The following is a 288358-nucleotide window of genomic DNA, read 5'->3' on the forward strand; positions in this document are numbered from 1 at the left end:
CTGGCTTATTGGCATTATTAAACGTATTATGTTTTACATATTGTAAATTAATTGCTACTTGATCTGCCAACAACATGTTAAACTGACCTCTTAATGTATTTATTGATTCTTTTATTTTACTATTTCCTGGGCTATTTATCAATAACTGTTCTTTCTTTTTAATTTCCTCTTCCAATTCCTTTTTCTTTTTCTGCAATTTATTTTTGTATTTAATATTCATTTGTATAAGATTTCTTCTCATATAAGCCTTGCTAGCATCCCAAATCATCTCTTTAAATGTCTCTTTTTTCATATTCATAATTAAAAATTCTTTCATTTGCTTTTTACATTCATTTACATTTTGTTCATATTTAAACAAATTCTCATTCAACCTCCATGATCTCCTACCCTCCTTTTCCTGATCAAATTCAATCCAAACCAGACTATGATCAGATAGAGTTCTTGAACAAATCTTAGTCTTCTTCACTCTAGAATACAAATCATTAGAAATCAAAATAAAATCAATCCTCGAAAATGATTGATGCCTGTCAGAAAAGAAGGTAAAATCCCTCTCTTTTGTATTATGTTCTCTCCAAATATCTCTTAATTCCAAGTCCTCCATCATTTCAAAAAAAGCCTTTGGTAATTTCACCCGGCTTGACATCTTCCTTAAACTTTTTTTGTCTTTTTGAGTATCCAACACACCGTTCCAATCACCCATTAATATATATGATTTATAATACCAAAATACTATTCTTTTATGTAAAAACTTGAAAAAATTTTCTTGTTGTTGATTTGGAGCATAAACTCCTATTAATAATGTCTTCTTTCCCTCCAACAAAAGTTCAATAGCAATGTATCTTCCTTGCTTATCCACCTCAATTAATTTTGCTGATATATCCTTCTTTATATATATAACTAAACCGTTTTTTTTTTCCAAAGAGGAGGCAACAAAATGTACTCCCAGTTTTGAGTTTATTTCTGGTCTAAAGATCTAATATGTGTTTCTTGTAAACAGGTAATGTCATTTTTAAATTATTTCAAATAATGAAATACTTTCCTTCTCTTCTGTGGTGAATTCAAACCATTAACATTCCAAGATAATAGTTTAATTGCCATTATCAGCCAAAGGAAACTTTTGGAACACCAGCCGCAGATCACATTTTGCTTTAGGCCTTGCTCCTCCCACTGTTTCCGTTGTAGTAGTTGCCAGTTGTTGTTGTGCCTTCATCTCTTGTTCCTTGCGTTTAGCAGCAGCTCTTGCCAGCCTTTGTTCCTTTGAATCTGAACCCGTCGTAAGTATTTCCAACACTTGTAATAAATCTTCTTCCATCACAATCTGTTCTTGTACCTGCTTCACTTCTCTTTCCTTCACTTCAGCCTCCCTTCTTCTAGCTTCCAATGGGGGAAGACTTCCAACTTTTAATGCCTCAACATAAAATTCTCTTGCTTTTCCAACTGTATTGAGACGATGTACTATTATATTATTATTATTATTATTATTATTATTATTATTATTATTATTATTATTATTATTATTATTAATCCTTTATTGTCCAAAATAAATTTCGGCGTTTGGTCGTGGTGATTGGTTCCACCAAAGCAGAAAAATCCTCGGATCTGGAGCACTTTGGGTTGCTGGAGGGAACTTAACCCTTCAAATCCCTTTTTTCTCAGGGGCTTTAGGGAAGTTCTACCTCTACCCTGCAGCTCACTTTCTCTTCTTCTCCCGAAGAGGGGTTTTTTCGAACCGCTGGACGGCAGATTTAAGCTGTCCTAGCGATTCCACATAATCCAGAGGTTGGTGATCGTAAAGATCACCACCATCACCTACGGTGCCAACAGGAAGTCCTGGATCTACCCAATTTTGATCCATACCATCCCGAAGCTGGTATGGGATGCCCATGACAGGCCATGTGTAAAATGGGGTGCTGCTGCAGTACAGGATTGGACCTATGCTAGGCCTCCTAGGGCCTCCTCCATACCTGAGGCATTCCGTGCTCTGCTTAATGATCCACACAATGACTTAATGACTGCATCAGGAAGAGAAGGGATGGTTTTCTACCAGTTTGCCTTAGTTCGGGCGAACCAGTAGTGGCGACGGTGGGAGGCTCTGCCCACCCGCCTGGACATCATCACGGCTGCTCTGTGCATGCGTAGAAGCACCACAAGCGAGGGAAGCGAGTGCGTGCACATGCGTGCTCCTGGTTTATAGTGACCAGATGTCCCGCTTTTGGCAGGACAGTCCCACTTTTTAATAATTTGTCCTGTGGCATTTCAAAAAAGTCCCGATTTTTTCCCCACTCCCATTCTAAAAATGGGAGGCGGCAATGCAAGAGGAGGAGGAGGAGGCAGAGAAGGGGGAGTGGCAGAGAAGGGGGCGCGAGATCGCCCGCTGCCTGGAAGAGCCGAGAGGAGAGCCGAGAAGCAGCAACCGCTCCTCCTCCTTCAGCCAGGTGGCGAGACTCAGCACGCATGCGTAGCTCCCCCCCCCGGTCAATGGTGTCCCGCTTTGCCATCGCTGAAATCTGGTCACTTTATCCTGGTTCCAAACCGGTAGCAAAGATAAGTGGAACCCACTACTGATCATTAAGCAAGGCAATTGTGAGCATCTCATTTAATAACCATCAAACTTGTGACTGTAATTGAAAGACTCCATTATGTTTGTAAGTAGAGGGCTACCTGTATATTATTTCTGATGATTAAAGGTTTAGAATAGAAATAGAAATAGAGCTGGAAGGGACCTTGGAGGTCTTATGGTTCAGCTCAAGAAGAAGAACCTATACTATTTCAGATAAGTGGCTGTGTAGTCTCTTAAAAACCTCCAGTGATGGAGCAACCTCAATTTCTGAATGCAAGCTTTCCACTAGTTAAGAGCAGAGTTCCTCAGCCTTTTTGGTTTTGTGCAAATGGGTATGTGGGGAATGCCTGCATGCTCACATGCGCTCGCCTGGCACTTCCGTGGCCCAGTTCCAAAAGTCACAAGGCCTGGTCTGGGAGTTGGGGACCCCTAGTCTAGAGCACTTCTCCTACAGTGAAAATATAGCACTGAAAGCTTGAGGGCCTAGAATGGATACCTTGGAGACATGATAGAGTTTTATGGAACCAAGAATGGTAAATTAGATAATTGTATACTTTTCTCTGAAGCATTGGAAACTCAGAGACATAGAGTAACATTGAATGAGAACCAATAAAAGGAACTTATAGAAAGGTTTATCATATTTCAACTTCTGAAGGGAAAATGGCGATTCAGATGAGGCGTCTGAGGGTGGTCTTGGTGATATTTTCTGGGATGAGTTTGACCCTGTGGCTCCTGAGGACATGGACAGGTTGCTGGGTAGGCTGAATGCCACCACGTGTTTACTGGACCCGTGCCCCTCCTGGTTGGTGCTGGCCACTCAGGAGGTGACACGAGGCTGGCTCCAGGCGATGCCGCCTTGAAAGAGGCGGTGGTGAGGCCCCTCCTCAAGAAGCCCTCCCTGGACCCGGCTGTTTTAGGTAATTATCGTCCGGTCTCCAACCTTCGCTTCGCGGCGAAGGTTGTAGAGAGTATGGTGGCATATCAGTTTCCCCTGCACCTGGATGAAACTGTCTATCTGGACCCGTTCCAGTCCGGTTTCCGGCCCGGTTACAGCACGGAGACGGCTTTGGTCGCGTTGGTGGATGATCTCTGGAGGGCCAGGGATAGGGGTTGTTCCTCTGTCCTGGTCCTATTAGACCTCTCAGCGGCTTTCGATACCATCGACCATGGTATCCTGCTGCGCCGGTTAGAGGGATTGGGAGTGGGAGGCACCGTTTATCGGTGGTTCTCCTCCTATCTCTCCGACCGGTCGCAGTCGGTGTTGACAGGGGGGCAGAGGTCGGCCCCGAGGCGCCTCACTTGTGGGGTGCCGCAGGGGTCGATTCTCTTGCCCCTTCTGTTCAACATCTACATGAAACTGCTGGGTGAGATCATCAGTGGCTTCGGTGTGAGGTACCAGCTGTACGCTGATGACACCCAGCTGTACTTTTCCACATCGGGCCACCCCAATGAAGCTATCGAAGTGCTGTCCCGGTGTTTGGAAGCCGTACGGGTCTGGATGGGGAGAAACAGGCTCAAGCTCAATCCTTCCAAGACAGAGTGGCTGTGGATGCCGGCATCCTGGTACAGTCAGCTGAGTCCTCGGCTGACTGTTGGGGGCGAGTCACTGGCCCCGATGGAGAGGGTGCGCAATCTGGGCGTTCTCCTGGATGAACGGCTGTCTTTTGAAGACCATTTGACGGCCGTCTCCGGGAGAGCTTTCCACCAGGTTCGCCTGGTGCGCCAGTTGCGCCCCTTTCTAGACCGGGATGCCTTATGCACGGTCACTCACGCCCTCGTGACGTCTCGCCTGGATTACTGCAATGCTCTCTACATTGGGCTCCCCTTGAGGGGCATCCGGAGGCTTCAGTTAGTCCGGATGCGGCTGCGCGGGTGATAGAGGGAGCCCCTCGTGGCTTCCGTGTGACACCTCTCCTGCGCAGACTGCACTGGCTACCTGTGGCCTTCCGGGTGCGCTTCAAGGTGCTGGTGACAATCTTTAAAGCGCTCCATGGCATAGGGCCGGGTTATTTACGGGACCGCCTACTGCTACCAAATACCGACCCGTGCGCTCTCACAGAGAGGGACTCCTCAGGGTGCCGTCAGCTAGGCAGTGCCGTCTGGCGACGCCCAGGGGAAGGGCCTTCTCTGTGGGGGCTCCCACCCTCTGGAACGAACTCCCTCCAGGACTTCGTCAACTTCCGGACCTCCGAACCTTTTGTCGCGAGCTTAAAACATACTTATTCATCTGCGCGGGACTGGATTAGGTTTTAAAGTAATTGGTTTTAAGGGTTTTTTTATTATTTATACTGTTTTTAATGATTTGGGCTTTAGAATAAGTTTTTTAATTGTCGTTTTAATCTGTATTTATATGTATTTTAACTGCCTGTGAACCGCCCTGAGTCCTTAGGGAGATAGGGCGGTATATAAATATGAAAAATAAAAATAAAATAATAAAATAAAAAACCCAGTCTGGATAGTACTGTGAGCCCTCCCCAAAGTTCAAACACTAGTGGATCGATACAGCAAAGCATTAATATCCAAGAGTAGTACCGGTAGCATATGCTTGCCTCAAAGACTCAGCTAAGCATATTTAACAGCAAATGATTCATTAGATCAGTTATATTTCTGGGACTGAATCAGGGTTGCTATTCTGGAAGCAGCCCAAATCCCAAAAATCCATCCAATAATGAACAAGAACTAATATATGGAACTGAAGTATTATATTTCAAAAATAATAATTGTACTCTTGGAGTAACATATAATCTCAGAGTAATTTGCTAAATTTCAGAGTGATCCAGCTAATAGTGTATGCTTGTCTCAAAGAGGACACTAAATCTATTATGATTCAAGGTAGCTTGCCCTTCCAAATGTTCAAGCTACCTTCAAGTTTAAACAAAAAACAAAATTCTACAAATGCACCACACGTTGACTTGAAAATAGTGTGATGCTTAATTCATGCTTAAACATGAATAATAGCATAATTTGATTTGCTTGCTGGTTTTATTGGCTAAACCAAAACAATTCTAAATATTGAGTGAATATTGGGACTAGAACAGTGGGAAACAAAACATTATGTAATAATAAACCATTGGCCATTATGAAATTAAAAATCTGACATTTATAGGCCAGTGTTGGTTATAAAATCAAAATTTGTTATGAAAGAACATTTGTTTGTAAAACCTGTGATATTGAATGAAACCTTGACTGAAAGTTGGGACTATATCAGTGTTTCAGCATCAAAACATGCAATTTGAAATCATTGGCCATTATGAAATTAAAAACCTGAGATTTTTAGATCAATGTTGGATATAAAATAAAAATTCTATGACACTTAAACCAGCATTTGCTATGAAATAACATTTTATTTGTAAAACCTGTGATTTTGACTAAAACATTGACTGAAATTTGGGACTAAAGCAGTGTTTCAGCATTAAAATATTTTGCAATTATAAACTATTGACCATTATGAAATTTAAAAATCTGATATTTATAGGATATAAAATCGTATATAAATATATACATATGTAGGTCTTTGGTTATTCGGGTTTTCTCCCGCGTAAAATTGGAATATATATATATAATGTTGGTTATAAAATCAAACTTCTCTGTTACTTAAATCAACATTTGCTACAAAAGAATTATCTATTTGTAAAACCAATGGTAGTTTTAGTTTTAGATAGTTTTATTTTGAAACTACCTAAACATTTTGCTATTTATTAGACTTCTCAGCCCCCATAATGCTCCCTGTGGTGCTCTAGAGCTAGGTGGACATATGTTTGCTATCTGTTCTGTCCTTCTGCTCATCAATCAGAAGGCAACAGGAGCCTTTCCTTGAACCATGGGGAACCGTTGCTTGAATCTTTCCTGATATGTCCATTGCTACTATTGCTACTATAAACAAATCCTAGATATGTCCAAGGACATTTTTCCCTACCAGAGATTTATTGCAATGAAAACAGGATATTGCCATAAAAATTTAGACATGTGGTTATCTTAATTAAACTGTTAAATTAGTTCGAAAGAAAACAGAAATTCACAGAGATAAGCTATTGCTGTCTACCATGACAGCTGTATATTATCACCAGAATCAAAGGTACAAATGAAATAGTACAGGTAAATGGAAAACAGCCACTAATATCCATGCATCCGTGGCTGCATTTCCTTTATTGCCCGTATTTTCATTGTTTTGGAGGAACGTTTGATCTAGCTTTTATATGAATTGTTGATATGAATTATAGTTATGTGCTATACTAATTATACATTTGTAGTTATAGCATGTGGAAGCTATTTGAGAAAATGTTTGTTCCGGAATTGCGATACCATGATGATGAAGAGCGTTTCCTCAGGATAAGGCTCATCTATTGCACAAAGAGTCTGACCTTGCAGATTTTCCAAATGCAATAAATCTGACTACGTATTTTGTAATGGAGTGAGTGGGTGGGTTCAAGCTTTCAAGAAATATTGAGGTCTCTACTGTGGCCATTGCACCCTGCAGACTTAAGCTATTCCTGATTCCTGTGTGGAACTGGCAATGGTGATGAGTTAGACCAAGAAAAAGGTCAGCATCTCACTGTGAGAGGTGTAGACTTGAAAAATGTTGTAGCATACTTCCTCCTCAAGAAGCTGTTCTGGATCTGGCTATATTGTATTGCTGTCACCAGCTCTATAACCTTCATTTTTGAGCAAGTTCTCAAGGTGGTAGGGGTTGTTTCTCTAGAGGAAATCTCTCTAGGTTCAGGCCTGGGCATGACAGAGAAACTATATTAGTCACTTTGGTGAATGACATTTGTCTGGCCGGGATGAGTGGAGTATGCCTCCTCCCCCCGCCCTGGTAATTTTTGGAGTCTCAGCTGCCTTAAGAAACATTTATTGTGGTATCTTGGATCAACTGTGAGGATGCAGTTGGGGCAATGGTGAAATGCACTTACCTTTGCTGCTGGTTCAGGAGTGTGAGCACGCACGCCTCTTCTGCGCATGCGCAGAGGGTCAAAAATGGGAAGTAATTATGTCCTGGCAGATAGGCGGAGCCTCCCACCGCTGGTGCTATCGGTTCATGTGATCCAAATAAATCCGGCCGATTTCACCACTGAGTTGGGGGCACTGTTGCAGTAGTTCCTTATTGAAAGTTCGGTCCAATCAGTAGATGTGGATATTGGCTCAAAGCCTATTCACTTAAGGGTGCCACAGGGATCAGTGCTTCCCACCATACTTTTTAATGTCAGTATGAAAGACAGTGTTAGGTGGAGATTATCCTGGAGAAAATTTATATCATCTCTAAGAATCTAACCAATTAGAAGGCACATAATCAGTTAATGAAATCATTGATTATAAGTTCAGCCTTTAGTGAAGCCACTGATTATAAGTTCAGGTTGAGGACCAGCAATGCGTTGATGATGCCCAGTTATGCATCATCACCCTGGACCAAACCAGCAACACTGTTAGGTCCAATATTTGCATATCCATTATATTTGTCAGCCCATGTTGCCTCTTTAAGTATTACCAATGAGAGAAGTCTACTGTCAGCTTTGGAAGCAATATGAGGCCGGAAGCCTCCGTGCTGCCACCTTCTCATGTGGGGGGAAGTAGGAGGGGGGATTTAGTAGAGGGGTTGTCTTAAGACATAATAGCATTCTTCCTGTTGGTCAAGGTCAGGCCGATCTTGCATCTGGAGAAGGAGAGGTCAGAGTGCTGTCTCGAGATGGGACGGATGGTGAATGGAGCATGTGACCGACTGAGGAGTGAAGGGATGGTTTTAGAGGTTTTGATATACTGAGGGAAAACCCAGATTAGATTTTTGAAACATAATTTCTACAGAATTTCCATGGATGATTTTGACTTTTATAGGTAGCCTTCAGTTTACAACAATTAGTACCAGAATTTTCAAGGCGATGCCTAAGGACTTGTGCCCAATTTTAGAACCTTTTTGCAATGATTGTTAAGAAAATCTCTGCATTCGTTAATGAATCATGTAACCGTTAAGCGAATTTGGCTTTCCCCTATTGATTTTCCTTGTCAGAATCCAGCTGGGAAAATGGCAAATGGCAGCCACATGACTTCAAGATGTTACAACCATGCAAACACTAGTTGCCTAGTGCCTAAATTTTGATCAAGTGGCCATGAGTTGCTGCAACCCTTGTAACTTGCCAAACTAATGGTTCTAAGTCAAGGACTACCTTAAGTTTACTTGTTTTTACTTTTGTAGTTTACAATAAAAGCAAACAGAAAAAGGAGTTTAGTAGTTTGCATACCAAGTTAAATAAAAACAAATGCTAATGATTTGAAAACTCAATAATTCAAACTCAAAACTCAATAATTCACTGAATAATCATTATATTGTCCATGTGTGGCAGCCCATGTTGTCTCTTAAGTATTACCAATGAGAGACGTCTACTGTCAGCTTTGGAAGCCATATAAGGTTTCCATGCTGCCACTTTCTCATATGTGGGAAAGTAAGAGGGTGGATTTAGATCGATTGAGGAGTGAGGGGATGGTTTTGGAGGTTTTGATATACTGAGGGAAAATCCGGACCTCTCAGATTTGGGTTTTCCCAGATATGCCACTTATCTATTCTAGTAAATGGAACTTTGAAAAATGCTTGCTTCAGAGTTTTTACTTGGAGTTGGGATGTTTTCTGAAATGCTGACAGCTAGTCACGGCTACTGCTGGATAAGCAGATAAAAGCTATGACGGAAGAATTTTGCAGGAATGGGAATAATGCATAACAATTAATACATGCTTTATCATTGTTCACTTGGACTACTACTACTATAGTTATGTGTTGTACTAGTTATACATTTGTAGTTATAGCACATTGAAGCTATTTGAGAAAATGTTTGTTCCAGAATTGTGATACCATTCTGTGATACCATATACATTCCATGTAGGTTTGCCTCTGAAGACTACTTGGAAACTACAGTTGGTATAGAATGTTTAGCCCCACTTATTTGCTGATATTCATCACCAAGAACAAAGTATATCTCCATTATGTATCCTTTATTGGTTGGCAGGTTTTTATATGTATTTCTAAGTGTATGGAACCGAAGGACTTGCAGGACTGCTTTAAGCCATTCTTTCCAAGATAAACCTTTGATGATTCCTAATTTTTGTGAATTTTAATGGGGGCTAGACCAATGTTTATTTATTCAGTTTGGCTCCATCTTTGGCTCATTTCTGGGTGCAAATAGAGTTCTTTATGAGAGCTTTAGGTGACAGAACACAGATGGATAATATGGTTGTCATAATGATGCTCCAGTTTCAGATTCAGTTACTAATATTCTACTTGTACTTTTCATTAGATGTTTTCATTTAATTGATTTGAATTTTGGTTTACTATATTTTATTATATTTGTATTGTACTTTTTACCACAAAAGATGTTTCCAAAATACATACTAATACGCATGCACAATACACAATGAATTTGAGTAAATTTAGCATTTTCTATTGCTATGTTAGTGCTGTGGGCCCTAGCATCTCTATTAGATTTTTGAAACATAATTTCTACAGGATTTCCATGGATGATTTTGACTTTTATAGGTAGTCTTCAGTTTACAACAATTAGTACCAGAATTTTCAAGGTGATGCCTAAGGACCTGTGCACAATTTTACAACCTTTTTGCCATGATTAGAATCTCTTAAGAAATTCTCTGCATTTGTTAATGAATCATGTAACCGTTAAGCAAATTTGGCTTTCCCCTATTGATTTTCCCTGTCAGATTCAGTTGGGAAGATGGCAAATGGCAGCCACATGACTTCAAGATGCTACAACCACGTAAACACTAGTTGCCTAGTGCCTAAATTTTGATCAAGTGGCCATGAATTGCTGCAACTCTTGTAACTTGCCAAACTAATGGTTCTAAGTCAAGGACTACCTTAAGTTTACTTGTTTTTACTTTTGTAGTTTACAGTAAAAGCAAACAGAAAAAGGAGTTTAGTAGTCTGCATACCAAGTTAAATAAAAACAAACACTAATGATTTGGAAACTCAATAATTCACTGAATAACTTGGCACTTTAATGAATATTTATCACTATTAACTGTCTGGTAAATCATTCCTATCTGCTATTATTTTCATACTCTTTGAATCATAAAGACACTGGAAATCTTTTTAAAAATAGCATACAGCCAGTCAAATACTCTGGAGAAAAATATGCCTTTATTGAAAAAATAAATAATAATCTAAAAGGAAAGAAAATGTAAAATATGATAAATTTTAACAAAGATTTTAAAACCTCAAATATTTTTCTACTTATATATGCAATTTATATCTCCACTGAAAGTAAACTATCTCACAGAAAAATGATTCTCAAAAGACACCCTCATTTGTTTGCTATGTAAATAACTTTGTGTTTCTCAATTGTATGAATATCATGTTCCAACTGTTTCATGTCTGTTTCCAGCTTTTCTTTGTAAAGCTTCTTTGGTAATGTATCTATTTCTACTGAAAGGTTTTGGAAAGCCTGATGCACCTCCTCCCAGTTCGTTTTGAGACCCTACATGGAAAAGAAGAAAAGAAGAATTAGAATGCGGTAAAGCAGTATTTCTCACATTGGGCCAATTAAAGATATGTGGACTTTGTGATCCCCAAAATTCTGGGAGGCAATCTTAAAATGGGCCCGTTTGAGAATCACTGCTGTAAAGTATTTAAAAATGCACAAAGGCTGTAATCCTATATTCACAGGAAAGGATGTACTATTCATTTCTCTGTTAAATGCTAAAAACAGCACCTTTTTCCAGGTTTCCATGTGGCCTGAAAAAAGAAATGTTGATCATAAGAGTTGTATTAATGCAGTGTTTCTGAACCTTGGCAACTTTAAGATATGCAGACCTCAAGTCCCAGAATTCCCCAGCCAGCATGGGAAAATCATTCCTGACTGAGGAATTCAAGAATTAAAGTCCACATATAGCTTGGGCAGGCTGGCAGGTTGGGAAACATTGCATTAATAAAAATATTTTTTTAAACCAAGTTGTACATTTTTTCACAAAAGCCTAAATACAGCCTAGTTTAATAAGTAGCACAGAAGTACTATGTTTGCATCAAACATTTTAAAAATGTGTTTAGCATTTTAGATAATGAATGAGAATGATTTATACGAGGGAATAGAAAGGGAATTCATCAAATTTGCAGACAATACCAAGGTGGTAGTAATAGCCAACATTTTAGAAGATAGGCTCAAGATATAGAAGGATTTCAACGAACTTGGACACCCACTCCCATCTAACAAAATTCAATGGTGAGAAAAGTTTTACATATAGGCAAGAAAAGCCAAAGGCATAGGTATAGGTACCTGGATCAATAGTAGTAACTGATCTTGGAGTCCTAGTGGACAATCACTTAAATATAAGCCAACAATATAATGCAGCTGCCAAAAAAGCCAATGCAGTTCATGTGAAGTGTTAGTACCATTTTATAATGCCTTGGTAAGACCATACTAGAAATTTTGCATCCAGTTTTGATAACCACAATTGAAAAGATATTGAGACTCTACAAAGAATGCTGAGAAGAGCAACAAAGATTATTAAACGACTAGACGCTAAAACCATGAAGAATTGCAAGAATTGGGTATATCTAGTTTAATGATAAGAAGGACTTCGGCAGTGTTGGTGAACCTTTACAGCACCAAGTGTCAAAATAGGAGCATGCACGCATGTGCGCACCTGCATGCCAAGAACCAGAACAGCAGCTGAAACCAAGAGTGTCAATGAAGTGTCCCGCCAGCCCACCACCGAGAATAAACCAGCACAGCCCCCCCCCGCCACTTCTGCCAAGAGAGCGCGATCACTTCCTGGCCGGCGCACCTCTAACCCCAGCACCGGACAGACATTCCTCCTGCATGGACTCAGCTTCTTCGCAGCCCCACCACCCAAGAAAAGCAGGCTTCTTGTGTAACCCCAGCCCTCCAGCCTGTGGCACCAACATGCTCAGGAACCCCAGAAGAGCAGCAGTAGCTCCCGAGGACGTGGACAGGTTGTTGGGGAGGCTGCACGGCACGACATGTTTACTGGACCCGTGCCCTTCCTGGCTGGTACTGGCCACTCAGGCAGTGACACGAGGCTGGCTCCAGAGGATTATCAACGCTTCTTTGTTGGAAGGGGTTTTCCCTGCCGCCTTGAAAGAGGCGGTGGTGAGACCCCTCCTTAAGAAGCCCTCCCTGGACCCAGCTATCTTGGGTAATTATCGTCCAGTCTCCAACCTTCGTTTTGTTGCGAAGGTTGTAGAGAGTACCGTGGCGCGACAGCTACCCCAATACCTGGATGAAGATGTCTATCTAGACCCGTTCTAGTCCGGCTTCCGACCCGGATACAGCACGGAGACAGCTTTGGTCGCATTGGTGGATGATCTCTGGAGGGCCAGGGCCAGGGGTTATTCCTCTGCCCTGGTCCTATTAGACCTCTCAGCGGCGTTCGATACCATCGACCATGGTATCTTGCTGCGCCGGTTGGGGGGATTGGGAGTGGGAGGCACCGTATATCGGTGGTTCTCCTCCTATCTCTCCGACCGGACGCAGACGGTGTTGACGGGGGGGGCAGAGGTCGACCGCGAGGTGCCTCACTTGTGGGGTCCCACAGGGGTCGATTCTCTCGCCCCTGCTGTTCAACATCTACATGAAGCCGTTGGGTGAGATCATCAGTGGTTTCGGGGTGAGATACCAGCAGTACGCTGATGATACCCAGCTGTACTTTTCCACCCCGGGCCACCCCAATGAAGTTGTTGAAGTGCTGTCCCGGTGTTTGGAAGCCGTACGGGTCTGGATGGGGAGAAACAGGCTCAAGCTTAATCACTCCAAGACGGAGTGGCTGTGGATGCCGGCATCCCGATTCAGTCAGCTGCAGCCGCAGCTGGCTGTCGGAGGCGAGTTATTGGCCCCAAAGGATAGGGTGCGCAACTTAGGTGTCCTCCTGGATGATCGGCTGTCGTTTGAAGATCATTTGACGGCCGTCTCCAGGAGGGCCTTCCACCAGGTTCGCCTGGTTCGGCAGTTGCGCCCCTTCCTTGATCGGGATGCCTTTTGCACAGTCACTCATGCGCTCGTTACCTCTCGCTTGGATTACTGTAATGCTCTCTACATGGGGCTCCCCTTGAAGTGCACTCGGAGGCTTCAGTTAGTCCAGAATGCAGCTGTGCGGGTGATAGAGGGAGCTACACGTAGCTCCCATGTAACACCGCTCCTGCGCAGACTGCACTGGCTGCCTGTGGCCTTTCGAGTGCACTTTAAGGTGTTGGTTACGACCTTTAAAGCGCTCCATGGCTTAGTCCTGGGTACTTATGGGACCGCCTGCTGTTACCACATGCCTCCCACCGACCCGTACGCTCTCACAGAGAGGGACTTCTCAGGGTGCCGTCCGCCAAGCAATGTCGGCTGGCGGCCCCCAGGGGAAGGTCCTTCTCTGTGGGGGCTCCCACACTTTGGAACGAGCTTCCCCCGGGTTTACGCCAAATACCTGACCTTCGGACATTCCGTCGCAAACTGAAGACACATCTTTTCATTCGCGCGGGGCTGGCTTGAATTGAATTTTATTAATTTTAAATTTTTATTAATTAATTTTAAATGAAGTTTTTAGTTTATTGTATATTTTTACTTCTCAGGCTAATTTTAAAATAAGTTTTTTAATTACATTTTAAATTGTACATTGTATTATCTGTTTTATTTTTGCCTGTACACCGTCCTGAGTCCTTCGGGAGAAGGGCGGTATAAAAATCAAATAAATAAATAAATAAATAAATAAATAAATAAATAAATAAATAAATAGTAGCAATGGCAGCCACAGAGCGAGGAGTAGGAGCTGGCTGACCCCAGCAGCCGCTCCCCCGCTGGCGTGCCAGGCCCTTTGTGGCATCTCCATGCATGAGGAGCTGCGCTCTCCTCTAGCCCTCCTGGGGCAGTTTGCCTTCCTGGTGGCTGCGCCTCCTTCTCCTCCAACATCTTGGGGGTGAGTGGGCAGTGATGGTTCTCGCGCGCCTGCTTCTGGCTGGCATACTGGAGGAAAAGTTGTCGTCGGGAAGGCCAGCTGCCCCAGGAGTAGAGCTGGAGTAGAGCCAGCTCCTTACTCATGGAGATGTCACCAAGGGCCTGGGAGCACGTGCTCGATGTTTAAAAGCGATCACGTGCTCCGGCCCCCCAGTCCTTACTCATTCCCCGGATGGCCAGGACCCTCAGAGCTTGGGTCTTCGGCTGATGCAGTGCAATGCCCGGTCCATGGTTAATAAGGCTCCCCTGATTTGTGACCTTATTCAGAGGGAGTCCGCGGACTTTATGGGCATTACGGAGACCTGGTTGGGCCCAGAGGGGGGTGTACCCCTGGTTGAACTGTGCCCTCCGGGTTTCCGTGCATTCCATCAGCCGAGGGCCCAAGGTAGGGGTGAAGGGGTGGTGGTTGTGATTAAAGAGAGCCTAGAGCCGAGGGAGTCCACTGTGCCTCAGATAGCTGGTTGTGAATCCCTCCTTGTGAAGTGGGGCCATAGGAATCAGATGGGTCTGTTGATCGCGTACCTGGCTCCTTGCTGCGTGACTACAGCCCTACCTGAGCTGCTGGAGGTGCTTGCTGGGGTGGCGGTTGAGATTCCCAGACATTTGGCCATGGGGGATTTCAACTTACCATCGGCCGGCTTGTCATCAACGGTGGTCCAGGAGTTCCAGGCTTCCATGACGGCTTTGGACCTGATTCAAGTAATTGATGGCCCTACACACACTGGGGGAGGCACACTAGATCTGATTTTTATCTCTGGTCAGTGGCTTAATGATCTGGAATTAGGAGATTTAGTGACGGAACCAGTGTCATGGTCAGATCATTTTCTCCTTCGCCTAGACTTTCAGACCGCCACTCACCACCGCAGGGAGACGGAGCCAATGCGTTGGTTCTGTCCCAGGCGCCTGATGGATCCTGAGAGGTTCCTGACGGAGCTTGGGCCGTTCCCTCAGGATCTTGCCCGCGGCAGGACTGAAGAACTGGTTGCGGCCTGGGAATGGGCCGCGGCTGGGGCTTTGGACCGTGTCATGCCTTTGCGGCCTCTGACCCAGTGTAGATCTCAATTGGCTCCTTGGTTTTCTGAAGAGCTGAGGGAGATGAAACGCTGGAGAAGATGCCTAGAGAGTACTTGGAGGTCTAGCCGTTCCGAGGCTGATCGGACACTAGTGAGGTCTTTTACTAAGACCTACCTAGTGGTATTGAGGGAGGCGAAACGTTCTTACATTTCCACCCTCATTGCATCGGCAGATAACCGCCCGGCCGCCCTGTTTCGGGTGACTCGTTCCCTCCTTCACCAGGAGGGGCGGGAGGACTCCTTACAGGGACGTGCTGAGGAGTTTAATGGTTATCTATACGATAAAATCGTTCAGCTTCGGGATAGTTTAGACCAAAATTGCAATGATCCAAGTGAGATGACGGAGGCACGTCTTGTTGAGGTTGTTTGGGATGAGTTTGATTCTGTGGCTCTCGAGGACGTGGACAGGTTACTGGGGAGGTTACATGCAACTACATGTTTACTGGACCCGTGTCCTTCCTGGTTGGTGCTGGCTACTCAGGAAGTGACACGAGGCTGGCTCCGGGGAATTATAAATGCTTCATTGTTGGAAGGGGTTTTCCCCGCTGTCTTGAAAGAGGCGGTGGTGAGACCCCTCCTCAAGAAGCCTTCCCTGGATCCAGCTATTTTGGGAAATTATCGTCCAGTCTCCAACCTTCGCTTTGTGGTGAAGGTTGTAGAGAGTGTGGTTGCATGGCAGCTTCCCCAGTACCTGGATGAAGCTGTCTATCTAGACCCGTTCCAGTCCAGCTTCCGGTCCGGACATAGTATGGAGACAGCTTTGGTCGCGTTGGTGGATGACCTCTGGAGGGCCAGGGATAGGGGTTGTTCCTCTGCCCTGATCGTATTAGATCTCTCAGCGGCTTTTGATACCATCAACCATGGTATCTTGCTGCACCGGTTAGAGAGTTTGGGAGTGGGAGGCACCGTTTATCGGTGGTTCTCCTCCTATCTCTCTGACCGGTCGAAGACGGTGTTGGCAGGGGGGCAGAGATCGACCGCGAGGCACCTTACTTGTGGGGTGCCTCAGGGATCGATTCTCTCGCCTTTCCTGTTCAACATCTATATGAAGCCGCTGGGTGAGATCATCAGTGGCTTTGGGGTGAGTTACCATCTATACGCTGATGACACGCAGCTGTACTTTTCCACCCCGGGCCACCCCAACGAAGCTGTCGAGGTGCTGTCCTGGTGCCTGGAAGCCGTATGGGTCTGGATGGGGAGAAACAGACTCAAGCTCAATCCCTCCAAGACGGAGTGGCTGTGGATGCCGGCACCCCAGTACAGAACTGCAACCGCAACTGACTGTTGGGGGCGAGTTATTGGCCCCAATGGAAAGGGTGCGCAACTTGGGTGTCCTCCTGGATGGACGGCTGTCGTTTGAAGATCATTTGGCGGCCGTCTCCAGGAGGGCTTTTTACCAAGTTCGCTTGGTTCGCCAGTTGCGCCCCTTCCTTGACCGGGATGCCTTATGCACGGTCACTCATGCTCTTGTCACTTCTCGTTTGCATTATTGTAATGTTCTCTACATGGGGCTGCCCTTGAAGTGCACCCGGAGGCTTCAGCTAGTTCAGAATGCAGCTGCGCGGGTAATAGAGGGAGCCTCACGTTGCTCCCATGTAACACCACTCCTGCGCAGCTTGCACTGGCTTCCTGTGGTCTTTCGGGTGCGCTTTAAGATTTTGGTTACCACCTTTAAAGTGCTCCATGGCTTAGGACCCAGGTACTTACGGGACCGCCTGCTGTTACCTTATGCCTCCCACCGACCCGTACGCTCACACAGAGAGGATCTTCTCAGGGTGCCGTCCGCCAAACAATGTCGGCTGGCAGCCCCCAGGGGTAGGGCCTTCTCTGTGGGAGCTCCTACTCTTTGGAACGAACTTCCCCCTGGTTTACGCCAATTGCCTGATCTTCAGACCTTTGGCCGTGAGCTGAAAACGCATTTATTTATTCAAGCGGGACTGGCTTAAAAGTTTTATTTCATTTTAATTGGGGTTATTTATGAATTTTAGGGTTTTAAATTGATTGTTTTAAATTTTGGCCACTTACGTAATATGCTTGTTTTTAAGTTTTTGTTTTAATGTGTATATTGTGTGGTTTTATCATTTGGCTGTACACCGCCCTGAGTCCTTCGGGAGAAGGGTGGTATAAAAATCTAATAAAATAAATAAATAAATAAATAAATAAATGCCAGCAGGGGAGCGGCTGCGGGAGTCAGCCAGTTGTGCTCCTATCCCTCACCCTGCAGCTGCCATTGCTGCTGCTGCTTTCTGAGGTGCCAAAACTGGCCTGGTGTTCCAGACCGCGGATGTGTGTTGGTGCAGCCAGCTGGAGGGCTGGGGTTGTGCAAGAAGCCTGCTTGGGCGGGGAAGGAGGGAAGCCCCAGCCTGCCCTTCCTGGCTGACAGCTCTGCTCTCCTAGGAAGCAACCACTGGGATCACCTCTCCATGTCTTTGGGCATGTGAGCCATCGCCAATTGCTCTTCCAGGTTCCGGCGCGCTGGCCAGCTCGGTTTCATGTGCGCGGGAGCACTGAAAACCGAAAGAGCAGCTGCCTGGTGTGCATGCACGCACCTGGAAGATGATCTTCTGGTTTCTGGTGTGTGCATGCGCACTGGCCAGCTGATCTTCGCGTGCATGTGTGCACCAGAAACCATTAGACCAGGTAGCCAGCACAAATGTGTACACCAGAAACTAGAAAATCATCTTCCCAATGCGCGCATGCGCACCGGGCAGCTGCTCTTCTGGTTTCCAGTGCTCCTGTGCATGTGATAACCAGCTGGCCAGCACACTGGAACTTGGAAGACCAACAGGTGACATATCCATGTGCCCGAAGAGATGATTGTGCCATAGGTTCGCGATCATGGGACTAGGATAACACGATAGCAGTGTTCCAATATCTAAGGCTTCTATAAAGAAGAGGGGGTCAATCTATTCCCTAAAGCACATGTATGCAGAAGATTTCCTGAGAGTTAGAACAATTGATCAGTGGAATAGTTTATCTCCAGAACTTGTGAGTGCTCCAACACTGGAGGCTGTTAAGAAGAGATTGCACAACAATTTTTCTGAAATGGTATAGGGTTTCTATTTGAGTAGGAGGTTGGACTAGAAGACTTCCAAGATCCCTTTCAATCCTGTTATTCTGTTATATATGAATATATAGATCACCAAATTGTAGTCTAACTATACTACTCCTACAAATTTATCTGTAAACTACATTGAATAAAGTAGGATTAAATTCTGATCAAAGATGTATGATATTCCACAGCACAATAGTACTTTCCCTTACATTCTTAGGTAAAAAAATAGATTGCACATTATTCATAAAATTGGGCAAAACCAACAGCCACAAAATGTGCATAAAATGAATAGTTTAAAGGCAAACCATTTCTTTTTCCAAACTGACATGATAACACTCTTACCTGCTTGGTATTTATCAGAACATAACAACATAAAACAATTCTAGAGCTCCATCTAGCGAAACTATACCCATCTCAAATGCAGTATTTCTCAAGTCATGTACCTCTAAAAGAGCTTCTCTCTCTTCCTCTGTGAGCCGTTTCATGGCTTTTTGTCTGAGAGTCTCCCTGACATAGACATCATAATCTTCCTGAGCTTTTCTGGTATCTTCATTTCGTTTTATTACATATTTTGGAATCACTCCATAGTCCTATAAGAAAAGTATGTTTACAGCTGTTCATAAAAAGCATACAGTTTCCATATGTTATATATCTCTTCCATTTTGGACTACGAATGCTAATTCAATCCATTTCAGTGAACATGTGAATATCAAACTTAAGTTATCAAAGTGAGATCAGCCTATGTAGTTATAACAGTAGAGTTGGCATCCCCTAAAAACAAATCATTTAACTACACTATTCATATTGAACTAGTTGGTCATGACAGAAATCAAAATAATTTCAGTGGTTCCTAGTGAATTGCACAATACAATCCTCTGCATACTTATTGAAAAGTAAACTTAACTGGTTTCAATGGGTTTCAGAATAAACATGGACAGAATTTCAGTCAAAATCCGTTTCAGGGTGTACAAACATACCAGCTATACAGGTAGTCCTTGATTTACCACAATAGGGAGTAGAATTTTCATTGTTAACTAGGGCAAGTATTAAGTGAGTCTTGTCCAATTTTACAATCTTTTTTTTGCTATAATTACCAAGCAAATCACTGCAATTGATCACACAATCATTAAGTGAATTTGACTTCCCCCATTAATTTTGCCAGAAGCAACCTGGGAAGGATGCAAATGGTAATAACATGATCCTGGGATGCTGGCAATTGTTATAAATACATGCCAGTTGCCAAGTGCCTGAATTTTGATCACCTGACTCTGGGAATGATGTGATAATCATAAGTGTGTGGCCCAGTTGCAAGTCACTTTTTTCAGTGCTGTTGTAACTTCAAACGATCATTATGCCAATTGTTGTAAGTTGAGGGCTATCTGTATTTTTCAGCTCCATTTATTTTTTTTTGCAATTCTATACAAACCTACCTTTTTCTTAAGATATTTTGGAACAAGACCTGAAGTTTCCAGAAGAAATCTATCTCCTTGCCTTCTGTCTACATAAACTGGTAGTGGTTTCTTGGGCACTGCCACGATAGCATTACTTGCATTTGTATTTATGAAATTTCTTGTACACTGAACTCCCATTATTGGATGATCTGTTCTTTTGGGCACACTTAGTTCCAGTGCTTTTTTACTGCGTTCTTTTTTTCCTTTTCCGGAAAAATAAAAATCCACAAAATTAAATTTAGACATTTTCCAATATTATAATTTTTAAAATTTTTCATTTAAAAAAAAATAAGACACATTAAAATGAAACTTACAGATTTGAGTTTATCAATAAATGGAACAGAAATGTACTAAGCGTTTCTTCTTTAATCTACCATGTTATTTTTCCCTGCTGTTCCTTATTTTGCAGCCGTGTGCAGTATAATTTATTTCTTCGGAAAGGAGTCTACTTACTCAGAAATACAAGGAAATACTCATTTCATTTTTTGGATGTTTTGTAACCGGTCACACCCATTATGGAAGCCATATTTTTCTTACAAAACATGGCAACCTTAAGAATTGATCTCAACATTCTAAATTTTACTGAAAAAGACTGCTTACTCTTAAACGTGGTGTAATATCTCTAGAACTGAATTTTTTCTTCTAACATATTGTAAGACCAGGCTTTTGGAATTTCTCTTGAAAAGCATTTAGAGTAGATCGCTTCTTGCCCACCTTCCCACTTTGTGAGGAAGACTGGCTGACTAATAGAGTTGTGCACCATGTTGTTTTGATGTCCAAACTGTGCTTCAGAATGAACTGGAATGCAAATATCACAGCTGCTTAGAACACTTTCTACATTACTGTAGTCATTTCATTAGCTTACAGGTTTTCCCTTCAATATTCATAAGAAAAGGATCTACCACTCCTTGTCGTGTCCCACTCCTCCGCTGACGGCCGGGTCAGGGAAATCCGAATCAGGCTTGCCTCTGCAGCTCTGCCCAAAGTCCTAGCAAAGTCCTCAGAGCAGGCAGGAGACCAGTAAGTGACTTCAGCAAGATAAGTTCGACTTTGCCTGACTCAGAGACTGCCAGAAAGCAGATCCTTTATATAGGCCATGGGGTGTGGCTCCATGACTCAGCACTCATTAAGGCCTGCCCCTCCCTTCCTTCTGTTGCCTCCGCCTATCCAATCTTCTGATGCGAGGGTCACTCCAATCAGCTGTTGTTGGAAGTAAACTTTCCTCAGGCTCACATGCTGTGGAGGAGGGGGAGGGGTCTAGCTGCTCCGTTTGCCTGGGCATGGAGCCAGGGCTGGGGCCGGGGGATGCTCCCTCCTCTGCAGCTTGTCTGGGCATGGAGCCAGAACTGGGGCCGGGAGGCATACATTCCTCTGTGTTCGGGAGCAGATAAGCAGACCCCGGCTGCGGTGAGAGCAGACAAGACACAACACTCCTACATATTAAATAATAAAATACAAAATTAATATGGTAAAATGCCTTCAAATATTCTTATATCAAAAACATACTTGCTGGTAACTTTGGTTCTTTTGAATGTTTCTGAAGGAAATTTTTTGGAGAGGGAACTTGGACTTTAGGGGGTCCAATTGTTTTCCATGGTGATTTACTTTGCTGCATTGCACGTTTCACATATGGTCTAAATGCTGATACAAAACTTTAATAAAGAGAGAGAAAATAGACAAAAAAGTTAAAGTTAGCAGAAGATAGAGATTCCATTAGTCTATAGATAATTGTATTGCTGAATATTTCACTTTTAAATATCTATATTCTTAAAAACAAATTCAAAAAGTTCAAAATGATTCTAATAAACAATGTGGTTCTGAATTTATTTTTGTTTAAAAACAATGATTATGTATTTTATAATTCACATATATTAAATGGTAGAGGAAAAATAATAAAAATGGGCATTGCTTTTTAAACTTTTAATGCCACGATTTGTTAACATCAAATTTTATTTATAATTAATTTCTCTCCCAGCTTGCAATACCCTTATTCAGCTTCAAGAAGGGGAAAGGTAGTTAATTGATTTTCAATATTGATTTCCCTTTAATTAAAAAAAAATACATCCAACATGTATTTTTTTTTACTGAGTTTACTCTCAATAGCCTCAGTAACCTAAATTAACCTCAGGATTCCAAAGTCATATCAACACTACAGGGATTATTGCCTATCCCTCCATTTAACAAGCTCCAGCATCACAATTCCTAAAACAGAAATATTACTATCTTGGCACGGAAATTGAACCCATATATATAAACATGGTCTACTACAGCTGGCTGAATTCATAGCTATAATTTGCTAAGCTATAAAATCTGGTTTACAAACAATAGTTGGGTTAAATATCACAATCATGTTGCCTATGGAAAGAAGTTCCAGTAACTTGGTTGGCTTGATATAAGCCCAAGCCAAGCAAATCACATTATGCTGCAAATAACCAGCCTCTATATCAGGGGTGTCAAACTCGATTTTATTGAGAGCCACTGTCAGGGTTCAAAGTAAAACACCCAGCAGAAGTAAAACTCCAAGGCAGGCATTTTCCTCAAAGTTCCATTTTATTAGAGGTGTTATTTGGCACATCTGGGAAAACCCGAAACTGAAAGGCCTCTGGGTTCTCCCCACCCAAATCAAAGTAAAAGTCCTTTCCCCTGCACCCACATGTCCATCCCAAGGTCCAATCGTCCTCATCCCAACTGGAGTTGCTTCTCAAGTCACGTCTCTCCAGGTGCAGGCTAAACGTCCTTGACTTCCAGGGAAAAGAATGTTGCTACGGCTATACATCTCACCCTGTCTCCACCTACCACCCCTCCCGTTTCCCACAGCATGCCATCTACCAAGTGTGGCAGCCCTGAAGAGTCAAAGTAAAAGATAGCCTCCAGGGCGGACAGCCACATCAGGGTTGTATATAACCTCGGGGGCTGGGGTGGACATGGCCAGGGTGGGTGGGATTTGACATCACTCATGTTGGGGGCACTTGTGGTGGCCCAAGCACTCTGCCAGCAAGAACGGGCTGCCGAGCTCCATTTCACTGGCAGAGGGCTGCAGGAAGCCGTTGCAGCTGAAAAGGGAGCCTGGAGAGCTGTACACTGCCCTCCAGAGCTCCGTTTTCACTGGCAAAGGCCCTGTGGGCCAGTCTTTCCCTGTTTCCAGGGCATGGGCAAGATCTAAGCACGCCATGGGCTGAATCTGGCCCTCAGGCCTGAGTTTGACATCCCTGCTCTATATTCTCTGTTATTATAAATTGTCCAGAGAACATCACTCACTGAAGATATTTATTTACTTATTTAGTGTTATGGCATAAAACAGAGTTCCCCAACCTTTCTGACTTTGTGAATCGGTGGGGGGAGGGGGAGAGGGGATGGTTCTGACAAGCGATGGCAAGCGTGTGCAGAAGTGCAACTCCATTTGCATGAGCAGTGTGTATGTGTACCTGCCTCTCACACAAATGGAGCATGCATGCATGTGCTTTCCTGCTGCATGCATGCACATACACTTGACAACCATTTTCGCCAGTTGCAAATAGCTCACAATTCGCTAGTGGGCCACAGCCCAGAGGTTGGGGACATAGAGCACAAGGACAACAATAATAAAATTATATAGAAGGAGTACATAATGCTATGGTAGGCAAATGATGGAGACATGTAATCAATTTTGTAAATTTTAAGGAAATTAAAAAAATATATTCTATAGGTAACATTTTAAAACACCTTGGTTCATAAGAAGTATTCAATATATTAATATCTAGACCACTTATCCAATTAAGCACAGTATTTGTCAGTTGGAGAAAGTTCTTTTTCCACCTGTATAATATCTCAAATGGCAGCTAGTCACCATATGATCCAGTATCTGTTGAGGATCATCCATTCAGGAGAAGATACTCTGCTCCATTTAAACAGAGTCTTGGCAGATGCTGTGCAGGTGTGGATCCTACTCAGATTTTCCAGCACTGGTAGGTGGCATTGAAACCCGGTAAGTTTTGCGTTGGGTGCTGGGTCAAATATATTTTTTCCAGAAGACGTGTGCATAGAGAAAAATGCTTTTCCTTCACTGGCCAATTGGCTCTTTATATAGAGAGCCAGTCTGGTCTAGTGATTAAGACACCAGGTTAGAAAATGGGATATTGTGAGTTCAAGTCCTGCCTTAGCCATAAAAGCCAGTGGAGTAACTCTGGCCCAGTCACTCTCTTTCAGCTCAACTCACCGCACAGGGTTGTTAAATAAAGGAGTAGGAAGGTGTGTTGGATATATCTGCCACCCTAAATTATTTGTAAATATACTAAAGGTGGAATATAGATAAACAAGAAAGACAAGTGTTGGGATATAATTGATACTGCTAGTTCATGTTATTTTTTTAAGGCAATCACAATAATGTCTGATTTATAATGCCCTTGCCATTTACCTAAACCAAGCTGATAGTCAGTAAATGACCATAGGAGTAACAAGCTATTGCCACTCATATTACCTTGTCACAGTTTATAATTCCTCTCATATCCTCTTGATGGTGTATTGAAAGCTTTATTCCCACTCATAACAGAACATGGAATCAGAATTGTTGCTATCCCTTCTATTGATCCCAACTGTACATCTGTCTCCAGAATTAGTACTGCCAGGGTAGAGAAACTTGACCTGCCTCCGAGATTCATTGCATGAGAAGAGATCAACCAGTTTCATCATTAGCAGCATAGCGGCAGCTTGTGGAAAATCAAATTGAATGACATATTGACAGGAATTCTCCATATCTGGAGCAACACTTGCTCAAGCTGCTGACAGAACTATTTAGTATAAGAGACCTGACAGACAGGTCAACTCCTGGAATTTATTCCTGAAGATACCAAGAGGAAATAAAGTAGCACAGCTTTTTATTAAAGTTGCACTCTTCTAGAGTTGTTTATTACTTCAGAGTAACATTGCAAAATAAATATTGTATCAAACTCATATTACCAAAATTTCAGATCTCAACATTAAGAAAACTAAAATCATGGCATCCGGCCCTCTCAATTCCTGGCAGATAGATGGTAAAGAAATGGAGGTAGTGACAGATTTTATTTTCCTGGGCTCCAAGATCACTGCAGATGGGGACTGCAGCCAAGAAATTAAAAGACACTTGCTCCTGGGGAGGAAAGCTATGGCAAATCTAGACAACGTACTAAAAAGCAGAGACATCACCCTGCCAACAAAAGTGTGTATAATCAAAGCTATGATTTTCCCAGTTGCAATCTATGGCTGTGAAGGTTGGACCATAAGAAAGGCTGAGCGCCAAAGAATTGAGGCCTTTGAACTCTGGTGCTGGAGAAGACTCCTGCGAGTCCCTTGGACTGCAAGGCGAACAAACAAGTCAGTTCTAGAGGAGATCAACCCTGACTGCTCTTTAGGCCAGATCCTGAAGATGAAACTGAAATACTTTGGCCACCTAATGAGAAAGAAGGACTCACTGGAGAAGAGCCTAATGCTGGGAAAGATTGAGGGCAAAAGAAGAAGGGGACAACAGAGAACGAGGTGGCTGGATGGAGTCACTGAAGCAGTAGGCATGGGTTTAAATGGACTCCAGAGGATGGTAGAGGACAGGAAGGCCTGGAGGAATGCTGTCCATGGGGTCGCAATGGGTCGGACACGACTTTGCAACTAACAACAACAAAATGAAATAGAAAAACAATTTTTTTTAAAAAAGGTTGAAATTTGCATATTGTATAAACATAATACATAGTGTAATATTACACTACATCTTTTGTAGTGTTTATTCCCAGATCCAAAAAAGAATTTATTTGAAGTGTACAAGCAACAGCCTTTCTCTATTTTTTTCCAATAAGTATATAAAACTGATTTAAAAGGAGCAGGTGCAGTCAGTCTTCCCTACTTTGCAGATAAAGGAGACATGTAGATATTGGTAAATTAGCAGTACTAACCTATTAAGTGGTGGATCCTATATTCAGTTTCTTCCTATATAAAAAGTAATACTTAACATATGTCTTTAAAAAAAAAACATACCAGGGATTGTTAAATGCAAAACATGTCAACAGCAGCCAGGGGAAAGATTCTTGTTCCCATACCTAGGCTTCTCTGTTAGCCGAGACTTCTCCACAATCTGAGGTAGAAGATTATAAATGCTCTCCTCCATGACCATAGCTGTCATCGTAACAGGCCTACAAATAAATTATTTAAATTGCTTAGCTATTAAGGAAGCAACCTGTCATATTTTCTCTCATACTCATGTCATTCTTTATCACTCTCCCCATGCATACTCAAACACTCTGACTTTCCTTCAGATTTTCTCTTTCATATTTTTCATTTTTTGTCCTTCACTATCATCCACATTTTTTTCTAGCCAGCAGAAAATTACAATCACTTTAAATCACCTCAAGCTTAATATTACCTATAATTTGTATATGAATATATACTGTGTTTTGCTGAATATAAGACCATGTCTTATATTTTTTGGACCCTGAAATAAGCGCTTGGCCTTATTACCATGCACTCAAAATCCCGATTGGGCTTATTATCAGGGGATGTCTTATTTTGGGGAAAACGGTACATAATTTTTGCCAACTAATGGCTCTCCATATAGTTAAGTAGATGGGACAGCTTACTATCTTATTAAACAGAAAACCATACTCTTGATACTGATTGAGAAGCCTAAGGGAGATTCATCCAGCACACCCAAGATGAAACCTCTTTGGGATAAATTTGACTAATCATATTATCTTCCCAAGTATCAAACTTCATTTTTCTATACATCTGATGCAGCTCATTCAGCTTGTACTTAGGGATCGCCTGAATAAGCAGTAAAACTCTGTGGAGGCGAAGAAGCACAACTCAGTGGTTTCTAGTTCTCTAGTACCTCAGATGTCTCTTTGTTCCAAGGTTCTGGAAAGCTACTCACCATCCAAACACACATCCCAAGATACTATCATCTGAGTCACTAAAGGAATGTTTTATATATTCAAATCAAGGTGGAGGGGCAATATTGCATTCAAATTGTATCACTGAACTAGTAACTGAAGTCAGGACTGTGAAATTCACAGGGGATCTTAGAAAAACCATTGCCAGCATTCACACATTGTTAAGATGTGGTTTTTTGAACCAAAGAAAGCAGTTTCTGTTTTATCACAACCGGCTGGCTTCACACAACACTTTACACCAGAGAGCATGGCTTAACAAACCACAGTTAGATTCAAAAGATCATACAATCCAAAATAAGCAAACCATTTTATGACTTAGCGTGTTATATGAACCCAGTCATGCTCTCTCTCTCCCATTGTTAGGGCAGAAAAGAGGAAGCAGGAGAGGAAAAGTAGAAATCTCACACCACCACCTGAAGGAAAGATGAAGTACGCATGTAATAAATTAATTCCACAAATTAATATAGGCTTCTTCACTACTTCAGACTACCTGCTTACCTGTTCCAAAAATATTTTTCTCCAATCTATTTTTTCCTCCCCTCTCCTACCACCCTTCCCGTCTCTTCTAGGGATTTTCTCCGAAGGTATTCGAATTCTTCCTCATTCAGAGAATGTGTTTTACAAGAGCAGCAACAAGCCCACTGTTTGGTTGCCCCTAGAAACAACTGCTTGGTAACACATTTGTGTAGAACGGGGGACAGGCTTTGTGTCATCACTTCCGGAATCATAACGAACAATGGGTAGCCGAATGGGGCGGAGCACAGAGCTCGATGGAACGCTGCGCAAGCGCGATAAGAGAGTTAGCGGGAAGAACACCTACGATGATAGATAGGAAGGAGTTCGGTGGATCTTCGGACGAGGTCGGAGTGGAATTGTGCGCATGCGTAATAGTACGTATCTCGACTTGAGCTGGTTCTGTGGCCGGGGTGGGCCCAGTCTTCATGGAAAAAAAAATCTGCCTTGGAAAATATCCTTGCTTAGCTTTTCCGCCTGAATTTGGGAGACATGCAGATCTTTCCTTATTCGTGAATAGAATTCATAGGCATTTGACCGAGGGGGAATCATTAAGGGAGAAGCGCTTTGGCGGCCCTTTAGATGATGCAAAAATTCATTTCCCAACAGCTTCAGCCTTTATAGAGAATAGGGAGGGATGCTGGGAATTGTAGTTCAACAGTAAATGGGAGGTTTGCGAATTTCGTGTATGGAAACATACATGGAAGGGGAAGTCATTTTTCATTTGATTTGGTTTCTAATCCACTATATAAAATTGGATTGGCCGAATCGGAAAAGTACCAGCAGAGGAGTTTCCTTAGTATGTTACAACAGCCAGAGGGCTGTTTGAATGCTCCAGGAGGCTTATAAGAAATTGCCCATCAGATGCTCCTAAAATCCAGCAAATATGTTAAAGATGATGGGAACTATAACCAGAATATTCTTAAAACCACAGTTTCCTCATCTCCTGCTTAAAGAATCTAGCACTCTAGAGTTTTGTGAAAAACCATTCTACTGTAGAAATTGAATCCTAATTCTAGAAGCTCAAATCATTTGTCTATAAATGAATTATTCTAGAATAATTGCATCAGAACTGTGATTGGTATTTCCACCCTCATTAATCTTTATATTGCCATGTCCTTTACTGAGACTCCCTTACTTTGCAATTTGGAAAAGCTTTGGAGGATATCCTGCATTATTATCTACTAAGAAGAGGAAAAATTACTATAAAGCCACCAATAGGTACAGATTGATTCATATATTGCTAAGCCATAATGTCGTTTGCTTGGATTAGTACAATCAATTCACATGATTTTTTCATTTATTACTTCCTTGACTAAACCTTCAAGTTTAGCACATGATCATGGTAGAGATCTCATGTAGGCTTTCTACTTATATGCTTATAGCACGCTCTCCTTCCCTTCTGAGCAGTCATTTTCAATTTATAAATAAAACCCAACTCGTGTGATTATTGGTTGCCCAATCAAGGGCAATCCTCTATCAATATTTTTTTTTAATTGAAAAAGTTTTACAAATTTTTTTTTCAACAATTATCCCCCCTCCCACCCCCCTCCCCCCTCCCTCCTCCCTTGACCCTTCCCCCAGACTTCCCAGAGCAAAATACAGGGTATTACATCTAACAATCATAAGCTAAAATACAACAATAAACCATCACCCATTACTTCTCCTTTCCCCTTTGCAACCTTAACTCCCCTTTCCCATTTAAACAAATACACTAATACAGTACAATTCCTTATCACTCATAAGCTATTTGATACTTTTTAGTCTGATATTTATTTTGAATATAATCAGTCCAACTTCTCCATTCCAATATATATCTTTCTTGTGAATAGTCTTTCAAATACGCTGAAATTTTTGCCATTTCTGCTAAGTTCAATATTTTAAGAGTCCATTCTTCAATTATAGGCAAGTCTTCTTTCTTCCAATATTGCGCAACCAATAATTTCGCTGCTGATATTAAATTTAAAATCAGTTTAGTCTCTATTACTGTACAGTCCGTAATTATACCCAATAAAAATAACTGGTGTAAACTTTATTTTCTTTTTCAAGATATTCTGCATAATCCACCAAATTTTTATCCAAAATGATTTGATTTGAAACCACGTATAGTTTATCCCTTCTTCTCTCATTATAGTTAAGGATTTCAATTGTAATTTACTCTTTTCTACAAAAAGAAGCTCTTTATAAGTAATCACCTCCTGTTTTTGTTCTATATTTATATTCTCTATCGCATGTAGGGATTGCCCATATAGGTGTTTTATAGTCTAACTTATATTGGTACTTCTTCCAAACCCTTAACCCTCTGAAGTCTGTATCTTTCTTGTTGGATTGCAGAACCAAACCAGACAGTTATAGAGGTGCAAATGACAGACTCAATAATTCCTCTGTAGAACTGGATCAATAGCTCCTTGGGCAGTTTGAGCTTTCTGAGTTAGTGCAGAAAGAACAGTCTTTGTTGTCCTTTTTTGATGATGTTTTTGATGTTAACTGTCCATTTTAGATCTTGCGATACGATAGAACCTAGAAATTTGAAGGTTTCTACTGTTGATACTGTGTTGTCAAGTATTATGAGAGGGGGAAGTATGGAAGGGTTTCTCCTAAAGTCTACCACCATTTCTACGGTTTTGTGTGTGTTCAGTTCCAGATTGTTTCGGTCGCACCACAAGACTAGTCGTTCGACCTCACGTCTATATGCGGATTCGTCATTGTCTCGAATGAGACCAATCACTGTTGTGTCATCTGTGAACTTCAGTAGTTTAACAGATGGATCGTTGGAGATGCAGTCATTGGTATACAGAGAGAAGTGGGGAGAGCATACAGCCTTGGGGGTGCCCTGTGCTAATTTTACAGGTATTTGATGTGATCTTGCTTAGCTTCACCTGCTGCTTCCTGTTTGTTAGGAAGCTTGTGATCCACTTACAAGTCTGTTCAGGTACTTGTAGCTGGTTTAGCTTAGTTAGAAGAGTGTCTGGAATGATGGTATTGAATGCTGAACTAAAGTCTACAAAGAGGACTCTTACATACGTCTTTGAAGATTCAAGATGTTGTAAGATGTAGTGCAGAGCCATATTAACAGCATCATCTGTTGATCTATTTGCTTGGTATGCAAATTGCAAGGGGTCTAACAGTGGATCTGTGATGGTTTTCAAGTAGGAAAGCACTAGCCTTTCAAAGGCTTTCATGACTACAGATGTTAAAGCAACTGGTCTGTAGTCATTCAGTTCCTTGATGGTGGGCTTCTTCGGCACTGGGATGATGGTAGAGCATTTGAAGCAAGAAGAAACATAGCACATCTCTAGTGATTTATTGAAGATATGGGTGAAGATGGGGGCCAATTGGTCAGCACAGACTTTTAAGCAAGAAGGCGTTATCTTGTCTGGGCCTGAAGCTTTTCCTGGCTTTTGCCTGTGAAATAGGGCCTGCACTTCCTTTTCTGTGATCACTAGAGGTTGTGAACTCAATGGGATGGGATCAGTTGTAGGAGGCTTGGCTGTTGTTGGTGTGTCTGAGATGGGGGTTATGGAGATAGGTGGCTGTAGTTTCCTTTCAAACCTGCAGTAAAACTCATTCAGGTCATCTGCCAGTTGTTGATTACCTTCAGCCTGGGAGGGAGGTTTGCCATAGCCGGTGATAGCCGGTTTGCTTGCCTAAGTTTTCTGTAGTCACACTGTCTTGTACTACAGTTCCATTCATTTTGACTAAGGCTGTAAGAGAGACCAAACACATAGCTTGTGAAGGTCTTTTTTTGGCAAGTGAATATGTCTCCTGGAAGATGATACTTCCTACATACCTTTGAGTCTTCCAAAGGTTAATACATCCAAGTCAATAAAAAGTCTTACTTGACAGATTGGTGAAGATTAGGAAAGGCACTACATGAAGCAAGAAGCAGTTCTGATCTCAGCCTCCTTTTTCTTCCCTCAGTTAGGTCTAATGATGTGTTAGAAGACAGATTTTTTCCCCCAAAAAATGCACACACATAAAAATATTGGTCTACTGAGTCAAAAGAGAGATTGAACACCTTAGTGAGGATTAGACCTTATAACCAGATGTGATCTGATCTTGCCATTGGACTATCATCCCGGAATTTTATTGTCCAGTGACAAAAGAAACAACATTCCTGACTTTCTGGTTGGGAAAAGTATAAGGGAAATGGAAGGGAATGCTGTTGAACTGCATACAAATCCATCTGAATTAATAGATCATTTTTTGTTGTTATTCTGGTTTTACCGTAAGACTATTGATTTCCCACGAATGAAACAAGAACAATTAAATTTTGCAGCTGTTAGCTGATGTGAAATATAAGAAGAAGAGTGTGAAGGAGTTTTATTTCAGTACATTGTTATTTACACAGGAATACAGTTTTCTTGGAACATCAGTAATTCTGAAGCAAAAGAAAAAAATCTGGTTGGTTGGTTGGTTGGTTGGTTGGTGGGACATATATATTCAGCAATAAACCATAATTGATATTTATTTATTTTATTTATTTATTAATCGTATTTATATATCGCCCTATCTCCCGAAGGACTCAGGGCGGTTCACAGGCAAATAAAAGCACATAAATACAGATTAAAATAACAATTAAAAAACTTATTCTAAAAGGCCGAATGTTTAAAAACAATATAAAAAAAATAAAACCCATTTAAAATCAATAAATTTAAAATCTAATCCAGTCCTGCGCAGATGAATAAGTGTGTTTTAAGCTCGCGACGGAAGGTTCGGAGGTTCGGAAGTTGACGAAGTCCTGGGGGTAGTTCGTTCCAGAGGGTGGGAGCCCCCACAGAGAAGGCCCTTCCCCTGGGCGTCGCCAGACGACACTGCCTCGCTGACGGCACCCTGAGGAGTCCCTCTCTGTGAGAGCGCACGGGTCGGTGAGAGGTATTCGGTAGCAGTAGGCGGTCCCGTAAATAACCCGGCCCTATGCCATGGAGCGCTTTGAAGGTGGTTACCAAGACCTTGAAGCGCACCCGGAAGGCCACAGGTAGCCAGTGCAGTCTGCGCAGGATAGGTGTCATACGGGAGCCACGAGGGGCTCCCTCTATCACCCGCGCAGCCGCATTCTGGACTAACTGCAGCCTCCGTATGCCCTTCAAGGGGAGCCCCATGTAGAGAGCATTGCAGTAATCCAGGCGAGACGTCACGAGGGCGTGAGTGACCGTGCATAGGGCATCCCGGTCTAGAAAGGGGCACAACTGGTGCACCAGGCGAACCTGGTAGAACGCTCTCCTGGAGACGGCCGTCAAATGGTCTTCCAGAGACAGCCGTTCGTCCAGGAGGACGCCCAAGTTGCACACCCTCTCCATCAGGGCCAATGACTCGCCTCCAACAGTCAGCCGTGGACTCAGCTGACTGTACCGGGATGCCGGCATCCACAGCCACTCTGTCTTTGAGGGATTGAGCTTGAGCCTGTTTCTCCCCATCCAGACCCGTACGGCTTCCAGACACCGGGACAGCACTTCGATAGCTTCGTTGGGGTGGCCCGGTGTGGAAAAGTACAGCTGGGTGTCATCCGCGTACAGCTGGTACCTCACACCGAAGCCACTGATGATCTCACCCAGCGGCTTCATATAGATGTTGAACAGAAGGGGCAAGAGAATTGACCCCTGCGGCACCCCACAAGTGAGGCGCCTCGGAGCCGACCTCTGCCCCCCTGTCAACACCGTCTGCGACCGTTTGGAGAGATAGGAGGAGAACCACCGATAAACGGTGCCTCCCACTCCCAATCCCTCCAACCGGCGCAGCAGGATACCATGGTCGATGGTATCGAAAGCCGCTGAGAGGTCTAATAGGACCAGGGCAGAGGAACAACCCCTATCCCTGGCCCTCCAGAGATCATCCACCAACGCGACCAAAGCCGTCTCCGTGCTGTAACCGGGCCGGAAACCGGACTGGAACGGGTCTAGATAGACAGTTTCATCCAGGTGTAAGGGAAACTGATATGCCACCATACTCTCTACAACCTTCGCGGCGGGTTGGAGACCGGACGATAATTACCTAAAACAGCGGGTCAGGAAGGCTTCTTGAGGAGGGGCCTCACCACCGCCTCTTTCAAGGCGGCCGGAAAGACACCCTCCACCAAAGAAGCACTCGTAATCGCCTGGAGCCAGCCTCGTGTCACCTCCTGAGTGGCCAGCACCAGCCAGGAGGGGCACGGGTCCAGTAAACACGTGGTGGCATTCAACCTACCCAACAACCTGTCCATGTCCTCGGGAGCCACAGGGTCAAACTCATCCCAAACAATATCACCAAGACCACCCTCAGACGTCTCACCTGAGTCACCGCAATTCATAGTGATAATCATAGTGATTGAGTTATGCTAAGCTAAAATCAACATAGCTTGCTACATTATGGCCTAGTGAAATAGACAAGGCTTGATTAGTATAAAAATATGGGATAGAAACTATTTTCTATAGCATTTCAACCTTTATTTTAGTGGTATATAGGTACTATTGATTTTAGCAGGAACCTAATTATGAGGAATGTGGTGGCTCAGTGGCTAATATGCTGAGTTTGTCAGTCAAAAAGTTGGCAATTCAGTGGTTTGAATCACTAATGCCGCATAATGGTGTGAGCTCCCATTATTTGTCCCAGCTTCTGCCATCCTAGCAATTCGAAAGCATGTAAAAAATGCAAGTAGAAAAATAGGGACCACCTTTGGTAGGAAGGTAACAGTGTTGCGTGTGCCTTTGGAATTTAATCATGCCAGCTACATGACCACAGAGATGTCTTTGGACAGCGCTGGCTCTTCCGCTTTGAAATGGAGATGAGCACTGCCCCCTAGAGTCGGGAATGACTAGCACATATGTGCGAGGGGAACTTTTACCTTTACCTAATTTTGCATGGATTTACCCTTTGTAACAACAGATTGGGCATTGAATTACATCGTGGTTTGATCTAACTTACACTTAATGATTTGTCCATAATTTCTGAGGCGGTAAATAATTTCAAAATACTTTCATGAACAAGCTAAAGTTATTTCTTTTTTTTTATTTCAGTGAGTTTTGCAGTGCGAGAAACAATCCTACCCAGTGCAGTGGGAAATTCCAATGGTAATGATCTTGAAGAATCCATAACCTATTTTAGCTTTATGTAGCAGGGAGGCATAGCATTTTCAACTGTTTTATTGTTTATTTTTATGAAATTGCTTCCCCTAGATTTTAAAAGGATGGTGTTTTTCTGTTTCTTCCAAAACTGGTGCAGATCGACTGCTGTTGGAGAGCAGCTGGCTCACCACAAGATGCCTCTGTCTCTCCATAACTAATACCAGTGTGAAAAAGTCACTGCTGTAAATATTTCTCTGGTGGCTAAGAATGAAAAACTGAGATTGCATCTTCCCTTTCAAATATTTCTCTCTTCTTGTCCTTGGGAAAGGAAATGTGATGCAAAAATAAATTTTATCAATTTTTTAGATCTGTAACCTTTTCATTGTACTTATACTGCAGAAAGCTAACATGATGTCCTCTCTAGAAACAATGTCCATATATATCTTGCAGGTTCACAGAATTGCAGAGTCATATTTTTTTAAAAAGATAGCAGTGGGTTATTTCTGAATTTATTTCCTTTAATTTTGAACACGAAGAAAGTAATACGGAGTTATTTAGCTTCCTGAATGTTGCTTAATAGCCTGTGCAGTTTGTTTTGCAATTCATGCTGATGCAGTTGTTGATTTCCCTGAGCAAACAAAAGAATACACTCTTGGCAACACAGACATTTATCAGAGCTAGAGAGACCTGCTCCATGTTTGTTAATTCATGCTCTCTGGAGAGCATTTGCTGATGTGGCATTTTTTCTGGTTCAACTAGATGAAGTGTGAAGCAGTCAACAGGTAACTGATTCCTGCATGAAAGCAATTCACAGATACCAGTTGGGGTATGTGTGTAAGATTGCCATCTATCAACGAAGAAGAATACTAGAAAACGCAGTGGTAAGTTGGGGCGACACATTCATTTAAGCAAAATTATTCTTTGCCTTGCAGATTAATTAAAAAATATATGAAGGGGTTTTGTATTAATATATAAAGTACACCCTGTTTTCATTAAAATCACTGAAACGTTAAGTGTAAAATGGGATTTGAATTTTTGGGTTTTGTTTTAAAGAAAAACATTTATATATAATGCTTAATTTATTGTGATCGATGGTCCCATTATATAGGTTTGCCAAGCTATGACAGTTAGCTTTTAAGTTGACCTTTCCCTATGTTCAAGAGCAATAGTGCCATATAGGTGATGGTATATAATGTAGTTTCTAAAAGTTAGCTTGGAGGGTTAACTTGGAGGGCTAACTAAACCTCAGTGGTTTAGAAGCCGCTGAGGAATTTTTATTGATTTTGAGAACATTATCTGCTGATGTCAGTGTTGCTTTTGAACATTCATCCTAATACTTAAAACGTTACTGCTAGTTTTGTTCTGTTTTAGCTGGTGGGTTTTAGCTATAGTAGTTAAGCTATGCCACATATATAATTTTTTATGAAGTTCTTTTTATATGAGACTGTCATAAGTAGCTGTTTTTCAAAGTAGAAATGTTGCAGCAAGCTGTCAACTGATTGACCTCTTTGTCATTCAAAGAAATTTGAACTGATCATGTTTCAAACTATGTGTGATCTTGTTCAAAATCAGGCTTTTCTAAGATAGGAAATGAGCTGTCAGGAATGTCTAGCAATCATTTTAAATGTAACTCAAGTATGTATTTATTCTTTCCTTTAAAGCATTTTTTTCCCCTTTTGGTGGAATTAGAACTTGAAAAAGATGCTACGCCTAAGCTGGCACAGTCATCCAAAGTTACTATGTCACTGCATGGTTTCTGATCTGTATTTGAAGTTGTTTCTCTCAAGAAGCTTCACCATGACCTGGAAGGCATGGACCTTCATGCAGTCTCTTGTTGGAAATAAGAACATTGTCTTGATGGGGCCTCCAGGTGCTGGAAAAACAACAGTAGGAAAAATACTAGGTCAGAAGCTAGACTCTTGTTTCATAGATGTGGACGATGATGTTCTTGAACCAACCTGGAATATGACTGTGGCAGAAAAGTTAAAGAGCATTGGGAATGAACGGTTTATAGAAGAAGAGGGAAAAGCCCTGTTAAACTTTTCAGCATCTGGAAGTGTAGTGTCCCTTTCCGGATCTAACCCAATGAATGCTGCTAGCATGGAGCACATGAAGAAAAATGGAATAGTGGTATATCTGGATGTACCCACGGAAAGCATAATGGATCGTTTGAAATTAATGAAGGTGGATCGTATTGTGGGACAGGGTCAAGAAACATCATTAGGAGACATTATTAAGTTCAGGAAACAATTTTATAAAAAGTGGTACGATGTCCGTGTTCTCTGCGAAAATGGGATTAAAGCAGAGAGTGTAGCAGACAAAGTGCTTCTCGCTGTTAAGAGGCATCAAAATTCTGAGCTGGAACACTTCATTTCCACCCGTGCCATTAAGGAAGACAAACCAAGTTTTGTAAAATATTTCAGTGATGTTCTTATTGAAGGTCTGGCCTCAGATGGTGGGCTCTTTGTTCCTGAGTTGGGACTTCCAAAATTCACTGGTGGAGAATGGCAACATTTATTAGGAGCCACTTACACAGAAAGAGCTCAGATTATACTAGAAAGGTGTGTACATCCTGAAGATATTCCTGCTTCCAAATTGTGGGAAATGATTCAGATGGCATATGGACAAAATTTTATGTGTTCTAAAATTGCCCCAGTTAGACATCTGCAAGGGAACCAGTTTCTTTTGGAGCTGTTTCATGGACCAACGGCTTCATTTAAAGATTTGGCTTTACAGTTACTGCCCCATCTGTTTGCATACTGCATTCCCCAAAGCTGCAATTACTTGATCTTGGTAGCAACTTCTGGTGACACAGGAAGTGCAGTTCTAAATGGTTTTGGTCAACTTAAAGAGTCTGATAAACAAAGAATTGCTGTGATCACATTCTTTCCTCATGATGGAGTTAGCCAGATACAGAAATTCCACATGATCAGCTGCCAAGAAATCAACACAAAAGCTATAGGGGTCCAGGCTGATTTTGATTTTTGCCAGACTGCCATCAAACAAATGTTTACCAATTCAGATTTTACTGGCTTTCTCACAATGGAATATGGAACAGCATTAAGTGCTGCAAATTCTATCAACTGGGCACGCTTGCTTCCCCAGGTGGTTTATCATGCATCAGCTTATCTGAACCTTATCGAACAAGGTGTTATTTCGTTTGGGAGCCCCATAGATGTTTGCATTCCCACAGGTAACTTTGGCAACATACTAGCGGCGATATATGCAAAAAACATGGGGATCCCTATTCGGAAATGTATCTGTGCTTCCAATCAAAACAATGCTTTGACTTCATTTTTAAAAACCGGCTTGTATGATTTACAAGGAAGGCAATTAATGCCAAGCTTGTCACCAGCAATAGACATTTTGAAGTCTTCCAACCTTGAACGTTATTTACACCTGATTGCTAATGGTGATGGACAGCTAGTGACACAGTTACTTCTCAGTCTGGAAAACCAGCAGTGCTTTCAGTTGCCGGAAAAACTGCAAAAGCTTCAACAGGACTTAGTGGCTGATTGGTGCTCTGAGGAAGACTGCCTGGGTGCCATACACTCTGTGTTCAACACCACAGGGTACATTCTGGATCCACACACAGCTGTTGCCAAAGTGGTTGCAGATCGACTTCAAGACAAAACTTGCCCCGTTATCATTTCTTCTACTGCTCATTATTCTAAGTTTGCACCTGCTATTCTACAGGCACTGAGGATTGGGGAAATAAAACAGACTCCATTAAGCCAGCTACAGTTGTTAAACTCATATAACCCTTTGCCTCCGGTCCATGGGGGCTTATTAGAGATGCTGAGAAAGAATGAAAAACCGAAGTATGAGATTTGTGCTGCTAACGTCAATGTCCTCATGGAACACGTGGAAGGCTTAATACAAAATCACTTCATGAAGGTTTTCTAACTGCAAGATGCTTGGTGGTGCTGACCAGGTGTCCTGTTTTTGATTTTTTCATGGCCCTGTATGTTTTAATAAATGCTTAGTAGACACAATAACTTTAATGAATATTTACAGCGACAATTGCCAGATACAATAGAAACAAAACAAGTATAACTGAAAAAAAGAGAAGATGTCATATTCCCGAAGGAGAAATTGTTTGGAAGAAAAAGAAATCCGAATGGAAAATATTGTTCAGGGCCTGATGAGAGGATTACTACATTTGAGAATTATGAAGGGTGTGTGTGTGAGACTAATAATAGAGGGTGATACTGCTGTGGCCTAGAGGTGGAGCTCTTGCCTCACCATCAGGAGGTTGTGAGTTTGATCCTAGGTAGAGGCAGATGTAGGGTCTCCTGCTTGGGCAGGGGGTTGGACTAGATGACCTGCAAGGTCCCTTCCAACTCTAGTTAAATCTGTAAATCTATACAGTCGTAACGGCTTGCTCCTGGTTACCATTTCATCTTTCAGAAGTAGAGGTCTAAGCATGGATTGTACCGCTACATCTGTGACATAGTGTTTCTGAATCTTAACAAGTTTAAGATGAATGGACTTCAATCCCCAGCATTCCTAGCCAGCATGCTGACTGGGAAATTCTGGGAATTAAAGTCCATGCAAATGAAAGTTGATGAGGTTGAGAAATACTGCTGGGTTCATGGATTGCATTTAGCCATACTTTGTTTTAACTCTAGCTTATGAAAAAGTCATAATGGTGTAGTTTACACAAAAAAGTACATCTTTCAAGTAACAATGGTTGAATTCACGTATCCCGCTAATGTAAAAGCAGGCTTAATTTTGCTTTTGAGTATAGTAGAGCTTGATATTTGCTCAATTTTCTGAGCCTGCAGAGGCCACATAAGAATGTGGTGTGTTCTTGCATGGCCTCTGGACCCTCAAAATTATGCAAAGGGTTGTGCTCTTGCATGGTTTCTGGAGCTTTTGAAATCATGTGAAAAAATAGTCCATTCTTGCATGATTTTCAGAGGATCCAGAGATTGCGTGACTTCCAAGGAGAACGTGCACAAGCAGACCACATTCTCATGCGGCCTCTGCAGACTCTAATAATCGCAGGCAGTTTTTGTATGATTTTCAGAACTCCTGAGGATCTGGTGGTTTCTCCTGTAGCCTCCGCACTCCCTAGAAGTCGCAGGGCCTCTGGACCCTCTAAATATGCATGTAGATGAGACTTGCTTTCCTGCTCTTTTCAGAGATGTGGTGCCACACAAGAGAATTATCCAAAGTTTCCAGAGCGAAGGCCTTATGCGTCTGAAAGCTTTCTCTGATAAGCATTTTTTTCTGAGGGATGGGGCAGAATATGCATCTTACAGAGTATTGTACTATTTCAAACCATACTGAATATTTGGGAAGTAATTTAAAAAAAAATCTTTAGAAATGTGGGCCAGGGCACTTGTTCCCTTTGCTTCCTTTTTCTAATCTCTTAATAATCCACTATCCTTCTGAATACAAATGTGAGATCCACTATAGCTAAATGACTGGCACTATTCTAAATGTTTTTAATAATGGAACTGTTTCTTCATTTTTGTTTTATATGTGTCTGAGTTTTACTCATATTCCATTTTTGTACAGTAATTATTTGATGTAATAATTATAACATCTAATGTGTAATAATAACAGCATATAGTTAGACTATATCTTTTTTTAAAATAATTGAATATGTAAAGAATTATTCCACTTTTGTTCTGAGGTGGGTGGGTGGGCAGGTGTGACTCCAGCAGAATCAAGTTAGGCATTTTCTGAATTTTTGACATTCCGAGACCAAAAAAGCTCACTGTCTTAATTGGATTAGCTGCATTAATTTTTTGGCTTCTGTAACTAAATCTAATGGATGAATTCAGACTCTGTGCTGCTTAACGGAGGGAGCGGGGGCATGGGACTCAGCAGGACTATATTAACAGTGCAAAACAGAGAGAGAGTGCAAAATACTTTGCTGTGCAAATTGTGATTATGGGGTGGGGCATCATGGAAGCTGCATCTCTCACTCACAGCACACAAGGAGTTCACTGTTTACATCCTCACCACAAAAATATCAGTTTGGGGATATGTGATTGCTTTGGGTTTTTTTCTCTCGGAGATAATGAGGAGTGAAGAGTGGGAGGCATACTGCTTTGGTCTCTGAAATGGCTCAAAGGTTTGATGGAGTGATGTGCAGCTTTTTAAGGGAATTAACAGTGTTTCCTCCCCCCACCCCCACCCCAGCAAGATTCCCACAGCGTGAATCAGTGAGAAGTGTGATCCCAACTGCCACTCTTCAAACATAACCTCATAAATCTGCAAATTACATAAAGATATTAGGAACATAGGATCTTAGCTCAACATTGTGTTAGCAGGCAGCAATTCTTCCTTGGTGACAAGGAACGATTTTCATATCCTATGTGAACTGACCTTTAGTCAGTATAGATAGTCCTCTCTCAGTGACCACAACTAAGACCGGAAACTGTCGCTAAGCGATGCAATTGCTAAGTCACACCACACATGCCTCCGACCAATTTATGGTATCATTTTCTATTTGGTCATTAAGCGAGTCACCATGGATGGTTAAGTGGGACATCATATAACTTCCAATTTTACTGCTGGCTTCTCCATTGACTGATGGAAGCTGATTGGTGATCTTGTGAACTTGTGACAGTGGGGATCATCATCACTGCGAAATGGTGATAATATGATTGTGGGGATGCGGCAATGATCATAAACGTGAGGACAGATGGTAAATTTACTTACTTTTTCCACTCTATCATAACTTTGAACACACTATCATAACTTTGACCATTCACTAAAAAGAGCAGACCTTGAGAAAGTTTACCTGCAGCATTAGGTGTATTTACAAAGCAAGTAGTTTTGTAAAAGGTTGCCAACTACCACAATCCTCTAAGTCAGGGGTGTCAAACTCAAGGCCCGCGGGCCAGTTCCAGTCTTAGATCTGGCCCGTGGGGCCGCCCTGGTAATAGCGAAGAACTGACCTGCAGTGCCTCTACCAACAAAAATGGAGCTCGGGAGGGCCAATGAGCTCCGTTTTTGCTGGCAGAGGGTTGCAAGAAGTTGTTGCAGCTGAAAATGGAGCTTGGGAGGCCTGTTTTCGCTGGCAGAGTACTCAGGCCACCACAGGCGCCCTATCTCGAAAGTGACGTCGAGGTGGCCTCAGCCACCCTAGCTACGGCCATCCCTGCCCCCTGAGGCCAAACACAACCCTGCTATGGCCCTCAATGAAAGTGAATTTGACACCCCTGCTCTAAGTTATGTGCGGTTCAACTTTACTGGGTACATCTTCTCATACCATTGCACTACCAGAATTGCATCTAGGTAATTAAGTAAACTTTTATTTAATTAGCATAATAAAATCAATTATATTTAACCAAATGTGGCAGGCAACAAGTTCTCAATAACAAACACTAGGGTATTTTTATTTCTTTAAAATCATGTATTAAATGTTGGGGTAATACAAATAACAGAATTCCATGTCATCAATATATATAACAAAAGGTACTATGTTATGAGTTCTTGGAAGGAAACATCTACTCTATAGCTAAGTAACATAGTTATTAGGGGGAAAATTGTCATTTCCTATGTGTTGAGGAAAAGAGCTTATAACAGGATTTTGCTATATTTAGCTCTTAATCACAGTGTGACACGCCTAACAATTTGCTAAATTTAACGTTAGAGTATGGATTCAAGAACTTCCTCTATTATTTCTTTTTCGGAGAAATATTGGCTGGTTGTGGAGAAAATAGGAGGAGGAAATATAGGAGGAGGTTTACCACCTTGAGTTACTTATACAAAGTAATAAAGGTAGGTTACAAATCTAATAAATCCACACAACATGCCAATCCATAAAATGATTGTTTCTTTAGCTAATTACAACTTAGAATTTTTAGTGCAAGTGTGAATGCCTATGGGAGAGACCAACCCTGGTTTTGCAAAACTGCAGAAAACTATCCTTGCCTAAAATTGCCATTAAAATAATTTTTCATTTTCCAAAGAATCTCCATAGACATTTTCAACATGAGCTGAGAATTCTTATCCTCCAGAATGAGACAGGTGTCTCTCCTAACTAGAGTCTTCTGAGTTGGTTAGTGTAATTAAAATTAAAATAGTTGCTGACCTGTCTTTTTGCTAGGGTAGTGCAGAAATTGGAGTAATGGAGGAAATTGCGTTTCCTTCAGGGTTTTTTTCCCAAAGGAGTTGTGAACATAACCATACATGCCTCTGAGATATATATGATACTCTTCATCCCTTTATGACTGGAATGGCCTTGTGGGCTTTAGCACTTCTAGTGTCATTACATCAGTTGCCAGCAATTGAATATGGGGAGGAAACTCACTTTATTGTTTATCAGATTTATGCCAAGTGATTCTGGGCAGAATACAATAAAACAACTATTAAAATAGCCTACAAAAAGCACTTAAAACATTTACTTAACTAGCATAATTAAGTAAATTATGCTAACTAATATAACTTAAACATAAATATGTTTCTTAATTAACATAAATAATTAACTTTAAAAGATTGCAAGAGGGTTAATTAAGATGTTATGCATATGTAACCAACATGCTGCTGGTGGGGGATCCCCAGGCCTGGTAAAAAACATGTTTTAAAGGCTCTCTGAAAGAACACAAGGCCCATCGTAACCTCACCTCAGGGGATGATGTTCGAGAGGGCAGGTGCTAGAGCAGAAAAGGTTCATCAGATGGAATCCACAACGTCTTTCTTGTTAGACCTGATGGAAAAGATAAAAGTAATTGGGGAGAGATGGTCCCTCAGGTAATCTGGCCTCATACTTTGTCTTTGCTGTTTTCAGCCTCTGTTGCATCTGCATTGATTTAGATGTCATATGCTGTTAAAGTACTATACAATTAATGTCCCTTAATGTACAGAGTTTATTCCAATCTTCTTCAACCTGGTATCTTACACTGGAATCTTAGTTCCTAAATGTCCAGATTATTCTGGGAATTAGCAATCATAACGTGTTTGGAACCACCTTTTCCATTTGACAGCATCAACATTATATTGGATTGAATGAGGAAGTAACTATAAGGCAATGGATATTGTTTACTTACATAGCACCTAGGTATGATTGTACAATAATGAAAAAAGATCCTGCCCAAAGCTATATAGAGGAAACATATCATTGTTTGAGAAATTGATTTGAAAGATGAAGCGTATTGTTGTATTTACAGGGGTATGTGCCAACTATTTTGCTTGGCTTTTTTTCAAGTTATATGACTATCATTCTACAGCCTCCCTGGCCTCCCACTCCTTCCTGATGAGAAAAGATAAATTTCCCTCACCTCCCAGAGCAATAAACCAGCCAGACAACACTGACTTGCTTTTTTCTCTCTCATGAAGAACAGCTATCTGGAGCACTTGCAGGCAATCTCAAGTCCTCTCCTTGCCTAGAGGAATTAGGTAGAGTTAGACTACTGATAGCTCTTCATTCACCATAATCATCAGAATAATAGAATTAAAAACATCTTGGAGGTCTTCTAATTCAACTCCCTATTCAGGCAGGAAATCCTATACCATTTCAAACAAATAGTTGCCCAATCTCTTCTTAAAAACTTCTAGTGTTGGAGCAACTACAACTTCTGGACCCAAGACATTTCACTGATTAATTGTTCTAACTGTCAGGAAATTTTTCCTTAATTCTACATTGGTTCTCTCCTTGATTAGTTTCCAAACATTTCTTCCTGTCCTACCTTCAGGTGCTTTAAAAAATAAGCTGACCCCCCTCTTCTTTGTGGCAGCCTCTGAAATATTGGAACACTGCTATCGTATAAACCCGAGGTCTCCTTTTCATTAAACTTTTAAAAGGTAAAAGTTGCCCTGCACATGCATGCTAGTCGTTCCTGACTCTAGGGGGCGGTGCTCATCTCCATTTCTAAGATGAGGAGGCAGCGCTGTCTGAAGATGTCTCCCTAGTCATGTGGCCGGCATGACTCAACGCCGAAGACGCGCGGAGTGCTGTTACCTTCCCACCAAAGTGGTCCCTATTTTTCTACTTGCATTTTTTACGTGCTTTCGAACTGCTAGGTTGGCAGAAGCTGGGACAAGTAATGGGAGCTCAAACCACTGAACTGCCTTCTGATCGACAAGCTCAGGGTCTTAGCCACTGAGCTACCTCATCCCTCAACATCTTTCTAGAGTCTCAACATCTTTTTTATGTCATGGCAAACAAAAATAGATGGAATATTACAAGTGTGGTCTTCAAAGGCATTATAAAATGGTATTTACACTTCATGTGATTTTGTTAATGCAGCCTAGGATTGTGTTGGCTTTTTTGACAGCTGCAGCACACTGCTGGCTCATATTTAAGTGATTGTCCACCAGGACTCCACAAAATACTTCTCACACTTACTACTATTGAGCCAAGTACTACCTATACTATGTCCATGCATTTGGTTTTTCTTGTTTAAATGTAGAACCTTACTTTTCTCACCACTGAATTTTATTTGGTTATGTGTCTGTTGAGATCCTTTTGAACCTTGAGCCTATTTTCTGGACTATTGGCTATTTCTGCCAGTTAATGTCATCTTCAAACTTGATGATTTTGCTCTTTCTTTGGAACAGAGAGAAGCAACAAGCCATGAGATAATTGAACAGTAAAGGAGAAGCACTGATACACATCCTTTCACTCCCTAATAATTAATATAAATGCAAGAACTGTGCATCCTAACGAAATTTATTTTTTTTCTTATGTGGGTGAGCAGGTGGGAAGCACTAATCCTTATTTTAGAAATGTAAAAATTAAAAATATAGAAAGATTTTGGAAAACCATTTGTTAAAGTGGCCTTTAAGGAAAAACAATGTTCTACCAGTGGCGGTTATGCTGGAAAACCTTGGACAACTGATTTTGCTGCTCTCCAGCCCTTTTTGGTCCATTTGCACTTGATCCTAGGACTCCAGGGAACAATGAAGTTAATGAGGTTTCTCTTTGGTTTTCTTGCTTCAGTTCAGTTCTAGCTTTTCACCAGCTTCCAGGAGTGATACTGGCTGCACAAGCAAAAGGATAAGTTGACACAGAAAGTGTTGCTGCAGAACGGTGATTTTCCTGGATCAGATCAAATTAGAATGGTTAAAAATAGATCAGTGAAGTCTTAAAAGGAAGAGGGAGTCTTTAAAAATCTTCTAAAGCAGGGGAATGCTAACTGGGGAAAGTGTATATATTTAGGATTTGGGTAGTGTATTGCAGGTGATTTGACAAGGGTAGCATGGAGATTATTTGCTAATTTACAAAATGGATGCTGTCATATGTGTGAATGATCACACACACACACACACACACACACACACACACACACACACACACACACACACACACACAGAGTTCCCACTGGCAAAACTTACGAAGTTATTCCTTAACAATAACTGAAAGAGAATGTTTCTACACCTATCTTGGGCGCAGGATCACAAAAAGTATTCTAGCTTCTGCAAGGAGGAAAAATAGCTTTTCAGGGCATTTAATGTTCCACATTAACAGGAGATAATCTTTTTCAACCATTTTGAGATCTAAAGACCAATGGGTTACCTACAAAAAAGATGCCATTCAATGTGGCTCATCACAAAACATAATTTCTAGTCGAAAAAACTGGTTCAATTGTTCCTTGCCTCTACCCTGAATGGGCATATATTCATAGATTCTGATAGAAAAATTCCAGACAGTATTCATTTTTTGACCATACCCAAAGCTTAGTAAGGCCTCTCTCTCTCCTTTTTCAGATTCCTTTTCTATTTTCATTGATGGGGGTGTGTGTCATATCAACCATTGCTTATAGGGTTTGTATGAGGTGACACATATTTTGTAAATACAGATTATGCTAGAATCAGAGGCATTGTTTATAATATGTGAAGCTCAGCAGGTTAGAATGAAAACTAGATTTAAAGGAATATTTTAAGAATGACTTTAAGGCATGGAGGCTGGTGGTCCCAACAAAAACATTCACAGGGAGGGACCACTTGTTTCCCCTTTTATTGCGAACTAATTTATATCAGAGTTTCCTAGAGAAGTTGTGTTTTCCATTAAACAATCCATATTGCAAGTTTGTGATCCAGGCTTGAAAGAAACTTAAGGAAGGAGATTCATAGCTTCAAGAATAAGCCTGTGAGTACCAGTGAACTAACACTGCCTTGATTTTTACATTATTCAAATCCTCTGGCATCACAGGATGGCAGGCAGTTAATGTTCTGCCATAAACTGATGCCAGAGGATTTGAATTCAAGGGTTGTAACTTGATATTGTCACAGTGCAAGTAAATTTCTTTTTAGTGTATCATTGGAATTCCTTTTTTTCCCCATTCTGGCTTCATAATATGCTTAATGTGGTTAAAATTTACTCATTTTGGAGGTTCACACAATATTCTGGACCAAAACTAATCTATGTTTGCACAGAATGCACGAACTATAGAAAATAAAACCAAAACAAGGGTAATATTAAACAAGCCTAGCACATTGTAACCATGCAATCATTAGATGTTTAGCTGACTTAATTAAGCATCTTGTATTGTTTTTATGGAAAAAAGCATGTTGATGTTACAGGTTCAGGTGACTGTTACTTTACATTTTTCCATATATTCTTTACAGTATCTTAAATTTGAGATTATAGTACTTTTTGAAGGATTTCTTATAACTCCTAGCAACAGCATGAATATATTTATTCTAGCTATATGTACAGACTTCTTACTGAATAAAAAAAATGATGTTGAGAATGTCATTGAAACCACCTTGGCAAATTTTTTGTTTGCAGAGCAGCTGTCTGGGTAATATACGTGAGGCATTCACTGTCATACATTATCATAAAGTCAACTTAGCAGAACCTTTTTTTAATTCTCTAGCCTATTCCTTCCACCTCAAAAATGTAAAACCATCCTTTGTAAATTTAGTGCCATGCTAGAGTCAGAAATGTAAACAAAAAGTAAGAAAAGGTTAGGATTAATATAACAAGTTCTTCTCAAACCAAAATGTAGAAACTAGATTTCAGAAGTTTCATTGCCTTTCTTTAATGACATGAATACTTCATGTCTGAGCTGGCAGAATTCTGATCCAATGGGCACTTTTGACACAATGCACAGTCATGATCAGAAATGTTAAAATCTGCATTGGAAAAATAGTAATTTTGGAATGCAAAGAACCCTAAGATTTATCATGAAGATTGAATGTGGCTCTTTGTGCATTGCCAAAATCTTTGCCCAGTCCACACCAGTTTGCCTAAAGTTTGCACAACCTAAATTATAGAAACGAGGAATATGGGGATTCTTAATTGCTCGTCCAAGCTGTTGGCTGGGTTATGGAAGTAGTTTGCCATAGCATTCTTCCAGGATTTTTTTTTCCAGTTTAGTCAAGAATGATTAAAACCATCTTTTGCATGAAGAGAAATAGCTACATGGGGATCACTCAGTTTCAATCCCTGGCTCCAATCGCAGCTGCTCTGCGCAGAAGGCATGGCCCCCCTTAGGAACCATGGCATTTTTGAAATGGGGGGAATTATAATGACATGTTACCAAGGAGCCAGGAAGATTAATTTTGTTATGAAGCTGTGGAATGTCTTTGCCCTTAGTCTGTTATTGCTTGTCATTCGTTTTAAAACATCCACAGCTCTCACTCATATCATAGGTTGATTATTTTCTATTGTATTTTAACAGGCTCTTTATACATTTCATTATTGAAACCTCAACAAATTTATCATAAAGAAGGGACTTCTGTACCATATGGCACTTATTTGAAGATAATGTAATAGCAGTTAAAGCATTTAATAGCTCTTTTTTGTCAGTGAGTGCAAAAGCTCTTTGTTATTCAAGGCTTGCCGTTCTGTATTTTCCAGGATAATGTTCTAAGCATGGCTATTCATAGGACATTTTGCCAGAAGGTGACACAATTTGATGTTTAGACAACAAAAATAATCGACCCATTTGAAGACTAATATTAATACATCAAAATACGAAAACAAGCATGCACAGAGATATGCACACAAAAAATGGGGAGTGGGGCTCTTATATCACAAACATGGTGAAGTGGAAGTTATGGGTGGGTGGGGGGCATTGGCTGAGCATGTCATGTGAATCCAGCTGCTGTATTTGTAAGTCAGAGTTTACAGCTTAGTTGAAGTGTGAAACCCAACTAATTGTAACAGTCAATTGTGGTTTTATTTCCTGCTGTGTAGACCTGTCCAACAATAAAAGGCAGTGAACTTAGAGACTGGTTTTTCTCACACGGGCACTTTTCGAAGATGGTTTTCAGGATTGCACAGGCATTAGTCTTCCACTAATATTACACTCTGAGGTTTAGAAGGTATTTGCCTGGGGCAGGTGTAATCAACTGGTACAATATCCTTATGATTATGCTGTGGGTACATAAATTCTCAGATAAGCTAGTCTGGTAAAGGCATCCGGTTCAAAACCAGGAGACTGTGAATTCTAGTTCTGTCTTAGGTATAAAGCCTGCTGGGTGATTTTGGGCAACTTACTCCCTTTCAGTCCTAAGAAGGAGGCAAGGGCAAGGTAATTGCAGGGATGGCAAAACCTGGCAAGGTAATTGCAGGGATTAGGTCAGCCAGTCATTATCAGTCGATAACTGTAACCCATCTAGTGGAGAAAAATGTGTGGGACAGCCAAAATAAGCAGACATAATTGATGTATGAAATTCACTGGCATGCAGAAAAGGAACAAAAAGCCCAATCCTCTTTGAAAATCAGAAACGAATACTTCATCCATATAAAGGTGATGTGGTTTTTCATTATCTCGTCCAAATTAAATTAGGTTACTGCATTCATTTGTGTTATGAAAGGATGTTCGCAGAGAAAAGAAAAGCTACTTTCCTGGGAAAGGCTGCATTTCCATTCTGTGCAGTGGTCTATTTAGGAACTAATTGAAGTGATTGTTCTATGAATGGAAGGATGAGAGTCAAAAGCATTAAGCAAATCCCTTGGTTTATATGGAGTGACAAGTATGGCTTGTTAAATAAGCCAGAATCATGTCTTACTGTTGATCAATCATGTTTCATTTGGCCAATTTCAAGTTTGTTTGCCTTCTTTCTCTATTGACCTGGCACTTCAACAGATTACTTAGAGGAGCTGACAAAATAAATTAGGAAATTCTAGATGACCACAAATAAATTAACATTTTCTTTCTTTATATCAAGCTAGTGTCTCAAAATTACCAAGGTTGAGAAACACTGGGCTAGACAACAGTTGCAAACAACTATAGTTTCCAATTGTGATTTGCTGCTTTCAACAAGACAGCTTTCATCCATTGATGCTAATCGCATATATGAACATTGCAATCAATTAATCAATTAAATAATCAATTTAATCAATTAAAATTGTTTGGAAGAGCAAGTGGAACAATGCTGCAGACTACACGTGACCATGGGGCACATTCCTGGGAGCACTGTAAAATCTCTTTAAACCTAGTTAAATTTGCTTTAAAGTTAAAATAAGCTCATGTGTTTAGCAATTCCATAAAGAGAGCAGGATTTATATTAGTGGAAGAAGGCCTTCAGAGTGCCTTCCAAATCTGCAGACACCATAGTTTTTGCTGTTCCCAAGCAGAAAGGAGGAAAATTAATTTTCTCTTTATAAGTGCTCTCTGAGCTTGGTTTTTTTGCTTGCAGACACTTCCTCACTTGACTAACATTATCAGCACTAGTGAGAGTTTCCCAAGGAGAAAACTACATCCCCATGATGACTGCAGGGCAAATACTGTATAAATACTCCTCAAATTATGACTATAAGGAAGCCTGCAGTTACGGTCATAAAAGGTAGCAGTCATTAAGCAGATCTCCATATGACTGCCCCTGATTTTTACAATTATTTTTTTTTTGGTAATCATTAAGCAAACCCTAACCCCAAAATTTTTTTCCCTGGAAGCTAGATGAAAAAAGGCTGAAAACCAGCACAAGACTCCTCAAATCAGGGTGATTTGGCTGTGGGATGCTGCAGACTGCTATGATGCTTCTTTCAATGCCTTATGGCTGATGGGATCTAGGTGAGGGATAATAGACTGAACCGTGGTGAAATGTAAAATTTGTTACTACTGGTTCTGTTCGTGTGGCTTGGTGGAGAGGGGTAATGTGACTGGGTGGGCGTGCCCAACTTTTTTAAAAAAAACTTTTAAAAGCATTTTTTCTACAACGTCTTCGGCTGAAGAGGTTGTAAAAAATGCTTTTAAAAGTCTCTGACGATCCCTGTTGAGCCGTGCGATCATCAGAGGTTTTTTTTCCCCACTTTTAAAAGCATTTTTTTGGCTGAAGAAAAAATGCTTTTAAAAGTAAAAAAAAAAAACCTCTAATGATCGCACGGCTCAGCTGGGCATGGGAGGGGCAGGGATTTTTGCTACCTGTTCTCCGAACCACCCGCCGCCATTGCTACCGGATCACGCGATCCAGTCTGAACCGGGAGAAATTCATCCCTGGACTGAACCCTGACAAGACTGAGTGGCCTTAAGTGCATCGAGTCTCAGAATCTGAATGTTTGTCATCTTTACTTCAGGATGGAATTGCAGACCCAGTACGCAACTTAGCAGTGCTCCTGGACTTGTCATCTACTTCAGGGGTCACCAACCTTTCGGACCTCAGAGACCACTAAATTCATAATTTTAAATCCTGTGGACCACTAATATGTTCTGCCTAATGACTGACTTGGTGGGCATGGCTAAGTGGTCAGGTAACTGGGTGGGCATGGACAACTTGATGTCACTCACGTCGAGGGGTGCCTCACTGGCCTCTACTCACCCCTCCCCTCCCAGCTAATTCTCGCCTCCCTGCCCGGGGTCCTTAGGCCCCAACAAGAGGCAGTTGTTGGAGCTAAGCAGCCACCATGAGAAAGAGTTGGCAAACCGAGAAGGAGGCTCAGCAGAAGCACCTCACTGAGGACTAGGAGCATAGGCTTTCCAAGCAGAGGGAAGACCTGCGGGAGTGCAAGACCAGGTACCGGCACCTGGAGGCTCAGCTGGCTGAGATGGTCAGCCAGTTCCAGGCCATGAGGCAGTCCTACTGGAACAAGGCCCTCTGGCTCTTCGCTACCAGCAGCTCTTCCTTCCAGCCTTCGCCCAAAGCCCCTCACCAGGAGGCTGAAGCAGAGCCCAAGTCAGAATTTCTGCCCCCCTCTGATGCGCACAAAAAGACCCTGAAGGAGGAGACTCTCTGCAGCAACACAAACGTTCATTGCATGTATCCATCCCAGGGGCCGTAGTTTGAGGATCCCTGATTTAGTGCAAGATAAAAAATGCAAATAGTTTCTCTGTGGACCACCAAAATTTTCTCGTAGATCACCAGTGGTCCACGGACCACCAGTTGGTGACTGATGATCTACTTGGTAATAAGATATCTGCAAGCAAATAAATAAGCTCAGAGACCACCAGAGGCCTCCAGAGTTCAATCCTGAGCTACATGTATTATCTGCCATAGTATTATTCTCTTTCTCTGCAATTAGAGGAAATACAGTTTGCAATATTTGAAAGGCTGAAGTGTCAAGGGCCCATTATGTGAAGCAGGCTTTCCCCTCCCCTCTCTGTGGTCAGGTGTGATGTTGTCAGCAGAGAAGCTGAAGGCAAGCTTTTCAGCTTGATGTAAAGGCAGATGAATATGGAATGTTTTTAACATTAGCAAGATTTTTGCCCGCTGGAGATTTTGTGACCTCTTTTATAGTCTCATCTAAATCAATACAAAATTGAGGGATGCAAAAATATAGATGATCCCAGGTATTGTATGTACAGAGAATGTAAAGGGATTTGGTGTAGTGGTGAAGGTGTTGGCCAAGCACTAGCATGATCCAGATTAAAGTTCACCCTCACAATATCAATGGCTGATTTTGGCTTATCACTTTCTGAAATTCCCCTCTCTTTTGGAATGAATTTTGAAAGCCAATTCCCTCTAATCCAGTGTTTCTCAACCTGGACCGCTTTAAGATGTGTGGTATCTTTGCTTTACTGGCTGGGGAATTCTGGGAGTTGAAGTCCACATATCTTAAAGCAGCCCAAGATGAGAAACACTGTCTAATCCAATGCAATAAAAACCTGGAAAAAGATGCAGAGAATCACTCTGCTGCCCTGTGTTTGATTAGTTGTTATTTATTGGCTTATACCATGCTTATACCATTTATTGGCTATACCAGGACCTCTCAACCTGACAGATTAACAGAGAGTTGGTGTCTGACAATATGACATTGTATAGAAATATGCATATTTCACTCCGAGATGCTTCCTAGATAGTTTTTAGCTCATTTCCAGGAGGCTTTTATATCCACCTTTTTTTGGTAAATAAAGATCCTAATTTGAACTAATTTGCAATCATGGCCTGTAGAATTTGTGATCTGTTCAAAATAGCAAAGTAGACCAAACACAATCACAAGTCTTTTTACCACGGGTTTTATAAAGTGGTTTTTACGTTGTTTGGATTATCACTAGTAATTAAGACTCTGCTACTGTATAAAAGAAATACAAACTTCACACATGTAGAACAGAGGCCCCTTCTTGAAAGGGCAAGTACATTAGGAATCTTGAAAAAATATTTATTTTTCATTCCAATTCTATTTTTGTTTAGAAATAAAGGCATCAAACATACCTACTACTGTTTCTTCCTCGATTTTCCCACCACAACCCTGTGAGGTGAATTGGTGTCATGGATTCCTTCATGTATATCCAAGCCAGTAGGCTCCAAAACCCAAGAGAGTCAACACAATGCAGCTTCCTAGGCAACATACACACAAGCACTCAAATAATAATACTCATTGCCCCCTACTCCACTTTCCCACTTCTGCTATACATCCTCCTACTATTCTTCCAACCACTACTCCTTGTGAGTCCTATTGCTGGAGAATAGTACATTTTTGTGTCTACTTTGAGCTGCTTTATTTCCACAGATGACTGTGTATCTCCTTCTTTCTCTCTCCCCTCCCATACATCAACACCACCCAGCTGTCTGTCTGCCTACAGCCAACCGTTGTTGTGCTGGCTAGAGAGAGGTCTTAAAGAAACAGGGCAAACAGCAGCCTAGGTGCTGGCCATTTTGTAATCCTCTCACAGTTGTGCTGAAAATGACTGCTCGGTCATTGCTTGGTATTTATTATTATGTTATTGATGGTGTTAAAAAAATAAATTCTGGTAAAACCTAAAAGAAATATAGTATAGCTCTAATCATAATGTCTCCCATTGGTAAGCAGAGCAGATTTTCAAGATTTCAAATCTAGATGTCATTTGCTTGCCATGATTTGTCCCCAAGCAATTAAACTTGGTGGAAGGACAAAATATTCCCTCTGGTGGTCTCCATTTTCTGAGACTAGAATTCAGATGATAAAAACACGAATTTGGCTACACCAGAAAGCAAGCCACATGAAATGACATGATCAATAAATCTAGAATTTATTGTCTTTGCAATTGTCAAATTGATTAGAAATCAAGATCTTAATTTACATAATTTTAAAATGGTCAAGTGGACATTGCCAAAATCTTGTGAAGATGATATAGTGATTGAAATGATAGCTTACATCTGAGAAGATCCCTTTCAAAGCCCACTTCAGCCAAATAATTGCCACTGATCTTGGGCCAGACATTATTTTCATTATCCTGCAATGTAAATGTGTCTATAACATGACAAATAAAACAGAGAGAGATGTCTCAAGTCCTATAGAGCACAGGTCTCCAACCTTCGGCCCATGGCCCACTACCTGGCCGCGGCCTATGTGGAACCAAACTCCACAAGTGGTGGGGTGCATGCACACATGCACACAGTTCAACTTACACAAGTTGAACTGTGTGCACACATTGGCCCACCACTCATGCAAGTTGAACTGTGTGCACACATTGGCCCACCACTCATGCAAGTTGAGCTGCGGGCATACGTGCATTCATTCCAGCCATTGCTCATGTGGCCTGGTTCCCCTTTCCTCTGCTGGGCTGCCAAGCCGCAAAGGTTGTGGGCTGCTGTTATAGAAGAAAATTGCTATTGTTCACTAAGTCATGTCCAAACTTCACAACTCCATACACCATAGCATGCTAACTCCCCCACCCACCCCGCCCCGTCCTCCACTATCTCCTGGAGTTTGCTCAATTTCATGTTCGGTGAATCAATGACACTATCTAACCATCTCATTCTCTGCTGTCCCTTTCTCCTTTTGCCTTCTATCTTTCCCAACATCAGGGTCTTTTTTAATGAGTCCCCTCTTCTCATTAGGTAGCCAAAGTATGTGAGTTTCAACTTCAGTTTCTGACCTTCAGAAAATTAGTATGTATCTGTAATAAATATTTAATACCTTTGCTGCCATACTGACTTGTTATCGTTAGCCTGGAGCAGAATAACATAGTAGTTAAGGAGCTGGCTTAATAAGCAAAAGACCCAAACTGAAGTCCACCCTTATTCAGGGAAACTCATTGGATCACTCATTCTGTCTAGCCTCAACCTATTTAAAACATTGCCATTGTAAAGTTGAAATAAGAGATCCTTGTTAAGCCTCCTTGATTTCTCAAAAGGAAGGTGACATATCAGTCAGATTAGTAAATTCATGAACATTTCATAAATTGTAGAACTGAACTTGCTGTATTAAGAGCAAATCTCTTAAACTCCAATGGATGTAGCTAATTATAATAGCTGATATCAAGTCAGATGTCCTTCAGCCAATAACAACCACGTCAGGAGAGAAGGTTGCCTTCTCTCCTGACATACTGTATAATGCAGGGGTCTCCAACCTTGGTAACTTTAAGCCTGGTGGACTTCAACTCCCAGTATTCCCCAGCCAGTTGGCTGCAGAATTCTAGGAGTTGAAGTCTACCAGGCTTAAAGTTGCCAAGGTTGGAGACCCCTGGTATAATGATTTCAAGAGAGAAGTAACAGTCACAGGTAATACAGTAAACTTCCTCCAATCTAGAACCTTCCAGTTATTCTTAGATGTGGAATAAAAAAAATCTCTAACAGGTCAGGTTTGAAAAAAAGAAATAGTTGTAAGAAGTGGAAGGATTTAGCACACTATTACCTGCACTTTTAACATAACATAACATAACATAACATAACATCAGAGTTGGAAGGGACCTTGGAGGCCTTCTAGTCCAACCCCCTGCCCAGGCAGGAAACCCTATACCATCTCAGTCAGATGGTTATCCAACATTTTCTTAAAAATTTCCAGTGTTGGAGCATTCACAACTTCTGAAGGCAAGTCGTTCCACTTATTAATTGTTCTAACTGTCAGGAAATTTCTCCTTAGTTCTAAGTTGCTTCTTTCTTTGACCAGTTTCCACCCATTGCTTCTTGTTCTACCCTCAGGTGCTTTGGTGAACAGCCTGACTCCCTCTTCTTTGTGGCAGCCCTAAGATATTGGAACACAGCTATCATGTCTCCCCTAGTCCTTCTTTTTGTTAAACTAGACATACCCAGTTCCTGCAACCGTTCTTCATATGTTTTATCCTCCAGTCCCTTAATCATCTTTGTTGCTCTTCTCTGCACTCTTTCTAGAGTCTCAACATCCTTTTTACATCGTGGCGACCAAAACTGGATGCAATATTCCAAGTGTGGCCTTACCAAGGCATTATAAAGTGGCACTAACACTTCACGTGATCTTGATTCTATCCCTCTGTTTATGCAGCCCAGAACTGTGTTGGCTTTTTTAACAGCTGCTGCACACTGCTGGCTCATATCTAAATGGTTATCCACTAGGACTCCAAGATCCCTCTCACAGGTACTACTATTGAGCAAGGTACCACATATACGGTACTGGTGCATTTTGTTTTTTTGGCCTAAATGTAGAACCTTACTTTTGTTTTATTTTGTTTTTGAATGGAGCAAAATCACACAGTTTGTCTATAATCACATTTTGATTGAATTACCCAGAATAGCACTTAGTGCAAAACAAGCTACAGACTTCATTTCTTTGGAGCTTTTTCTTTTAAATATTTAATTCAAGCATTTGACCTTTAAAAATACAACCAGCTCCAAAATTCTGGAATTTCATTATAATCACTATGATTGGTTTCATGTTTCAGAACTGTAGGTGGAGATTCAGTATTTAAGAGCTTTGCAGACATGTGCTGCAAGAAAGTTGTTTAAAGAACGTTCTCAACTTTGAAGAGCGAATTGTGTGAGCTTTATGTTAAATTGTGGTTAACAATCCAAATTGTTAAGAATCATGGGAACCTCATGCAGTCTGTGAAATTAAGTTTGTAGTCCTGTGCATCCTAGATTGCAGTCTCAGTGCCTATAAAATATAGGCAAGCTCGGTCCTGTTAGACTTGGGATTAATAAAGCCACACTGTTAGGTATTTCCTCATGAGGACTGCCAGTTTAGAAGTTCTGGATCTGTGATCCCATGAAACCAATCTCATTTGATAGACTGAAATATTTCAAACTTAATTGAAGCTGTAGTCAATGTCTTTCATATATGTCCCAAATGTGCTTTTTCAAGAGGCAACTGGACTTTCTGGTTTTTCTTTAGGATGTTTCGCTGTTCAGCCAAGAAGCTTCTTCAGCCTGGAGCTGAAAGTCCAGCTGCCTCTTGAAAAAGCACCTTTGGGACAACCATGACCTGGAAGACTGAGAATCTCCATAGACATCTTTCATATGTGGGTGTTTTATGGGGGAAAACACTACAGCTTTGTAAAGTTCATAAGAGGTCTATTCTCCCTTTGTAGGAACTATTGCCCTCCAGTTCTTGAGCTTTGGGATTTTAATAGGGAGAGGTAATTGACACTGTTTTAGCTCTTTCATAGGAATCACTGTCAACTATCAAGGCAATAAAAATGTTTTTGTTGGACAATGACTTGTCCATACCCAAACTTCCACTGTGCCCTCATGGTGACAGAAGCTATTGCATAGTTGCCAGTATCAGAATAAATCAACTCTGTTTGCTTATGTTATGGAGCAGTCCGAGAGAAAAGTAGATCATCTAATCATTTACCTTTGACATAACATCTTAGGCTGTCTTGATTTCCTTCCACAATACATAAGACCTATTAAGTTAATTTGGGGATTTGCGACACAACCTGAGTCAACAGATCATTGCATACTCATGTCCTGGTAACTTGTTGACAGAGCTACATTGTTATATTAATAACTAAATCAGAGAAAGATATGCTAGTAAAGGGGAATATTACTCATATTTGCATTGAGCATTCAGGCCAATATTAAGGATTTGGAATAAAGAGACACCATGATGAAAGAGATTTTTAAATATGAAGTAAAAACCCATCTGTTTTCTGAACATATAAAACACATTCAGCCAGATTTTGCTAATATAGTGAGACTGATTATAGTTACAACTCACAAGTGCATTTACGATTTCCATCCTAAGACTAATTTGAACTGCAGCCTTGTGGTTCAAAAACCTGAAATAATTTTTGGCTTTCCTAGGTATCTCATCTTGCCTCACAGAGATTTTTGGAGAATTCAGAAGCTTTGCAATTTCTTAGATATCAATTTAGGTTGATCCCAATAAAATATTAACAACTGTGAGGATTCCCCCCCCCCCACATATGTATCTGACACAATTGCTTTTTGTGACTTTCAAGTAGAACTCACCTGAGGCTTTTGCCTGCTTACAAAGCATGTACTTAGTCCTGACTGACAATTTTTTCCTTTGCTGCATATATACAGGAATAAAAACCATTTGCTTTAGAAGAGAAAGATTGACATTTAAGCACAGACAACCATCTCTTGTTTGCTAATTTCCTGGATCAAACACAAAGAAACCACGGGTAACCTGTTATCTGAGAATGTCTTCAGTGAACTCTTTTTGAAGTCTTCTAGGCATGGTTTCTCATTGTCTGGTCATCTTTATATTTGACTCCAGAAAAAAAAAGTGGGGGGGGGGGAATTTCACACACAGAGAAACATTTCACGTTGTCTTCTTTGAAAGGGCCTTTACATGTCTCTATGGCTTTCTTCGTTGCGGTATCTAATTGTTCCTTTCTGTACTAGGGTACCTTCTGTAAAATGAAGGATTGCCTGCTGCTGGAGGTCTTGGCAATGACAGGACAAAAAGTAATTCTCTTCCCAGTTGAATCTAATTCTTCCTGCTCAGCTCTTGATATTGATGGTCAGCTCTTTACAGTAGGGGTATTTGCTTTATCTCTAGCATTTGAAAACAACCATTGGTACTATAGGGTGAAGTGTCTAATCCTTTATTTTTGCAGAACTTGCAGCAGTTGTCTGTTTAAAATCCTCATTGCTTCACTTGAAATCTCTGAATGATAATGATTGGGTGGAGATGGGACTACTAGAATCATATCATCTTTTTGTCACATGGTTTCCCTGTTTAGCCACAGCGGGAACCAGGTTAAAAAAATGTATGGGTGAGCGTATGTATGGGTGTTGTAGTGGAAGAATAAAAATAATGCAAATAAGAGTGTTAGTTTTATTTTTTGTGTGTATGTGTGTAAACAAGTGTTGATACTTACAAGTCAACATCTTTTCAATGGGTAATTCTCATTCATGTTTTCTCAAAGCAAATCAAAAGGTATCACTTTCTGAAATTAAAATTGTGCTTATCTAGATGGCCTTTTCTCAAGAACTGAAGAAGCTTCTTGGATGAGAAGCAAAACATCTTCAAGGAAAAACAAAGTCCAGTTGCCTCTTGAAAAAGCACTTTTGAAAAACTTGATGATAATTTTTATTGCCTAGAAACAAGAATATTAATTCAATCAAACCTTGATGAAATTTTCCTGGCAAGATAAATGTTACATATAGCATATGTTCATTCTGTGCCATCCTCACTAAACAGGTTACTTCATACACTGTGAGTGGAAAGCTCTACCAAGATGTGAATTTCAAACCCTTCTCTAATCTAATATTTAATATAGCAACAAGGAAATTAAATGATGCTTAGAATGCTACTTTATGATCCTTTTGATGAATCTGAAATGCTTCCTTCAATGAGCCTTTTTAATTAACATTTACTTCTTTCACATTGAATTGTTTCAAGTTCTTACTGCTCCCAAAGCAGTGTTATATTTTTCAGTGCAGAAAGTTCTAAAGGAAAGCTATACAGGTAAGTTCTCGACTTACAACCTATTATCGACAGTTTGAAATTATAACAGTCCTCCCAAAAAGGAAATTGCAACCAATGTCTATACACACATACGGGTGGTGACGTGACCTCTTTTGGGGAATAGGTTTACGTTTACTTAATGACTATGGCATTCATTTTAAGACCATTGTGTTCACTTTTCGAACATAGCATCCACTTCATGATCACAGCATTCATTTTACGACCGTCATGTTTGCTTATCAACCACTGCAGAAAAGATCATAAAAACAGTCGCAGTCACATTATATAATCCATTTTATGACTGACGCGGTTTACGACCAATATTGTGGGCTTAATTACAGTCCTAAATTGAAGATTACCTGTATAAAGGAAATCAATGAAAGACTGAAACAGCAGCTCAAAACGATAGGAAATAAGTGTAATGCTCATAGATATTTTATATCTTACCAGGCTTTCAGCATCTACAATGGCAACTATCAAGCAGAGGTTCTGCATGAAGCAGAAGATGTGTCTACCTTCCATATACCGAAGAAAGACAGTTGAGTCAATCTTCATCATGGCAACAGACTTGTTTAGGTGACTGAGAACTGAATATCTGGGAGATTTAAGAGAAAGAGCTTGGTTGCTGCTATTATCCTATCTATAACTTCTATATCTAGTTTGGGAAAGAAACCAAACAGAACAGGTACAGACTCAGAGGGATAGTTAAGACTGCCGACAGGACAACTGCAACCAGCCTGTCTTCCATAGAAAACCTATATATTGTGTAGGTCAGAAGGAGAACTGAGAAGATACAAGCAGACCCACTCACATCTTGGATACAAACTGTTTCAACTCCTTCCCTCAAGATGGCACTGTAGGGTATTGAATGCCAAGACTGTAAGACATAGGGACAGTTTCTTTCCTCGTGCCATCACTCTGCTCAACACTGCTGAATTCTCGCAGTTGACAAAACACGGTGACTACAAAGTTCTGTCTAATGTGCATGTATATGAACCCATAGAGTGTGGCTGTAGTATTATTTATCCTTTTATTACCTCTTATTTCCACCTTCTACTTGTTGCACACTTTTAGTATTGGTTTTAGTTTCTCTGTTTGTTTTGCAAGTATACTGAGTGCTTCTGAACTGGAGACAAATTCCACACAGTAAAATATTCTATTTGGTATTGTGTTGTGTTGTGTTGTGCTGTGCTGCACTGTGCTGCATTGCACTGCCTTGCCCTGGCCTACCCTATTCTCTGCCGCAAGAACTCATTTATTTTACATAAGAGTAAAACCTGCCTGTTAATATACCTTGGAATGAATTGTGAGTGGCATAATTTAATTTTAAGTTAGTTCTTGTATATTTAAACTCAATTGGTTCTTGCCAGTCAAGCTGTTTGCTGGTCCCAGTATCTTAGGTGGCTTTCAACTACCCTGTTCAACTATCCAAACCCTAACCCTACAGCCAATTAGGGATGAGGTTAGGAAAGAACAAGAACTGAGAAGACCTAGGCTCAAGTTCCCACTTGACCAAAGAGCTACCAAATTTTTGCCAGTATGCCCACCTTGGATAAGTTTCCATGTCAATTTTTATGGCAACCTGGTTTGGTGTTTCAACAAACTGTTTCAACGGTTATGTGACAGAATTTCGCCAATGTTCCCCTTCCCCACCTTACAGTTTCCATCATAGATTTATATCCATTTGGAAAGGAAAAGCAAAGCTTTCTTGTATCTTATCATAGTTATCATAGTCATAGTTATTCATCGTGTCTTGGAAAGAAATCCTGAAAACATTAGCTATAGCAGAGGTTCCCAATCTTTTTCGGTTTGCGGCTCCCATAACACTTCGGATTTTTTCCGCGGCTCCCTTAATAGGTACATCCGATTTTTTTTTTAATTTTTGTCTTTTTTTCTGAATTTTTTTCTGAAAGCTGAAATCTTTTCTGTTAACTTTAAAATGTGCATATTGCCTCCTTGTAAAGAGAGATTCAACACATTCAACTTTTCAAAGATATCACATAGGTATGTGAGTTTAATCAAAAAGTCTGTTTCTACAAAGTGTTTGGCATACTCATGTTTTGCTGATGGACGCGCCGTCTCCTTTGATGGGAGCGGCCTCTGTGGAACTTTCCCAGGCGTGGGGGTCCCTGCTTCGGTCTCGGAGTTTGGCCGGAGCTCGCGCTTCTCCTTTGGTCCATCGTCGGCGTCTGCCGTCTTCCTGCCTGCTGTGGCCTGCCCCGCGGGGTGTGTGGGTGCGGCTGCGCGGGGGTCCCTTGGCTTTTGGAGTTGTCCCGAGTTGCGGTGTGCGAGTCCCGGTCGCTGCGGCCGTGTCCGGCTCTGTGCGTCTGGGATCTCGCGGCACCGCGTGTGGAGCGGACGCTGCTTCTTCGCGGCTCCCTTGTGGCGGTGGCGCGGCTCCCTGGGGAGCCGCGGCTCACAGTTTGGGAATCACTGAGCTATAGTGTTTATGTAGTTGTCAATTACCTATCTCCAGATAGCTCCAGGCTTCATGACCAATGTCTCTAGCTTGCACAAAGGGAGGTATTTTTCTGCAAAGAATCAGAGATCATTCATAAAACAAGTAGTTGCATAAATATTTGTAACCTCTTTGTTTTTCTTTACTTTTCATTTTACTCATTGTATATTGTAATAATTACTCTTACTTAAATTTATAAATATATAATTGCATCATTAGCATGATGATGTCCTGACTAAACTATCATCATTTTGATGCTATTATGTTATTTTATGTTTGAATACCTAAATAGGGCATAATACTTGTTGGTATAAGTAATCAGGGTTGACCATCTGTCTGCCTACTCACCAAGTTAATTAGGTGCCATTGTGTCAGATCAGCAACATTTCTCAATGAAGTCATTGATGATGCATTGAAAGAGTAGTAAATAACAGACACTATCATCAGAGTATGATTGGAATCAGTTGAAAAGTCCAACTAATACAGCAATCCATAACAAAGAGTGGCCAACCAGTTGCCATTCTGAGGCTTATAGGCATTATATGAGAAAGTCTAAATAGTCCTTTTCCACCATTGCTCTCTCGGCAGTTAAAGACAAACTGGTTTTTTAAAAATCTGGATTTACTGTTTAGTTATCAAGAGAGCTTGATAACTAGAACATTCAGTGTCAGAATGGACAAAGATGCTTGGTTGTGGGGGAGGGGAGCTGAGATTTTATTTCATCACTTTGAAGCATTCAACACCTCAATCTAACTGATAGGAAGATTGTTCCATTCCGTTCCGTTCTGTTCCATTCCATTCCACTCTTATTTAGCTTTGGTAAACAATTAGGTATCAGCGATTACATCTCATGTTTCAAATGATGTTGCCCCTTGTATACCATTCAGAATTTTCAGTAAATGATATCAAAGGTTTTGCCAGTGTGGCAATACTTATTCCAATTGGCTAACTGATACTGCGTTGATTAAGACACTGTAATGAATGATTGGAAGTTTGCCTTCAATTGCTGGAGCTATATTGGGTATTGACTAGATTCTTGGTATAGTTCAGAGTTGTCAAAGAAATGAAATGTATGTACAGTCACTCACAACATTCTGCATTAACAATATTTAATGGAATTTTATGCAACCAGATTTTTAAATCTCAGACATGTCCTATTATGTGCATTCCTGGGTTAATTTAGCTGTTCTCAAGAAAAAGAAAAAGAGACAAATTGTTAATATGCAAGACTGTTTTTTAAAAAAAAATCTGGAAAGTCCAGTGAGATGCTAGACTCCTAAGATAAACATAGATTATGAAGCAGAAGACTGAATATGGAATTGACTTCATCACCTCCTTATTCAAATTGGCTGATACTGCCTTGATTAAGACACTGTGATTAATGATTGGACATAATGAAAAAGGATAGGAATAGTAAATAGTAAATCTATCCAGTGTTATGCTGCTCTATGATGCTAATTTATCTCTTTTTGGCAAAAGATTCCCAGTTTCCCTTCCCCCTTTCTGGCAAGATTTCTGTACTTCTAGTGGATACATGAAAGTAGGAAATTAAGGAGCCAAAACTTTTGCCAACATAAATATGCAATGATGGAGAAAGCCTTAGCTGCTAAGCTTTGGCCTAGTAGACAGGTGTTCAAAAAACAACAACATCAATCTTATCAGGGAAAAAGTTGGCAGACTTTTGTTCTAGTCTGGGATGATGGCTTTTGTTATTTTGTCATGATGATGACATAACAGGTCTGATGGCAAGTTGATTGCATAAAATTCCACCCTTGCTAGGTAAGGTGCATATCTTTTAGGGCAGTGATGGCTAACCTTTTTGCCATCACTTGCCAGGAGGGGGAGTCGCAAGTGTGCCCATACCCATAATTCTATGTGTCCTGCCCCCACGCATGCGCACATGACCCCCCCCCCATGGCACACAATGGCCCCATAGGCTCTCTAGCAATCTCTGGAGGCTGGGGACAGCAAAAAAAGTCATTCCCTGTCCAACCGGAAGTTGGCAAATGGGCCATTTCGGGCCTCTGGAGGGCCTCTGGCATGGTGTGTGTGTGTGTGTGTGTGTGTGTGTGTGTGTGTGTGTGTGTGAAGGCCATTTTTGTCCTTCCCAGACTCATAGAGAGGCTCTGAAGCCAGGTGTGAGAGAAAAACAGGCCTTCCCCACCACCCCCAGGCCCTCTGGAGGCAGGAAACAGCCTGTTTCCTTACTACTTGTGGGCCCAGAAGTCCCGAAAATCAGCTTGGATGCATTGGAGCTGAGCTTATGTGCCTGCTGATATGGCTACACGTGCCACCTGTAGCACACGTGCCATAGGTTCGCATTCACAGTGTTAGGGGAAGGGAAGAGAGAGAGAGAGAAAAAGTAAGTTTGATGACTTGTCAGATCTGAGTAATTTTGACTTAAAGCTGGAAGATACATTATATCAGCTGCTATCCTTGCCAGAGGTTCAGCTTTTTTCATTCTTGAGTGTTCTTTCTCAGAACATTAAAAAGAAAAAGAAAAAGAGTTATCTTGGGTTAGATGCCTCAGACTTCTGTTGTAAGATCTGGGATGAAGACCTGTTCCAAGCATGAGCTGATGTGGGCAGCTGTTGCTGGCACGTCATCTTTAAGGATTCCAAACAGCGTAGAATTATTATTGTGGCCACATCTTCTATACAGTGCTGAAATCCAATTTTTTTTACTACCATATATGTGGGTATGGCTTGGTGGGCTTGATATGGCTTGGAAGGTATGGCAGGGGGAGAATGCTGCAAAATCCCCATTCCCTGCCTACTCCTGGGGGAAGGATATTGCAAAATCTCCATTCCCTCCTCACTCTGGGACCAGCCAGAGGTGGTATTTGCCGGTTCTCTGAACTACTCAAAATTTCTGTTACTGGTTCTCCAGAACCTGCTTGATTTCACCCCTGGTACTATGATCACTTTGAGGAGGAAGATTTTAGTGTGCAAATATAACGCAAGAAACTGTAGAAATCAATATTCTTAAATCCAATCGTGCTTTTTATAATTTTGTAAACAACAAACTTAAAGACTCGAGAGCTATCCCACCACTAAAAAAATCTAACGGCAAAGAATATAATGATGAAACAGTTAAAGCAAACATCTTTAACACTTTCTTTGGCTCAGTCTTTGTTAACAGTAATGGCTCATACCCGACATTCCCCAATCGTATCAACAATGAGTACAACGACCTAACACAAATAGATTTCATTGAAGATAATGTTGAAAAAGCTCTTTGCAAACTGAAACCATCCCTACCTATTGGGCCTGATGGACTATGTGCATACTTCTTAAAAAAGCTTTCCACTAACATAGCAGAACCCCTAAGCATAATCTTTAATAAAGCTTTCACGTCCAGTTCCCTTCCCAAACTTTGGTCACTAGCCACAGTCATCCCTGTCTTCAAAAAAGGAGACCCCAGCCTAGTTGAAAATTACAGACCAATCTCTCTATGTTGCATCACCTGCAAAGTAATGGAATCTATCATCAACCAATCCATTACCTCCACCTAGAAACAAACAATCTACTCTCTAATAAACAATTTGGTTTCAGAAAAAAATTATCATGTAATTTGCAACTTCTCCACTGTAAAAACATATGGACTACAAATCTTGATCAAGGCAAAGCAATAGATGCAATTTACATAGACTTCTGTAAAGCTTTTGACTCAATAGTACATGATAAACTTCTCCTAAAACTAACATCCTACGGCATCTCAGGACATCTCCACAATTGGATAACAGCTTTCCTATCAAACAGACAACAAATGGTCTATCAAATCCTGTTCCTGTCAAAAGTGGCATTCCCCAAGGCAGAATTCATGGACCGATACTCTTCATATTATACATTAATGATCTCTGTGACCATATTACAAGTAATTGTGTTCTCTTTGCTGACAATGTCAAACTATTTAACACCACCAACAATATAGCTACCCTTCAAAAAGACCTTGACTTTGTATCTTAATGGTCTAAAACTTGGCAACTCCAAATCTCAACCAGCAAGTGCTCAGTCTTACATATTGGAAAAAAGAACATAAACACTAAGTACAAGCTTGATGGACATTACCTTGCAGATGACCCCCACCCTGTTAAAGACCTTGGAGTTTTTATATCAAATGATCTAAGTGCCAAAGCCGACTGCAACTACATCGCAAAAAAAGCTTTAAGAGTTGTAAACCTAATCTTACGTAGCTTCTTCTTCAAAAACACCACACTGCTAACCAGAGCATACAAAACATTTGCTAGACCAATTCTTGAATACAGCTCGACTGTCTGGAACCCATACCGCATTTCTGACATCAATACAATTGAACGTGTCCAGAAATATTTTATAAGAAGAGTTCTCCACTCCTCTGAATACAATGCCACCAGACTTGAAATCCTGGGTTTAGAAAATTTAGAACTACGTCGCCTTTGACATGACCTGAGTTTAACTCATAGAGTCATCTATTACAATGTTCTTCCTGTCGAAGACTACTTCCGCTTCAGTCGCAACAATACACGAGCACACAATAGATTTAAGCTTAATGTTAACCGCTCCAATCTTAATTGTAGAAAATATGACTTCAGTAACAGAATTGTTAATACTTGGAATACATTTCCTGACTCTGTGGTCTCTTCCCAAAATCCCTAAAGCTTCAACCAAAAACTGTCTACTATTGACCTCACCCCATTTCTAAGAGGTCTGTAAGGGGCATGCATAAGAGCACAAGCGTGCCTACCGTTCCTGTCCTATTGTTTCCTTTCATTATATCCAGTTAATATAGTTATTATATACTCATGCTTATATATATGATTATGTATTGTTTAGTTATTTCATGCTTATGCTTATATATACACTGTATGACAAAATAAATAAATAAATAATCTATGGAGTCAGCAGATGAAAGGATGTGGTTCCAAGAGTAAGCCTGGGAAGAAGAAGATAAGGTCAAGCCACTTCCATGTCATATTTAAGAAGACATCTACAGATATGTCTTTAATAACTTTTCCCCCTTCAGTGGGACAAAGGTGTATGCTTTTAATGAATAATAAATAATAAACATTAAGAGAGAGGAGGTGATTCTGAAGTATGTGGTGAGCAATAGTATCAAAGGCTGATGAGAGGTTCAAAAGAACCAATAGGGAATTTCTAGGTAAGAACTCCATTCCAACTTAAGAAAGCACTAGGCTTTTGTGATTCCTACTATAGAGTAGGAATACAACGAACCCTATTCCTTAACCCTATCAGTCTTCTGTACTCACTGAGATTACAGGTGATACAGAAGCAAGACAGAGGAAACACTGAGTTTCTAGCAGCTGCAATATGGTTCACAGTCACTCAAAAGCAGCAACAGGAGCCAGAATAATAGATGAAATAGTTTTATGGCAGCATTTATCTCTATGCAGTCCAAGAGCTCAGACTCTCTACTGATCAGAAGGAAAATCTTTAAAAGAACAGGTTGGCTGTGAGTGAGTTTGAAGGGAAAGACTACCGGATCAATCCATTTATTCCATTTAGGCACTGCCCACTTCCAAACTAATTCTGGACAGAGTACAATGAAATGAAACAAAATGAAACACAATATAATAATGTTATGAAAATAAAGAAATAAGGAATAAAGAACATGAACAGGTGGAAAACCCAGCTAACTTCCAAACATATCCAACAGGCACCCTCCCACCTGCCTACCCCAGGGTTTTGGAGAAAAAATAGATCTTTAAGACTTTCTGGAATGCCAGTCATGTGGGAACCACATGGTTATTAGAGGGAATTTCATTGCAGAGGGCACAGAGAAGGCACAGATCCTAAGTTGCAATAGAAGACAATGTTTACTTGAAGAATGTAGAGTATGCCAATCCTGTCTTCTCTTATCAGCTGGGCAAACACCATGGAAAATAGGCAATCCTTCAGATAATCATGTCCTATGCCATGGAGGGCTTTATAAGTAATAACCAGAACCTAGAATAGCACCCAGAAGCATACTGCCAATTAAAGCAGCTCACAAAACAGGGGTGTCTTATTGGCATCCTGCGGAATGCCCATCACTGCCTGCGCCACCAATTCTGATCCAGCTGAGATACTTCCTTCTGCATCACCAAAGACAAGAACTCTAGAACTACTGTTCAATGGGTTATTCACCCTAAGATAAGGCTCTTTTTCCCCTTTCCCTCTGGATATGCTAATGAATGAAAAGCTATTGCTAGATTTTCAGTTTTCAATTTTTAATGACCCTTTTGTTAAAGTTTCATTAAAACACAAGCAGTACGGATTTTTTATTCGCCTTCTTTTAGGAAAAAAACCCCCAAACTTCAGATCAGTTCTGAGCACTAGAATTCCCAGAAATCTGTGACATCTTGTATTAAAATTACACAACATCAAGTGTGTCTGAGAACTGAGTTGATCTGGCTCAATCTGTTTCAAAGTGCAGTCAAATAACATTCTTGGTTCAAATTCTTTTTTGGAGCATTATCCCAGTCTGCTTCACCGTTTCAGGAAATCTCAGCATTATCTCTTAGCTGTTACTCCAGCAAGTCTTTTTAAGCAGAAAGGTGAATTTACTGTTCTGTAGCAAGTTCCTGTAAAGAATGCCATGGTGTGTGTGTGTGTGTGTGTGTGTGTGTGTAACATGAAACGACATGGATGGGAAGGGGCAAACAGTGATAAAAATTGTATAAAAATGTCCACAGTTGCACACATTCTTATTTGTGGAGTCTTTGGCGCTCTTTGGATTTGGTTCTTTTCTTGCAGATGTTTCATTACCCAATTAGATAACATCATCAATGCTAGTGAGTGTGCAGTTTGCACCATATTTATATACAGTAGTTTGCCCTGACAGCTTTGGTGGCAGTGTGGTTTTCTCCTGGGAAGTTCCTTGATTAGGATATTGTTTTCTGCTTGATTATTTATCAACATAGGGCCGGGATAGCTCAGGCAGTAGAGAAGCCTGTTATTAGAACACAGAGCCTGCAATTACTGCAGGTTCGAGCCCAGCCCAAGGTTGACTCAGCCTTCCACCCTTTATAACAGTGGTTCCCAACCAGTGTGCCGCGGCACTAAGGGGTGCCGTGAGATCTTTTGAGGGTGCCGGGAACTTTTGAGCTACGGAGATTTTAAATATCTATTTCCTTATAAGGGTGCCGGGAACTTTTGAAAGGCTTTCCAAGGGTGCCTCAAACAAGAAAAGGTTGTGCCTCAAACAAGAAAAGGTTGGGAACCACTGCTTTATAAGGTAGGTAAAATGAGGACCCAGATTGTTGGGGGGGCAATAAGTTGACTTTGTAAAAAAATATACAAATAGAATGAGACTATTGCCTTATACATTGTAAGCCGCCTGAGTCTTCGGAGAAGGGCGGGGTATAAATGTAAACAAACAAACAAAAACAAACAAACAAACAACATTAATCCCTGCTTATTTGGGTGTTAGTTGCTGGAGATGAGGTGTTCTGGTCTTTTTGTTTCCTCCTTAGCTTTTTATTGTCTCTTTTGAGTGCTATGTAAATGGGGTTTATCTTTATGTGTCTACTGATGGCTAATTTGTCTGAATACCAAGCTTCCAGGAATCTCCTAGCTGCTTTACATTAACAAAGAGCAAACCCCACACTTACCAGCACTGGTATTGTTATCTAGTTGGGATATGTCTGACAGCAAAGAAGCTCAGAGAGCATCAAGGATTCCACAGTCCAAGCCTGAGCTACATATTTCTCTTCTGTTGGAACCTCATTTATTCCTATTGGCATCATTACTCAACCTCAGTACTCTCTAGGTACGTAGACTTCAACTCCTAACATATCGTGTCACCATAACCATTGTTGAGAATTCTAGTATTGATCCAGACATATGGAAGGCAGCTGTGTTAGGGAAGAATTGTATAAGTGTCCCATAAGGGAAACTAGGAAAACAAAATGGAAGGAAGGCCAAGTTCATGACTAATTTCATAATATGAATTTAGGATAACTTCAGTCTGTTGACTAATTGGTAAATATATCATATATATGTCAGCATTTTGATAGTAATAAAACTTCCAAAAACAAGTAGAGGGAAAATGTGCTTTAAAGTATGGGAAATTGTTTTCTTTTTGTCTTTAGCTTTCAATAAGAATTAACAGCTCTGCTAACAGCTCATAAAAACAATGTGATGATCATAAATATTAAATTTGGCAAGTTTTTATGAAGTAATGGTCTTATGAAATGGAAATTTATTCTGGTGGAAAACTGAAACAAAGCTGTGAGTCAGCTGAGATTTATTTTTTTAATGTTGCAAAAGGAAAGCGAGAACAGAAATACATCCAAATGGCTGAAATTAAAACAAGGGATTATTAATTAAAGCAGTTTTCTCTATTTTTACATTTTTCTTCCCATATTTCTTTTGATAATTGGCTTATTTGCTCTGATGTCCAGAGGGTTTTTTCCTAGCAAATATCATAGATATTTACTAGTTAATTGCAGATTACTTGTTGCAATGTAACAGAAGAACTGAATAGCCAATAGCTATGCAGTTAAATATTTGAGAAAGTCATTAAAATCACTTAAAATTTCAATCCTAAAACAACAAACCAACCGTCAATAAAATATAACCCCTCCATCAATTGCTCTGATTTGCCAGACTATAGACAGGCATAATGTATCATCTATTCATCATTTTGTAAAGAAGGATTGATGATCCCCAATCATCAATTTCATCTTAATCATTAGAAGGTTTGAATGAATCAATGATGAATGAATTTATATAATTCATCATTGATAAATTGAAGAATTTATCAATGATTAATATAAAAAAACTTAGTAAGACTACACCTGGAATACTGCATCCAGTTTTGGTTACCACATTGCAAAAGAGATGCTGAGAGTTTGGGAAAAGTGCAGGGAAGCGCAAACTAGGATGATTAATGACCTGGAGACTGAAATATATAAAGAATGGTTGGAAGAACTGGGTATGGCTTGTCTAGAAAAAGAAGGACTGGGGTGACATGATAGCAATATTCCAATATTTGAGAGATTGCCACAAAAAAGAGGGGGTCAACTTGTTTTCCAAAGCATCAGAAGGCAAGATAAGAAACAATGGATGGTAACTAAAGAAGGAGAAAAGCAACCTGGAATTAAGGAAAAACTTTGTAACAATGAGAACAATTAACCAGTGGAACAGCTGGCCTTCAGAAGTTGAAGGTGCTTTAATCACTTGAGGTTTTTAAGAAGAGACTGGACAGCCATTTATCTGAAATGGTATAGGGTCTCCTCCAAGGTGCCTTCCACCTCTATTCTGATTAATTCAAAGTAAGCTATGTTTCTACTCTAGCATCTATAACCAAATGTGTGTGCATGCAGGTATTCATATATTAATATATAGTATATGATATTTCATGTTTATTGCCTTTTCAACCAGAAAGTTCCCAATAAAATAAAACAGTAGTAAAAATGATGCAAGAATAGAACGAAATTTCAGCAAATACACATTCATTGGGTTAAGGACTAGGCTAGCTTAATCTGCCTGGGAGATTCTGGGAATTGAAATCCACTTATCTTTCAAGATTAGGAAACATTGTTTTAGATGGTTTAGCATCTTGTTTTTTATTCTCCTTGTGAATATTCACCATTCAATGGTAATATTAAATATATTCTATTTATTTTTGTCCTTGCTGCAATTGAACTTTTGGGAATGTTGACTTTGGCATGGTATTAAAGGACAAGTAAGGCTTTCAATCAAGTAAAAATTCTGTGATCCATTTCCATAGCTTGCTTGCATTCTGCAGAGTAGATATTTGCTATATTTTTTCTTTCTCTTGCTCCCAATTTATTGCTTGGATGGCTAGAGAATCCCTTCACCTTTCCTTTTCACATAAATGAGAAAATAATGTGGAAAAAAATTCTGCAGATATTCTGCTTCTTCCTCTGCAGTTTGAATGTTTCCATATTTTTGCTACTTCTCTTGATGAGCTCTATTTAGAGACTCTTCAGTGCAGCTTTGCTTTCAACTTTGTAAAAAGTCTTCCTTTTTAATTAGCAGCTCACAAATATAGCTGTTGTTAGAAAAGGGAGAGAACATCATAAGGGAACTGACAGAACGAGGTAAAAACAGCTTCTATATCTTAGACACTGAGTTTAATTTTGTGCATCTGGTAAGAAAAAATTGTTGCCATCCAGAAGGTGTATAATAATTAATTGCTACAATTTGTCAAGAATTTAAGGTATGTGATATATGGGAGGCTGTTTGTTGTCATATGTCATTTCCTTCTTGGCTCCATAAAAATAAAACAGCTTTTTAAAGCATAAGGTATTTTGCAATGCCCATTCTGCAGTGAACTATTTTAATTGCTTTAAAATGGTGTGTCTTTGTTTTCTTCACTTTCACTTTATTCTATGTATTTCGTTTTGGAAGAGGTGTCACACATGTAGCTTTTGCAGGATAAATGTTGGGAAAAAATATTGTTTTAAAAACACTTTCCATGAGGAGTTTTGTGTCCTTAACATTTGTACCAGATCCCACTTCCTTTATTAGTCATTTATCTATCACATTTTATCCCCTGAACTTGCAGGACTTGAATGAATTTTGTTTCAAAGTCTTATGCTCTTTGGGGCAGCCTTCCATTTGTTACTCAGATGCAACTCTGTCCTTGGACAGGGAATTGTTTACTGGATGTCTGCGCTCATCATTCTGTCAGCTTTAATGGCTACATTGTCCAAAATGGGAATTCCCAAATTCTTAAGGAAGCATGGAGCCAGGACAAGAAGGACTCATGTTCTGAATAATAAAGTCACTTCCCAGCCCCAATTCAGAATTAAATTTAGATTTGCATGTTTAGGGGGAGGGGAGAGAATCAGGAAGTGAATGAAATAATGCAAAGAGGTTTTCTTCTAAATTCTTTAGAATTTAGAATCCTCTCATATCAGTTCATCCTGATCATTACAGTATAGTAATGAGTCTTAATGAACAGAAAGTGGAATGAAACAATATCTTGGAAAAAAGAAGAGATTGTTGTAAATGAGGATAATACCCGGGAAATTTAATTTAGGGGACTGCAACTATGGGATAAAACAGTTTTTACCCTTGATTGGAGAGAGAGTGGAGAGAAGAAGTAAATATAATAAACTGAATGGGAAATGATCGTTCTGTCTTCCTTTGTCTGGAAGTTTACATCCTTTGCCTATTAAATCTAGTTCTTCAAGGTTTAAATCAAATATAATAATGGTATTTTATAATGTGTGAACAAGAGACAATTTCAATAATCTTGGTTATAAACACACTCAAGAGCACTGAAGAACTACATGTGGTCTGCAAGGTACAGATTGCATACACCTGCTGTAAAATTTGGCTGCACATCCTCTTAATCAAGAGCCTTCACTTATCTGAAACAGTGAAGCCAAAGCTAAGGAAAGCATTCAAGTAAGTTAATTTGAAAAGCAACATTGCACTGGATATTATTATTTTTTTGGCCAGATTGCATTTGTTTCTCATTCTTTCTGTATGAGAGCAAATATTTGTGGTTTTCCAGTCCATTTGCATTGACTGTTACTTGTAAAGTTATAAGAAGGAAACCAGGGTGTCAAGAAGGAAACCAGACTATCAAAAAACACAGTGGCTGGACACTATCAAAGCTGACACCAGCCACAGCTTAGACAAGGAAATAGTGCAGGATTAGAAGATATGGAGAGACCTAATCCATAGAATTATCAAGTGTCGGACTCAATAGAAAGGATAACAACGTTATCATCAAAGTTACAAGATGAAAATGCAATCCCATACTAGTTAAGGAACTTTGGGAAATGAAGTCCACACACTTTCAAGCTGTCAAGATTGAGAAACACTGTATTATACTAGAATAAGAAAAAGACAATAGGCTAATTTATACTGCATAAATACAAAGGAGAATATCCTTTCCCCTCCCCCTTCCCTCCCCCTCCTCCCCCTCCCACCTCCCCTTCCCTTCCCTGTAATGGATTAAGTCTAGAATTCAATAAAATTCAATTCTAATACAGTAGTGATAGATGTTGCTCATGACATTTGAATAATATCTGGAAACATGCTGAAAGTTATATAGGTCATGGATGGATGGCAAATATCTTAATGACATTAGAGCAACTAAACCAATATAAACAGCGACTCACAAAATCGGCAATATTTTCAGATTTTAATATTAGAAAGTAGCTCAAGCATTGAAAGGCTGAAAAACTAAGTCAGAAGATTAAAAAAAATGCATGTGAAATTGAATGACTCTAAGAACCATTGAAGTAAAGTAGGTTCATCAGCCCTTTGAGGTAGCCAAGACAGGAAACATATTTGACTACGAAATGGATCTGTATTTTATCGATACAGGTTACAATAATAGAATCTTGAAACTTTTCACATTTTCCTCCATTCCATTTCATCAAAAAGAACTCAGGTGAATTCACTACACATTTCTAATGTTTTCTTCTATTCCCAGACTTAACTCATTTGATAACTGCTGCATTCTTTCTTCACACTTATCTCTTTTAACTAACTATTACCTGTAGTAGATACACAAATCCACATTTTCCAGATACCAACAGTGAGATTTAAATCTATATGATTATGCCTTGATTTGAGATCAAAATGCATCATATTTGTAAGACATAACAGTCAGATGGAGTGCATGCCTAAAAGATGTAAAAGTTTTTTACATATTACAGGATTAACAAACTTGCATTCATAGGCTGGCTGTAGTCCCATTTGCTCCCTCTGGGAAGGTGAACTACTTTTTCTCTGCCACTCCCGTAAGGATTTGTCTGCTTTCAGTAAAACAGTTGGTGGAAATAACAGCATTCATTACACACCATCCAAGTATTTAGAAGAAGAAACAAAGGGAAGCCTGAACATTTTCCCTGGAACTCAACATACGTTTTTATTCAACATTATTTTATTTCTCTACCCTCTTTAATATCTTGTAAAAAGTTGTAAAACTTCAGCCAGCAGATGTCTCTGTTTTCCTGGTCTCTGATTATCTATACCTGGTTCCTTAATTAATTAACTCATTAATGTCATTTTTAAGCACATACAAAGAGCAGTAATCCCAATTACTCTTTTCTGGGACATCAGAATGTATGAAAAATAAATTTAGGATTCTGTGTCCATCCTTTTTATGCCTTATTACTCAAGCCTAAAACTGGGCGGATAATAGGATTCTTCACCCATTCTCCTAGCTGCCAATTCTCTCCACGTCTTTCCTGTACACATCTCAAACAGTTCCAAGCCAAACCGCCGATATTCTTTCTAAGGCAGCCTCTGCAAGGTGACATGAAGCCCCTGTCTCTCCCTTCCTCCTCCCAGAGATTCAGCACTGGACAGCTCCCTTCTGCTCACCTAGTGGCTGCCTCGTGATTGACAGCTGAAGCGGCCATAGAGCGCTCAAGGCATTCGGAGCTCACCTATAAGGGCGAGTTGCGGAAGGGAGGGGAGGTAAGAAGGGGTTGGCCATGTGGGGCACAGCTGTCTAGTTAACAGGCGAGGAAGGAGGGGGAGTTGAGGCTGAGCTGGGAAAGCCCGGCGCTCCGGCCAGCGGGCATCTGCCCCCGAAAAACATCCCCTCCCAGAAGTCCCGCACGGCCCTGCCACTCTCGCTCCATCCCTCTCCTTCTCGGCTGCCCGGTGCACGAACCGCAGATCTCTCCTGTCCCCTTAGGGAGCAATGCCTGGAGACGGCGAGAGCCAGTCTGGATGCTTCGCGCGGCTGGGTAGCGAAGCGGGAGGACGCGCCGCTTGATCGAGAATGGAGCAGCGGCGGCAGCCAGAGGAGGACCGCCAAGCAGGTCTTTAGAATACCTTCTGAAAGCGTTGTCAGCGGCGGATGGGGGATATAAAGACATAAGCGGGCCAACGGTAGCTTCTCCCTGTAGCCAGGCGCGATGTAACCTGGTCTCTGAGCCAAGCGCCGCCTGCATAATTGCCAGAACTTACCCCACCAGAGAAAGCTCGCTGGACCGTTGCTACAGGTGAATCAGATTATTCCCCCCCCAGCTCTCCCCCTCCCAATCACCAAGTTCACTTGCAGCATCCTGCTCCACGAATTTTGCTTTCTTGTCTTTTTGCCAATGCTGTTGAAGTACTCACATTCTTAAAACAAATTGGAAGTTGGGAACTTGAGGCAAGACGTTTTCCTTAGCTGAGTGGAAAAGATGGATCTGCTGTGGCTTCTTCCCATTTTACTCCTTGCTCACTTGGGGTATGTGATTGATGCCAACCAAGGACCAATGGAGCCTGGTAAAGGGAAAGCAATGAAGGAGAAGCCATCTGTTTATAATCATGGCAAGAAGGTGGGTGTTGCTTTCTCTCCTTGGAGCAGATCAAGGGAAGAGAACCTAATCTTGGCCCAGAGACTGTCCCAGGAGATCCCTCAAAATGTGGCTTCATTCCTGTATACTGGTGATTCTTGGGAACTGAAGCAGGCCAACTGCTCTGGGCGTTATGAGCTGACTAGCTTGGCTGGAAAGTCTCGCTTGGCCTCACACCCCTCACTGCACGGAGCTCTGGATACTCTCCTCCATGCAATCAACTTTCTCAACATGATTCTGCAGAGCAATAAATCCCGTGAACAGAACTTGCAGGAAGACATTGAATGGTACCAAGTTTTGATCCGAAGCCTGCTGGAAGGAGATCCCAACATCTCCAGGGCTGCCATCACCTTCAGCCTAGAGCCTTTGTCCTCTGTCCCTCAGATCTTTCTCCAAGCCAGTCGGCAGAATAGCCAGATCCTGCTGCAGGACTTATCTTCAGTGGCTCATCAGTTGGCCAATGTGTCTAGTGAAACTGAGTGGTTCCATAGTCTGAAACGCAAGTGGAGGCCACATCAACATCGAAAGGTCTCAAATCCTGGCTCTAAGGCCCAGGAAGGCAGCTTGAAAAAAAGAAATGGTCATCACCCTGCAGAGAAAAGTCACATCAAGTGGTCCTCCCCATACCTGGAGTGTGAAGATGGAAGTTACAAACCTACCTGGCTAGTCACATTGTCTGCTGCTTTTTATGGGTTGCAGCCAAATCTCCCTCCTGAATTCAGGTAGGAGTTATTAATTTTATTAGAATATTGATCTTTAAAAGTACATCTGAATTAGCACTATCTTCACAGAAATAAAGAATAGCAAATATGAGCAAACAGATGCCTATTTTCCTTAGTCTTAGTGTGTATATGATATTACTTTAGCAATTTGTAGTGCAATCCTACACATACATGGCAAAGAATAAGTTCTATGAAACTAGTAGAATTTTTTTCTTAGGCATAGATATATTTGTAATATACAAATTGGACTTCCTAATGCAAAACATCTCATTAAAATAAAAGAGGCTTCCTTTAAAACTTCCCAGTTTGAAGTTAGCAGCACACTCCTCAAGGGATGAAAGTCCTTTGGTGTTTTTTTCATGGACTCTGATGTGGGATTACTATGGCAGAGAAAAGCCAATATAATCAGGCATGGAAAGCTTAAGAAAAATTGAAGCAGAAGTATATGATTCCTCAAGATAGGTTGAAGTCACAGTCAGTGTGCAATCAGCAGCTGAATTCTCTTGCTGTAAGTAGAAGTAAAATGCCAGAGTTGTGCTCTAGTTAAGTTTATTGGGGCTAAATTCCATAAACTGCAAAACTTGCTGAAGTTAATCCAGGCTAGCCTGAGTCACTAGTTACAATAAGATGATACTCAGTATAGTTTGCTAAAGTAAGTGTCACATTGTTTACAGGGTTTGTTCTATATTAGAGGTGGGAAATTTGTGGTCTTCCAATGTTGTCCTACAGCAATTTCGAAGAAACCCAAACAGCATAGCCCATGATGTGGGATGTTGGGAATTGTAGATCAGCCTTACTTGGAGATCTCAAAGATCCAATATTATTATCACAGTAATAGTTAACTTATTCTGGATTAGGGTATCAACAGTAAATGCTTTTGTCCAGTCTTACACAGTTTAAACTAACTCCCCTCCTCCCAATTTGTAATCTTGATATTTACATTTTCAAACATCTGTTTATGGGGCCCATAGAAATATCCAGCAGCAAAAAATGTATTGGTAGAGGTATATATTATCTACATTTATGCAAAATGATTAACTAATTCATTTTTGGGCTTGCATAATACAGGGACCATAAATTAACCACATGACCCGATTGAATATATTGTGTGAAAACACCTATTGAGCTGCAAACAACAGGCTTTGTCAGGTCTGGCCATTCCCCAGCTTTCAATTGGTCAGGCATTTCAACTAGGAAAGGAAACAATTCTTCCTGTTTATAGAAAGCTGTTTAGGAACACAAGCATAGCCTTACATCTCAGTTTCAGCAGTGAGGTACCTCTTAGTGTTCTAATCTTTTAGCTCCTTCAGGCCCTTCTGCTGGTTTCTGCCCTTTTTCCTTCATTGTTGCAGATGCTCAGAGATTTTGCCTGGACTGTGGATGTATCTGTAACATGTGGGTTATTTGGGAGAAGTCTATTTTTATGAAAGGCTGTGGAATTTCAAAGGAGCATATACGCCTTTATGTCCTATCTTCTACTACACCATGCAAGGATCCAGATTAAAACATCCTTAAAACTCTCTCCCTCCCTCCCTCTTTCTTTCCTTCCTTCCTTCTTTCCTTCCTTCCTTAATTTTTTCCTCCCTCCCTCCCTCCCTCCCTCCCTCCCTTTTCTTCTCAGTTGCACTGAGGCTTTATTTGGCTTCTTACTATTTTTGTCAATAAGTCATAACCTGGGAGGCATCACCATCAGTGATCCTTCAATTTGAATTAGAAAATAAGTACATCCAATTGCAAAGCTAAATTTTGCTGAATCTTTCTGAACATCAAATAAGTTTTACCATTATGAAAGGAGTGGATTGATTACTGCTCAATCATTATTTCTCTAGATACTCCACTTCTGATATCTCTTTACATGGGTATATCCCGATTAAAGTCTAACCATGTGCTGTAGAATTCCATGGATGTTTCTGTTTTGGATATAACTATTACTAATAATAATTTCATTCTTAAAATAACAATATTGGCTGTGGTGGTTTGAATAGTAATCCAGCTTTATAAACTTTGTTAATGCAATATGTGCAGACCAACTGCCCAGTAGAGGTCATTGTGGTAACAACTGCAAAATATTTTCTAGTTACAAAGTTTAATCTCTGCCACAACACAGTTAATCAACACATTGTTTCTTTCTCTAAACTCAGAGATGTTATCTGAAAAAAATAGCTGAGAAATTTTAACACTTCTTGTTTTCTTGGAGGAATACTGTTCAGGAATGCTAGCATATATGCATGAACTATGTTTGCAGAGTTTTTTTTTATTTGAGAAACATATTTTCTTAATTTTGCAGCAATGTTGCAAACATTTTTCTTTTCACAACCACTCACATTAACAGTAGTTTGCAATGGTAGGAAAGATTCAGCAATAATTTTATAATGCAACTGAAATTAGGAGGAGAATAAAAGATTGATGATGCAAAAACATCTTAAAAGTCTCCTATAGGGCATAATCAGTAGCTTCATTAAATAATCCCAGAAACATTTCTTTGGCATCCTGCAAGTGTCTTATTTTCTCAATATTTGGGATTTTTCATGAGCTGAACAGCATCCCATCAGCTGACCAAGCACAAAAACTGCTATCCATCCACCCACCCACCCACCCACCCACTCACCCATCCATCCATCCATCCATCCATCCATCCATCCATCCATCCATCCATCCATCCATCCATCCATCCATCCTTGACCGTGTTTGTTTTTATGGTGAAATGGCTGATGGGGGAGGGAAAGAACCATCTGGTCATCTCTCATTTTAAGAAGCCTGGTGGCAAAGTGGCAAGACCATCTGGTGTCCACTTCCATTAATTTAAGCTTCATAAAAAGGTGGGCAGGGGGAGCTGAAAAGAAAGAATCTGATATGAGTTCCCACCAAAGATAAATTGCCTGCTCTGAACCTTTAGCTTTAATGCTTTAAAAGAATTTTTACAGTACTCATTTAGCTGAATTACAGAGTTGCAAAGCCATAGAATAGACAGTTGTGGCATCATTTCCAAATAAGTGCCAGCCAAATGCATAGAAGAGGCCTTAGACACCATGGTTTTCCCAGGAAGAAAAAAACGTGCTTTGTACATGAATTGTCCCAGTTCATGACAAACTCATGTAATAATATATCTGTTTTAATAGACTAAATATCAACACAACCTTGGAATGGAATGGATCTTTCTTGACTTCTATGACTACATAGGTTCTCAACTTTCAAGGGCTATTTTAAGGAGATCAGAGAGGCCAGGGGACCTTCCTCTTATTTGTTCATTATTAACTGAATTAATTGAATTGATTGGCTATGTTGTCCATTTTAAAGACCAGCTAATGTACTAGTATTATTAGTGGGACTGATTGTATTCAGTACACTAATTCATCTGGAATTTTTCCCCAGATATTTTATGAATGATAGATTACTTGGATGCTTCATTTTTGGATTTTTGGAAACTACTGATGGTACACAAATGCAATCAATAAAAAAAAGGGATTTTGAGACCATGTCATGGGTACTTTCCTAAAATGTTGGCAGGCAGGACTGGCCCATTCACAGTCTGGTTGATCTGAACAACCTAGTTCAGTAGAATATTACTTGATGCCCCATTGCTCTTTGCAATTCTTATCTTAGGCTTCTCCCCATGGGATCTTTTTGGTTCCAGAAAAATTCCTGGAAATAAAAATAACATTGGAGATGGTGGCACTTTATCTTCTAACATACGGTCTTCCCATTCAAAAATTGTTTCTTTAAAATCAGCAATTTTGCCCTACAGGAACCTAACTGTAACCATTTCTGCAGACTATTTCTTTAAAATGCAATGTATCAAGTAAGGCAGGGAACCTGATAAGTGTGAAAAGGCGGACTCATTAAACCCCAAGATTCTCATTGTAGTTTTCTACAAATAGACAAGTCACTGGAGAATTGCAGTTTGTCCTCGGTTTTCATTTATTTCAGAATAACTTCTGCAGAAATGGTTACAGTTAGGTTCATGCAGGGCCAAAGTGCTGATTTTATTTTTTATTTGTCATGTTTACATAGCTACCTATCTCATAAACAAGTGATTCTGGATGGTGTATAACACAGCTAAAACAATATATTCAAATAAGTATTAATATTAATACTTTATTATTATTAAAAACTTTTAAACTTGTCAAAGGCACAAAACTAAAAATTAAAAAAAATATATTAGGCAAAGAGTAGATATTAGTTACACTGGGGCCATCTTAGTATTTCATCAGTTCCTTGAGGTTCGGAGACCTAACAACATAACCAGATCTTAAGGGAATTCCAGAAAGATAAAAGGGATGAAATCAACCTCACTTCAAGGGGAAGAGTGTTCCATAAAGTGGAAGCAGAAAAGGCAGAAGGCCTTCTACCCAGGACCTGCCAAACAAAGCCCCTAGCTGATAGGACACTTAGTTTGCCCTCTTTGCTGGATCTCTTCTGAATTATTTCTGCTGGGTTATATTAGTCTACAGAGATTACACTTGTCTTGAAAACTGACATTCTTACTTTTTATCCATGATTCTCAGAAGAATTTATTTGTTCCCTTCAGAGTCACTGGCCAGTGGAGCTGGCCAGGAAGGGAGGGGAAGCAAACTTGTTGTCTTCCTTGCTTCTCTTTCTTTCTTGCCGGTGGAGATGATACACATGAAGTTCTAAATTATAACCCATTATATATTTATGAACTGTGAAGCAGAGATAGCCATGTTTCAGATAGGTCCTGGAAATCTTATTAATCTGGCTTTAAGATGTATAAATGGTTTTACCATTTATATGGTATAACCTTAGGGCATGGGGAGAAGAGATGCTATCCATACAGTAGTTGGGTACTAGGCAGGGCAAGAAGCTCAAAGGAGACCCTCCCTAATTCCTCAGGAAATTAGTTCTTTCAGATTGCAAGACGTTTGTACTGTAGTTTTAGAATAAAGTAAGAATATCATTTTCTCAGCTTATATTGCTGACCTGCCTGGTAAGACTGATAAATTGAAACACCACCTCAAGTCAAACTTAATTCATAGAATTAAGAGAAATAGAGAAATCCACATCATTTTTTCAGCAATCATACAAATTTGGTTTCCATTCCCTTCTTTTGAGTTTTTTTTTAAACTTCCAAAACTAGCCCATAGCTTTGGATTTCTAATGGTCTCCCATCCAAGTATGAAACTTGGTTAAGCTTCTGTTCATATAATTTTCCTGGCAAAAGGACTCAGATTGTTGGGGGCAATATGCTGACTTTGTAAACTGCTTAGAGAGGGCTGTAAAGCACTGTGAAGTGATATATAAGTGCTATTAAGTGCTATTAAAAACTCTGGTTATTATTACTCTCTGATTCCCTGGTGGACTCTCATCAAAGAACCAAATAAGGTTCTTTGAATATACTTAGGATCTTTTTAAATCCATCAGGTTGAGATTGCTACACTTGTTTAGACTAATCTTGTTCTACTTGATCTTAAATAAGTGAGTAAATATATGTTTAAAGAAAAATGGTGTGTTTCTTGCATTGCTGTTGTATAGATACTCTAGAAAGAATTTTGGAAATACTCTGTCTGTTCCTAGCAACCTCTTTTTTTAAAAAAAATTGTGCCAGGGCTGGCATTACTATTAGGCAGGATGATATATTAGATCTATAAATGACCAATATACCATTTTGTTCTTTCCAGAGATGGCAAATTATGCAGCCATTTGTGAAATGTTTGCTATTGAAACTCAAGGGCACAATTTCTGGGAGTTTACAAAATCAGGATCACACAAGTCTGCTTTGCAGGTTGCTCAAATCCTGGATTACAGAAAGACATGTTTCACCATTCTTGGTGAAGGTTGCTACATTGCGAAGGGACATGCACAAGATTAAGTTAATCTGTCCACAGAAGCTGACAGATTATATTCAACTCCAGATTGTTCTGAAGAAGTTTTCTTAAAGCAAACTGTCACTCCATCAGTGGCATGAGTGATGCATAGAATAGCAGTCTCCTTGGAAGCTTGGCACAGTAGCTGCTGAATGCCCAGTGGCTTAGAGTTTAGAATGGCCATGCATGCTCTTAACAGTGAAGGCAGACTGAGCCATAGTGGAATAGCTTAAGAAAAAAATCCAGCTGGACATAATGGAGATTTCATTGCTGTGCCTCGTAGGAGGAGCATTCTGTCCATATAAACCATAAAAGAGCTATTAGGCTGATAACCCAAGTTCTGGCCAATGCTCATATGCCACTCGAGCTCCATTTTGAATAGCATGCACCATTTTTCTTAGATAAGATCACTTAGATTTATATTGGGAAAGGTATTACATGGAATGATGTCAGATTTGGAATTATCATCCATACACTGATGATACTTAACTATATCTTTTCTGGACCCAGTCTTTGGAAACCATCCCAAGGTTTGTAGGTATCCAGGCTTCAAGGAACCGGATATGGGAGAATAAGATAAAACTAAATTTAAGATTTAGAGGGACAGAATGTAGATTTCAGAACATATTTTTGTTCTGGACAGAATTGCAATCCCCTTTAAGGAGAAGGTTGCATTTAGTGGTCTTTGGGGATTTAGCACTAATACCAGACAGTCCCAGTGGCAAGGAAACTTGCCATGTGCCCATTCTGAAATTATAAAAACATTCAGCTGGTAAGTATGGATCAGTCTCAGTGAAAAATGTGGCTTTGGTGATAGTCTTAGATTGTTGGCAGGATAGCTCTTAAACTCTGCCCAGACCACATTGAAAAAATTTCATTGAATGCTTATTGTCTTCAGAGGTGCTACAATCTATGAGTGAGCTCAGATTTATTTATTTTTGCCAGGCCATTTAGTTCCATAGTTCTAAGTTTTATATTCTCTATTTGCTACTGCTACTGCTGCTGGTAGTGTTGTTATTATTTTTCTATCTTTTAATGGAGGTCAGCTTTGTTTTCCTTTCCTTTGTAAGCCACCCAGAACTATTAACAAAGTCAGTGGTGCATTACTTTTATAAATAAATAAATAAATAATAGGTAGGATAATTTTCTCTGAATATATACTAGCTGAATATTATAGCTGAATTGAATGTTCAGAATGTTTAAAAGACGCTATGAAAGAGTAACAATTTTTATCAGGGAAAACACAGAGTGATTTGAAAGTGGCTTTAAAAATAAAAGGCTACAAGAATGACATGGAAGAGAAATGCTAAGCATACATATGAAATCAGTTGAAATCTTAATAATTAAAGATATAGAAATAATAAACCAAAATAGTGACCAGGATTTACAAAAGACTCTTGTTAAAGTTTTGAAGAATTTTGTGAGAAGAGGCAAAGAATTTTTTTAAAAAAATAAGTTTTAGGTCAGTATTTGAAGCTCCTAAAGACAATTACTGTTAAAAGTAAAAGGAAGAATATAAAGTTGGTTTATTTGATCAAGGTTAAAATAGATACAGTATATTATTATCTCTGGTAAATAGAGACCGGAGCTAACCAGGACTGAAATATAAATATTTGTTTAAATATTAAATATGTGTTTATAGTTGAAGATGAGATATGAGAAGAAAGGGTAATTTGTTGAATCTTAAAAGAATCGATAAGTTGCTAAAATTGTTTATACTTCTTATGAGGAGTAAAGTCATATCTTTAAATATTTTTCTTTTTCTTTATTATATTATTATTTTTTCCTTTTGTTTTTCTTTGTTTTTTCCTTTTCTGCACTATTTTTTCTTTTTATTCTATTTTTTTAGTATATATTTGTTCTTACCTTTCTAATTTTAATTAAATTACTAGGAAAAAAAATTCAACTGTGATCCATTCACATTCTGAAAGAATAAAAACAAAGGGGAAAAAATTCCTGTGTCATTATATTATTACTATTAATCACCACACGTGCCTTCAAAAATAGCTTTTTAAATTCTCTTTCTCAATGTAACTGAATTATAAGGATGCTTCAAAACATCTCCAAACTCCTCTGGTAAGTCTCTTAAGAGTAAAAGAAATGAAATATTCATCTTTATCCCCTTAAAAAAAACGTGGTACTGAATTTTTCCTTCTCAAAAAAGCCTCTGTGCACCATCTGTTAGGGACATATTAAAATTCTTCCTGATTTGCTCTTTCCCATTTCATTGCTTGGAAGGAGAAATGTAACCTTTCAATAAATAAGGCACCAACATTTGATATCCTTTCCAGCTTATCTCGGAGCTCCAACATGTAAAGCAAAATGTGCTGCACATTTTAAATTATTATTTTAATTTTTCTCTTTTCAAAGGGAACAAGCTGTCTTCACATTTAAGGGCAATGGTAGGAAGATCTGATTGGCAAGAAATCAAGCAAGATTTATAATACCCAGGTGTTTAACAATAAGCAGTAGTAAAATAAGTCTTTGCTTAAAGAGCCAAAGCATTGCTGGAATCCTGAAATTGGAGAGGGTGAAACCAAGAACTGGATTGTTTTGATTTTTTTTAAAAAAAATTTCTGATCCTTCAAATCCATGGACTCTAAATTCTTTAATATTGAATTATTTCATATTTGTTGCACCTTACCCTGTGGGACAGGTACAAGCAACGCACTTTATCATTTATTGCCACGCAATGAAGAAAAAGCACTTAACTTCCTATATAGCTTTTAAAAGATGGATGAGTTATGATTTGAAGAGACATTATTTTGGGTACTTTTGCTTAAGTATTTAGGGCATTAAAGGTAGCAGTAATATTTGGACTTGGCCTGGAAACAGATAATCTCCCTAGGGAAGATCTGGGCTGGTACTGGAAAGCCCTGATTCTTGTCCATCCTCAAGTGTAGAAGGTCATTTTCTGGGGAAGTGTTTCTCTTTCAGTCCAGCCTTCCACAGAGAGTTATCATTGTAATGCAATAAAACTGGAAGGAGCTCCTTTAGTGCCATATTTTGAGCCCTAGTGCAAAAGACAGGATTCAAAGCTAATCAATACATAATTTGTATGCCTTAATCCAGGGTTGGCTGGGAGAATCTGGGAGTTGAAGTTCACACTTCTTAGAGTTACTAAGGTTGAAAAACACTGCCAACCTTTTAAAGTTTTTTCCTAATGGAAGCTTTCAGGTTAACTTTAACGGCAGTTTTATGGTCCACCTTTTATATGATCCATCTGGGAGTTCACCAGGGTGTAGACCAGGGGTGGGCTGCTGGGGGTTCTCAGGGGTTCAGGAGAACCTCTAGCTAAGATTCTATGCAGTTTGGAGAACCCCCAAATCCCATTCCTGGCTGGTCCTATCCACCCTGCCTCTCCCCTCCCAGGAGTCTCCACACAGCCTGTTTTGGATGCAGGTAAGTGCAGTATGCGCGTGTAGGCTCGCGGAGGGTGAAAAACAGGCCTTCAGGAAGGCCCATTTCACCACCTCCCACCTCAGAACCTGGGGAGGCCTTTTTCGCCCTCCCAGAATCTCAAGGAAAGCCTTCCCCCCGCTGTGGTGCGGAAAGCCAACTAGGCCACACCCACCATGGCCATGCCCACTGAACAACCAGGCAGAGAACACCTTGCTAAAATTTTTGAAGCCCACCCCTGATGTAGACCATTGTGGCCAACTCTCTCTCTTTCTCTTTGTGAATGGGTGCAGTGAGCCAGCCAGATAAAAACACTTGGAATTTTTGAGACTGCTCCATCAGAAGTACCCAAACGTTCTCTTGGCTCTCATCACTATTTCTTTGAATCTGGGATGCTCTTCTCAGGGCGAGGAGTTGCTACTCATGCTCGTATCATCACCAGGTGAAAATAGCTTTGGCTCAATTGAATGAAAGAGAGAATAATTCAAGGCTTTTGTATATGTGAATGAAGGAAGATACGATAATATTCAGTCTTCATATCTAACAAATTTTACCTACAGGAATCTGACCAGATCTTATTTACCTGCATAAAGAAATATCCAATCTTTGCTATGTTTCCCTGGGCTAGTAAAATTAGCCAAGCATAAAAAAAAGAAAATATGTAAAAAAATAATAACAAGCTCCTCTGAATTAGTGGGAAATTCCTAGCTATACCCAGGCCCATGTAATATATATAAAGGCCTATTAGAAACTAGCATAATCTCACTGTCAAGATAGATTTCAGAATAGATAATGGCAAATGGCCCCAAATGGTCCTTGGGGATTCCCTTCTGCAGGTGGATACTAATTCATAAGCCTGCAGTGTTATACTCTGCTTGATTAGATTTATTTTTGGTGAAGACTGCTGTCCTTTCTAAAATGCACACTGATAATAATGTTAATACATCTGCTCAGTTTTAGTAGAGGAAGAGAATAATATTAGTACAAGATGAACTGCAGAGTGAGGAGAGCGATTGAGTTATATCCTCCACATGTCTTAATATAGTGACCAGTTCATGATATGCCCCATAGCGTTTCCACTTCTTCATTGAGTACAATTTGCCAATGACCTTTCATCTCCCTCCAGTTAAGAGTTATTGTTTCCATATAAGTATCCAGGCAGTTCATTTGTTCTATTTATGCCTTGTTTCTCCATAGTTCAGGAGCTCTTCAGGGCTTTTATGATACCACATTTTCTTTTCTCAGTCTTCTGTCATTTTCAAATATTTGTGTATAATGGATCATGCTTACTTAAGATATTTGAAGTTTCTTTTTTGAAAAAAAATGCATACTGGGGAAGTAGTTAGAGGACTCAACTGAGCCAAGCAATTTTTCCTGCTAAAATTTAACCATGGTTGAAATCTTGAAACTGGTATATAGTGTGGAACAAAATCCTGCTGGATCAGTGGAGGTTGGGTAGCAAACAGTCCCCAGATAAAGGCAATAATGGTATGTTCTACCACAGTCAGGTCTATAGAAGCAATCTGACATATGGTGAAGAACACTTGCAAGAATTGGGTATGTTGAGTATAAAGAAGGACTAAGGCTGACATGATAGCAGTATTACAATATTTTAGGGGCTGCCATAAAGAAGAAGGGATCTACCTATTTTCTAAAGCACCAGAAAGCAAGATAAGAAGCAATGGATCAGACGTGGGTTTCAGCAGGTTCTGACCAGTTCTGGAGAACCAGTAACATAAATTTTGAGTAGTTCAGAGAACCGGTAGTAAAAATTCTGACTGGCCCCGCCCACATTTATTCTCTGCCTCCTGAGTCCCAGCTGATTGAGAGGAAATGGGGATTTTGCAGTATCTTCCCCTGGAGTGGGATGGAAATGGAGATTTTACAGTATCCTTTCCATGCCACGCCCACCAAGCCACACCCACCAAGCCAGCCATGCTCACCAAGCCACACCCACAGAACCGGTGGCAAAAAAATTTGAAACCCACCACTGCAATCAAGGAGAGAAGCAACCTAGAACTAAGGAGAAATTGCCTAACAGTGAGAACAATAAACCAGGGGAATGGCTTGCCTTCAGAAATTGTGGGTGCTCCATCACTGGAGGCTTTTAAAAAGAGACTGGACAGCCATTTGTCTCAAATGAGACAGCGCGAGACCCTATAACGTTTCAACATTCCTATGGTCACGTGATCAAAATTCAGATGATTGGCAACTGGCTCATATTTATTGCAGTGTCCTGGGTCATGTGATTTTATTGATTTTATTTTTTTATTTTTTTATTTGCATTTATATCCCGCCCTTCTCCGAAGACTCAGGGTGGCTTACATTATGTCAAGCAATAGTCTTCATCCATTTGTATATTATATACAAAGTCAACTTATGTGATAATGTGATAACCTTCTGACAAGCAAAGTTAGTGGAGATTCACTTAACAACCGTGTTACTAACAACTTCAGGGATTTGCTTAACCACTGTGACCAGAAATGTATAAAGGGGGTTGGACTAAAATACCTCCAAGGTCCCTTCTAATTCTGTTATTCTGTCTGCCATTATGCCTTTGAGCCTAATTGGCAAGGTTCTGACCCTGGCTACAGGAAGAAAATTAATCTCTCAGTTGCTTACCACTGATAATTTTGGTCAGCTATCCAGCCAGCTACTTGATAAAGCTATAGCTGGACAGACCAGGGGAGGAGAATGCCATTTTTCCTGCAGGAGGATTTTGCCCAAGACTGCGATGGATTTGCACTAGTAGGAGCAGCAGGGGAGTGCTGTGGCAACACAGAGGTTTCCCAGGGAGAGGCCCAGATTAAGAGACTGCACATTAAGAGCTGGATGGAAAAATGGGAAGAAATCAGGGTAACCGAACCCTAGAATCTCTCAGGATATACAGTTAGTCCTCAACAACAGCTCATTTAATGACAGTCTTTAGTTACAACGGTACTGAAAAAGTCATTTATGACTGTTTTTACGCTTATAACCATTGCAGCATCCCCATGATTAAATTTCAGATGTTTGGCAACTGACTCATATTTATGAGGGTTGCAGCGTCCCAGATTCATGTGATGACTTTTGTGACCTTTTAAACAAGGAAAGTCAATGGGAAAGCCAGGTTCACTTAACAACCGTGTTACTAACAATTGCATGGATTCACTTAACCACTGTGACAAGAAAGATCTAAAATAGGGCAATTGCCTCACTCAGCAACAGAAATTTTGGGCTCAATTATGGTCCTAAGTCGAGGACTACATATATGTATAAAGATATAACTTCAGTTTGGCAAGATCTTGGATTCTATTGGATCTTGTTGTCTTGTTTCTCAGTTTGAGGTTGATGAAGTTACTCTCAAATGTCACGTTGCCACTTACAAAAGTCTACAAAGACCACAACATTCCTTGACTCAGAAGGACAACAACATATGTTAAGCATCAGATATTATAGAGCAGATATTATAGATGTGAGCAGAGTTGTAATTGGCTTTTAATCATATGAAAAAAGAAAAAATCTCAAACATTAAAATGATTGATAAGCCATCTACTTTTCTCATTATAATCTCAATAAATATTATGGTTCATTGATTTCTTTCAAATATTTCACACAGGATGTGTCTCATTCTCACATAACTCTAAGACTATATAAAGTGCTATTGAAGATACTGTAGATCTAGAGAGTTACCAATTGCCCATCCCTAATCTAGGAGATTTGATGTAGATTGATTGTTGGCAGTTTCAAAGCACATTTGCTGAAATCTCTTAACACCATAACCGTGATGGCGAACCTATGGCATGCATCCCCAAAGTGGCACATGGAGCCATGTTGCCTGGCACGCATGGCATTGCCTGTGGCTGTTCTGGGTTTCTGGTGTGCATGTGTGCGTGACGATCAGCTGGCCTTTTTGCATGAGGCAGTGCCGGAAACAAGAAGAGCTGGTCTTCCTTTTTCCTGTGTGCCAGCTGATCATTATGTGCGCATGCACACCAGAAATCTGGAAGAGTAGCTGGCTGAAATAGTAGCTGAAACCAGAAGTTCATTTTTGGGAGAGCGCATGCGCCCTGGGCAGCTCTTTTTCCATGTTGCAGCCCAGATGAGTGTGTGTGTGCTCCCTTTTTGGCACTCGGTGCCAAAAAGGTTAGCCATCACTGCCATAGAAGATGACAGTTTTCTAGGTTTATCATAGGTTTTGAAGTGTGAGAGCAAACTGTTCAAGCTTAAATCTCAAATCCATTGAGTGTTAATTCCACATAAGAAAAATCCAAATTAAAACATAACCACTAAACCCAGAAATGTCACATATATGAGAATAAACCTGTAGGCTCAATTATTTCTATAGGTCTACCCCAGCCATGGCAAACCACTTTCCAATGTTGAATTACATTTCCCAGCATCCTCTAGGCCACAGGTCCATAATTTTAGGTTAAGCTGTGATCCAATTTCTGCTGTGCCCGGCAGTCATTTCTGATTCTTTTCAAAATCTCAGCCTGAGCTGTAAAATAAATTTGGCAGGACTTAATCCTGGCTATTCACATTTTAGCAACCAACCACTGCTTAAAGGTCAGTAATGATTTATTCTAGGCCAGGTTTTCAAAGCAAAGCATTGAACTTGATTTTCTTAGACAAGTATTCTGTTGTAGAAAATAGCCATGTTTTGATAAATTAATGCAGTTTGTGGCATTAAACCCCAAGATTGCCAAGTGGGTATATGTGGCCTGATCCTATGTGTAGTATTTGGAAAAAGCTTCCAGTGTTTCCAATGAATTTTCTTCCTAGATAAAGATGAGTAAACTGATAAGCTTTTATGTGAATAGAAGATATAAATGATGAATTATTATTTTTAAAATGAAGAAATTCCACAAAGTGGTGATATTTCTCTTTAAAATGTGTTTTAAGTGCTTCGGCAGAAAGTAGCAAAAATCTGGATTGTTTGCAATAAAAAGCAATGATTTCTGATTAATTGTATATATGTTATAAGAACCTGAGCATAACTTATTAAGTATAACAATTCTCTGCCTCCCTCTCCGTGCCTCTCTCTTTCTCCCTCTCCTACTTTGCCAGCATATAAATTAAGTGTGTGTTTGTGTCTCTGTGTGCATACCTATATATTCTCTATTTGCTTGTAAGCTCCAGTGTCTGTTCTAAAAATAAATTCCCAGGCTGAACTCAGCGTTCTAATGTTCTGCAAGTCAATATCCATTTTATACTATTTTACATGTGGTTCTGGTTGAGGGATCAAAAGATCTAAATAGAAAATAAACTAGATCCTAGAAAAGAAATCCTTTTCTAGAGAGGAAAAACCTGCATTCATTTCTTGTATAAATATACTTCAAAGATTCCTGAAGATCTTAAAGAGATCCATTATGGCAGAAGGTTTTATGGGATAAAACCCAATTCACTGAATGCCCAGTGTTACCTTTGTTGACAGAGGTACTTTAAAAAAAAAAATCCACAGTGCTACCAAGAGACCATCAAGCGCAAGTGTTTCAGTCAGTGAGATACCTACGTAAAGTTCAAATGTTTACAGTAAAAGAATAGTGTGTCCATTCACAACACCAGTAATTGGATAAAGTAATTTTCCAGGCTCTGTAAAACAAATTTATTATGCTGGGTCAATACCTTACAGCTATGAATTGTTAATTGTGAAGTTCTTGTATATATTTGAGCTTTGCTTAGGGGCTGCATAAATTTCATGGCTTTTGACCACATTGTTGTCCTGGGAATAGCAACCTATGGCTTAAAGATCAAAAGTAGCCCCTGAGCTCATTTCTGTGGCCTCAAATGTCCACCAATCGTATTACCAAATTTAATAACATAATTGCAAGGTTTCCTACATTGTGAAGGTCCAAAAGCATATGAAAATGTTAGCATAAGCCTGAAAATGCACCCGACAGAGCTTAAAACTCTCATCTAATCCAGGAAATAATGGAAAATCCATCTGATCAACCCATTTTGGACCTTTGGCAGGCTGATACTATCCTTGTTCTCTTAAAAATATAAAGGTTGCCTATCACAGCAAGTGACAATTTCAGAATATTTCCTTCTTTATGTTACTAGTCCAACTTTCCCCATCCTGGATAGAATCAGATGCTTAGAGTTGAACTCTTTGGATTCACTGGTAACATGACCATTTCTGAGAATTCTGGAAGTTGAAATCTAGAGACTTCACATAAGTCTCTAGATCACAATAGTCCACAATAGACCACAATAGTCCAAAGACATTGTGCAGTTCTTCCTCTGTTCTGTACTAAGAAAAATAGTTAGCAGAAATAGCAGGAACATAGTGGGAAGTTATAAATGAAAAATAATACAGAATAAAATTCTGTAAATGAAGCTGGACAATTGGAAACCTCAGCAAAGGTAAAAAGTATGAAGTAGTTCATAATTTGATAATAGACTCTTTTGTTTGGGTTGGTGTGTTGGGTCAAGTGGGCCTTGATTTGCCCTAGTACATGGCACTCACTGACATGCCAGTTACTGACTCAATTTTAGACCCACTTGAGTTTTCACTTGAAGTAAGACTCTTCTATCTTGCTAAAAAGTCATTAGATTAAAAGGTTGTTCACATCAAAGATGACGTGGCACAGTGCTGGGATGAGAGTCGCTGGAAGGCGAATGGCATATAAATGTGATAAATTATCCCTGTGATCATTTCCTCCCATTCTGTGCCGCAAAGGGATCTTTTTCGTTTTTGCATTTCAGAACAATTGTTTTTCATCAGGATAGTATGCAGAACTTTCTATCTAACAGATAGAAAAGTTGATATTTTTTTTGTCCCTTCAGATACTCTTTTATTGTCTGGTGGGAAGTCCTCTGCAACATGAAAAATAGACTGGCAGAGAACAATACAGAGTGCAGAATAGTATTAACTCTGGGGATTCAGTATAGTAGGAAGTTTGTAACAGATTAACAGAGTTGGAAGGGACCTTATAGGTCATCTAGTCCAACCTCCTGCTCAAGCAGAAGACCCTACACCATTTCTGACAGTTGGCAGTCCAGTCTTTTATTGGAAGTCTCAAGTGATGAAGCTTCCACAACTTCCGAAGGCAAGCTGTTCCACTGATTGATTATTCTCACTGTCAGAAATTTCCTCCTCATTTCTAGGTTGAATCTCTCCTTGGTCAGTTTCCATCCATTATTCCTTGTCTGGCCTTCAGATGCTTTGGAAAACAGCTTGACCCCCTCCTCTCTGTGGCAGCCCCTTATGTATTGGAAGATGGCTATCATATCTCCCCTGATCCTTCTCTTCACTAGACTAGCCATGCCCAGTTCCTGCAACCGTTCTTTGTATGTTTTAGCCTCCAGTCCCCTAATCATCCTGATTGCTCTTCTCTGCACTTTTTCTAGAGTCTCAACATCTTTTTTATAGTGTGGTGACCAAACCTGGATGCAGTAGTCTAGGTATGGTCTTACTAGGGCTTTAAGGAGTGGTATTAGTACCTCCCTTGATCTTGATTGTATCCCTCTATTAATGCAATTTAGGATTGCTTTGGCTTTTTTAGCTGCCGCTGCACACTGCTGTGTGTCCATTTCTAAGAAGTTCTAAGAAGCCCCCTGATTTTCAGATAATATTTTCTATCCAGCAGCTGTTTTGCCCAACGGCTGATCAGCTGCCTCTGAAACATTCACAAACAGAACATGAGCCCTTGGTCATTTTTGTTTCCCAATCAATGATAAAGAAAAGCATGGAACCAGTAAACCTGGAGGAACTATCACGATCAGTAGGTATTGATAACCTACCTACCCTATTCTTTGCTTCGTTTAAAGAGCTTTGCTAAAGAAGAGGTCAATGTTACAGTACATCTTGCAACAGTAGATCCCAGAAATTATTTGTAGCCTATATGAGAAAGTGCTAAAGTCCTAATTTAATTATAGACTGATCAGTTGGGCTTTGGATAAACTGTTGATCTGTAGGTATCTACCGTTCTGTGATCAACAGACTGCCATACAGATGTACCCTGATACAAGGGTACATCTTCTGGTACAAGGGTATCTTGGACTCTTCTGATGCCATGGATTCTGAAATGTTTAAACACTTAATTTGTAATAAGCTTTCCCCCCCACCTTCCACGTCCAGCTCTCAGAGGGAGCCTGGAGAAGTCCTTGCAGTTTTCTTGACAAGGTTTTTCAAAAGTGATTTTCCATCGCCTCCTTTCTAAATCTGAGAGAAAGTGACAGACTTAAAGTCACCTTGCTAGCTTTGTGCCTAGGGTGGGACTGGAACTCATGGTCTCCTGTTTCTAGCCTACTGCCTTAACCATTATACTAAACTGGCTCTAATTAGTTGCTACCAAATAATGAATTCTTCTCTACTGGCCTTGAAAATTTTCCTTAAATTCATAAAGTAAAATATTATTTTAATATTAGTATTTTATATTAGCATTAGAATACTACATAAAAAGATGGAATGCTTATTTAAAATGAAAAAAAAGGCTTCTAGGATAATCAGATCTACAATTATCATGATTTGTTTATTTATTTTATAACCAAATAGTAGAGGTTTGAATTTTGCTAGGCAGCATTATCAAGCTAGATAAATGTCAGAGTGATTTGATGCTGCTGACAAGCCAAATTTTAGTTATCATGCAGCTAATGTTCCATATCCTTATCAAAACATCAAGACAGCACCGCTAATAGGACACCCACTTCGTTTAGCAACTAGATCATTTTGTTTTTTAATTCCACCTGATCATAGAGCTTGTGTGACGTATACGAAGATCTCTTTTTCTTTTTCTAGGTGAACTAATACAGCTTTCCCCAGCCTGGCATCCTCTGTATTAGGTTTATGCATTGCAAATTTCCCAGTCATCCACCATCTTACCCAGACAGTTGTCAACCTCAGCAACTCCAAGATGTGTGGACTCAGATTCTCAGAATTTCCAAGGCAATTGCTGGCTAGGAAATTCTGGGAGTCCACTTCTCAAAGTTGCTGAGATTGAGACATTGTTTTAGCCCAGGGCTGTCGAAATCCCAGCCCACGGGCCGGATGCGTCATGCACTGGCCACACCCACACCTGTTTTAGCAAAGGGAAAAAAAGTCCCGATACAACATGACATGATAATGTAAGTTTGACACCCCTGCCTTAGCCTTTTACATAAGTTTACAAAGCAAGTTGATTTTGAAATATACATAGGATACAGTTGCTGTTTTGAATGACTGTATTCTGAATGTTTAATTTGCTGTTTTGGGATAAATTGTCCCAGGAACTGCATCATGAATAGGTATATAAATGAATCAGATCAGTTCCACAGTTTTGATATTGGTCTTAAATGCAGATAAAAGCCAAAACCAGTAAATATTGCCATTTGGCAAATATACATTTGGCACAATATATAAGATATTGCCCTAAATATTATTGCCTAGAGCAATATTTTTGCTGGCTGGGGAATTCTGGGAGTTAGTTCACACATCTTAAACATGTCAAAGTTGAGAAACATTGGTCTCAAGAGATCCATAATGAAAGGGAACAATGCCCTTGTTGCCTGGCCTCTGTGTCCCAGAATGCAGCATGAGAAAGGTCAACTTTTTTCTAATCAGCTTCAGTTGACTTTTGCACAAGTAAAATCCTTTATAAAAAAATTAGGTAGAGTTGCACTTAATTAATTATTATAATTAATTCCTTTTTCTTTTAATTGCTACTTCAATTAATCTTAATAAAATCAAATTTTAATAAAATACCACATGTATGGCTAGCACCAATTTACTTTAAAAAATCTTTTTTTAGGGCGCTAACTAACAAAATGAAATTCAACAGTGAAAAAAGTAAGGTTCTGCATTTAGGCAAAAAAAACCAAAATGCACAGGTACCATATATGTGGTACCTTGCTCAATAGTAGTAACTGTGAGAGGGAACTTGGAGTCCTAGTGGACAACCATTTACATATGAGCCAGCAGTGTGCAGCAGCTGCCAAAAAAGCCAACACAGTTCTGGGCTGCATAAAAGAGGGATAGAATCAAGACCACATGAAGTGTTAATACCACTTTATAATGCCTTGGTAATGCCACTCTTGGAATATTGCAATCAGTTTTGGTCGCCACGATGTAAAAAAGATGTTGAGACTCTAGAAAGAGTGCAGAGAAGAGCAACAAAGATGATTAGGGGACTGGAGGCTAAAACATATGAAAAACGGTTGCAGGAACTGGGTATGTCTAGTTTAATGAAAAGAAGGACTAGGGGAGATATGATAGCAGTGTTCCAATATCTCAGGGGTTGCCACAAAGAAGAGGGAGTCAAACTATTCTCCAAAGTACCTGAGGGTAGAACAAGAAGCAATGGGTGGAAACTGATCAAGGAGAAAAGCAACTTAGAACTAAGAAGAAATTTCCTGACAGTTAGAACAATTAATCAGTTGAACAATTTGCCTGCAGAAGTTGTAAATGCTCCAACACTAGAAATTTTTAAGAAAATGTTGGATAGCCATTTGTCTGAAATGGTGCAGGGTTTCCTGCCTTGGCTGGGGGTTGGACTAGAAGACCTCCAAGGTCCTTCCAACTCTGTTATTATGTTTATGTTTATGTTTAATCTTTCTTTTTGACATTGCTTCCAAATCATTGAAGGATGTCATTTTTTTCCAGGTTGCCTTTCAATAATTTCTTCTTTGAGTTCCCATAAACTCATGTTCTGTTAATTGTGATAGTATTGATCTGCCTTGTTTTCTGTGAGTTTTTTTAAATTACATTTAATCTGCCCATGCTTCAGGTCTTCTAAAAATGTTTACTTCCACTTTCTATTTCTTCTACTTCAGCATTTCTTAAGGTGCATTCACTATATGAGTTAAAGAATAATATGACAATATACAGTTGTAGCTTTCCTCAATTTTCAAGCAGTTAATTGTACCAATTTCAGTTATGTTACTTTCTTGTCATCATATAATTTCTTCCAAAAATACATGATGCATTCATAATTTGTTGTGGTCTAATCAGTCCAAAGGTTTTGTCAATAAAAGAAAACTTAGTCTTTTTGGAATTAACCATCTTATTTTAGCAATGTGATTTCTGCTCCTCCTGCTTTTTTTTTTTTAACTCAGTTCGTGTATTTCGAAGTTCTTATTCTATGTATTTTGGAAAAGCGAATTGCTAAATCTTTAGTAAAATCCTTACTAGCATCTGAGATCAATGCAATTTTTCAATTCTTTGATGAACATTTCTTAGCAATGTCACTTTTTAGTATTGTAATATTAATGGATCTTTCCCAGCCCTTCAGCTACACCTGTCTTTCCCATGCCTGTTTGCAAACTAAATGTAGTATTTTAAGTGCGTTTTTCTATAAGATTTTAAGCAGTTTTGCTAGTATATGTCATCATCTCCTGAAGTAGCAATTTAACTTCAATTTTCACAATAAATAATCAAATGGTCAGTGATCAAACTAGTATGCTTATCACAGATTTAAGGATCTTTTTTGTACTGTACTATCTTCATGCCAGATTTTCTTTGTGTCTTCTTTTTAATTTTTTTGTCTTCATCTTTTATTATGCTCATATGTATAAAAGATGTTCTTCATTTCTGTAATTTTAGATAAAAGGATATTTTGTCCTTCCTAATCATTTGTTACCCTCTTTGCATTGCTTATTTAGATACCAGTCCTTGTCTTTTTCTGTTTTTATCCAGTTTTTCCTGTCTCTGTTATCTCTTATTTTCTATGTTTCTTCAGTTATTTACAGATTATCAGTAGGCAGCCATTTTGCTTTCTTTTGCTTTTTGTATTTCTGGATATTTCTGTTTGATTTATCCTTATCCTTAACAGCATCATAAATTGCAGTTCAGGGTCCTTTACGCTCTAGTTATCAAATCTAATCCATCAAAATTTCTTTCACCACATCTCCACATTAAACATTACAATTGAGTAGTTTTGAGAGATTCTAAGATTTTGGAGACCAACCTGTCTTACATCTATGAAGTAATGGTTTGATCAAATTCATCATGATTCTTTTTATGAGGGTAATATTTGTTTCTTGCTAGCTTCCTGGCTGATTGCTTTCTGCAACATTACAGGTGGTACCCCTGGGAAATACTCTTGACAAACAACAAGCAGAGAGGTTAAATGCATTGTTGTTTAGTGTTTCAGAGAAATTCCATAGAGGTTATTATGCATTAGAGTTAGCTGTTCTCCCATTTGTGGAATGTTATTTGGAAAAATACTTACCTAGTTCCCAATTCATTTTTCTTAAGAAGATAGGAAATTGCTTTCTACAGTAGTGAGTCAGTCCATTGACCACAGAATGCAATGTCCTTCTTTTGGGAGTGTTTGTCAACGTTACTAGGAGATGCAATGAAGTTTTTGTATCCAAATATTCAGTCTATCTTTGCTAAGATGGTTTCATTCTTTTTTAATTTTTGAAACAGTATTTTATTTCATGTTATTATCCAGATTCATTAAATGGTTCCCTCTTCCTTTCCATTTATTTCTTCTCTGGCTTTTGCTGGACCCTGTTTTATACTTTGTGTCTTCATTCACTATCTGATTACCTATCTATCTATCTATCTATCTATCTATCTATCTATCTATCTATCTATCTATCTATCTATCTATCTATCTATCTATCTATCTATCTATCTATAAATGTATCTATTTAATGTTGTAGATTGCTTATAGGCCAGTATTTTATATGATAAGTAATAGAGAAATTCATGTGGACTGATATAGATGTCACAGAGATAAGAAACCATGTTAAATTTAACTATAAGATAAAAACAGCTTATTGCTGGAAAAACTAAGTTTCTGATTGAAACACACAAGATACAGTTTTCCAGTTGTATCTTTCAAGTTCATTTTCAGGGAAGTCTATAAACTTGGGCTTTATCATGAAGATGTCTGGATATGGAAGATACGAAATGTTCTGTGTTCCCTGAAATTCGTCAGGCCTCTACTCTTTTAGCCTTCCTTTGAAGGCCTGGCTAAATAGTCACACATTCGAAGCTTGATTCAGCAACAGGTTTTTGTTGTTTTTAGCATTTTAATTGACTTAGTTTTATAGTTTCAATATTATTTTATATGTATTTTAATTTTTGATTGGAAGCCTCCCAGAGTTGGTTGAAAGATAGGTGGCCATATAAATTTATAACTAAATAAATGTATGAATGTCAAAGCCAATTTCACAAGGCATGGAGTAGTCCTGAGAAGTAGTTAATTTTTTAAATTTATTATTTTATTCATTTAAAAAAAATTTTTTTTTATTATTTATTGACACGACTTATACCCTACTTTTTGCTCTAGGGCAGGCTGTCTCACTCAAGACCCATGGGCCAGATCACTGCCCTGGAAACAGTGAAGGATCTGGCCCACAATGCCTCTGCCAGCGAAAAGGGAACTTGTAAGGGCTGCACGCTCTCTTCATGAGCTCTGTTTTCGCTGGCAGGGTGTTAGCAAAACAAGGTACAAACAAAAGTGGCATTTGATCATAGAGTGACATCAAGCTGGCCACACGCACTCTGGCCACACCCACCCCGGCCCCCCAAAGTCAAACACAATCCTGATGCGGCCCTCAATGAAATTGAGTTTGACACCCCTGCTTAAGGGCAATCTGCTAAACTTGATCTAAATACAGGGTGAAGTTCATAAGCACCAAGTAAGGAGCAAACCAACCAACCACAATAATCAGTGGAAAAGGTATCAATTATCAGGATAGCCACAAAGAAGATGATGGATCATTATATGGTATTGGATCAAGGGTAGAAAAGCAGGCTTTGTTAGCATCAAAATTAAATAATGAAATGGCTTCTGAGATGTAACTCCTGCTAATGCTACAAAGAGTTTTGAGTTACAATGGCAGCATTAATAGTTTCTTCCAAAGCCTATTTCTTGTTTCTTTTATCCCCAATTGTGTATTCTCACTGGCAGAGGTTTTCCAGCTTTGGGGGGGAAGGGACAGGGTGTCCCATTAGCTTCTATTTTTATGTATCAACAATATGGTTCCTTTTGACATCTTTCAACTGTTCACATAATAAGACTGAAATCTTACAAATTTTTAGTGGCTTTCATGAAAACAGGTTGCAAATCCCTGCTCTAATTTGACCCCTTTCAAGCTTGGGGTTATATAAGAGGCCTTTTACATTAAAAGGGCATGTTATATTATTCTTCCTAAAGGGAAAGACCATAGAGATATGGATAAGCTATGATTCTACAACTCTCATTCATATTTCTCTATAGTCAATGCTACAAATTCAGATGTCCATTCCAGGAAATTGTTATGGAATACATTTTGGCCTTTCCAGACTTTAAATGAAGATAAGAAAGATCACTTGAGACTGAATGCATTTTAGAAAGTAAATGCAATTATTTCTGCCTATAACAATATTTCTTCCAAGGTAGGGAAGGTGATAAATGAACTTCACATGGATCAGCATTCATGTCACAACTAAATCAGTGAAAGTGAAATATGCAGGTTTATTTTGAACAGAATGCATACTACAAATATTTTAAACCTGTAAATACTTGATAAGTGGCTACTTGCATCCTGTACGGACTGATGGTTCCTAGTATGTCACTCTCATGGGTGTTATTTACGGTATTATTTATTAATGCTATTTAAAAATAGGTGTTATATTTAGAGTTCTCTTTTTTATATTTATCCTCATCAGTTCACTATGCCAGTCTTTCATTACCATGAACTTTGCAGATATATTTGATTATACCGTCCAGAATTAAGAGACAGTTGGGAAGTCTGGCCCAATTTTCTTAAATTTCTTAAATTGCCTCAGATAGACTATTCTTTGGCACAGAAAATTTCTGTTCATAAAACCAAACAATAATTCTACTCCATTCCATTATGATTTTAGGATGACTCAGGAGACCCTATGGAAGTTTACTTTTTCTCTGTTTGAAAATAAATTGAATGATGGTATTGGGTAAATTATTATTAGGAATCGTAATTATGTTATGAATCAACAGTATAACTATATAACTACTGTATACCTGTATAACTACCATAAATTAATGCACTATTCCCAAATCTAATATTCCCAGAGATGTTGGAATATATTTCCCATACACACCGAATAGTGTTGCATCTCAACTGGGCACAGAAGATGAATGATGATTATTTAATCCATTAAACTGAAGAGCACCAGATAAAAGAAAGCTGTGCTGTGATATACCAGCTATGTAGAATGTATCCTTTTTTGGCATTAATATTTAGTGCAGTTTTGGTGATTGTAACTAGATTGACTAAATGAGATGTTTCATTTCACTAATCATAACTTCTCAGAAATGATCTTAAAATGGACTACAGCTTTTTTCTGTTTCTTTCCATGGTACCCTGGGTCTTATGCAAATTAATCATTTTTTCCTTTCTTTTTCAGGGGTGTTGTGAAAGTCGACATAAATCTACAGAAAGTAGATATTGATCAATGTTCAAATGAAGGCTGGTTTTCAGGAACTCACACATGCAATTTAAATAACACTGAGGTAAGAAATCATATGAAGAAATCTAACCCATAGATTACAAATGCAGTCTTGCATGTTAAATTTATTTTGCATGAAAGCTGACAATATTCTTGGTCAATCTAAATGAATTAGATGGCCAAATTAAGTAAAAAATACATTTTAAAGATTGGCCAATGCCCAAAAACTAGGTAAGATTTTGAAAAAATTAGTATTCTCACATAATATTGTGTGAGATTTCACATTGCCATTCAAGATCTATATGAGATCTTGGGTAAGAGATTACCAAGAATCTCATGACATCTAACCCTTTATTTAGGTTTTGACGATTTCAAAAAGCACACATTTCCCAAGCCTACTGGTAGAACAACTTCCGTTCTCAAAATGTTCCCTTTCAACTTTATGATTTTAGGAATATTTTAGGACTCTCAAATCATTGTGTTTCATCTTTGGATATTCTATATCCTCATTGCATGACATTACCTTGAATACTCATTGCAAAAACAATGCACCAATATTGAAAATAAACAAAGAAAGCCACGAAACAAAATAGGATTTTTGTTTCATCCTGTGCTTCATTTTTAAGAAGAGACCCACTTCTCTCATTTACTTTTTCCCCAATTAACCTTCTGTATTGATTCCCATTGGACTTACTTCTAGGTAAGTAAGTCCAATGGGAAGTTGATTTTTAGTAATTGTTTTTCTTTTCAGTAGCTTTTGTTTTTAAACCAGGCCTAAGATCCTTTGTACTTCAGGGTGAGTTTTGAATATGAATGAACCAATAAAGTGGCCTTTATGTGTACTTTAAATGAACTTGCGTTACACATTTTACACATTTAACTGAGATTAATATTTACGCACTATGCACATTAATACACATCGTTTAACCATCTCTGTTCCACTTTGTACAGCAGAGATATTGGTAAAAGCAGGCTTCTAAGGTAATTTTTGCCTAAAAGATGTCAGCAGTTATGATTGCAAAAATGAAAACAGCAACCACAAAGATGCAATGGAAGCTTTGCCTGTTTTTTATATGCACTGCATGTGTAGCACACATAAAAACAGGCAGAGTTTCATTCACAATATCAGGGCCATCATCTTTACTTTATGGATCAGACCCTGCAAATCCCCTGGTTTAGGGGGGAGGTATAATGGATGCTATCTAACAAAATGTAACTCAGTGGTGAGAAAACTGAGATTTACATTTAGGCAAGAAAAACAGACTGCACAGTATAGGTAGTATAGGTAGTACCTAGCTCAATAATAGTGATGTAAGAGGGATCTTGGAGTCCTAGGGGACAACCATTTAAATATGAGCCAGCTGCCAAAAAAGCCAATACAGTTCTAGGCTGCATAAACAGAGGGATAGAATCAAGATCACATGATGGGTTAATACCATTTGATAATGCTTTAGTAAGGCCACACTTTGAATACTGCATCCAATTTTGGTAGTAAAGCTTTTTTACATGATGTAAAAAAGTTGTTGAGACTCTAGAAAGAGTGCAGAGAAGAGCAACAAAGATTATTAGGGGATGAGGGGCTAAAACATATAAAAAATAGTTGCTGGAATTGGGTATGTCTAATTTAATTTAAGGAAGGGGTGACATGATAGCAGTGTTCCAATATCTCAGGGGCTGCCACAAAGAAGAATGGATCAATCTATTCTCCAAAGCACCTGAAGGCAGGACAAGAAGCAATGGGTGGAACTAATCAAGGAGAGAAGCAACCAAGAACTAAGGAGAAATTTCCTAACAGTTGGAACAATTAATCAGTGGAACAACTTGCTTCCTGAAGTTGTGAATGCTCAAACATTGGATGTTTTAAATAAGAAATTGGATAACCAATTGTCTGAAAGGGTATAGAGTTTCCTGCCTAAGCAGGGGCTTGGACTAGAAGACCTCCAAAGTCCCTTCCAACTCTGTTATTCTATTCTATTCTATTCTATTCTATTCTATTCTATTCTATTCTATTCTATTCTATTCTATTCTATATATGAATAGGCTGGTTGTTGGAATGTGGCACTCACTGCTTATTTAGAGTGAGGCCACATAGAACCATGCCTTTGCAGTAGATATTTTTACAAACCTGGAGGAGGATCTGCAAAAGGAGAAAATGTCTTGCAGTCTACTGATGTGGGAGTAGCAGCAGTAGCCTACTTTCCATGCTAGTCAATTTGAATTCTTCCCCAATTGCTCCCAAAGCCAAATCTTTCTTCATAGTCAAAGTGGGTGGGTGTTCTGTGTTTTGTTTGTTTTTCTTGAGCATTAGCTCTCTTATAACTCATTAAGAGCTTTGCATAAAAAAGCACGTTACAGTTGGTTGGTAAATAAGTGTTATTTTCAGCCAAAATATTGCAAAATGGGAATGAAAGAAATACTGTGCAATATGCTGCTACCAGATTTGGGCTGCAAATCTCCAGATAACCACATGATAGTGGCAAAGATACCTATAAAAGAAACTCTTTACTGCCATCTAGTAATTATTCAGATATTTTCATCCCAGAATCTGGCAGCCCCAACATCAACTATGAATTTGTAAGATTCTTTTTGGTAATTGGTCAACTGTTGCTGCATTAATTTAATAGCCCAGATTAGTTAGGCTTTTTTTCATCAGTGAAAAGCTCAAAACAAGATTACAAGAGGACATGGACAGGTTGTCGGGGAGGTTGCATGCCACCACATGTTTACTGGACCCGTGCCCCTCCTGGCTGGTGCTGACCACACAAGAGGTGACACAAGGCTGGCTCCGGGGGATTATCAATGCTTCTTTGTTGGAAGGGATTTTCCCTGACGCCTTGAAAGAGGCGGTGGTGAGACCCCTCCTCAAGAAGCCTTCCCTGGACCCAGCTGTTTTGGGAAATTATTGCTTTGTGGCGAAGGTTGTAGAGAGTGTGGTTGCACGTCAGTTACCCCAATACCTGGATGAAACTGTCTATCTAGACCCGTTCCAGTCCAGCTTTCGGCCCGGATACAGTACGGAGACAGCTTTGGTCGCGTTGGTTGATGATCTCTGGAGGGCCAGGGACAGGAGTTGTTCCTCTGCCCTGGTCCTATTAGACCTCTCAGCGGCTTTTGATACCATCGACCATGGTATCCTGCTGCACCGGCTGGGGAGTTTGGGAGTGGGAGGCACCGTTTATCGATGGTTCTCCTCCTATCTCTCTGACCGGTCGCAGACGGTGTTGGCAGGGGGGCAGAGATCGACCGCGAGGCGCCTCACATGTGGGGTGCCACAGGGGTCAATCCTCTCGCCTCTCCTGTTCAACATCTATATGAAGCTGCTGGGTGAGATCATCAGTGGCTTTGGGGTGAGGTACCAACTGTACGCTGACGATATGCAGCTGTACTTTTCCACCCCAGGCCACCACAACGAAGCTATCGAAGTACTGTCCCGGTGCCTGGAAGCCGTACGGGTCTGGATGGGGAGAAACAGGCTCAAGCTCAATTCCTCCAAGATGGAGTGGCTGTGGATGCCAGCACCCCAGTACAGTCAGCTGCAGCCCCGGTGGAGAGGGTGCGCAACTTGGGCGTTCTCCTGGATGGACAGTTGTCGTTTGAAGATCACTTGACGACCGTCTCCAGGAGAGCTTTTTATCAGGTTCGCCTGATTCGCCAGTTGTGCCCCTTCCTTGACCGGGATGCCCTATGCACGGTCACTCATGCTCTTGTTACCTCTCGCTTGGATTACTGCAATGCTCTCTACATGGGGCTCCCCTTGAAGAGCACCCGGAGGCTCCAGTTGGTTCAGAATGCAGCTGCGCGGGTGATAGAGGGAGATGCACGTGGCTCCCATGTAACACCACTCCTGTGCAGGCTGCACTGGCTACCTGTGGTCTTTCGGGTGCACTTTAAGGTTTTGGTTACTACCTTTAAAGCGCTCCTGACTTAGGGCCAGGGTACTTACGGGACCGCCTGCTGCTACCGAATGCCTCCCACCGACCCGTACGCTCGCACAGAGAGGGACTTCTCAGGGTGCCGTCTGCCAAGCAATGTCGGCTGGCGGCCCCCAGGGGAAGGGCCTTCTCTGTGGGGGCTCCCACCCTCTGGAATGAACTTCCCCCTGGACTTCGTCAATTCTTCGTCAACTGCCTGACCTTCGGACCTTCCGCCGCGAGCTGAAGACGTATCTGTTTATTCGCGCAGGACTGGCATAGGAATTTTAAATAGTTTTTAATATTTTTAATATTTTTAATATTTGATACAAATTTTATGGGGTTTTTAAGGTTTTAAATGTTTTAATTTGGCCATACATCTATAAGTTTTTTAATTATTGTTTTATCTGTATATTATTGTTGTTTTTATTTTGGCTGTGAACCGCCCTGAGTCCTTCGGGAGAAGGGCGGTATAAAAATTCAATAAATACTAAATACTAATACTAATACTTTCTCTAGTTGAGGCAAAAGATATTCTTTCACTATCTGAATTTACTAAACCATTAATATTTGTTTGCTTCTGCCAATGAGATCTCCCATTACAGCTTGGTATTTTGTGTATTTATTATGGCTTATAGACCAAAGTATGGCTCTGAAAATCTCTGGGCTACTGTTATATGTGCAAGCACCTCAGTTCCGATAGAAATGGCCTCAAGGTTTGGGAAAGATTTATTTTTCCAGCAAAGATGAGAAAATTTTGTGGGTGTGAGATTGAAAGGAGAGAAATGTAGGAACTGTCTTATTACTCAAAAAGCTAAAGGGGTATATAAGCAAAGGGTCATTCTAGGAATCTGCTGTGGTACAGAAATGACTGTTGGAGGTGATTGGAGCAGCATTTTCCTTGTTTACATTAAAAAAGGAATCTGTTCATTAATTATAGAATCCCTGGAACTCTTACAGGTTTGGACAGTGTTCCTCAACTATGGCAACTTTATGTGATGTGGACTTCAACTCCCAGAAGTCCACACACCTTAAAGTTGCCAAGATTGAGGAAACATTGGTTTAGGGACTGGGAAATGTGTAATAGTACTGCGCTCTGTTGTGTATATACTATGGATATTGGAATTTGCCCTTTATTTATCTTCTCACTCAGAGAATAGAAAGACCATATAATGTAATCTCTACCCAAGAGATTTTGTGTGAGAAAGTGCATGGCTACCAGTGATGTTCCTCCAGGAATTAATGTGGATAGATTAACTATCTAGCCTAATAAACTACTTTATGTGAAGTCTAATCACCTGACAACTTGGACAACACTGACCACGTGTCTGCCTTGAGGAAATAAAAAATACATTATTAATTTACAGTGCATTAGATAATTATTAGATCGAGATCCCACTCGATCTCATTAGAAATCAAAAGCAGCCTATTTAGCATTCTCCCACCAGATTTTCCTATTCAGTCATGTGTGTAGGTGAAATTAAGGGCCATTTGTTCAAAATCATTTAATGGGCAGTTTCTCTAATTCTAGCCCAACATCTGAACTACTTTGCCATATTCTGGTTTTCTCAACTAAATGTGCTTTTTCCTATGTTATGAAACTGCAATCCCCTTGAATATCTTGTTTTCTTGAAGATAACCCACTAATGAAGTACTGCATAATCTTCAGCTACAGAGTATCCTCCTTCCATTCATGAAGTTGTGGCAAATAGCTAATTATAACAAAATTAGACTATTGTATTGTTACTGTAGAAACCAGCTCTTCATTCTTTCAATTAATACAAACCTGAGAGTATCTAAGCACTTTCATGTAACTGGCTTTTATAACAAAACCCGCGTTCAGAGATCCATGCAAATACGAATAATAGCATGAAAAGTGAATGAAAGCAGCAAGGTTTTGACATTTAACACATTTAATGAATGGCAGTCTAGCTGGGTGCTATTCGCATTTGGGACCGAGTTATGAAAGCCTGACTGAGGGTGCCAAGGGGCTAAGTTTCTATTTACACTCTTTTCAGAAAGAGCAGAGCCAGAATAAGTAGGTCACAGTGGCGGGAAGGTTTTGTGTTTGGCAGCTGGGGAAAAGGCTTTGCACGTTGAGCAGAGAAAGGCAGCTGAAAAGAAGGGAAGGAGCACTGAGCAGATAAACGAAAGTGTATGACAAGTCCTTTTGAATTCAGGAGGAAGTCTTCATTTGGAAGATGAGATGAGCCAAATGATAAATGGACAGCAGGGCCTTGTGTTATTCTTAATCAGATAGACTAAGTGGGATGTGAATTTTCCCGAATAGCAAAGCCATGCCTTTTTAGGCCTTCACGTCCAAATCGGGACCCACCTTGGCAGTGCGTTTAACTTTTACACATGGGGATAGTTTTGATCTAAATGTTTGTTATTTGTACTAAAAGAAAAATGGAAACAATTGCTTTCATAGCAAAAAACAAAAACAAAAACCAGCCATATTCCAACAAGACAAACTCCTAAGCTCAGGCCCCTTACAGGATACAGAGTCCAGAACTGAGCCTCCTTATTCAATATTTACTTTAAAAAACATATAACAATGAAGATGAGCTTTATGTTAGTAGACCCAGTACAATATAATTAAAACAGTCCAGAGGAATGTTTATCCACCCTGGTGATTTTAAGAAGAATGAACTTCAACTCCCAGAATTCCACAGCCAACATGCTAGCTGAAGGGAGTTGAAGTCCACATATCATAAAATTGCTAAGGTTGAGAAACATCTGTCCAGAGGAACAGTTAAGGTGCAGTTTGTGAGCAACAGAGTGCTCCTAATTCACCCTATCTACGACTGACATTTCTCCTTCTAAAGACATGATTACAGTACAGTATTTACTATTTTTGTTTTGTACTGAAAATAGTCCAAACTAAGGCTTTTAAGTTTTCATAGAATGCAACACACCTATTTTGACTTAAACTTCTCAGCCTCCCACCAAAAAGAAAAAAAAAAGGCTGAAAAATGTCAGTCTCTCCCTCAGAAACACGGTGACATTTCCAGATGTTCTCCTGGGGCCTTGGAAGCAGAAAACCATTAAACATGGAACGTTCAGCTCCCAGTCAGGGGGAAAAAAATCACCCATTTTTTGCTTAACTGCCACTCAGCTTAAAAGTTTGGATAGAAAAAAAAACATTTACTTTAAAAGGATCAATTTATAAATGTTAGTATGCCCAATGTGCCATATTATTTTCTGTGTATGTGTTTGTACTCTCCATAAATGTTAACGACATGCGAGAAGATTCATGAGGAGATTGGTGAGAATTGACTGCCATTCCATATTTTAAGCAAAAAACATAGATATCAAATCAAATGACACAATTCACTGAATGCTAGCAAGATGCTAACAAGTTTTCAACAATGTTGGTATAGAGTGATTTGTATTCATAATTTCCAGTACACATGCACTAAAGGCACATAAGATCCTCAAGTGAAGTTGGTGTTCTACAATACAGAAAAGGGCAAAGAGACAGCAGGGCTGTGAGAAATAATGGAGATTATTTGAGATTGCTCTAGAGGCCCCTTGTCAGGGCTTCTCTATGTCTCTGTGTCTCTGTGTAAACAGTCAAGATGGCTGCAATTGACTGATCAAAATTCCATCCCTTTTTAGTGCGCACATAACAAAACAGGGGCTTTCATTGTTCAGTCCTGGCTGCCAAATTGATTCCACCCCCACCCACCCCACTGTTTACTCATGCTCTCCTCAACTCTGCATTTCCACTGATTTCTGTTCTATATATATATTAATGCTATTCTTACTGTTTACACCTAACTGTGTGATTGGAGGCAGAGGCTGGAAATGTCTGCCACAGTTTGAAAACAGGCAATACATGAATACAGGAGAGCTGAACCACTGAAATGGTTAAGGTATCGGACTAAGAGCAGGGATACCTAGATTCTCTTTCACCTTCAGCCATAGCAGCTTTTTGAATAATTTTGGGCCAATCACTTTCTCTCTCTCTCTTTTTTTTTTATTTTGTCACAACAGTATACCTAAACATTGACATAAAACAACAGCACATCATATAAACATATATATAAGCAAAAGTATGCAGCAACTATATTAATTAGATATAATGAAAGGGAACAATAGGACAGGAATGGTAGGCACTATTGTGCTCTTATGTACGCCCCTTATAGTCCTCTTAGGAATGGGGTGAGGTCAATTGCTGTTGCTGTTAGTTGCGAAGTTGTGTCTGACCCATCATGACCCCATGGACAACATTCCTCCAGGCCTTCCTGTCCTCTACCATCCTCTGGAGTCCATTTAAACTCATGCCTAATACTTCAGTGATTCCATCCAGCCACCTCGTTCTCTGTCGTCCCCTTCTTCTTTTGCCCTCAATCTTTCCCAGCATTAGGCTCTTCTCCAGTGAGTCCTTCTTTCTCATTAGGTGGCCAAAGTATTTCAGTTTCATCTTCAGGATCTGGCCTTCTAAAGAGCAGTCAGGGTTGATCTCCTCTAGAACTGAATTGTTTGTTCGCCTTGCAGTCCAAGGGACTCGCAGGAGTCTTCTCCAGCACCAGAGTTCAAAGGCCTCAATTCTTTGGTGCTCAGCCTTTCTTATGGTCCAACCTTCACAGCCATACATTGCAACTGGGAAAACCGTAGCTTTGACTATACGCACTTTGGTTGGCAGGGTGATGTCTCTGCTTTTTAGTACGCTGTCTAGATTTGCCATAGCTTTCCTCCCCAGGAGCAAGCGTCTTTTAATTTCTTGGCTGCAGTCCCCATCTGCGGTGATCTTGGAGCCCAGGAAAATAAAATCTGTCACTACCTCCATTTCTTCACCATCTATCTGCCAAGAATTGAAAGGGACGGATGTCATGATTTTAGTTTTTTTAATGTTTAGTTTCAAGCCAACTTTTGCACTTTCCTCCTTCACCCGCATCAAGACACTCTTTAGTTCCTCTTCGCTTTCTGCCATTAGGGTGGTATCATCTGCATATCTGAGGTTGTTGATATTTCTTCCGGCAATCTTAATTCCAATTTTTGATTCGTCTAGCTCCGCCTTTCTCATGATGTGTTCTGCATATAAGTTAAATAGGCAGGGTGATAGTATACAGCCTTGCTGGACTCCTTTCCCAATTTTGAACCAATCAGTGGTTCCTTGTCCAGTTCTCACTGTGGCTTCTTGACCCGCATACAGGTTTCTCAAGAGACAAATAAGATGGTGAGGTCAATAGTAGACAGTTTTTGGTTGAAGTTTTTGGGATTTTGAGAAGAGACCACAGAATCAGGTAGTGAGTTCCAAGCGTTAACAATTCTGTTACAAATGTCATATTTTCTGCAATCAAGATTGAAGCGGTTAACATTAAGTTTGAATCTATTGTTTGCTCTTGTATTATTGCGATTGAAGCTGAAGTAGTCTTTTATAGGAAGGACATTGCAATAGATGATTCTGTGTGTTAAACAGAGGTCTTGTCGGAGTCGGCCGAGTTCTAAGTTTTCTAATCCCAGGATTTCAAATCTGCTGGTATAAGGTATTTTGTTGTTTTCAGAGGAGTGGAGAACTCTTCTTGTAAAATATTTCTAGACGCGTTCAATTGTATTAATGTCAGAGATGTGGTATGGGTTCCAGACAGGTGAGCTGTATTCAAGAATAGGTCTAGAAAATGTTTTGTATGCTCTGGTTAGTAGTGTAGAGTTTTTGGAAAAGAAGCTGCGTAAAATTAGGTTTACAACTCTTAGAGCCTTTTTTGCTATGTAATTGCAGTGGGCTTTGGCACTTAGGTCATTTGATATGAAAACTCCAAGGTCTTTAACAGGGTGGGGGTCATCTGTAAGGTCCACCAAGCTTGTACTTATTGTTAGGGTTCTTTTTCCCAATATGTAAGACTGAGCATTTGCTGGTTGAGATTTGGAGTTGCCAAGTTTTAGACCAATCGGATACAAAGGCAAGGTCTTTTTGAAGGGTAGAAGTATTATTGGTGGTGTTAAATAGTTTGACATTGTCAGCAAAGAGAACACAATAACTTGAGATAAGGTCACAGAGATCATTTATGTATAGTATGAAGAGCATTGGTCCAAGAACGCTGCCTTGGGGAACACCACTTTTGACAGGAACAGGATTTGATAGAGCGTTGCCAATTTTGACCACTTGTTGTCTGTTTGACAGGAAGGCATTTGTTAAGAGGTCCTGAAATGCCGTAGAATTTTAGTTTTAGGAGAGGTTTATCATGTACTACTGAATCAAAAGCTTTGCAGAAGTCTATGTAGATTGCATCTATTGCTTTGCCTTGATCAAAGTTAGTAGTCCATATGTTTTTGCAGTGAAGAAGTTGTAAGTTACATGATAATTTTTTTCTGAAATCAAATTGTTTATTAGAGAGTAGGTTGTTTGTTTCTAGGTGGAGGGTAATGGATTGGTTGATGATAGATTCCATTACTTTGCAGGTGACACAACATAGAGAGATTGGTCTGTAATTTTCAACTAGGCTGGGATCTCCTTTTTTGAAGATAGGGATGATTGTGGCTAGAGACCAAAGTTTGGGAAGGGAACTAGTCGTGAAAACTTTATCAAAAATTATGCTTAGGGGTTCTGCTATATTAATTAATTGAAGGTTTTTTTAAGAAGTATGCACATAGTCCATCAGGCCCAATAGATAATGATGGTTTTAGATTGCGAAGAGCTTTTTCAACATTATCTTCTGTGAAGTCTATATGTGTTAAGTATTTGTACTCATTGTTAGTACAATTGGGGAATGTCGGATCTGAGCCATCACTGTTAACAAATACTGAGCCAAAGAATGTGTTAAAGAGGTTTGCTTTAACTGTTTCATCAGTACCTTCTTTGCTGTTAGATTCTTTTAGTGGTGGGATGGATCTTGAGTCTTTAAGTTTATTGTTCACAAAATTATAAAAAGCACGATTGGAATTTGTGCGTAGAAGGTCTTCTTGTTTGGTGTGGTAAATGGTGCATTCAGTTTTTATTTGGTTGCAAATATTTCTGTAGTGGTTTTTGAAGTTTGCTATATAGCCCTTTTTGTTTTTTCTCCAGAGGGATTTTTTTTTGGATTGAAGCTTTTTTACTGATATGGGTAATTTGTTTTTTGTTTTTTTATTTGGTAGTGATTTGTGATACGTATAGTTTAATGATTCTATTGATTTCAAGTAGGAATACTTTATAGTTGTCTTCTGCAGTGATACAGGTTGAGAATAGATTTTGCCAGTCAAGAAATGAGAGATCATTGTTTATAAGGTCATAGTTGGCTTTTTTAAAATTGTAGTTAGGAGTATTATTATTATGACGATTTATGTGAGGGCGTATATTGAGACAAAAGTCTATGATGCAGTGGTCACTGTTGGAAAAGGGTTCTTTTATTTGTAGTCCATAAATTGAGTTTGTGTTATTGCAAAAGACGAGATCAAGGCAGTTGTTGAGTCTTGTTTTGTTAGTTACTAGTTGTTCAAGACCTAGGTTTGTAACGGCGCTGTATAGTGTAGTATGGATTGGATCAGTTGTACATTCATTTGTTATCCAGTTTCAGGAAGAGAAAGTTTATGTGCAACTTGAATATTTTTTAAGTTCAGTGATTTTTGGTAAAAGATAGCTACTCCACCACCTCTGCGGTGTTCACGATCTGATCGAAAGACTTGATTCTCTTTGTTTGAAATAATGGAGTCAGGGAGAGATGAATTCAGCCATGTTTCACAAACAAATATACTATCAAATGTACCATTGTTTAACAAGAGGATAAATTCAGGTAATTTGTTTACAATACTTCTTGCATTTATTAATTTACATATAAGACCTGCAGTGTTTGGTGTAGGAGAGGTAAGGGGCATGCATATCTAGTTTTGATTGACAGTTGATTGAGGGTTATGTACAACAGGTGGTTGAAGGAAGATTGGTTGAGCAATGAATGGTTGATCATTGGATGGATGGAGGTTTTTTTGGATGGATGGAGGTTTTTTTTCTCTCATCCCAACCTCCCTCTCTTGATTGTTGTTCTGAGGAAGTATAGGAGAAAAGAATGCTGCCTATGTTACCTTGATTTCCTGAACAAAAGGCAGGATATAAATTAATAAATACATCAAGAAAAAAATATATTCCTAAACAGGGAACCAGATTCATTAACTTAAATAGTCCCCTCAAGCTATCACTCTATGGTCTAGAGGGTGCCAAGTTTGCAAAGAATGTCATAAAGTGGGGATAAAAACAAACAAACAAACAAACAAACAAACAAACAATCCATGGTTTGGATTTATCTTTTCAAAAGTTGTGAATTATCCCGCTGTGATTTTTTAAAACATTGTGTGATTTTTTTCCCTTTCAGCCTCCTAGCGAATAATGCAGGTTGAGCTATTCTTAGCAAGTGCAATATTGCAATAGTGACTCATTAAGGTCTGAGCCTAAATTAATTTTGAGCACCAAGATATAAGTGGAAAACAGGTGCTGTGCAAAATAATAGCAACACAACTACATGCTCCTTAATCTGGTAAGCAACATCCTGATTTAAATTTGAAAAGCAAAATAGGCACATACCCTTCAGTGGAGTTTAGAGCACTGACATTTTCTATTATAGCTGATTCTTGGTTTAATCAGAAATTTATTGTGTAGCAGTATACACACAAAAGATGTGAAAAAACTTTGGCTCTGATGCCAACGTCATTATGAGTAATACAAGACAGCAAGAAACAGGAGCTCTCTTAGGAAACTTGGCAACTTAAATTAAGGCTCAGGAATGTAACATCCATCTTAAAAATGCCAACTGCCCTTTGGAAACAAAAATGTTAGAAAGACTAGCCAAATTTGAAGATTTCGTTGCAGTTGGCGTTTGGAGTGGGTTAATGAAATTCTTTTACCCTCACTTCTGGAGTGCATTGGAGTTCTAATATCAGCTTCCTACTTATTTCTCCAGAACACATGCCATTAAAAGGAAAAAAACGCGGATGAAGCGCACAGCATCTGAATATATTGCCTAGGACAGAGGTGGACAATCTCTGTTCTTATGACCATAAAGGATTCAAAGCCATGACATCAGATTGTTTTGAATTGGAGATTTTTGGGCCTCCATTCCATGGTTGTCCCAAAGGTGTTATTTCAAAAGGCAATTGGTTTTTCTCAAGAACATTTTGCTTCTCATCCAAGAAGTTTCTCCACTGAACTGAAGAAGCTTCTTGGATGAGAAGCAAAACATGTTCAAGGAAAAGCGAAATTCAGTTGCCTTTGGGACATTGTTTTGAATTGTATTTTTGCCACTGCGATAATCAAATATGAAATATGAAATAATTTTATAATAAAAATAAAATAATTTTATAATAAAAATATGAAATATGAAATAAGATAATAAAATATGAAACATATATAAAAATATAAAACTTAGAACTCCATCGCCTTCGACAAGACCTAAGTTTAACTCATAGAATCATCTATTGTAATGTCCTTCCTGTTAAAGACTACTTCAGCTTTAATTGCAATAATACAAGAGCAACCAATAGATTTAAACTTAATGTTAACTGCTTTAATCTAGATTGCAGAAAATATGACTTCTGTAACAGAATCATCAGTGCTTGGAACACTTTACCTGACTCTGTGGTCTCTTCCCATAATCCCAAAAGCTTTAACCAAAAACTTTCTACTATTGACCTCACCCCATTCCTAAGAGGACCATAAGGGGCGTGCATAAGAGCACAAACGTGCCTACCATTCCTGTCCTATTGTTTTTCTTTTTTCCCCCTTTTTTTCTTCTTATATATATATATATATGCTTATACTTCCCTATATTTCCTCATATATATGTTTATATACTATATAGTCTTTTTGTGTGATGCTTATATATATTGTTGTGACAAATAAATAAATAAATAAAAAACATATAGTGGCTACGGCACAGGCTTAAAACAATTTCAAGGGAAAAAATTACCGTCTAATGACATAATCAAAAGAAAACTTTGCTCTTTTCTGTTCAAACACACAAGGGCACACATTCAAAGCGCCATCTTCTTTAAGTTGTAGAATTTGCCAACATTTGCTTTAAGAGTTCCACTCCTTTTATGTTGAGGTTTGGCTTCTTCTCTCCCTGATCCAGAAATGTTTGGAGCTTTGGGTATTTAGATCAGAGCCTTTCACAGAGATGACAAATGACAGCAATCAAATTAGTAAACAACACAGTAATACGTTGAAATTAACAAAATGCACTCAACCAAAGAGGCAACCTTTGCTATCCTGGCTCAATTTGCATAAAAAGAATATCACATCCAATTTCACTCCCAATTGTGGTTGTATGTCAAGAACTATCTATATATGCCTGTGCCTGTTTAACACCATGCCCATTTATGTGTGATTTATATTTTATTTTAATTCTTTTAATAATTTATTATGAGTTTTCAAGGCCTGGAGAGGTCTCCTTAGCTTAGTTGCAGCTTTACGGGCAACTTCAGTGTGCTAATGCTATGAGAAAGACTCATATGGGAAAGAAAAAAAACTACACAGGTGCCTGCAATTTTGTTCAAGCAAAGCAAAACTGGATATCTTCTTTCATATCCAGCTTCATGGATCCAATCATATATCCATCCTTTGGAGACAATCCAATCCAAATTCCTTAAGATAGTTCCTGGAATGCTCCAATGTATTCTTAATGTTACATTCTGGATAAGAATTACAATTTGGAAAAGTCTAATAAGAAACTTAAGCCTAGTTTTATGCAATCAGATTTTGGCTCATCTCATGTTGGCTGGCAATTTTAACACCTGATGCATGAGAAAGTTAGACATGAAATTTAGGCATTGTGGAAATGCTCTTATTTCCTTTAAAATATTTAAAGCCAAAGAGAAAGTAATAAAATAAAATAAAATCTAGAAAAGTGCAGAACTTTGTTTTCATGCTATACGATGGCTAAAAACTATCACAAAAATTGTTTTTTTTTAAAATCTTGTTTCCAAACATCAGAGCCTTTATTTCAGCCTTCTTTGATGCTTTGTCTTCTGCTGTAATTGAGCAGGGACATGCAAGAATCCCCTAGGCCAGGGATGAGGAATTCTGGGAGTTGAAGTCCATTAGTCTTAAAGTTGCCAAGATTGAACACTCCTAATTTAGGCTGTTCCTCTTCCTCTCCTATTCAGGTGGAGAGAATCAGAACAGTAGATCATGTATTGAAATATTTGTTTACTTTTTATTATTCCTGTTTTAATGTATTTAACAGCAAGTTAGATAAATCTTAAAAAAAATCTTTTTTTCCTCCTCCTTTCAGATTCTGATATTGAAAAACTCAGAGATGCCAGTTTTTATGCTATGGAACAGACTGTTAACTCTACGTAATTAATTATAGGGGCCATATGGACTGTTTATAATCTAAACTTTAATTTTTGTATCATGTTACATTTGTTTTCATTGTATTGCCTTACGTTAGATATAGCCCATAATAAGAGGCTGAAATAAGAGGATAAATCACATATTCTGAGAACTATTAGGGAAGAATCACTTTGACCAATGGTAAAATTCATTTTTTCCCCTACCGGTTCTATGGGCATGGCTTGGTAGGCATGGTGTGGTGACGGCAGGTGACGGATACCATAAAATTTCCATTCCTGCCCCACTCTGGGACAAGCAAGAGGTGGTATTTGCCGGTTCTCCGAACTACTCAAAATTTCCGCTACTAGTTCTTCAGAATCTGTCAGAACCTGCTCATTTCCACCCCTGATTTTGACCCCCTTTCTCTCAGGTATCTGAACTGAGTTGCCTCTTGTTCTTCAGGAGTACAACCCTCCTTCCTGGGAATTCAGACTATATTCCATCACATAATGGGAAGAAATCAAGTAAACCCACACTTTCTTTCTGGCATACTTCAGAAATTTCCTATCCTAAGGAATGCACAACAGCAGATTAATCTTTCTGGTTGTATTTGAAATTTTCCCTTTAATTTCTTATCTAATATATTTGTCCCTGGTATTATTTTCCTACATCTTTTTTTCTTTTTCAGTGCTTTCTTCTTCTCTTGTTTTCTTCCTTCCCTTCCCTCCCCTTTCTTCCCTTGTACTGGCCATCACACACTGTCCATTGTACTATAAAACTGTAGGAGGGAAAAGCCTTCCATTGACAGCTTTATTGAAGGTCTCCTTTTCTTCAGAAAATAAGGCTTTTCAAGTATAATCACATTACAAAGGAAAGCTAAAACCTTTCTCCCTGACTACAACCTTCTTTCCTCCAAATATCTCTTCATAGCAATTAAGCAAGAATGATTGATCTTTGCTGTCTCTACTGTATCTGATTTTTTTTTTGTAGTTTAATATATGTTTTACAGTCTTGTGAATAGGTCTTCCAGCTAAAACAAGGAAAATAAGTAAAAGCAAAGGTAAATAATATATAAATATTCAAACAATGTTTTATAAACAGGATGTTTAGAGATTCTTAAGTCACACAAATCTCTTCTGCTACTGACATATTACCTGGGTTCTTCTCAAATTGCAAAGTGGTTTATTGCCAGGGTAGGAGGTGGAGTTTTGACAGTGTACTCTAACAATTTTCTGGCAGTATTAACATTTTAAATGTTATTTAAATGTTTATTGTATCTTATTTCTAAAATGTAGATGTTAAGAATTTGCAACCAATATGATGTTTATGTATGTATTTGTTTTATTATTAAATGTTGCTTTGGGTCGATTCTTTCTACCCCTATATTTAGATGTGGAAGAAGACAAGAAAAATGACTGTCAGGAACTATGGAAAAACTCATGATAAACATGAGTTGTGTATGTGGTGTCTGTGTGTGTGTGTGTTTTTATAGATTGATTCACCATTGTGAATGGATTAACTTTCCATTGATAATAGTTTTCTAGTATGGAAACTTTCTTGAGGTTTCTTGCCTATGTCAATTCTGTTTTCCTCTATTAAAAGTTGCAATACTTGAGTCAATGAAACCACTGCACAGTTTCTATAAAACGACAGGTTTCAATGAACTTCAATGAATTAAACAATCAGTAAACTTCAACTAAAGTTTAGTAAATATAAACACTTAAACATTAACTATATCAATGGTTGTAAATAATAACTAACCTTTTAGTCTACTTTATAATTTCATTCAGAGATCAGTTTTGGAGCACAATTATTATAATATACAAACAAATAGAAATGTAATGTTTCCCATAATGTGTCTTCAGTTTTGGTTAGTGCTAGGAATTCTTACTAAAAAGGCACTGTTGTGATAGCAAGGATGTGTAATGTTTTGATAAAGTGATCAGAACTGAATTTGACATGGCTAGAAACCTCTCCAGTTAGAGTAGGAAAGGCCCTCTGAAAACGGATACCAGAAGTTTGTCTATTGGACATGTACAAAAGAGACTTGCCTTATATGGCTCCTGGTCTATGGAATTCTCCTTAAACTATATATTGGCTCCTATTGTAGCAAAAGCCTATCTCTTTCATCTTAATTATTGTAATGACTGATTTTTATTTAATTAAATTAATTTTGTAAAAATACTTCCTTTTTCTTTTAATTATTATAAGCTTTCTTAACTGTTGAAATGAATAGAAAGGCAGGGTATAAACGCAGTAATGAATATAATATCATACCACAGCATAATGTATCCAACTATCTTCGTTTAGGATATTGGATTTTCTTTAGAACATTAACAAGCATGGCTTCTTTTATCATTGACTAAGAGCTTTTTACAGCAACAAAGGTTTTTTTTTTAATGCATGGCCTTTCTTTTCTTCTGTTATTCTTCTTTATAGGAAAAGCTCATATAGGATAATTGCTTGGCATTATTTTGGCCTTCCTTCAAAACAAGTATACCTAGAGAAAAGTAGAGGTTTGACAGAATGGTCAATGATATTTTGCAATGCAAGTTATTCAACATGCCAGAAAATGAGTTGTTTGGTGACAAATCTTCAGCAATGTGACTGACCTCATATACTGTTAGCTCCCTAAACAGACCAGATCAGGAAATCAATTCCATAGGAAGGTTATTGTTTCCTTTATTGAGATTGGATAGTACAATCTTACAAATTTGATTGTGCTGCAAGTTTGATTGCTTGAAAGGAAAATAATCTTCTTTACTTTCTATTGAATCTAATCTCTGTACAATCTCTGATATTTAATAAGAGTTACATTGAATTACTAATGATGTATCTATTGCATTATATATTCATAATTCCTAATATCATCCTAATTCCAGATGAGATTTTACCTGGTTTCAAGGGAAGTGTGAAAGAGAGGGTGGGTCTGCCCCCTGTGTCAATCTCCTTATGTAGAAAGAAAATAGAGAGATTCTTCTTTCCATAGACTGTCTTTATGCAAGTGGATAGTGTGAAAACATTTCTGCAATTTCAATGCAGAGAACCTCCATATATAGAGAATCTGTCCAATGTTTGCATATTTTTTAAAAAACCCATATAATCCAGTTCATATTGAAGCATTCTGGAGGCCAATTCCTTGTTGAATGGGAAGAGGAAACCAAAAAGGACTTTTAGGGAAATGTCTATGGAGATTCTCAGTCATCCAGGTCATGGTTGTCCCAAAAGTGCTTTTTTTCAAGAGGCAACTGGACTTTCTTTGAAGATGTTTCGCTTCTCTGCTGAAGAAGCTTCTTGGATGAGAAGCGAAACATCTTCAAAGAGGAAACCAGAAAGTCCAGTTGCCTCTTGAAAAAAAGCCCTTTGGGATGACTTTTAGGGAAAGCTGATACTTAAGGGTTGAGGCCCTGTCACACCTTAGTAATTATTTCAGATTCTTTGAAATAATATATTGCCCTTTGTACTTTAGAATTTCAAACTCTGACCATGTATTAGATTCCAGAGCTCTTAGGCCATGGAGGCATCTCTGGCTTTGAAGAGAGAACCAAAAAATAGGAAGAAAGAGTACATATTTGAACAGAGCAAATATGTGGCATGTGAGACTATTTGTAAATTAGTACATGATCTTGAAGCACCAAGTTTAGTAATTAGGACTGAGAAACTTGATTGGAGACTAAGAGCATATGGATTTCTGCCTTTACTCAACAGCAATTAGATGCTGAAACAAATGTCCATTAGATGCTCTTCTCATGTTGTATTTTATCCTAGAAACCTGGATCTCTGCTTGATCTTGGCAATGATTTTACTTTGATTGCTTTATGCTATGTTTGTTTCCTGGTGTCCTTGACTACTACTTTAACTATGTTGTATCTTTCCATATAAACCCAGTTCATCAAGTGCTCTGTCTTATCCCAACTACTCTGTCTTATTTCAAACTGAATTAATTTAGCATCCTTTGCTTGCCTACTCCCTGTTTAATACAGGACTAGTTATAAATGTGGTAGTCAAATAGACACAGAGGTTAAACTTGCATTATGGTATCTTGCCCTTCAGGAGAACGTATCAAAGACTTTTTAAAATCACCAACGTTGGTGGAAACTCAATTGCACACAGACATCTGGATCTGAAAGCCTTTTATTGTTCCCTGCCCCCATCTTCCCTATCAATTGAATGAAAAAGAATGGCTAAATTATATTGCAAGAATATAATTTCCTACAAAAATAGGGGGGAAAAGCAGATTTAAGAGGAATATGTTTCCTTGGCATTTGTGTATAATCAGGAAGCATCATCAGAGTTGTCGATGAAAATCAGTATGTCTCTCATCTTGAGAGACTCTCTACTTTAATGATGTGCATTTTCTCCAATGTGGATACTTGTACGAATAAATGGCTTTGAAAATTATATAGCTAAAAATTGCTTCACAGTATTTAATAACAATAGCCAACTGATGCCCAGGGGTCATATATGCAACCAAACCAGAGAAATGGACTAGAGAAAGTTCTTTCTATTGCCCATCATTAGTTCCAACATTCAAATAAAACAGTTGTTCTCCACACAACAAAATGTCAGATACTTTGAATTAATGTATCTCTGAATGAATGAATGTTTATAAAATTATAAAATAGATGTCCCAATAATGCTTTTTCAAGAGGCAACTGGACTTTCTGGTTTTTCTTTGACGATACTTAGCTTCTCATCCAAGAAGCTTCTTCCACTTTAGAAGCAGAGCTGAAGAAGCTTCTTGGATAAGAAATGGAATGTCTTCAAAGAAAAACCAGAAAGTCCAGTTGCCTCTTGAAAAAGGGACAACCATGACATGGATGATTGAGAATCTCCACAGACATAAAATAGACTACTTTTTCCACATCAAAAAATTTAGCTCAAATAATGGAGATGGTGGCTATTAAGGTTAGGATGTTATTTGCAAATTTAATTATTTGCATTAGAACTTTTTCTAAATAAATTTTTGATTCAATTTTTGGGAAAACTGCCCAAAAAATATCCCCTACTTCCTAGTGCATTGGGAATACTTTCTAGTGAATGCCATTGTGCTTGTTACAATTTAGACTTGTTACAATTCTCCACTACAGAGATTAAAATATAATTATGACTATAATCTGAAAATGATTTTGCTTATGAATTGTAATTTATCCTTAATATTATTGTACTCATAACAATGATGACTATTTCATTTGATACACAGTTTGTTAGAAAATTCACTTGAATTTTCTCTCAGTAACTCTGTCATAAGCAGGACTATGGCATAAATGTCTAATGTGATGCAACTTTAACCAGAATATGATTCATGAAATTCTTGGCAAATTATATTTTATTTAACAATCTGCTGTTTGAAGTATTGGCAATATGTGGCCCTTTAGCTGTTACTGAACTACAACTTCCAGCATGCCATACAATAGGGATGGTAGGTATAAACTGCTGGGAGTTGAGCAACAGATGAAGAGCCAATCTTAAGAAAGACACATAATGTAAATAGCAAAACAGACAAAATGTTGTAATGATCATATCTAATCTCTATCCTTAAGGATTTTACACTGTTATTTTACTAGCTGTGTATTCAACTATTCTATTTATTTATCTTTATATTTCTCCCTGGTTTATTTACTCTAATACAAACACAGATTCTGTGACAAAATGAGTGGGGTTGATAGCAGTTATCAAAGCTCTTTTGTGGCATAACTAGAATGTTGTCCCTTTGTAATGTGTAATTTAAATTTTGGAGGATGAGACAAATGGAATGCACTCTTCTTTCTCAACAATCTCTAATAGGCTTCCCATTCAGCTGATCAATCTTGCTTTATCACTTTCATTGATTCCATCCTCCTGAGCTCTTTGTTCAATTTATTGTACCGTGCAAGCAGCACATTTTTATAAAGTGACTTTATGGATGTCATCCAGAGAACTGAGGTCAAATGAGTTTATGGGGAAGTACAGTTCCCAAGCTTTGAAACCCAATTTATTTTGGGTTGGGGGAGAGGTAGGAAAAGAAAGCGATGGGGAAAAATTGATTACCGTATATACTCGAATATAAGCCGATCCGAGTATAAGCCGAGGTCCCCAATTTTACCCCAAAAACTGGGGTAAACTGGGGACTCGAGTATAAGCCGAGGGTGGGAAATGAGGCACCTACCGGTTGGGGAAAGCCTCCCTCCCTCAGCTGAGAAGGCTGGCGGCTCCCCCGCCCCGCCCTCTCACTGCACCGGCAGGGCTTCCGTCCGGTAAAATGTGAAAAAAAGAAAAAAAAAAAACTCGAGTATAAGCCGTATAGACCCGAGTATAAGCCGAGGGGACGTTTTTCAGCACAAAAAACGTGCTGAAAAACTCGGCTTATACTCGAGTATATACGGTATATCTTAATTTATGTTTAATTGTATAAGACTTCCAGTCTGGAAAATATGTTCAAATAATCTTATAATTAATAATCAGAATTTTCACTTTTATAAGTTTCCTGGAATATTTGCTTCTATTTCCTCTTCACTGGCTTGCACTGCTAAGCATTATTGTTCAGAGTAGTTGGCTGTTCTGAATAAGTTTTAACCACACCTTATTTCATATGCGAAATTGCATTAGCTGCATAGCATATTGTATATATTTGGGCAGAAGAAAAATGCCATACAGATGGTTACAAACTCCTCTGCCTTATAATTTTGAGACATTATTTTTCCTGTCTCCCTGTATTGTTTAAGCAGGGACCTCTTCACTTTTTAAGTAATATTATTTTAGTTTTTCTTAGTTTTTCTATAAACTATATAATTGTCCCTGACTTTCCTTTCACTTAATCTTTAATTGGCCTTTATTTTGTTCCAGCTCCTTTGACCAGCTATAGAAAATTTGAAATGTGAAAGTAATAGATAAATCGTGCTATTCTTTTGAAGGATATCTATCAGCACAGATATACTCCAGTATCTAGATTTTAAATTGGCATGATTAACTTAGTTTTATACTTGAACTGAAATTTTCATCCACAGATAAAATAGCTACCCTTGTTAATACTAGCTTTATCAAATTATCAATAGGAAATATCCATGATCTCTCCTTCCTTGTACACACAAAGTCCTCCTCTGTGAAGACATATGTCATCTATTACATTGGAAAGGAAACAGTCACATAATATCTCTTCATCCTCATTCATATGTTGGAAGTGTTTAAACTTACAACACATTAGTAATACCTTCAATCACAGAAAGTAGCCATTTAATTGATAAGGAAAATGTAGCGACATTAGCATCTTTATTTCCATATTTAAAATAAATATTTGTTAAGGAGAAAATCTTTAATGTTTTAATATTAGATAACTTTAATATGACCTTCAGAGATATCATTCTTAACTAGCATGAATGCAAAATAAATATATAACTCATTTGATAGGTAAAAGGAATTATGATGTAAGATAATATTTGTATTTCTAATGCTTCACTTCATCTTTTTGGAAACTATATCAAAATACTGGAAGTTTCTATCTGGGATTTGGAATATGAAGTTCTATATAGTATCATTTGAAGAAATAACATTGTCCCCTGCCCAGGATAATTTCATAACCGTAAAAATGTGGACAGCACCCTTTATATTAATAGAAAGGTAGCAGAAAAAGACCTAGAGGTCCATTGAATTGCCCTTTGAGGTTTTTTTTTTAATTATTTATTTCATTTCATTTTTTATTCTTTTTAACTTCTGTAAAATGATGGGCATCTGCTTATCCCAAGCATGTTTAAGCTCACTTACTGATGATTGACCCACTGTCTCTTCTGGAAGCTGATTCCAAGTTTCCACTACTCTTTCTGTGAAGTAATATATTACTTTTGAACTTTCCTTCTGTTGATTTGAAGCTAAGCTTCTGTGTTTTTTGTTTTTATTCTTAATATTGAAAATATCGATTTCTAGAACCTTGTTCACACCACACACACACACACACACACACACACACACACACACACACACACACACACACACACACACACCTTTATTAATATTTAAAATCCTAAAATACAAATACATTTATAACAAAAATACAAAAATACATAATAATTATACAATTCAATGTCATTCTGGCAGTATATAATTCTTAACTTTGTACATCTATTCCCACATATTACTACTTAATCAACATATTTAAACACACTTTGTATCTTATTTTATTCTATACATTCCTTATTTTTAATTTCTATCCATTGATACCAATTTTCCCAAGTTAAATAGTATTCGGAGTCTTCCTTATTATTTAATTCTAAAGTAAGTTTGTCCATTTCTGCACATTCAAAAAGTTCCTAGATTATTGCACAGTCTTTTGGTATAGTGTGCATTTTCCGGGCTTGTGCAAGTACGTTCTTGCTGCTGTGGTATGTGAATAATCAACTATTTAATTCTTTTAGGATAATTTCCTTTAATAATCCCCAGAAGAAAAAGTTCAGGTTTCAATTCTGTATTACAGTGTGTGATTTCTTTTAGCAATTTTTGTATTTTAATCCAATTTTTTTTGACTTCTGGGCAAAACCACCATACATGGAAGTAGGTACCCTTAATATATTTTCAATCATGTCCCCACCTTTCCCTTTTGTTTCCAGGCTGGACCTATTTAGTTCTTCCAATCTTTCCTGATAGATTTTGTCTCTTAGACCTTGGACTATTTTTGTTGCCCATCTCTAGATTCAATCTTATCAATATCTTTAAGTGAGGTCTCTAAAACAGGGCACAGAATTCCAAATGGCATCTAAAGCCCTTTATAGCAGGATTATGATCTCCTTTTTCCTGCTGGTGATCCTTCTAATAATGCATCTCAGAATTTTAACTGTTTTTCCGGTGAGACCATCTATTAGGGCAACTTGGTCTACCCGAATATGGGACAGAGCATACTGCTTTCGCCTTTCAGCCCCAATCCAGAAGCCTTCTCAGGCAGTAGCTTCTGTGACAAACTATTTGTGTAAAATTTAAATTTACAGACTAAGAAATAATGGGAGACTATAGCTTGAAATAGCTATATTAGTCTCCCTTTATTTCTCTGTTGGTAAATTTAAATTTAACATCCCAGAATTTTGTTTGTCTTCACAACTGCCTGGCCACGCTGTTTTTTATTTTACAGTCATCTGCTATGAACACACCTAAATCCTTTTCTTCTAATTCTGTATTCCCAAAACTGCACCCTGCCAGAGGATTCATTTTCCCTGATCTTATAATTTAGAACATTGAACTGCAGTTTACACATTTTTTTAACCAATTTTCTGACAAAGCCAAATCATTTTCCATGTTACAAGTATTCCCAGGAACGTCAACTCTATTGCACAACTTTGTGTCATCAGCAAAAAGACAAACCTTATCTAATAGTCCTTATATCACTTATAAACACATTGAACAGAATGGAACAAGTATACTACTTGTGACCAATCTCAATTCAGACAGTGCCACAGTAACAATCAAACACTGGAATCTACCCCTGAGTTAAATTGATATCCACTGAGCTACCCAGTTGTTAAATCCTAGCCTGTATACTTTTTTAAACTTATTGATGTTTTCTGTATGTTCTGGGTGATATACCATCTTTAAGTGAACAGCAGTCTTGTCTCCAACGTTTTTCAAAGCAATGTTATTCTTAAAAAAAGAGATCTTATATAAGAATTTGATTCTCACCCCAAATGCCCATACCTTTAATTATCTAACACATTTTTTCATTAAAAAAGAATTGTTTCATAGCAAAACCTTAAAGTGAGAATCAAATTCTCATACACTTTCAAAAAGGGTAATGTTACTTTAAAGTAATTATCTGCTCCTTAAACGAGAATGTGCAAAACTTACATGACTTCAGAACAGTGGTGAAAGTGGGATTATGTTTTCTTTAGTAATAGTTGACTGTTAAGTTCAGGAAGTAACGAGGCTGGAGACCAGGGTAGTGACAACAGCTCTTTAATATAGGGTGAACCCAGCAACCTGGCTGGGGAAAAACCTCTCCTTATATACTGTTTAACCGGCGGCTTCAACCAATCAGCAACGTGCTTGTTTCCCGCCAAAACATTTAAAGATACATAACACTCCTCCCCTCCCAGAAAACACTTTACCTATTATTTACATATTATTTACATGTTATTTTTCGACGTAGTCACGCAAATAACCTGGGCGTCTCCTGATTCTTTCGGACCTGCGCGGTTCAGTCCTTGGGAGTGGGTTGAGCTGGTCGGAGGGGCTGTTTGCTCCTCCCAGCTCTTTTGCTAGGCCATCCGGCCCTGGATTACTGGCAGACTCTTTTTCTAGGCCATCCGGCCTTGGATTACTTGCAGAGTCGTCCCTGCTGTTTCCAAGGGGAACCTGATGGCGTCGCTGGACCTCCTGGGACTCAGCTAAGTCTTGCGCCTCTCCCGGGTTACGGTCAGCTGTGGGTTCAAATAATGTGTGGTCATGATCTGTTTCATTTAGCTCGGATTGTTTGGCTATTCGTTTTCTTATTTGATCTATGTGACGCCTCCATACTCGGTTGTCTTGTAACTCAACTAAGTATGACTTTGGACCGGTTGCTTTTATGATTTGCCCTGCCATCCAACTTGGGCCGTCCCCATAGTTGCGGGCCCACACTCGGTCGCCTATTTCCATTTCCCTAGTTTTTTTCAGTTCCCCCTTGTAACCCTCTGGTGTGTAGTGGGGATTTAAACGGTCGAGTGGGCACCGGAGCTTCCGTCCCATCAATAACTCTGCTGGGCTTCTGCCTGTTGCAGTGCTGGGGGTTCTATGCTGAACGGCCAGAAAGAAATCTATCTTTGTTTGCCAGTCGCCTGGCTTGAGTCTGGACAATGCCTCTTTAGCGCTCCGGACGGAACGCTCTGCAAGGCCATTCGACGCAGGGTGGAAAGGCGCAGAGAGGGCATGTCGGATGCCCTCATCTGCCAAGTATTCTTCAAACTGGGTTGCCGTGAATTGCGGGCCGTTATCGGATACTAGCGTGTCGGGCAGCCCGTGGGTTGCGAATAGGTGCCGTAGGGCTGCGATTACCGCCTCGGCTGTCATGGATCTCATGAGAATGATTTCCAGCCATTTAGAGAAGGCGTCGACTACCACTAGGAAGGTTTGGCCGTGGAAGGGGCCAGCAAAATCAATGTGGATTCTCGACCAGGGCCCCTGGGGTTTTTCCCATTCCCTGACTGGGGCTGTTGGGGGTAGTGGTCTGGATTCCTGACAGGCCAGGCATTTCCCTACCTTCTCAGCAATTTCTGAGTCCATTAGGGGCCACCACACATAGCTTCTCGCTAGCCCCTTCATCCTTACGATCCCTGGGTGACCCTCGTGGAGAAGGTCCAAGACCTTTTCCCTCAATTTCTCCGGGATCACCACTCGATCTCCCCATAGCAGGCACCCCCCTTGAGCCGACAGTTCCCCACGTTTTTTTACAAATTCCTTAAAACGCTCGCCCGGCGCAGCGGGCCACCCTCTTTGTACCCAACCGAGTACAGTCCTCAAAATAATGTCCCGGTATGATGCCCGAGCCACCTCCTTAGATGTGATTGGGCCAGAGTCCAAAGAGTCAATTAGCAGGATGGGCGTCCCCGGAGTGGGGTCTTCGATCGCCCCTGGTAGTGGGCATCTGCTTAAAGCGTCCGCATGCCCCACTTCTTTTCCGGGTCGATGCTGCAGCTTGTAGGAATAAGCGGCTAAGAATATAGTCCATCGGGTCAATCGTGGCGAAAGTGCCACAGGCGTTGGGCGGTCGCCAGCCAGTATCCCTAACAATGGTCTATGGTCAGTAACAATTTCAAAGTCTCTCCCAAAAACGTATTCATGAAACTTTTTTACCCCTGACACAATTGCTAGCGCTTCCTTATCCAACTGGCTATAGTTCCTCTCTGTCGAGGACATCGTTCTGGAGTAGAAGGCTATTGGGGCTTCTGTGCCGTTTGGAAGTCTGTGGCTGAGCACAGCCCCCACCCCCGTAAGGGGAGGCATTGCAAACCAGTAATAAAGGCAATGAGCTATGATACTGGATCAGTAGGCTATCGCTCGAGAGTAGGTTTTTTACTGCTTCGAAAGCCCTAGCTTCCGACTTTCCCCAAGACCAAACAGTATTCTTTCCCAGAAGCTTATGCAGCGGCTCAGCAATGGTCGCCTTGTTTTTTAAAAAAACCGCGTAAAAATTCACTAGCCCCAGGAATGCCTGTAGCTCTGTTTTGTTTTTGGGCGCTGGGGCCTTTCTTATTGCCTTGACTTTGCTCTCAGTGGGGTGAATCCCTTTCTTGTCTATTCTGTAGCCCAAGAACTCGACGGATTCTACCCCTATCTGGCATTTGTTCACTTTAACCTTTAGTCCGGCTGACCGGAAAATGCCCAGAACTTTTCTCAAACGCTCCCCCAATTCCTCTAAATTTTCGCTGATATCAATACATCATCAGTAGGGACTACCCTGGGAGCCCTTGCAGAAGTCGTTCCATTAAATTTTGGAACAGCCCGGTGCCACACTCACCCCAAATTGTAATCTGGTACACTTGAAAGCACCTCTGTGAGTTACAATCGTTTGGGCTTCGCTGTGTTGGCGCTCACGGGCAGTTGTTGATAGGCTTGAGCCAAGTCTAACTTTGCAAAGACTTGCCCTTGCCCCAACGAGTGCAGCAAGTGTTGCACCACGGGAACCGGGTAAGCGCTTTTCTGTAAGGCTTTGTTTAACGTCGCCTTGTAGTCAGTGCAGATTCTAACTGACCCATCTGGTTTGACTGGGGTGACGATTGGTGTCTCCCACTTTGCGTGATCGACTGGCACCAGAATCCCCTGATTTATGAGCTTATCTAACTCCTTGTCAATCTTAGGTTTCAGGGCAAAAGTGACTCTCCTTGCCTTTAACCTAATGGGGGCTACCTGGGGGTCTAAGTTGAAGGAAATAGGGGTCCCCTTGTACTTGCCCAGGCAGTCCTTGAAGATATCTTCGAACTCGTTCATGAGTATGAGTTTTAGGTTGCAGTCACTTCTGTAGATGCCAGTCACTCCCATGCCCAATGCACGGAACCAGTCTAGTCCCAACAAACTAGGCAGGGTCCCTTCGACGATCGTGATGGGCAGGGTCTTCTTGTGTGGTCCGTACTCGACTCGGACAGAGGTGGTCCCTCGAACAGGGATGCGATTCCCTTGGTAGTCGTGGACTCGTAGCCGTTGTGTTTGCAGGTGGCGCTTTGCGACTGATGGCAACGCTTTCGCCAAAGTGTCCCAGGACATGATGGTGATTGCTGACCCGGTGTCCACTTCTAGTCGGCACGGCACTCCTTCTATTTTTGGCTTGGTGAAGATCTTCTTCTCCACCCAGGTTGTGGCGCGGCCTATGATCACCGTCGTTTGATTCGAGTTCGCGCCTTTTTTGTTTGAGCCAATCACGGGTCGCCTTGCCGATCCCGCGCTCTGATTGGCCGATTTGAATTTTCGGCGGGAAGGTTGGGGAGCTCGACAGACTTGAGCTAGGTGCCCCTTCTTCTCACACCGCCGACATGTAGCGTCCTTGAACTTGCAGTGTTGGCGTTGGTGTTGACCTCCGCAACTTCCGCATTCGTCCCGGTCTTCTTTGCGCGTTCTCGGTTCGACAAACCCTTCCTCATCCTCACCGTCGGATTCGGTCTGGATCTCTTCTTGGTGCACCGGGGTTGATTTTGTGCTCGCCTTCGGTGTGAGTGGCTGTTGCAGGGTCTCCGCCGCTTGGGTGGACATTTCATGCGCTCTGGCTTTGTCCAGGGCGTTTGCCAGCGTTAGATTGCTTTTCGATAGCAGTCGCCTCCGCAAACGCATGTCTCTGACCCCACGGTTGAGTTGCTCCGGCAGCGCCTCGTCCAGGTCTCGGTACCCACAGTCTTTGAGGCTTTCCGCAGGGCGGCCATGTAGTCGCCGATGGTTTCGCCTCTCGCTGTCGGCGCTCTCCAAATTCAAAACGCCGCACGTATTTGGACGGCGTTGGCGCGAAATGGTTTTTTAGCAGGGTTTGCAGAGTTTGCCACGATACCGATTGTACCGGCGTTGGCTCTGCCAGGGCTTCCGCGATGTCGATGACCTCGGGACCGCAGTGGCTCAAGAAGTATGCCCTTTTGCGGTTGTCTGGAACTCCTTGCAGTTCATTTGCTTCTAGGAAGCTTTCGAAACGGGTCATGTACGTTCCCCATTTCTCTCTGGCTGGGTCAAACGGCGCGGGCGGAGTGTAACTGGCCATCTCCGCGTTTCTGCCCTGGGTTTGCTGGGTTCGGTTCTTCCGTGCTTCAGCTCGGTTCTGGTGCTCCTTAGCCTCGAGATCCCATCCTCGTCGCCAGTGTTAAGTTCGGGAAGTAACGAGGCTGGAGACCAGGGTAGTGACAACAGCTCTTTAATATAGGGTGAACCCAGCAACCTGGCTGGGGAAAAACCTCTCCTTATATACTGTTTAACTGGCAGCTTCAACCAATCAGCAACGTGCTTGTTTCCCGCCAAAACATTTAAAGATACATAATATTGACCTTTCTTTTGATGCATTATAACTTTGTAACCAAGATGTAAAAAAGATGTTGAGACTCTAGAAAGAGTGCAGAGAAGAGCAACAAAGATGATTAGGGGACTGGAGGCTAAAACATATGAAGAACGGTTGCAGGAACTGGGTATGTCTAGTTTAACAAAAAGAAGGACTAGGGGAGACATGATAGCTGTGTTCCAATATCTTAGGGGCTGCCACAAAGAAGAGGGAGTCAGACTGTTCACCAAAGCACCTGAGGGTAGAACAAGAAGCAATGGGTGGAAACTGATCAAAGAAAGAAGCAACTTAGAACTAAGAAGAAATTTCCTGACAGTTAGAACAATTAATAAGTGGAACGACTTGCCTTCAGAAGTTGTGAATGCTCCAACACTGGAAATTTTTAAGAAAATGTTGGATAACCATCTGACTGAGATGGTGTAGGGTTTCCTGCCTGGGCAGGGGATTGGACTAGAAGGCCTCCAAGGTCCCTTCCAACTCTGATGTTATGTATGTTATGTATGTTATGTATCTCTACTGAATTGAGTGTGAGCTAATGGCTGCAGAACAATTGGAGGTACATTATATATGCATATGGTGATAACTTACATCACAATGTTATTCCCCTTTTCTAACAATTGTATTTTGTCTGCTGTGGGATTTAGACTGCAACTCTTCTACTTCCCATCACAAAAGGGCAAGAAATGACATCTTCTCTTTTCCACATTCATAATTGGTTAGTTCCAAGGGTTAGAATCAAGTAGAGTTGAAAGAGATTTCAAAGGCCATCTAGTATAACATCTTGTTCAATTCAGGATCTGATAAAGGACGTTAGGCGGATAGCTAAGCAGCTTCTGTTTGAAGATTGTTGGTAGCACTTCATAACATTCCTCTGACACCCACTGTGAGGAAATTATTTTCCTCATTCATATAAATGATATGTAACCTACCCAGTGTTTCTCAATCTTGGCATCTTTAAGAAGTGTGGAAGGGCTGACTTGGGAATTCCTGGAATTGAAGTCCACACTTCTTAAAGTTGCCAAGGTTAAAAAACAAAGTTGAAAAACTCTGATTCTAAATTCACTGCCTTCTCTATAAGACAATTCAGCTGTCTGAATACTGGCTGGTTAAACATAGACAATACCTGTAAATCAGAGGTCTTCAAACTTGGCAGGTTTAAGACTTGAGGACTTCAACTCCCAGAATTCTCTCTCTCTTTCTCTCTCCCACTCCCTCTTCCTCCCTCCCTCCCTCTCTTTCTCTCTCCCTCTCTCACCCCCCTCTCTCTCTACACACACACACACACACACACACACACACTATATTTTCAGCATAGCTGGCTGCAGAATTCTGGGAATTGAAGTCCACAAGTCTTAAAACTGCCAAGTTTGAAGACCTCTGCTGTAAATGCTCCTTGCAGGACTTATTTTCCAGGATATTGGTAACCCTCGTCTGAATTCCTTTCAGTCTGTCAATGTACTTTTTAGACTGCAGTACCCAGGACAGCAGTGTCCCAATGCTCAAGATTAATAAAATAAGAGACAGCATCCAAAGTCTTTCTAGTGAATCACTGCTCCCCACCCCCTGTTTATTCTTGAATGGCAAGGTTAAAGGTCCTTTTACATTAGCTAAACAAGTGGAACTTTGCTAATGCATACAAAAAGATTTGCCATTTTCCCTTCATCTTCTGTCCATCCTCTGTCACAGTTGGAATGTAACAAATTACATTATGACTTAACTGCTGTACAATTTAGCAATTAACTAATTCTCTATTCACAGTGATATTCCTTCTGCTAAAATGACATTCTGTGTATGGTATACACAGAAGTATAGTTGTTACTAAATTCCCAAAGAGTTAATCAGGGGCTTTAGTTAAACTTAGCTGGAAAACTCTCATGATTAACAAAATTGGGGTTACTTCTCCTAGCATCATTGGGTCTTCTTCTCCTTCTACTCTGTTTCCCCGAAAATAAGACATCCCCTGATAATAAACCCAATTGGGCTTTTGAGCACATATGGTAAAATAAGTCTCCCCCCAAAAATAAGTCCTCCCCAAAAATATTTAAACGCAGAGCTGGAAATCAGGTAAGATGGCAAGAAGGGCCCCATCTTGCTCCACATGCCCCAAAATAATATGACCTCCTCGAAAATAAGGCCAAGCGCTTATTTCAGGATTCAAAAAATATAAGACAGGGTCTTATTTTCGAGGAAGCATGGTAGAAATCTGCACTGGTAGATGATTCTCTGCAGCTTCCCCCTTGCATCACAAACCCTTAAGTTAGTTCCTCTTCAGTAATCTTGAATTTCATCCTGGAACTCTTTAACAGACTAATTCCATTATGGTTTGCTAACTATATTCCTTGTATGCCTCTCTCCAATCTTCACTGTCCTTGCTACCTTCTTATCCATCTACTCCTTTTAACTCTCCTCCTCCCATGGAAAAAACTCTACTGTATATGTGAAAACTCTTATGAGGTTGCCTCTGAATAATTTACTGGATTCAGGTTATCAGACACAAGGGCACTTTATATGCAGCCTGATTGGATGGTAGAAAATATTTACTTCTTCATTCTGTCAAAACTATTCCATATTCATGTTCAACTTGTCATCAGGACACTTAACCATTTCTGCATTTCTCACACATAATCTAGAGTAGGGGGATCAAATTTGCAGCCATGGAGCAGATGCATCAAGTGCTGACCACACCCACCCCTGGTTTAGCAAAGGGAAAAAAAGTTGTGATATGTCAACGTGATGCCATGAGTTTGACACTCCTAGTCCAGAGACATCTTCTACAGGTGGAAGCAATTTGCTGCCAAATAGAACATATAGTTTAAGTATAATTTATACATGAATTAAACTAATTTATAGATTAAATCAATTTATAAATTGAATCATAATTTATAGATTAAGCCAAAGGCTAAATTTAAGATTTCAGAAGGACTTAAGACTCTCAAAATGTGTGACCCACATATAGGTGGGTAGGAAGGAATGTGGAGAAGATTATTTGTTTTTAATATGCGATATGTTTATTTTGGAGCTTCCCTAGTTTATATGTGCTTCCCAACTCAAAATTATGGAAAACTCTCTTTTGATGTTCACTAATCATGAACACAGAGGGCTGAAGGTCACCAAAAGGTGTCTTAGGGATGACTTGTCAGCTTGGATGGCAGGTTGTTTGCCTCTTGTTTAGGAAATGGACAATGAGTAGCAGCTAATGGTATGAAACACCAGGAAAAAATTATAACCAGGAAGAAAAAACCCGAAAAACAGTTCTTTTAATCTAGCTGAGGAAAAGAAAAATATATAAAAGCAGCTTGCCAAAGTCCAATCCAGTTAGCTATTTTCCTCTGTTCTATGGAGTCTATGTGTTTGCCAATATGTATTTCATTCAAATTTATATTCTGGGAAATCTTAATTGGACTAGAATTAGTGTAAATATTCCCTAAAGCGCGGGTGTCAAATTCACAGTATCATGTTGACGTCAGGTGACATTTCACGATGTTTTTCCCCTTCGCTGAGCTGAGGTGGGCGTGGCCTATGCATAATACATCCGGCCCACGGGCCATCAGTTTGATACCACTGTCCTAAAGCAGAGTGACAGGGTTTTTTCCCCAGTTCTATCTTGGGAAAAAATGGCTAAAAGGAATCTGTTTCCATTCCAAAGATCTATAATGTTGGCATTGTGATACTTTTGACCAGAATGCAAGAAAATACCTTTGCTAGGTTAGTTACCTTCTATAGTTTAACCTGACCTCCTTTGGTGAGCATAAAATATTTGATTGGCCTTTTAAACTACCTTGCTTGCTAAACTAGATTTGATATGGTGTTAAGTTGATTTTCAATGGATTTCTATTCATGCTTTTATACAGTGTTATTTCAAACCACAAAATAGGCCCCACATAAATTTAATAATAATTTTATATCTCAGCTCTGTCTATTTATCAGAATGGCTGGTTTTACATTTAATGTAATAAATTGAAGAACCTCAATCCTGGGCCATATTCTTATAAGAAAGAATTCTTATTCTTTGTGCCATGTTTTCCAACCTACAATCAATACCCATCCACTTCAGTAGATCCATTCAAGCAAAAGTATATACTATGAATCTTTCTGCATTAGACTAGTTTTCCTGTGCTGCACCCCTCCTGGAATTTTAAAAAGGTTAAAAAAAAGGAGCTTGAGGCAACAGAGCAAATATCTTTTGAGCTTTAGCAATCAATATCTGACATTGTTTCTATATTACCAAAGACAATAAACATAGTGCTCCATCACTGCATTGGGGATTTTTGCTATGCATGCTCTATTGGACAAACATTTTGCAGTCTCAGAATTAGTGGCATGGCCTAACAATTTGAAAGATAAGGATATATATTCACATTCATCACATTCTTCCAGGCCCTCCACTTCTGTAGTAGGTAATTTGTTTAGCTTGAAAATTATCCACTTTGCCCTCTTTAGCAGAGAAGTTTTTTTTGCATAGCAACTTGCTGCTCGGGAATGGAATTCTGGTTAAGGACATGTTAATTTACTTCATCCTTCTTCCTAGCAATTGCCACAAGTGGTTACATAGTTCACTTGTTTGCACTGCACTAACCACTTATCTTAATCACAGCTTTTCTTCAACTGAGTTTTAGAAGGTGCATATTATCTTTCAATCAGCTGAGCCAAGACATTTTCATTTTCTTTTCAGATGGTGACCTTCTACATTTAATTCTAGAGATATTCTTGCCACAGAGTTGTACATAATAAATAGCTCAATTCGTACATTTTCTCAACAATTAGGGCAACCCCAAGGGTTTTCTGTATGCCTTCATCTGTCAGTCAGCATAGTCTTCATATGTCAAGTGACCATCATATGATTCTCATCTCCATAATGTGAAGAGCCTGCTCATTTTTCTTTGTTGCAAGACAACATTTTATCCAGATATTGCTACTGCACTGATGTTTGAATAGCAGCCTTTGAATTTCAAGTACAGAAGGGTGTTTATTTGAAATAAATTTATTTATTTCAAGAGTTTCAGATATAATGAAACATTTTGTGATTGTCTGGATATACTTTCATAATTTTCTTGTGGAAGAATCATAAAAATAATTAACTGAGTAGGAGCTTCAGTGGCGCTGTGGTTAGAGTGCAGTACTCTGCCGGCTGCCTGAAATTTGGCAGTTCAAATCTCATCAAGTTCAAGGTTGAATCAGCCTTCCACCTTTCCAATGTGGGTAAAATGAGGACCCAAATTGTTGAGGGCAAAATGCTGACTCTGTAAACTGCTTAGAGAGGGCTGTAAAGCACTGTGAAGCAGTTTATTAGTGCTATTGCTATTGTTAGGACTAGAATTTATCTCTCAATTTAAAAAAATTAGAGATCTATATCTTCCTTATTTATTTATTTATTTATTTATTTATTTATTTATTTATTTATTTATTTATTTATTTATTATTCGTATTTTTATACCGCCCTTCTCCAAAGACTCAGGGCGGTGTACAGCAGAAATAAAACATAAATATCAAAAACTTTAAAATACAATAAACAATTAAAAATCTAATTCAATAAGCTTATAAAAACATTCATGCATAGTTTTCAAGCTTTATTGCAATGTTATTTATATCCTTCATACATATATTATTCTAGTATACTGTGTATTAAATATATTTTATCTTCATGGTTCTTTGTTTTACCACTATGAAATAAAAGCTAGGACCGATGTTTTAGATCAATGAGATCAAGATTCAAATCTCAGTTATGTTCTACAAAGCATAGATTGACTCAGTAGCTGTCTCATTGCCTAACCTACCTGTCCTGGGGTCAGGAAAAAAAATGAGCAGGAACCTGCATTTCAGTAATTAATATTAGGCCAACTTGCTACAGATAGAGCTACTCATAGAGGATTACTGTCTAAAGGAATCTTTGGGCAATCATAGCTGAAGATTTCTAAGATCATTCCAGTTTATCCTTCCAATAAACTAAACAAGAAAGTGGTGATCATAAAACATCATGTCATACTTGGAACACTTTTCATTTGGCTCATGCTGTAGTATTCTGAGAGTAATCATTTTAGTAATGCTCCACATATGGATCGTTTAAAGAACTTTTGGATTCTCTACCTAGAAACAGGTCACTTTATCCTCCCAGTTCCTTGCACAATGCAATATCAAACAAATGCAGTTTTGTTGTGAATTGTACATCTATAATGTTGTTCCACAGAGGCAACAGCTGAGTTCACTTGAAAGTGTGGCGAGATAATTAACATCCTGAATGAGATTGTTCTTTATTCACAATATAACAATTAGCATTTTGAAAGAAAAACTGTAACTATCATTAGATCTAGTTCTACTCAATCTACTAGCTCTGCTTCCACTAGATTGCCATGTCTTAAACGTCAGAGCCAAAGAAGCAAATTTTCCTAACCTTGAGTCTTCAGGTATTATTGCAATATGTTCATTCCTACCATAAATGCCATGGACCATGGAGGTTCCTGGAACTGTGTTCCATAAACAGTGGAATAGAAGGTTAGGAAGACCTATAAAAAGGTTATGCTCCTATTTAGGGCTATTTGTCTTAGCCTGCTAATCTTCCTCAAGGCTCAAGCAGATATGGAATATTTCAACAGAAAAGTAACGAAATGTATGGTTGTATGTATGTATGCATGCATGTATGTATGTATTTATAACATTTATATCTCTCCCAACTTTCAGCCAACTATGGATGGTTACCAATCAAAGACTAAAAAACATATAAAATCGTTTTAAAAGCTATAAAACACAAACAGTTAAAACACAAACATTAAAAACAACAAAAATCTGGCACCAATTTATAGTAGCATATCATCATCTAATCTCCCAACCTTTGGGGAGAAAGCCAGGTTCTTAAGGTCTTATGGAAAGCTAGAAGTTAAAAGATTATAAGATTCTCCATAATTTATAAAATTTTATAAGTATATAGTTTATTTATGCATGCATCTGGTTACTTTAATTAGTGTCAGAAACCTTTGTTAATTTAGCCTATTGCTTTTGCTCACTATTCTGCTTTTTTCCTATAAAACTTTCCACCCATGTCAAAAAGGCCACCTCATGTTTTAGGCTAGAACCTTCTCCCATTTAGTACGTCTTTGGAATCAATTCCTAATCTAATTTCCTTAACCCTTGGAAGGAAAGACTCAGGAATTTATAGATTCATTCTAAACAATTGCAGTACCTAATACTAGTAAAAATTATTGTAGTCCTGAGGTTAGATTTATTTGTTTATTATTTATATTTCATATTTCTTAATCATTCATTTCCCTTGAATATTCTTCCCTTCTCTCTTTGTAAACAGACATTAGACATACACATTTATTTGTTGTGCATGTACGTATCAGTGCATATAAAATAAATATTACTTTTATGTTTATACTCTTTCTTCCATCCAGTGGTATATGTGAGAGTAGGGAAGTCCAAACAGGGGCAGTAGGAACCTCAGCATCATAACTGAAGCCCTGTTCCTTTGTATAGCATGGAGTATAGATACATGTATAAAAGGGGTAGGGCTTTAATCATGATGCTGCAGTCACCATCTTCCTTGTTTGGACAATCTCTGTGATTATCAAGTATTCTCACCTTATCTGCTCTAGAGTCAATTGGGTCTCACACTTTCACTCAATCTTCAAACTTTTTATTTGCTCATTATTTGCTATTTCATTCCAGTTTTTTTTCTATACTGACTCTCTTCTTAAGCTGTCTTTTCATATTTATGTTCCTTCTGTGGAGTATCATTAGAAAAAGGGGTATATGATCTGTTGACAGTGGAAACATATATCCTTGAAAGATCTAATCCAAAACTTCTTTTTTGGGTGGCCTTGTCTTCCTATCTGAGTCTTTATCTCCAGTGGAAAATTTATGTGGGCCTAGAATTTTGAAACCTGTCTGGATGAATTGGAAGGTAAGAATAGTAGAAAATATCATCCATGTATCTTTAATCTATCTGCTGGACTGCCAAGTGGCACAGAATGCTGGATTAAATTATTCTTAGCATGAACCAACAGGGATAATCTTCTGTTCTTCAATTTACATTCACCATAACATTCTTGTGCTCCATTCTTAGCATGTTCAATGACATAACTATAGTAATTTATATTTTTAACTTATATTTTGAAAGGGCTATGTGATTGTTAAATTAAATGTTCATGCTTTAGACTTAATCTTCATGCTGCAATATTTTGCTACTCTGATAAAGATTTTAGCTTTAATTCACTTAATAGGATTGCATTCTACTACATCTAACTCATACAAGGCCTCATCTAATGCAGTTGTACCATTATAAGTTGCTACCTTAGAACAACACCGTGGTTGCAGCAGTCCTTCCACTTGGCATATTTAATTTTTACCTTGTACAGCAAACCATAGTTCTCTGTATCCATGGCAACACATGATCCTTTAATGAGCTATAACTATGAACATGGAAGACTTCATTTCAACAACAACAACAAAAAATGTGGCATATTTCCCATGAAAATGATTCAATTATATACCAGGAATTTGATAATTACTATTTTTAGCCTTTTTTGTCTAAACACACTCTAATTTCAGTTTCATTTCTTCTCTCTGTCTAAACAGTTTTATTTTTGTTTTTCCTGCTTGGAAATTATTTCCAGCTTGAATTAATGTTGCCATGCTAATTAAGTTTGGTCGATCAAAGTAGGAGAATTTCATGTAGGATCAATTGAAGTCACTTAGCTTGGTAATGGTTTTTTTTGGGGGGGAGGGGAGGGACAATTTCAATACCTGCTTGTATTACCATGCTATTATTGACTTCAGAGAGCTTCCTTCAGTCCAAATGGTCAATTGGTTGCTTCTTCATTTCCTGGATTTGTGGTGATGGAAATCTTCAACCAAATATGACAAAAGGGCCTATAATTCTGTTCCTTGAACCTTGAAACTTTCATTTCTGTACAAAGAATAGAACAAACTGGCAATGCTCAATTTGAAATGTAAGATCAACATTTACTGTATTATCTGAGAAGAAAAAGAAGTCTTATAAAAGATCTGATTGTTTGTCTATTTTCTTCTGCATTGCCTGTTCCGATAGCATCTTACAAATTCTGAGAAAGAGAGAAACCATCCCCATCACTTTCAACCTCATTCTGGAGTGGCCATGGTTTGAACTAAAATCCTTTAGATAGTCAAGTGTTCAATATTTATCCCACTTATTTTCTTGGTAATGATTACCTGTATGTAAATGACAAAAGAGTTTCATTATAAGAAAAAACAAGGGAACCACAGAAAAACGGCTATATGGAGAATTATATTAGCCTTGTGGTGCAACCAAAACAATCTGGAACTGAACACACTCAAAACCGTAGAAATGGTGATAGACTTTAGGAGAAACCCTTCCATACTTCCACCTCTCGCAATACTAGACAACACAGTATCAACAGTAGAAACTTTCAAAGTTCTAGGTTCTATCATATCGCAACATCTAAAATGGACAGCTAACATCAAAAACATCATCAAAAAAGGACAACAAAGAATGTTCTTTCTGCGCCAACTCAGTAAGCTCAAACTGCCCAAGGAGCTGCTGATTCAGTTCTACAGAGGAATTATTGAGTCTGTCATTTGCACCTCTATAACTGTCTGGTTCGATTCTGCAACCCAACAAGAAAAACACAGACTTCAGAGGATAACTAGAACTGCAGAAAAAATAATTGCCACCAACCTGCCTTCCATTGAGGACCTGTATACTGCACGAATCAAGAAGAGGGCCATGAAAATATTTACAGACCCCTTGCATCCTGGACATAAACTGTTTCAACTCCTACCCTCAAAACGACGCTATAGAGCACTGCACACCAGAACAACTAGACACAAGAACAGTTTTTTCCCGAAGGCCATCACTCTGCTAAACAAATAATTCCATCAACACTGTCAAACTATTTACTGAATCTGCACTACTATTAATCTTCTCATAGTTCCCATCACCAATCTCTTTCCATTTATGATTGTAAGATTATATAACTTGTTGCTGGCAATCCTTATGATTTATATTGATATATTGACCATCAATTGTGTTGTAAATGTTGTACCTTGATGAACGTATCTTTTCTTTTATGTACACTGAGACCATATGCACCAAGACAAATTCCTTGTGTGTCCAATCACACTTGGCCAATAAAAAATTCTATTCTATTCTAATTAGTCTCCATGCACTATATGTAGCTTTTCATATTCAGTTATTCCTCCTCTCGTAACATAAAATTGTCCACAAAGTTCAACCTTTTATCCCTGCACTATTTGTGGCAGTATTTACCAATCTGACATCCCAATCTCCAATAAGTGTTTAGAGTATAACTTCTAGAATTACCAGGTAATTATGAAATTTTAGCAATTGTAATCTCAACATAGCTAGACTGTGTCATGTTCTGGAAGACTGTTTTTTCAGACTGCAGTGGAATAGCAGGATTTTGTGATCAAGTGGTGCCATCTTCTTAAATCTGCAATGCCAACTCTATGGTTCAGACCTTTTGCATATCAAAAAAAGGCCTTTGATTGAAGGAAGTCAAGAGGCTAAATTATGATGGTTTCCTGAACAAAACTGTCCCCTCCTCATGATTATCAAATTATGTGCATCTTTTATATACATCTGGATAAAGACCATGTCAACCAATGACCAATGATTCCTCTGTGAGTGAGATGGGCAGTGTCCAAATCTGATATAAATTGCAAGGGAATCAAGGCCAGAATAGCTCAGGCTAAGGAGCCTGTTATTAGAACACAGTAGCCTGCAATTACTGCAGGTTCAAGCCCGGCCCAAGGTTGACTCAGCCTTCCATCCTTTATAAGGTAGGTAAAATGAGGACCCAGATTGTTGGGGGGGCAATAAGTTGACTTTGTAAAAATATACAAATAGAATGAGACTATTGCCTTATACACTGTAAGCCGCCCTGAGTCTTCGGAGAAGGGCGGGATATAAATGTTAAAAAAAAAAAAAAAGTGACTTGCTCTCAAAATGGGATTCCTTTATCAACAAATATATGCATTTCAAGGACCATACTTTAGTATTATGTCATATATTTTGAGGTCTTTAATCCCTAGAATTTCCAGATAAGATGTGGAAAAGCCCAAACCAGGAAGTATTGTTCCAATTCGTTCTAAAATTGATAGAACAATTCAGGGTAAGATAGCTTCAATGTTGCTATGTATATGAGTATGATAATTAGTCTGAGAAATTACAATTGTCTATCCATTAAATATTATAGCAAACCTTAACCTGACTGCTGCATCTGATGTGGTAAAGAATTTTCTCTGTTGCTAATGTTCATATAAGTGTTAACTTCCAAACCAGAAAGCTTTTTGTGTCTAGATTTGGGAAAGAGATAACTAAGTTTTTGTCTGGAAGTTGAATAATGGCAGCTGGACTTCTTTCCTTTTTTTGGTTTGAAACTTTTTGCTGCTTATCCAAGTAGCTTTTTTTAGTTTAGTTTGAAGAAGCTACTTGTAAACAGTGAAAGGTTTCAAACCAAAAAATAAAAGTAATCCAGTTGCCATGACTCAACTTCCAGGCAAGTTTATCTGAATGACTAAGAATCTTCATTGACATAACTAGTTGATCTTTTGCCATAGGCAGCAAAAGTCTTGGGTCAGCTCTGGTTTTTTTCCAATGATAGAAGTATGCTATCTATCCTAATTTAAATGGGGAATCGAGGATATTCACAGGAGGATTTTTTTAAAAAGTCAAAATGGTGGCTACAGCATGCAATCAGAGTCTTGCCTTTTTAATGAAAAGGGGCAAAGTTTCAGTCTCATGCTTTAGCCACGATTTTCACTATGTTTACCCCCTCGCAGCAGATATCCTTTTGGAGGATCAGTACAAATCCCACATTATTCTTAGAGAAAGCTTAGTTGAATGTCAGTATGCTCCCTTCTCAGGATTCAGGGTTAAAGCACTCCCAGAATGTCTGTGTCACATAAATGTTGGATTCTATCCATATCATTTTCTTCCATAGAAACCTAGGCTATTCTGATACTTTTGTTATTGTTTAACTCTGAAATTTTATGCTACAAAAATAGCATGTTGATCAAGAGGAGGAGACATGTTTTCCCTAGATAAATGAGTCAGATGCTTTCCAAAGCTAAACGTTTGTTGTTTTGATCTGCTCTTTCCTTGGAGTTTGGGGCAGAAGAACCAAGTTGATCACACTGCCTCCATGCTTACAAGGATGATAAAACTGTAGAATAAAATGCATAAAACAGATACGTTTCAGTTACAATCGTCTGAAAATAGCTTGATCTTGGTGAATTACATGGAACGGCTGATGCAAAGTACTTTATGACTTCCACTATCCTATCCAACCTGTGTTGATTAGGACATTTCAGAGAAGATATTGTCTGTAGTTTCAAGAAGAATATGATTTTCTCCCTGAGGGGAATAATTTACCAGACTAAGAAGAGACATTACTATTATCTATTTTTAGCCACTACGATGAGTTATGACCACACTTTGCAGAGCCATAGTTGAGAGGACTTATACATACAACAACATATAGCTGATGCTCAGGAAAACATCCAGTGAATGCTCCCCCGTCTTAGCATTTTGCCTCTAAATCAGGGAATAGGCTCAGAATACATCAACCACACACCATGTTATTTTTGGAATCTAATTTTGAAGGGACAAGGAGATGCTTATTTATATGGATGACTTTACCTCAGGCTCTTTTAAAACATTCCCTTGATTGTTCTAAGATGGAAGAATGTAACCTCTTTCACTCTCAATTAGAAAAATTATTGAACAACTATGCCACTTCTCAGGCTCATTCTCATAAGAGGCATTAAGACTCTCAGATATCTGGATTTCTCTTCATTTTCAGAAATAAAACAGACCAACCTGAAATCTGGAAAATTACAAATTTTGAAATGTGCCTAGAATGCCAAATTCATCAAAGGTCAGCCACCAGCAATCCCCTTCAGAATCCATTGTGTGGATTTGATGGTTTAGAATAGTATTTTTCAACCTTGGCAATTTTAAGGTATATGGACATGACAACTTTTTGGGTTTGATCTAAATGGTCAAAAGGGCATCTGCATTCTTAGATATGGGTGAAATTTAACAGCTCTTGTAGAATGTAGAATTCAGGTTTTATTGTACTAGGTTAGAAAATTAGGGGCAGACTATATAGAAAGGTGCATCTTTTCTTTTCTTCTTAGCCAGAAGGACTTACTTTTCCTCTCTTATCAAATAATTAAAAGTGGCACTATATTTCCATAAAACATTCATTACTACAGGTAGTCCTCGACCTACAACCATTCATTTAGTGACTGTTCAGAGTAGCAACAGCACTGAAAAAGATGATTTATGACCATTTTTTACAGTTATGATTATGGAAGCAGCCCCAATTTGGGTGGTTCACATTTATGACAATTGCAGGGTCCCAGGATCATGTGATCACTTTTTGCAATCTTCTGACAAGCAAAGAGAATGGGGAAGCCAGATTCACTTAATAACTGTGTTACTAACTTAATGACTTCAGTGATTCAAAAGTCATAAAATGGGGCAAAATTCACTTAACAAATTTCTCACTTAGCAACATAAATTTGGACTCAATTGTGGTCATAAGTTGAGGACTATATGTAGTTGCTTCTAAGTATGTACTTTTTAATTTAAATGTTTTCAAAATATTTAATAATAATTTAAATTTGGTACTTCATCTTTATTCTGTAAAGCATCCAAGGTATACCTCAAGATAGCAGCACACAAATCTATTCCTCATCACTGGGTCTTTTCAGCAAATATATATATTTAAGGGACTCGGTGGCTCAGGGGCTAGGACGTTGAGCTTGTCGATTGAAAGGTTGGCAGCTTGGCGGTTCGAATCCCTAGTGCTGCCATGTAACGGGGTGAACTCCCATTACCTGTCCCAGCTTCTGCCAACCTAGCAGTTTCGAAAGCACGTAAAAATGCAAGTGGAAAAAATAGGGACACCTTTGGTGGGAAGGTAATAGCATTCCGTGTGCCTTTGGCATTGAGTGCTGGCCACATGACTACAGAGACGTCTTCGGACAACGCTGGCTCTTCGGCTTTGAAATGGAGATGAGCACTGCCCCCTAGAGTTGGCAATGACTAGCACGTATGTGTGAGGGGAATCTTTACCTTTACCTTATGTATTTAAACTTAATTTAAAATGTTTGTTTCTGGACATCTCTTGCTAAACCTCACTAGGGTTATAGCATCTCTGATGAGAAAGACCAAATTGTGAGCAGGGAATGCTTTGTGGCAGTTTACCTGGCCAGATATTTTCAAAAGAAGATGTTGGCAGGTTTATTTGGCATTTTTTATTTGAAACTGTGGAAAGGTGTCATCTTATTCTATGCTGTTACAGTCAACAATGAAAATGTTGTAGGAGAATGTTTCTCAACCTTTATAACTTGATGAAGTGTGGATTTCAGCTCCCAGGATTTTCAGAATTCCCAGCCTGCATGCTGACTGGGGAATTCTGGGAGTTGAAGTCCAAGCTTCATTGAGTTGCCAAGGTTGTGAAATATGCTATAGGAGATTATTTTTGAATCCAAAACTGGTTATTCTTTCTATTACAGAAACCACATTGCTTTAGTATTCCTTCTTTTGGGAACCACATTAAACTATTGTAGTTTTGAATTGGTGCCTCATTACCCTTAATACTTAATAAAGGATTAAAAAAAAATCTGGAGTATCCTCTTTACATTATCCTTATGGACTTGTATACTGGGTTACTTGCAGCTGTAAATCTTTTTCTACTCTATTAATCTAGATAATACATAATTCAATTAACTACACAGAAGAAGTGGTGGCTGTTTCATACCTGGTACTAAGCTCTTATTATATGAAACCTGCCAAGAAATCTATATAATGTCAATGGGAAGCATTTATTTCTCCCCTTCATATTTATCTTCATAAAAACCAAGTGTGGGAGGTAGGTCACAAGATAGCAGAAGGGCTCCTAGTGAGCATCATGAATCTTTAGAATAGAATAACAGAGTTGGAAGGGACCTTGGAGGTCTTCTAGTCCAACCCTCTACTCAGGCAGGAAACCCTATACCATTTTAGACAAATAATTGTCCAATTTCTTCTTAAAAACTTCCAGTGTTGGAAAATCCACAACTTCTGGAGGCAGGTTGTCCTGCTGGTTAACTGTCCTGTCAGGAAATTGAATTTGGACCTCCCTAGTCTTAATATAAAACTCCTGAGTCTATATTGCATAAGCCATGTTCAAGGTGAGTATCTAATTTTATGACACATGCATCTTCTAGTTACCATGCAACTAATGGAGAAGGGTTGCATCACAAAGACCTAATGTTGGTTTCTCTGTTCTGCCATCTGGATGGTACAGCCTTTCTACTGTTTTTACTAAATTTCTGCCTCAGATTTTCTAACCAGAATTCTCATTTGGGGAAGATAATCCTGTATATATAGTGGGCAAGCCAATTCTACACCAAGAATAGTAACTGGGCCTGTCTTTGTTCCACTTTGCAATTTCTGGTGACCATGGATAATGAACTTCCATGGACTGCTGATTACATTATATTGTCATACTTTTAGAATAAAAATAATTTATCATGATTTAACTTGTAGCAAAACAAAAGAAGGTTGCATCTAGCAAATTGGTACCTAAGGGGTGATACATGGTGATTCACTATTTAATCAACTTTTTTTGTCTTGTTGAAGCAAACTGTGTCTCTCAGCAATTTAAAAAAAAATGGTCCTTAAAAAAAAAGTTGAGGACCCCTCTTTAAAGCAATATCTTTGAGTCAATAGGCATAATAGGACATTAAAAAAAACCCTTTTTGATGCCAGCCAGATACCTTCTTCCAGTGCTTCTGAGTCATCATTATGGCTCTGATTCACAAAGCTTGCCTTTCATGGTGATGAGTCACTCTGAGGTTTTGAGGCAAGAAGATTGCTCTGCTATCTGTTACTATTTTATCTCAGTAGATAGATAAAATGCTCTGAGCCTCATAGTAATAGGAAAGCAGCCGAAATATCTTTTAAGAAGAAAAGTGGGACAATTTGTGACAAGGTCATTGGCTCTAGAGAAGAGGACAATATAAATGGTTATTTGATGAAGGACCATCCTTAAGTGGAACCTTACCTTGTCAGATACTCTCAGAATGGGAAGCTCTTCTAAAGACTAGAAGATGGAAATTTTATTGCTTGATTAAATTCAGATTATATTCAAGAGTCTCTGCTAATTCAGTAAACCAGTATTTCTCAACCTTGGCAGTTTTAACATGTGTGAATTTCAGCATGCAGAATTTCCAAGCAACCAATTTTGAGAATTGAAATCTACACATCTTAAAGGTGCCAACATTGAGGAAGACTGCACTGGACATTTCCAGATAGAACACATTAAATACAGGGCCAAAACCCACACTCTGAGTCAGTTCTGGATAAAATTCTCTTTCCTCTCTTCATAATAACTAGTAATATTTTTGAGGGGTTCTTAGTGTTCTCTGAGCTTGGTTGTTTTCTTGCAGACATTGCATATTACCCAGAGTATGTAACATATCAATGATGATAACGCTACTTAGCTGAGTAATGAAATGTCTGGAAGAAAACAACCAAAAGAACACCAAGGACCCCTCATTTCAACATTTGCTAGACCAATTCTAGAATACAGCTCACCTGTTTGGAACCCTCACCACATCTCTGACATCAATACAATTGAACGTGTCCAGAAATATTTTACAAGAAGAGTTCTCCATTCCTCTGTAAACAACAAAATACCTTATCCCACCAGACTTGAAATCCTAGGCTTAGAAAACTTGGAACTCCGTCGCCTTCGCCTTTAACTCACAGAATCATCTATTGTAATGTCCTTCCTGTCAAAGACTACTTCAGCTTTAATTGCAATAATACAAGGGCAACCAATAGATTTAAACTTAATGTAAACCGCTTTAATCTAGATTGCAGAAAATATGACTTCTGCAACAGAATCATCAGTGCTTGGAATACTTTACCTGACTCTGTGGTCTCTTCCCATAATCCTAAAAGCTTTAACCAAAAACTTTCTACTATTGACCTCACCCCATTCCTAAGAGGTCTCTAAGGGGCGTGCATAAGAGCACAAACGTGCCTACCGTTCCTGTCCTATTGTTTTTCTTTTCTTCTTCCTATATATGTTTATATGTGTATATACTATATAATCTTTTTGTATGATGTTGTGACAAAATAAATAAATAAATAAATAAATAAATAACCCTGAGCTATATTCTCCTTTATTAGTAATATTTTTCAAACTCATTTGTTCCCAAGGTTTGTTAACGATTTATTTTTAGGCAGGTAAAATTATACAACATAGTTTAGGATAAGCTGCATGTCACATGCCATGATAGCTTTGACTTTCTCTAATAGTGACCTGTTGCCGTAATCAGATTTTTTTTATTTCATTTTGTCACAACAGTATACACAAACATCAACATAAGAAAATCAATACATTATAAAAGAAAAAAATATATATAAGCAAAAGTATGCAACAACTATGTTAATTTGTTATAATGAAAGGGAACAATAGGACAGGAATGGTAGGCACATTTGTGCTCTTATGCACGCCCCTTGTTGTCCTCTTAGGAATGGGGTGAGGTCAATAGTAGACAGTTTTTGGTTGAAGATTTTGGGATTTTGAGTAGAGACTATAGTGTCTGGTAATGAGTTTCAAGCGTTAACAACTCTGTTACAGAAGTCATATTTTCTGCAATCAAGTTTGAAGCGGTTGACATTAAGTTTGAATCTATTGTTTGATCTTGTATTATTGCGATTGAAGCTGAAGTAGTCTTTTACAGGAAGGATATTGCAATAGATGATATTTGTTATGTATTCTCAGTATAGACATGGACCCCCTGTAAATGTTAATAAGACATTTGAGGGATGTTAATAATTAATAAGTGTTACAATATGAGGGATTGAGAATGATGTTTGAGCTTGTGTGCTGTTCTGAAGGTGGGCTTCCGGAAGTAGAATTAGGAAATATAGTGAATGGGACCAAAAAGGGAAAGGGATGGCCAGATCAATTTTTGTTCCTGAAAAACAAAATATAAATCTGGTACAATTGCAATGGGAGTAATCCAATTAACTCCATTTTTCTCCTATACCTGTATTTTCCATTACAAAGTATATGGCTGAAAGCAATGCTACATTGAATGTAATTGGCACATTTTGTATCTGGACAAGTTCCTCAATTTAGCTATACTTATAACACAAAATTTCTTTTCATACCTTACTGCTAGGCAGTTCTTCCTATTTCCTTTCTTCCTTTTTTTATTGATTCCTTCTAATTGGAATTCAACTCTCAGCCAATTAATAACTCTTAGTTATGTTAATTGTGGATGAAGGGAAATATGGATATGCATTTTGAGTGGAAGTTGTCAAGTTTTCTTGGAATATGTAATTCCAATTAATTCAGCTTCTACCTGAGCTTTTATAGCAATGCATTATTTTGTACTCTTGTATACTATTTTCTTTTATTAGTTGCTGTATATATTTTATACATATTTTAGAGAGCCCAAGAAAATAAGGAGAACCATATGAGATTAGATCAAAGGTCATATGTCAGCTTCAGGACAGGAAACTTCATAGAAAAGCCAAAACTAACTCTCTATACCTGTTTAATTCAATGTCTGTCTCTGCATTGGCCAATAGGATGGCAATGGAAGTCCCAAAGCAGCACAAAAATCCTGAACCCCCCTATTCATGTTTCTCAAAATAGAGATCTGCGATCTATATTACTGCAGGTAGTTTTCAATCATCTTAACCAATAGTTATTAGATGGCTGTTCCTTCACTGACCAGATCAATAGCTGTCAGTATAACTTGTGATAATTTTTTTTTACAAGTTAAGGAAGTGACATGGGATCCTATCTTCTATAGCAGCCTTTCCTGATCTGATTCCCTCAATTCATTGTTCATCGATTCCCATAATCCAAAGCCAGCACATTTCTTTGGAAAATATCTTCCATAGTCATCTCTGCTAGTCTTCTGTTAATATTTATATGGTCTAGAAACCACATCAATGTGGTGAAACCTTCTACTTTTCTTTCTTCTTGTTGTTATGATGATGTCACACAAGTACTACTCACCTTGATGAAGAAATGGGTAATGTTACTTTGGAAAGAGATTTTGCCATTAATATATCAATATGATTTCTGGATCTGTTAGCAAAGCAGCATGTAATAAAGGAACTGGTTTCCACATCAAGCCAGTAATGTATGAAGTGAATTTCAAATAAGTTTATGGAGACCAACACTAAAAAACAGATCCTTAAAGTTTATTGCAGTTAGGACCCTTATGATTAGTACAAAAAAACCACACTTGGGATACAAGTGAAAAAGTTGGAATTATGAAACCCTGGTAAGTAAAGCCTCAGTTATTTTGTCATCCCAGCAATGTTACAATTTTGCCTATTTTTTTTTCATATTACATTATTCATTTTTGCTTTCTGGTACAATATGCATAATATTTGGGGTTTGTCATAGTTTTTATATTCCTTTCCTCCTTCAAAGGATAAAAATTACAACTCTTTTCAGTGGGATGCTCATTGTAATGGACCCCTCCTCCCTTGCGCATTCTTCAAGCATTGGAAGTCATGACATATTCACCTTGTTACAGATGTAGGAACAGTACATCTTTTTCTCCATACACAGGTCTACAGAGACCGAATGGGAAAGAGGCAGCTTACCCCACCTTAGCAGATAAGATGTATAATAACAATGTTTTATTATTCATGTCATAGGATGAAGGTCATTCATTTTCCTTGGTAGCAGCAGCTGGTCATCTCTTTATGTGCTGCCCCCGAAGGCCAATGGAAATATTTTGAAAACTTGACTGCTACAGTGTGTGAAACTCCTTGTGTGTTGGTAGAAGGAAGGGGTGCCATATGTTTTTGTATGGTTGAGAAAGAAAAATGGCTCCACTTTTTCACACTTGTCAAGATAAAACCTCCACATTTTGTTTCTCATACATGGTAATAGAATCGCCCTATACTGCAAACATATATTCCAATGGGGCTAAGAAATGAGTTTTGGGGGAAGACTTTGTTTCATAGAAGTACAGAATGACAAACCAACCCATAAAAATGTATCTCTCTTGATTCATGGCTGCCTGAGGTATTTTACTGCTTCTCAAGACTGATGGTTTATTCCTCTGTGGCCTTTTAACTATTTTGTTCTGCTGTGCCTCAGCAAACGGATAATACAATGTTGTACCAAGCAACATTTCCACTTGTTAGCTGCACCCTAACTATTGATTCTTTTCATAAGGGAGAAGACATTGAAAGAAATGCTGTATAATCAGTTGGTTGGATTCCTTCCTGCTCCCCAATTCTGTCACCATACTACCTCACAGATAACAGTGAAATTCTCTGTAACAGCAGTCTAGTAGTAATTTCAAGAACAGAAAAGTTGAGGTTTATTACTACCAAAGCCAGAGGAGAAACAAAGAAGAGCAAGCCCTGTTTTGAGTGAGGCATACCAATTTTTTAGCAAAATTGATCACAGTGCCAGATGAAAGTCCTAGCTGCACCTCAAATTAGTTTCTAATTTCAAAAGAAACCTTTCAAAAGGCAGTGAAAGGAATAAAAAAAAACCATCAAGAAGGGAATCTTTATCAAATTATTTTAATGAATTACTTAAAATTGCTTTTTTAATAGGAAATACATTCTTTTTATTTATTACATAACTACATTTACCATCTTTAAGGACAAACTTTATGTACATTCATATTTATTATATAAAATGTGCATTGTGGAATGACTAGCTTTATTATATGCCCTGTAGAGAACAGTAAGGACCTACAACTGATTGAACATGATTAGAATTGGGGGCCTTTTTCATTTTGTATAGAGCTGCACTGTACATGATACGAAAAGAAATATGCAGCCCAATTCTTATAATGTTGATTTAGTAGCAGGATTTATTGGACTCAAAGGAATTTAAAATTTTAGTAATATTTTTGCAAATTGGTATAGTAAATATTAACTTTTGACATGAGAGTTTTTAAGTCCCATTGATTCATGCCAGATTTTAGCACATTCATGTTGCTGTTGCATTGTTTATTTTGTGTATCTTTCATGAGCACCTTCATTTCAAGGATTCCTTTTCCCTTATAAATTTTATAATAATAATAATAATATAATTATAATAATAATAATTTATAATAATTTATAATTTTGTAAATTCTAGAGAATAAAGAATAATTTTAACTTATAACTCATGACATCAGGGGGTGTTGTAACATAATGTACTTTAACCAAGGCAAAGTGTTTAATGTTATTCTCCTTACAATATTGGAAAGAAACATAACGAATAAATATATAAATGTGATATCAAATTATATTCCCAAGCTATGAAATTTGTTGTTTTACGAAGAACTTTGGCTTTATCAAACTTGGAGGCTCAATAAAGTGGATAAAATCTTATTGAAATATAAATAAATTTACCTACCTTAGGTTAAGGAATTAAGGCTCCAGATATATATTTAATATTTATCTTTTAAATGGCTTTATAGTTCCAAAAGAAGATGTATTATTATATGGCCTAAATTAAATTATTATTTCTATGATTGAATTAACCCCCAAATCATACCAAATATTTATATAATATGCATCTCTTTTTACCAGTTTTTCCTTTTTAATGTATTCATGTAAATCACTGTAATGAATGTAATTTTTACATTGTATAATTGCTAGTATATTTTGTTTTACTCTTTTGCAGTATCTGATTAATTCTTTTTTTAAAGCTTTATAGAAAGCATATAATAAAATGAATAGGGGGAATTATGGAGTGTTTTGCGTTGAACTGAATATAATAAAAGTAATGATGGAAGAAAGATATTCTAGAAATAAGTAAAATGTTTAGAAAAAAAGTTTAACACCTAGCAGGAAATAATTCAAGGATGTGTCATATTTCTTTGTTTAAAGTAAAGATAAAGGTTTTCCTTGTCCCATCGTTTATGACTCATGGGAGCGTATTCATCTCCGTTTCTTAGCTGAGGGAGCCTGCATAGTCTAAAGACATTTCTATGGCCATGTGGACAGCAGGATTATATGCAGAGATGCATGGAATGTTGTTACCTTCCCACCAAAGCAGTATCTGTTTATCTACTTGCATTGCTGGTGGAGCTGAGGCAAGTAACAAGATCTCATGCCACAGTTGGGTTTTGAACACAGGCTGTCAGTTTTCCAGCTGACAAACTCAGTGTCTTTAATTGTTGAGCCACTTCGCCCCCTTTTATTCAAAGTAGATATCTACAAATGTTAGGAACATGAGTGTACACGTGTTTTTGTGTACAGATTAAGTATTTTTATGGATAATCCAAATTATTTTCAGTCAACATTAGATTGTATGATACCCTGTTTCCCCGGATATAAGATATCCCCTGATAATAAGCCCAATTGGGCTTTTGAGTGCATCTGCTAAAATAAGCCTCCCCCCAAAACAAGCCCTCCCCGAAAATACTTAAACGCAGAGCTAGAAATCAGGTAAGATGGCTAGAGGAATCCCATCTTGCTCCACATGCTCCAAAATAATAAGACCTCCCCAAAAATAAGACCAAGCGCTTATTTCGGGGTTAAAAAAAATATAAGACAGGGTCTTATTTTTGGGGAAACATGGTGCTATGGAGAGTATGGATCTGAAAATTAATATAATCAAAGAACTAGTCATATTAATCGGAAAAAGAAAAATGAAGGATTGCAAGTTAGTCATAAATTGCAAAAAACAAACAAACAAACCATCCATTCTAAAGCAAGTATGTGAATTTGTGTAGTGGTAAAATGCTTGCCATAATACGAATATGGAGAAATTTTAAGTCATCAAATGGTGATAGACAGGTAATAGTGTATGTGATTTCTTGCAATGTTAAAGGTGCATGCAAGATCAAGCTTCCATTATTTTTATAATAATATATAAAGATGAAAGTTTGATATATTTTGAGAAACAAAAAACCTGGATACAGTGGGAATATGTTACTAAAGAAGTAGACGAAATGGGATCAAGGATGAATGTATACTGAGCAAATGTAGACTGAATAAAAAAAATGAATGACAAAAACAAACTAGTACAATTTCAGAAAAGGATATTTATATATGTTAGACTACTACCTATTTAAGGAACTGTTGTCTCTTTTTACTTTTGTTGCTCCAGAATAATTTTGAAGTTTATTTTTAAATCACAAATGTCTGGAACTTTTTTTTTCCTAAGAAGCAGACAGTTATTGACTAATCACCACAATATGTCAGGAAGAAGCTGTTGCCCAGAATGCAAGACAGGACAGAGGAAATGAATTTAAAATGAGAAACCAATGTTCTAATTGTAAACTCCATGCTCACCATTCAAACCAGAGTGAGTCTAAACTCATTGAAATCGATAGGTTTGTGTACACATGATTGTGTGTGTACAGAACATTTGGTGTTCCATCTCATTGCTTTCAAAACCTTTTTCCTATAGTAAAGTATATTAGTATAGGTTTGTGAAAGGAAGAGAAGAAATAGACCATATATGAATATTATTTATGTAATTTATTCATCTTTGGTCACTGAAGCAGTTGGTGTGAGCTTAAATGGACTCTGGGGGATGGTAGAGGACAAGAAGGCCTGGAGGAAGGTTTTCCATGTGGTCAGGATGGGTCAGACACGACTTAGCGAATAAAAACAATTTATTCATCTATATTATTGACATACATGAAGGGGGAGATATGTGTCTTTTAATGATTGTATGGGTTCCAAACAGCTTGACTCATCAATACAATTGAACAAATTGAATGAGGACCCAGATTGTTGGGGGGGGGCAATAAGTTGACTTTGTAAAAAATATACAAATAGAATGAGACTATTGCCTTATACACTGTAAGCCGCCCTGAGTCTTCGGAGAAGGGCGGGATATAAATGTAAACAAACAAACAAACAAACAAAGAAAAAAAAAAGAATGTGTCCAGAAATATTTTACAAGAAGAGCACTACACTCCTCCAAATACAAAATACCTTATGCCACCAGACTTGAAATCCTGGGTTTAGAAAGTTTAGAACTACACCACCTTTGACATGACCCGAGTTTAACTCATAGAATCATCTATAACAAAGTCCTTCCAGTCAAAGACTACTTTAGGTTCAATTGCAACAATACACGAGCACACAACAGATTTAAGCTTAATGTTAACGGCTCCAATCTTGATTGCAGAAAATATGACTTCAGTAACAGAGTTGTTAATGCTTGGAATACACTACCTGACTCCGTGGTCTCTTCCCAAAATCCCAAAAGCTTCAACCAAAAACTATCTACCATTGACCTCACCCCATTCCTAAGAGGTCTCTAAGGGGCGTGCATAAGAGCACAAACGTGCCTACCGTTCCTGTCCTATTGTTTTCCTTCGTTATATCCAATTAATATAGTTATTACATACTTATATATATGCTTATATATTGTATAATTATTTCATGTTTATGCTTATATATACTGTGTGACAAAAATAAATAAATAAAATAAAAATAAATAAATAAATATTCCATGTTGTTATTTCTTTGCTGGCCAAATGCACGTTGATAATATAAATTTAAAATTATCTTACTATAAGCAAATAATGAACCACTTTTTTTTTGCAAGACTCAAAGCCTTCGTTTTTGTTTTAAACCTTATAGCATAAAACTGTTTTTCAGGCTATATTTCTAAGAGCCATTCTTTCACCAAGCATCTCAGAGCTATTTTTTCATTTGCATCCCGCCTTTATTAATTTTACAAAAAAAACAACAACCCTTCAACAATAAAATAACATTGCTTCTCAGTATTGGAGTGAAACACTGCAATAAATGTGTTAAGTAGTTACCCTCCAAGGGATTCACACCCAGCCATCTACCAATGGCACTGACTAGAATACTATTGTGATTCTTTTTAAGGACTGCCCATATTTATCAGCTCTCTTTCAGGAAAAGACTTAGTAGAGAGTATCTAACCATGCAAACCTATTTAAAGACAAATAGGAATTTGATGTAGGGGATAGATGTTGTAATTGGCCTCTTTTCCTGATCTCTTCTCTCTCTTAAAATATTTATGTACAAAGTCCACGGAGGCAAGAACTCTCATTTTTCTACTCAATAAACAATTTCCCAGAGGAGTAGTACCTAGTTCAGAGGAGTTGGCCCACATTCTCAACTTTCTATGTCTGTTATTGTGATGACACAGAATATAGACATGTGTTTTAAATGTTGAATGTAGAAGATAAGGCTAAAATTGTTTAGCTTCCTAAGAGGGAAAACTAGGTTTCTAGGTTATTGCAGGAAAAAAACGATATACAGTAGTCCCAGAACATAGCAATGTATGGAATCTTGTCTTTCTCTTTTATTCTGTCTTGATCATATTCCATAAGGCAGCATTGGGTTCTCAGATGTTCACTACAGCTTCCAGTATCTGAAGGCTTGGTCAACCGTTCAGGGATGATGGAGAGTGAAACCCAAAATATATCCCAGATTAAGAAATCTTTTCTAGTGCTTTCAATTTCACCCTTAATAAGAAATCTATTTTAGGGATCATAGTCTGTGCCAAAATTTGTTTGTATAAATATTAATATACACATGTGTATTTTGAATGCCACCTTATTAAATTTCACAATAAACAAAATTAAATTTCTCTAGCATCTGAAGAATAATTTTCTGTGTTATTTACTTCCCTGTAGTCTGAAATGATTAACTGAAATTCTTCTTCAGGTGCCCCATTTTTTAAAGGTTAGATGATGACTGACAGGAGAGCATTTTAATTATGGTACTTGAGTTAGGATATCTCTATCCAAAACATATGATCATATTCATTTAGGCTCCAGGCAAGTTTATCTTTTGAAGTAAAGACTTACATTTCTATATATGCATATAGGTTCGGTTTCTGACCTCAGCTGTCTTAAATTGTTTTAATTGCTCGTAAAGTATTTTGGAAACAATTAACTGAATTAAAGCAAACACATAAATGAATAGAAAAGTCATAATTCAGTGTATATCCTTTGAGTATTGGGGACTAAATGTTTTACATTTGTAATTAAAGAGGGCAATATAGCAAAGCTGGGGAAACAAATAGGCTATATGATCAGGAAATTTATTCAAAGTGAGGCCAAGTTTCTCAATTTGGAGCTAATATCATGGTTCTAGTTATGAAAAAGTCACATTTCTTTGTTCATAACCTCATCAGCCTCTCATGTGTTTTATGTATTACTGTCTTTTTCATGTCCTATTTATCTCATCTTATCTCATTCTTAATCAAGATATTTTATTAGTAAACTTACCAGAAATCGTTTTTCCAGATTCAGTCAAATATTATGGGTACAGCTGAAATTGCCATTAAAATTGGTGCTATTTATCTGCTCCTGTAAATTAAAAGGAACAAAAGTCTGAATCAGACAGGATTTCAGTTTGGTTTTCTAAACTGAAATTCCCCCCAGGTAGAGGATTATATTTTACAAAATTAGAACACAGTATGTATGTAATATGTCTTTATTAAAATTTAAAGGTGGATTTATTTTATTTATTTTCTAACTTTATTATTTTTACAAATAATTCAAAGTGGTGAATGTAATCAACACACCTTCTTCCTCTTATTTTATATGATTATTTATTTTTTATTTTATTTATTTATTTGTCGAGTACATATTAGATAATATATATATATATAAGTATAAGCATGAATTAAATACATAAAATGAATACAATTAAAGGGAACATTAGTTCAGGGATTGTAGGCACGCTACCGACCCTGTCCCACTTTTTAATGAAATTACTTGATGCAATTATTAATACAGTACTATTATCCAGTCTAGACTATTGTCATTCTTCTGTCAGATTTCTTTTTGGGATTCTGATATGTATTTTTATTCCTCTCTAAAAACAATAATAAAAAATTAGTAGGAGGAGGAGCAATGGAGGAAATAAGAATATTTCAGTTTTAGTTTTTCAAGTTTTCTTATTTTGTTCCATATCTGCTTTAATTTGATTTTTTAAAATCTGCACAAACAGTAAACATACTAATATATAATAATATAATATATAATATAATATCAGAGTTGGAAGGGACCTTGGAGGTCTTCTAGTCCAACCCCCTGCCCAGGCAGCAAACCCTACTCCATTTCAGACAAATGACTATCCAACATTTTCTTAAAAATATTATATTTGTTCATATTTTAGCATAATTCCTTTTGAAGTTTTATATATTTTGTGACCTTGCAAGCCTTGGACACAACATTTAATGCAATAAAACTGATTCCCTGCTTTAGAAGTTTCAATCCAGTGAACTCCACTACAATCTGCGTCTTGACTGTTCTTCTGAACCAAGGAAATAACATTTCTGTTATATAAAATTAATAATTTTTATTAGCTTTTATTTATTTTTTCTTCATGAAAGAAAATATCATAACTGTCCTTCAGGAATTCTCTGAAGAGAGATTGCTCTTTGACCTAAAGAAAAATAATGCTATCCAAGAATGTGAAAATGAACATTTGAGAAATCAGACTTTCTGGTTGATATTTGCTAATGGGAGAGGTTGGTATTGATAGGTTTAATTGGGCTTCAGTCATTTCTCAGATTTTGACTGGCACTTTAAAATAATAAAAAATATAAAGTTCCATTAATAACATTAATAAAAAAATTAAGAGCAAATATAATTTTAAAAACACAAGACTCCTAAATTGCACTGCCCAGACAAATTCATCCATGAATAATTAGCTTCCAAATTCATACATTGAATATGTAACCTTAAAGACAGTCTGTTCAAGTGTGACCATATATTCTCAGACGTCTGCCAAAATGCCTGCTATTTTGTTTCTCTGGCTATTGATTGTTGATTAGGCTAGCCAAGCAGAACTATTGAAAAGTTTTGCTCATATCTTTGCTTATGTCCATTCATAAGGAGGCCCTTATGACGATAACAACTAAGGAAGCTAAGATGGTGTTCAAAGGAGCTGAAAAATATTATTTGATTGCCTGGTTTCTTAGCAGCTGAAAATTTGAGACAGGTAACTGGATGAGACAGAGAATATGAATTTGCTAAGCTTTTTTTAAAGAAGTGTTTTCTTCTTCAGAATATTATTTGTGCATATTACAAATTGCAATTGCAATTTTTGCCTAGTGAGATAGGAAATACTATAGCAGTGTGTTTCAAACATGGAAACTTTATATATGCATGGATTTCAACTTCCAAAATTCCTAAGCCCAGAATTCCCAGAAGTTCCCTGTCAACAGTGTCCTTGAGTAATTTCCTATTTCATTTTGGGCTACATGATGATGCCTACACTTGGTATGTTTTTTTCATTTTTATACTGACCTATTCTGTCAGTATGTTCAAATACATTTATAAATACTGCCCTTGGTTATGAAAATAGTCATATTCTGTTGAATTCAGCAAGCATACACATGGTTTGCATATTGCATTAAGCTATTGCTTTAACCATAGTTTATGAACTAAACCACTGTCCCCTGAACAATGGTGCAATGCTTAGTGATTGTGTGCAGCCATTTGAATTTGTGCATTGCAGAGGGATAGAATGCACAACTTATTCTACAACTGTGCTGTTGCAAAGCCTGGAGCACTTTGTAATCATTTATAGTCACCCATGGACACAAAATCACTTCTAGCTTTGAATTGCTCATCCTCATATGAAAATTAGCCATATTGTTGTTGACATTTGGTTTGCTTACTCCAAATCTATATTACGAATGAAAAGTGGTTCCTTTCCTTTCCCAAAGGACTTTTGAGAATTGTGTTATTGATAAATATTCCTGAATTTGATCATGAAATGACAAGTTAATTTTTAAAAAGAAAAAAAAGAGGAACGGTAATAACAAATATGAGAAAGAGTGGATCAAAATAATCATGGCGATAGAAGAAGGGACATGGGGATTTGTCCAACAGGTGAGGTCTTCTCTCTTCCAAAGTTTTGGAAACTGTAACATAGGTAATAGTGAGAAAAATTTTGGGATGCCTAGAAGAAATCAGAGCCTTAGTTAAGATCAGGGATCTCCACAAAGGGATCAACAAAGGCAGGGTGTCAGCTGTGATTGTCCAATTGAAGTGCTCCCTACTTTTTATGTACATGTGATGCATGGGAAATGTTTGTATCTTGATTTTTTACCCCTACCCCTTAATACTCCTATCCCAAACTAATCTCCTGTTTTCTCAGAGACACCCTCACTTAGATGGGAACTAAATGACCCACAATGGCTAAGGAAATGGGCGAAAACGTTTAGTTCTTTGAGAAGCCCTTAGCAGGACTTTGTGTTTTACTGCCCCTGACCTGAAAAAAATATAACAGAAAACTGAAAACATCATAATGAAGAAATTAAATTGCTCTAGGACTTTTGAATTAAAACAAACAAGCACCTGCCATGTATCAACCCAGACGGAACCATTGTCAGTAAAGAAAAAAGTCTGGCTAATAGACATGGCGATATCTGGGGACAGCAGCCTAGAAGAGAAAGAACTGGAGAAGAAAACAAAATTCAAAGACCTATAAATAGAACAACTATGGTAATAATAATAATAATAATAATAATAATAATAATAATAATAATAATAATAATAATAATAATAATAATAATAATAATAATAATTTAATTTGTATACCGCCCTTCTCCTGAAGGACTCAGGGCGGTGCACAGCCAGAATAAAATACAAAAAGAACAATACATATAATATTAAGAACAACCTGTTAAAAAACTTATTCAATTGGCCAAAACTTTAAAATACAATAACAGCCTATAAAATTTACAAAAATTTAAAACCCATAAAAGCAAACCATAAGTAAAAACCATAAATAGTTCCAATAGTAATAGGTACCTTGAGGGCAATTCTAAAACAACTGGAGTACTATCTGGACATCCTCAGGATTGAAAAAATCACCATCAGTCAATTGCAAAAGGTAGCTTTACTTGGAACAGCTTACATTCTGTGATGATACCTTTAGCAACAGCAAACATCAACATTTCCCTATGCAAAGTCATTGGGAAAGACTTGATGTGTGGATAAAAATGCCAAATCCAATCTAAACATGTGGCTGGCTGGGCAATGAACCAATAATAACCTGATTATCACCAGTGTAGAGTAATACCTTTATTCTATTCAGTGTAGCCTATTAACAAGAATGCTTCTCACAAACTAAGGAGCCTGGCCATTTTCCACAATAATATAGCAAAAACAGCAAGCCATAAAGCAGCTTACTGTATTATGATGGTAATAGAGTACTTTCATTCTATTTCACAGATGAAAATGGGCACACCCTTGTGCGCTTGTAATAAACATGTCCTTACACCAAAGGTTTTTTTTTTTCTTGAGCAACTCCATCTCTTTCTCACATGCTGGTAAATGCTTTTCTTTGCTTCAGGTATTGATTTATTTTACAAGCAATGTATCCTGTGCTGATTTAAAAGCAAAGAGATTTGTTCGGTTAAAGATGTATACTAGAAAAATGTAATTGGGCCTTATAATGTGTTACTAACCATTCGAAATCGGCTATAGCAATAGCTGGCAAACAAGTGACTCTTCTTCTCTTCCATTTATAAGAGATAAGTGGGATTGGAATAAACTTTAAAAAAAAATTTGGAGAGGAATATTGGAATTGAACTTTTTTCTGTATGTACATACCGCTATGCTTTATCTCTTTATCTTTATCTCTTTATCTCTGCTTTACCATAAAATGCTTCTCCAGTTCCAGTTCCAGTTCCAGTGTAAGGATGCTATAATATAATATTATAACATTTTTTGTGTTTTTACTTTCTGTTTCTGTTTTGTGTTTTTACTTTCTGTTTCTGTATAATGCTCTTTTCCCCCCTTTCTCTCCCCCCCCCCTCTTATTTTTATTTCTCTCTTCCTCTCTCTCTTACCATCCCATTCTATGGAATGGTTAATTGTAGGGGATACCATTCATTACTTTCTAAAACTTCAGAACATTGAAAACTTTACAGAATTTATTACCTTACTTTATTCTTCTGTATCCTGAAAATGAATCTCTTTGCTGATTAATATAGATTAAAAGATGGTGTCAGAAGTAACTGCCCTCTCAAAGATTGTAATGGCTGCATGCTGAATTGTGATAAGCTCATTTTCCTGATGTATCATTTCTGCCATGGTAAAAAGATGGAAAGGCAGAAAAACAGCCTTCTATTCATGTAGAAATTGTAATAATGTTTTGCTCAGCTGAAAAGAACACTGACATTTTGTGAGTTGATGAAAGGCAAAAAAAGAATTGGCAACATGCAGAATGATAGTGATTATACAGTTGTGTTATCTAAGTGTTTAGTAGGTGAACAAAGTAGGACATTTTCACATTAAATATCTAATCTAGGAACTATCTATAATTATAGTATATGGTGTGACAAGGGTATATAGTATACAGGACTGGTGTTCATATAGATATATTTATAAACATGTACACTACAGACCGAATATACATTTATTCCTCATGTCCAGAGATGATTTTATTTTTTAATTTTTTAATATACTAACACCAGGGATTTCTCCAGGCTATGTAAAAAAAACATGAGAGCTACAACAATGGCTATTATGGTTTTAAACACACACATTTGTGCAAAGCATGTAAAATGCATATAAAAATCAAGATCTTCTTGGTTTTTATATATATTGTATGTCTGATGTTCATAAAAAATAGGCTTTGTTTGTAACATCATGGTTACAATTTATTTATTTATTTATTTATTTATTTTGTCAAACATGTACGAGATAACTGGTATAAGTATAAACATGGACATGAGCAAAGGTAATGAGTACAAATAAATGGGACATGACTTTTCTGCCACATCCTTAGACTCCCTAATGAAGACCAAGAAATGCTGATTACTTTTCAGATGGGGGCAGGGAGATGTTCCAGAATACCCTCAAAGACCCAAAGAATGGAGAGGCCCAATATTTTATTCTCTATATGGCCTATTCAGGAAAGCATTATGGGAAGAAACAAAGGCCATCAAAGCAAAAGCAACTGTACATGAGAAGTGAATGAAGGCTGGAAGGAGAATAGTGACCCACAAGAAGTCAGAACAAGGAACTGAGTGCTAAAACCTAGTAGTAAGACGTGGGTTGAGGGTGTGAGGAGAGAAAAAAAAATGTTCCTCCAAATTGTTTAATAATCCTCCACCCAATCAGCTCCCAGTAAGAGAAAACAAGATGGTACCCAACAGGCAATTGGAACAATGAAAGATTTCTCACACCAGAAGTTAACTATTTCCACTGTAAAGTTTTCACTCCACTTTGCTTCTAAAGCCTACAAATTAACAAGAATATTTTTTTATCTCTTTTTATTACTATAATTCATTTCCTTTTCACACTGTCCTGTCAATCACTGCGTGTGTTTAAATACAAAGCACATGCAAATATGAGACACATTTTTATGTGAATATTCATGAACTGTGGATATTCCACCTATCAGATTTGGTTTTCAAATTGACTATGTGAATCAGAGTGTTTTTTTAGAGTTGTTCACCATATAAATTGGAAGCAGAGAGGTTTCGTCCTTCAATTTTTTTCGAAATTAAGAGAGCGGAGAATAATTAATCACTATACCATTTTAATGAAAAAGGGTTTCGCCAAAGAAATCTTGTCTGGGTAATAATTTACCTTCCATTTGTTGCACTGAAGTCTTTTTTAAAAATCTCTTCTTATCAATGCTTTTTACAAAAGAAAAACGTCCTGCTCTGAACCCACCCACCCTTGCTGAATTGCTGGCCTTGAGATGAACCACTACAATGTCTCCATAAACTGAAAATGGGTGTGTCTTTCATCTTTTTCCCCCCCTTGTCTGTCTTTCTTTCTTCTAGTGTATACCAATTAAAGGCCTGGGATTTGTGCTTGGAGCCTACTCATGCATTTGTAAGACTGGATTCTATAATCCCAAAATATTTTCAATGAACATCTTTCACAGTAAGTGCCTTTGCTCGAGTCTGCAAGAGAGAACGCATTAATAATGTAAGATTCCCTTTTATCCTTCTCAGGGTTATGCACTCGACTCTTAACGTTCTGCAACTCGGATTATATAATCACTTAAGGAATTTTAGGCCTGTGGTTTGTCATCTGTGATGCTCTCTACAGTCTGTAAAACGTATCTACTTTTATGGGTATTTGATTTGTAAAAGCTTTGCTCCTGGGCTGTTTGTTTTCAGAACCAATATAAGGATAGCAGCTATTTTAAAATGCATATTAGTTGTCTTTTTGTTAATTTTAATCCTTCCCCTACGTCTAAAACAACCTAAGGTTGTTTTTCCAACCTTAGCAATTTTTAAATGGGTGGACTTCAACTCCCAGAATTCCCTAGCCAGCATTCTGGGAGTTGAAATCCACTCATCTAAAAAATTGCTGAGGTTGAAATATACTGTATTTCTCTATATCACTCAGCTACATGAAATGTTTAAATGTATGCTCGGTCTACAATCTATAGAAATTACAACCCATATTCTCAAATTCATGGGTGTCTTTAAATCTGTTAAACTTAGCTTTCTTATATGTTTCTCTGAAAAGGGAAATTTGCTCAGTCTCCCTTGGGCCAGTAGAATGAATAATTTAATCTGATCAGACAGTCATGAGTGGTGTACAGAATTAAATATAGCGAGAGTCTTCTTGTATTTTTTTATATTTGTACATAAGTTATGCTCAGTTTACTCTCAGAGGCATCTACAGCAATGGCCACCCACTTCAAAATTGTAAGTATAAATCCTTCTCCCTTTGAAAGTATGTTGTAGTTTAAAACGGCAAGAGGTTGCAATCACTTGGTCACCCCATCACTTTAAAACAAGTGCATATTGTTAACAATGCCCCTGTTTATTCTCATGATATGCAAGCCAACAGAGCAACTTTTTATGGGGTAGAAAAATATATAATTTTTAGAAAAATATAAAAATCTACCCCATAAAAAGTTGCCTTGTTGGGTGGCATGTGTTGGCTTGCATGGTCCTATTAGTACCTCTGGCTCCCACTATCTCTAGGATTAATGTTCCTAAATTCTATGATAATTTGTCTCTCCAAAGAAATGTTTCTGCTTTGTGATTTTGCGGAAGGAATACTGACACTGGTAGCTCTTTGGAAAGCAAATCACATACATAAGCACAAATCTCCCACAATAATAATACATGAATTTGTTTACAAATAAATATGAACACGTATATCACAGAAGGAAGGAAGGAAGGAAGGAGGGAAGAAAGGAGGAGGGGGAGGGAGGGAGGGAGGAAGATTTTAATGAGTGTGAGGCATGGTCTGAGGGAAGTCCTACCTAAGTACTTGGCCACCAGAGGTGCCTCTGACATGAGTGATGTCAAGCTGACCACACCCATCCCGGCCATACCCACCCCAGCCATGCCCACCCAGCTCCCACAGTCAAACAACTCTGATGTGACCCTCAATGAAATGGGCTTTGACACCCCTGTTCTAGAACTCCCTCCGCCAATTGTTATTGTTCAGTCACTAAGTCATTTCTGACTGTTTGTGACCCTCTAGACCATAGCACATCAGCCCCCCAGTCCTCCTGGGGGTTTGCCCAAATTCATCAATGGCATCAATGATACTATCTAATCATCTCATCGTCTGCTGTCCCTTCTCCTTTTACCTTCAATCTTTCCCAGCATCAAATCTTCTCCAGTGACCTTCCTTCAATCAACTAATGTAATATATGTCTGAGAATGTTCAGTATAGAAGTTCTGCTCTGTCTGACAATCAACAGGGAATAATGGCCTGTGAGTGCAGGGAAGAATAAAAGAATTGACAGGGAAGAGAACAGAACTAGCCTTACAAGTGGAATTGCCAAGCAATACTTCTAATAATAGGGCAGAATAATTTCAGAAAAAAATAGTGAACAAATGAAATTAGAAATGAGTTGGCAATATGTACATAAACCTAGAATCTAAAAAGTATCTATATGGCAAATTCAAACTGGATTAAGCTTATTTCAAACGTGTTTCTTCCAAATTGTAGCACTAAAATTAGCATTCATGGTTATAATTAATAAAAATCCAAAGCCAATATTAAATAAATGCTGGCACACATATAGCCACTTGCAAGAACATGGAACAGAATTTACATAGATCGTTTCTTCTGAGGAACTGAATTTTTTTTAAAAATCAGCTCTCAGCCTGCCAGACTGAAGATATGCATCTTTTCAGAACCAAAGGGTAAGATAGCTCATATCAAGTGTCAAACTATGAAAGAAAAAGCCACAGGTTTAAAGTCAGTAATGTACCCTGACACCTCTCTTGCTACATAAAACAAGACTACTAACTCTAGACGGCTAAGCACTGATATCATTGAAATGGATGCACATTGAGAATTTTATAGTACATCACATTCAGTCATGACCTCAAGAGCTATTTTGCAAAGCTTGAGAAAAAGAAAAATGGATTTGGACAGAAAAAAAACAGTGCAAAATGCTCTTATGGGAGAAAACATCCTTCTCAAGAAAGAGAGAAGAAAACACGATGGAGCCAAATAAGGTTGGATGTAGGGAAATATTGGAGATGAGCAATACAATTTGAGTTATAATTATTTAGAAATTGCCCCCCTTAATTTTCAAGGGGATTTAGCAAAACATTTAGGACTAAGAGCAGGAGTGAATCATGCTTATTTGCTAATTGGGCAGCATTTCTTAATTACAGCTTTAAGTCAGTCCCCAGGTGATTCAGTTGAGAAAGTGGGTTAGATGTTCTGTTTTCTAAAAACATGCATTTTACATTCCTACTTTAGTTCAGAAAGCTATTTGTGCCGAGCTCAAAAAGCAGAATTTGCGTTTGCAACCTCCAGTGCTCTGTGAAATTTCCTCAGCACATTAGTTTGAAAAAAGATTGTTTATCTAACAGCCAGCTCTGCAAACCCAGCAAGGAATCTGAAAGTCAAGCTGTGTTCTTGCTTGCTCACCATCATTAATAATCAAGAGTTTGCCGGCCAAATGCCTCTACCACTTAAAATTTTGCCATCCTTCTGCTTTCTGTAAGGCTGCACAGTTGTAGGTCGAGGCAGAACTGGGAGGTAAAGTGGGCTGCCGAGATGGCAGGGCAGATGGGATTGTGTTTGTAGTTCTGTTTCTCAGGCTCATGCCAAAAAATAGACAAGTTGTTAATTTTTTGGAACTGCCTCCAAAGGCTCAGAAAGCAAACCAGTCCCACTGGAAGCAGTGGGAAACTGCCCCACTTCAGAAATCTTGCAGAGAAAAGGAGTAAATGGCTTTAAGTAGCCTTTAAATGGCATGTAAAAATGATACATATGTTAGCAGGTAGTATATCAAAATCAGGTATTCTTACATTGCAAGGAACCAGAATGAAAAGCAGGTTATCAGGATCATGAGCAAATGCTTGGAGTTTAGATTTGTATGCCAATGGCTAACAAGTTCCAGGCTAAAAAGGCCTGGGCAAATTGACATGTGCATATTATTCAGAAGCCATCTTTTGCCTTCATTAATAGACCATGTTTGTAAACATGTTAGTTGTCTTGTTGAATTTGACCATTCTGTGTGTAATCTATTGTCCTTCAGTTCCATTCTATTTTCTATTGTCCTTCAGTTCCATTTTTTGAAGTCCCAAGAAACCCCTTCAACTGCATTAGCATCTCAATAAAAAACCAAAGGTGCTCCAAAGCCATAAAAGCAATAAGAACGCCTCAATTTACCCATGTGCATCACATGGATTTTTGCATCATCACTCACTTATCAAAGTCCTAATTTTCCCCAATCCTGTAATTGACTTACTCACTAGGAGATTATCTTATATATTAAGCCCAAAGACATCCCAAGATTTAAATCAAGTCCAGATGTGCTGTGTATCCACAAACATGACTATATCAGCAAGATAATTGAATGCAACATAATGTTATGTTCAAATGGAATGTTTTTAAAAAAATCATAACTACATTATTTGAGAGCAAGAGGCAGTTCCTTCAGTTCACTATTATAAGACCTTTCCTATGTGAAAAATTGGTCCATACATTTTCTTCTTTTCCATCCTCTTCCCTTCTCTCTTTTTCATTTTTTGGATTATAGTAGTGGCCAAAATTGTGGAAACCTTTTGGGAAAAATATATTTTCTAAAACTAGCTTTTAACACCAGGGTTTTTTTGGAATAGTACCATAAAATTATTTATCAATGGAAAGATAATTTAATCAAAAATGTAATGCAATAAGTTTAATGAAGGATTTGCTATTAGAATACCAGTTAGAGAAGAAAAGTGTAACATGTGTAACATCCTGCAGAAAAAATTAAATATACAAAAGTTATCACCATAGAAAAAACGAGATATGCAAAAACTATAATCATGTCAGTTAACACTTAATTGGGTAACCTTTAATATGAATTACGGCCTTACAACGTCTTCCCATGGAGTGAACCAAGTCTTTTAGTTCTGTAGCTGTTATAATGTGAAACCAAGATTGAATGATTGCTTCTATTAACTGGGTTTTATTGCTGGGTCGCTTCTGAGTAACAAGTTTCTTTTGTCAGCTCCATAGATTTTCAATTGGGTTAAGGTCTGGGCTACTCCAAGCCATTCCAGCAGTGGAATAGGATTATCTTGAAACTCAAAAAAAAAAAAGGTGGTTATATTAGCCATCAAACCTCAAAAATAAACTTTTCCCAAAAGGTTTCCACAATTTTGTGCCACTACTGTATATAAGTGTCTTTAGTCCTGGCAGGGATGTCAAACTGGCAGCCCATGGGCTGGATGCATCACACACAGGTCATGCCCAATCCAGCTCTGCAAGGAGAAAAAATATTGCAATACGCCACGTGATGGCAACATGATGCGGCAAGTTTGACACCCCTGCTTTAGTGCAGGGGTCTCCAACCTTGGCAACTTTAAGACTTGTGGACTTCAACTCCCAGAATTCCTCAGCCAGCTCTGCTGGCTGAGGAATTCTGGGAGTTGAAGTCCATAAGTCTTAAGGTTGCCAAGGTTGGAGACCCCTGCTTTAGTGGATGGCAGAAGGAAAGTAACTCCCTCCCTCCCTTACACTGTCATCAGCAAGGAAGCCTTGTCTGAAGGAAAGCTAAGAAACCTGCCCCTCCTCTTCACTGACCTCACAGTTGAACCGTTGTCACAATGGTAGGAAGTTGTAGGCATTATTTGTCTCACACAGATCCTGCCTACAGTACCTTTCAGTATGCCCCTTTTTTGTTGACAAAATAATGCATTACTACAATATTTCTCAACTTCAACAACTTGTGGATTTCAGTTCCCAGAATTCCTCAGCTGGCACTGACTGGGGAATTCTGGGAGTTGAAATCCCCATTTCTTAAAGTTTCTGAGATTGAGAATCATTGTAATAGATCAATTTTAACAAATCTGTAAGCCATATTCTTGCAGAGATTTTTTGGAAATTAGGCCAAAGGGTGCATAAAATTACACTGAAGACTGCAGGCTGACCCAGCTATATTTCGATTTATTTTCTCGTAATTTGGGAGGTTAGAACTTGCTGCCTACCTATGAAAACTTCTTAAACATTAAAACAATTAAGAGATTATTTAGTTGAATTATTAAACTTGAAGATGTTTCAATTAAAATAAATACACATAAAACTTTTTTCTGAGTCAACTGTATCTCTCTAAAAATAAGTGAATATGTAAGAACTGATCAGTAAGACATGGTCTCCCCAAATGAGAAATAATTTACACAAGGATTTTTCATATCATTGAGAAAGTTTCCTTTCAATCTCTCTAAAATTTGCAAATATTCTCTTTTCCCACATCATTCTTTATTTTTTAAGAAATACCTTGCAAGTAAATTATTTTCAGATATTTCTGTGTGCAGTTTTGCATACATTTCATTGTAGTACATATTCTTAAACATGCTCAAATGAAAGTTGCTGGTATGTCATTTGGGACAACATCTGTATTATAAAATGTAATTCTAATAAGTGTAATATTTATAAACAAATAAATATTAAACTAAAGAATATCCGGGTAATTTCAGGCTTTGGAACAGATGACTAAAAATGAAAAAAATAATAATCAAGGAGGTATTCACTGATGATGGTTGAATCTATCGGGATCTATTTTCACAACTGAACTGAAACTTATCAGCTTGAGAAGTACCACTTAAAATTTGTCTTGCCAGTTTATATCACAATAGTTCACTCATATGGAAGAGTTCCTGCAATATAATGTTTTACATTATCATCCATCTATATTATATGTGGTCAAAGGTGAATTAATGCTCAAGAAAGGTAGCTGTGCTAGGTGATTTTAAAACTATAATTTCACTACGATGTGTATTTTAAGATGCCTGTGTGTAATTGTGAAGTTATGTCTTATAAACGTCTGCTGATCTTTCTAACTTTAAGAAAAGTAAAAAGTAGTGAAGTAGTCCACTTAAAAATGTGCCAATTTATACAGCACTCCGAACTACAACTTCAAGTGATGAGTTACATATGTACATAAGTTGTGCGCCATCGAATCAAATGATCCCCAAATAAAGTTTCTTTAAACAGACACAGTTTACAAAGATAGCTGGTGTTCTTCAAGTCTGTAGTACTCACATATAGTTGTCAAATGATTCAGACTCAGCTAAACAATTTAAATGAAGAACTTTGACAAATAATGTAAAATTAAAATTGGGCATACGTTCATGAAGAAGCTATGACTATGTTGAGTAATGTTATCAAGCAACCACTGATTTTAAAAAATCCTTTATGTTATGAATAATGGTATAGAAAGAATATAAGAGATAATTTCAAGACAAAAGCCTAGTTAGATAATTTAGTTTATAAATGTTAGGGCAGTTCTTATTTCAGAATTGATGTAGAAGAGGTACTTTTGAGCACAGGACCTATTTAAAATAATAAAAGAAATTTTCTATTTTCTGAGTGAAACTCCCCCAAAGTCACATTTATTTGAATGAGTATATTCAGCAACTACATCTTTAATGTGGATGATTAAAGCAGCTGCGTTTTTTTCAGGATTACATGGAAACCTGAATAAACGGAATGGCTTTAAAGAAGCTGCTCTTGATTCAAAAGTAATTATTTAAATTCTTTTTCCAAGCATGTACAGCCCAAATGGACAAAAATGATCTTACAGCTTTTCTCCCCCCTCTAGACAGTGACATAGATTGCTTCACTAATATTAACATTTCTCATCCCCTGCCGCCTTTCTTCCCCATTTAAATAACTTCTGGACATGGCCCCAAAACGTTGCTTGCACAACAAGGGAAACTTGGATAATCTCCAAGGGGTATGTGCATTTTTCAAACATTCTCTTTAGTTATGATCCATCAAATGCCAGGGTAGAACCTGCTCATCAAGGCAGCCAGAATAACCTCCTGTATTTCTACTACTTGAATGAATACTCTTATCTTTCCTCTTCCATATCTGATACTTTTAGGGAAGGATGCTGAGAGCCATTTTTCTAGAAGTGAGATGGCTGAGGATTTGTACACCTGCTTGCCCTGCAGGGAAGGATGTTCTGACTGTACAGATGATACTCCCTGCTATGCACAGGAGGACCACTATTTACGACTTGCTATAATCTCCTTCCAAACTCTCTGTATGCTGTTGGACTTCATAAGCATGCTGGTGGTCTACCGTTTTCGCAAGGCAAAGGTAAATATACTATTTTTTTTTAAAAAAAATCACCCTTCTCATTTTGCTGGTCATAAATAGCTTTATCAGGGAATTATCTGTGATTGTTCCAACAGTCTTAATAAATAAGATAGTAAAGAAATTCTAGCCCTTACTGTGATGGCTGAGCAATAGTACAGAGTGTAGAGAAAAGTTTCCTAAGAGAAAGAATTGCATTCTTACGAGGCAGATGCAAGGCTGAGCTCCAAACACAGCAATCAGTTCTCTGGCTGAACGTTCAGTTCCTCTGTGCAGTTTTTATTCTATGTTGAATGACGTGGGGTTTGTCCACGCAGAATTTAGGTATTGTTTTGAATTCCCCAACTCTTATCTCTAGCAGGAAAACCTGGGATGCTTTTGAAAGATCTTGTTGGGACATTTCACTTTTTCACTAAGTTTTCATTTAACTTGAACAATTGGGACCTGCAGCTCCATCCTTAAGTGACATGGTCTTTAAGCAAGACATCATGAGACTGTGATGGACTTACAACCTCACTGCTGCTGTGGTTGTTAAACAAGACATCATATTGCCATGAGTTGCAATTTTATTGTCAGCTTCTTTATTAACTGTTGTGATCACAAATGGTGATCACAAGACTGCAGAATGTTGCAGTGGTTATAAATGTGATAGCTGCACAAGACTCAGTCATTTCCTTCATTGTAACAACAACAACAACAAAATCTCCTCTCCTTAGAATAGTGCAATGGTATTTTAATACTCCTTGTAGAAATAAAGGCATACAGTTATTTTTCATAAAGTCACTCTTTCAGCCCCATTGTAACTTCAAATGATTGCTAAATAGGACAGTTGTTAAGTGAGGACTACCTGTTTGTTAGCAAACCATGTTACCCAATCCTGCTAACAAATGCTAGCAATTATTTTATAGCTGGGGGTAGGAAAATGAAAGTATTGATTTCACTGATATTATTAGTGTGTGTCCCATGGGACTTAGTTTGTCCCACTGCACGGAGAAAGGAAGAATCTAAAATTGTATCAGGACATAGGCACAAACTGCAGATAGAACTAAGTCAGGACTCAGATATTGGAAATATGGTCAAAAGGAAAATAAGAACCAAATAAAAAGGTAGTATTCAGAAGCAGTATCAGAGCCAAATATCAACTTTGCTGATAGGAATGTAGTATCCCCTGAAACTGGGAAAGCACTCCTCATATTTTTTCCAAGTTAAAGCATAGATACCTAGCTGACTTGGCGGATTGCAAAAAACTAAACAGGTTAGATCTGATTAGAATTTGGCTGTGAGACTACTAGGAGATCTCAGGATTATAGGCAATTTTGGAAGTTTAAAATACATCCCAGAAACCAGTATTAAACCACTTATACATTGTTTTCGTGGAAATATCCAAATCCAGCCACCACTCCCACAGTATCCAAGTTTTGTGCTGCTGCGATGATAACAAGGCAAAACTGATGAAAGAAGTAAAGATTTATTTTTGTTGCTATCTTGTTTAATTATTTTTAAATAATTTTAGAGGACGTATATAGTTATATTCTATTAAATTTATTACTGTTACATAAATAAGCTTGTTACTATTGTAATAGGGGTTCCGAATATATGATATTTGATTTATTCTATAGTTGTCAATATATAATTCTATTCACATCTCTGAATAGATCCTGACTGTATTTGTTATCTTTTATTCCTTTTTTTATTATTTTATGTTTCTGGTCATTGACCAAATAAATAAATAAATCAAAATGTCCATGCAATCATGGACATAGAAAGAGTCTTTACCTTTACACATGCATAAATGTTTATAAGACATACAGTACAATAGTAGCAAATAACTTTAGTTTGGGTGTAGGATGAGGGTTCATTTTCCAAGCTTGTGGATTGTTTTCTGAATGCTTCATTACCAGGCTAGGTAACATCTTCAGCTGATTTAGGGGATATCAGTGCCAGTGTTCTTCTGTTTATCCTTAATCTCTATCCACACCAACACCAAACAGCAGCAGTTCAATTGGAGTCCAGAAATATTTCACGAGAAGAGTCCTCTATTCCTCTGCTCACAACAGAATACCTTATGCCACCAGATTTGAAATTTTGGACTTAGACAACTTAGAACTTCGTCGCCTTTGGTCTGACCTAAGTGTGGTACATAAAATTATCTGCTACAACGGCCTACCTGTCAATGACTACTTCAGCTTTAGCTGCAACAATACACGGCACACAGTAGATACATATTTAAGGTAAACCGCTCCAAACTTGATTGCAGAAAATACGACTTCAGCAGCGGAATGGTAAATGCCTGGAATGCACTACCTGACTCTGTGGTTTCTTCCCCAAACCCCCAAAACTTTAACCTTAAACTGTCTACTGTCGACCTCACCCCATTCCTAAGAGGTCTGTAAGGGGCGTGTATAAGAGCACCACCGTGCCTACCGTCCCTGTCATAATGTTCCCTTTTATTCATATCAATTTCATGTATTCATAATCATGTTTATACTTATATCTATTATCTAATACATGCTTGACAAAAATAAATAAATAAAATAAAAATCATGGGCCACGCTACCACCCACCGCACTCGTGAGTTCATAGAAGCTGGGCATTCCACAAGCAATTCCATCAACAGACATATTGACCTACAACCAGCATACGAACCCCTCAGAATCCAAATCAACCACACAGCCAACCAAAGACAGCACCAACCTTCAACTAACTCATGCAACCCCACACACACACCAGCAGTTCACCTCCCAATGACCCTGACCTGTAAGTAATCTTCTTATCACAAAGCCCATCACAAGTCTCACTGATGACTCACAGCTGACCCATCACAACACCCTCACTTGACACACCCACATCTGAAGCCCTCATAAATAGAAGAACACTGAAACCCTCTAAACTCCACTGAATATGTTACCCAGGCTGGTAACAAAACATTCGGAAACCAGCCCACAAGCTCGGAGAATGAACTGTCCATAAACAGCACATTCTCACATAATACTGTACCACAAGCCTCACTCCAAATAACAGTTTGCTGGTGTCTAGGATGTATGTGCGCGCGTGCGTGTGTGATTGCACCAGAGTGAATGAACTGGCCTTTAAAATAATTTTCCAGTTTACTCAATACAACCAGCAAAATCAAATGCACATTAAATACTTGAATCCAACTGCTAAAATTAATAGCTGCAATCACCTCTTACTATAAATAGACAGTCATTTCTATTTAGCCTTCCGAAGCAATAATTGCACAATCAACTGAATCTATCAGATTCTGTACTGGATGACTTCCTGTCAATTTCCTCAATTAAGCGCCTGGCAGGAAACCTTATGGCTGGCTTGAACAATTTTGCCTCCTTCTCTGCTTCCATCCTCTTTATGGCAGATCTTCGGTATTTGACAAGATGCTGAAACATGTGCTTGCTACAATTGTGATGTGTTGCAGAACTGGCTGTTGACATAATTCCATCCAATCCCAGAAAAGCATCTGTTTAATACCCTGATGGTAATTTATCAAGAAAGGTCTATTCTAACTCCCCACAAGTTTTTAGATGTAAGATGTGCTAGGAGCTCCTTGGACCGAGCAGGTTCAACTGCCTACTTAGACATTTTAGAGATAAACCTAAATTTCTGCAGATGTTTCTAACGAAAGAAATGTGCAGTATATATTGAAATATGGCTTTGGGAAAGGATATAATGAAGCATGCTTTTTCCCATGAGATGAAACATTGGCTTAGTTTAGATATTTGTGAAGAATTGAATATGATTGTACATTTGTTTCTTTTTTCACATTTTTAAATTATAATTCTCTAATGAGATAAAATAAAACAAGTATGGGTAAAGTAATGAAAGTGAAACCACAGTACAGGCAGCAATAAATACAAAGTCTGAAAGTGGAAAATGAAATGTCTAAGATGAAAAAAGGAAAATATATATATGTGGGCCTTAATAAGCTTGTACTAGAATAGCAATTCTTGAAGTGTAGCCTGGGGACACCTGATGGTCTCGGGAATATTTTAGGGTTCCATGGAGTCAAATATTTTGAAATTTCTCAGTTTTAATTTCTAATAAATATTGATAGCAATGACCCACATAAACCAAAGCTCTTTTAATATTGTAAATGGGTCCTAAGATCAAAATATGAGAAACACTGCGCAAGAAGGACTCTACAGCTTTTAATTTATGACTTTTGTTAAAGCCATTCAGAAAAAGATTTTCATTATGACTTTTCTGTCTGGATAAGTAAACATGGTAGGAGATATTTCATAAAATCCTGTAAATGCTTTCCAGAAGTTTGCTAGAATTCATTTTAATTCATTAGCAAATTAATGGATTGATTGGCTGTTCTTAGCGCTCACTTTAATGGTTTTCCAGGGCATTTCTTGAGGGCAAATAGGTTGAACTATGCAAATCAGGCAAGAGTATGTAAGTTTTATTCAAATTATTGAATAAGGTCAATGTAGACTTTCTTAATATTTTTTCCAGGCCACCCAAGCAATATTATTATATTTAGTATTTAGTAACAGACAAAGACTCTTGTGTTACAGTTTTAGCTGCAAAATTTTATTTTGTACATACAAGGATATGTTGTTGTTAGTTGCGAAGTCGTGTCCGACTCATCGTAATCCCATGGCCTTCCTATCCTCTACCATCCCACAGAGACCATTTAAGCTCATACCTACAGCTTCAGTGACTCCATCCAGCCACCTCATTCTTTGTCGTCCCCTTCTTCTTTTGCCCTCAATCTTTCCCAGCATTAGGCTCTTCTCCAGTGAGTCTTTCTTTCTCATTAGGTGGCCAAAGTATTTCAGTTTCATCTTCAGGATCTGGCCTTCTAAAGAGCAGTCAGGGTTGATCTCCTCTAGGACTGACTTATTTGTTCGCCTTGCAATGCAAGGATATAGCAGGTCTTTATTAGGACTGATTTGAATTATTTATGTGAAGTTTAGAGTCACGATTTTAGAAATGTGGCATATTGATTTCATTATCATCATCACCATATTCAAATCAAATTAAAATCTTTATTTCAGTTATTGACCAGCATAACATGACACAACCAACCCAACAGTTTGATTAGAATAAAACAGCCAACATCAGAAACACTGGGCTTGAATAAAAGTTCAGTGAGATAACAAACAAGACCAAATCTTTACTTCCACTAAAACTATAACTCTTAGGACTAAAATAATCACTGTTATTAGTACTAATATTATAACCCTATAATTCTCATTAAATCTATACTTCTGGCTATAATCTGGTGGTTATTTATTTTATTTATTTATTTATCAAATTTTTATACTGCCCTTCTCCCGAAGGACTCAGGGCGGTGTACAGCCTAAATAAAACACAATATATATACAATTAAAATCAAAATTTAAAATTTTAGACCTAAAACACATAAGTAGAGAGGAAAGTCTTACATATACAATTCCCATAATTATGAAGCCGGAGGAATAATTAACTCTCATCTAATTTTATTAGCAGCACAAAGTGACTTGGCAAGGTCTAAAGAGATAAACTCTGATCTGATAAGAGTAGGGTGTAAAATAAATTAGTACAGTCTGAATACTTTATCAAATAAGGAAAAATGAAACAGACTTTAATGTCCTTAAAAAAAACTAGCAATAAAACAGTACACGGATGGTACTGTACTATTTACATATAGAGAGTATTACATGGACATAATTGAAGGATTTCTGGATATCCTCACATTCATTTATGCTTTCTATTAATTTTATTTTTTATGCTGTGCTTTTAAAGTAATAATAGAAGTATCTCTTTCTCTAATGTTATAGAGCCTTCTTGGCACACAAAGCCCTATCGGTGGGCACACAAACTCAGCTCTGGTCAACTGATTTTCGGGCTTTCTGGGCCACCGAGAAGTAGGGAAACAGGCTGTTTCCTGCCTCCAGAGTGCCTGGAGGGGTGGGGAAGGCCCATTTTTTGCTCTCCCCAGGCTCCAGAGCCTCTCTAGGATCCCGGGGAGGGCGTAAACAGCCCGTTTGCTGATTTCTGGTCCCACCAGAAGTAGGCAAACGGGCTGTTTCCGGCCTCCAAAGGGCCTCCAGGGGGGTGGGGAAGGCCGTTTTTGCCCTCCCCAAACTCCTAGAGAGGCTCTGGAGCCTGGGGAAAGAAAAAAACAGGCCCTACCGGTCCCACCATGCCATATGTGCCAAAAGTGGGGGGAGCATGTGGGGGTTGCGCATGCGTGCACAGGGGGCAGGGCACATAGAATTATGGGTGTGGGCATACGCACACACACCCCGTGCTCTCCCCCCCCCGCTTTTGGCATGCGATGGCACAAAAAGTTAGCCATCACTGTTATGGGGGATATTCAAGTAAATATTGAGAGCCAGTTTGCCTAGTGGTTAAAGCACCTAACTAGAAAGTGGGAGACCGAGTTCTAGTCCTGCTTTAGTCAGCTGGGTAATTTTGGGCCAGTCACTCTCTCTCAGCCCAACCCACTTCATAGGGTAGTTGTGGGAAAAATAAGGGGAGAAAGGTGTAATGGAAAGGTGTAATGGTCGGACCTTCCGCCGCGAGCTTAAAACATACCTATTTAACTGCGCAGGACTGAGTTAGATTTTAGTTTGTGGGTTTTAACTTGGGTTTTAATTTTTTATATTTTTAATTATTAGGCTTTTGAATAAGTTTTTTAATTGTTTTTTAGATTGTATTTATTGCTTTTAAATGCCTGTAAACCGCCCTGAGTCCTTTGGGAGATAGGGCGGTATATAAATATAAACAATAAATAAATAAATAAATAAATAAATAATGGATATGTTTGTTCCCTTGAGTTATTTGTAAAAATAATAAAAATAAAATAAATAATAAAATAAAATAAAATATCCCAGTGCCAAGACAATGATGGCTTTAAAAACTGCAAATCAATAGTTTGAATGACCTGATGGTCTGTAGAGATAAGAAAATATTAGCATACTATACCTTTATTCCTCTGTCCCAATTAACAGTTTTGCTATCTATCTGCTGACCAAGAAAAATTCCCAGAACTATTTTCAATTGCAACCACACATATTAAACTTTGGAGTCATCCAGCTAGGAGACCACTTGTAAATAATTGTAACAGATTTATCTCAATCAAAAACTAGTAATAGATCTATAACGTTTAGCTGGTAAAGCGTCCTGGAAACATTTGATCCATGATGACCTTCCATGGAGTAATGGATTTAAGTTAAAAGAAGACAATTTTATATAGTTAGCAATTACCCGGAGACTCCAGGTAGTTCAGAATGCGGCTGCGCGGGTGATAGAGGGAGCCCCTCGTGGCTCCCACGTAACACCTCTCCTGCGCAGACTGCACTGGCTGCCTGTAGCCTTCCGGGTGCGCTTCAAGGTTTTGGTAATGATCTTCAAAGCGCTCCATGACATAGGGCCAGGCTACTTACGGGACCGTCTACTGCCACCGAATGCCTCTCACCGACCCGTGCGCTCTCACAGAGAGGGACTCCTCAGGGTGCCGTCGGCCAGGCAGTGCCGACTGGCGACACCCAGGGGAAGGGCCTTTTCTGTGGGGGCCCCCACCCCCAGGACTTCGCCAACTTCCTGACCTTCGAACCTTCCGCCGCGAGCTTAAGACACATCTATTTATTTGCGCAGGACTGGACTAGAATTTTAAATTTTAAATGTTTAAATTTTAAATTTGGTTTTAAATGGGGTTTTATTATTTATAGCTCTATTTTAAATATTCGGCCTATGTAATAAGTTTTTTAATTTAATGTTTTTATCTTGTACATATATATGTTTTTTAAGTGGCTGTAAACCGCCCTGAGTCCCTAGGGAGATAGGGCGGTATAAAAGTACGAATAATAAATAAATAAATAAATAAAATAAATTGTTCAAATGAATAGTAATTTCCTCTTCACTGAAGATGTAGACGAAGCTTGACAACCATCTGTCATCTGTCATGAATACTTTAATTGAGATTCCTGTACTGGGCAAGCACTGGGATTCAGTGGCTTAAGGGCACTTCTCTGATTCCAAAAGTTTCCAACACTTGTATCTAAACACCAGTTTGCAGTTCATTTTACTTATAAACTTTAATTGGAATCATTTTTGCCATTTAAATAATTCCGTCTTAAGTTATAAATAACTAACTTATTCCTAGCTTATTTAATGGGTCTATTGTAAATACATAAAATTTGAGTCAAACTGTTGAATAGAACTGAATGACAAAAGCATTTAGATAATTACGTGCAGCCCTAATGTCATTCTGCTCAAGGTTTGACACAGAGATTTGGATTAAGTGTTCTTTATGAAATAACCCTGCCTTTGCTATAGTCATTTTCCAGCTTGTTTGGATATTAACCTTGGCTATTGATGCTTCTGTTGAAAACAGTGTGAAACATTTCTATTTAATTACTTGTCAGTTGGTACAAAATGTTCTTGATCATATTTTTGCTATTTAGATTAGATCATAAGTATACCTTCTGAACATTATCTTGAATCAGTTGGTGATATGTATTAAAGTTTATAATGTAATTCTGCAGTCACAAAGCTAATCTGAAGACAGAAAATACAAGAGAAAAGCAACTCACAAGTAGTTCAGTTCATGATTACAGAATTCATGGCTACCCAGATGTATTACATTTCACAGCAGTCAACATAGAGGAATTAGGGGCTATAGTTGAAAAAAATCTGGACCATAACTTTCCCATCCAGCTTTCCTGATGTTTCAATAGTTAGCTGAAAATGGTTCACATCTGTATTAGAGAGACATGGGACATGGTCTGCAACAGGGGTCTCCAACCTTGGTCCCTTTAAGACTTGTGGACTTCAACTCCCAGCAAAGCTGGCTGAGGAACTCTGGGAGTTGAAGTCCACAAGTCTTAAAGGGACCAAGGTTGGAGACCCTTGGTCTAAAATATCAAATAGCAGCCACAATGGAAGCTCCAATTCATTTTTTTTTAGTGTGTCACACATGCAAACCCATTAAAAGCTAGAACTTCATTCATACCATTAAGGTTGCCCTCTTGCTGCAGAACCTATCGGCTAGAACAGAATGTCAAATTATAGAATTTCTTATCCAGATATACCTTGTGAAAACTTTACCAGTGATCACCAGAAGCCCAATGAACTTCACACTTTATGTAAGGGGTTAAATCAAATATGTGACCAGGACTACCTATTATATCTTGCTATTGCCAGCACCGTTCAGAGAATGAGGCCAGTGAAAGTCTTTTCTAGACTTTGGAGATTTTATTTTTGATCAGCCTTCCTTCTGAAGTTAAATAAGTGGTAAGAGAACAAATGTCCCTTATAGTTACTGATCTTTGAAATTAACTTCCAGTAAGATGCCTAAAACTAAATCAAATGTCCTTCTTTGTCAGTCTTTTTATTTGACAGAGCTTTTCATGCATGTCAACTAGCAAGGTATTCTTTTTTAAAAAAGAAAAGTGAACATTTTTATTGCTACTTTTATTGTTATATTTTACTCCTCTCCTTGTTTTGTTTTCATTGTTATTTATAGTTTTGTCCTTTCTTTTATTTATTGTTATTCTCTAAACTGCTCTGAAAGGTTGTTAGCTCAAGTACAGCTTAGACCATTTCAGTAAATAAAATAAACCAAACCTAGCACTGTCTACAAAAATTTATATTGTGATTCCACATCTTTATTACAAAATTACCCTATGGCAATCAGATTGTATTTTCTCTCTTTCTATTTCAGCCCATCTTCCTTTACATTTTGTGCTGCTTTTCTGACTCAAAATTAGCTTCTTATGTTTACTAAAAAGTGGCCTAAGTTATATATAAAGAAGGGTTGGTTGTCTAGTTTCATGTAATATTGGTTTTATTAGCATTGGTTGTATAGATTTTGGCCTAGTCTACTTTGTGACCTGGCTACTAGTTTAGTTTTACTCACTAAATAAGGGCTGTCAAGCTTGTGGCCTGTGGCCCAGATGCGTCATGCACTGGCCATGCCCGGTTTAGCAAAGGGGAAAAAAGTCCCGATATGTCACATGATAATGCCGTGGGGATGCGAGTTTGACACCCTTGCACTAAACCCTGATTAAACAAAGCTTGTGGCTTAGTGTTATGTGTGAACCCTTTTTCTATATGCAGGATTAGACAAAAAGTAAGGTCTTCTGAATTCTTCCTCTGCCTGATACTTTAGATCTTCCTCTATAAATTTCTTTTACCAAGCTATTTCTAGAATTCAAGGTCAGAAGAAAATCCTTCAGCTAAAAATGGAGGCATTTATTTTTTTATTTATTTTTAAGATTTATAAGCTGTGACTCTGGGCAGCAGTACTGCTGCTCTTCATTTATATATAACAACAAGCTCAAACTCTTCCTTTAGATATAATTTAGGCATTTCTGTAATTTGAACCAGACTTTTACTAAAAAGATAAACAACAAAATACTGGTCTGTATTATCATAGATTGACAGCTAACCATTATCTTTCAAGAGCTTCCATTGTTATTCCTGCTTTTTGAGAAAATAGAAAGAATAAGTATTGAAACCCAAAGAGTTTACTTCAGAGTTAATTAACACTTTTATGTGAAGAAATGATTTTATTTTATTCTGGGGTAGGACTGGGATAGGAATGAGAAGCTGAAATCCTATGAGTTCTCACTTAATACAAACCTGATAATAGGTATTAAATGTGTCGAGGATTTGGAAACCCAATTAAAACTGGCTGTTATATCCATCCATGTGTTCTTGTGAAGTCATTAACCAATTTTCAAGCCAGCTAGATATCTAAGCCAAATGACAGTTCTCAAATTCAGAAAGTCCTAATTCTGGCAAGATTTAACGCCCCCCTCCCAATGATGTACTTGAGGAGAAATTAAAGAGCCTCCCATTTAAGACTTTGTCCCTTGGATCAAGACGTCCTGAAATACTCATCCTTTCTTTTATATTCTTTTATAATGCTCCTATTAGAAAAATGCTTGGTTTCAGTTAATAATGCTCAATCTCCTTAGGTTTGCATGCCATCCTGGTGTATTTTATTTACATTGCTTTTACGTCTGATCAGTATGCTCTTATTTCTCTTAAGTTTTTGTTTTACTATTTGTAAAATACAGCACACCTTGAACATACCAGTTTACAATGATTGAGTTTTACCATGGTTTTTATTTGCTGTGTCACACTTCATTTTCTTTCTGCTTCTGAGCTGAGAAGTATTCGTCTTGTTTTCTTTAAAGTTAATACTGTCTGTTTATTCTTGAGCCTGTACCAATTTTCATAGACTTTAAGAAAAGAACAGGTTTAGAAGTTACTTCTAAGAAGAAGAGAACTTCAGAGAAATTCTCACAGATGGAGCATAGTGGTATTAGATTTATTCAATTACGACTGGACAATTATCTCTCCAGCTTGTCTGGCTACAGCATTTCAATTGAAATCCAGAAGGATTCTTAGAATGAAGTCCTTGTAACTTTTCCGTCAGCACTAGACAGAACCCTTTGTTGAGAAAAATTCAGAGAAGAATCATCTCTTCTTCTTTCCTTGAAGAGATTCAAAGAATTTTTGAAAGAGATTCATCCAATTTTTCTGCCCACAAATTTGGTACATTGTTTGCAAAGATCTTGCAAAGCAGATACATCTTCAGAGAAGGGAAAGCCAGAATGGCAACATTGATCATTTTGTTGTGTCTGCCAACTTGAATTATTCGATAACCCACTCCCTACCCAAGGATGCCTTTGCTGCAAAATAATTAAAATTATATCTGGCAATCAGATCTATACAAACTGGATTTTCATTGCTTTCTGTTCCTTGCTGTCTGACGTCTGAAAGGCATAAAGCAATGCCACAATACTGTTGTCTACTGACATTTAGAATGGGTTTGTGTGAGCCATTTGAGGAAGTTGAGGTCAGAAAACAGACTGCTCAGCACTAGTTAGAACTATACTTTATTTACAGCTCTAGAAAGAGAATCTTGAAAGCCTGACTAAGTTTTTCCTTCTTCCTTGCCTCCCTTCCTCCCTTTTATACTTTAGTACCATGTTCCTTCACCTGGCTGAGAAGTTCTGGGAGTTAAAGTCCAGACATATTTAAAACAAGTTTAGTTGGCAAGATTGACCAACACTGTTTTAATGAATTACAAAGGCATGATTGTTATCCTTTTCTTACAGGTTCACTTTGTTCTAAGCTTAAAATAAGCTTTTCCTCATCTATTCCCTTGCTTCTCCAATGTCATCTCCTTGGCTTCTTCAATTTGAAATCAATATCCCAACCACTGACTTTCCATAACAATACATACATTTGAACCATTAAGAGTATTTATGCCAATCTATTCCTAACTGCATTATTATATGTATGGTACATGCACAGTCCTTAATGGTCTTCTTCTAGCATATGTGTAACCATTTGTCAAGACAATATGGAAATATTTTGACAATTCTGACAAGCTTCATTGCACTGATGAAGCTGCTTGGTTTGTCAGCCTTTGGGAAATGGCAATGCCCAAAGACAGCTGCAGCATTTCGACAAAGATATATTTAATGATTCTCCTGGGTGGAAGAAATGCAGATTTTTCCTAGCACAAGAAGCTGTTAAGCAGTCCCAGCAGAAATAACTGGCTTACAACATGAGTGCATAACCCTTGGGGAACAACTATTCTGTTTCTATTTCTCCTCCATCACCATTGCTTTCTACACTGAATTAGTCAATGCTGATTGCCCTGGTGATGTAGGAGAAAGGCAGTGCAAGAGGAACCACAGAAATAGTTTTTTAATGTTGGAATTCTGCACTCCATATCTCAAAATGTCCGTAATCTGTGAACTGCAAGTTAGACAATTCTGCAAGCCAAAATGGTGGAAAGAATTAAAGGAGATGTCAAAGAGGGAATTGTACATCCTAAAGCAACCTTTCCATTTAGCTTATTCATGATGATTTTTCAATAAGGCAAGGTAATCAATTATTGAAAATTGATCTACATTTATAGTTGCAGTACCTGCATTATGGCAGCTCCCTCTGAATGTGTATGTCCTTGTTCAAATTTTTGCAATGAAAAAATGGATCTTTCCTCTTAAATGCTCTAAAACTCATCATGCACTGATATCAAATAGGCCCTCAGTTATAAGTAACAGTAAAAGAGTTGTAAGGGACCTTGGAGGTCATCTAGTCCAACCCACTGCTCACTCAGGAGAACTGTCTAAACTAGGGCTGGGCAACTATGGCCCCTTTATGACCTATGGACTTCAACTCCCAGAATTCCTGAGCCAGCATGCTGGCTCAGGAATTCTGGGAGTTGAAGTCCATAGGTCATAAAGGGGCCATAGTTGCCCAGCCCTGGTCTAAACCCTGGGCATGCTATTACTATAATTAATCACACAAATGTTATTTGGTTAGATACTTTTTCTGGATTGAGAGCATCTTCATTCATGGGGTTGGTGTATCCTGGAGGGTGTGTGTGATTCTCTGCAATTAATATTACATATAGTAATATCATCAGTATTGATATTTATTGTCTAGCCAACTTCTATGCAATAATTTTCACTTATATTAAGTATGAAGGTCCAACCAAATACTATGTTCTGATATAATGGTCAAAGACTATAATAGAGTTTGCCTAACTGTGTTTTGAAATGATTCATAGTCAGTGGACTTTATTTCTCTGGTTATTAGATTTCTACTTTGCGTTTTGTTTTTGTTTTTTCAACAATCAGGGTGGCTTAGAAATGCAAAACACAGAGCAAAACAACATTGATAAATCAAGATTTGGATTAAAATTAAATACTGAAACAATATTAACTAGGAAAATTCTGGCAGAAAGCATGTGATTTAACAACTTCTTAAATATTGGGAGGCCAAAAGTACATCCCTAAAAGTGGATTCAGTAGTCTGGAAGCCACATAGGAGAAGATCCTTGTGCAAGATGGGAACCTCCTGGCATCAGGAGATCTTCGCAAGGGCTTTTTCTTCAAATCTAAATAGCTGGTGAAATTCACAGTGGGAGCATTTCCATGGACTGTCAGACCATAAGCCATTAAAGATTTGAAAGGCAATGTCAAACCCAGGAAGCAATTGGAAGCCAGTTTTAAATCTTTAAATACAAACACCATTTCTGTTCCTTCCATTACATTTTTCACCAACCATAACTTCCAGCCTTTTTAAACATAGCCCGATGTATCACTCATAAATCAAGGAGTCAAAGGAAGTTGTAACTAAGGCATAGCAATAGCAATAGCACTTAGACTTATATACTGCTTCACAGTGCTTTACAGCCCTCTCTAAGCAGTTTACAGAGTCAGCTTCTTGCCCCCAACAATCTGGCTTCTTATTTTACTGACCACAGAAGGATGGAAGGCTGAGTCAACCTTGAACCTGGTGAGATTTGAACTGCCAAACTGCTGGCATCCGGTGATCAGCAGAAGTTGCCTGCAGTACTGCACTCTAACCACTGCGCCACCACAGCATAGATAACTGCAGGGCCATATTAAGACCAACTGATGCCCTAAATACAGCACAGCACAGCACAGCACAGCACAGCACAGCACAGCACAGCACAGCACAGCACAGCACAGCACAGCACAGCACAGCACAGCACAGCACAGCATAGCATAGCAATGGTGACCTTTGGCAGAAGTGAAACTCTAACACCATAAGATGGCAACAAATGTGATATTTTGTTGATACCATCAAACAATCTTTTAAACTTTAGTAACTCATCATGCCAAAGGTAATACTTTTTTTAACAATGCAGATTAAAGTTGAATACAGCAGGGAAGGATAATTACAAAAAAATATAATCAAGTGAAGTCAAGTGTGGTAGTGAAAGAGCTATGGGTAAATAGGTGGGGGGAAATTCTGTAGTGTCTCTCTTTCCTTGATGCCTTAGCAATGGTGAAATCCAATTTCTTTTTACTACTGGTTCTGTGGGCGTGGCTTGGTGGGCATGGTGTGGCATGGTGTGGCAGGGGAAGGATATTGCAAAATCACCATTCCCACCCCACTCCAGGAGAAGGATACTGCAAAATCTCCATCCCCACTCCACTCCAGGGGAAGGATTCTGCAAAATCTCCATTCCCTCCCCACTCCTGGAGGAAGGATATTGCAAAATCTCAATTCCTACCCAACTCTAGGGCCAGCCAGAAGTGGTATTTGTCAGTTCTCTGAACTAGTCAAAATTTCCGCTACCAGTTCTCCAAACTGCTCAAAATTTCCATTACCGGTTCTCCAGAACTTGTCAGAACCTGCTGGATTTCATCCCAGCCCTTAGCATGTGCTTATGTTGTTTAATATTGTGAAAATATTTATAGACCCCTCGCATCCTGGACATAAACTGTTTCAACTCCTACCCTCAAAACGATGCTATAGAGCACTGCACACCAGAACAACTAGACACAAGAACAGTTTTTTCCCGAAGGCCATCACTCTGCTAAACAAATAATTCCATCAACACTGTCAAACTATTTACTGAATCTGCACTACTATTAATCTTCTCATAGTTCCCATCACCAATCTCTTTCCATTTATGACTGTATGACTATAACTTGTTGCTGGCAATCCTTATGATTTATATTGATATATTGACCATCAATTGTGTTGTAAATGTTGTACCTTGATGAATGTATCTTTTCTTTTAGAATAGAATAGAATAGAATAGAATTTTTATTGGCCAAGTGTGATTGGACACACAAGGAATTTGTCTTGGTGCATATGCTCTCAGTGTACATAAAAGAAAAGATACGTTCATCAAGGTACAACATTTACAACACAATTGATGATCAATATATCAATATAAATCATAAGGATTGCCAGCAACAAGTTATAGTCATACAGTCATAAGTGGAAAGAGATTGGTGATGGGAACTATGAAACGATTAATAGTAGTGCAGATTCAGTAAATAGTCTGACAGTGTTGAGGAATTATTTGTTTAGCAGAGTGATGGCCTTCGGGAAAAAACTGTTCTTGTGTCTAGTTGTTCTGGTGTGCAGTGCTCTATAGCGTCGTTTTGAGGGTAGGAGTTGAAACAGTTTATGTCCAGGATGCGAGGGATCTGCAAATATTTTCACGGCCCTCTTCTTGATTTGTGCAGTATACAGGTCCTCAATGGAAGGCAGGTTGGTAGCAATTATTTTTTCTGCAGTTCTAATTATCCTCTGAAGTCTGTGTTTTTCTTGTTGGGTTGCAGAACCGAACCAGACAGTTATAGAGGTGCAAATGACAGACTCAATAATTCCTCTGTAGAATTGGATCAGCAGCTCCTTGGGCAGTTTGAGCTTACTGAGTTGGCGCAGAAAGAACATTCTTTGTTGTCCTTTTTTAATGATGTTTTTGATGTTAGCTGTCCATTTGAGATCTTGCGATATGATAGAACCCAGAAATTTGAAGGTTTCTACTGTTGATACTGTGTTGTCAAGTATTGTGAGAGGTGGAAGTATGGAAGGGTTTCTCCTAAAGTCTACCACCATTTCTACGGTTTTGAGTGTGTTCAGTTCCAGATTGTTTTGGTTGCACCACAAGGCTAGTCGTTCGACCTCTCGTCTATATGCTGATTCGTCATTGTCTCGAATGAGACCAATCACTGTTGTGTCATCTGCGAACTTCAGTAGCTTAACAGATGGATCATTGGAGATGCAGTCATTGGTATACAGAGAGAAGAGAAGTGGGGAGAGCACACAGCCTTGGGGGGCCCTGTGCTAATTGTACAGGTATTTGATGTGATCTTGCTTAGCTTCACCTGCTGCTTCCTGTTTGTTAGGAAGCTTGTGATCCACTTACAAGTCTGTTCCGGTACCTGTAGCTGGTTTAGCTTAGTTAGAAGAATGTCTGGAATGATGGTATTGAATGCTGAACTAAAGTCTACAAAAAGGACCCTTGCATAGGTCTTTGGAGACTCAAGATGTTGTAGGATGTAGTGCAGAGCCATATTAACAGCATCATCTGTTGATCTATTTGCTCGGTATGCAAATTGCAAGGGGTCTAAGAGCGGATTCGTGATGGTTTTCAGGTAGGAAAGCACTAGCCTTTCAAAGGTTTTCATGACTACAGATGTTAGAGCAACTGGTCTGTAGTCATTCAGTTCCTTGATGGTGGGCTTCTTGGCACTGGGATGATGGTAGAGCATTTGAAGCAAGAAGGAACATAGCACATCTCTAGTGATTTATTGAAAATATGGGTGAAGATGGGGCCAATTGGTCAGCACAGACTTTTAAGCAAGAAGGAGTTATCTTGTCTGGGCCTGGAGCTTTTCCTGGCTTTTGTCTGTGAAATAGGTCCTGCACTTCCTTTTCTGTGATCACTAGGGGTTGTGAACCCAATGAAATGGGGTCAGTTGTAGGAGGCTTGGCTGTTGTTGGTGTGTCTGAGATGGGGGTTGTGGAGATAGGTGGCTGTAGTTTCCTTTCAAACCTGCAGTAAAACTCATTCAAGTCCACTGCCAGTTGTTGATTACCTTCAGCCTGGGAAGGAGGTTTGCCATAGCGGTGATATTTTTAAGAGTTTTCCACATGTTTGCTGGTTCATTTGCTGAAAACTGATTCTTTAGCTTTTCAGAGTAGCTTCTTTTTGCTGCTCTTATCTCCCTTGTTAGTGCATTTCTGGCCTGATTGTACAGCATTTTATCACCTTTTCTGTAGGCTTCCTCTTTGGAATGTCGTAGCTGCTTAAGTTTAGGTGTAAACCAAGGTTTGTTGTTACTGTGTATTCGCAAGTTCCTTGTAGGTACACATAGGTCTTCACAGAAGCTGACATATGATGTTACAGTATCTGTGAGTTCATCCAGGTCTGCAGAGGTATCTTTAAAAATATTCCAATCAGTGCAGTCAAAACATGCCTGTAGCTTTAATTCTGATTCCTCCGTCCAGGTTTTCACTGATTTAATTATTGGTTTTATGGCTTTAAGTCTTTGCCTGTAAGCAGGTACAAGGTGAATCATGCAATGATCAGAGTGTCCTACAGCTGCACGTGGTAAAGACCGATAGGCATCTTTTAGTGTTGTGTAGCAGTGGTCTAGAGTATTCTTGCCTCTGGTGGGACAATTGACATGCTGAAAGTATTTTGGTAGTTCTTTCCTTAAGTTTGCCTTGTTTAGATCTCCCAAAACAATGGCCAGTGAATCCGGGTGTTTGGCTTCAGCCTCCATGATTTGGTCAGCTAGGGTTTGTAATGCCTTGTTTACACAGGCTTGTATGTACACTGAGAGCATATACACCAAGACAAATTCCTTGTGTGTCCAATCACACTTGGCCAATAAAAATTCTATTCTATTCTATTCTAATGGTTAATCCAGGGCTTGATAACTGTTGCTGGAAATAGTAGTGTAACACACTAAGATAATTGTGCAGACACTTCCTATGGCTGTTTTTTGCCAGTTTAGTGGCAGGTGGAGATCTAGAATCACTCCAAACTGCAAACATGTTCTTCATGGAAAAATATGCTCTTATGCAAAGCAGGACTTAGCCTAATTCCAAGGGTCAACTCTTCCTTACCAACAGCACCTCTACCTTGTTTGGATTCCCCCCCCCCTTGTCCATCTCATTATTGAAATTGCACAATATTTAAGAATACTGATTGCTTCTTTGTACTTACAAGATAAGGAGCAGAAGATCTGAGTGTTACCAGCATCTGGATAACTCTCCAAAGTTCCAGATGGCCTCCCTCAGAAGTTTGATGTTAATGTCCAATTATATTTACTGTCTAATAGTTAATGTGTTATATATATGATTAGTGAAGTGGAATGTTGAAACAATAGAAAGGTAATCATGTCGCTTTAAAAGCTCTGCTTAAACTCAGTGAGTTCTGTCATGTCAATTAAGGATCTTTAATTGCTCCAAATGTTAATGAGATAATTAATGTGTTGCATTTAGGATTAAAATAATCAGAAGATATACAAGTTGACATGGAAAGTGAGATATGAAACGAGCATATCTGCAGTGCAAATTTCAGGAATACTTCTAAAGTGTACTGTATATAGCATTCTAATTCTTAATTAGAAGAGTGAGATGTGTCCTGGAAAAACCATAACTACCATTTCTTCTAGAATACTGATGTTCCTTACAGAAATTCAAGCTATAGGGAATGGAAAATCCATATTGACTTTGAATGGTTTGGGGAGAAATTGTTACTTCTGCATTATTTTGAATTGTAGGTGTAATGTTTATCAGAGGAGATTCTGAGCATTAATTAAGAAAACTACTTAAAATGGAATCCACTAATTTATGATGGATATTTCTTGCCAAGATATCAATATAGTTATTATTACAAACATAAACAAATTAAAGAGAAAATAAGTCCCAGAGTTAGGAACTTAGTTATAAGCAAACATGGTGAAAGTAGTTTATATCTCAATACTCACTGTCTGGATTAATTGAAATGCAAATTGGATTGCAGGATACGTATCAAAAATTATAAAGCATATTGAATATGTGGAGTGGTCTATCAGTATAATATTGGATTGCAGACATTTGGATTTATCTAATGTAGATACAGGAAGTAAAGCTTTAAATTCTTGTGTCTGCTTTCTTTATTCTAGAGCATCAGGGCATCAGGACTTATTCTACTGGAGACTATCCTATTTGGATCACTGCTTCTTTATTTTCCGGTGAGTTGTGCTATTATTTCACTTATTTATTTAAAATATTTATAGCACCGCACAAGAGAGTGTTATAGCAAGTGACAATCCATTGGAAAACAACAACAGCAACAAAAAAAACCCCAGTTAAAGCAATATAAACTGAATTTATTTTCATAGCATTTTATTTCTTCATTTTTTATATTCTATTCTTAAAGTGAAAAAGACAAGACATTAAGCTACACATCTGACTCACTGCTTGTCCTTCCAATATTTCACAGATTAAAATTTGAAACTCTTTTGTTCACTTATCTCCTCACCAAAAAAAAAAAAAAAATGCTGTCTGGGTATTTCTCCTTTATATAATATTAAACACTTCTGTATCTTCTCTGTCTTCTCAATCCACTACCCACCACAATAATTCCTTCTGGAATAACTTATTTTGTAATGGTTCTGAAGAACAGAGACTTATTACTAAATGAGACCGTCGCAAATATTTTTTTAAACAAAAAAATATTATCGGGGATAGGGCAAATCCTTGCAACACAGAGAAGTTGGCACATCTTTTTTATTTTTATTTATTTATTATTTAAATTTTTATACCGCCCTTCTCCCGAAGGACTCAGGGTGGTGTACAGCCAAGATTAAAACAATTAAATATACAAAATTAAAATATCAGTTAAAATACATATTCAATAATGGCCAAATTAAAATGACAGACCATTCAGTATTCCAAACAGCATCTATCTACCATAAACCATCGGATCATTTGGTAAAAATTTCATTTAGAATTGAATGTAAACAGTGTGGATATGATGCCTCAGAGTATTGGCATGATGCCAACTTTGAAATGATGATCTAGAACAGGGATCTCAACCGTGGCAACTTTAAGACTTGTGGACTTCAACTCCCAGAGTTCCTCAGCCAGCTTTGCTGGGAGTTGAAGTCCACAAGTCTTAAAGTTGCCAAGGTTGGAGACCCCTGATCTAGAATGATTGTATAAACATTTCATTGGAGTTATGAATTCAGATGGCCTGACATTTAGAACACAGTAGTTCTGGTTCTCTGCAGAGATTCTCAGTCATCATATCACAACATGAAGAAGTTTCACTTCTTTGGATGGGAAAGCGAAATGTCTTCAAAGAAAAATCAGAAAGTCCAGTTGCCTCTTGAAAAAAAGCACCGTTGGGACAACCATGACCTGGATGACTGAGAATCTCCAGAATCTTAGTGATGCACTTTGGGATGAACACCCTTCAGAACTGAAGAAGCTTCTTGGATGAGAAGCAAAATGTCTTCAAAGAAAAACCAGAAAGTCCAGTTGCCTCTTGAAAAAAAAAAGCACCTTTGGGACAATAGTTGGGGGAGGGGGATGGCTTCTTAATTAATCTACTACCTCCAGTGTGGTGCTTCCCCATTGGAACTCCAAGCCATCTGGCAGTTGAATACTTACACAAATAATAGTTAAAATTCACCACATTTATAGTTTAGTATAACAGTAAATCATGCTTAATCAAAAATAAAACTCCAAGTTTCCAATCTTATCATGATTACGGTATTCCAAATAAGGGAATACGGAAAATGGACAGCTCAATAAAGATGTCAATTCACTGTGCAATAGCTATGAAAAAAGCAATTTCATGCTAGAGATCATTAGGAAGGTATTGAAAATAAAATGGCCAATATTGTAATACCCTTATAATATTCAATTCTGTGGTGCATCTCCATCTGGAGCACAGAATGTAATTCTGGTTGCCACATTTAAAAAAAACCCCCACCTCTAACAGATCTAAAACAAGTACAAAAGAGACAACCCTACTTTACCCTGGGCTTTGAACATGTTTGTTATGAGAAAAATAAAATAATGCATGGTACAGAGAAAATAGATAAAATCATGCATGGTATGGAGAATTTGTATAGGATGATCTCTCTCCCTCTCTCTCTCTCTCTCTATATATATATGTGTGTGTGTGTGTAGGTCTTGGCATTTTCGGGTCTTTTCCTGTGTAAGGTTGAGAGTATCTTGGCAGCGTTTCAACGAAGTCTCACTCATCATCTTCAGGCTGGTGTCATGAGCTCATGAGTGATGTGTGAGACCTCGTTGAAACGTCGACAAGATACTCTCAACCTTACATGGGAAAAGACCCGAAAATGCCAAGACCTACATACCTATACCCATGAAAACCTACGAAAACACACACACACACACACACACACACACACACACACACATGTATGCAGGCTTTGGTATGTTCGGGTCTTTTCCCGTGTAAGATTGGAAGTATTTAGGCAACGTTTCAATAAGATACGAATTGATATGAGTGAGATGATAAGATCTCACTCATCATCTTCAGGCTTTGGCTTTGTTCTTATGTGAGCAAAGTGATATATATACACACACACACACACACACACACACACACACACACACACATATGTATGTATGTATGTATATACACACACGGTCTATACACACATATACATACATACATATGTGTGTCTGTTTGTCTGTCTGTCTGTCTGTCTATCTATCTATCTATCTATCTATCTATCTATCTATCTATCTATCTATCTATCTATGGCTTAGGGCCTGGGTACTTACGGGACCGCCTGCTGTTACCACATGCCTCCCACCGACCCGTACGCTCTCACAGAGAGGGACTTCTCAGGGTGCCGTCTGCCAAACAATGTCGGCTGGCGGCCCCCAGGGGAAGGGCCTTCTCTGTGGGGGCTCCCACACTCTGGAACGAGCTTCCCCCGGGTTTACGCCAAATACCTGACCTTCGGACTTTCCGCCGCGAACTGAAGACACACCTTTTTATCCGCGCGGGGCTGGCTTAAATTGAATTTTAAATGTTAAATTTTATTAATTTTAAAAGGGATTTTTTAGTGTATGGTAAATTTTTAAATTTTCAGGCTAATTTAAATAAGTTTTTTAAATTCCGTTTTAATTGTATTTTGTATTGTTCGTTTTATTCTGCCTGTACACCGCCCTGAGTCCTTCGGGAGAAGGGCGGTATAAAAATCAAATAAATAAATAAATAAATAAATATCTATCTATCTATCTATCTATCTATCTATCTATCTATCTATCTATCTATCTATCTATCATCTTTCTCAACATTAAACTAATTGGAAGGGGATTTAAAAATTTTCATAAAACCTGTCATTAACTTGTAGAACTCATTCCACATCATTATGGCCATTATCTTAGATGGCTTCAAAAAGGGATTGGATAAATTAATGGAGAACAGTCTATCAACAATCGCTGAAGACTCAAAGTTATCTTCAGACTGGGAGTAGTGTTTCCATATATTGCATACTAGTTGCAGGAGAACAATTGCGTGCCAGGAATATGTCTCCATCACCTGCTTGTCAGTAATCCAGAAGTATCTAATTGGCCACTGTGAGAAACAAAAGGTTTATCTAACAAGGTCTTTGATATGATTCAGAGTTTTATGCTTTTAAATGAGAGCCTGAGAGCCTGAATAGATTTTAGGTTCTTTCCAGTCACTGTAAATCCTACTTTATTTATACTCCAGGAATATCAAGGAAATGTGTTTAAGCTGAAATTTTCTATGGCTCTCCCTATCTTTATTATAAAACAAGAAAACTGTCTGCATTTCTTCTTTCTGAAATTAAGCAACATGTATATTGAGCTGATTTACAGGGGCAAAAATGGTTATTTTTTATTGTATGTGGGTACACTGTGAAACAATGCAGGAAAGGAGGATAGTTGTTTTGGCTGGAACACCTACTTTTAAAGAACAGATGGCTTTTCTGGAACATGTAAATGAAAGATGTCACTAAACACCTTAGCTTATTTCTGGCATCATATGGTTCTGAGAATCATATGGTTCTGAGCAGCATATAAACAAGATGACAAACAAAGGGAACTGCTGCTAGATTGCAGAGGCTGGATAAGAAATTCATAGACAGTTCGTGGCATATCAAAACTCTGAGAAAAATTTATGCGTGGAGATGTGTAGCTTCTGTTAGCTTGAGGGCTGCATTCCAAAAAATACGGCAAGTTAGGAGCCATTTGGAGAGAAGGTTTCTTTTAAAACACCTTTGAGAAGGTGTTTTAAGAGGTTATATGGATATCTCTAGGGGCCACAAGAAAGATGATGGTAGCGCCATGCCATACTTTCTGCTATTTGATGATGCTTTTTCTCGGGGTACATCAAAGAGAAGATTGTAAATAGAGATTTGGGCTCTGACATTCCAGAACTACAATATCTTTCCTTGAAATAATTTCTGTGTTGTTGTTTTTACCTCATTCCAGTTGGTGTGGGAGGTGGGTGCCAATTTCACTGTACTTTTAATCCTAAAGACTTTCATCCTTAAAAGCAAAAGAGATGCGGGTTAGTTGAACCAGCTCCATATTACTAAAGGTAAGGTCTTATAAGGGTGTGGTGGTAGGGGAGGTGTTTTTAATTGACAGGTTTCTGCCTTCAAAAGGCTTCAGGTGGAATCTCATCTCAAAGAATGAGAACTCATCTTTTCAAGTTCTTTTCTGCTGCATTTCAAACCGATATAAGCAGCAATCTAAAGGTTAAAATTGTCCTGCTAAGTAGAAAGTACTCAAGACTATTGACTGATTGGGCTGCCAAATGCCAATTCTTTCTTTCTTCATGTTCAACGAGCAAGGATTTTATAATGTCTAAGAGATTGCTATTCAGGTCAGATCTTCTAAAGAAAATTTTATATTAGACTAATATAGTTGGAAAGGCAACTTTGGCTATAAACCTCTATTAGGAAATATCTTAGAGGAAGGAAAAGATATACAGTACACAGATCTACTCAAATATAACCACATACAAATGTGCTGATGCTACACTTTTCTATTACACAACTTTGTTTTCATCCTTTTGCTTGAAATAAGTACTTGCTGTTGTCATCTAAGGTTTATACATTCATTTATGAAGCTTTTTTGGTAATATCTATAATGAAATTTATATGCAAACCATTTTATATTCAATCTTTTTTTACTGTCTATTCCCAGTTTCAGTTTGCATAAGAACAATTTCATCTACACAGTACTCTATATATGTATGCTGAACTGCATTCCAATAATCTCCCAACAGAGGATGGTTCTGGCGCATCATAAAACTGGGATGCTCATTAGCTTGACAGGGCTAATTTCATGCCCCTATTTCAAAGGAGACTGAAAAATTTACTTCCAGCATGCTCTTAGATACTTCCAGTGTCTGCTAGTAGAAAATTTCAGTGGCCATGCAATAATGGTGAAATCCAATTTTTTTTACTGCCGGTTCTGTGAGCGTGGCTTTGTGGGCATGGCGTGGCTTTGTGGGAATGGCTTTGTGGGTATGGCAGAGGAAGGATTCTGCAAAATCCCCATTCCCTCCCTACTCCTGGGGGAAGGATATTGCAAAATATCCATTCACATCCCACTCTGGGGCCAGCCACAGTTGGTATTTGCCGGATCTCCAAACTACTCAAAATTTCCGCTAAGGTTCTCCAAACTGCTCAAAATTTCCCCTACCGGTTCTCTGAACTGCTCAAAATTTCCGCTACCGGTTCTCCAGAACCTCTCAGAACCTGCTGGATTTCACCCCTGATTTGCAACCTATATCTTCACAGTAAATATGGGGCCCTCTTCAAATGAGACAAGCTGAGTTTTTCATATATAGGTAGTCCTCGACTTATGACCACAATAGAGTCCAAATTTTTTATTGCTAAGTAAAACATTTGTTAAGTGAATTTTGCTCCATTTTACAACTTTTCTTGCCACAGCTGTTAAGTGAATCATTGCAGTTGTTAAGTTAGTAACCCAGTTGTTTAGTGAATCTGGCTTCCCCATTGACTTTACATGTAAGAGAAAGGGGATCACTTGACCCCAGGACACGGCATTCATCTTAAATATGAACCAGTTGCCAAGCATCCAAATTTTAATCACATGACTAAAGGGATGCTGCAATGGTTGTAAGCATGAAAAACCATCACGAGTCACTTTTTTTGGGAATGTTGTAACGTAAAATGGTCACTTAATGAACTGTTGTAAGTCGAGGACTATCTGTATCATCTGGTATTTTTCATGGACATGCAAGGCAGTTTTGAAGCACCTAACCAACATATTATAAATATACTCCCCAATGTAGGCAAAGCCTGGTACTTTTATTTCATACGCTGGGTTGCTTTTGTTTTTGATTGATTGATTTTGTGTCAAGAAGTTGTTGTCAACTCTTAGTGACTATATAGATAGATTTCCTCCAGGACGATCTGTCTCTAACCAGGTCTTTCAGGTCTTCCAATGATTTACTCATCACTGCTGTAACTCTGTTCACCTTGAAAAGAGTGATGCAGAGAAACAAAAATGGCCATTCTTGAATGGGTGCAAATATCTACATCAGGGGTCCTCAAACTTGGCAAGCTTTAAGACTTATGGACTTCAACTCCCAGAATTCTGGGAGTTCACAAGTCTTAAAGCTGCCAAGTTTGAAGACATCTACATGCTCAGATGTAACCCACTTATAATGCACAATACACTTGAAATGTCAGTAGATTCCTATTTTCTTTTTACGGGGGCCATTCCATCACCATTTAAAGCTTTTGAGGATTATTGCATAAACTGGAGGTTGTTGTGAGTGCCATATGAATTTTAGGACATACTTTGAACTACCCACTTGGTATCAGCAAGGCCCATCAAATTAAGGAAAGATGAACTTAAAAAAATTGTGATCAATATAAATTGTGATCTTTTGATATTCCATATATTAGCACCTGCTCCAGTTGCCAAATATTCCTGTGGATTACGAGTTTGGGAATGCATTACATTACATACCAATCAGTGGCGGTATTCAACCTGTTCGGACCAGTTCGGGCGAACCGGTAGTGGCAATCTGGGCCCACCCGCCCCAGTGCTATGCTATCCTATTTAGCCACATTTTGTAAGCCGCATGCATGCATGCAAGCCACGTGCGCAAGCAAAGTGCATGTGCGGAAGGCCAGGCGTATGCGTGGAAGGTGTGCACACATTTTTAGTACGCGGCAAACCGATGGTAAAATTATGTGAAACCCCCCCTTTGATGCCAATACATTAGTTAGTCCTTGACTTATAACCATTCATTTAGCAACCATCAAAGCTATGACAGTACTGCAAAAAGTGGCCAATAACCAGTTCTCATGCTTATAACTCAGCATCTCATGATCAAAATTTGGGTGTATGGCAAACAGCATGTATCTACAATGGTTGCAACATCGCAACGTCTTGCTATTTGTGACCTTCCTAGAGCACTTCCAAGAAGCAAAATCTGGGGGAATCGAGATTAGTTTAATGATCATGTAATTTGCTTAACGACCACAGCAAAAAAGGTGGTAAAATTGACCATTAGCAACTGTGCAACTTGACAACAAAATGGTCAGTCCGAAGCAGATTGCAAATTGAGGACACTCAAAGTCCTCAATGAAGGTGACCATTGCAGTATGCAAAAGATTAACATACATTTGGAAAACGGTATAAAACTTTAAAGTTGGGTACTTTACAGTACTTGGCTGAGTTGGGTCAATAAAGATTGTTATGACTATGTTTTACTTAAATAACATAAAATAAGAAAGCTGCATTTTTTAAAAAGCATATGTTGATAGATATAGAACAACTGAATCCATTGCAGCAGTCACATAAGTTGTGTAGAAAGTATAGGTATAGAATACAATAGAAATATAAATTTTAAGTTATTTTAATAAATTGTTTGAAAAATTAAAAACTTTGGAAACATGTATTTTTAGACTGATCTAGAGAACATCTGTACATATATATTGGCTCATAGAACGTTCCACTGTAACCCATGCAACTTGCTATAATTTGTTTAGGATCAATGTTCCAGAAACATAAATACATTAGCCCCAATTAAAATGAAGTCTAGTTGGAATGGGGGCTGCAGGGTCACCAGGATGCTTTTGAAAACCTAATCCACTAACTTTCTTTAGAATTTAAATGAGTGACCTCGAGCAACTTTGCTTCAACAACCATTAATTATTGTGATACTTATTAGTTGAGAATGGCATTTAAGGACACTTTTTCTTTAACACCTGTTCCATAGAACAGCTAGAAAAATAATTAAGAGTTCTGCACTTTGATTTTTCCCTCACTCCCACAGTTTACTCTCCTGTAATTAACTTTGCACATCTTAAATAAGCTTTAATATTATTTGAACAGTTAAAATGCCTTCCGATAGCCAACCAGTTTATCTGGCGGATAATAATTCTGGCTGTTGTTTTCATAATATTTTAGATGTAGCATTCACTATTTTCACTGACAAACTCACGAGGAAAAATTAAGCTCAGGAATTTATGGAGCTGCAAAATGGTGGCCAGAGATCACGCTTACCAGTCTTGTAAGAACAACTGGACAAGGGCAGTGGTGAAATGTAAAATTTGTTACTACTGGTTCTGTGGACGTGGCTTGGTGGCTTCAACCTCTCAGCTGAAGAGGTTGTAGAAAAAATGCTTTTAAAAGGCTCCTCTGACGATCCCAGCTGAGTTGCCTGATTATCAGAGGGTTTTTTTAAAAAAAGCATTTTATTTTTGCCTCTTTAGCCGAAGAGGTTGTAGAAAAAATGCTTTTAAAAGCTTCTGATGGTCCCAGCTGAGCCACGCGATCATCAGCCAAAGAAAAAATGCTTTTAAAAGTTAAAAAAAAACCCCTCTCTGATGATCGTGTGGCTCAGCTGGGGATGGGCAGGGATTTTTGCTACCGGTTCTCTGAACCACCACCCGCCATCGCTACCGGATCGAGCGATCCGTTCTGAACCGGGAGCATTTCACTTCTGGACAAGGGGTTCTATGAAGCCAGATATTATATATTATCCATATTATGAGTGACTTCAACTTGTCAGGAACTGTTGGAATATTATCACTCAGAGAAATGTATGAAATAAAAATAAAAATAAAACCCACATTCTTTATTATTCTCTGGGTAGAAACACAATCTCCATACAGTTTCCAACTCGTCAATTTAGTAGCCCATCTAAAAGCTCTTACATAATGTTTCTCCTCTATACAGTCTTATTCTTAGGCAAAAACACTGTCAGTCTTTTGCCTCTTCGAATCTTCCAAATGTGTTGAATAGCAATATCACTTAGACTTATATACCACTTCACATATATTTACTCACTTATTTAAGATCAGATAGAACAAGATTAGTCTAAACAAGTGTAGCAATCTTAACATGATGGATTAAAAAAAAATCCTAAATATATTCACCTTATTTGGTTCTTTGATAAGAATCCACCGGGGAATCAGAGACTAATAATAACCAGAGTTTTTAATAGCACTTAATAGCATTTATATACCACTTCACAGTGCTTTACAGCCTTCTCTAAGCGGTTTACAGAGTCAGCATATTGCCCCCAACAATCTGGGTCCTCATTAAACACCCATAATAAATATATAAGCAATCAATTCTTATAAATTCTAAGTGCAACCTGATATGTTTGTAGTGAGCGATCTGATTGTTGTAATTGTAGGGGAGATGCTTTACTGTCTTCCAGTGAAACTCCTCTGTTAATACCTCCTTCTCTTGGTGCCTTGACTGAAAAAGAATTATTTTTCTGTGTGGGCTGCCTCTTTTTGGCAGGCTCTCCAGCTGTTTCCCTGGGTCTTTGCTCCCCTTCCTCCTCCCTATCCTGAGTATGTGGTCCACCCAATTCTGTTGTATGGCCTTTAGTGTGGGTGCCTGTAATCCCCAATGTTGTGCTTGCAGAAAAACAGCTATATCTTTTTTCAATGTCTCTAAGTTATGTTGGATGGTTATTAGTTGCTCAAATATTGAAACCATGGTTTGTGCTATAAGAAGGCATTGCTTTGCCATAAACTCTGTTGTATTCTCCCACGGTAAGCTCTCCACATCCTGGATTAGTTTGTTGTTAAACTTTTTAGACTTTATCTCGGTTTCATAGGAGCTGGAGCTGGACTCGTTGATTGTGAAAATAGATGGCTGTTATTTTGCTCCCCTCCCCCCAGATTAGGAAAGTCTAGTATCTGCTGTTTTGTCAAATCTCTTTGCTGGTCCCATTCGAACCTTTCCAACTTGTTGGGAATGGAGAGGGGGGGATATTTTTACTTACAAGACTCTTGCAGGAAAATGCTCATCAATTTTTGGTTGTTTTGCATTCTTCATTGGTGGGAGAGATCCCGGGCTGGTGCCTTGTTGCTTCTTTCTTTTCCCCATGCCTCCTTATTTCTCCTCAGCCAAGAACTTGTTGTGGTCTATGATGATATCGTTTCCAAAACAATATTATTTAGATAAACGGCTCCAGTGGGTATAATAAAAATTATTAAATAAAATAAAACCAAGGGGAGCTGCTGCAAAAACACTCCAGCAGCAGCCCCGCCTTCCTTGTTTTCAAGTAGTAAAATTGAAACTTTTAAAGGTTAAAAGTTAAAAAATGATTTAAAAGTTGATTTAAGAATTAAAAGAGTATTTTAGATAAAAATACAATAAAAATATAGAGAGTAAAAAAGAGAACAAAGTTAAAAAGTTAAAAATTGATTTAAAAGTAGAAAAAATGTTTTTAAAAAAGGATAAAATTAGAGAGTAAAAAGCAGAACAAAGCTCAAAGCTGCTGCTCACTCCAGCCATCTTGGCTCCGCCCCCAAGCAATAAATAAATAGACACCTATCAATAAATACATAAATAAATTAAAAAAATTTTTTTTTAAATAAATAAAATAAATAAATACCCATAATCTTTAAACAGCATGATGTTCCATGAATTCAGTTCTCTTTTATACCACTTGCTGGAATGATATTACCACCACTCCAAAATCTGGATGGCATTCAGAAAGCTATGAAGGACCTGCCTGGTCACCTAGGCATGAGGGCAGGGTACAAATGGGTTTTCTTTGGTCATCTGTTGTTTTCGGGACTGTTCATATTTTATTTTTATCTTTTGTAATTTTTTTAATTTAAAAAAAAGGTAATCTGCTCAGAGTCATGGGAAATTGGGTAGCCTGCATATTTCATAATAAATAAATAAATATTTTAAAATGACTAGAATATTGCCTTTAAGATCGTTTATTAGAACATTGATTTTTATTTAAGTGGGTACTTAAGGACTTATTGGACCATAGCAAGTGCGCTTATTGCTATTGCCTAGATATCAGCATGAATGTGTGTTTTATATTGCCATAAAATAGTGGCCATTCATTTCTTTATTAAGTATTATCATACAGTCAGTTACAACTGAGTGGAAGCAATTGCTGTTTTACATTCTTTCTTCATGGATTTCTAGAGTTATAGGAAAAAGCAACTCTAATAACAGTTCAGCTATTAATGGAGAGTAACATTCTGAGTATTCAGGTCAGTTTGAATAATCTGGCTTGTATAAAATTTGTATAATTGGATTATACAAATTTTATCTGGCTGCAGTGGCAATTAAGTAAGGTATAAAAAAACATTATTATTATTATTATTATTATTATTATTATTATTATTATTATTATTATTATTATTATATTTAACTCATGTATTAATTATTAACCATTTATTGATATATTTATCAATATATTAGTTCACTATATTGATATATTAATACTTCTGACTAAAAGTTTAAAGTAGCTTGTTGTAAAATTGAAAATAAACAATAAGTAAAAATGAATTGATGCTATAAACATGAATTGATTTTATGACTATACAACTATATTTATATAAATATGCAAGTAACATATATACAAATATGAATATGCAAATATCCAAATAAAAATGAAATAAACAATAGAATGGAGAATAAACAGAGAACTATGAACATTAATACATTATTATTTCAAGTAAGGCCAATAGAACACAGAAGAAAATGCAAAATATTGAACAAGATTATACCTAACCCCATTAAATACCTATCAAATCCCATCAAATACCCATATTTCATCAATATGAAAATTCATTGCCACTCATGTAGGAGTTTTTCAAAGAGAATAAAATATGGGAAAGATAACATCCCCATATATGTGAATTAATAAAAGCCAAACAAATATGATTTACTTTAAATTTGGAATGGGTTGTTTCAGATTTTCTGCAAAAATGCTTATTTGAGAGGGCTATTAAACTGGATTGGAAACTAGTTACATAATTCAAGCCAGCTCTCTCTGTAGAAATATGTACAAATACAGGTGTCCATAATAAAAGAGATGTAAGCATATCTCTTATCTAAGTTATTCAGTGTTAAATATGAGCAGTCCCAAGTAAGTTGTATAAAAGTCAGTTTATTAAAAGAGAAGTAAGCAAACAGAGCCCAATTTGCCCTGAAAATTATAGCTAGATTGAAGACATCAGGCAAAAGCAAAGTCATAGGAGGTCAAGATTCAATGTAAGTTGAAGAACTTACGGGCCGTGATAGCTCAGGCTGGTAAGAAGCCTGTTATTAGAACACAGCAGCCTGCAATTACTGCAGGTTCAAGCCCGGCCCAAGGTTGACTCAGCCTTCCATCCTTTATAAGGTAGGTAAAATGAGGACCCAGATTGTTGGGGGGGCAATAAGTTGACTTTGTAAATATACAAATAGAATGAGACTATTGCCTTATACACTGTAAGCCGCCCTGAGTCTTCAGAGAAGGGCGGGATATAAATGTAAATAAAAAAAAAAAAAGAAGATAAATATTTCACATAGGGAGTGACAAGACTATGTGCTCAACAAAATTTGCCTCAGTTAGCCCACACTCTGCTGGTACCGGCTGGTGATGATCACTTCACAGTTGGACCCTACTTCTCACTTGAAGTCCAGTTTTGCAATCTTGCCCTTGGCAATGCTCAATTCATTAAATTTCCCTCACCACCAAATCTTCATGGTACATGGTTAAGAGAATATAAGAGCAATAGTTCAGGTTTTGAACTATTACTATTGTACACCATACATAATGATCTGATTCAAATTGGAGCTGTGTTGGGGTCTGGGTTTAGAATCCACTGTTTCTGCTTTCTTGGCTCTTTTTTGTTGTTGTTAGTTGCGAAGTCGTGTCCAACCCATCGCGACCCCATGGACAGCATTTCTCCAGGCCTTCCTGTCCTCTACCATCCTCTGGAGTCCATTTAAACTCATGCCTACTGCTTCAGTGACTCCATCCAGCCACCTTGTTCTCTTTTGTCCCCTTCTTCTTTTGCCCTCAATCTACATCTCCTCTAAATCTGGATAATACAACAATGGTCAATGTCTTGTATTAAGGTGTACTTTGATTGGAAACAATACCATTTTCTAACCATCTAATACGATCTGTTCAACTGGATTGTGTTTTGTGTTACCCTAAGTTTGCACCAAACAAAGAGAAATCAAGACTTGATAAGAAAATCTTTCTCACTTTTTTAGTGTTTGAACAATTCTCCCTATGCATTCTCATTCCAAGAAGGGAGAAAGGAAAATAGAGTGATCCAATACTGTATCACCCTAATTTAGTTTTAGTTAATATGTCCTTTTCTTTTATAGGTTGTCATTTTGTTTTTTGAGCCAAGTGTTTTTCGGTGTATTCTCCTAAGGTGGGTTCGCCTTCTGGGATTTGCTACAGTTTATGGAACAGTCACACTGAAGCTGCACAGGTACAGGATACTTTGCTGTTTCTAATTTTGTATAAATTTTGGGTGCATGCATCCACAAATGTTTGTGCAAAAGTATAGGAGTGCATTACGACCTTTTTCTCACAATAGAATCTCATTTTCAAGCAGTGAACTAATTTTTTTTTTGCAGTCTGTGATTATGTAAATGCAGCAAAAAGCTTGGTCTGCTGTCTTTTTATGTGTGAACAAACCTACAAAATTGTCTTATGAATTTCTTATTTTAAAAAACACCTCTTATATGTGAAAACAATTCTTGGTAAAAAGTGATCTAAAACAATAAGGTTGAAAATCTTTTTTCCTAATCACAGACTACACTCTCCAAAATAGAACCAGGAGAAAGAAACAGGACCAGGATAAAACTAAATTTGATTTAGTTTTAAACAAAACTAAAATATAAACAAAACTGAAATATAAACAAAATTCATTAAATACTATTATTATGATTAATTCTTTCTTACTACATTGTTTTTCCTTTGGTGGCTAATATTCCTTAAAGACTATTACCTTAGTATCAGATTGTACGGTTCTGCATTATAGTAACAAGATAGTTTAGGAAGCAAGAGACTTGAATACTAGCATTTCTAGAAAAGAAATGCTGTCAGTTCGAATTTAGAAATTAGTTGCATCAAGATTATTCAGCATTGCAGTTCTGCAAAATTTCCCCATCAAAACTTTAATTCAAAGTTTTCTGGAGTATCAAGTTCTGTGTGCATTGGTGAGGATTAGTAGTGAGCATGACTCAGATCTATTTTCATATGTAAGCACCCTGATAAATATTGACTTTGAGACCTTTTGTACTCCTTGTAGAAAACTTTGATAAGGGACAAATAAGCAAAGCACTAATAGGGAGATAATAATCTACTGATGATTTTTAGAAGAAAATAATGAAACTGCCTGAAAACTAATGCACCTCAGAGGAATATATAACCAACCGAAGAAGTTGGCTCAGCTGTTTTTATAGGGCACGTTAGAGGGGCATTTGAATTGATTGTGCTATGTGAAAACATCCACATTTCATGGTGGTAAACTGCACAGGGTCTCTGAACATCTCACTGTTAAGTTCTGGAACTGGTGCTTCTACAAAGACAGATGTGGGAAAACAGGTTAGTCAAAAAGAACAGTGGTGCTGATATTACAGGTGAGCCTAGAAAAACAGATGCTGATATTACAGGTGAACCTAGAAAAACAGATCTTCTCATCAAGGTAAGGAACCCATGGCTTGCAGAAAAAATGATTCTCTGAACCTCTTTTCTTGTTGCTCTTTAGAGTCCCCAGAAATCACATTCTGGCATGTTAGTGGCAAAGTCAGAAAATGAAAAAGAGTGATGCTTGCTGTATTTATTTACTGATTTCATTTTATTTTTATCAGGCTTTTTTCCTCAGTTGGACTGACTCATCCTCTTCATCACCCATCCACTTTGGATATCAAAGCATGCTGACTCCCCTCACGCACTCACCCGGAAAACTGCCAATCCCAATTATACATAGAAAAGAAACCAGCAGATTTAGATCATTGTACCATTGCATTGTGGAAAGAGTTCTAAAATGACCCAGTGAAAGGAAAATAATAAATATCCAAAGAAACACACATACTAGATCTAGTCTGCCATCATCAAAGATGGATATACTTATTGTATCTTCCTTTTCTAGAGTGAAGAATTTCTGTATTCCACTTTAGCCCAACTTGGGCAGTCTTTTCCTTCAAATTAAAAGATAAAAGTTTGAATCAAAATCAAGGTCAACTCTTGACAACTTTCAACCACACAGGTTTCTTGATAGTGTTATAGAAGGGGTGTGCCATTTCCTTCCATTGGGATTCTTTAAAAAATTGTTTCATTTCTCAGTCTAGTCAGCAGTCCCTCATCTAAGTACTAACCAGGTATGTTTCTGCTTATTTTCCCAGATCATCCACAATTGGTTATATGCTACAATCAAAGTTCTTTGAACCATGAGGACAAGCAAGGGTGAAGGAGTTAGTAATGTTAATGATATTATATATCTTTGTTCTGCAGAGCTTTGAAGGTGTTCTTTTCTCGAACAGCTCAGCGCATTCCATATATGACAGGTGGGCGAGTGATGAAGATGCTGGCTGTGATGTTTTTGGTTGTGGTGTGGTTTCTGACAGGCTGGACTTCAGCAGTCTGTGAAAACCTGCAACAAAATATTTCACTTATCGGCCGAGGGCAAACATCAGATCATCTGATCTTCAATATGTGCCTGATAGACCGGTGGGATTACATGATGGCTATTGGTAAGATACTATAGTTAATGTTGATAACAATGAGAGTAATAGCTTAGTTGTTTTAAAAACACTCTTTTAAACCAAGTGCTCAGTAATATGGAAAAAATTCATCAACTTAATTATTAGTCTGTACAGATTTACTGAGAAATAACTCTTGGTTTCCTAAAAGTTATTCCCAAATTATTTGTCATATTTAAGAACTACTGTCCATATCCCTCACAGATTATACAGTTTTATTGTCTTAAGTTTGTATATTATTTTGTAATTGAAAAAATAATAATTTATCAGAAATAAGTGATAGAAAAGGACATATGGATGTTGTGATGATTGAGTTTAATTCAGAGAATCTTGTATGAAAATATTAAGACTGACCAGTCTTTGAAAATGTCAAACAAATGCTTTGGATCTCACACAAGTACACTATCTCTGTTATTGATTTAAGCAGCCCAACCTTTTTCAGACTTTGTATCTGAACTTGAAATGATGCTGCCACTTTGAAATAGAATAGAATAGAATAGAATAGAATAGAATAGAATAGAATAGAATAGAATAGAATAGAATAGAATAGAATAGAATTTGTATTGGCCAAGTGTGATTGGACACCCAAGGAATTTGTCTTGGTGCATATGCTCTCAGTGTACATAAAAGAAAAGATATGTTCATCAAGAATTCTAAGGTACAATACTTAATGATAGTCATAGGGTACAAATAAGCAATCAGGAAACAATCAATACCAATATAAATCATAAGGATACAAGCAACAAAGTTACAGTCATACAGTCATAAGTGAAAAGAGATGGGTGATGGGAACGATGAGAAGATTAATAGTAGTGTTTTGATAGTGTTGAGGAAATTATTTGTTTAGCAGAGTAGTGGTATTCGGGAAAAAAACTGTTTTCATGTCTAGTTGTTCTGGTGTGCAGTGCTCTATAGTGTTGTTTTGAGGGTAGGAGTTGAAACAGTTTATGTCCAGTAAATTGTTTTTCTAACGTTCTAATTATCCTCTGAAAAAAGATGATGTAATTTTAAAGCAATTGTATTTTTTTCAAGTCATGAAAAAAATGACTTTTTTAAAAAAAAGCAGACTCATTGAAGTCACTGGAACAAATAAATCAAAACTAGTTTCTGTTTCCTGATTTCAAATGATCTAATCTAAGTATAATTAAGTCCAATTCATTATGGCTACAAATTATGGCTACGAATTGGTTGGATCCATGAAAGTGCTTTCCTTTCTTTGAGAGAGAGCAGATAGATAGATAGATAGATAGATAGATAGATAGATAGATAGATAGATAGATAGATAGATAGATAGATAGATAGATAGATAGATACAAATATGGATGGATGGATGGATGGATGGATGGATGGATGGATGGATGGATGGATAGACAGACAGACAGACAGACGAAGAGAAACAGAGATATTTAGAGAACTTTGAGGATTCTACTATGTCTCATTGAAGATTAGAAGAATTATATGCCTCACTATGATATATAGACTTCTTTTCTTTCTTCTTCTCAAGCTTCCTATTCAGTATTTTAGAGAAAACCAACCAAAGCATGGGTAATTAAAGAGCAATTGTAGTAGACTGTATTGAGTGACAGTAGCTAACTGGTTTTTGCTTTTCCAAAATTTCAACCACCATGTATCTAATAAACAAAGTTTCTGTTAGAACACATAGTAGTCTTGGAAAAGTTCAGAATTTGCAGGAAAATGGAAAATTGCTATTAAAGCATTTCTTCCTTTCTTCAAGTGTGACATATATGCATTATCTATGTATATTTCAGACTGGCCTATTAAAAGAAAAAGTAAATGATTTACAGACAAATAATATTGTAACACGTGGTTTTCCAGAAATATGAAATTGAATGCATACAGTAGTCAGTTTTCCAGACCTCTTATTTCAGTTGCACAAGTCAAAGAAAAAATATAAACAGTATACAGTTCAACAAATTTGATTGCCATTTAGAAGTGAAGTTTCTAGTTAGGGTACATGCTTGGCTAATTAGTGCTGCCATGTAGGTCAACAGGTTGAGAAAAAAATGTAACCAAGTCTTTCTATTTAGTTGTAGCTCTCATCCAGTATATTTTGCAAATATTATGTATGTTGTCTAATTACTGACTATATTTATGGCATTTTCAAGAGATTTAGTAGAAGAAGTGAATGTATTAATCAATTATAAGGTGCACTTACCCAATTACTAACTTGAGAGTCAAGCGATAATGTGTTCTCTAGTTCACAAGTGAGATATAGAAATCTAACTGGTTTCTGGGAACATCACAAAAATGGGTTCTTGTTGGTGTTTGGTTTATCTTTTCCACCAGTAGATAATTCCACTGGCAAATGGGCAAAGTCAGAATCAGTTATAGGTAACTGGGAGTCCAATGCAGCACCAGGTTTGTACCAATCAGGGTTATATACATACTTAGATTGCTGATGGAGTCCTATAAAATGAAATGCTGTATACCAGTGGTAAAATGATGCATTCAGTATAAAATGCCTGCAATACTTTTATTAAAAATTAATTGTGTATGCAGGAGAAACAGTTTGGATACAAAATTTAAATACTTATTTTATTTTTTTTAATTCAAAATTGTTTGTTAGATTTATATCCCATCTTTTCATTTAGGAGCTCTGGAGGACATAGCACTTCTCCTTCTCATTTTCACTCACAACAAACTCTATGAAGTCAGATGGATTTCTTTAGAGAGAGACATACATTTTCATTGGTAGAGAAAACAGAATTCCTTTTATTTTGAAATGCTCTTTTCCTTGTTTCTTTCTCCTTGACACTTCTACAGCAATTACTTCCATTTCAGCTAAGCAGAGAACAAAAATAAAATCTATCACCATGAGATTTCTCCTACTCTATAAACCTTATCTTAATCTCCATTTATTCCTGTCTTTTAGTTACATACCTATCCAGGAGAGGCCTGTCATATTAACTCACTGTTCTGAAGTTTCCTCAAGAGTCTTCTTTAAGGCAGAAAATAGGATGGAAAAAGGAGAATGCCTTTTCTGCAGCTGCTGGACTTGCTTTCTATCCCAAACTGGTCAATGACAGGAGGCCCCAGTGAGGCATCATACATCAATCTCAGATCTTCCTTAATCGTAACAGGCAGGAGATGTCTGGATGGCTAGTGGAGTAGCAGTGCAGTTGGAGTTTGGTCAGGCATTACCATGCATGACAAAGCCACAGGGCCCTGGCCCATGTGATTTCCCTTTGTTTTCAGTCACATGTACCAGAGTAGATTTATTTTCTTTCTTCAATCTTTATGGCAGCCACCTTTCTTATTTGGAAGATCCTACCCGTTTCTCCTTTCTTTCTTTCCTGAATTCAGATACATAGGCAAAGGGTCAGGATAGGCATAGATTTTGGCTGGACCAGGAATGGTGGGGAGCAAGGCAAGTGCAAGTGTTTAGCCATCATGACAGGAGACCAGGGAGTAGGGGGGGGAAGAGAGGGACCCTGCTTAGATGGCTTCCATTTGGAGGGAGTCAGTGTTCTATAACTTATTTATTTATTTATTTATTTATTTTTGTCACAACAATATACACAAGCATCACACAAAATGATTATATAGTATATAAACATATATATGAGGAAATATAAGGAAGTATAAGCATATATATATAAGAAAAAAACAATAGTACAGGAACGGTAGGCATGTTTGTGCTCTTATGCACGCCCCTTATAGTCCTCTTAGGAATGAGGTGAGGTCAATAGTAGAAAGTTTTTGGTTAAAGCTTTTGGGATTGTGAGAAGAGACCACAGAGTCAGGTAATGTGTTCCAAGCACTGATAACTCTGTTACAGAAGTCATATTTTCTGCAATCTAGATTGAAGCGGTTAACATTAAGTTTAAATCTTTAAAACTTCCTGGAAATGGGGAACATTGAGAATAGCCCTAATCCAATAGAGCCTAAAGTAAATCAGTAGTTCAAGAACAGGTTGGCTAAAGTTAAGAAACAGATCCTGAAAGACAAATTAAAGACAGATTTCATATGTTTATTTATTTATTTATTTATTTATTTTATTTATTTATTTATTTTGTCACAACATCATATAAAAACATTATATAGTATATAAACATATATATGAGTAAATATTGGGAGGTATAAGCATCTATATATATATAGGAAGAAGAAAAGAAAAACAATAGGACAGGAACGGTAGGCACGTTTCTGCGCTTATGCACGCCCCTTATGGTCCTCTTAGGAATGGGGTGAGGTCAATAGTAGAAAGTTTTTGGTTAAAGCTTTTAGGATTATGGGAAGAGACCACAGAGTCAGGTAAAGTATTCCAAGCACTGATGATTCTGTTACAGAAGTCATATTTTTTGCAATCTAGATTAAAGCGGTTAACATTAAGTTTAAATCTGTTGGTTGCTCTTGTATTATTGCAGTTAAAGCTGAAGTAGTCTTTAACAGGAAGGACATTACAATAGATGATTCTATGAGTTAAACTTAGGTCTTGTCGAAGGCGACAGAGTTCCAAGTTTTCTAAGTCTAGGATTTCAAGTCTAGTGGGATAAGATATTTTGTTGTTTACAGAGGAATGGAGAACTCTTCTTGTAAAATATTTCTGGACACGTTCAATTGTATTGATGTCAGAGATATGGTGAGGGTTCCAAACAGACGAGCTGTATTCTAGAATTGGTCTAGCAAATGTTTTGTATGCTCTGGTTAGTAGTGTAATGTTTTTGGAAAAGAAGCTACGCAAGATTAGGTTTACAACTCTTAGAGCCTTTTTTGCTATGGAGTTACAGGGGGCTTTGGCACTTAGATCATTTGACATGAAAACTCCAAGGTCTTTAACGGGTGGGGTCATCTGTAAGGTAATGTCCATCAAGTATGTACTTAGTGTTTGGGTTCTTTTTTCCAATATGTAAGACTGAGCATTTGCTGGTTGAGATTTGGAGTTGCCAAGTTTTAGACCAAGTGGTTAGATGATCAAGGTCTTTTTGGATGATAGATGCATTGTCTGTGGTGTTAAATAGTTTGACATCATCAGCAAAGAGAACACAATTACTTGTGATATGGTCACAAAGATCATTAATGTATAGTATGAAGAGTGTTGGTCCAAGGACGCTGCCTTGAGGAACGCCACTCTTGACAGGAACAGGATTTGATAGAGCATTGCCAATTTTGACCACTTGTTGTCTGTTAGACAGAAAAGCAGATATCCATTTGTGAAGGGGTCCTGAAATGCCATAGGATTTTAGTTTTAGGAGAAGTTTATCGTGTACTACTGAGTCAAAAGCTTTGCAGAAGTCTATGTAGATTGCATCTATTGTTTTGCCTTGATCAAGATTTGTAGTCCATATGTTTTTACAGTGAAGAAGTTGTAAGTTGCATGATAATTTTTTCCTGAAACCAAATTGTTTATTGGAGAGTAGGTTGTTAGTTTCTAAGTGTGAGGTAATGGATTGGTTGATGATTGATTCCATGACTTTGCAGGTGACGCAGCACAGAGAGATCGGTCTGTAATTTTCAACTAAGCTGGGGTCTCCTTTCTTGAAGATAGGGATGACTGTGGCTAGTGACCAAAGTTTGGGAAGGGAACTGGTAGTGAAAGCTTTGTCAAAGATTATGCTTAGGGGTTCTGCTATATTAGTGGAAAGTTTTTTTAAGAAGTATGCGCATAGTCCATCAGGTCCAATAGATAGTGATGGTTTCAAGTTATGAAGAGCTTTTTCAACGTTATCTTCTGTGAAATCTATATGGGTTAAGTCATCATATTCAATGCTGGTGCATTTGTGGAATGACGGATATGTGTTATTGCTGTTAACAAAAACTGAGCCAAAGAAAATGTTGAAGAGGTTAGCTTTAACTGTTTCGTCATTGTATTCTTTGTTGTTAGAATCTTTTAGTGGTGGGATGGATCTTGATGGATATGATTGGAGAAGTATTGTGTAGGACAAATAGAGGCAATCTTTCCTTGTTACATTCTACCATTTTTAAATAGTCTGGCTCTACTGTCCCAGAAATAAAGCAGAAACAAGATGGCTTGAAACTATAAAATGCAGTAGTGTAAGATCAAAATTTTCTTTCATACAGTGATTCTTTTCCTTTTTTTAATATATCAAGTTGACTTCACATTTTTCACATTTAACAGCCTATGAATTGTTCTACACATCTTAATTGGCCCAAAGTGTTTGAGAAATGTATCTTGTAAATGGAAGAAAAGAAATGAAGAGCTTTAGCCCAAATATTTATAAAGAGCAAGCTTGCTTGCTGTTGATTGATGCAGTGGACAAACTTTTTCTCTGTTTTGTGTCTTGCATTTCATAGAACATTATCCCTTGGGAATTGCATATAGTTGGTGCAAGGCATGACTGGGTGTGGTAGGGCAAGAGGTTTATGAAAACCTGCATTTTTTTATCTGAAATGTCTTTTCCTCTTTCTGAAACTCTCTTTTTCTTGATTAGACAGTTGTATGACAGTATGCTATCTTTTTTTTAAATCCGGACAGGAATTGTAGAGGGCTAATATAAGCCCAAAGCCCAAACTCATCTGTAAATTAAGCCAAGAGCCATTTGGAAATAAGTTTCTCATTTCTGGTTTATTGTGTTTATTTCCATGGAGAGATATAAATGATGCAAATTACATCATACATATGTTTATGTCAACATCTCAGGGCTTTCAATTTAGTGTAATTTTTTTATTTATTTAATTTAGGATTATAGTAGACATAAAAGCAACGACAAGACAATTTTAATAAATCTAAATATACAACATATTCCTGATCCATAAAACATATCTTTGAATACTCTTTTCATCTCATTGTTAATACAGTATGTCTTCAGCCTTTGTACCCCAACTAAGTTATCTGGTTCTTTTATTATGTTTCTCAAATTATATTGAAGTGCCCAGTTAAAAATTCTAAACTGATAATATTGTTTTTATATGTGTGCGTGCATCTTTGTATATGTACGTATCAGAAACAGCTATAATTAAGCTTTCTGCCATATAGCAAAGCAGAGTGGAGCCAAAACAGCAGGAACAAAGAAAGATCTTAAAAGGACCTATTAATGTTAATGTCACTACAGAGTCTTGTTTAATGTTATCTAGGAGGCCAATTTTTTTCTGGTACCAATTTAATGCTATTTTAACCTAATGTATGTGGGTCCTAAAATTTCTATCCAGAATTATACCATTGCAGATACAAACTGATTCCAAACTGTTCTTAGGCAAGCGCAGACTGAATCTTCAACTCTTTAACTTCCAATCACTTAAGAGTGGCTACTGGTATATTATTTTGACCTTTATAGAAAATGTATTTTCAACATTGATTCCTTGAGTTGTTGACATTCAAAAATGTTAGTATCCTATACTGGCATGTGATAGTTCACCATGACTATCTATACTGTCATATCACAATAACTTTATTATGCAAAGTAGTGCAGTTAAAATAGTTGATTTTTAAGTTGGTACCTCTGATGCAATTTTTGCGATTTGCATTGTGCTTTTATGACTGAGTTTAATTCATCTTGCTTCTATGTAGCCTCTTAACTTCACCTTCATTTAATTTTTCAGACTTTGATAAACATTTGTTCATGCTTGAAAGCTTTGCATCTAACTATTATTTCTTAGAGTATCTAGACTGCAGGAAATTATGAAGCCTAGATATCCCCCTTGTTGCTGGAGTTTTGGGAGTGGTCTTTTCCCAAAGGGTAAAGAGTTAGAAGAGTACATTCTACCTATTCAAACTTAGAAAGAAAATTAAATGATTGAAGGAGATCTCACCCCGCCTATTTACATATAGTCAATTCAATTCAGTTCTCCAAGTATTAGTGGAGAAGGTTCTATGTTGCAGATCAGTATGTTGTTCATTTATATCTTTCTTTCTTACATTTATGTATGTATGTATGTATGTATGTATGTATTTATTTGTCACAGTAGTATATATAAGCATAAGCATGAAATAACTATACAATATATAAGCATATATATAAGCATAATTATGTAATAACTATATTAATTGGATATAATGAAAGGGAACATTAGGACAGGAACGGTAGGCACGTTTGTGCTCTTATGCACGCCCCTTACAGACCTCTTAGGAATGGGGCGAGGTCAAAAGTAGATAGTTTTTGGTTAAAGCTTTGGGGATTTTGGGAAAAGACCGCAGAGTCTGGTAGTGTATTCCAAGTATTAACAACTCTGTTACTGAAGTCATATTTTCTGCAATCAAGATTGGAGCGGTTCACATTAAGCTTAAATCTATTGTGTGCTCGTGTATTATTGCAATTGAAGCTGAAGTAGTCTTATTATGGTTTATTCCAGGCAGTTCAGTTGGTGGACTTATGATAGGGAAATTACTGGTTTAAATAAACTCAAAACCAAGTTAAAGTCATACCCTAGAAAAACTCAGCGTTTTGGACAGATATCCAAGAACTGAGGAGCTATGAAACTTTTCCCATGAATTCCATCTTACTTTTCTTGAATAATAATACTCCTTGATTTTCATGCTCCTTTAAAAATGTACTCATATTGACTGCCATTTCAAAGGCGTCGTAATTTGGCACAAGTCAGTGATGAGTTCTCTGAAGAATGAAACTCATGACAGTTGTGCTGGCTTTGAAAAAAGTTGTCTAAAAGACATTATAATAGAAATATCCACCCATCCTAATTAACTTCAGACTTTCTTATTGTACTGGACTAGCTCCTCAGACAGTCCTATGTGTTAATTCTCATCTTTGGGTTTCAGCCACATTATTTTGACAAAATTGCTAAATAAGTGGTTGTATTACAAAGATTGTAGCATTAGCAGTTCTCTGTACTGATGTTAGAACATACTGTACTGCCTTTATAATTGGATCAGAATAACAAGTCATATTAAAGTGCCTCCTTGTTCTTATTGTGTAATCAGAATTATGGCTTATGGTCCAATTGTAACATAAAAAATGCTTACATTTTGTTAACATCTGCAGACTTTTCTATGCAAATTGTGATGGTAGCTTGGAATTAATTATATGAAGCTAATATCTCACCCTACAACATAATTTCACAGGATACATCTAAGTTGGGTAATTGTTGCTTTGGGTAATAAATTGTTTTTTCAAGTACAATGATATGTTCATTACTGCTAATTATACTAGTGTAATTTTAGGCTTAGTGTAAAGATATACACACTTAAACTAGCTTGTGCTGGAAATGGGTTTTGATTTTTGTAGGATCCAAATAAATCTAATTATTTTTCAGCCGCCAAGGCATTTCCATTTTTTAGGCATATATTTAATAGATTCCTGTTTGATCTGAATACTAGCCTATAATTCAAGGGTTCTTGACATTTTTGGACCGGTAAAAGCATGTTATCACCACTTGAACAAAATTTGTGCCAGGGTGGCACTAATAACCAACTGCCAAACTTAACAACTAGTATCATTATTATTTTGTACAAGTCAAAGACTGTACACAATGTTCCCTCTACCTATTTTGCCCCCACTGGCTCAAAGTACCATAATTCAGCTGAGTGCCTAAGGGAGATCTATAACTTACTGTCTACTGGTTTCTAGTCCTGCACCTTAACTCCTACACCAAACTTTTTTTTCTATCTCTCTCTCCCCCCCCCCCACTTTTTCCAATGCAGTAACTCATCCTTTTATTTTTTAAGAATGTTTACAGGGCTTATGTAGGGCTCAATAGTATTGTTTAAAATAGGTTCCTTTGTTGACCTTGGTAAGCAGCAGTGAATTATTAGCTTTTAAAAACAGCATAAGTAATGCCCTGATGGCCTGGATCTCTGGTTCATCTAGCCCAGTAACCTGTTCTCACATGGCCAGCCAACTACCCAAGAAAGTCCATTGGTATCCCAACAGATGGCCTTCAGAGGCAGACACATTGCCAACAAACTAATAACCTCTAATCACCAAACTAATGGCCATTGATCCCCCAAATATTTACAAATTTACTGAAACACAGTTCTGCTTTAGATAACAGTTCAAGCTGTTGGCTGTTACTTTAAAGGTCTACCTGGTTGGATCTTGAGTATCTTCAGGGCTTCCAGTGACTTCTATCACCCATGAAGATCCCCAAAACAAATTCCTTCCTGAGTTCCCAGCCTTATTTTATTTATTTATTTATTTATTTATTTTTCATATTTATATACCGCCTATCTCCCTAGGGACTCAGGGCGGTTCACAGGCAATTAAAAATACATATAAATACAAACTAAAATGACAATTAAAAAACTTATTCTATAGCCGAATTATTAAAAAACAGTATAAATACTGAAAACCCATTTAAAACCAGTAAATTTAAAATCTAATCCAGTCCCGCGCAGATGAATAAGTGTGTTTTAAGCTCGCGACGAAAGGTTCGGAGGTCCGGAAGTTGACGAAGTCCTGGAGGGAGTTCATTCCAGAGGGTGGGAGCCCCCACAGAGAAGGCTCTTCCCCTGGGTGTCGCCAGACGACACTGCCTAGCTGACGGCACCCTGAGGAGTCCCTCTCTGTGAGAGCGCACGGGTCGGTGAGAGGTATTCGGTAGCAGTAGGCGGTCCTGTAAATAGCCCGGCCCTATGCCATGGAGCGCTTTAAAGATTGTCACCAACACCTTGAAGCGTACCCGGAAGGCCACAGGTAGCCAGTGCAGTCTGCGCAGGATAGGTGTCATGCGGGAGCCACGAGGGGCTCCCTCTATCACCCGCGCAGCCGCATTCTGGACTAACTGAAGCCTCCGGATGCCCCTCAAGGGGAGCCCCATGTAGAGAGCATTGCAGTAATCCAGACGAGATGTCACGAGGGCGTGAGTGACCGTGCATAAGGCATCCCAGTCTAGAAAGGGGCGCAACTGGCGCACCAGGCGAACCTGGTGGAAAGCTCTCCTGGAGACGGCCATCAAATGGTCTTCAAAAGACAGCCGTTCATCCAGGAGGACGCCCAGGTTGCGCACCCTCTCCATCGGGGCCAATGACTCGCCCCCAACAGTCAACCAAGGACTCAGCTGACTGTACCGGGATGCCGGCATCCACAGCCACTCTGTCTTGGAGGGATTGAGCTTGAGCCTGTTTCTCCCCATCCAGTCCCGTATGGCTTCCAAACACCGGGACAGCACTTTGATAGCTTCATTGGGGTGGCCCGGTGTGGAAAAGTACAGCTGGGTGTCATCAGCGTATAGCTGGTACCTCACACCAAAGCCACTGATGATCTCACCCAGCGGCTTCATATAGATGTTGAACAGAAGGGGCGAGAGAATCGACCCCTGCGGCACCCCACAAGTGAGGCGCCTCGGGGCCGACCTCTGCCCCCCTGTCAACACCGTCTGTGACCGGTCGGAGAGATAGGAGGAGAACCACCGGTAAACGGTGCCTCCCACTCCCAATCCCCCCAACCGGCGCAGCAGGATACCATGGTCGATGGTATCGAAAGCCGCTGAGAGGTCTAATAGGACCAGGGCAGAGGAACAACCCCTATCCCTGGCCCTCCAGAGATCATCCACCAACGCGACCAATTATTACATTATGTAATGTCATCTATCAGAACCTTGGGAGCAAGCGTCTCTATCACCATTCTCTGGAATAGTATCTTCCTAGAGATCAGATCAGACTTCCCCCAACATTTTCCAGTTTCCACAAAGCCAATAATATTTGGTTGTTTCAGTAAGACTTTGGGATCCAACAGTGGGATGCATCCCTCATGCTGAGGAATTTTTCTTTTGTTAAGTGGTTTTTCCAGAGCTATGATTTCTTCTCCTTCTTCCTTTTATCCATTTATTTTTTATTTACTTATTTATTTCATTTTTGCCTTATTCTTATTAAGATTATTGCATTATTTTTTTAAAAAAATATTTTATAGTTCTACACATTTTAAGCCACTCAGAGATAGTGGTTGATTGGCAGCATACAAACTCAGTAATTAAATAAATAAGATTAATATAACTTTTGCTAATACAGACCTTTATATTGATTCTTTGGCAAAATGACTACATAGATTAAACTACCTTTTCTTGAGTAATGCAACATAGCTGAACTAACGATCAAGGAGGCTAAGACAAAAGGCTACAGAATAGAACATTATTATATAGAAAACTAGGAGTATGCAATCATTTTAGGTCTGAACCACTTAGAACTGGAAGCATCCCAGCAACCCCTGTCTTGTGTGTGAAATACATGATATTCAGCCTCAAAATAAGTTTATTTCAAATTTAAAACACTCTGCTTTGAGTGCCAATGCTCTAGTGCAATAGTACTAGAACAGCTGTTTTTGCACTTAAGATATGAAGTCCATAGGCTTCATTATAGTCTGGTTATTTGTCATCGGGGTGAAATGCTAATGGTTCGGACTGGTTCAGTCGAACTGGTAGCGATGGCAGCGGGTGGTTCAGAGAACCGGTAGCACAGAGCGCAAGGCTCTGCCCACCCGCCCAGTCATAATTACTTCCTGGTTTTAACCTTGTGTTCCATCGCTACCGGTTCTCCGAATCACCCATTTTAACCAGAAATTAACCTGTTATTTAATCCTCTGAGGATGTGCAGAAGAGTTTGTGCATGCACAGAGAGTCCATGGGTACCTGTGACACATGCGCGTGTGAATGGAGCACTTCGAACCGGTAGTGAAGGTAAGTAGATTTCACCCCGCTTGACATGATATGTTTCTCTGCTTCCCATGACATCTGCCTGGCTGATTTCATGTGCAGGATTGGTATGCTCTAAGTTCCTTCAATTAAACAATGCCATCTGTTGAGATCTAGAAGTGGGCTTTTTCTATAGCAGAGGTAATAATGGTGGTGATGAATGTAGCTGAGCTTTGCTATTCTTCTTAAGTTCCAGACTGATTTCTTGTCTCTTCTGCTGCTTTGGCCATGAGATGTCAAGAAGAAATCATTTAGAAAAGGATGTTTCACAAGACCAAGAGCATGAACCTTGCCCCACTCACAGTTCTTTAAAACAGCTATCTAATTTTCTTGAATTGCACAGATCCCCTATGCTATGTAATCTTGGGCAAAATTGCAACATTTTTAAAGAGTGGCATAGAGGTGATATGTTCACACATTCATTTGTTTTGCAAAGGATTTTTGGAATTAAATGCAAATTCAAATATTGAATTATATGTTCAGTGTGGTTCTCCCCATGTGGGGTGATTGATGCTACTTCTTAATAGTCCACTTCTTAAAATGCCCTATTTGATATCTTGAGTCTTCAAATGCCAATTTGAATCTGGCCCATAGACAAGTTTCCAGGGTTGAGAAGAACTAAATGGATTAATATAAAAAGAATTCTCTTCTATCCTGAGATAACTTCAATGTTAAAACACACAGAAAGACAAAGAGGGCCGTGGTGGCTCAGGCTGTAAGAAGCCTGTTATTAAAACACAGCTGCCTGCAATTACTGCAGGTTCTAGTCCCACCAGGTCCAAGGTTGACTCAGCCTTCCATCCTTTATAAGGTAGGTAAAATGAGGACCCAGATTGTTGGGGGGGCAATAAGTTGACTTTGTAAATATACAAATAGAATGAGACTATTGCCTTACACACTGTAAGCCGCCCTGAGTCTTCGGAGAAGGGCGGGATATAAATGTATATATATATAAAAAAGAGATAGACAGACAGACAGAGACCCATTTATTGACAAGAAGCAAAGTAATTGGAGCTTCAGTAGGGAAGAAAATATTGCATATTTTTCCTCACAAGCATGTTTGCCATACGTTATATGCATCACTGATATCAAAAGGTGGCGTTAGCCTGAGGAGGCTTAGTCATTTTCCACTGGAGATGTGAGCAAAGACAGGGGAAAAAAGAAACACAGAAGAGGAAGTGAAAATTTTAACATCCTAATCATTATTATCCAAATTGTCTTGGGGAATTTTCAGTTTCAAAGCACCACAAAATTCCGGTGTTTGTCCCAAGGGAAATCTGATTTTTGTTCTGCATATCAGTAAAACTGAATTGCTTAACGTTTTAGTTGTACCTTTTAAAATATATTCTAAGATTGTATTATTAATTATTAAATTAAATTAAATTGTATTATTAAAAACTGTCTACTATTGACCTCACCCCATTCCTAAGAGGTCTATAAGCGTGCCTACCGTTCCTGTCCTATTGTTTCCTTTCGTTATATCCAATTAATATAGTTATTACATATTCATACTTATATATATGCTTATATATTGTATAGTTATTTCATGCTTATGCTTATATATACTGTGTGACAAAATCAATCAATCAATCAATCAATAAATAAATAAGTATTGTTCTTGGAAGCACAGTTATGCAGGAATTCAGACAGCTGCACTTTTGCAAGCAGAGAATCTTAGGGGTGATGTTTAATCTCTCTTTTCTAGCTAAATCATGCTGTATTTCTTCACTTTCTTTGCCATCTAATAATTGTGTGTATCAAGCAATATGTCAAGCAACAAGGACAACTCTACTGCAATTTCCTAACTAGTTAAGCTAGTTCCAAGAGCATGTATAATAGTTATCTTTTAGCATACATCTCATGGCTACATAGGTGCCTTCTCCTGGACTTGTGTGTATATGTATTTGCCTAAAGAAACCAGGACTCTTTTGTTTTGTATCTTCTATGAAACTGCGTACCCTTAATTATTGCTCCTATGGCAATATATACCACATTTTGTCCTTCATTTTCAAATGCTGACTTAGTAAAAAAAAAAAGGCTAGTTAATTGTTTATAGAGGGGGGGGAAACCCTCTTCTGATGTGTTGAGCTAATACTGTATCTTTTTCAAACAGGACCTTTGCTTTTGAATAATGGGATAGCAAAATTCAGCAGAAAGCTAGTAGAGAACGTGAAGTGGATGGAAGGCTGTTTGTTTGTTTTTTAGCTTTTTCTGCTGCAACACCCAGTTTAATTTGGTTTTGCTTTTAATAACTCTACCCCTCTTTATAGGACATAATAAAAAAGTTCATAATCTAAGTCTCTATGGAGCTTCCTTTCTTGCATATAGCTTCCTCCCTCCTGGGTTGTTATTGAAATGTTATAATGTTTTCTGTTACTGAAGACTTTTAGCAAGCAGGATTAGTTTTATTTTAATATGTTTTTCCTTTTACTGGGTTTCGACTGTGACTTTTATTTGCCTTATCAGACTAATTGGTTTTCTGATGCATTTTTTTTTTTTGGGGGGGAAGCTACTTTGGGTGCTTTTAAAGCAAAGAAATTAAATCTTTCCTCTTTAAAATAAAGCAAAAATAAATAGAGCTGAGCAGTGCTTCAGTTTCAGTCTCCAAAATATGCTTTTGGAGTATATGGTAACAGAAGTGTAGCACCTATCTGCAATATCTTAAAGCAGTTCTTTCTCTCTTGCATGCTTTGAAACTCTTTTTGTAATTTAGATCCAATGCACCACAATGCTTAATAAATAAATCATTCTTGTATTTAAATACTTATTCATTGTAGGCATTCATGTGCAATGCTACATACATAGATATTATAAACAATTGGCATTAATAGGACAAACCCCTGCTGGTTATGATGGAAATGAATTGCTTATCTCCATGGTCAATATGGAACACATATTGTTCCATCCAATTTTTTTTGGAGCTATACAGAATTGTAGAATTGTAGAAGGGTTTATGTAGACTACCAAACTCAATGCATCTCTATTAAATTTCTTTGTTACACAGAGAAGAAAGTAAATCTCATCTTCCTTTGCGGAACCAACATGTTTCTATTGAAATAAATATTGTGGCTGTGTTTAATATGTAAAACTACATTTATCAGATGGTTGAAAATTAAATAAGAAGCAAAGCAGCATTATGTGATGCTTCTGATGCCAGAAAGTGTATGTGCATGTTTCCAAACAGAGAACAAGGACAGGATCATCATTTTAAATTGCCCCTCCACAAATACTAATGGAAACATTTATTTCTTTTTCAGCTGAATTTTTATTTCTCTTATGGAGCGTTTATCTCTGCTATGCAGTGCGGACAGTACCCTCGGCGTTTCACGAGCCACGTTATATGGCTGTTGCAGTTCACATTGAGCTCATTATCTCTGCTATATTCCATATAATTAGGCAAGTGACCCACACTGTTTATTTTGAAGTTCTTAGTATGCAATCTAAAACAATTAACTGGGTTGAGATGCATGTCAGAAGGGCACAACAAAAGCCCTTCTCTCCAGACAAATTAAGAAAAGCTTTACAAATAGTCTCAAATGGATGCAAATTGTACAATGCCTGCCTATTACTTCTGCAAACAGCTTTTTTCATCTCTTCACTTTTCATCACCACACATCTTTGTGTGGCAAGATCTGAAAATAATGTTACTTGATGTATAAGTTCATGTGAGATAGATCATCCGTATATCATGTGCTATGTGCTATGTAATATATATTGGATCCATAAATGAATTAAAAGCCAATGCAATTGACACATTATAGACAATATTACTGTAATATTTTATGCCATTTACACTTTCTTTGAGGCTATATTATACTAAATGTGTTGTAATATTCTAATTGTAATATAAGTAAGATATATGTACAGGTAGTCCTTGTTCATTTTATGACCATTCAGAGTTACAACAGCACTGAAAAATACGACTTGAAACCGGTCCTTGCATTAACAACAATTGCAGAATATCCATTGCCCCATGATCAAAAATTTGGTTTCTTGGCAACCAGCATGTATTTATGACAACTGCAGCATTCTAGGATTCCAGTGACTTCTAATGAGCAAAGTCAACTGGGAAAGCCAGAATCATTTAACAACCATGTGATTTATTTATCAACTGCAGTGATTTGGAGTTAATTTGAAATCAAGGCCAAAACAAAAGTCATAAAATCAGGTGTGACTTTGCTTAATGGTTGACTTACTTAGCTCTGGTTCCAGTTGTGATCATAAGTCAAGAACTGCTATGATCCACATTTTCAAAGATAAGTAATTTGATGGGAGAGAAGAATATTGGGTATACTTTGGTAGAGCTATCTGAACATTAAGTTGGGTATAGTTATCTGAGCATTAAGAAACAATAATGAATCTAAGACCATTACAGTGCACAAATCCTGTCCTTCACTGAAAATACAACATAACCAAGTTCACTTTATCTTGAGTTGAGAACTATCTGGAATGCCAGAAGTCACATTAGCTAAAGGTTCCACCCTTTGCATCATTGTGCGCAGTCATAAAATTATAGCTGCTGTAACATAATACCCCTTTATATATCTTATAATGGACAGATGTCCCAGAGAGATATTGTGCATGAGCAGAATTAACAAAAATATTCTTCTCTCCCATCAAATTCTACCATCTTAAATAAACCTAGCTTTGAGGCTGTATTAAAATAATCAGCTTCATCCAATAAGTATGATATTAAATACATAAAAATCCTATCATGCTGTAGTTTTAACACTTTTTTCCAAAAACAGAAGCAACAATGGGCCAAATGCACACAATACTTGTGTGCATGTTTCCATTCTGACACAACAAAATGGGGATGTGAGTATGTGTGCTGAGAAATTGACACACATATTTCCATGCTTAATAGAACAATGCAAGGCTGGTATCTTTATATTCAGATTTTTTTTTCCTTATAAGCATCGTTCAGAATTTTTTTTAAAAAAATCCATGTGACAAAAAAAGGTGGGGGAAAGTGTATTTAGTACTTATATGTAAATGTTGATTTGCAGGTTCAGTCTTGCTTCAAGACTCCAGTCTGATTGGATGCTGATGTTATTCTTTGCACACACACATTTGACTGTGACAGTCACCGTTGGGTTACTTCTGATTCCAAAGGTATTTTCCTTTACACTTTTATTTTGCCAGATCTGAAGGCACATGCATGCTATAGTAACTACATATATACTTACTATGCATATAAAAACAGTTGTTACATGATCACCTTGCTTAGAGATGACAATTCTGCAGTCCTGCTTGTTAATGGGAAAAGGCATCAGTCCAAGATAGTAGTCCCCACTGATGCTTAGGTGCCAACGGAGTGGGAAAGTATTATGAATAGGTCCTCCAGAGCACAGATGGATGCATGGATGACACAAAGGGACAGGCTAGTGCTCTGGGCTCCAAAGTATATGGGGACTTTGAGTGCCATTGGGTGCATAAATGGGTGTCTGAGTGAGTGTGGTCAGATGCTTCATAGCATGGGCAAGTGTGTAGGTGCCACAAGGTAGTAGAGGTTGCTATAGACAGGCACTCAAGCACAGGCTAGTGCACTCAAGACAGGTATTACAGACCATGTATCATAGAAAGGGGGTTTTCTATAGCTGGCACTATAGAATACAGGCAGGTTAAAAAGCAGCAGAAATAGGGGTGACTTCCAATTTCCTTCTGGCTTCCCAATCGACTTTGATTATGGGAAGCCCAGGGAACATCGGAATTCACAATAATGTGAATTCTGGCTGTTTGTTAAGCACCCAGATTGTGCTCCTGCAATCATGGGGGATGCTGCAATGGCAACAGACTGGTTGTAGGTCCCCCTTATTTGGTGTTGTCATAACTTTGAACAGTTACTTAATGAGCGGTTGTAATTAGAGGTCTGTATGGAATCTAACATACAACATCTTTGTAACTCTAGAAGCGCCAATCTTTAATTTGCCTGATAACATATATTTTGATTTCCTAGCAGATTGATATCCAGCAATTAATCTTCATTTAATTAGGAAACTGCCTAATGTTAAGTTTGTGAATGTCAAAATGTGCCTTACAAATTTTCCCAAATGAAAATGAGAGTAGGTGAAAGAACAGGTGCACATTCCTTGATTTCTTTCTTATGCTAACACATCCTTATATTTATTTATCAAAAACAATGTATTTTTACAGTTTTCCCATTCAAGCAACAATCCACGTGATGATATGGCTACTGAAGTCTATGAAGATGAGCTCGACATGGGAAGATCTGGATCTTATCTGAATAGCAGTATCAATTCAGCATGGAGTGAACATAGTTTGGATCCAGAAGACATTAGGGTACTTTCCAATTTAGTAAATTACATGATTTTTTAAAAAAAACTTTACAGAAGGGTCTTCAATTTAATATAGATAAAATTCTAGATAAGTTAATTCTCATTAAATTTATCTATTTCCCAAATTAACTACAAACAATATTATGTATTATATTTTTGGACTGCATAGAATGCTTATGTTATAGTCCACCCCACCTTCCTTACCGTAATAGAAAGGAATGAATTAATAGACAAATAGTTGCAATTCTACGGAATAACTAACTTGATCCTCCATGGAGTGAGATTTGATTGAGGTCCTTAGACAATCACAGCCTCCTCTCAAAAATTAGTTTTTTACTAATGAAAAAGAGGGAGCTAAGTAAAATTCTTAATTGGAAAGCCTTAAAAACAACTTACTAGCATGGAATTAACTCTCTCTCTTAGCAAGAGCAATAGAACTTAGACTTATATACCGCTTTACAGTGCTTTACAACCCTCTCTAAGTGGGTTTTTACAGAGTCAGCCTCTTGCCCCTAACAATCTGGGTCCTCATTTATCCACCTCGGAAGGATGGAAGGCTGAGTCAACCTTGAGCCTGGTAAGTCAGCTGGCAGTCAACAGAAGTAGGCTGCAGTACTGCAGTCTAACTACTGTGGCATCGTGGCTCATAGCTTAGGCATGGCTTCATGGGTCGCTGAAATTTTAGAGTTACTGTGGGGAAGAAAGAACTGGGTCATCCTTAAGCTTTGCTTGGGATGAGCATTAGGGATTGTGATTTGATGATGTCTGGGTCTGAGTTATCTCTGATTTAGGAGTTACTAATTGTGCATTGACATTCAACTCACTGCTGGCAACGTTAAGTTCTTTTAATCAGTAAGTGTTTCAATTGTTAATCCTTCAAAAAGTTATTTGAGGCCAACTTTCAATTGTCCTCACTTCTGCCAACCTAAAAATCTTGAGAACATGTAAAAAGTATTGCTTTCCCTCCAGCTGATCAATAGAGAGTTGCAAACAATGCCACTCAACAATGCCACTCAATTAATGCCCTCCTGCCTTTCCTATCAAAATTTCCTTTATCTCCAGTATATACAAAAGGGAAATAATTTGTTAGGACCGCTTCGCAGTCTTTATGCCTGGTGCATTTTTTGTTTGCTCTTCTCAAAATCTGAGTGATGACTATAAGAGGAAGCTCCTGGCTGCAAAGCTGCTATTCTTACTACATCTAAAAGCTCCTTGCAGCTATAAAGACATCCCCCCCCCCAATATCTCTAACTATAGGGATAAGAAAATATTAATTGCTTGTTGATATGTGGCTGGTATGAAGAGAAAAGCAGATAAATTATAAACAATGCCTACAGACACTCATCAGGAAAAGGGTGCCTAGGAGACAGAGTGAGGCAAGAATTCCCATCATAGGCAAACAAGCGGCTCGTATGTTCTGCAGATCCAAGTAATTCAAGAGGGAAATATCATTGGCTTCAAGTAAACTGACATAGAGGCAGAAATAAATCAATTTGGCTCTCCAACCCAAGTTGAAGGTGTGAGATCAAAGTAGTTTAGAGTTGATTCTTAATATGTGCAAATCTATATATGATAATGATTTCTGTGCCTATATTCAAAAGTTTTAGGATCATGGTACTTGTTCTCTATAAGTCATCCCAGTTCTATAAGAAAATTCATACTGTATATAAATGGGGGAACAGGCTGTACATAATTCTGCTGATTATCTATTCAGGAAGAGAGAATTTGAATGAAAGACTGAATTTAGTTTTTCACTTCCTTTTTCTTTCAGAACATTTGATCTCCTGTATTTTGATAGGGACTGCAGAAATCCAAATGAGTTTTAAACTAAGAAAATTGATACATAGAATATGAATTAAGATTGAGACCAATTGTTTATTTTATGCAAACTGATAAGTTGATAGTGATAAATGTTGATAGCAAAAAATAATATTCTACATTATTTGTGAAACTCTGTGGTTGACAAATTGTAAAGTAATGATTACAGAATCTAAGTTATTATTTTATTTTTAAGTATTCACTTGATGGTAGATTCTAGGAGTCTTCTTCACACATAGATTCACTCACATGGATTGTAGCAGTAGAATTTAGACTTATATGCCACTTCATAGTGCTTTACAGAACTCTCTAAGTCATGGGTGTCAAACTTGCAGCGTCACGTTGCCATCACGTGACATATCATGATGGTTTTCCCTTTGCTGGGGTGAGCATGGGCTGCATGTGAGACATCTGGCCTGCTGCCCGCCAGTTTGACACCCCTGCTCTAAGTGGTTTACAAAGTCAGCATATTGCCTCCAACATGCCCTCAACAATCTGAGTCCTCATTTTACTAATCTCTGAAGGATGGAAAGCTGAGTCAACCATGAGCTGATCAGGACTGAATTCTTCGGTTATTGCAATACGGCATTCTAATCACTGCACCATCATGGGAAATTATATTGACTTTACTTATTGATTTATTACAATTATTTACGTGCTGCCTGCTTAAATGATCCTCAGCAGTTTATGCCAGTTGATAAGATGAAGATATTTTACAAATGGATTTGTAGTTAACTTCTCCACGTTCCATTCTAGGTTGACTTTTGCAGAATATATACGATCCTTACTCATTTTGTCTGTTACTTTGCAGGATGAATTGAAGAAATTGTATGCCCAGTTGGAGATCTATAAAAGGAAAAAAATGATCACCAACAATCCACACCTCCAGAAAAAGAGATGCTCAAAAAAAGGTTTGGGTCGCTCAATCATGAGACGAATTACTGAAATTCCTGAGACTGTCACTAGGCAATGTTCACGGGAGGAAAAAGATTTTCTGGAACATGGGAGTTCCAAAAACATTGCCATGGCAAGGAAAAATCCACCAGATTGTAGTGCACCCATCAAACCAAAAGATGAATCTTTGAGAAACAGAGTTTTCTCCTTAAAAAAGTCCCACAGCACCTATGACCATGTCCGAGACCCAACTGAAGATTCAAAAAGTTTAGAAAGTGGGGAAGTTATTTCAACTGCAGAGACATCATTATTGGATTCTCTTTCTGAAAACAAAGCAACCCAAAAACCTGTAGAAAAAACTGAGGCTGTGTCTACCGAAAATGTCCCCTTGGTGTGCAAATCTATGAGTGCTCACAACTTAAGTGCAGATAAGAAACCTCTCCATCCAAGAACATCCGTGTTACAGAAATCACTTAGTGTTATTGCCAGTGCCAAAGAGAAAACTGTGGGGTTAGGAGGGAAAACGCAAAATGAAGAAAGTGTCAAGCCTCAAAAGTCTCAACCAAAGAGCAAAGAGATCAGCAAAAAGCACTCCATCTCGGAAAAGACTGACCATAAAGATTCCTATCGAAGAAATTCAACCCAAGCTGAAGAGTCAAAGAAGCCTCATAAATCTGGGATAATAAAACAGCAAAAGTCCATTCTTGATGCAGGAGCTGGTAAATGCCTGCTGATGACAAGTGTTGACATAGAAGAAATTTGTCCTTGGGAAATATATGACCAGACCCCAGAGATCGGACTTTCTGATTCTAAAATTCAAAAGCATGTATCTATTGCTTCATTTGACTCAGAGACTCTCCACCCTTCACCAACAAAGGGCCAGTCTCAACCTAAGACTACTGAAGAGTACCAGATACCCCTTCAAAAGAGCACCGAGAAAGCTGACGTGAGTCCTTGGGAGATTCAAGAAGGACATGAGGTGGGAGAAGAAAAAAATTGGAGTTCCAAAGCCCCGCAAGAGGTTTCTGAGACAAAAAATGAAAATATTGGTAGCAAACATTATACAGAGAGTATTTGTGCTGAAGATTCCGAGGACATGCCCACCAAAGCGACCGTTCAAACCACAGAGAAAGATTTTACCAATAAACTAGGAATTCAGACAAAACATGCCTCTCCACCAGGGAATGCATTTCCTTCTAATCCTGCTAGATCGACAACTAATAATTCACAGAAACCTTTAATGTCTCGTGTGGATATCTGCCCTTGGGAATATGAGGGGCTGGAATTACCAAAAGCAGAAAGAAATACAGCTTTATCAAACACAACCAACTTAAGCTCAAATAAAACAGAGGTGCATCAGAAATAAGAAGACAGACTGTGAAAAAGAGATGCCACAGAAGAAGGGGAGGGGAGAGGAGGAGCGGGGGGCTAAAGTTAGTACAACCTGCAAATTCTTAAAGAAGCCTCATTTCACCAGAGATGCACATAGGAACTAAGCAAAAATCGATTTGTCTTTTCTTTGTTCTTGAGTGCCAACAATGTTATCAGTGCAATTCAGGACATGAAGTCCCTTCGTGCCCCTAACAAGTTTACATTTCAGATGAGGGGAAAAATATGCCTTTAGTAATTTTTTCTTTCTTTCTTTCTTTTGTAAAATATGTGGGGTTGGCAAGAAGACTATCTTAACATTCGTTACACTAGTCCTTAAGGCTACGATTGGTTTAACATGGGCAGAAATTCATTCTCTACTAAAACCCTCACAAAAGGCCTAGAATCAGATAAATCTTGAAACTAGCCTTCCCAAACCTGGAACTCTCCAGATGTGCTGGACTTCAATTCCATAATGCCCCTCCAAGGAAGGTAAGAGATGATGCTGACTAGGAAATTAAGAGGGTTGAAATGTGCCCTATGATGATAGGGCAGCCTCTTGAATGCCTTATAGCCTTGATTGGAAGAGGCTATCTCCCACCTGGGTTAAAGAAACATTGTCAATCCAGTTAGCTGTTATGCATGAAAATAGGGAGCAATGCCCTGCTCTTTGAGACAGCAATGTATTCAGCCTGAGTTCAAGACATCTGGAGAGCACCAGCTAGAGAAAAATATAACTTTTTAACATCTGGAGATAGCTTGCGTACCCATTCCAGAAACTATATTTTTTCCTCTCTTTAACCTCAATGGCACAGCTAACTTAATGCATTCCCTTAATTAGATTTTTATATAATGGCTCCATTTTTCTTATGAACGTATGTATGTGGTTGTGTCTCATATTAAAGCATTCCAGTTTGTATAATGTTTGCAAATAACTTTGATATGATTATATGACACAACACATTTATGCAATCTGCAGATATCTAAAGTTGCAGTCTTCAAAAAATAAAACACCCTGTGCTAGACCTTTGTTTATTTCAAACCCCTCACCTCCCACCCATGAGGTCTTAGCAGCTTATAAGAAAACACTTTTTGTCATGATCTATATTGGGGTTTGCTATTTTAATTGTTATTTTTAGTTATGACTTTATGTAGTAATTCAGGGGTTTTTATATGAGATATATTTCTTGTCTTGCACTTGTCCATAAATGATATATACTAGCAGAAGCTATCATTTCGATTAATCACAATCCTAATTAATTTATTACTGCTAGATGCTTAGAAATGAGGGCACTATTCTAAAATAAATCTGGGGATAATGTTTCTATTGTTTTTTTAGAAAATTGGAAAAAGTTATTTAACATTCTAAGAGTTCAACTTTAATCCTAATGATCTTGCTTGGTGTCTTACACTATGTTGATTTGAAATCATAGAGGAAATGTTGAGAAGTAGGAAAAAATATATTCTGATTAGTGTGAATAGTTTTTCCCCCCCTCTTCAATGCTGTCAAAATTCATTTTAGAAAGAGAGACTAAATGGTTATGACTATGCTTATTGTACTAGTAAACTAAAGTGAGAAAGTAGGGGGGAACACTAACCGACATGCACTATTACTACATCACTTGTCATGAACTTGTACAGATGTGTCTTATGCATGTTTACTTTGAAATAAACCCTACTGAATTCAGTATGGTTTACTTCTGAGTATATTAGCAGATGATGCAGTGTTTTCTTAATCTGCATCATTTTAAGTAATTCTTTATTTTTAGTCACTTTATAGCACTTTTAATATTCAGGTATACTTAAAGTGAAGAGTCTACCTTATTGGCACATCCCACTTTAATCTAAGATTGCCAGGTCCCATCCTGGAGATTGTAAATTTTGCTTGTTTAAAGCCCCCAGCCTCTTCTTACTCTCCTGTTGTAAGGAGGAGCCCAGTTTTGCCTTATGGTATGTGGTGTAGTTTAAGGACAAAATTCTGCTGCTGAATTTCTTTCTTGACTAAAAATGTTGCACTTAACCGTGTCCCAAGCTAAAGGAGCATCACCAGGTTTGATTCTTTTAGAATAAGAGCATTGGAAAGTTAAAGAATGTCTCTAAATGGGATGGGAAAGGAATTCCTGTAAGATGGAAGATTTTCCAGAGTAATACAGGCAACCCATCAAGACTGCATTGTGGACTTCCACTAATTCTAGCCAAAAATGTAAAGATGCAGCTGTTGTGTTTTCAAAAACCTGTTTTACACATTTGGCATTTTATTTATCCCTTTCTGTTTAACTGGGGAGACCCCATCTTCATCAAACTCTGATGAACATTTTATTGAAATCCACCAAGGAATTCCTAGCCTATCAGAAAACTAAGTTTCAGCTCCTGACTAAGTAACTCATGACTTTTCTGATTTGCTCCCTCACAAAAATAATTATCAAGGGAGAGTTGTAATATTATTATTTTTTAGAAATGTTATCTTTTTGCCTCTCTCTCTGTCTTTTGTAATGGAATGCATGATATGGCATCATTACTCTGTGTAATGCTCAGGTCCCATGAGATAACGTTATGTGATGTGAGACAAGAATCAAGTTGAATCAATTAATGGTGCAGGGATGTTCCATCACTTGCTGTTTGCACAAAGCATTAAAGGATAGAGGGGGAAAGAAGCACAGATGAGGGGAACTCTCAGCCTCTTACGTGCTTCAATAAAATTCGGCTCTACCATTAGGCAGAATGGGGCAGATGAACTGAGTGGCGGATCCTTGGAGTAAGCCACATTATCTGCCTTGCTTTCTTTCAACTGATTTCTTGCCTTCAGGTGTGAAGATGCTGTCCATCACCAGAACTGAAGGTGGAGTCAGCTGCCAGTTATTCAGTGTTGCTACATGGAATGAGAAGAGTTCATATTATCCTTCATTCAAGTATCAGTGACTGGTTTGCCTATGACTCAAGTCTTGATTTGGATCTCTTAAAACAACAGTCATGATGATTCCCCCCATTCACATCATATGAAATAATAATCAAATCTATGCAGTGAACAGAACTAGATTTTAAACTGCATCTCCTTAATCCTTGCTTTAATAGGGAGATGATCTGAAAGCATATGATGCAGTATCACTGCTGAAGCTAAGCAGGTCAACTCTTGAACACTTCATAGATGGGAGATAGCCAGAAAAAATTGGTACACATACACACACACACACACCACTTGGCTCTGGCATAAAAATGTGCATACTGTATTCAATATGTATTATTTTATTTATGTTGATAAGAAGGTAAAGCTGGAGATGATCATGTAAACAGATCTGTTACTAATTTCTAGCTAATTAACATTTTGAATTGAATAGAATGTTATCTCAAGAATAGATTATGCATCAGCCAGGCAAAGTTAAGCCACAGCGCAAGATTGTGTAAAGAATAGTCCACCCTTATACAATTACTGATTACACATAACAGAATATTTATTTATTTATATATTTATACAGAAATTCATATTCTGTTTTGGACAGTGAAAGGACTAAAAGCCATATCATATGATACTTTGGTTAAAATGCAACCCTAATTATAGAATCAAATATAGATAAGATGCTTGATACTCCCAATGTTTTTAGCTTCTGTTGTATAATTGGAATATTCCATATGTGCTCATGTGAATTGAAGAGGGATAATCATCTGTGACATAATACTCTGGGTATTATTGGTCAATAAAGTTACATAATTCCTAACCTATACCCATGTTGGATGAGAGTTGGAATTTAACAACTGGAGCAAGAAATAAACCCTAGCCTTGCCTAAAAACAAGCTAGTGGCAAATATTATTAAAACAACAATAACATTCATTTCAAAGGGAGTTAATTTAAACAAGAAAATCATTTTGGTCTGTGAAGCTCCAATTGCAATTGAAGTTCCAACATCAGAAACAGATTGGAATTTCTGAACTGTATAGTCATTTATATTATTCATTGCTACAAAGGTGGCCCATAATATCCATGTGAGCCCATTCTCTCCTCCCATTTATGTGATTTTAGAGTGCTGTGGGGAGCAGTATGCTGATTAGGGCTATGTGAGAGAAATGCACTTTAATTATTTTTCCATAAAGTTGTGATAGAACTTTTAAAAATTCCAGGGAAATTTTTCAGGGAAATATAGTGTGCAATTTGGCTAAAACATCATAAAACCTCGAAAGTCTGGCTTTTCCTTGCAAACCCTCACCCTTAAGCATGAATACAGTACACTCACTTATTATAATAAATAATTTGCAGGTATTGTTTTGGGCAAAATGTTTTTCCTATGAGCTATGAAATACCATACCAGTCTTAGAGAGTAACAAGACAACAAGGAATTAATACCTGAGTCATGATTAAGAATGAGCAGAAGTATAAGAGAAAAGTGCATTTTAGTCTACATCTGCTTCCCACAATTGAACACCTTCCAGCTATGTTGGGTCACAAGCATATCCAATGTCCATATTGGATTACAGGTTGTATTACAAGATAACTGGAGGGAATATATTTTCTGGGGGCTGATTGCTCTGTGTAAGACTGGTGAAGAGCTCAGAATCACAGCCACAACTGCTCCAAGACCATAGGATAAATTAGCAAGAGGAAATGTTCAGAAATACATCAGGTGGGGAGATTTTCACAATAACAGTGTAATTCAACTTGCCTTCAGGAGTGTATATTTTGCCTTTCAAAACTCTAGCTGAAGCCTTTTTTTAAAAAAAAAATGAAATAGTATTTTTCTTAATTTACAAAAATATATGTTATAAAATAGAACATTTTGACATTTTGAAAAGTAAAAGATAACATAAAGATAAAATATATCAGATAGGAAAATATAAGTTCAAGAATCCAAATGAAATCTTCTGAAGATAAGGAGTTTAATAGGTAGGAGGAAATACCTTTTCTTTAATTGTAACAGAAATTCAGCTTTCTCAATAGAGAAACAAATTATTTAAGGAAACAAAATAATATGACAATTACCTAACTTTTTCAGAGTTGTAATGAAAAGTATAGTTTCTATCAAGGATGTCTGAAGAGAAACAAATGTGTGTCATGATATTATTTGCATTGTTGTAGCTTGTAGCTTGTAATACGCATCTATGGATACTACCAGGATGAAGGGCCTAGCTTAATATTGTGCCTATGTGAAAAGCTAATTGAATGTTAAGGACCTCTTAATACATTACTGTTTGCTAACATGAATGTTATAGTTTACATTTGATTCTCAATGTGTTTTAGCACTGAGACAGACTAGCAATTATCACGATTGAGACGTATACCAAACAATCATGAAAACATTATCTACATTTTGAAATTGTGTTGATTCTCTGTTTCTTATCCAATGCCCCATTTCTCTATTCCAGTTATAATATCTAAAATTACAACCAGATTTTAAACAAGATCACTCAAATATTTTCCTTCCTTAATATTTTTAGTTTGCACCAATGTACCTAGTATAAACATAATTACCTATGATTGTGTAGATTCTGTGCAGCTACACTGCACTAAGCAACATGGTTACAGTTTAATTGCATTGTGATTCTTTGATATATAATATGCTGCGAATATCATTATGTATTCTTTGTTACAGATAAAAGTATATAAATTGAACTTACTTATATATGAATGCACAACCATATCTTGTTTGCTTTCTGATAGTTTTATTGATTCTTAAATCCAGGGAATAACTTAAAGATCATTTGATTTTAAAGTGGCTTATAAATGCATTTGTGTGCATTGATCATGTTGAGGATATCAAGGAATTAATGATTGTTAAAGCAAGTAATATATGTATATTTCTCTCTATCGGATCCAAAGTAATAGTGTTGGAAATAATAGAGTTCTTAATTAATATGCTCGATTTTAAAATGACAAATAAATTAAGAATTCTAGAATTTAATACAATTTTAAACTATTCTTTATTACTTCTGTCCATTTTTTTATTATTTAGAGACCGGCCCAAACCATACTCCGAGTTTTGAAGCCCATCTGTAACACCTTTATTCAACCCTTGATTCAGAATAATTTAATGGGAGGGATAGTTTTACAAGGTTTGTCACTGTCAAAGACTACTGATATTGACTTAGGTCCTACAGGTGCCACTGAAAATAACAAATGACCCTGTAAGGGCAAATAGACTTTAAATACCTGTATGTCTTAGTTAATGTCTTGATTTGTGACCTTTCAAGGAAATACTAATGTTAGTATTTAATCTCATGAAATTAAATATCACTTGAAAGTCATGACAGGCTGTTGCTTCTTATCTGTTCCAGTTTGATCTACTTACATAAAAGTTAGGCTGAAAGTGACTGTGCAGGGGAACTCAAGGGCAGATTTTGATATGCCTACTTTTCTTCTGGCACTTAAATAAGTTTGTGCCACTTTAATCAAACCATCTATTAGCATGGGATTGGTTTATTCAAGCTTGACTGCAGAAATCTCTGAAAAATGAAGTGCTGCGTCATGTGATCGTTGTGATGCAGCTAAGAGTACTTAAATTTATAAGTATATTAGAAAGCAAAAGAAAACCAAACGTACAGACTTAATAATATTGTGCATTGTTACAAGCCTATTAGAAGCATTGATATCTTCTGGCAAACCTAAATTATCCTACTCAATAACCCATTATCTACAGATTCTTCTCCACCAGCATCTCTTAGTTAGTGGCTTAGTTGTCTCCCTACCCACCGACCTTTCCAGAGTTCCACAGATTTTCTGCCAAGGCAGATGCAACTCTGGAGGCAGGGTGTTTTTCAGCTGATTTGTATAGACCACATATAATCATTTACTACATTTGCTAAGTTGCCTTTCTGAAAATGCATGAGCAGACTGCATATCTTGTTTTGAAGTCATGGTTCCTAGAAGCATAGATTTATATCAATCTTATTAGACCTGTATATTTTATGCAAGAGGTACATGATTTAAAGTAGAAAAGTAAGTTTCTCATTGTCTGCTTTGGTGTCATTATGAATCTGAAAAAACAAACATTGATTTTATATTTGCTGTTCTCCTTCACTTCTTTGCATGCACAACAATGACAGATAGGCCTGAGAAAACACTGCCTTTTGACTTTGACTATTGTAGCTAAGAATTGTAGAATAAGTAAAGCTGTATGTCTGTTCACTTTAGTCTGTGATATTTCTGGGGAAAAAAATGTTATCTAGCAATCAACAGCATCCACTATGAACTATTTGATAGATTTATGTAGTAATGTATCCCAGCATGTAAATATAATGTCTCTGCAATAAAACACATTTATATGAAAAGAAAGAGGTTGTGATAGCTTTTTTCCCATATATATATGACATCTGACCAGGATTTGAAAAATGTGGCAATCTACTTGAAGACTCATTTGTAGCTGTGAAACGTTCATTGTACCCTAACCCTAACCCAAAGCACTAAATTAATTTTTAGAGCCTCTGTATATCAATTTTTAGGGACGGGGTGGCTCAGGGGCTAGGATGCTGAGCTTGTCAGTCGAAAGGTTGGCAGTTCGACAATTCGAATCCCTAGTGCTGCCGTGTAATGGGCTGAGCTCCCATTACTTGTTATTTGCCAACCTAGCAATTTCAAAAGCATGTAAAAATGCAAGTAGAAAAAATAGGGACCATCTTTGGTGGGAAAGTAATAGTGTTCTGTGTGCCTTTGGCGTTGAGTCATGCCGGCCACATGACCATGGAGACGTCTTCGGACAGCGCTGGCTCTTCGGCTTTGAAACAGATATGAGCACCGCCCCCTAGAGTCGGGAACGACTAGCACATATGTGCAAGGGAAACCTTTATTTTTACCTTTATATCAATTTTATTAAGTTCTCTCTGCTTTTGAACTGAGTTAGTCCACACATTTTAAAGTTGCCAAATGTGAAAACGATGCTCTACAAAATACTTTTGGGATGTCTTAGGGGTTAGAGATGGGATGGGGATTCCATTCCACCTACTTACTATCTGTTCCTCACCAGATAGACACAATTGGAATACACCCAGCTGCGAATCATAGCTGCCATTCTGTATCATATTATTATGATAATTCTAAAATTATCCATATTTTTAATGAAAGTATCTATTCATGCCAGATTTTCATTCATTCCAGACTTTCCAAAATGGGCCTTTTTCCCCCCTCTACAGACACTTTGTGCTAGATTGCAGTTTGTTGCCAAGGGAGTTAATGAGAAAAAGAGAAAATCCAGTGTAAATCCTCCAGAACATGAAAAGACTTTGATCATTAATTATGCAGAAACCACAGCTAAATTCATTTTCTTTGTACTAAAAATAATTCAAAAGTGTAAAAATGTTTTGTGCCACTTCCCAAGTCACCAAGCATTCTGCAAATCACCCTGAATATTTTTGTGAATCCCCTAAACTTATTCAGGCTGAGCATGAAACATACGACTTCAAAAACCAAATATCTTCCTGATATTTTCTGTTGATTATCCTTTTCACTAAAGAAATGTAGATTCAGTCTGTGAACAGCCTGCTAACCATATATATGTGTGTGTTTGTTTGTCTGTGTGTATACAAGGCAATAGTTTGTGAAAATATAGTATACAGACTATGTAAGTCTCCACTAGATGGGTCTAGGCCTTTTCAGTCAACCAGTCCTTCAACTTAAGTACTATATTGTTCTGTTTCTTACTCCAGCTTTGTCCTGTTTGATACACTGGTTGGAAGTCCTTGAATTCTCTAGGTTTTCTTTATAGTTTAACTTAGAGGTGTCAAACTCACATTGTCATGACAGCATCACGTGACATTTGGGACTTTTCCCCCTTCACTAAACCAGGCCTGGGTGTGGTCAGCACATAATGCATCCGGCCTGTGGGCTGCAGGTTTGACAACCCTGGTTTAACTTATGATTTATAACTGAAGAATCTTCCACACATCCAATCTGATTACTGAATCAGTTCTTTCTTTAATGAACTCAGATCTATTCAAATGTAGCTAGTAGTTGTTAGAACACAGAACAGCAGTTCCTTCTGCTGTCTTCTGCTGATCTTGATTAAGTCATCAAGACTGAATCCTGCTTCAAAGTCACTAAATTGGCTGAGATATTTCATTCATGAATAGAGGAGCTGAACAGGAAAATTGCTTGATTTGCTGAAGAAAACTCTGGCATCATAACAATCATATGGAGTATTGAACTACGTACCTACAAAACATGATGAACCATACAGGCAGACCCCACACCCAGCTTCTTCTCTCTTCATTGGTCCATTCCATATTATGATTGGTAAAACAAATATAAGGTGAATGGGAGAAAAAGAGGAGACAGAAGTTGGGTTTGGGGTAAAAGTGTGCATTAATAGATTATTAGCATTACACTTTTTATCAAATCAAATTGTCTTTCAAGTGAATTATTACTTAAAATGTCTACCTGTCAGTCTTTCGATAATATCGAACAGGGGTCTTTAACCTTGGCAACTTTAAGACTTGTGGACTTCAACTCCCAGCAAAGCTGGCTGAGGAACTCTGGGAGTTGAAGTCCACAAGTCTTAAAGTTGCCAAGGTTGAAGACCCCTGATATAGAACAGGTGATCCTATCAGGAAGGAAGGAAGGAAGGAAGGAAGGAAGGAAGGAAGGAAGGAAGGAAGGAAGGAAGGAAGGAAGGAAAAAAGTCTAAATGATAGTTACCTTATATACTGGCTAATCTGATATATTGGTAATCAGTGTAACAAATAGGTACATTTAAAAGCTCCAAGCACAACCAGAGAGATAAAAACAGTGTGCATAATCACATATGAAAGCAAGACATTCCATAATTTTATAATGTGTTGTATTACTTCCTTTAATTAATTCTGAATCTCTGTGCAATGTTCTTGGTTTTGTTGTTTTGTTTTTCATCTTTAAAACCATCTTGTTTCACCCTATGGGGCATGAGTATATCAGCTTATAGGTGCTGCAATTTAGCATTGTGACTCATTTTTTTTCCTTTTCCTGAGCTGAAGATGATTTGTGAAGTACCTGTGGAGTAAGTCTGCAGCCACAGCTTTGCCTAATGTTTTTAATTGTCACTAATGTGTTTGACCTTGAGCTCTTTAGAATTAAGGAGTTGGGAAATTATTGTGTTAAGTATTAGCCAACATCACTCAGGTAAAAAGCACCCAATGTTCTTTTGAGTAACTACTGTTTTTAAATAAAGGAACTGCTCTAGCTTCTGGATGATCTTGAGTGGCCTTTGAAGAACTTTTTCCCCCTTTTCTATACTATTTCTAACATGGCAATCATAGTTTATACACCACATTTCAAGTGCAGTCATACAGCAGACTTAAAGAAAAGCGTTTTTATATTGACAATTTAATTTAATTCACATTCTAAAGACTTTTAGCACTGAATTGGCCTTTGTTAGAGTAACCACATACTGGGTTGATTTTCACTGCTTTTGCTGAGATTTCCACCTATATTCAAGGAACCCCCTCTTTTTCCTTTTCTTCTTTTCTTAGTGCCAACTGAGAGTCCATTAATATATATTTGAATTTTGGATTTCTAGAGTCAATTTTACAGCAAGTCATTCAGAATTGCTTTTTGCTATTTAACACTTCATTTACCCCTCTGAAGAGGTCCTTTTGGTGGGCTTTGTCATGCCTTTATATTTTATTATTTTGAACAGATACCATTTCTTCATTCCTTATTCCTACGTCCAAATCATTAAAAAATAAAAAATAAAAACAAGTACTGAGTGTCGGCTGATCATGAGGCCTTTAGAGTAAATAGGTTCAGATCTAGTTAATACTTTTGACATTAGACCACCAAAATTTCAGAAACCAGAACGAGCTTTTTTGAAAAAACAAAACAAATAACAAAATCCCTGAAGTGAACAATGGCAAGCCTTCAATATTGTTGTCAAGAACAGGATGGGATTCCATGTAGCCACCAAGAATAAAAAATGACCTGTCCATACAGATCTTTGAAAAGGTTCAGGCAGCAAATGCAAAAAAAGTGGTGGCAGTAAAAAAAAAGATAAAAGATAAAAGAAATTTGCAGGGGGGGGGGGTTGAGATGTAGAAAAAAGTTTGGGTATCTACCCGTATCTACCATCAGCAGAGAGTCCCAGTCAATTAAAAAAGATACTTGTACATATACACTATAGAAAAGAAATAAATAGGGGCAGGTTTCAAAACAGGTTCACTACAGGTTCACTCGTGGGCACAATGGCGCGCAATGCTTCTGCACATGTGCAAAAGCGTCTGGGCGGGTGGGCGGAGCCTCCTGATTCGGGGCGAACCAGTAGCAACCCACTACTGGGTATCTTCTTTTTGTGCACTTACAAAGGAGAATTAATGAGAAAAACATGGTTGGGCAATTCTGGGAGCTGTAGTCCACACACCTTAAAGTTGCCAAAGTTGAGAAACTCTGTTCTAGAGCATTAAAAATGTGATACTATGTGATGCTATTTTTGTTATAAATATGTAACAGTCATTCATGTGCAGCAGAAAAATCAGTGAAAGATCTGAATGATAGAGCTCCATCTAGTGTATTGGCTGGACATTCAAGAGAAATATTATGTCCACCAAGATGTCACTGATTTTCTGCTTCAACCAACAAATCGTCTTCATTTTTTCAAGCATAAAACAGTTACAACAAAATACATTTCAGTGGGAAGAGTAACAACTGACTCTGCATTTAAAGTAGTGATCAGCCAAATTTACGAATCATTCTGTATCAAAAGGAACAGTCATTCAAACACTACTCTGAATCCAATTTCTTGTGGAAGAAGAGTTAACTTAACTTTAAGTCACTCTCTAAATGAATCATACAATTACTGACTTGAATGGTACCACAAGGATCATTTTTTGCTCAATCCTCTGCAATGTGTAGGAAAATAATTAAAATCATCCATGAGATGTAGCTATTCACCCACTTCTTAAAAATCTTAGCAAATAAAGAACCCATACCTTCCATGGTACACTCTCACTACTATACAGATCCTACCATTAGAAAGTTGCTTTTTATATTCAGACAAAATCTTTATTTGCTATTTCAGGTTTCTGTGATTATGGAAAATATTTGTTGGCTGCAACTTCCCTTTATGTATCCAAATATGCCTTTTATGTCTCTTCTCTATTTTCAGAGTGAAAGTCAAAAGTTTCTTCAGTCTATGTTCATAAGCCTCATCATTAAATTCCTATGTCATCTGCATTTTTCTCCTCTGAGCCTCTCAAACCTGTCAATGTTCTTCTGGAAATATGATGCCTAGATATCAAAGTGTTCTCTCATCAGTGCAGAGCCTTAGTAAAAAGGTGGACCGCCATCACACTGAAATCTTTCTGGTGGATTTCTTCAGAATATAGGTTTGTTTTTTTTTACAAATACATGATAACAGGTAAGGCTTGAACTGTCAATTCAAAAAGGAGCTTAAAATACCTGCAGTGAAAATATTTTTGGAATCTTTTCTTCCTCTTTGAAAATGATAGACTGTTTTTTTAATTTAATTAAACTCACACACATAAACAAACACAGAGAGTATGTACCCTGTTTTCAGGGTAAATAATATGCTGCAAAGCATCCAAAATGGAGTATGAAATTGTAAGCCCAAAATAATTTTTAAAAATATGAAATAATGGGGGGTGGGGGGTTTGAAGAAGCATTGTAAAATTACATTAACACCATTCAGCATATCTCTCCACATCTTTCTGTCTTTGCCAACCAACCTTAATTTCTTAATGTACTTTATACATTTTTTTTTTGAGACGTTGACATTTTTTAAAAACATAGAGTGACTTTACTGGGGAAGGGGAACTTTTGAATTCTGCCTGACTTTAATATAAGGCAACCCTAAAATAGCAGCCTGTTGGAGATGCTCTCACAACACAAATTCTCTGACAATGTTGCCCTTGAGTCTGAAAAATATTTCTGGTTCAGGAACAGAGAAAGAATTGTTGGAAGAAATGTCCATCTGGGTTCAGTTCCAAGTGGGAAGAAAGACACTGGAAACATGGAGGCTGCTTGAAACAATGGTTTAATGGTGAAGCAGAACTACTGAGCGTGTGTGATTCTGGGTAGTGGAACATATGGAGTGGAGAGAGATATATATTTATAATTCTCTTGGACCTTGCAAGAAATGCACGCCCCTTACCTCTCCTACACCAAACACTACAGGTCTCAAATGTAAATTAATAAATGCAAGAAGTATTGTAAACAAATTACCCAAATTTATCCTCTTATTAAACAATAGTACATTTAATATTATATTTGTTTGTGAAACATGGCTGAACTCATCCCTCCCTGACTCCATTATTTCAAACAAAGAGTATCAAGTCTTTCGATCAGATCGTGAGCACTGCAGTGGTGGTGGAGTAGCTATCTTTTACAAAAAATCACTGAACTTAAAAAATATTCAAGTTGCACATAAACTTTCTCTTCCTGAAACTATTGTATGTGACCTGTCCACTAACACCACACTTAGATTCTTACTATGCTACAGAACCCCTGACTACAACATCACTCATGCAAATATGTTAACCTCACTGCTAACATGGGCTATCTCTTGTCCATATCCTCTCATCTTCCTGGGTGACCTAAATCTATCTTCTATAAACTGGATAACAAATGAATGTACAATTAAACCAGTCCATACTACACTATACAGCGCCGTTACAAACCTAGGTCTTGAACAACTAGGAACTAACAATACAAGACTCAACAACTGCCTCGACCTCATCTTTTGCAATAACACGAACTCAATTTATGGACTACAAATAAAAGAACCCTTTTCCAACAGTGACCACTGCATGATAGACTTTTGTCTCAATAAACGCCCTCACATAAATATTCATAATAATATTACTCCTAACTACAATTTTAAAAAAGCCAACTATGACCTTATAAACAACGATCTCTCATTTCTTGACTGGCAAAATCTTTTCTCAACCTGTATCACTGCAGAAGACAACTATAAAGTATTCCTACTTGAAACCAATAGAATCATCAAACTATATGTACCACAAATCACCACCAAAATAATAAAAAAAAACAAATTACCCATATCAATAAAAAAGCTTCAATCCAAAAAAAAAAAAAAATCCCTCTGGAGAGAAACAAAAAGGGCTATGGAGCAAACTTCAAAAACCACTAAAGAAATATTTGCAACCAAATAAAAAATGAATGCACCATTTACCACACCAAGCAAGAAGAAGACCTTCTACGCACAAATTCCAATCGTGCTTTTTATAATTTTGTGAACAATAAACTTAAAGAAACAAGATCCATCCCACCACTAAAAGAATCTAATGGCAAAGAATGTAATGATGAAACAGTTAAAGCAAACCTCTTTAACACATTCTTTGGCTCAGTATTTGTTAACAGTGATGGCTCATATCCGACATTCCCCAATCGTACTAACAATGAGTACAACAACTTAACACATATAGACTTCACAGAAGATAATGTTGAAAAAGCTCTTCTCAACCTGAAACCATCATTATCTATTGGGCCTGATGGACTATGTGCATACTTCATAAAAAATCTTTCAATTAATACAGCAGAACCTCTAAGCATAATCTTTGATAAAGCTTTCACGACTAGTTCCCTTCCCAAACTTTGATCTCTAGCCACAGTCCCTATCTTCAAAAAAGGAGACCCCAGCCTAGCTGAAAATTACAGACCAATCTCTCTATGCTGCGTCACCTGCAAAGTAATGGAATCTATCATCAACCAATCCATTACCCTTCACCTAGAAACAAACAACCTACTCTCTAATAGACAATTTGGTTTGAGAAAAAAATTATCATGTAACTTACAACTTCTCCACTGCAAAAACATATGGACTACTAACCTTGATCAAGGCAAAGCAATAGATGCAATCTACATGGACTTCTGCAAAGCTTTTGACTCAGTAGTACATGATAAACTTCTCCTAAAACTAAAATCCGATGGCATTTCAGGACCTCTTCACAAATGCCTTCCTATCAAACAGACAACAAGTGGTCAAAATTGGCAATGCTCTATCAAATCCTGTTCCTGTCAAAAGTGGCGTTCCTCAAGGCAGCATTCTTGGACCAACGCTCTTCATACTATACATAAATGATCTCTGTGACCTTATCTCAAGTTATTGTGTTCTCTTTGCTGATGATGTCAATATTTAACACCACCAACAATACTTCTACCCTTCAAAAAGACCTTGCCTTTGTATCCGATTGGTCTAAAACTTGGCAACTCCAAATATCAACCAACAAATGCTCAGTCTTACATATTGGGAAAAAGAACCTTAACAATAAGTACAAGCTTGATGGACATTACCTTACAGATGACTCCCACCCTGTTAAAGACCTTGGAGTTTTCATATCAAATGACCTAAGTACCAAAGCCCACTGCAATTACATAGCAAAAAAGGCTCTAAGAGTTGTAAACCTAATTTTACACAGCTTCTTTTCCAAAAACTCTACACTACTAACTAGAGCATACAAAATATTTGCCAAACCTATTCTTGAATACAGCTCATCCGTCTGGAACCCGTACCACATCTCTGACATAAATACAATAGAACGCATCCAGAAATATTTTACTAGAAGAGTTCTCCACTCCTCTGAAAACAACAAAATACCTTATACCACCAGACTTGAAATCCTGAGATTAGAAAACCTAGAACTCCGCCGACTCCGACAAGACCTGTGTTTAACACACAGAATCATCTATTGTAATGTCCTTCCTGTAAAAGACTACTTCAGCTTCAATCGCAATAATACAAGAGCAAACAATAGATTCAAACTTAATGTTAACCGCTTCAATCTTGATTGCAGAAAATATGACTTCTGTAACAGAGTTGTTAACGCTTGGAACTCACTACCTGACTCTGTAGTCTCTTCTCAAAATCCCAAAAACTTCAACCAAAACCTGTCTACTATTGACCTCACCCCATTCCTAAGAGGACTATAAGGGGCGTGCATAAGAGCACAAAAGTGCCTACCGTTCCTTCCTATTGTTCCCTTTCATTATATCAAATTAATATAGTTGTTGCATACTTTTGCTTATATATATGTTTATATGATGTGTTGTTTTATGTCAATGTTTGTGTATAGTGTTGTGACAAAATAAAATTAAATTAAAATTAAAAAAAAAAAGAAATGTATCCTATAGGTCGTCAGACTCCCGGGGGCTATGCAGAGGTCCAGCTAACCTTGTAGGCTTTCTGTGTCCCAGGTTTGATTGAATCTTGCTGGGTGATGCTGTAATGAAGAGATTGGTGTTCTGAAAAGGTGTTGGGCAATTCCTATTATGGTTTAATGGCTTTGTCCTGGTTGGATCTTGAGTGAGGGCTAATCCTATCACCCTGGAGCAGAAAGCCTTTTGTCTTGTAGAAAGGATGGCCCAGTCTTTCTGGAGCTATTAACAAAAGCGGGGACTGCTTTCCAAGAGCATGTCTCTCCTTTCCTCATCCAGGGAAATATAATATTCTGCCTACAATATTTCTTAGAATATTTCATTCTTCTATTACAGGGGTAGGTGCTAAGTTCCTACATAATACTAACACAACACATGCTATAGTATTCTACATAAAGGGAGCTGGATTGATAGCATTTCATGAAAAGATTGTGATGTTAATATAAAATAAATTAAGTATACCAATAATACATTTTTTTTAAAGCCAGCTACTGCCCATGGAGAAAGCTGTTTTGTATTTTGAATTTCTTTTCCTTTCCTCCAAGATCTACCTTTCTTTTAGCTTTTTATTCTAGCAACTATCTAGATGATGACAATTATTGTTTCTTAGAAACAAGATATTTATAAATAGATATGTGTGTTGGCTGTGGATTATTAAAAAAAAATACTGCACACTGCTTGTAATAGAAACAGAGATGTGGAGAAAATTTCATCATTCACTGACTTGGCTTTAAGCAAGTATTAGTTCATTCTTGGTGCTGCAGTGCCTCCTACTGTACAATATAAAAAACTATTGAATGAAAATGATTGCACGTGTCACAGGATAATGTTGCAGGATCCAATCTGGGTCAGTCTCCTGTATCAGAGATTTAGTCTTCCAAGCTTTCAGAGTCATGCTGGAGACTATCCTCAGAATGGTTTCCATACATAGTTTAACTAAGTTTAACTCACAGAATCATCTATTGTAATGTCCTTCCTGTTAAAGACTACTTCAGCTTTAATTGCAATAATACTAGAGCAATTAATAGATTTAAACTTAATGTCAACTGCTTTAATCTAGATTGCAGAAAATATGACTTCTGTAACAGAATCATCAGTGCTTGGAATACTTTACCTGACTCTGTGGTCTCTTCTCATAATTCTAAAAGCTTTAACCAAAAACTTTCTACTATTGACCTCACCCCATTTCTAAGAGGACCATAAGGGGCGTGCATAAGAGCACAAACGTGCCTACCATTCCTGTCCTATTGTTTTTCTTTTCTTCTTCCTATATATATATATATATATATATGCTTATACCTCCTTATATTTACTCATATATGTGTTTATATACTATATAATCTTTTTTGTATGATACCTATATATATTGTTGTGACAAAACAAACAAACAAATAAATAAATAAATAAATTTGTGGGTTGCCTGGTTGTATGTGGCTTTTTCATTGCTGGTTGAAGTGTTGTTGGTCAGTTATTAAGTTGTTGGCTGTTGTTTCTATCTTCTACCAAGTCCTCAACTCCTAATATTACTTCACAAGCTGGTGATAAATCAGCATCCTATTTTCAATCAACAGTCAAGCAGTTAGATGCCACAAAAATACTATGCATAGAATAAAATACTACACATAGAATAATCCAAAGCACACATACTGGTGAGACACATCCAAGTTCCCTGAGGATGGGACTCTATCATGAGTTCAAAAGCTCAGAAGACAAAGCTTCTCGTTCTGGTGACTGATTGGATCCTACAGAAAATTGTGCATGATTAAGGAGAAAATTCACCTGACCAACACCAGGGATGGGATTTCATGTTGAAAACTGTCAACATGAAATCCCATCCCAGTTTACAAAACTGTAAAAATCCATACCCTGAAATAAGGGGGTTATTTATGTAGTGTCTTACCTATCTAAAGAACTGTATTGGCTTAATTGGTTTTCTTTTTCACGTTATTATCACAGGATTCCAGTGAAGTGGGTTGATCTAAAAATATATGAGGGGCCAAAGGTCATCCTATAATATCCTATCATTCTATGGAATTGGGTATGTCTAGTTTGATGAAAAGAAGGACTGATGGTGACATGATAGCAGTGTTCTGATATCTCAGGGGCTGTCACAAAAAAGAAGGAGTCAAGCTATTCTCCAAAGCACCTGAGGGTAGAACAAGAAGCTATGGGTGGAACCTAATCAAGGAGAGAAACAACCTAGAACTAAGGAAAAATTTGCCTCCAAAAGTTGTAAATCCTCCAACACTGGAAGTTTTAAAGAAGAGATTAGATAACCATTTGTCTGAAGTGGTGTGGGGTTTCCTGCCTAAGCAGGGAATTGGACCTCCAAGGTCCCTTCCAACTCCATATTCTATTCTATTCTATTCTATTCTATTCTATTCTATTCTATTCTATTCTATTCTATTCTATTCTATTCTAATGATTGCTAAAATTTTCTGGTAAACAAGAAGGATAACTGAAGATTTGAAATCTATTCTGGACATTTATAGTAGGAAATCTATCCTGGTGTTCTAGTATTGAGATCCTTCACGTGTGACCTTGGGTTGGATGATAATTCCAATAATTCACTGTTAACATGGCCAGGCTTTATAATTAGAGATTATAGCAACTGATATCCAACACAACAAAAAGTCACTAGATTGCGGCGAAAAGTATAACTTACCAAGACTGCCCTCAGATGTGTAGTGAGAACTTCAGAATAGTTTCTCAACCTAGTAACTTTAAGATGTGTGGACTTCAATTTCCTGCTGGCTGGGGAATTCTGAATGTTGAAACCCATACACTTGTAGGCTTGTGAAATTGAAGAGCAGCTTTAGAGTAGTGTTGGCGAACCTTTTTGGCACCAAGTGCTGAAACGGGAGCGTGCACCCGTGCCTGCATGCCAAAAACCAGAAGAGCAGCAAGCCACCGCCCATTACTCTTCTGGGTTCTAGCGCACCAGCCAGCTGGTCTTCAGAAGAGGGAGAAGGAAGGTATAGGGTGGAGGGAGGAGAGAATGTAGATAAGGGGAGGAAGGTCTGGAAAGTAGAAGAAGGTAGAAGAGGGAAGAGAGTTAAAAGGAGGGGGTGGTGATTGGGCAAGCCCGACTAATTGTATATGACTGTACATTGGATAAGTTGTTGGATATGAATGTAAAAATAAAACTTCTTTATTAAAAAAAAATTTTTCTGGGGAAACATAATCAGCACCGGGAGCCTTATTAACCTTAAGGGATCTGATCATGTGGCCAGTAAGGGGCTGTGTCCAAATTAATCTGCCTCTCATTCATTTCATGAACGGGGTCTGTATACAACTCTCTGAAGTATTCCTTCCAAACGCGAGCTTGTACTTTGTAATCTGAAGGAGGGAATGATTTCCTCAGTTCTCTAGTGGTATACCAAAAAAGTCATGTAACTTTCATCCTAACTGATTCAATTAATTTGCGCCAAGACTCCTCCAATGTAGTAGTGGGTTTCAAATTTTTTTACCACCGGTTCTGTGGGTGTGGCTTGGTGGGTGTGGCATGGCTTAGTGGGCGTGGCTTAGTGGGCATATCAGGGGAAGGATACTGTAAAAACTCCATTCCTTCTCTGCTCCAGGGGAAGGTTACTGCAAAATCCCCATTTCCTCCTGATCAGCTGGGACTTGGGAGGCAGAGAATAGATGGGGGCGGGGCCAGTCAGAATCTTTACTACCGGTTCTCTGAACTACACAAAATTTCCGCTACCGGTTCTCCAGAACTGATCAGAACCTGCTGAAACCCAGCTCTGCTCCAACGCCACATTTTTCTTTTAAAAGGTTCCTATTTTGAGCCTCCAAACATCTTAAGTAGTGAAGGGAAGTTTTTACTTTTTCTATACTCTTTATTTTATGCCTTCTTTAACTGTACACAATCCCAATCAAACCATTTTCTTTTCTTTATAATGAGCTTTTGAGAATGATGTATCGTTCCATTGGTGAGAACTGATTTCAGATTGGCAATTAAGGGTTCAAACCCATCTGGACATGATCCTTGAAATTTAGTTTCTAGGAGATGTGCATGCAATTCTAGAGTTTCTGAAGCTTGCCATTTAGTGGCTTCGATTGCATTTTCCTCAGTCCATTTTTTTTAATATTATTTTTTATTATACAATTTTCTTTGTTATATATAAAATTTCCATATCCACAATGGCAGCGTACTGATTGGGTATAATCTTCTTTAAATATGAATAATAAATCTTATATATACAATAGCTATAACTATTATTCTCAAAATCTATTCACCATATTCTTCACATATCCTTATTAAACATTTTCCGTTATTTAATTAAAAGCTCTGTTCGGTTTCATCTATAATTAGTTAATAACATCAAACATTATTAACATCATACAACCATCACATTTGTAACCATTATTATCCAAATCTACTAATTATAATGTTTACATTGTCCTCATTATTCAATGTTCATTATTTAATTACACATTTACTTCATTTTTATTTACATATTTAATTAATTCTAAATTAATTCTAAATTTCTAACTTCTGCTTCTGTTTTCTAATCATTGATAAAATAATTCCCAAGTTAAAAAGTATTCTGTTTCTTCCTTATCCTTAATCTTCAATGTTAATCTATCCATTTCAGCACATTCTAGTATTTTCTTTATTACATTTTCCTCTATCGGTATATTTTTATTTTTCCAGTTTTGTGCATATACAATTCTCACTACTCTTACCACACGTAAAATTAAATATGTATTTCTTTTATTATATTTCTCCAGTAGGATACCTAACAAGAACATCTCTGGTTTTAGATCTATTTGTTGTTTTATCATTTCTTCTAGCCACATTTTGGATACTGTAAAATCTCCATTCCCACCCCACTCTGGGGCCAGCCAGAGGTAGTATTTGCTGGTTCTCCAAACTGCTAAAAATTTCTGCTACCAGTTCTCCAGATCCTATCAGAACCTTCTGGATTTCACCCCAGTCATAACCCATGACTGTAGAGAAAGCGACAAGACACATTTGAATTGCAAAGTTGAGCTAACTAGGGTGAAAGTAATGACTTTTCCTCAACTGCCAGATCCTCTGCCGGCCCAAGAGGATTCAGACTTCTATTTTTAATAGGACAATCCGTTACTCACTGAGGGGAATGTGAGAGGCTCAATATTTGGCGATACAAGATCTATAAGTGGCTCAGCTGTGGCAATTATGACCAACAAGGTTTTCTTCAGATTTTCTAGTTTAAACAGTATATTGTCTTGTTCTTTTTGTGGTAAAGAGCCAAAAGCATTAATAAGGCCAGCTTCTGTGTTGAGAACATCTTCGTCAAGTAAGGCTGATTGATTCCCATACTCTTGATCTCCTAAGGTTGGGAGTGAAGAAGCAGCGACCTTGGGAGCTAGCATGTTAGCTATTAAAGGTTTAACCTTTTCATCACAAAGGACTCTTGGAGAAAAATTTGAAAGGAAGCTAGAAATCCTCTCATCTTGACTAGCATCAAAGGGATGGTAGGCTGTTTAAAGGACAAGAGTATCTGCTTCCGATTTGAAGGATCTGGGAGCGTTCCACAGCATGTAGATCAATCTGCCGACCTTGGCAGTGAAGAAGCTGACCTAAGGAAGCTAGGATTGCTCTCCTGGTACTCCAACGTTAAATCTGCCATACAAATTCCGAGAGCAATCTGTTGTGTTTGCAGTGAACAATTTAATTGGGGGAGGGGAAATACTTTGCTGGCTTCCAAGAAAATTTTAATATTTGTAAGTTCCCCTCTCTTTGCTTTATCAGGAGATAGAGAGTTATTCTTAGAGAGCTGCAGCTTTTTAACAAATTCTTTAGCTATTTCTTTGGCTTCTTACTCCTTATCGGCACACTTGCCTAGAATGAGAGATTTGACTGTGTCTGTTACAAAAGTTTTTGTGGAAAAAGAAAGTACTTGTTTTGAAGAAAAATGGCTATATTTTTTTTCAATGTCTCCATGTTTTATGACTGTAAACTGCTCAAATATTGAGATGACAGTTTGCCCTGTGAAGAGGCATTGTTTTGCCCTAAAGTCAGTTGAATTTTCTCACAGTAGTCTCTCTATATTCTGATTTTTCTTATTATTTTGGGGCTTCATTTCAGCTCCCCTGGACCAGGTACCCAGGTTGGTTACTTGTAGTGTTGACTGGCCATCGTTTTGCTCTCCCCCAAAGAAATGAGGAAATGTCTAATGGTTGTTGTTTTGCCAGTTCTGTTTGGATGTCCTAATGCTTCAAATTTGTTAGAAATGGAGGATGGAATTTGTTTTACTTACAGTTTTCTTTTGTGGGAAGTGCTCCTCAATTCTTGGCTATTTTTGGAGGCTTCAAAGGAGGGAGATATCTTGAGCTATCCCCATGGTGTTTCTTTCTTTTCCCCATAACTATCAATTCCAGGCAAAATCCATTATTTGTCTTCACTATCATCTCATCCAAACAAAGTTAAGTAGGTAAAAAATAAATCCAGTAAATGACTAAAAAAATTATGTCATAAAACTGAGTGGAGCTGCTGTGAATGTGTGTTGCTGGGCTGACAATTCAGGCTCCCATCCTCATAAGAGAAAGCATTCTAACAAATGGTTTGTTGTCTATTTATTCCATTCAGGTATGCCTACAATTTCCACTCAAAGTGGATCTTCTTTTCACTGTTGACCATTGACTATTCTGATTCTTTATTTTAAGAATCCCTATATTTATTACTCTGATGTTCTATGGCACAGATGTCAAACTCTCGGCATCCCATTGCTGCCATGTGATGTATTGTGGTATTTTTCCCTTCACAGAGCTTGGGTGGGTGTGGCCTGTGCGAGATGCATCCTGCCTGTGGGCCGCCAGTTTGATACTCCTGTAATATGGTAAACCATCTATAAGGTTTCCCATTTGTGTTGTGCAGTGAAATACAGATAATTTTTAATTTACAGCCAATCACTTAATGACTATTCAAACTTACAGTAAGAAGTAGTTACATACAGTTCTGAAGTTCTGAGATATTTTCTGGACAGAGAATCTGGTCAGATTTTTTAAATCTTCAGCAACTGGCCCACATTCAGAGCCATTTCCAGAATTCAGTGTGACCGGATTTATGAAGTTTTTGCTAAAAACTCTGTATTCCTCTGGTTTTTGACAAAAATGCCCCATAATAAACAATGGGTTTGCTTAATGACATGCCATTTGCTTAACAATTGTGGATTTAATTAACAACAACCACAGAAAAAGGATATAGATGAGCATAGACTTTAGGAAGCAAAGCCAATAAAGGAAATTATAAGAGTAATTCTCTATAAAGAAACCATAAACATTGAATACTGCTTGTTTCTCAAATATGCCATTGCCTTATAGTAACATTATCTCACACTCCTCCAAGTCTTTTGTAACTTAATCCTGACTCCTAATGATTCCTGATGACTTCATGGATGATGCCTTGTCATTTTCTTGATACCATATTTTTGGGAGTATAAGACTTTTTTCTCTCCTAAAAGAGGCTAAAAATTTGGTTTATCTTATACTCTAAATGTAACCCTGTGCGGTGGCCAAAATGGCTATGTGGAACAGCTGCTGCCTTTTCTTACCCCTTCTGCACTTTGCCTGCTTGAGTCACTGGATCTTTCTCCGAGGATCAGCTGTGCTGTTTTTCAGCCCCAATGCAAGCGAAGCAATCTTCCATGCTTTGCCTGCTTTTCTAATTGTTGCTCCCTCCAACAATCAGCTGTGCTTTAGAAGCACAGCCCCAACCAGTCCCAACCTCAAAACCAGCAAGCGAACCAATGTGCTGGAACTAGCCAGATGAATACCTGGTACACCGCCCCCCCCCCCCATTTTCCAGTGGTGAAATTAAATATTTTTCCCTACCGGTTCTATGGGCATGTCTTGGTGGGGGGTGTCCTGTGACTGAGTGAGCATGGCCAACTTGACATCACTCACAGCTATGCCCACTCAGTCACATGATCCAACCACCAAGCCAACCACCAAGCCAGAACCTGGTAGGAATTTTTTTAAAATTTCTATTCTGTCTTTTCCTTTGTTGTGACTTGCCTGTAGCCTCTTTTTTTCAGTGTGCCTGGAGGAGCTTCTTGTGCCAAAAGATGGAGCGGCTGCAGGCTTCTTGCAAGTGAAAGTTACAGCAGAGCCACTCCCCTTCTTGAACGTGCCGGCACCATTGCCATCCTGTTCCATGCACCAGCTGCGCATGCACACACCCAAGGCAAGGAAACTTATATAGGGCAGGAGTGGGGAGGGTGGGCCTAACAACTGGAAGCATCAAGCTGCCAGAAGCAGCAAGCGAGCTGGAAGGGGTGAGTGAGCCAGAAGAGGTGAGCAGTGACCGGGCGACCGGGCAGTGTGGGCGGGGCCAACTAGGGGTGACTACTACTGGTTCAGCGAACCAATGCCAATCATCCCTAGCAGTTCACCCAATCCAGTCCTAACTGGTCAGATTTCACCCCTGCTATTTTCCTCCCCAAAAACTAAGGTGCCTCTTATAGTCTGGTGCATCTTATACTCTGAAAAATACGGTAATTTAGAAGTGGTTTGCCATTGTAGCATCTAGATTTTTTTCCCCAATTTCCAAAACTACTGTAAACTCTGATGCACTTATTCACTGTTACATTGTCTGTGTATGTTTTAATGTATGAAACTACAGCGTCAGTGAATTGTTGCATTGTCTGTGTATGTTTTAATGTATGAAACTACAGCGTCAGTGAATTGTTGCAGCTCCAAATGTTCAAATATACTCCACTCAGTAGTCGCAAAGCAGTCCTGCAACTGGCAGAGTGCTCTCTCCAGCCAGATTTTAACAGTTTTCCTGACTGGCTGTATCCTTTTCCTAAGGGGGATATACTTTGGGTACAATGGCAGAGAGAGGTTATCAGGTGTACCCAGATGGGAAAGGAGGATTGCTCTATATACCTGTCTTAAGTTTGAATACATATGATCTAGAGTGTTCATACCTCTAGTGGTACACTGCCCATACTGCAAAAGTACACTGCACATATTGCAAAGACTTAGGGAGAACAGACTTTAGAGAGACTTATATTTGGATAATATAAAAAAAGATTAGATCTATATCGCAAAAATCTGGACAAACCCTAGATAGCAGCCAAGCGTTACTGAAAACTTTACCATTCTCTGCTGTCTAGTGCTAATCCAATTTTTATAGTCATTCAGGTATCCCAATTATGTTTGCTGAAAATTATTAACCTAGTTTTGCAACATTTTGAGATTTACACACTCAGTATGTTTGAGATGAACTGACTTTAAAAGATATCAACAATTGTTAAGAAGGGCATTCATTAAAAATGACTTTTTCTACAGCTAATTATGTCTGCCAAAACTCTTAAATCTCTATTGTCAGCAAGGGATAGCCAAGATTTTGGTGGCCAGAAGATACCCTTAGCAACGGGGGAGAAGGCAAGGGCAAGAGTAGACAGGCCAATAACTGAATATAGCTTTGTCACACACAGAGCAAATCCTGATTTTCCCTTTGCTCCGGGATATCAACCTTTTCATTAGGTTTTATTTTATTTTTACAGAATAGCAGAATAACAGTTGGAAGGGGCCTTGTATTCTAGTCCAATCCTCTGCTCAAGCAAAAGAATCCTATACCATGTCAGATAACTGGCTGTCCAAACTCCTCTTAAAAAACTTTCAGTGTTGGAGCACCCATGACTTTAAGGTTTTAATTATAGATCTATTATGTTTCTCACCAAATAGTGGCAGCAACATTTTTTAATAGTGGTCACAGATTTGGGGTACTGCAGAAAAGAGGCTCTATATTGCCCTCCCTGGCCATCTCCTGGGAAAATTAGAAAAGATAGAGATACCAATAATGATAATAATTGTTGCATTTTCAGATTTTCAGTTTGGATTTGGTTTAAAGGCTAAGGAATTCGTGTAGATCTGATTTCCCTTCTAAGTGTTTGGAATCTGAACAGATGGTGTCTTCTGAACTCCAGTGATGTCTAGAAACTAAAGAGCAGCAGAAGAGAGCCAGTTTAGCCTCTCCTTCTCAAAATCTGTTCTCTGTTGCTATGGTGATTTTTCCAACTGTATCAGCCTCCCTGACTTGACCCATTACCAAACAACTGAATATTCTAATGAGATTCGCAGCAATGCTTATATCAATACAATTTGGATGCCGACTTACCTGGGAGCTCAGCTTCATTGAGAGGAAAAGCTGAGAGAAGAAGGAAAAAAGAAGATTGAATCAGAATTTTTTCACCTGGCATTCCTTTCCATTCTGATCAGCAAGTATTATCTTCAGGAATGCAATGAACAGCAGTGAAACTGATTTAACACTGAAAAGATGCTGCAGTGAAGTCATCTCTAGACTTGCTATATGTTCCTAAGCATAATTATATAACAATAAACATTCCACAGAGGTGCTTAGGTTTGAAGCTCTGAGCATTTTTCAAAAGTCTGGTTTACATTAATTTTTGGAAACAATTATTGCCAATATTAATAGTTGCCGGGGCAGAGCTCAGAATTTAAGTTGAGGTGCTACTTCCTACAGCACTAATTTGGTCCAATTTTTAAACCAAATTAGTCTGGTTGGCTGACTTTCTGGAGTTAGAAGTTAAAACAGCATGCAATATTTGTGGAGGATCAGGAACTTATTTATTTTTGTAGGAAGCAAATCTGCAAGGAGGCAGAAATGGTTAGTAACTACTCTGGGCCATTTCTTGCCACATTTTTTTGTTATATGTTTAAGCCAATCATTCACAATATGGATGAAGGGCATTGACCTATCTCATACTAACAGTTCTTGACTTACAACCATTTGTTTAATGACTGTTCGAAGTTATAACAGCCCTGAAAAAATCAACTTATGACTGGTTTTCACACTTATGATCATTGCAACATCCCCATAGTTTTGTGATCAAAATTCGGGCACTTGGCAATTGCCATGTTTTTATCACAGTTGTACTGTCCCGCGGTCATGGGGTCACCATTTATAATCTTCTCAGCCAACTTTCGACAAACAAAGTCAATGGAGGAAGCCAGATTTATTTAACAGCTGTGTGATTCACTTAACAACTATGGGAAAAGGGTGGCAAAATCCATGCTTAGCAATGGAACTTTTGAGTTCAATTGTGGTTATAAGTCGAAGTACCTGTACGTAATTCTTCCCTATACATACAATTTGCAACATGCTCACTTACCACGACAGAGCTAGCCCTCCTCTTCAAAATGGGGTTACTATTGCCTACTACACTCTCATCAATTCTTATGTACCTTAGACATTACTGTAAAAAAATAAAGAAAACATTCCAACATTCCAACACAATGAACTATGACCTGATCACAGTATTAGGTTGACACAGCACACAGGGTCAAAACTCACCCCACTATACTCTATCCTTAATTCTGGCTATTGTTTACAACTGCTTTCCCCAAATGTAGGGCTGCTTGTTAGTGGAATGAGCCAGAACAGTATTAAAATCTTTGTTCATTTGCCAAGGTAAAAAGCAACTAGGAAGAATAAAAAAAATAGTTTAATGACTTCTTAATATTTAAATGAAATCACTGGTGTCCATGCTGCTGAAAATTATGACAACTGAGCTTTGATGGACTTTAAGGCCATATTTCTCAACCTCAGCAACTTTAAGATGTGTTTTATTTTATTTCCCAGAATTCCGCATCCTGCAGAGTGCCAGGTTGGGGAAGCTGTCATAAAAAAATGGAAACCCAGCTTTTATTTTGGGTTTACATAGCTTAAATAATTTTCTTCTTTCATAAAACTTGTGACACAATCCAGTGGTGGGATTCAAATAATTTAACAACCAGTTCTCTGCCCTGATGACCAGCTGGATAGGCGTGGCTCAGTGGACATGTGACCATGTGGGCGTGGCCAACTCAACATCACTCTCATCGATGGGCGCTTCACATTAGCTGTTACAATGTAATAAGGGTTAACTAGAGAGGCAGTTTCTGTAAGCAGGACAATAAAGATTAGGCTAGAAACAACACCAGAATATTTCCTTCCTGCCTTTGTTACAAGATTAGCCGTATAAAGTGGAAAAAAACAAATGGAGATTTCTTCCAACAACCAGTTCTCCGAACTACTTAGAAAGTTAACAAACGGTTCTCCCGAATAGGTGTGAAGTGGCTGAATCCCACCACTGACGCAATCCTATAATCTTATACTTCATAGAAAAATAGATGGTGGCAAAGTGATGGCTTACCAAAGTCATGGCTTAATATGTCTGCTGAAACTGCCAGAGGAGTTGTCAGCTCCTGGCAAAGTTAAAGGAAATTTTGGGCAGAAAGAATGATGCAAGGATAACTTTTGGATAAGAAAAAAAAGAGGTTAAAAAGCACTGGTTTATTTTCATTTCCCCTAAATGTGTGTTTTTCTATGTAGACAACACATCCTCTAGGACCATTTTTACCATCCCTTCTTCCATCCCTCTAAACTAGGGGTAGTCAACCTTTTTATACCTACTGGCCACTTTTTTATCTCTGTAAAATTTTCTAACTGCCCATCGGTTCCACAGTAATGCGCCATTATCGTTGTCTGCGCATGCCTCTTGCGCATCGTGGATTGGGTTTTGGGGGGGGTGTCGGCTACCAGCTCTGCTTATCTGTTACAGCTGGGTAGTGTGGGGGGAGATGCGCGAGCTATTCTGGGATGAGTCTCTTTTGTTTGCAGTCCCACTATAGCGCCATTTAGTTTCACTTACATAGTGAACTAAACTTATGTGCGGGCGATACAAATAGTATATTTTCAGAAATTTAAATTGTCACAGGGAATTATATGAAAACCTAATGAAAATATTTTTAAATAATGCTATGAAAATTTTTTAAAAAGTCAATTAAATTTAAAAAAAGGAAAGTGCTTCAGTATCAGACAAAACACCTACTGCCCACCATGAAAGCTGGAACGTCCACTAGTGGACGGTAGGGACCAGGTTGACTACCACTGCTCTAAAGACTAACCATGTTCTATATTTTCTTTCTAGCTTTTATCTATCAAACACAATTTTTTGGAAGAGAATCAAAGATTCTAGTGGACTTTGTTCACCATTTTATTCAGCCACCTGCCATTCTAAGAAGGAATGCAAAATTTTGTTCTTACTGAAATCCATGACAACTTTCTGACATTTTACCTCATGGTAAATTATGTTTAGAGGAAACAATAGGTTTCAGGACAAATGCAAACCATAGCTTTTAACTTAAATAAAATATTAAACCATAAGGAAAGGAGAGAAGAACCATATGATTATTATTTTCTTCCATTGTCTCAGTGTCAGTTAAAAAGGAAACATTAAGACAACAATCTATACTCACAAAAAAGAATCTGCAGTCTTCTGCAGATTGAGATGTATTGATATTGCAGCTCTGGAATCTGTAATCCAAGGATTTATCAAAGTCATCCATAGAGAGGAAGAGTGAAGGAGATTAAAAAAAAATCAAGATGGTTGCCAGAATCATTTGATCAAAGCTCTGTGTTTGTTTGGGTTTTTTTAATTGTGCCATCTGGATGATGTATATGAACAAGAGCTTTTTCTTGCTTGGTTGCAAAAGTCCTTTAAACCAACTTAAGAAGGGCTGATTTAAAACGCTGAAAAAAGAAGAAGAGTAATTTTCAATTTTCAAATTTCAGTTTTCAAACCCAGACCCTTGCACTGAGGTAAAAAACAGCATTTATATCCATTTTAGGCTAGGCCTAAACATCTTGCTTAAAGTTCCTGGTTCTCTAAGCGGATGGATAAGGCCAGACAGAATCGTCCTTCAGTTGCACAAAAAGGTTGATAGGAAGAAATATAGAAGAGAAGTTTAATTCTTAAGTATCGGTTTTTCCAGTATTTTTGCCAAAAATGGTAGACACCAGGCTGTAATTATTCTTAATCAAGGGATCCAAAATTGCTTTGCTTTTTTTAACCAAAAGCAGAACTTTAATCCTTTGCAGATACATCTGCTGTGATGGGGCTTAGCTCCTGGACTTTTACAGTGATTGATCTCTCACTTAAGAAGGATGTGGCTGAAGAACCCTAATAAAAATCCCAGACTTAATCTAGTTACAACAAATGTGCCTTTAAAAGATTTCAAACATTAACTGTCTTATCATGGTACCTCTGTTTTGGCTTAGTCTCCGATAACTAAATTTAGTCACAATGTATGGAGAAATAAATATAGTAAGAGAAGAAATATATCATATGGTCAATGTAGACAACAAAGGATCAAATGTAATATGCCTATGATATATAGGACCTATCAATGTACAATTTTTTTTAAAAAAAATGATTCGTAATAGTGGATACTTTGAATATTGTCTTTCTAACACTTCTTGTTTAATTAAATATGTATAAAAAATTTAAAGTTGTGGTTATTTTGAATTGCATAGAGTTTTACTGAAGACCTCCTATGGAAACTTTTTATTAAAATTGGTGACTTTGAAGTCAATCTTGCTTGAATAGACTTATTTCATTTGAGAGATTAACTGGATCAAACCCAAGGAGCAGCTAGTTTGTCATCCTACTTGTTATAATGCAAATGGCTTTTGTTGAGCTAAATGGCTCTCACTTGACTCCACTCTCCTGCAGAGATTAATCAGATTATTGGTTTTAATTGCAGCAACACTCTTCTGTTTCTATTATGGGAGCAGAGAGAAGGGCCTTGCAGAACATTCCTACTTGCATATATTGCATAATTTCCCATAAGACAATAAGCACCACTACTACACATCACATCTTCTTAGTGGACTAGGCCCCCAACCCAGAGTATGTCCTTACATGTATAAAAGCTCAAAAGCTTATCATTAGACCTCAAATCCTTCAGTTGGTTGTTGAGAACTTACATCCACTGGATACCATAGCATTGATTTACACCATTCAATTATTTCTTTTCTTAATACAATCAATAGCACTAGGAAAACGTTTATTACCCCCAGCCAAATCTCTAATTCAACCACCCAATGTTCCATCAGTCAATTCTTTATCTTCTAAAAGTCAATTTCAGCGGGCTCAATGTATCTGTCGACACTGTCCATCCATAAGGTGAATCCACTGGTTCTTTCACTCTGGAATAATAAGAATAAGAATAAGAATAAGGGGCCGGGATAGCTCAGGCTGTTAGAAGTCTGTTATTAGAACACAGCAGCCTGCAATTACTGCAGGTTCAAGCCCGGCCCAAGGTTGACTCAGCCTTCCATCCTTTATAAGGTAGGTAAAATGAGGACCCAGATTGTTGGGTAAGTTGACTTTGTAAATATACAAATAGAAGGAGACTATTGCCTTATACACTGTAAGCCGCCCTGAGTCTTCGGAGAAGGGCGGGATATAAATGTAAATAAATAAATAAATAAATAAATAAATAAATAAATAAATAAATAAATAAATAAATAAATAAATAAATAGTATCCAGCCTCTCTCCTTTGTCCTCACAGCCGACTCAGTGGTTAACAGCACTTGGAATGCTCCTTCCCACACCGGCTGTAGCTTCTTTTCTTTTATGGACTTTATCAGGACCCAATCACCGCTTTTGTAATCATGTACTTGAAAATCAAGAGGAGGACATAAGGGTAAAATCAAGAGGAGGAAAAAACACAACTAAGGTAATGATCACATAAGAGGGGCATAAGCAGAATAACAGAATAACAGAGTTGGAAGGAACCTTGGAGGTCTTTTAGTCTTTTAGTCCAACCCCTTGCTCAAGCAGGAAACACTATACCATTTCAGACAACTCATTGTCCAATCTCTTCTTAAACATTTCCAGTATTGGGCCATTCACAACTTCTGGAGGCAAGTCATTCCTCTGATTAATTGTTCTGTCTGGAAACTTCTCCTTAGTTCTAAGTTGCTTCTCTCCTTGATTAGTTTCCACCCATTGCTTCTTGTTCTACCCTCAGGTGCTTTGGAGAACAGCTTGACTCCCTCTTCTTCTTCTTCTTTGTGGCAAAGAAGAACATTGGAACATGTTAGTCCTTTTCATTAAACTAGACATATCCAATTCCAGCAACCGTTCTTTATATATATAAGCCAACAAAGATACTCAACTGTACTTTTCCACCCCGGACCACCCCAACAAAGCTATCGAAGTGCTGTCCCGGTGCTTGGAAGCCGTACGGGTCTGGATGGGGAGAAACAGACTCAAACTCAATCCCTCCAAGACGGAGTGGCTGTGGATGCCGGCACCCCGGTACAGTCAGCTGCAACCGCGGCTGACTGTTGGGGACGAGTTGTTGGTCCCAATGGAAAGGGCGCGCAACTTGGGTGTCCTCCTGGATGGGCGGCTGTCATTTGATGATCATGTGGTGGCCATCTCCAGGAGGGCCTTTCACCAAGTACGCTTGGTTTGCCAGTTGCGCCCCTTCCTTGACCGGGATGCCTTATGCACGGTCACTCACGCTCTGGTCACGTCTCGTTTGGATTATTACAATGCTCTCTACATGGGGCTACCCTTGAAGTGCACCCGGAGGCTGCAGCTAGTCCAGAATGCAGCTGCGTGAGTAGTAACGGGAGCCACTCGTTGCTCCCATGTAACACCTCTACTGCGCAATCTGCACTGGCTCCCTGTGGTCTTTCGGGTGCGCTTTAAGATTCTGGTTACCACCTTTAAAGCGCTCCATGGCTTAGGGCCCGGGTACTTACGGGACCGCCTGCTGTTACCTCATGCCTCCCACCGACCCGTACGCTCACACAGAGAGGGTCTTCTCAGGGTGCCGTCCGCCAAACAATGTTGGCTGGCGGCCCCCAGGGGTAGGGCCTTCTCTGTTGGAGCTCCTATGCTTTGGAACGAACTTCCCCCTGGCTTATGCCAAGTGCCTGATCTTCGGACTTTTCGCCTTGAGCTGAAAACGCATTTATTTATTCAAGCGGGACTGGCTTAAAAGTTTTACTAAATTTTAATTGGGGTTATTTATTAATTTTAGTGTTTTAAACTTTTTAAATGTTGGCCATTTTTGTAATATGCTTTGTTTTAAATTCTGTTTTAATTGTGTATATTGTGGATTTTATTCTGGCCCTACACCGCCCTGAGTCCTTTGGGAGAAGGGCGGTATAAAAATCAAATCAAATAAAATAAAATAAAGTAACTTGAGGAAACATCTCAGATAAGCTCCTCCATAGATAAAGGGGAGAAAAGCACACTGAGGCTTGCAAGATTCAGTTACTATAGCTATTATAATATAAAGTATTGACCTACATGGCATTGATTTCTTAGTCTGGTCAATCTTGTAGGACTGACTAATAACTAATACTTATTCAATATCTCTGATGATCAAATTACTATATAGACCTATATAGACAATCAAGATATATAGACAATCAAGATCACGTGAAGATACCACTTTATAATGCCTTGGTAAAGCCACACTTGGAATATTGCATTCAGTTTTGGTCACCACAATGTAAAAAAGATGTTGAGACTCTAGAAAGAGTGCAGAGAAGAGCAGCAAAGATGATTAGGGGACTGGAGGCTAAAACATATGAAGAACGGTTGCAGGAACTCGATATGCCTAGTTTAATGAAAAGAAGGACTAGGGGAGACATGATAGCAGTGTTCCAATATCTCAGGGGTTGCCACAAAGAAGAGGGAGTCAAACTATTCGCCAAAGCACTTGAGGGTAGAACAAGAAGCAATGGGTGGAAACTAATCAAGGAGAGATGCAACTTAGAACTAAGGAGAAATTTCCTGACGGTTAGAACAATTAACCAGTGGAACAACTTGCCTGCAGAAGTTGTGAATGCTCCAACACTGGAATTTTTTTAAAAAATGTTGGATAACCATTTGTCTGAAATGGTGTAGGGTTTCCTGCCTGGGCAGGGGGTTGGACTAGGAGATCTCCAAGGTCCCTTCCAACTCTGTTGTTGTTGTTGTTGTTGTTGTTGTTGTTGTTGTTGTTATTATTATTTTATTTACACTAAATAACAGTATACACAGCAAACGAGATAATTATACTGGATTTTGTATCACAGATCACTAGTCGAACACTTCCCAAGCGTTTAGGACTGTGTGATGTATTGGCGAATTATGGGAACAGATCCCAGTAAGGTGGCCTTCTGCAGCTGACCAATGGTGATCTTGTCAGCGCCAATATCTTTTAAGTGCTTGCCTAGTCTTTAGGCACAGCTCCCAGTGTGCCGAGTACCACTGGAACCACCTGCACTGGTTTATGCCAGAGTCTCTGCAATTCGATTCTCAAATCTTGATATCTGGTGACTTTTTCAAGTTGTTTCTCATCAATTCTGCTGTCACCACATATAGCAATGTCGACTATCCACACTTTTTTCTTTTCCACAATTGTGATATCCGGGGTATTGTGTTCCAAAACTTTATCAGTCTGTATTTGGAAATCCCACAGTAGTTTTGCATGCTCATTTTCAATCACTTTTTCAGGCTTATGATCCCACCAGTTCTTTGCTACAGGCAGATGATAGTTGTGACACAAGTTCCAGTGGACCATTTGAGCGACTGTATTGTGATGTTGTTTGTTATATTTGTTTATATTATTATTATTATTATTATTATTATTATTATTATTATTATTATTATTATTATTATTATTATTATTATTATTATTACCTCGTGATTATTAGACGTAGATGCTGCTTCTAATCCTGAAAGATCTGATATGAAGAAACTCATAAATTCTCTGGAAGATTTCTGCAACTTTGGGACCACTTTAAAGGATAGGATGGGGACTTCTGTACTTACGTAGCTCATTTTCATAGCACTGAGATCATATGCAAGTCTTTATTCTGTATATTTTCTGATAAAAGGGAGTCCTTCATTTTTCAACTTCAAATATTTACTCAGTGTTTTTTGTTTTCATGTATAATAAATTGGATTATTGTTATCACTGATATTTTAATGTATAGGTAACACAAAACCAATTTTAAAAAGGACAGGTTAATGCAATATTCCTCAACCCTGGCAATTTTAATTTGTGTAGACTTCATCTCCCAGAATTCCTCAGCCACAATACTGAATTAATGCATAAACCAGATTAGCAAAGTAGCCACTTGCTGTTACTAAATTTAAGGAATGCTGAAATCCTTTCTTTTGTCATTTAGTTTATATACCCAAACCTAAAATGCAGGTTGTCTTAAAAGAAAATAACAACCAGGATGAAGTGTTCCATTATTTTCTTTAAAACCCACAGTATCCAATTATGGTCCAGAAGGCACCTGCAAATTACAAAAGGGATTTTTTTAAAAATGTAGTTGTGTAACTTGTTATTGTCATTGTTTGAGGTCAGGAGGAAATCAATTCTGTTTCAATGTCACTTTGTTCAATTTACCAACTGAGTGACTCATGCCTAATTGATGATTTTTTGCTGGGATGAATGGCTAATTACAAAGATAAGGTATTTTGTTGTTCAAAGCACATGAGGGCAATGTTGGGGCAAAATCATGAGGGGGAGAGTAGTGATATTTAAATGAGAAGAATGGAAATGGTAGTTGGAGCCTAAGTACTGTATAGCCATCAGGGAGCGAGTTACTTTTTTCCTTTTCATTATTTAATATCATTCTTTTAATACAGGAAATCAGGCTGTCAGAAGGTAGAAGCAAAATTTTAAGAGGCCACTCTTACAACCCTGTCATAGTGTCCCTGAAGCAAAAAATGGTTTTTCTTTGCCATAATGTAGACATCTAAAATGGAATGGATTCACACAATCCAACATCCAGTGTATGTAAAGTGTAAGCTAAGCAACATATGCCTATCCCAGGACTTTGGGAAGAACTTGATAGGTGGATAAAAATGCCAAATCCAGCCTAAACATCTGGGTGATTGTGTGGCAAATCATAATAACATCATTCATGTTTTTGGCATGCTTAGCTAAGAGGTAAACTACCTAGCCAAGATTGCGATATGTTGCTTTGTAAGTAGTTTTTAAAAATAAATTTAAGTGTAGTGAATGAATTCTCTATTCTCTCTTGTAGATATTTTCTAAAAGTTGGCTGTGTTGTGCCGACTTCAATAAAAGTTGATGATTGGGCACAGTTTTCTATCATAAGAAATTTTGCAACTTCTTTTATTGCTAGTTTTTAGCAACATCAGATTTCAGTAAAGATCTGAATGACAACAATTGCCCAGGAATTGTGTCTGACAATTCACTGTCATATTGCTTGATCAGAAGTTCTCCAAGTGGGTATATAAACCCTCATCAGTGGCTGACTCAGGGCTGATGCTGCAGGGCATAAAATGTAAAAATGACACTTTAATGCCTCCAGTTCTGTTTTATCTGAAAGATTGCTGTGTCTGTGCTGTTTAAAAACTCATTCATTTTGATTTGGTCCTCTGCAGATATTGGACTTGAATCTTTACAATAGTCAACTAAAATTCTTCCTGCATTGCACACACTAGTCTTGAATTCTTAGTATATACTCCAAGACTAACTATTGCCACAATGGTATCAAGCATGAAGTTTTTCCTGACTTTAAATATCTTGTTAGTATCTTGTTATCTTGAGAGAGACTTGGTGAACTTATATAGCTTTACTTAGATTACTTTATGGTGACTGAGTTTTGAACATGGTTGACTGGCCTCCCAGTGTTCTTCTAGCCTCTCCACTAATTAAAGCATGTTCTCTGTTTCAGACAGTAACAGTCTCTGTACTGAAGGTGTCACTTTGGTTCATAGTAAAAATATTCAGAGTTCACAGTAACATCCTATGAATATAGTATTGTGCTTAATATGATATAGTATGTGTATTGTACTGAATATAGCATTGTGTTTAACATCTTCTCCTCTTTCATATAATAATCATTGTGATTTGAGATCTTTGTCTCAGACCAGTTATAATCTACCATCTCTTCAACTACGGTACTTGAAACTATATATTGGCATAAAAAGTATTCTTCTGATGGTTAATCTCCTTCCCTTTCATAAAATCAAATATTTATATCAGCAGGCCAGGTTAGAGAAAGAGATTGGTAGATTCTTTGTTGCGTTTCCTCTCCTTCTGCCAAATATCATCATTTATTAGGATAACATCAAGCAATCGTTTTCCATAACTGAGCTGGGGCTGAGGCTGGATTTTGTGCTATTCAGACATGGTAAACTTATTTTATAATTGGAGTAGAATCTTGGATTGGACCATGAAATGTCAGTAAGAGGTTTTGCTTCCTCGGATATTGGGAAATAGCACTTTCATATAATGTGTGGCTTCCAGCAACATGACATTATACTATTTCTTCTCTGGTTGACCTCAGTTCCAAATCAGAGATGAAATTCTGCAGGTGCTGACAGATTCTGGAGAACCAGAAGCGGATTCTCCAGAACCTGGGGCCAGCTAAAAATACCACTTCTGGCTGGCCCCAGAGTGGAGTGGGAATGGAAATTTTGCAGTATTCTTCCCCCAGGAGCGGGGAGAGAATAGGGATTTTGCAGTATCCTTCCCCTGCCATGTCCACCAAGCCACACTGCACCACGCCCACCAAGCCATGTCCACAGAATTGGTAGTAAAATGTTTTGGATTCTACCACTGTTCCAAATGCCTGTCTGGGGGCATTCATTCAATTTTCTTGCAATAGCATATAAATAATAATTATTGTATTCTTCAGGGATTTGTCTCACCAGAATAGCATATGGCTCTGGGATTTTCTGATGGCTTTCCCTTCTAAATACTAGCCTGCTCTAGTCCTGCTTAGCTTCTGAACCTAGAGAAGGTAGGTTGGAGGCTTCTCAAATGTAAATAACAATGAATCCATAAGACATCCTCTATTTAAAAAAATGATGGGTTCACAATCAACCAACCAGCAGTAAAAGGTTTATAATAATATATAGGGTTTGCTCTGTGTTTGGGTTACTTTAATATATTCCAAGTTGTTATTCCATAAATGCTCTATTTAAAAACACTTCTGAATAGTGACAGGAAAGGTACAACATATATAATTGGCAGTGTTCTTTATTATATTATATCAGATATAAAATCTACTCAATTACTGGAACAATTACCTGAACAAAAAGAGGCCCTTTGCTTCTAATTTTTCTTTTCCTGCAAGGATAAGCAATCCATTCGGCTCATAGGGTTGCAAGCCTTTGGGCATGGTTAAAATTGAGAGTATAAACAATAACCTCCTTCATTTCTTCCCCTCATTACATACATTTTAATATTTACACATACACACACATATATATATTCATGGGGGAATGTGTCGGAAAGGGAAAAATTAGACACCCCTTCATCCAGTACCCTCAAATTGTACTTCACAATTATGCTCTACCTAGTTTGCCAATAATTACTGTGTAATCTGGCAGATATGCAATAATAAAGATGTCAACATTACTAGGATGAATTTAATGGTCTGTAAAGGTACCTGAATAGACCTCATCACAATTTTCCAGGGGCACAAATGTTTGCTGGTCACAATTTGCCCAAAGGATATTTTTCATTTCATTCTTCCATGTTCCTTATTGTAAATATTTATTAGCTTTGCTTAACACTCTAGTAAGCAATTTATGTTCAGATTTTGAAACTAGAGAAGCCAAAAACAGATTTTACACCAAACTTCCTGAAATAAAATTTTTGTAAGAGCCTAAAAGGATTTCAGTTTCATCAACATTTTTATTATTTGCTTTATTCATTAAAGCATGGAACTCAGTCAACTGAACATTCAAAAAGACATCACAAATACCATTGACTGGTGCTAATGGTTGATACAGGTTGCTGTCAGCGTCTTAGGTATCAACCAGTGGTGGGATTCAGCCAGTTCGCACCACTTTGGGAGAACCGGTTGTTAACTTTCTGAACAGTTTGGTGAACTGGTTGTTGGAAGAAATCATTAGGGCAGAGAACCGGTTGTTAAATTATTTGAATCCCACCACTGGTATCAACCAAGTACCTCCTTAAGATGTACGATGTTCCAAGTAGCTCAGTTTTTTGCAGTTCCACTGGTGTTATTGCAGGAAGCTGCAATTTGTTGGTGTATCTTATAAAATTTTGGACATGGTACTAAGTGCCCCGATGACAATGGGTATCACTGTTACATGTTTCATCCATAGCCGTGTAGTTTCGATGGCTATGGATGATTTCATGATTTTTTTCATGATTTTTTTCAATTCTTTTTCTTCAACTCTGGCTCTCCTGGAACCGCAATGTCAATAAATTGTACGTTTTGGTTTTCCAAAACTGTGATATCTGGTGTGTTGTGTTCCAAGTGACAATCCGTCTATATCCGTCTAAATACAGGTATTTGAAAGTCCCACAAGATCTTCACCTTCTCATTTTCTATAATGTTTTCCATTTAATGTTCCCATAACTTTTTGGATACAGGTAAATTGTATTGTTTACATAATGACCAGTGGATTAATTTAGCAACTTGGTCATGTCTAGCTTTGTAATCAGTTAGTGAGATTTTGCTGCATTCACATATTAAATGTGAAACAGTTTTGACTTTGTTGTTGCAGTTGGGATTGTTGGTGGATTTTTGTATCTTTGCTTTCATGGCATTAGTTTGTGGTGCTTGTTCTTGAGCAGCGAGTATTAAACCTTCCGTTTCTTTCTTGATGGTTCCCATCTTAAGCCATGCCCATGTAAAGTTGTCATCACATTTTCCTCCAATGTTTTTCAAGTGCTGTCCATGCAAAGCTTTGGTTTTTCATCTATTTAATCTGTCATCCAGTTGTTTTTCCTTATATTTGCCTTTGTTTTTGTTGTTTTTATAATGGTCTGTTTTCACAGCCTGCAGAAATTCATTCAAACTTCGTTTTTCTTCTTCTACAGTTTGATGGATTTGCAATAGTCCTCTGCCCTTTATTTTTCTTGGCAGGTACAACCTGCCAATCTCACTTCATGGATGTGAAGCGTGGTACATATTCAAAAGTTTGTGAGTCCAAGTTTTCCAGTTTAGCCAAAGTCCAGTTGATGATTCCAGTTCAGTAGCACATCACTGGAACTGCCCATGTATTAATGGCTTTAACTACGTTTCCAGCGTTCAGCTTTGATTTTAATATTTTGTGGACCCTCCTGATGTATTCCTTTTGACTGTTTGACTGTTCCATTCAAGATGTTATCTGCTTCCAATATACCTAGGTTTTTGTAACCATCATCCATTGCTAATGCTTTTCCATTTCCTAGTTCTATTCCTTCTATTTTTTCCATTTTTCCTTGCGGCATGGATAATACATAATAATAATAATTATTATTTACTTTATTCATTAAAAATGAAACTCAGTCAACTGAACATTAAAAAATACATCACAAATAGTATTGACTGGTGCTAATAGTTGGTGCGGGTTGCTGCCAGAGTCCTAGGTATCAACCAAGTACCTTCTTAAGATGTACGATGTTCCAAGTAGCACAGTTTTTTGCAGTTCTGCTGGTGTGAAGCTACAATTTGTTGATGTATCTTATAAAATTCTTGGACATGGTACCAAATGCCCCGATGACAATTGGTATCACTGTTACATGTTTCACCCATAGCCGTGTAGTTTCGATGGCCAAGTCGCGATATTTCATGATTTTTTCTAGTTCTTTTTCTTCAACTCTGGCATCTCCTGGTACCGCGATGTCAATAAATTGTACGTTTCAGTTTTCCACAACTGTGATATCTGGTGTGTTGTGTTCCAAGTGACAATCCAAGTCCCACAAGATTTTCACCTTCTCATTTTCTATAACTTTTTCCACTTTATGTTCCCATGATTTTTTGGATCCAGGTAAATCATATTTTTTACATAATGACAGTGAATTAATTTAGTAACTCGGTCGTGTTGTTGTTGTTGTTGTTGTTGTTGTTGTTGTTGTTGTTATTTAACAATCACACATTGTTATGCAATGTAGCCTATTCATTTCCAATAAGGAAAAATGAAATACAGGGACTGTAGAAAAGTTTTTCTAAATTGCAATATCTGTTGTTCCACAAGATGGCTCTATCTGGATTGAAAATTATCATGAAAGAAAAATAATTGCAAAATCAATTCATTCAGGTACTGAATGTTGACGTTTTCAGCTTTCCCGTGCATATATTAAAAACTATTTTTAAACATAATAAGCAAAACATTTTAAATCATTTTTAAAATAAAATGTTCTGCTAGCGAATATTAGTGATGAAAATTAAACATTACCATACTCATTAGAGTTAGCTTAAAAATCAATAACAGGAAAAGGAGGAAAGAGAAAGTATGTACTTGATAAATATTATATAATATATTCATATACATTTTGGCCAGCAATTCTTTTTTTTTTAAATGTTATTTTTATTACAATTTTTTTTCGTAACAATTGTACATATACAACAGAGCTGTGACATTATTGTATATTTCGGATCTACCTTCCATATAATTTCTATATACATTATATACATATAATATATATATATATATTGCTTTGGCCAGCAATTCATTCACTATTCAGAACCCTGCTCATTCTGTTTAATAAGCATATAAATTGGCTCTTTTGGAATAAATGTCAGAACTGAGTATAGACTATAACTGTATTGGACAGTCTTGACAATGACCACTGGCAGAACTAGGACTGACCAGTGTAAATCTTTTTGTCTTATTAGAATTTTGAACTGTTTTCAGTGTCATCAAACCTGGTATCCTTTAGGACTGGTTTCAAAGGTTCATTAATGACTGGTTCCAGTTAGTATTTGTGGGTGAGGAGAAATTAAGCACTGAACAGAGAGAAACAACCCTAGACTGAATGTTATCAAGAGAGATCAGATATAGACTCAGAAGCCAACCAAGTCCAGAAACGAACTATATTTGATTGCAAATGGAGTTAAATATCCTTGGGTGGAGCTGGCCTTTAATCTTGAAATCCTTATTGAATCTTGGCTCCCTCTTGAACAGCAAATTTCTGGATCACATTTTACCTATGGCTATTTATGCCCTTTTTACTTTGTGCTTGCACTACTGTAATTGGGCTACCTTTGAAAGTAATACAAAGGTATGATAGTGTGCTATACTGAAGCTTCATCTGGGTCACCATGCAGTTTTTTGAGTAGTTATGAGCATATTCACGTGTATCTTTGTAACACCATTACTAGAGAAGCTGCAGTGGCTGCTATTCACAAGAATGATTTAAGTAAAAGTTTCACTGGGATTTTCCAGTCAAAACTTCTACAATCTAACGATAATCCTAAAAATCAGCAAATATATTATATTGTCACTGATTTGTTAGGATGGGGGGATTAAATTGAGGTCGCAGTGTAGGGAATGGTTACCAGAATAACCACCTCTTGCTAAAATTTATTTTTGTGGACAAGCACATCTGTGTGAAATTCCAGCCAACCAAGGATCACAGTGATAACATTACATTGCTACCCATCCAATCAGATTTGCTTATTAGCTGATCTAGTGCAGGTAAATTAATTCTATTCATGAAGCAGTACTGTTAATAGAAAAACATTTCATCTTTTCAACACACTCTCAAAATAGCTGGATGTTATGACTACAAAAATCATTTGCATATACATCCTAATTTTGGCTCCACCTTGCTGCTAATTCAGGGGGGAAATCCTTATCTATCCTGGCAGATAGTCTTCACATATTTACTTTCCCATCATTCATTTGTACAAGAAATGTTTTCTTTGAAAATAAAGAAGTATACATTTTTTAAAACAACGCTTCTTTGTCCACAGCTTCGTAGATATAATAAAGCTTTGGTGCCTTCAAAAGAAAGCTTCCAGCTGGGCCGAAGGGATAATAGATTTTTTTAATCCATATCTGTTATTTATATAGGAAGCCATTCAAACCTTTATGAGATTCGGAGCTGAGCATTTATTTATTTATTTATTTATTTTGTCATAACAATATATGTAGGTATCATACAAAAAGATTATATAATATATAAATATAATATATATATATATTTACCTGTATTTTCTATAGATTTTGTGATTATGCTTAAGTTGTTATCACTTTGCTGACAATGCTAAGATTCTTAAAGAATTCAAGAATATTTGAAAGACAAAGCAATAAGTAATTGGTCTTTATATTATGCAAAAATTACATTGTCTTATTCAGTGAATTATCTGGACTCCAATCCTTTGTATTTTTTAAGAAGTAAAAATACATTAGTTGACTCATCATTTACACTGGAAGAAAGTGATTTTAGAATGATTTCCCACTCTGTCTGCCTATACAGGCATTGTCTCTGCCCAGTTTTTCCTGCTGATTCACAATACTAGTTTCCCATTTTTTCCCTCTCCCATCCCTAACTCTCGCAAATAGATGACTCTGCTGCCTTTTAAGCCTGTACAGATATTACCCATCAGCCTTTAGGATTATATTATCAGTTGCAACCAGATGGAGTCTATCAGAGCTGTGTCAGTCATTCCACACCTGTGGATCTTATACAGCAAGCCAAAAAATTAATTACTTAGAAATTTTAAGAGATGCTAAAAAAACATAAGAGGGAACAGCAGGGAGATGCTAATTACTTAGGGTATGTAACATTCAAAATAAATGTAAATAGAGAACAATGAAGGAAGAAATGATTTTATTTGCTTGATTGATTTTCAACCCAAAAGCTTTAATAAGTGAACATGGTATATATTGTATAGTCTATTCGATATGGATATTATTTATGTCACAGGCAGGAGAAGGCATTCTAGTCTTTCTAGAAATGACTATAATTATTTATTATTTCTACTAAAGGACCGAAATAGTTCAAAACCAGCTTTGAATCTCTGTGATCCAGTTTATCAGCTATGTTTATAAACTAAGCCAGCTATTTCTGGCTGTATGTCTGTATGTTTGAAACTGGAATAAAGCTGATTATTTTTCTTTGGAAAAAGATTTTTGTTTTGCTTATGAGCATCCCACTCCCAAATTGATAGGAGCTCTTGCCCAATTCAGTTTTGAATTTCAGTTGAATAACAGAACTTTCAAGGGGAAAAAAGAATTGACAGCTTTGGAGCTTTCCTTCACAGGAAATATAGTAGTGGCCAAAATTGAGGAAACTTTTTGAGAAAAATGTATTTTTGAGGTTTGATAGCTAATAACACCACTTTTTCTTGGAGATTCAAGATAATCATATTCCACTTCTGGAATGGCCTGGGAATAGCCCAAACCTTAACCCAATTGAAAATTTATGGAGCCGACTAAAGAAACTTGTTAGTCAGAAGCGACCCAGCTATCAATTAGCTTCTTCTGCAAAAACACTACACTACTAACCAGACCTTATAAAACATTTGCTAGACCAATTCTTGAATACAGCTCGCCTGTCTGGAACCCATACCACATTTCAAACATCAATACTATTGAACGTGTCCAGAAATATTTTACAAGAAATACGGGCCTCTGTGGCTCAGACTGCTAATGCAGTCTGTTATTAACAGCAGCTGCCTGCAATTACTGCAGGTTCTAGTCCCACCAGGCCCAAGGTTGACTCAGCCTTCCATCCTTTATAAGGTAGGTAAAATGAGGACCCAGATTGTTGGGGGCAATAAGCAATAAGTTGACTTTGTATATAAATATACAAATAGAATGAAGACTATTGCTAACATAGTGTAAGCCGCCCTGAGTCTTCGAAGAAGGGCAGGATTATTTTTTTTAATTTGCATTTATATCCCGCCCTTCTCCGAAGACTCAGGGCGGCTTACACTATGTCAAGCAATAGTCTTCATCCATTTGTATATTATATACAAAGTCAACTTATTGCCCCCAATAATCTGGGTCCTCATATAAATGCAAATAAAAAAGAAGAAGAGTTCTCCACTCCTCTGAATATAACAAAATACCATATGCCACCAGACTTGAAATCTTGGGTTTAGAAAATTTAGAACTCCGCTGCCTTCGACAGGACCTGTGTTTAACTCATAGAATCATCTATTGCAATGTCCTTCCTGTTAAAGACTACTTCAGCTTCAATCACAACAATACAAGAGCAAACAATAGATTTAAACTTAATATTAACCGCTCCAAGTATTATTAATAATACTTGGAGCACACTACCTGACTCTGTGGTCTCTTCTCAAAATCCCCAAAGCTTTAACCAAAAACTGTTTACTATTGACCTCACCCCATTCCTAAGAGGTCTGTAAGGGGCGTTCATAAGAGCACAAACGTGCCTACCATTCCTGTCCTATTGTTTCCTTTCATTATATCCAATTAATATAGTTATTACATTCTTATATATATATGCTTATATATAGTTATTACATACTTATGCTTATATATATGCTTATATATTATATAGTTATTTTTATGCTTATGCTTATATATACTGTTGTGACAAAATAAATAAATAAATAAATAAATAAATAATTGTACTAAAGTTACTAATCTAGTCTCAACCCGACGTAGATTTTTTCTTACTTCATCCTAGTCATATCATCTACTACTTAAACAATTCCCACATGACAAAATAAATAAATAAACAAATCATTCAATTTGGTTTCACATTATAACAGTTGTAGAACTAAAAGACTTGGTTCACTCCACGGGAAGACATTGTAAGGCTGTAATTCAGGGATAGTCAACCTTTTTATACCTACCGCCGACTTTTGTATCTCTGTTAGTAGTAAAATTTTCTAACCGCCCACCAGTTCCACAGTAATGTGCCATGTGCATGTGCATCATGGATTGGGTTTGGGGGGTGGGGGGTGCCAGCTATCAGCTCTGCTTTCTGTTACAGCTGGGTGGTATGGGTGGAGATGTGCGAGCTATTCTGGGACGAGGCTCTTTTGTTGTGGTCGCACTATAGCGCCATTTAGTTTCATTTATGTAACCTGAGCTAAACTTATGCGCGGGCGATACAAATAGTACATTTTCAGAAATTTAAATTGTCACGGGGAATTTTATGAAAACCTAATGAAAATGTTTTTAAATCATGCTATGAAATTTTTTAAAAAAGTCAATTAAATTAAAAAAAAGGAAAGTGCTTCAATATCGGACAAAACCCCTACCGCCCACCATGAAAGCTGGAACGCCCACTAGTGGGGACCAGGTTGACTACCACTGCTGTAATTCATGCTAAAGGTTACCCAACTAAGTATTAACTGACGTGATAATTTTTGTATATCTTGTTTTTTTTTAATGGTGATAATATTTGTATATCTCATTTTTTTCTACGTGTTTCACTTTTCTTCTTTATACTGTAACTGCTATTCTAATAGCAAATCCTTCCTAAAAGTTATTGCATTACATTCTTGATTAAATTATCTTTCCATTGATATATAATTTTATGGTACTACTCAAAAAAATATACGGTGTTATTAGCTAGTTGTAGAAAATACACTTTTCCCAAAAGGTTTCCACAATTTTGGCCACTACTGTGCTTTTTTGCATAAAAAGTAAGAAAGAACAGCAAAGAAATAAGAACATGGATAGGTGCATGTACAAGTGATTTATTTCATTTCCCTTTTCCATGGAGTTTAACTATAGAAAATTTTTATTTTCCCGTCCTCCAGACCATCAGTCACTTAATTCCAAACAGTTCTTAGTTTCTCAAGTTGACAGAACTATCTATCTTCAAAAAGCTTTGGATTTTCTGGGACTAGAGCTGATAGTCTACTACTGTTCACTTTCCTTTCTTAAGAACGCTTATTTTGTAGTGTACATTTTTATTTTCATGGGGAAACAAGGGCACATTCTCTCCAGGAAACAAGTATGGCCTACAATATCTTCTAGCCCAGGAGTCTTCCAATCTTGGCAACTTTAAGACTTGTGGACTTCAACTCCCAGAGTTGAATTCAATTCTGGGAATTGAAGTCCACAAGTCTTAAAGTTGCCAAGGTTGGAGAACCCTGTTGTAGCCCACTAGGCCTCCATTAGAGGCTTCTTCTCTCTTCGTTGAAGATGCTCTCCACTATCTTTGCCTATCCCATGGTGTACAGAATTCCCTTTCTTCCACGTAAAGAAAGATACAAGATATCATGAGGCAAAAGTGCTTTTTTCAAAAGGTAGTTGGACTTTCGCTTCTTGGATGAGAACATTTTCAAAGGAAAATAACCAAGAAAATCCAATTGCTTTTTGGAAAAAAAGCACCTTTGGGACAATCATGACCTGGAGGATTGATAATCTCTATAAGACAAAGGTTTGATGATGTACTCCTTCATAACTGATGTTGGCTTTAAGGGGGAAAATGCCACAAATTACAAGAATTTAGCATCGTGGCTCTTTGATTTATTTTTTTCTTTTTAAGGAAGATCTAGGTGAGGGAGCAATGTGGAGGCTTAGTCACAACTTTGTAAAAATTAATCATATCATTAAAAAGATGATGCATTTCATTTTTCTACTGATTTCCAAAAAAACATTTCTATTTATACTGGGAAACATATTTGCTAGTAATCATGACATGGGTAGTATTAAGGCATGTGCTAGCCTTTGTCAAACCAACAATTATTCATGGTGTGGCAATAGAGGGTTTGAGATTAAAACAACAACAACAAGAAAAAAATGTAATCAGAAAGTTTCTCTTCTACGCATGCGCGGAAATGGCGGCGATCTGAGAGTCGTGCAGGCGGTGGGCCGGCGTTTTTCCTAGCCGCGATGTCTCGGGGGTGTCTTTAAGCTACCTGGGCCCGCCGCCCCATAGAACATCTCTCCGGCAGCCGAAATGAGATCTTTGGGTCTTGTTAGACCCTCGGCTGCCGGGAACGGGGCTGGAGAGGCGGGCGAGCGGTGGACAGTTGCCGGCGGCCATTTTGGCTGGGCGGCCGCAGAAACGGGCCTGCGGAAACGGGCCGGCTGGCGAAGCGGTCGCTCGGACATCAGCGACCAGTTGGGGGGTGCGGTAGGCTGGCCAGCGGCAGTGATACCATCAGCGGCTTGGATACCAGCAGCAGCGGCACTGATACCATCAGCGGCAATTGGCAGATGGCGCCGGCCATTCTGGAGGGGCGCGGAGCGGCGCTCACTAGGAATGGCCGGGCTGGATCGTGGACGGTTGCCGGCGGCCATTTTGGCTGGAGAAACGGGCCTGCGGAAACGGCCGGCCGTGCCGGCTGGCGAAGTGGTCGCTCGGACATCAGCGACCAGTTGGGGGGTGCGGTAGGCTGGCCAGCGGCAGTGATACCATCAGCGGCTTGGATACCAGCAGCAGCGGCACTGATACCATCAGCGGCAATTGGCAGATGGCGCCGGCCATTCTGGAGGGGCGCAGAGCGGCGCTCGCTAGGAATGGCCGGGCTGGATCGTGGTTTGCTGCTGCCGGCCGCATATGTCCATCGGCGGCTGGATGTTCTGCCGCTCTATCCTTCAGTGGCATGGCTCAGCAGCATGGTTTCTACGATTCCACCCATCTGAGGGTTACATTGGCAACATCTGGGACTGTCTGGCTGCGTTATGGCCGCATTTATCATCAGCGGCTTGCGGCTGGATTGTTTTGCTGGACTATTTTCAGCGGCACCACAGACATTGGACACAGGTAGCTTGGACATTTTGGATTTTAGATCTCTAGCTGACTTTTATTTATACCATCATTCGACATCTGCGGCTGAAAACTTTTTTCCTGTCCCCGGTATTTATTTATTTATTGACGGCATCAATTGTGGACGGCCTTGGACCTGATTATGGGCGGCACCAGTGGGTCAAAACTTTTGCTGTATCCATTATGGGCAGTACTGAATGGCAGAATCCATCAGCCAAACTTCCACCTTATTTATTACCCTTACCGGGCATTTGGCCCTGGTTTGTGACTGTCCTGACTTTGTCCATAGGCTACGATAACATCAAGTGGCTAGGGAACACCTTTTTTTTCCCCCACTGTTATTTAATCTTTTAGCATGAAATATTCGTCCGCTGACCTCTTCCGACTGCGAGGTTCCCCCGCCTCGCAGGAATGGCCCTCCGGGTTATCGATGGCCGGCCTTAACGAGGGGTCTTGGGACCCGGAGAGGTGGCATGCGAGGAAGAAGAATCTGTGGGGTTTTTTAAACCGTTTTTTAAATAAGGGTTTCTTAAGGGGAGGATTCGGCGGGTGGGGGAAACCCGTCGGGAGGGACCCAGCCCTGTGCTAGTTCGCGACACTATTCCATCTTGTCTGGAGGCAGGAGGAGGACGTTCCAGGTTTAGAGGATGTTCGATCTATGCGGTAAGTGAGAGAGGCAGATATGGCGGGGAGGGCCGTACCGAGTTGCGGGAGCACGCGTTCGATGTTTGAAAGCGATCGCGTGCTCCGGCCCTCTGTCCCTACCGTTCCTCGGGTGGTCGTGATCCTCAGAGCTTGGATCTTCGGCTGATGTTATGTAATGCAAGGTCCGTGGTTAATAAGGCTCCTCTGATTTGCGACCTTATTCAGGGGGAGTCCGCGGACCTTATGGGCATTACGGAAACCTGGTTGGGCCCAGAGGGAGGGGTCCCCCTGGTTGAGATGTGCCCTCCAGGCTTCCGAGCATTTCATCAGCCGAGGGTCCAAGGTAGGGGTGGGGGGGTGGCGGTTGTTATTAAGGAAGATCTAGAGCCGAGGGAGGCCACTATTCCTCAGATTGCCGGTTGTGAATCCCTTTATGTGCGGTGGGGTTATAGGAATCAGTTGGGCTTGGTGATCGCATACCTGGCTCCTTGCTGTGTGACCACAGCCCTGCCTGAGCTGTTGGAGGTACTTGCTGCTGTGGCGGTCGAGTCCCCCAGACTTATTGTCATGGGGGATTTCAACCTGCCATCAGCTGGCTCGTCATCGACGGCAGCTCGGGAGTTCTTGGCTTCCATGACGGCCTTGGACCTGATTCGAGTAAATGATGGCCCTACGCACACGGGGGGAGGCACACTGGATCTGCTTTATATCTCTGGACAGTGGTTAAATGATCTGGTATTAGATGATTTAGTAACGGAACCAATGTCATGGTCGGATCATTTCCTCCTTCGCCTAGACTTCCGAACCGCCATTCACCACCGCAGGGAGACGGAACCTATACGGTGGTTCCGTCCCAGGCGCCTGATGGACCCTGAGAGGTTCCTGACGGAGCTTGGGCCATTCCCTGAGGATCTGGCCCACGGCACAACTGAGGAACTGGTCGTGGCCTGGGAACAGGCCGCGGCCGGGGCCTTGACCGTGTCGCGCCTTTGCGGCCTCTGACCCGGCGTGATCTCGACCGGCCCCTTGGTTCTCCGAGGGGCTGAGGGAGATGAAACGCCGGAGAAGACGCCTGAGAGCACCTGGAGGTCCAGTCGCCCGAACTGATCGGACACTAGTTAGGTCCTATTCTAGGACCTACCTAGTGGCAATGAGGGAAGCGAGGCGTTCTACGCCCACCCTCATTGCGTCGGCAGATAACCGCCCGGCCGCCCTGTTTGGTCACCCGCCTCCTACATCAGGAGGTGCGGGATGACCCTTGCAGGGACGAGCCGAGGAGTTTAGCGGTTATCTATACGATAAAATCGCTCAGCTGAGGATGGTCTGGATCAATTTGGGATGATCCAAGTGAGGGAGAGGAGGCACGTCTTGTTGAGTCCATTTGGGATGAGTTCGACCCTGTGGCTCCCGAGGACGTGGACAGGTTGTTGGGGAGGCTTCACGGCACGACATGTTTACTGGACCCGTGCCCTTCCTGGCTGGTACTGGCCACTCAGGAGGTGACACGAGGCTGGCTCCAGAGGATTATCAACGCTTCTTTGTTGGAAGGGGTTTTCCCTGCCGCCTTGAAAGAGGCGGTGGTGAGACCCCTCCTTAAGAAGCCTTCCCTGGACCCAGCTGTTTTGGGTAATTATCGTCCAGTCTCCAACCTTCGCTTTGTTGCGAAGGTTGTAGAGAGTGCCGTGGCGCGACAGCTTCCTCAATACCTGGATGAAGACGTCTATCTAGACCCGTTCCAGTCCGGCTTCCGACCCGGATACAGCACGGAGACAGCTTTGGTCGCTTTGGTGGATGATCTCTGGAGGGCTCGGGACAGGGGTTATTCCTCTGCCCTGGTCCTATTAGACCTCTCAGCGGCGTTCGATACCATCGACCATGGTATCTTGCTGCGCGGGTTGGGGGGATTGGGAGTGGGAGGCACCGTATATCGGTGGTTCTCCTCCTATCTCTCTGACCGGTCGCAGACGGTGTTGACAGGGGGGCAGAGGTCGACCGCGAGGGGCCTCACTTGTGGGGTCCCTCAGGGTCGATTCTCTCGCCTTCTGTTCAACATCTACATGAAACCGTTGGGTGAGATCATCAGTGGTTTCGGGTGAGATACCAGCAATGCGCTGATGACACTCAGTTGTACTTTTCCACCCCTGACCACCCCAATGAAGTTGTTGAAGTGCTGTCCCGGTGTTTGGAGGCCGTACGGGTCTGGATGGGGAGAAACAGGCTCAAGCTTAATCCCTCCAAGACGGAGTGGCTGTGGATGCCGGCACCCGATTCAGTCAGCTGCAGCCGCGGCTGGCTGTTGGTGGCAGTTATTGGCCCCAAAGGATAGGGTGCGCAACTTAGGTGTCCTCCTGGACGATCGGCTGTCGCTTGAAGATCATTTGACGGCCGTCTCCAGGGGCCTTCCACCAGGTTCGCCTGGTTCGCAGTTCGCCTTCCTTGATCGGGATGCCTTATGCACGGTCACTCATGCGCTCGTTACCTCTCGCTTGGATTACTGTAATGCTCTCTACATGGGGCTCCCTTGAAGTGCGCTCGGAGGCTTCAGTTAGTCAGAATGCAGCTGCGCGGGTTATAGAGGAGCTACACGTAGCTCCCATGTAACACCGATCCTCGCAGGCTGCACTGGCTGCCTGTGGCTTTCGAGTGCACTTTAAGGTGTTGGTTATGACCTTTAAAGCGCTCCATGGCTTAGGACCTGGGTACTTACGGGACCGCCTGCTGCTACCACATGCCTCCCACCGACCCGTACGCTCCCATAGAGAGGGACTTCTCAGGGTGCCGTCCGCCAAACAATGCCGGCTGGCGGCCCCCAGGGGAAGGGCCTTCTCTGTGGGGGCACCCACACTCTGGAATGAGCTTCCCCCGGGTTTACGTCAAATACCCGACCTCCGGACATTTCGTCGCGAACTAAAAACACATCTTTTTATCCGCGCGGGGCTGGCTTAAATTAGTTTTAAGGGAAATTTTATTAATTTTAAATGGGGTTTTTAGTATGGAAAATTTTAACTTCAGGCTAATTTAATAAGTTTTTAAATGGTATTTTAACTTGTATATTGTGTTGTTCTTACTTTTGCCTGTACACCGCCCTGAGTCCTTCGGGAGAAGGGCGGTATAAAAATTAAATAAAATAAATAAAATAAATAAATAAATATACAGTTTTGATAGGGTGGAACCATGACTTGTAGCAGTATTAAATAATAGGAACATATCTCTAAACAACAAATTATATGGGTGGCCTCTCATTCACCCTACAGAATTGCCTGAACATGAATGCGGTAGAATAGCAAAATAGCTTCTAAAAATGTGTCACTGGTTGTTGTTGTTTTTTTTAAAAAAAAACACTGCTTATTCCAAGGTGCAACAGTGGCACCTAGTGGTATGTGATCTGGAATACTATAAACAATTTGAGTTGCCAGAGTAACCCAAATTATCAATAGAATAGAATAGAATTTTATTGGCCAAGGGTGATTGGACACACAAGGAATTTGTCTTGGTGCCTACACTCTCAGTGTACATAAAAGAAAAGATAAGTTCCTCAAGAATCATAAGGTATAACTCTTAATGATAGTCATAGAGTACAAATAAGCAATCAGGAAACAATATCAATATAAATCGTAAGGATACAAGCAACAAAGTTACAGTCATACAGTCATAGGTGGAAGGAGATTGGTGATGGGAATGATGAGAAGATTAATAGTAGTGCAGATTTAGGAAATAGTTTGACAGTGTTGAGGGAATTATTTGTTTAGCAGAGTGATGGTATTCGGGGGAAAACTATTCTTGTGTCTAGTTGTTCTGGTGTGCAGTGCTCTATAGCATTGTTTTGAGGGTAGGAGTTGAAACAGTTTATGTCCAGGATGTGAGGGGACTGTAAATATTTTCACAGCTCTCTTTTTGACTCGTGCAGTATTCAGGTCCTCAATGGAAGGCAGATTGGTAGCAATTGTTTTTTTTCTACAGTTCTAATTATCCTCTGAAGTATGTGTCTTTTTTTTTGTTTTGTCACAACAGTATACAGAAGCATCAACATAAAACAACAACACATCATATAAGCATATATATGAGCAAAAGTATGCAATAACTATATTAATTTGATATAATGAAAGGAAACAATAGGACAGGAACTGTAGGCACTTTTGTGCTCTTATGCATGCCCCTTATAGTCCCCTTAGGAATGGAGTGAGGTCAATAGTAGGCAGATTTTGGTTAAAGCTTTTGGGATTTTGAGAAGAGACCACAGAGTCAGGTAGTGTGTTCCAAGTATTATTAATAACTCTGTTGCAGAAGTCATATTTTCTGCAATCAAGATTGAAGCGGTTAACATTAAGTTTAAATCTATCGTTTGCTGTTGTATTATAGCGATTAAAGCTGAAGTAGTCTTGAACATGATACATTGCAATAGATGATTCTATGTGTTAAACACAGGTCTTGTCGGAGTCGGCGGAGTTCTAAGTTTTCTAATCCCAGCATTTCAAGTCTGGAATTTTGTTGTTTTCAGGGGAGTGGAGAACACTTCTTGTAAAATATTTCTGGACGTGTTCAATTGTATTAATGACAGAGATGTGGTATGGGTTCCAGACAGGTGAGCTGTATTCAAGAATAGGTCTAGTAAATGTTTTGTATGCTCTAGTTAGTAGTGTAGAGTTTTTGGAAAAGAAGCTACACAAAATTAGGTTTACAATTCTTAGAACTTTTTTTGCTATGTAGTTGCAGTGGGCTTTGGCACTTAGATCATTTGATATGAAAACTCCAAGGTCTTTAACAGAGTCGGGGTCATCTGTAAGGTAATGTCCATCAAGATTGTAATTAGTGTTTGGGTTCTTTTTTCCAATATGTAAGACTGAGCATTTGCTGGTTGAAATTTGGAGTTGCCAAGTTTTAGACCAATCGGATACAAAGTTAAGGTTTTTTTGAAGTATAGTAGTATTGTTGGTGGTGTTAAATAGTTTGACATCGTCAGCAAAGAGAACACAATAATGTGATATATGATCACAGAGATCCCTTAGAATAGAATAGAATAGAATAGAATAGAATAGAATAGAATAGAATAGAATAGAATAGAATAGAATTTTTTATTGGCCAAGTGTGATTGGACACACAAGGAATTTGTCTTGGTGCATATGCTCTCAGTGTACATAAAAGAAAAGATACGTTCATCAAGGTACAACATTTACAACACAATTGATGGTCAATATATCAATATAAATCATAAGGATTGCCAGCAACAAAGTTACAGTCATACAGTCACGTGGAAAGAGATTGGTGATGGGAACTATGAGACGATTAATAGTAGTGCAGATTTAGTAAATAGTTTGACAGTGTTGAAGGAATTATTTATTTAGCAAAGTGATGGCCTTCGGGGAAAAACTGTTCTTGTGTCTAGTTGTTCTGTTGTGCAGTGCTCTATAGAGTCGTTTTGAGGGTAGGAGTTGAACCAGTTTATGTCCTGGATGTGAGGGATCTGTAAATATTTTCATGACTCTCTTCTTGATTTGTGCAGTATACAGGTCCTCAATGGAAGGCAGGTTGGTAGCAATTATTTTTTCTGCAGTTCTAATTATCCTCTGAAGTCTGTGTCTTTCTTGTTGAGTTGCAGAACCGAACCAGACAGTTATAGAGGAGCAAATGACAGACTCAATAATTCCTCTGTAGAACTGGATCAGCAGCTCTTTAGACAGTTTGAGCTTACTGAGTTGGCACAGAAAGAACATTCTTTGTTGTCCTTTTTTGATGATGTTTTTGGTGTTAGCTGTCCATTTTAGATCTTGCGATATGATAGAACCTAGAAATTTAAAGGTTTCTACTGTTGATACTGTGGTGGCTCGTATTGTGAGAGGTGGAAGTATGGAAGGGTTTCTCCTAAAGTCTACCACCATTTCTATGGTTTTGAGTGTGTTCAGTTCCAGAGTGTTTTGGTTGCACCACAAGGCTAGTCGTTCGACCTCTCATCTATATGCGGATTTGTCATTGTCTCGAATGACACCAATCACTGTTGTGTCATCTGCGAACTTCAGTAGCTTAACAAATGGATCGTTGGAGATGCAGTCATTGGTATACAGAGAGAAAAGAAGTGGGGAGAGCACACAGCCTTGGGGGGCCCCTGTGCTAATTGTACAGGTATTTGATGTGATCTTGCTTAGCTTCACCTGCTGCTTCCTGTTTGTTAGGAAGCTTGTGATCCACTTACAAGTCTGTACCAGTACCTGTAGCTGGTTTAGCTTAGTTAGAAGAATGTCTGGAATGATGGTATTGAATGCTGAGCTAAAGTCTACAAAAAGGACCCTTGCATAGGTCTTTGGAGACTCAAGATGTTGTAGAATGTAGTGCAGAGCCATATTAACAGCATCATCTGTTGATCTATTTGCTCGGTATGCAAATTGCAAGGGGTCTAACAGCGGATCCGTGATGGTTTTCAAGTAGGAAAGCACTAGCCTTTCAAAAGTTTTCATGACTACAGATGTTAAAGCAACTGGTCTGTAGTCATTCAGTTCCTTGATGGTGGGCTTCTTCGGCACTGGGATGATGGTAGAGCGTTTGAAGCAAGAAGGAACATAGCACATCTCTAGTGATTTATTGAAAATATAGGTGAAGATGGGGGCCAATTGGTCAGCACAGACTTTTAAGCAAGAAGGAGTTATCTTGTCTGGGCCTGGAGCTTTTCCTGGCTTTTGTCTGTGAAATAGGTCTTGCATTTTCTTTTCTGTGATCTCTAGGGGTTGTGAACCCAATGAAATGGGGTCAGTTGTAGGAGGCTTGGCTGTTGTTGGTGTGTCTGAGATGGGGGTTGTGGAGATAGGTGGCTGTAGTTTCCTTCAAATCTGCAGTAAAACTCATTCAGGTCGTTTGCCAGTTGTTGATTACCTTCAGCCTGGGAAGGAGGTTTGCCATAGCCGGTGATATTTTTAAGAGTTTTCCACATGTTTGCTGATTCATTTGCTGAAAACTGATTCTTTAGCTTTTCAGAGTAGCTTCTTTTTGCTGCTCTGATCTCCCTTGTTAGTGCATTTCTGGCATTTATGTATAGTATGAAGAACATTGGTCCAAGAATGCTGCCTTGTGGAACGCCACTTTTGACAGGAACAGGATTTGATAGAGCATTGCCAATTTTGACCACTTATTGTCTGTTTGACAGGAAAGCAGTTATCCAATTGTGAAGAGGTCCTGAAATGCCGTAGAATTTTAGTTTTAGAAGAAGTTTATCATGTATTACTGAGGCAAAAGCTTTGCAGAAGTCTATGTAGATTGCATCTATTGCTTTGCCTTGATCAAGATTTGTAGTCCATATGTTTTTGCAGTGGAGAAGTTGTAAGTTACATGATAATTTTTTTCTGAAACCAAATTGTTTATCAGAGAGTAGGTTGTTTGTTTCTAGGAGGAGAGTAATGGATTGGTTGATGATAGATTCCATTACTTTGCAGGTGATGCAGCATAGAGAGATTGGTCTGTAATTTTCAACTAGGCTGGGATCTCCTTTTTTGAAGATAGGGATGACTGTGGCTAGAGACCAAAGTTTAGGAAAGGAACTAGTTGTGAAAGCTTTATCAAAGATTATGCTTAGGGGTTCTGCTATATTAGAGGAAAATTTTTTTAAGAAGTATGCACATAGTCCATCAGGCCCAATAGATAAAGATGGTTTCAGGTTGCAAAGAGCTTTTTCAACATTATCTTCTGTGAAGTCTATATGTGTTAAGTCGTACTCATTGTTGGTACGATTGGGGAATGTTGGATATGAGATTTAGGTCACCCAGGAAGGGCTCCATAGCCCTTTTTGTTTCTCCTCCAGAGGGATTTTTTTTTGGATTGAAGCTTTTTTATTGATATGGGTAATTTGCTTTTTTTGATTTTGGTGGTGATTTGTGGTACACATAGTTTGATGATTCTATTGATTTCAAGTAGGAAAACTATAGTGGTCTTCTGCAGTGATATAGGTTGAGAACAGATTTTGCCAGTCAAGAGATGAGAGATCGTTGTTTATAAGGTCATAGTTGGCATTTTTGAAATTGTAGTTAGGAGCACTATTATTATGATGATTTATGTGAGGGTGTATATTGAGACAAAAATCTATCATGCAGTGGTCACTTTTGGAAAAGGGTTCTTTTATTTGTAGTCCATAAATTGAGTTTGTGTTATTGCAAAAGATGAGATCAAGGCAGTTGTTGAGACTTGTATTGTTAGTTACTAGTTGTTCAAGACCTAGGTTTGTAACGGTGTTGTATAGTGTATTATGGATTGGTTCAGTTGTACATTCGTTTGTTATCCAGTTAATAAAACGTAGATTTAGGTCACCCAGGAAGATGAGAGGATATGGGCAAGAGGTAGCCCACGTTAGCAGTGTGGTTAACATATTTGCATGAGCAATGAGCAATGTCGTAGTCAGGGGCTCTGTAGCATAATTTTATTTATTTATTTTATTTTATTAAATTTTTATACCACCCTTCTCCCGAAGGACTCAGGGCGGTGTACAGCCAAAATAAAAACAAAATATATACCATTTAAAACAACATTTAAAAAGAGCAAATTTTAAAGGCTGATTATTAAAATTTAGATTTAAAAATTTAAAAATATTAAGAATACCCAATTTAAAATTCAACCCAAATTATGCCAGTCCCGCTTTAATAAATAGATATGTTTTGAGCTCACGACGGAAGGTCCGAAGATCAGGCACTTGACGCAGGCCAGGGGAATAAGAATCAAAGTGTGGTGTTAATGGACAGGTTGCATACAATAGTTTCAGGAAGAGAAAGTTTATGTGCAACTTGAATATTTTGAATATTTTTTAGGTTCAGTGATTTTTTGTAGAAGATAGCCACTCCACCACCCCTGCAGTTTTCACGATTTGATTGAAAAACTTGATTCTCTTTGTTTGAAATAATGGAATCAGTGAGGGATGAGTTCAGCCATGTTTCACAAACAAATATAATATCAAATGTATCATTGTTTAACAAGAGGATGAATTCAGGTAATTTGTTTACAATACTTCTTGCATTTATTAATTTACATATAAGACCTGCAGTGTTTGTTGTAGAAGAGGTAAGGGGCGTGCATACCTAGTTTTGATTGATAGTTGATTGAGGGTTATGTAGTTGATTGAGGGTTATGTAAAACAGGTGGTTGAAGGAAGGTTGGTTGAGCAATGAGTGGTTGATCATTGGATGGTTGGAGGCTTTGTACGGGTGGTTGGAGATTAGTAGGTTGATCGACAGTTGATTGAACGGGTGGATGGATGTTTCGATTGTCAGATGGATGGATGCCTTCATTGATGGATGGTTGGATGTTTTGATTGAAGTGTAATTGAATGATGGCTATTTGATTATAGGATTTTCTTTTTATGCAGTCAGCATGGTAATCAATGTAAAGGTTGGTTTCACCTTCTTCTTGTCATCGTTTGAGCTCTTAACGAAGTTCACGGGATCTAATATGTTGTAGGAATGATAGATCAGGTCTAGCTCTAAGTTTGTTGAGGCTGAGGTTGTTTCTGGCAATTGTGTTTATAGTATAGATGAAATTTTGTTTGCTGGTTTCATTTTTGCATATGACTACAGAATTTAGGCGCCACTGAACCATCACTGTTTTTTAATTTGGGTCCATCTCTGGAG

The 288358-nt window shown here is 38.3% G+C and overlaps 3 protein-coding genes across 7 annotated transcripts; 2 read left to right on the forward strand and 1 right to left on the reverse strand.

The window, feature by feature from the left end:
* Window positions 1-10660: 10660 nt before the first annotated feature.
* Window positions 10661-27657, reverse strand: ENKUR (enkurin, TRPC channel interacting protein). Of its 2 annotated transcripts, XM_058183918.1 has the most exons (6): window positions 27476-27657; window positions 26129-26221; window positions 21594-21739; window positions 20067-20290; window positions 19080-19226; window positions 10662-11031 (listed from the first exon to the last, which is right to left on the reverse strand). In XM_058183918.1, exons 2-6 carry the CDS (start codon window positions 26209-26211, stop codon window positions 10858-10860), a joined length of 774 nt encoding a protein of 257 aa, XP_058039901.1. In that variant the 5' UTR covers window positions 26212-26221; window positions 27476-27657; the 3' UTR covers window positions 10662-10857. The 2 variants fall into 2 exon arrangements, with proteins under 2 accessions (XP_058039902.1, XP_058039901.1); XM_058183919.1 differs by lacking the exon at window positions 27476-27657 and having other exon boundaries at window positions 10661-11031; window positions 26067-26174.
* Window positions 27658-27732: 75 nt separating this feature from the next.
* Window positions 27733-140365, forward strand: THNSL1 (threonine synthase like 1). Of its 4 annotated transcripts, XM_058181178.1 has the most exons (6): window positions 27733-27867; window positions 34483-34536; window positions 35290-35411; window positions 36220-42273; window positions 101394-101499; window positions 140099-140365. In XM_058181178.1, exons 3-4 carry the CDS (start codon window positions 35328-35330, stop codon window positions 38434-38436), a joined length of 2301 nt encoding a protein of 766 aa, XP_058037161.1. In that variant the 5' UTR covers window positions 27733-27867; window positions 34483-34536; window positions 35290-35327; the 3' UTR covers window positions 38437-42273; window positions 101394-101499; window positions 140099-140365. The 4 variants fall into 4 exon arrangements, with proteins under 4 accessions (XP_058037161.1, XP_058037160.1, XP_058037159.1 ...); XM_058181177.1 differs by lacking the exon at window positions 140099-140365 and having other exon boundaries at window positions 101394-101631; XM_058181176.1 differs by lacking the exons at window positions 101394-101499; window positions 140099-140365 and adding an exon at window positions 55915-66770.
* Window positions 76009-237017, forward strand: GPR158 (G protein-coupled receptor 158). Its single transcript, XM_058182758.1, has 11 exons — window positions 76009-76886; window positions 101394-101499; window positions 163824-163926; window positions 171353-171570; window positions 190995-191063; window positions 204472-204581; window positions 206612-206850; window positions 222678-222816; window positions 224430-224535; window positions 225577-225723; window positions 228349-237017. Exons 1-11 carry the CDS (start codon window positions 76009-76011, stop codon window positions 229795-229797), a joined length of 3564 nt encoding a protein of 1187 aa, XP_058038741.1. The 3' UTR covers window positions 229798-237017.
* Window positions 237018-288358: the final 51341 nt, after the last annotated feature.

This window comes from Ahaetulla prasina, chromosome 4 (genome assembly GCF_028640845.1).
Source record: "Ahaetulla prasina isolate Xishuangbanna chromosome 4, ASM2864084v1, whole genome shotgun sequence".
In the NCBI taxonomy this organism is placed as follows: domain Eukaryota; kingdom Metazoa; phylum Chordata; class Lepidosauria; order Squamata; family Colubridae; genus Ahaetulla; species Ahaetulla prasina.

What these genes read in the sequence shown, in the direction of transcription:
- ENKUR (XM_058183918.1), bottom strand. Translation starts at nt 26,211, where the DNA reads ATGACAGCTATGGTCATGGAGGAGAGCATTTATAATCTTCTACCTCAG. An exon ending in AGAACCAAAGTTACCAGCAA is followed by an intron (nt 20,291 to 21,593) that starts GTATGTTTTTGA and finishes TTTCCGGAAAAG; the next exon opens with GAAAAAAAGAACGCAGTAAA. An exon ending in AGAGAGAAGCTCTTTTAGAG is followed by an intron (nt 11,032 to 19,079) that starts GTACATGACTTG and finishes TTTTCCATGTAG; the next exon opens with GGTCTCAAAACGAACTGGGA.
- THNSL1 (XM_058181178.1), top strand. Translation starts at nt 35,328, where the DNA reads ATGAAAGCAATTCACAGATACCAGTTGGGGTATGTGTGTAAGATTGCC. An exon ending in GAATACTAGAAAACGCAGTG is followed by an intron (nt 35,412 to 36,219) that starts GTAAGTTGGGGC and finishes TGGTGGAATTAG; the next exon opens with AACTTGAAAAAGATGCTACG.
- GPR158 (XM_058182758.1), top strand. Translation starts at nt 76,009, where the DNA reads ATGGATCTGCTGTGGCTTCTTCCCATTTTACTCCTTGCTCACTTGGGG. An exon ending in GCAATTTAAATAACACTGAG is followed by an intron (nt 101,500 to 163,823) that starts GTAAGAAATCAT and finishes TCTTTCTTCTAG; the next exon opens with TGTATACCAATTAAAGGCCT. An exon ending in TGGATCCAGAAGACATTAGG is followed by an intron (nt 225,724 to 228,348) that starts GTACTTTCCAAT and finishes GTTACTTTGCAG; the next exon opens with GATGAATTGAAGAAATTGTA.